At 38.2% G+C, this 251,341-nt stretch overlaps 9 protein-coding genes and 1 pseudogene across 15 annotated transcripts in view; 6 read left to right on the top strand and 4 right to left on the bottom strand.

Moving 5' to 3' along the window:
* LOC132096642 (collagen alpha-1(XI) chain-like) overlaps window positions 1-4,030 on the top strand; it is a 72,220-nt gene extending 68,190 nt beyond the window's left edge. The window contains exons 59-67 of the mRNA XM_059502119.1: window positions 800-907; window positions 1,048-1,101; window positions 1,446-1,481; window positions 1,572-1,625; window positions 1,791-2,040; window positions 2,193-2,305; window positions 2,417-2,485; window positions 2,961-3,194; window positions 3,579-4,030. Of these exons, the coding sequence (XP_059358102.1) occupies window positions 800-907; window positions 1,048-1,101; window positions 1,446-1,481; window positions 1,572-1,625; window positions 1,791-2,040; window positions 2,193-2,305; window positions 2,417-2,485; window positions 2,961-3,194; window positions 3,579-3,725 (1,065 nt within the window). The 3' untranslated portion in view covers window positions 3,726-4,030. The remainder of the gene's footprint in view (window positions 1-799; window positions 908-1,047; window positions 1,102-1,445; window positions 1,482-1,571; window positions 1,626-1,790; window positions 2,041-2,192; window positions 2,306-2,416; window positions 2,486-2,960; window positions 3,195-3,578) is intronic.
* Window positions 4,031-19,982: 15,952 nt separating this feature from the next.
* Window positions 19,983-26,335, top strand: LOC132095832 (noelin-3-like). The gene is made up of 6 exons (XM_059500918.1): window positions 19,983-20,413; window positions 23,123-23,266; window positions 23,816-23,971; window positions 24,309-24,528; window positions 24,636-24,742; window positions 25,505-26,335. The coding sequence occupies exons 1-6, from the start codon at window positions 20,345-20,347 to the stop codon at window positions 26,180-26,182; spliced, it is 1,374 nt and encodes a 457-aa protein (XP_059356901.1). The 5' UTR covers window positions 19,983-20,344; the 3' UTR covers window positions 26,183-26,335.
* Window positions 26,336-59,531: 33,196 nt separating this feature from the next.
* LOC132097016 (very-long-chain enoyl-CoA reductase-like) lies at window positions 59,532-65,838 on the top strand (annotated as a pseudogene).
* Window positions 65,839-66,411: 573 nt separating this feature from the next.
* LOC132096641 (retinal-specific phospholipid-transporting ATPase ABCA4-like) lies at window positions 66,412-109,747 on the bottom strand. 2 transcript variants are annotated; one of them, XM_059502118.1, is made up of 51 exons: window positions 109,642-109,747; window positions 106,647-106,757; window positions 105,021-105,114; window positions 104,723-104,864; window positions 104,268-104,407; window positions 102,187-102,314; window positions 100,761-100,958; window positions 97,326-97,415; window positions 96,050-96,290; window positions 95,784-95,923; window positions 94,814-94,930; window positions 94,147-94,344; window positions 91,776-91,981; window positions 90,365-90,541; window positions 89,836-90,058; window positions 89,311-89,532; window positions 88,536-88,740; window positions 88,332-88,424; window positions 87,982-88,197; window positions 87,467-87,644; window positions 87,232-87,363; window positions 87,006-87,145; window positions 86,503-86,640; window positions 86,198-86,379; window positions 81,372-81,471; window positions 81,070-81,275; window positions 80,576-80,630; window positions 80,366-80,419; window positions 79,771-79,925; window positions 79,429-79,553; window positions 79,249-79,347; window positions 78,872-79,064; window positions 78,683-78,777; window positions 78,561-78,593; window positions 74,972-75,077; window positions 74,777-74,851; window positions 74,267-74,436; window positions 73,783-73,960; window positions 73,549-73,664; window positions 73,312-73,459; window positions 72,953-73,076; window positions 71,701-71,830; window positions 71,357-71,477; window positions 71,155-71,217; window positions 70,950-71,056; window positions 70,733-70,874; window positions 69,031-69,165; window positions 68,845-68,948; window positions 67,898-67,990; window positions 67,441-67,690; window positions 66,412-67,165 (listed from the first exon to the last, which is right to left on the bottom strand). In XM_059502118.1, exons 2-51 carry the CDS (start codon window positions 106,710-106,712, stop codon window positions 67,046-67,048), a joined length of 6,963 nt encoding a protein of 2,320 aa, XP_059358101.1. In that variant the 5' UTR covers window positions 106,713-106,757; window positions 109,642-109,747; the 3' UTR covers window positions 66,412-67,045. The 2 variants fall into 2 exon arrangements, 1 of the variants encoding a protein (XP_059358101.1); XR_009422604.1 differs by lacking the exons at window positions 66,412-67,165; window positions 67,441-67,690; window positions 67,898-67,990; window positions 68,845-68,948; window positions 69,031-69,165 and having other exon boundaries at window positions 70,737-70,874; window positions 70,950-71,073.
* A 1,669-nt stretch (window positions 109,748-111,416) lies between these two features.
* On the bottom strand, window positions 111,417-162,493 carry LOC132096640 (rho GTPase-activating protein 29-like). Of its 3 annotated transcripts, none has more exons than XM_059502115.1 (23): window positions 162,358-162,493; window positions 159,175-159,525; window positions 134,312-134,455; window positions 131,605-131,701; window positions 129,859-129,931; window positions 125,353-125,407; window positions 124,353-124,508; window positions 124,203-124,267; window positions 123,615-123,725; window positions 123,444-123,524; window positions 123,191-123,358; window positions 122,675-122,812; window positions 122,008-122,198; window positions 121,485-121,657; window positions 119,793-119,924; window positions 119,124-119,222; window positions 118,548-118,711; window positions 118,271-118,459; window positions 118,041-118,178; window positions 117,325-117,551; window positions 116,896-117,166; window positions 116,678-116,792; window positions 111,417-113,173 (listed from the first exon to the last, which is right to left on the bottom strand). In XM_059502115.1, the coding sequence occupies exons 2-23, from the start codon at window positions 159,443-159,445 to the stop codon at window positions 112,248-112,250; spliced, it is 3,984 nt and encodes a 1,327-aa protein (XP_059358098.1). In that variant the 5' UTR covers window positions 159,446-159,525; window positions 162,358-162,493; the 3' UTR covers window positions 111,417-112,247. The 3 variants fall into 3 exon arrangements, with proteins under 3 accessions (XP_059358098.1, XP_059358099.1, XP_059358100.1); XM_059502116.1 differs by having other exon boundaries at window positions 111,417-113,170; XM_059502117.1 differs by lacking the exons at window positions 134,312-134,455; window positions 159,175-159,525; window positions 162,358-162,493 and adding an exon at window positions 132,359-132,913.
* Window positions 162,494-171,908: 9,415 nt separating this feature from the next.
* Window positions 171,909-174,461, bottom strand: LOC132095831 (tissue factor-like). The gene is made up of 6 exons (XM_059500917.1): window positions 174,246-174,461; window positions 173,849-173,972; window positions 173,504-173,691; window positions 173,198-173,376; window positions 172,932-173,100; window positions 171,909-172,122 (listed from the first exon to the last, which is right to left on the bottom strand). Exons 1-6 carry the CDS (start codon window positions 174,313-174,315, stop codon window positions 171,971-171,973), a joined length of 882 nt encoding a protein of 293 aa, XP_059356900.1. The 5' UTR covers window positions 174,316-174,461; the 3' UTR covers window positions 171,909-171,970.
* An 11,532-nt stretch (window positions 174,462-185,993) lies between these two features.
* Window positions 185,994-198,437, bottom strand: LOC132096638 (calponin-3-like). The gene is made up of 7 exons (XM_059502111.1): window positions 198,140-198,437; window positions 190,434-190,555; window positions 189,672-189,738; window positions 189,405-189,542; window positions 189,188-189,304; window positions 188,910-189,056; window positions 185,994-186,884 (listed from the first exon to the last, which is right to left on the bottom strand). The coding sequence occupies exons 1-7, from the start codon at window positions 198,194-198,196 to the stop codon at window positions 186,537-186,539; spliced, it is 996 nt and encodes a 331-aa protein (XP_059358094.1). The 5' UTR covers window positions 198,197-198,437; the 3' UTR covers window positions 185,994-186,536.
* On the top strand, window positions 197,492-203,811 carry LOC132096639 (TLC domain-containing protein 4-B-like). Of its 2 annotated transcripts, none has more exons than XM_059502113.1 (7): window positions 197,492-197,702; window positions 201,986-202,152; window positions 202,249-202,338; window positions 202,567-202,625; window positions 202,818-202,912; window positions 202,994-203,067; window positions 203,159-203,811. In XM_059502113.1, exons 2-7 carry the CDS (start codon window positions 201,998-202,000, stop codon window positions 203,475-203,477), a joined length of 792 nt encoding a protein of 263 aa, XP_059358096.1. In that variant the 5' UTR covers window positions 197,492-197,702; window positions 201,986-201,997; the 3' UTR covers window positions 203,478-203,811. The 2 variants fall into 2 exon arrangements, with proteins under 2 accessions (XP_059358096.1, XP_059358097.1); XM_059502114.1 differs by lacking the exon at window positions 197,492-197,702 and adding an exon at window positions 200,662-200,880.
* Window positions 203,812-205,134: 1,323 nt separating this feature from the next.
* On the top strand, window positions 205,135-209,395 carry LOC132095830 (holocytochrome c-type synthase). 2 transcript variants are annotated; one of them, XM_059500915.1, is made up of 7 exons: window positions 205,135-205,266; window positions 205,801-205,921; window positions 207,351-207,526; window positions 207,630-207,778; window positions 207,897-208,016; window positions 208,865-208,951; window positions 209,098-209,395. In XM_059500915.1, exons 2-7 carry the CDS (start codon window positions 205,813-205,815, stop codon window positions 209,288-209,290), a joined length of 834 nt encoding a protein of 277 aa, XP_059356898.1. In that variant the 5' UTR covers window positions 205,135-205,266; window positions 205,801-205,812; the 3' UTR covers window positions 209,291-209,395. The 2 variants fall into 2 exon arrangements, with proteins under 2 accessions (XP_059356898.1, XP_059356899.1); XM_059500916.1 differs by having other exon boundaries at window positions 205,160-205,259.
* A 453-nt stretch (window positions 209,396-209,848) lies between these two features.
* rwdd3 (RWD domain containing 3) lies at window positions 209,849-212,555 on the top strand. Of its 2 annotated transcripts, XM_059500913.1 has the most exons (5): window positions 209,849-210,050; window positions 210,728-210,896; window positions 211,412-211,875; window positions 212,127-212,239; window positions 212,337-212,555. In XM_059500913.1, the coding sequence occupies exons 2-5, from the start codon at window positions 210,812-210,814 to the stop codon at window positions 212,446-212,448; spliced, it is 774 nt and encodes a 257-aa protein (XP_059356896.1). In that variant the 5' UTR covers window positions 209,849-210,050; window positions 210,728-210,811; the 3' UTR covers window positions 212,449-212,555. The 2 variants fall into 2 exon arrangements, with proteins under 2 accessions (XP_059356896.1, XP_059356897.1); XM_059500914.1 differs by lacking the exon at window positions 209,849-210,050 and having other exon boundaries at window positions 210,723-210,896.
* The last annotated feature ends 38,786 nt before the right edge of the window (window positions 212,556-251,341 follow it).

Genomic DNA, 251,341 nt, shown 5'->3' with positions numbered 1-251,341 from the left:
GAAAATTCAGCTTTGCCATCACAAAAATAAAATACATTTTAAAATATATTCAAATAGAAAGCAGTTCTTTTAAATTTAATTTGCAGCAAAATTCTACCTTTGTGTGAGCTTAATACATTTTTTAAACATAAATTACGTATACTGTATATGTCATAAACGTCTCCATGGAGGTTCTACATTTTAAGTATTCCTTTCCTGAATCTGTCTATGTATATGTACAATTATGCTGAGCTCAGTTGAAAGTTTACGATGTGAGAGCAACAGGCCTCCCTGGCCGACAATAATTAAACTATTACTCTGCCTGTGATACATAATCAATGCAGTATACATCTGTAAATCTGTTTTATGAGATATAATATAAAGTATAATATATTTTGGAGAGACAAGTACAGTAGCTGTGGCTGTAAATATCAGGCATTGAATAGAAACTAAAGCACTTGAGCACCTCTCAGATTCTGTGCCTTAAATAAATATGCACACTGTGGACTGTGGTAGCAGAAGATCCAGAACAATAATTTGTATTTAGTGCAAGGTAAAATAAATTGTTTGCCATTTCAGCCTTAAATTTTAGATTTGAATTGGTTTTTACTGAATAATGCATTCCATTGTTCCACTGAACATTTTGGCAATACAATTTCATAGTCATATGTTTCAAATAACCCAAGATTCTGGGTTAAATACTTACGCTTTATCAAAAGCATCCGTGGAATGCAATTTATCAGAAAAGTGTGACTCTATACGCATATACACTGTTATTAAAACCTGTGACTTAGTAATAAAGTTCCCTTCACTCGTCTAGGGTCATCCGGGTCTGATTGGTCTGATCGGTCCTCCCGGTGAGCCAGGAGAGAAGGGTGACCGAGGACTGCAAGGACCTCAGGGATTTGGTGGAGGCAAGGGTGATGCTGTGAGTGATGTGTGCTCTTTACATACACCTGAGTTAGTTCAGAGTTTGGCTGTGCTTTCGTCTGGTCCTTATAAATGCTGTTATTTAAGAATAAGTTTTGGTTTTGCCCTGAAAATTATGAATTGTTTTATTGACTGCAGGGTGTTGTTGGTCCTCCTGGTCCCCTCGGTCCCCCAGGTCCTCCTGGTATTCCTGTAAGCAGTTTATTTCTTACTCTATTTTCTGGTCAAACTTTTTTTGTTCTGAAAAGACATTTATATTCTCCACAGCTATTAGGAATATTCTTCAATATGTTATCAATTTTCGGCAAACCTGAAGTTGCTTGTCCACTAATTTCATGATTTGTTTTAATGATCTCTTTTTTAATTATATGAATGTTTTTACATTCATTAAAAGAAAAGTGCATGATTTCATTAATGCAGATTCCAGGAATCTCATTCTGGTCGTGACAGTCGAGTTAATGCATTGTGCATGTAAACATGACATTGTACCACCATAACATTTGCTTAATTGACTTCCTCTTTGTCTCTATCTTCAGGGAACACAAGGACAGAAAGGATCCAAAGGATCAACTGTAAGTGCTGAACCTCTCCATTGCACATGATTATTGAGGTGGTTAATTATTTGTTCCAGTTTAAATGAAGCGTGTTTTCTGTTTCCCCAGGGTCCAGCTGGCCAGAAGGGAGACCCTGGCCTGATAGGACCACCAGGTCCTCCTGTAAGAAATCTATTATATTGCAAAAATAATGAAATGAAAATATGAAAATAAATTGGATTGTATTGAAAGCTGTGCTGAAAATCAAATTGGACTGAAAGTCACCAATGGAATTGAAGCCGACCCTATAGAATTGTCATTGATTTCTTTTTGATTTTCTATCACTAGGGCCCAGCTGGTGACATCATTCAGCCCCTCCCCATCCAGACAAGTAAAAAATCCCGGAGGTCACCTGACATGCAGGATGATGAAGCAGCTGGAATGATGGATTATGGTATGGAGGGAATGGAGGATGTGTTTGGATCCCTCAACACCCTCAAGCAGGACATTGAACGCATGAAGTTCCCACTGGGAACCCAGGATAACCCAGCCAGAACCTGTAAAGACCTGCAACTCAGCCAACCAGACTTCCCTGATGGTGAGAAAAAGTTACTTTAGCATAAATTAGGCAGTTAATGTCTGAGGTAAACGAGAGTTAATAGTCAAAGATAAAAACAGATCTGGAGAGTTACTTCTCTATGTATCTGGGGCAAAAAAAGAGAATTTTAACAACCATGTATTTGACTGCAGGACATTACTGGATCGATCCAAATATGGGATGCATGGGAGATTCCTTCAAAGTGTACTGTAACTTCACTGCAGGAGGAGAAACTTGCATTTACCCTGATAAAAAATCCTCAGGGGTGAGAGGAACTCATCTCTGCTAAATTTCATGATTGGTAGTAATATAAATCCAAAATAAAGAACTGTATTATCTTAGGGAATTATTTGATCCCAGTTTCCATTTGTTCCAGGTTAGAATATCGAACTGGCCAAAGGAGTCCCCGGGATCTTGGTTCAGTGAATTTAAGCGTGGAAAAATTGTAAGTGTCCATCATAGCTCAGCAATTTGGTCATGAATGCCTTTATTGCTTGAAGAGTGACAGTAGTTTAGGGTTGGTGGGGAAAATGGTTCTTATTCAGAAGCTTTTTGGCGGGGGAAAAAGGAAATGGATTATTTTCATAAAATTGGGTTCTTAAATGTCAGCATTTTTCTGCCAGTGCAACCTGAATGGAAACTTCACAAGTGCTTCAGTTAGCAAATAAATTGGTCTGAGTTTTTTAAAGAATAAAATCAGTTTTGTATTCATGTTGTCAGTTTTAATCGCTTACTAAACCAGTCTTAGTATTTTTATGTACGGACTAATTATTAAAAGGTTCTTTCTCAAAAGTACTAATAAAATCAAGAAACGAGAACCATTCACATCCTAATGATTTCCATCCATGCAATACTTTGAAACGTTTTTGAAAGATCTTCTTTAGGCCAGATGTTTGACCCATCTGTTCCCTGTGTCTCAGTTGTCTTATGTGGATGTTGAGGAGAGCTCAATAACCTCAGTCCAGATGACGTTCCTCAAGTTGCTCAGCTCTTCTGCCCGGCAGAACTTCACATACATATGCCATCAGTCTGTGGCCTGGTATGACGCCAAGGCTGACAACTATGACAAGGCGCTGCGCTTCCTTGGCTCTAATGATGAGGAAATGTCGTATGATAACAACCCCTTCATCAAGGCTCTTTCAGATGGCTGCTCGGTGAGAGTGCTGTTGATCAGTCTTCTAGTTATACTGTATATTAGGGATGCTCCCATATTACAATTGGTAGATATTAAAGTTCTGTACTATTTTATTTTTTTTTATTTTTAGTTTTTAGTTTTTTTTTTAGTTTGAATAATTTTAGTACTTATTTTGAGTAAGCTGCCAAGTTTTAGGTAATTCATCTAATATTTATATTTTATTTTATTTTGGTTTTATTTCTATTAATGTAACTTTTTGGTAATAGTTGTCGTTAACAGGAACAAGTCTTTGAAAAACTGTGAAACCTCAGTGATCTTGGACTCTTGCCACTTGCCACAGAACTCATAGTTGCATAATTCTGCTTAAACAGTTTCTAACACATTTCATCTCCTTCTCTTTCAGCTAAAGCAGGGATATTCTAAGTCTGTGATGGAAATTAATACTCCTCGCATCGACCAGGTGCCTATCATCGATGTCATGTTGAATGACTTTGGGGAATCCAGTCAAAGGTTTGGCTTTGAGGTAGGCCCTGTCTGCTTCCTCGGCTAAAGGACACCCCATCTTACCTTTATGGCAAAGGTCAAGGAGTGTGGCCTGCCAAGAGACCCCCTGCCTGCCCCCTCCTTGCGCCATAAACACACACACCAGCACCCGCACTGTGTAATCAGAAATGGAATATTCATCGAACGACTGAAACCTGCAATTGGAATAAACCAGAAAGAGGACACAAACTACCTGGTGGACAATGGCGCACTTTCAGGAGAAGGAGGACCCATTCCTTTACCATTTGACCACTCTAGAGCCTGTAGGAGCCTTTTCCAAACTGTTTTTTTTTTCCACTTGAACTCTTAAGCCTTTTTTTTTTGTCCTATTCCAACCTTTATCCCAGCACCATTAACTCCTGATCCCAGTCCTTCCCCAAGCCCCAATCCAATGAATTCCCAATCCCGTTCCCGCCTGTTTTCCCTGTATCCATTACAGATCCTTCTCCAGGTGCTGCTCAGAGCAAGACAACCACAGTGGTGTGCTCTTGTTGTAAACACCCAAACACTTAAGGTGCTATTGAAAGTGCATTTTTTTTTTGGTAAAACTGTAATTATTATTTTGTACAATACTGTTCTTTAATGATTGCCTTTAAACCTTGCATGTGCATCAAAATTGATTTGATGAAATATTGATAACTATCAAGAGTGTTCTCTATAATCTTGCTGTTGTTGTTTTCATGTTTGGAAACCAACAGTGCAACAGATTTCTTCACAAGATGTCAACCAATCAAGTGTCCCTTCCAACTATAAAATAAAACAAGCATTTCAAACCATCCAAATTTGTAATTATAAAGTATCCGTTTTGTAAATATTGACCAATTTAAGCACTTGAAGTTTCTTTTTTTTCAGTAATATATGGGCATGTCTAACGTAGTGAAGGGTTAATGGTCTTCCACTAGTCTTCTTTTGTTCTCCAGTGGTAGCAATGATGCTGTGGTAATCAGTGACTCTACAATGCTAAAGAAACTTGATGAAAAGTAACTTGATGTCAGATTGAATTTCTTGACACTATACCTCAATCTCTTAAAATACGTATCCAATTCAAAGATGTTTAACCCTGTACATACAGAGCCTTGGTTAGAAAATCAAGTTTATATATTTGAGGCAGGGAGTTTTAAAATAAAAAAAGACTATTTGTTAAACTTTTGTTTGGTTCTTTTGTGATTTCTATAATTAACCCCTCTAGATCTAGAGCAAAAACAACTATTTTGAGGTGCTTTTCATCGATATTACAGATTCTGGACAGTATTGTATTAAAATTGATAATTGTTTACTGTTTGTATGAATCACATCTGTGTGATTCCTCAGTCACACTTTTATTTTGTGCTGTATGTGCAAAAGCTTGTTGCATTCTTTATTTCTCTTCATATTTAAAGTTTCTGTGCTGAAATGTGTTCAGGTTTTGTGGTTCTGTAATGCTCAAGCTTTTTCTTTTCTTATGCTTCCATTGTTTTTACGGTTCTGTCTGTGTCCCTGAAAACCCTTCAAATATATGGCAATAGACTCAGAACTTACACATCTGTGTAACATACTTATAATTTATGTAAAACTTGGAATAAATGATCGATTACATCTCAAGTAGATAATCTACTCTGTTTCAGTTTTGCCCGAACTAACAAAGATTTATCATTTGAGTTCAAATCCACTGACTCAATCAATCATATCATTTATGTCACTGGATGTAAAGCATGTTTGGTTTTTGAAGCATGTCTTGTTGATCTTCTACTAAATCTTTTAGTTTAGAGCTCTCAGAATGATGCTGCAATCTAGAATAGTGATTTGCAGTTTGTTTGATAGCTGACATTTCCATGGTGCTATAGGTGAACAGCTCATGCAGAAGTGATTATTCGGCTGCTGGGGCAAAAACTCGCCTGATGACCAACACACAGCTATTAGCACCTGCATGTGTAGTGCCTTGAATGTTAACAGTCGTGCATTTAGCGACCCTGTACTAATGGTCTGAGGTAGGAAATTACTTTTTGGGAAAAAAATATTAGTGCACAAAGCATGAAGTAGAGCTCATAAAGGGGTAAGGAAACTATTTGATTCTAAAGAGGTTTTTTGTTGTTCTCTGTTTAGACAATTAGCAAAATTATTCTCAAATAAGTTTCAGGCCTACCTAGTCTCCCATTGGTCAGACAAACCGATAGTCCCTCCCCCAAATCGCGCAAATTGATTGATTCCAGGTTGTTTTGAGATTCTCAAAAAAACAGAACAAAGTTACAAAGATAGTGCCACGCTGATCAAAAGTGTTTACATTTGTTGTGAAAAAAACTGACCCACAAATGACATTTTAACATCAACAGAATCATATACTTTACCATTACATTAGCAAATTTAGAATATGAATGTGACAAACCTGGACATTTCAGGGAATTTTAAAATGGTGGTTTCCAGTCATTGAGATGTAAATGTTACATGACTTCTGTACCCAAATTACATATAACTAATACTTCCAATTGGTACATACAAATGGAGAGTCTTCCCAGTAATCTCCATTATTTATTTATTTATTTATTTATTTATTTATTAAACCTATCTATGCAGTGTATGAATGACTGAAAAAACATGACGGCTGACATATGAAAACAACTACCTATATTACTGAAGTGGGGTCAGTGCTTTCATAATAGTATTCATCAATCAGGGTCAGTACAGTAAAATGTGAACAGCTACTCTGAATTTAATCTGTACTTCTAGAATAACAGTAATTGAATTACAGAGGTACATTCAAGGACCCGTCGTTACATAGCCTTTACTGTAGTTCTTCTCTTTGGTGCCGTTTGATGGATGATTTATGGTGTAATTGAATTTGAATAGCTTGAGGTCATCCTTCTGTCAAAAAAATACACCTCAATAACAAAAAACTGATGTGCAAAGAGCAATGTGATTCTACAGTGCTAAATACCTGTGCAAATAATCATATCAATAATTACTAAATCTTGAAGCATACTAATTACAAATAAAGAGTAATAGGAGGAGGAATATTAGCAAGACTGAGCATTGTATGTCTGTTAAAATTGAATGTATGGCTAACAGATCAGATATAGCTCAATAGTGACTTGCATTAAAATGTATTCAGAAGAACATAAGCTTATTATTACAGGAGCTGCCAAAGATGATCAGCTTAGACTGAAATTGCTCATCAGATTAAAGAGAGAGTTCACCCAAAAATTAAAATGAGATTTTCTCTCAAATGGACCATTTACACTATCTACAATCTCAAATAGGAGTGTCAATGGTCCATTTGAGAGATAGGTGGCTGTAATGCACTTATAAGTCTGCAATCCACCGTAAAGCTAGAAGAAGAAGAAGATGATGCCTTATGCACAGGCTGAAGAAGACGCAAACACACTCAGGACAATTCAGACATTGCAGTGAAAATCAGAGGTAAAAAAACGATATAAATACTTTGCGGTTTATTGCACAGACTGATAGTTTTGTGTCTTTAGACATCAATGTATCGTCACGAGCCACAGGGTTTAATTTGGTTTTGTTTGTGTATGTTTTTTGACTCAAATATCATGATTCCCATTCACTTACATTATATGACTGACAGACTGCAACAGTTTGAGTTAAAAATCTCAGTTTGTGTTCTATTGAACAAAGTCATCTACATCTTGGGTGCCCTGGGGGTAAGCAGACAAACATCACATTTTCCTAGTACAAGTCTATGTACTGTAAGTTACTGTATTTATCACGCATGTAAATTTATCTGTCATGTTAAGACTTAGTTTTAAAGACATTTAAAGAAATTTGTCTGATAAACTTTGAAAGATCCAATATAATATCAAAAACATAATTTGGAAAAGGTAGACCACTCGTATAAACAACTTGTATAAAGAACTCGTATAAAGAACTTTTTTATATATATATATATTTTGTGTGCAAAACAACATTTTTCTTTTAATTACATTTTAGATTACATGGTGGGCATAACAAGCAGCACTAATGCCCAGAAATAATATTCTCTAGTAAAACTGACAAAAAAAGTTTGCTTGCATGGCTTTGCTTGTTTGTGATTCTTCTTGGGTTTCATAATTTTCATTAACACCTTTTGTTTTTGTGATTCGTATATACAAGGTTTTTTTTTTTTCTTCAGTAAGCCACCACAAAACAGTATAACTCTTGATAGATAACGAGGACTGATCAGTGGCCAACTTTTTTTTTGCTCATATAAAAATAAAAAGAAAAAAAGAAAAAGAAAAAGAAAAGAAAACATCCTCTTGAGTTGTATGAACAAAGCATCAGTGTAAGCTGAGCAGACCTAGTACTCAGAATGCTTATGTTTGATACAAAAAGATGTCACATCAAATAATCCTGACAGCTACTTGTGAATGATTGCCTTGAAATACCTTTATTGCATTATTCATTCCTTCAAAACTTCAAAGGTACTTGATCACTTTATAAAAGTGATTGTCATGTCCTCAGATATTCAACTTTCAGAAGTCTTTCTCCTTGAGCCAGTGAGATAAATCTATTTTAGGCATATGTGTCTAACATACCGAGTAGAACCATAATGCCTTCATCACAGCAATAATGAATTTGCTGAAAGTGTGCTTAATATTTTTTTATGAAAGAAATAAGCTAAATCTGTATTGTAGAATATATTCACAGCTAAAGGCTAAACCCTTTTAGCCTTGACTATATTCACAATCTGTTGTATCTCTTTAGGTTCATGGTTATGCCAGTAAATGGAGAAAAATATCTGTCTTTATGTGCAAGTGATTGGAATCAACACTGATTTATTGAGTAATGAAACACCACTACTGTCTGATGCTCAGAGACAACAGTAAATCATATTTTTAATAATTTTTCAGGATTTTTTATTAATAGAGAGTTCAAAAGAAAAGCAATTATTTTTTATATAAATCATGTCATATTATAAATGTTTTTACTTTTACTTTAAATCAATTTACTGCATTCCTGCTAAATAAAATTATGAATAAAAAAAAAGAAATTACTGACCCAAAATTTTGAACGGACAATTGTTTAATGTAATTTTTAAATTATGCACTTATTAGTGCATTATCATGCCACAGACAACCAAAAGGAATATATGAATACATAATTGAAAAACGATATAGTCAAACAGAATAAGAAAAAGAGCTAGGGAAGGACAGATTTGACGGAGGAGAAACGAGTAAATGATGAGCAACTACACATGACAAAAATGTTTATTTGTCCGCTGTGAGTCACAGCTCTTATCCAGATCCAGAACTTGTTTAGTCATCATAACATTTTCTATTTAGTCACGGCTGATATATTTTACAGTTAGCTCATTTCACAGGACACAAATTTCTGACAGAGGCTTAAATCTTGTTTATGTTCATCATGCTCATTAATTCTTAAAAAAATAAAAAAAAATAAATGATTTTGTATTCTTTCTTGCAATGCTTTCTTGGGTGTTGACAGGTTCAACAATACCACATGGATTAAGTTAAATACAGCGTACCACATACAAAGCTTTACTGGGAGAGCACAACGATAGTAATATGATAATGAAAATGGATTTATAGCCCAATGCTCCATGAGCAGAAAGTCCATTATCTTTGGCTTCCCTGCCGCCTCCATGTTTGATGTGCCTAAGTGTCCAAAATAAATCAGCAAAGCTTATTTGCCTTTATTGAGACAGCTCCTGAGTAATGACTGGTGAGCCGCTCCAGCTCATGAATAACATCTCTTCGTAAATGTTTTGTGTGTATGTGTGTGTTTGTGTGCCTGTGTGTGTATGTCTGGCGTCCCACTCCTGTTGGGAACACCTTTCATTCAGAGCTCTAGCTGGCAGCATCAGTGGCCAGATGCCAGACACAAACGTGCCCAGAGTTAATGTGTTAGCGTGATTCAGGCATCGCACATTGCAGCCTGCTGGGTCAGTGTCTCCGTGTATGGCAGCCTCTTTCGCCCTGTTTTTCTCACTCTTTTATTCACAATCTCTTTTGATTCAAAACTGTTTTGTGCTTTTCTGAAGCTACTACAACATGAAGCATAATCAAAGACACCCAGGCCATTAGTGATAACCTGCTGATGGAACCAAATGTCCTGCACTCGCACCTGTGCAACCTCAGCACCACTTCTGGAATCAAACAGGTGTCAGAGAAGAGATCTTTTATTCAGTGCACTGTGAAACACCATCAGACTTTTCTATTAGACAATATTGGGATGAAAGTCCCTTTCTTCTTAAAAAGAAAACATGCCCTGAAGACTCAGACCGAAGACTGAACAACTTAAAGACCTTAGACTGAAAACTCACTTAAGGCGTCATATAAATACAAAGTATATTTCAGTTTTTACATATACGCCAGGGTATGCGCACAGTGCGTGTGACATACTGTAAATTTCATCATTAGCATAAAATGTGCATAGGCAGATTTTTCAATGTACACTCAGCTTGCTTAAGTGCTGTATGGAAGCTTGTTTCCACCACAGGATAAAAAAATAATCAAATTTGCATAAAATAAGATAAAATCAGAAATTTTATAGATATAAACTCAATATTGTGAGAAAAAAAGGCATTTTTGTCGGAAACTAGCTTTCATCCACAAGTTTTTTTTTTTGTGTGTGTTTTTTTTTTTGTTTGTTTGTTGGTTTTTTTGCGCAAAATACTTCGACCACAGTGTTATAACACTAGACCAGGCCATAGTTTTAGAGACAGAAAAAAACTCAGAAGACGGCATAACAACAAATGACACCCACTTGACTTGTGGTTGTGTGAGAGGGTTAAGAGATTGTACAAATCTAGTTTAAATGAGTAGAAAGACAAATAACACATTGGCAAAGAATGAAACTTTTTACTGTGCACCAGTGATGCGCGGGTCAATATATAAACAACCCACACCCGACCGATGTTTTCAACTAACCCGCCCGCAACTCGGACCACAAAAAAAAGAAAAAGAAAATATTGTACCCGACCCGCTTCTTGCCCCGCATTTTTTACAAGTAGTAAATGCGTCATCCCTTTATATTAATTTAATTACTTAAATAGGCTATAGCCTACAGGATAATAAGAGTTATGACCGCACACAAGGCTTGCCACAAAGAACCGGTTAAAGTAATGATTATAACAGTTTCTAAATTAGCCAGGAGACATTTAATTGTTTAGTAATAAACTGGTGTTTTTTGTGTCGCTGCTAAAATGAAGTTGACCATGAGGAGAGAAATGCACATTTCATATGGATTACATATTCAGATTATAGCCTATTTATTTTGGTTTTAATATTTTCGCTTAAAAGTAGACATTTCAAGCTTTCTGTAATATATCGCCTATATTTCTTTTTAAACCCACCGACTAAAATATTAAGACACTACCTGACCCAAAATATCACCCAAAGTTTCTACAGCTTTTTTCTTAGCTTTTTCAGAATCTGGAAAAATTACTGGGGCTAACTTGTTACTGAAGTCGGTTGAGTGATATGAATGTGTGTGATGTATGGCATGATAAATGCTCGTCACTTCTGCTGCCGAAACTTTGTCAGCCTGTGGGTCATTTACTTTATTGAAAATCAACTGCACTGATTTGCATGTTTCTTGATGATGTGCTTTTTTTCTGTGGTACTCACATGCACCATGTCGCTTCATGTCGTATTCTCCACCATGTCCCACAGAAAAACTGCTTTTGCATAAAATGGCCACACTGGCTACTTAACCTAACCGAACAGCGTGCGCGCTCTCCAATTTGAGATTGTTGACAATGTTAAGGATGTGTTCGTGCACCAGTCAACAGTTTGATTGACTAACGCTTTTATTGCTCTCCTCTGAACTATTGGACATAAGTTAACAGTATGCCTATGGACATATCCGTGTATTTATTAGGCAGTGTCAAATGAAAAAGTGGGACAGAAGCTCAGTTTGCGTGAGGCGGGACAAAGGGTAAAATTGCTGTACAACGTAAAGCAGGACAGGTGGTCACTCTATTCGTGCCAGTTATTTAGCCAGTAAAGTGTAGGCCAATGTATTTCAAAATTGTGTCTAGTACTATATAAATTACTATGGTTTAATTGGCATCTTTATTTAAAACGACCCGACTGACCGCGGCCCGAATATCATTAAAAATATTTTTCCAGCTCATTTCGGATCAACCCGCGCATCACTGCTGTGCACGTGTCGAGCACCTGTGGATTTTCGCACATTGACTAGAAGAAAGCTGCTTTGAAAGTGATTTATGTGTGAGCTCCCAAGTGCTTTCTAGGACAAGTGACTTCAAGTCAAGTCAAGCCAAGTCTGCTTTTATTGTCAATTCTTCCACATATACAGTACATACATACAGAGAATTTAAATTGCGCTACTCTCAGACCCTTGGTGCATACAGATAACACTAACAGTAGAACATTAAATACAGATAAAATATAAAGTACAACTATATAAATATACAAATAGGTCATGTAAAAAGAAAGATATGTAAAGCAGCACTTCAGCTTCGTGACAGTCTGATGAATGTAGCTGTCCTTCAGTCTGCTGGTCCTGGCCTGGAGACTCAGCAGTCTCCTCCCTGATGGCAGCATACTGAAAAAGCTGTGTGATGGGTGGGTGGGATCATCTAAGATGAAGAGGGCTTTATGGGTGAGATGGGTTCCATAAATGTCCTGGAGGGAGGGGCTCTCTAACGACACTAACGATCTTCTCAGCTGCTCTCACTATGTGTTGAATGATCTTCCGGCAGGACACATTACAGGCGCCATACCACACAGTAATGCATTTTGTCAAAATGCTCTCGAATGATCCCTCTGTAGAAGGTGCACGTGATGGGGGCTGTGGCTCTGGCTCTTCTCAGTTTGCGGAGGAAGTAGAGACCTCTCACCAGGTGAGGTCCTCTGTGATGTGCACACCCAGGAACTTGGTGCTGCAAACCCTCTCCACACTCACACGGTTGATGGTCAGAGGAACATGTTGGATGTGCACTCTCCTGAAGTCAACAACAATCTCCTTCGTCTTCTCCACGTTCAGAGAGAGATTGTTGTCACTGCAACACCCAGCCAGATGGCTCACCTCGCTACTCGCTCCTCATCTCTGTTGATTATGAGATGCACCACAGATGCAAACTTAATGAAGAGGTTGGAGTTGTGTGACTTCACAGGTTAACAGCTTTTATTCTTTTGTAAATTCACAATTTCTAATGAGTATAGCTATTAGTACACAACTTAGTGGAATATTAATTATTAATTCAGTCAGTCACGCTATCCATTTCCTGATATCACCGTTGTCCATATGAACACTGAAACCGGCACTACTTACATGTCTCTCATCTCTCATCTCATCACTCATTCTCGCTCTCTCTTTTATTTTCGTACAAACACAACTAGGGCCATCTATTGTCTCAGTCAATGCCTTTCAGGGTTTTAAAGAAATAGTTCACCCAAAAATGAAAATTTACTGAAAATTTAGTCACCCTCAGGCCATCCAAGATGTCAGTTGGTTTTATCAAAACAGATTTAAAGCTTTATATCACTCACTCACTCACTCACTCACTCACTCACTCACTCACTCACTGATGAAACAGCTGATAAAAAACATCACAATAATCCACAAGCAATCCACATGACTCCAATCCATCAGTAAATGCAAATGTGAAGTGAAAAGCTGCATGTTTGTAAGAAATAAATCTATCACTAAGACTTTTTCACTGGAGAAAGCATTATTATTGACGTGAAATATTTGTTTATTACAAACACGCAGCTTTGCACTTCACTAGACGTTAATTGATGGACTGGAGGCGTGTGGATTATTCTGATGTTTTTATCAGGTGTGTACACTGTCATTCTGAAGGCACCCATAAGTATAGTAAGTTTTTGTACATAGTAGCTTATTAGTGAACGCTTTAAGACAGGCCTAATATATCATTTCAAGTTCAATATTTCATGTTTTTTATATATTTATTTGATGTATCTGTATAAGTGGGATAATGTATAGTCAACCGTAACTTTCTCTGACAAGGCTTATTTAACAATAATGACTGGCTGACTGTAAATTTATTTGTAGTTCACATTTCATCCTTTCTTCTATCCAAGTGTTGAAAATCTGCCTATATGTACAGTATATGCATAGAAAAATGATAAAGATAACTTCTTATTAGGGCATGGTTATTGATTTCTCTCTCTCTCTCTTTCTATACTCGTTGACATATGTTGGCTTGCGGTCTGAAGACAGTCTCTGAGATGTCTGTCTGCAGCTGCTTTGAGCTTTGATACATAGCTAGATTGATGTGTGCTCGGGGGTGGGCACCTCCTGGAAAGACCAAGGTGACTCCTGCAGCTTCTGCAATAAAGGAAAGCAGATTTTTAAAGTATACTTATATGTCCTTGTATATACAAGAATTACCATTTAAAGGGACTTTGTTATTATTGTACACTCACCTAAAGGATTATTAGGAACACCTTTTCAATTTCTCATTAATGCAATTATCTAATCAACCAATCACATGGCAGTTGCTTCAATGCATTTAGGGGCGTGGTCCTGGTCAAGACAATCTCCTGAACTCCGAACTGAATGTCAGAATGGGAAAGAAAGGTGATTTAATCAATTTTGAGCATGGCATGGTTGTTGGTGCCAGACGGGCTGGTCTGAGTATTTCACAATCTGCTCAGTTACTGGGATTTTCACGCACAACCATTTCTACAAAGAAAACATCCAGTATGTGGCAGTCCTGTGGGCGAAAATGCCTTGTTGATGCTAGAGGTCAGAGGAGAATGGGCCGACTGATTCAAGCTGATAGAAGAGCAACTTTGATGCAGCAAAGCATTTGTGAAGCAACAACACGCACAACCTTGAGGCGGATGGGCTACAACAGCAGAAGACCCCACCGGGTACCACTCATCTCCACTACAAATAGGAAAAAGAGGCTACAATTTGCACAATCTCACCAAAATTGGACAGTTGAAGACTGGAAAAATGTTTCCTGGTCTGATGAGTCTCGATTTCTGTTGAGACTTTCAGAAGGTAGAGTCAGAATTTGGCGTAAACAGAGTGAGAACATTGATCCATCATACCTTGTTACCATTGTGCAGGCTGGTGGTGGTGGAGGTGTAATGTTGTGGGGGATGTTTTCTTGGCACACTTTAGGCCCCTTAATGCCAATTGGTCATTGTTTAAGTGCCATGGCCTACCTGAGCATTGTTTCTGACCATGTCCATCCCTTTATGACCCATGTACCCATCCTCTGATGGTTACTTCCAGCAGGATAATGCACCAATGTCACAAAGCTCAAATCATTTCTAATTGGTTTCTTGAACATCACAATGAGTTCACTGTATTAAAATTGCCCCCACAGTCAACAGATCTCAACCCAATAGAGCATCTTTGCGATATGGTGGAACGGGAGCTCTGTGCCCTGGATGTGCATCCCACAAATCTCCATCAACTGCAAGATGCTATCCGATCAATATGGGAAGTCGTGGCCTGATGGTTAGAGAGTCGGACTCCCAATCGAAAGGTTGTGAGTTCGAGTCCCGGGCCGGCAGGAATTCTGGGTGGGTGGAGTGCATGTACAGTTCTCTCTCCACCTTCAATACCACGACTTAGGTGCCCTTGAGCAAGGCATTGAACCCCCAACTGCTCCCCGGGTGCTGCAGCATAAATGGCTGCCCACTGCTCCGGGTGTGTGCTCACAGTGTGTGTTCACTGCTCTGTGTGTGGTATTTCGGATGGGTTAAATGCAGAGCACAAATTCTGAGTATGGGTCACCATACTTGGCTGAATGTCACGTCACTTTCTTTTTTTCACTTTCAATATGGGCCAACATTTCTAAAGAATGCATTCAGCACCTTGTTGAATGCCACGTAGAATTAAGGCAGTTCTGAAGGCGAAAGGGGTCAAACACCGTATTAGTATGGTGTTCCTAATAATCCTTTAGGTGAGTGTATTGCTGCACTTGGGTAAAACTTGCCACTAAGTTAAGTAAACCAAAAATCAAATGGATACCTAGCATGTCTAACTATGAACACAGAGATGTGCTGCTTATCCCATCATTTGTTTCTGGCCCCAGCTGGTGCAGTCAGCTTTCAGTGAAGCATTACTGGATTAAAATGACTGCTTGCGTCATTTAAAGCCAACTGATTTTAATTGTTCAGTAATGTCTAAAAGAGTGTGATTTCACTGACATTGACTGTAAACTGGTATGACACTAAAGTAAAAAATGTTTTCTCTTTTGATAAAGGAGCATATAAAGACAGAAGCCTACCTCTAAAAAAAGGACAGACTAACCACATATGTTGCCAAGCAACTAATTGAGCATGTGAGCAGAGGCACAGTGAAGTTTATGCTCCAACTTCTGATGAGGTAGTTTCAGCATATAAGGTCTGTAGATTATATGCTTGTTTTCTTGGTTAATAATTTATACAGCAATTGTAAGGTGACATTTTATATTAGGCTACCTTCAGTTTACCTTTCCTACTATTATAATGTTGTACATTAATACACAATAAAATAAAAAAGTGTCATGCAACTGTATTTTTACCTTTTTTTATTTACATTCATGTTTCAAAATACATCATTCGGATTTTTAAGTATTCTAGACTTAATGTTTCTAAATATTCTCTTTATCATAAGCGTGTGCTGCTGCAGCTTTAAATGCTCAAGCTCCCCCCCCCAAAAAATGGATATTTTATTGCTTGTTAGTGTTTTCCCATCAGCTGGGAAAAATTTTGAAAGTAATTCCAATAATAGTTCATCTGAATCAGGAGCATTTCCAGTGCCAAACCCTGGCTGTCTAGTCAGGTAAATGCAAAGTAATATATTGCAGGATTAACTGAGATATATTACAATGTGTCACATATAATTTGCAATTGTTTAGAAAAACAAGTAAATTAAAGCATTATGGTTGTTCAACAGTGGAGTAAATGAGGCCATTTAGAAAATTTTGCAGCATGGAGAATTGTAGTCAATCACATTTCTGTTGAAAACAATGACCAATCCGACTGGTTGTGAGAATCCGTATCATAGCTCTTAAAACGCTGGATAGGATTTATCTCATTACAACAAAGCAGATACACGATGATAATACAGTTTTTTTGGATTGCTTACACACTAAAATTAAAAGTAGTACACTATTAGCAAAACCTTACACTCAAGAAGCAAAACATCAGCCCATATTTGCACAACTGTAAGCACATTGTCAACCTCACACTTGTTTCAAAACTCTACACACAGTGATTTGCAAAACACTAAACACACTTAACATACATTACACACAAAAATCTATCATGAAGTCACTTCCTTGCAATACCAAAGCACTGACTGTCAAATTACCGCACCGTCCAACCAATTGGTTCAACACAGTCATCAGGTGTGGAAACAATTGTTTGCTTAATTGTAGACACACCAATCAGGTGTATAAGCACTATAAAAAGCAGCAGGTGAGTTCATCTGTCTTCAAGCACAATGGAAAGAGTCAGAGAAAGAGTAAGACGAGGAGGAGAACGTGGAGGAGGACAAGGAGGAAGGGGAGGAAGATGAATCAATAGAGGAGGAATCAACAGAGGAAGAGATGGAGGCCATGCTGGAGGAGGAGGAGGAGGAGGAGGAGGAGGAGGAGGAAAAGGAAGACAAGAAGGTGCTCAAAGAGGAACGAATCTGACGAACGAGATCCGCGCAACACTGGTTGACCACGTTGTCAACAACGGCCTGTAGCTGAGGGAAGCTGGACTGCGAGTACAGCCAAATCTAAACCGATACACAGTGGCAAGTGTGATAAGAACATTTCGACTGGAAAATAGGTATTGTAAAAATATCATCATATCAAAAACATCTGCACGGTTTCAGTAACTGCTTACAGTACTGTATTCTATGCACTATCAGCATTTCTGTTACCTTTTCCTGTGAAATTACTGTACTATTGAATACTGTTTTTTTTCTACATAGGATTGAGGGTCAGGAACGTCAAGGGGGAAGGCCTCCTATGTTCACAGAACAGCAAGAGAGGGAGATAGTAAACATGGTTTTGGCCAACAATGCTATAACACTCAATCAGCTCCAAGCTAACATTGCCAATAACCACGTCAGTTTCAACAATATCCATCAGGTCTCAATGGCACGCATCCTAAAAAACATTCAAATGAAGCAAATTTATCAAGTGCCTTTCGAGCGCAATTCCGAAAGGGTGAAACGACTGCGGCATGATTATGCAGAGGTATGTACTCACTTTAGCAGTGTGATCTTGCATACGGTCTCATATCTTTTACTGTACTGTAATATGTATACTAGATCTACACTGAACTACACAATTTTGCCTGACACTGTTCTTCAGAGAGTTTTACGAATAGATGTAGAGGAGATCCAGCATGAGTTCATTTACGTAGATGAGGCTGGGTTCCACCTGGCAAGAACACGAAGGAGGGGAAGAAACTTCATTGGCCACAGGGCTATAGTCAACGTCCCAGGGCAACGTGGGGGTAATATAACACTCTGTGCAGCCATTACACAGAATGGGGTCCTCCACCGCCATGCCCATATGGGCCCTTACAACACAGCACTCATACTTCCATTCTTGGACCAATTGCACAACATAACCACAGCAAATCAAATCGATCATATGCAATACATTGTTGTCTGGGACAATGTGTCTTTCCACCGCTCTGCTCTGGTTCAGAACTGGTTTCAGCAACATCCACATTTCACCGTCCTATATCTTCCACCATACTCTCCATTCCTCAACCCTATAGAAGAGTTTTTTTCGGCATGGCGGTGGAAGGTATATGATCTCTGTCTCCAGGCTGAGGTACCCCTCATCCAAGCCATGGAGGAGGCCTGTGACCAGATGGAGGTAGCAGCAATACAAGGATGGATTCGCCATTCAAGACGTTTCTTTCCAAGGTGTCTTGCTAATGACAACATTGCCTGCCATGTTGATGAAATTCGCTGGCCAGATACAGCTAGGCAAAGAGACAATGTCTAGTGTTTGTTTGTTTTTTTGGTTTTTTTTGTTTTTTTACAGTAAATTTGCAGTACAATATGTAAAGTGACATTTTGTTATGAATCTCCATGTCAACATTTTAGGCGTGTTGAGAAATAAATGAGTTTCTTCAGTCTGCAACATTGGTCTTGTGTTTTGTTTGGTGAATTTACATTATATTTGTACTTTGTTGATGGTAGCCTACTCTAATCATAGGGAAGTAGAAGTGCTAAAAGTGTTTTAGGTTTATCACAGCAGAGTGTAACTTGTGCAAACAGAGTATAGTAATGTGAAACGTGTGTTTCATATGGTAACAAAGTGTGGTTTTTAAACAGAAGTGTATACTTTTTACAAGAGTGTTTAATTATGCAAAGGGTCTGTAGTGTTTTGCTAATTGGGTGTGTGGTTGTGCTAATTATGTGTAGTGTTTTGAAAACACGGGCCCTGTTTTGAAAATCGTGCTTAAGCAATCCAAAAAAACTGTAAAAGTTTCATTGTGAAGTTTAGTTACATTGATTAGCAGTTTTCGTACTCAATGAGTTTGCACTGAACTGACTGACAGCTTCAGTTATTATAAAGTAAGCGCTCTTTGCTCAATATCTCATTTCATTCACAATTTGAGAAAGAAAATGTAAATTCTTGAGACTTTGTGACCTTTCCTAATATGCTTCATACTTTAGTACAAAAATAGATTTTTTAATATTATGAAAAAACCATCTACTGGTTGTAGTGGTAATTTAAAGTTTTTATCTTTATAATTTTTAAATAAATGTGTTAGTTTTACATCCTGAAATGTGTAGTCGATGAAGGATGAACTAAATATATATATATATATTGGTCATCACATTGAAAATAAGATGATATTCAGTCTTTTGAGCTTAAAGTGTTGGGAAAGAAAACTGGCTACTGGAAATTAAATTAAAAAGTAGCTATAGTACTTTAAAGTGGTCTCATCCCATTTTTAGTGTTATGATCAAAGCTTGGCTTTTTGTGATTCATCTTCGGACGAACCACACAAAATTCACGTTGAAGGAATTTGATGACATCATTTGAGTTCACCAATACCTTGGCTTTTTGTGAATAGAGCCACTGAACCAAATCGTGTGGGCCTTGTAAGTTATTGAATGGTTGTTCAGATAACAATGTGGAACGAAAGATACACATTGTGTGTTTTGCTGTAATCACTGGTGGTTTAAAAAATGAATGAATGCTGTTACCACCTATTTGTTTCATAACTTAGTTATGACCGATTTTATTACATTTAAGTCATGTTAAAAAGGTACAATTAAATCGCAATTCTTAATTCCAAAAATATTTTCTTCTAAATTGCTAAAATAATCTTTAATTGTATTGTTTAGGAAACAGAATCGATCGATTCTTTACTATTTCTATGTCTATAGTAAGCAACATCGAATGGACATTTTGATTATGTTTAATCTTTATTGAAATTGTACAGATATAAAAGTCGTGTTTGTATTTCTTTAATTTACTCTTGGGTGTATTTTAGCTCGGGTAATGAATGAGTAACCCCGCACAGTAATGCTCTAATGATGTAATATCCGCTGAGAGTCTCCACACATCTCTCAAACTTTTCTGCGCCCGGAGCGACGATGACAGCGCACGCACTTTCTGCGGCTCTATCGAGGGTCTCCGATCCCAAGATACTTACAAGAAGCTCGATCTGAAACATCGGAGAGTGAAGCAGGTTGGAAGAGAGACGTAGGAGGGAGACTGGAGGCAGAATGCGGGCGCTGTTCGTGGTGCTGAAACCGCTGTGTTTTCTCGCTCTGCTCGGCTACTGCCCTTCCGCGGTGAGTGCTGTGCTTCCTGACTTTAAACAGACAAAAACTTGACATGTCTGGAGTCCCGCTCCTACTACACCTCTGAGTCATAGGAACGGAATATCTGCAAAGTGATAAACGAAAGTGATATGTTCAGTGAGATCTACTTATGCGATAATATCCTTTTAATGGCAAACTCAAAGAGAAAGAGAACATAAATGCAATAAAACCTAAGCTGCGTGAAAATCTTGATACATGTGGGATACTTTAAACATTTGATTTTATATAAGTTTCTCTACGATTGCAGTACAAATGGTCAAATATTTTTAGACCTTTTTATTATAGCGAATGTGCCATACATTAAATTGTTAATGGACAATTTCTGCAGTTGTTAGAAAGGTTGTAAACATCCGCCTGTATTGAGAATTGGCTTTGAATGTGTTTATTTAACCGTTTTGGTAACATTTTATATAATGTATCTAGTTAAACGCAACACATATTTCCAATACAATAATAAACATGTGATACAGTGTATTGTGTACGTGTACATGAAATTATCATGAGATTTGCATTTTCTCCACGTTGTTTCATTTCTCCAATCTACAACTATAATACTAGAAGATATTATGTTTACACTAAAACCAATTAAGATGGATGTTTACTACATTAGGAGAAACCTATAACTGAATGCAGTACTGTATAGTATGTACACAAAATGGATATTGCAATAATTTTTTTTACTTGATTTTAACCTAATTTAAAATATTGTTATACTAATATAGTAGTAGTGTATTTTGTTAAATTATGGTTTCATTAGCAATCTACAGTATATGGCAATGATAAAATGTTTAAATTAGCAAATGCTTTTTCTTCCTCAGTGTTCTGAGTATATTCTCAGGACTACTATTAATCTGTACACAATCGCTAATGGGTCTATTTTAGCACTGGGTCAAGATCAGAACTGCATCATTGAGATATGGCCAATTATTTGTCATGTGACACCCAAATAACTGCATGAATTTCATGCAATCCGTTACTGGAAATAAAATAAATTCGTAGTATCAGTGAAAGAGTCATGAGGATCTCTCATCCAGTCTTAATAAACCCAGCTGCAGGTCTTATTTGAGGAGCAGAATCCCTCTGCTCATATTCCATAATGGCAGTGAACTAGCAGGAAGTACCCGTCCAACTTGGATATGTTACAATTTGCTGAAATTGCAGTTAGTTGTTAGTTGCAGCAGCATCAGGAAGTGTGCCAGAGTGTGTAAAGAACTCTCTTTTTCAGCTCGCCTGTTAAAGGCTAGTCCCCAGAGCCGGCCTTTCAGAGCCCGCTGTGAGAGTAAAAAAAATGAATGTGGGTCTTTACAAATCCCCTTTATTGTTGCAGACAATCTAGGGAAATTTTGTGGGATGAATGCAGAGAGAGGCTTTATCATGAAGGTGCTGCGACAGGGTGCTATTTGTTGTCAAATCATGCTATTTATGGCCTGCCATGTTTTAGTGTCGTGTACTTGGATTGCTTTCAGAATTCTGATGAATCAGTGTGAATCAAAATAAATATTCAGTGGAATACACAGTAACTGCATGATATGTCTCCTGTGAATTTATTAAATTATTCCAAATGAAGCCATGGAGTCTTATAGAGTCAGAGACAAAGAGTTAAAGGAATTAATGTTGGCAATTAATGTGTGACGAGAAAAGCTGCATCCATTATCCATTGTTAAGGTGTTTTTACTTAATACATAATCTTCTGTTGTACACTCAAATCAAATCAATCAATCCACCAACATATTTGTTTTATTACTGGTTTGGGCTGTTTATGTTTTTGAACTGTGCTTGTCCTACAGTTTGCATATTTCTCTCCTGATTCAGCTGAGATTACTTTTTCTCTGGAGAAATCAATAACATGCATTTAACCAGAAGTGACAGTTTGAAGTTAAAAATGTTTTATTTTTTGTTTGTGTCTTACACACACACAGCTTCTCAGTTAACATGACTTTAAGACTGGGAGTCTTGTGGATTATTGTGATGTTTTCATCAGCTGTATGAACTCATATTCTGACGGCACCCATTCACTACAGAGGATCCATTGGTGAGCAAGTGATGTAAGGCTAAATTTCTCCAAATCTTTTCTGATGAATGGATGGCCTGATTAACTCACTGTACATTTGTAGCTATTTTTTTTGGGTTTACTATGTCTTTAAAATAATTTTACCCAGATAGCTGGACATAATAAATAAGAGCCATGCTTGTGGAATCAAATAATTTTGGGGGGTTGACTATGTCTTTAAAATAATTTTACCCAGATAACTGGACATAATAAATAAGAGACATGCTTGTGGAATCAAATAAATTTGAGGCAGGCTATTAATTTGAACAAAAACATAGACTCCCCAGATTTACGCACAAAATAAATGATAGGCATATTTAAAAATGATTAGCATATTTACTCAATCATCTTTCAATATAATAAATGAAATAAGTTATAGACTGAAAAGGCATAATAAAATGAAGCACTGGAAGTGAATAATGTGCCATGCAAGTTTATCGTAGTTCTCACTAAATATCTACATTTCGGTATCACTCTGCTGCTTAAAGCATGCTGGAGGCTTGGAAATCAGATTATGTCACATTATATGTCATTAAAATACATTGCATTATGAATGTAATTTAGAATTTTAAATTGTAAACAGAAGACACCAAGATATGCTATGTATGCCTGTGTGTATTTGTGTACAGACCATCAGACCAAAGGAAGGCTGGCAGGTGTACAGTTCAGCACAGGATGCCGACGGCCGCTGCATTTGTACGGTGGTGGCACCAGAACAGAACTTGTGCTCCAGAGACGCAAAGAGCAGACAGCTCCGCCAGCTACTGGAGAAGGTGTGTGTGCACAAAATGTGTGTCTAAGAACTCTAAAGTCGCTTTATATTGAGATCTGGTTTAGATAACAAAAGCTCTCATTTTAGCAATTTGAAAGCATTATGCTCGACTGCGCGCCATTGTCATCTATTAAGAATGCCACGGGCTTCTCTGCAGATCATTGTGGAGGAGCATAAAGATGATGGTAATGCAAAAAGGCCTGAAGGGTGTTTTAGCACCCCCCTTGCTTCTTCTTCCTACGTTTTTCTTCTCTGTTACTGTAAAAATTCAGCAATAGTTATTGGCCCATTTGTGTCTTTCTTTGTTTTGTGGATGATAGTGAAATAAGTTTTAAATGTGTCAGCTGTGGTATGTCTCTAAGATCTTTCCGTCTTTGCTTGGGTTGCTTTTAGTGGAATTATGGAAATGTAGAATTCCTTGGAGACATGGTGTCAGGGCTGATTTACACCAGTTGAAAATATCATTTAAATCTATCGCATCTTCCTTTTTGCAGTTCAGAGAATGATTAATGGATCCTAACTTCATTTCGGCCCATCTTCCTCTCTTCAGATTCAGAACATGTCGCAATCAATCGAGGTGCTGAACCTGAGGACCCAGAGGGACTTCCAGTATGTCATGAAAATGGAGAGCCAGATGAAAGGACTCCGATCTAAGTTCAGACAAATCGAGTCGAACCGAAGAACATTATTGACTAAAAACTTTCAGGTGGGCTACCATTAAAGTCATGCCTCAGAGAAAATCAATGGTCCTTTCTCATACGAACAGAGTGGTTTGAAAGAGCCACATTCTTGCCATTACTCTCCAAGAATAAAGAATCAAATCCCACTTATAAGCTTCTTGTCTTTATCCTTCACAAATGTTTGAAAAGGCCACATGCAGTTCAGCATTCTTGGAAATCCTGTTAACCTCTGAAGGTCATGTTTTTATTTAATATCATTTTGCTCTAACATGTCATTGTTTAGAGAGTCTTGCTGTCAACAGTCTTGCATAAGCAAATCTCCCCTCAAGTAATTTTTATTTAAATGTGTGTCTGGTCTTGCAGGAGCTGAAGGGGAAGATGAACGAACTGCAGCCACTGATTCCAGTGCTGGAGCAGTACAAGACTGACGCCACACTCATTTCCCAGTTCAAGGAGGAGATCAGGAACCTGTCTTTGGTGCTGACTGCTATCCAGGAGGAGATAGGAGCATATGATTATGAGGAGCTCCAGCAAAGGGTCCTCGGCTTAGAGGGAAGACTGAGGAACTGTATGAACAAACTAAGTAGGTAGAAACATGGTACTTTCTTGTGTGACATGTTACGTGCTCCTTTAAAGTTCAAGGTGTGTTGGCATTCTTATATAATTACTTGTCGTTCTTCATTGTGTCAGCCTGTGGTAAGCTGATGAAAATCACGGGGCCCATCACTGTAAAGACATCAGGAACGAGGTTTGGAGCTTGGATGACAGACCCTCAGGCTTCACCTAAGAACAACAAGGTAATAATCTATGACTGTGTCACAGTGTTTGCCAACGTTTCAGCAGCATTTCTTCCAGGAACTTTTTTTTTCTTCATTATTTTTCTTCATAAAAAAAAAACTTAAATAAAAAGTTCAAAGACATGAACAAAACAAACCAGCTCTGAGATCAATCACAACTTATAAACTTCGATTTAAAGCAAAAAATTAAAATAATTAATCAGATGGAAAAAGAGACAAAGATATGAGACTGTAATTTAATATTAAAATAAATAAAAATGTAATACATAAAATAAAATGTTATATGAATTATTTTATTATTTAATATTATATTATTAATTTTTTTATTTTATATAATAAAAAATGTATCATGGTTTACAAAAAAATCTGCATTGTTAATAAAAATGAGCACCAAGTCAGCAGAATGATTTCTGAAAGATCTTGTCACATTGAGGACTGGAGTAATGGATGCAGAAAATTCTGCTTTGATATTAATATAAGTTTAACTGTATAAATGTATATAATTTCTCACTTCAATATGATGGTTTGTGCACTCCATGCAGCTGTTAAACACATTTTTTGACATTTTAAGTTAGATTGTCATGTAACACTGACTTATGTCTTCAGCTGAAGAATAACTCATGGTGAGGTGTCTTAAAAAGGGTTTATCTATAAAAATCAATTTCTGTATGGAGTTTTACTTCCTATGTTGTGCTGTTTAAATGATGCATATAAATACAAGTTTGAATTGTTATTTATCACATTTGTAATGTTCTAATGCAGGTCTGGTACATGGATAGCTATACAAACAACAAGATTGTCCGTGAGTACAAATCAGTTAGTGACTTTGTGTCTGGGGTCGAGTCAAGAACCTACAACCTTCCGTTCCACTGGGCAGGAACTAATCACGTGGTCTACAATGACTCCCTGTACTACAACAAATATCAGAGCAACATAGTTGTCAGATACAGCTTTGAAAGTGGCCGGGTTATGACCCAACGAGCACTTGAGTCCGCTGGCTTCCACAACGTCTACCCGTACACCTGGGGTGGATTCTCCGACATTGACCTGATGGCCGATGAGCTTGGTTTATGGGCCATCTATGCCACCAATCAGAATGCAGGGAATATAGTGATCAGCCAGCTGGATCCTCTGACCATCCAGGTGCTAAACTCTTGGAACACAGAGTACTCCAAACGAAATGCAGGTGAGTCCTTCATGATCTGCGGCACGCTGTACATCACCAACTCCCACCTGACCGGTGCTAAGGTATACTACTCTTATTCCACCAAAACCTCTACCTATGAGTACATGGACATCCCAATCCATAACCAATACTTTCACATGTCCATGCTGGATTACAACGCCAGGGATCGTGCACTGTATGGCTGGAATAATGGCCACCAGGTACTGTTCAACGTCACGCTGTTCCACATTATTAAAACTGATGACGAATCCTGAGGGATCTACCCTGAGGTGAGAGGAAAACATTGATGCTGAAATCCCCGTAGTATTGCTATGAAATAATGGCTTTTATATATCTTAAGCAAAAGATGAGTGCCTCTGGAGATGTCAGTCAGCATTGCACTCCTCCATTTGTAAACAATCATGGGTTTACTCAAACTCGATCTCAGATAAGGATATTCATGGACTTTTAAAGCTTTATTTAAATGTTGTTTGTGCAACTTCTAGTGTGTAGCAGTGGTGTTCAGGTATAATACTCGATTCTTCAAAGAATGAATAAGAACACTTTTAACTAGTAACTTAGAAACTTTAAATAAAAATCATTATTAAGGACATTACATACTGATCTATCAAACTGTTTCTTAGTTTTAGCTTGTCCAATGTTTAGAAGAGTAAGACCATATTTTCAGCTCTTTTTATGACTTACATTTAAAGGAATTGTTCACCCAAAAATAAGCATTGGTCATTATTTACTCATCTTTGTGTTGTTCCAAAACTTTATGGATTTCTTTTTTTCTGTGGAATACCAACAAATATATCTTGAGAACAATATCTAAACAATGGAAATCACTGAGCTCTAATATTGTTTGGTTCCCAGTATTCTTTAAAATATCTTCTTTCATGTTACACACAGAGGAAAGAAAAACATGCAGAGTTTGGAATAAAGTGAGGGTGAATATTCACAGAATCCTCATTTTTGGGTAAACTGGCCCTTTAAAGCTGACAAATATATATATATATAAGCTGACATTGTACAGTGTTATTACAATTAAAAAATGCTACTTTAAGTGTTCATGGTTTGGCGTTGTTTCTGTGTACTTATATACCTACAGATTGAGAAAATAAATCATTTTAGTATCTCAACTTTCCCACAACAGCAGGCAGCAGTCAAATCTGTGGTGTTTTCTGTCAGAAATACTATTCAATAATGTTGCTTCTATACCTCATATTCCAGATGTAATTCAACAAAGGCTTTGTTTGCTTTCTTTTTTCTGCCCAAGGAAATTTGTGGATGAGAGAATTTCTTAAAGGTTCAGAGGTCTTTGTGATTTTGCTTTTGATACTGATGAAAGTGATTTTTTTTTTAATTTAGTGATAATGATCAGAGCAAAGAAAAAAACATGTCTTCTGTTATTACTCATTCAGAATTCATCTCCCTGATAAAAGACAGGGATGAAGATTCAGAATGTGCAGACAGTGACACAAAATGCACACGGTTATTAACGTAATCTCAGTTCCCTGAGATAGTGGGGAAGTCGTGGCCTAATGGTTAGAGAGTCGGACTCCCAATCAAAAGGTTGTGAGTTCGAGTCCCGGGCCGGCAGGAATTGTGGGTGGGGGGAGTGCATGTGCAGTTCTCTCTCCACCTTCAATACCACGACTTAGGTGCCCTTGAGCAAGGCATCGAACCCACAACTGCTCCCCGGGCGCTGCAGCATAAATGGCTGCCCACTGCTCCGGGTGTGTGTTCACAGTGTGTGTGTGTGTGTTCACTGCTCTGTGTGTGTGCACTTCGGATGGGTTAAATGCAGAGCAAAAATTCTGAGTGTGGGTCACCATACTTGGCTGAATGTCACTTCACTCACTTTTTTTACAGGAACAAATACTGCGTCTTGCTAGACGCATATGGGAAAAAGCCTTTTTTTCTCCTGAACTGAAGCCATTTTTCATTCATGCAGTAAAATTGCATGGCCATTGGTTAGTGCAATGTATTAAACACAAACCAAAGGCTATGCAGTGGAGAATGGGCGGGGCATCTGGCTATATAAGCGGGTGTTCGCCACAGAATTTTTAGGTTGCTTCGACTGAAGAGATGACTGAGTCGTGCAACTACATTGCATGGTTTGAAACACAGTATTTGTTTCCATATCTCAGGGAACTGAGGTAACATTAGTAATCGAGCACATTCCCTTTCACACGCATATGGGAACACAGTATATGTCACGTAAAAGAACACAAAATCCAATTGCAAGTAAAACAGTTTATTTGCCACAACGCAAACAGCAGGGAACAAGAAAATAGAGCAGGTGAGCTGATGAACAGGTGAGCTGGTGAATCGGTGAGCTGGAGAGCTGTCTCTGTAACACGGAGACTATGAGGCACTGACCCGAACCAACCCAGAGAATTCTCCTAGGAACAGGCGTGGAAGCACACTGAGCGATCTCCTTGGCAGAGCGCAAGAAGAGTGATCTGAGGACAGAGAGCAAGACCAGCATCGACTAACACAAACAACGATCTGACAACATGCAGTAACAGCCACAAGACAGATAAAGACAGGACAGAACCAGCATCAGGTGCAGCCATGCTGATTAGCTCATCAGCCCAATGATTGCCGGAGCAATGCTGAATGAACAATCAGACAGAAACGAGAAAACAGACATGCAGAATGAACACACAGATCTATGAACCATGACAGTACCCCTCCTCCTAGGAGCGCCTCCTGGCGCTTCCAGAGGAACCTACCTGGCGATTGTAATCATCGATAAGCGAGTGATCCAATATGTCCCTAGCGGGAACCCAACTCCTCTCCTCCGGACCGTAACCCTCCCAGTCCACCAGGTACTGAAATCCACGTCCCCTCCGCCTTGAGTCCAGAATACGTTTTACCGAATAAGTGAGTTCCCCATCTACGAGTCGCGGCGGTGGGGGAACTGGGACAGGTGGATTAATGGGGGCACGAAAAATGGGCTTTAATTTGGAGACATGGAAGACGGGATGAATTATCCTGTACGCAGGAGGAAGTTTGAGGCGGACTGCCACTGGACTAATAATCTTGGTGACAGTAAACGGGCCGATAAATTTGGGAGCAAGCTTCTTACAGACGGAACGGAGAGGAATATCTTTAGATGAAAGCCACACTTTTTGACCAACGACATAGACGGATGGCTCAGACCGGTGGCGATCGGCCTGGGCCTTGGTGCGCGTCCCCACCTGGAGGATGGCTTCTCTAGCCCTCCTCCAGGTGCGGTGGCACCTCTGGACAAAGGCGTGAGCAGAGGGGACCGCGACTTCGGATTCCATACTCTGAAAGATAGGTGGCTGGTAACCTATGCTACACTGAAACGGAGATAGGCCCGTGGATGACACTGGTAAAGAATTGTGTGCGTACTCCACCCATGAGAGTTGCTGACTCCAAGAGGATGGGTTTTGAGACACCAAACACCGCAATATCCGTTCCAAATCTTGGTTGGCCCTCTCCGTCTGACCATTACTCTGGGGATGAAACCCAGAAGAAAGACTAACAGTCGCCCCTAACAAACGACAAAATTCTTTCCAAAATTTGGAAACTAACTGAGGCCCCCTGTCAGAGACCACGTCTGCCGGGAGGCCATGAATACGAAAGACGTGATCAATGACAGCAACCGCTGTTTCTCTGGCTGAGGGTAATTTGGGCAGAGGAACAAAATGAGTTGCCTTCGAGAACCGGTCCACCACGGTCAAAACTACCGTGTTACCCTGCGATAGCGGGAGTCCCGAAACAAAATCTAGCGAAATGTGGGACCAGGGTCTCGAAGGAACCGACAGCGGCTGAAGGAGTCCAGCAGGGGGTCGATTGGAAACCTTAGAAGTGGCACAGACAGAGCAAGCCAAAACAAAATGACGTATATCCCGGGCCATAGAGTGCCACCAGAACCGCTGTTTGACAAGAAATACTGTACGATTTACCCCTGGATGACAAGCTACTTTGGAACAATGGCCCCAACGGATGACCTCGGACCGTAATTCTTCTGGCACAAATAAACTACTCGGTGGGCATCCAGGCGGAGGCGTTACCCCTTCTAAGGCCTTACGGACCTTCGACTCGATCTCCCAAGTCATACCAAATACCACGATGTCATGTGGCACTATAGACTCGGGAGACAACGGGCGTTCAGATTTATCAAAATTACGGGACAAGGCATCAGGTTTAACGTTCTTAGAACCTGGACGATAAGAAATTGAAAAACAAAAACGACTGAAAAATAAGGTCCACCGAGCTTGCCTAGAATTTAACCTTTTAGCAGAACTGATGTATTCAAGGTTCTTATGGTCAGTCCAGACTATAAAGGGTTCCTCCGAACCCTCCAACCAATGTCGCCATTCTTCCAAAGCGATCTTAACTGCCAGCAACTTTCTATTACCAATGTCGTAATTACATTCAGCAGGAGAAAAACGATGAGAATAATATGCGCAAGGGTGAACCTTACCATCCGTGGAAGAACGCTGGGAAAGAACCGCACCAGCCCCCAACTCTGACGCATCGACCTCCACCACGAACTGACGGAAGGGGTCAGGGGCCACCAGAATGGGAGCTGAAACAAAGCAATTCTTTAATTTGCAGAACGCAGCTTCCGCCATGCTAGACCACCTGAACGTCATCTTGGCGGAGGTCAAGGCAGTCAAAGGGACGGCTAGCTGGCTGTAATTGCGAATAAAACGCCTGTTCCGAGGTCACCGTGGCCACCAGATCCAGTCTGTGTCCAGATCAGAGGGTCACTGCAGTCACCCGGATCCAGTACGTATCCAGACCAGATGCTGGATCAGCACCTAGAAAGGACCTCTACATCCCTGAAAGACAGTGGAGACCAGGACAACTAGAGCCCCAGATACAGATCCCCTGTAAAGACCTTGTCTCAGAGGAGCACCAGGACAAGACCACAGGAAACAGATGATTCTTCTGCATAATCTGATTTTGCTGCAGCCTGGAATTGAACTACTGGTTTCGTCTGGTCAGAGGAGAACTGGCCCCCCAACTGAGCCTGGTTTCTCCCAAGGTTTTTTTCTCCATTCTGTCACCGATGGAGTTTTGTTTCCTTGTCGCTGTCGCCTCTGGCTTGCTTAGTTGGGGACACTTCATCTACAGCGATATCGTTGACTTGATTGCAAATAAATGCACAGACACTATTTAACTGAACAGAGATGACATAACTGAATCCAATGATGAACTGCCTTTAACTATCATTTTTGCATTATTGACACTGTTTTCCTAATGAATGTTGTTCAGTTGCTTTGACGCAATGTATTTTGTTTAAAGTGCTATATAAATAAATGTGACATTGACATTGACATTAAAAATTGGCAAAGCCCAGAAACCTCTGCAGGGCCTTGCGGGATTCTGGGGTTGGCCAATCTACCACAGCCTGAACTTTGTTGGGATCCATGCGTAATCCCTCGGATGATATGATGTACCCTAGAAAAGAAACAGATTGTGCGTGAAAAATGCATTTTTCCGCCTTGACAAAAAGCCCATTCTCTAGCAGCCTCTGAAGCACTACCCTGACGTGCTGAACATGTTCCTGGAGAAAATGAGAAAATATCAAAATGTCATCCACGTAGACATATATGAACTGATCAACCATGTCTCTCAGCACATCATTGACTAGTGCCTGGAAGACCGCGGGAGCATTAGAGAGCCCAAACGGCATAACAAGATACTCAAAATGCCCCCTGGAGGTATTAAAAGCGGTCTTCCATTCATCCCCATTTCTTATGCGAACCAAATGATAGGCATTGCGAAGATCCAATTTTGTGAAAAAGGAAGCACCCTGCAGACTCTCGAAGGCTGAGGACATCAACGGCAAAGGGTAGGTATTCTTTACCGTGATACTATTCAACCCTCGATAGTCGATACAAGGACGCAGGGAACCATCTTTCTTTTCCACAAAAAAAAATCCCGCACCTGCAGGAGAAGAAGAAGGACGGATGATCTTGGCTGCTAGAGAATCAGAAATATATTTCTCCATGGCCTCCCTCTCCGGTACGGAAAGTGAGTATAACCTGCCATTAGGCGGAGAAGTACCTGACAATAAATCTATTGCACAATCATAAGGACGATGCGGAGGAAGAGAAGCAGCCCGGGACTTACTGAACACTCCCTTCAGGTCAAGATACTCCGCGGGCACGTTTAACAGATCCACATGTTCATCCTGCAACACAGAACAAGACACAGAAGAGCAAGCAGACAACAAACATGATGCATGACAATATTCACTCCAGGATGAGACTGTGCTTAGCCGCCAGTTTATATTGGGGTTGTGTAACACTAGCCAGGGGTGACCCAACACCACAGGAGCCAAAGGGGAATCAGTCAAATAAAAAGAAATGGTCTCAGTGTGGTTGCCCGAAGTGATAAGACTCACCGACTCAGTGGCATGAGTGATGGGTGGAAGCGACTGACCACAGAGGGCACTGACTGAGATAGGTGGACTAAGTGGAACTGCACGAATCCCCAGCTTAGACGCTGTCCCACAATCCAAAAAATTACCCTCTGCGCCAGAATCCCCCAGTGCTTTACAAGAGAAAATGTCCCGGCCCCTCCGTATTTGAACCGAGAGCAGAGATACCGGGGAGGAGGACTTCTGAGAGGTGACTCCGCCCGTCAGTAGCCTCCTTACTGACAAGCTCTGGTTTTTACCGGGCACTGTGCAGCGATGTGACCTGCGGCACCACAGTATAGGCACAGCCCCAGGTTCCTACGCCTGTCCTTCTCCTCTCGAGAAAGGTGAGCCCTGCCCACCTGCATGGGTTTTGGATCAAAGCGGTGATCAGTTGTCTTCTCTGCCATGGCTGCAAACTGGTCACGCTGATGTAGTCTGGTGTCCACTCGGATGGCCAGATCGATCAATCCGTCGAGTGAAGTGGGTAATTCCAGGGTGTAAATCTCCTTAATGATCCGGTCGGCCAATCCATGCCTAAACATGTCCCACTGCGCTTCTTGGTTCCAGTTGCATTCCGCCGCCAATGTTCGAAACTCAATAGAATAATCCGTAACCAACCGATCTCCTTGGCGTAACTCCGCCAATTCCCTTGCCGCCTCCCTACCAGATGCAGCCCGATCAAAAACCTTCCTGAGCTCCTCAGAAAACAATTGGAATGAAGAACAACAAGTGTGTCCTTGTTCCCACAACATTGTTCCCCAGAGAGCCGCTCGTCCAGAGAGCAGAGTTATGATAAAAGCCACTTTGGACTCCTCTGTAGGAAAAGACGAAGGCTGGAGAGCAATGTGAAGAGAGCAAGTGGTCAAAAATGAACAACATAACAGGGGCTCACCGGAATAAACAGTTGGAGGCGGTAGACGAGGCTCAATGCGTCGGTTGGTGATATCCACAGGTGGAAATGTCAGAGGATAAAGCGCAGTGGGTTGTTGGGCAGATTCAGGTTTTAACTGTCTGACCTGAGTGGTGAGATCAGAGACCTGCGTGACGAGTGCCTGCACTGCACGACCAGTAGCCATGATTTGCTCCTCTTGCTGTGCAAAACGACTATTGCTGCTGCTGAGAATGTCTCTCAGCTCTGCCATACTTGCTGGATCCATCTTGGTCAGATCGTTCTGTCACGTAAAAGAACACAAAATCCAATTGCAAGTAAAACAGTTTATTTGCCACAACGCAAACAGCAGGGAACAAGAAAATAGAGCAGGTGAGCTGATGAACAGGTGAGCTGGTGAATAGGTGAGCTGGAGAGCTGTCTCTGTAACACGGAGACTATGAGGCACTGATCCGAACCAACCCAGAGAATTCTCCTAGGAACAGGCGTGGAAGCACACTCAGCGATCTCCTTGGCAGAGCGCAAGAAGAGTGATCTGAGGACAGAGAGCAAGACCAGCATCGACTAACACAAACAACGATCTGACAACATGCAGTAACACCCACAAGACAGATAAAGACAGGACAGAACCAGCATCAGGTGCAGCCATGCTGATTAGCTCATCAGCCCAATGATTGCCGGAGCAATGCTGAATGAACAATCAGACAGAAACGAGAAAACAGACATGCAGAATGAACACACAGATCTATGAACCGTGACAGTATAATCATGCCATGCTAATGTAGTGGTACGACTAAAAGTATCAAACTTCTATGAGCAACCAATGCACATACAAAAGTTAACAATAACCCAAAGCTAAGACAGGCTGAGCTTCCTGAGATCACACAAGGCCTGGTTAATCGTTACAGAGTACTCCTGTAACATCGACACCCAGGGGTCAAGAGCTAACAGGTGAACAAATACCAGAGAGCTTGAGCGTGATATGGCCAAGGGCTCTCTGCCAGATCTGTTTATGCAGTGCGTATCTCTTCAAGCAGAAAGGACCCTGGCCTGCAATTTCCAGGTTATAAAATCTTGTCAATGTGGATGGCGAAGCCCAGCCAGCCAGCCACCTCACAAATATCCACAATGGACACACCACTGGACCATGCCCAAGACAAGGCGATGCCTCTAGTTGAGTGGGCTCCAATGGGTCATTGAAGGCACAAAGAAGAGTACGCTAGCGAAATGGAGTCTACCATCCATCTAGAGAGTCTTTGCTTCATGACCGGAAGCCCTTTGGTGTGGAACGCACAATATACATTCTCAGGGCTCTGACGGGGCAGAGCAGAGATAACTTTCTGTCCTCTTCAGAGGGAGGAAGCGTGGAGAGCATAATGACCTGTGCTCTGAACGGAATGGAGAGCACCTTAGTACCTAAGGTGACCATGCCTTGGTTTCAGGATGACTTTAATGTTTTTAGACCTGAATTCCGGGCAGGCAGGGTTAAGTCAAGTCAAGTCACCTTTATTTATATAGCGCTTTAAACAAAAAAGATTGTGTCAAAGCAACTGAACAACATTAATTAGGAAAACAGTGTGTCAATAATGCAAAAAGGCAGTTCATCATTGAATTCAGTGATGTCATCATCTCAGTTCAGTTTAAATAGTATCTGTGCAATCATTTGCAATCAAGTCAACGATATCGCTGTAAATGAAGTGACCCCAACTAAGCAAGCCAGAGGCGACAGCGGCAAGGAACCAAAACTCCGCCGGTGACAGAATGGAGAAAAACCTTGGGAGAAACCAGGCTCAGTCGGGGGACCAGTTCTCCTCTGAACAGATGAAACCATCAGTTCAATGCCAGTTCAATGCCAGGTTGCAGCAAAGACAGATTGTGCATTAGAATCATCTGTTTCCTGTGGTCTTGTCCTGGTGAGACAAGGTCTTTACAGGGGCTCTATAACCTTTTCTAGTATCTTGGACAGAAAAGGGAGATTCGAGATCGGTCTATAATTAACTAGTTCTTTGGGGTCAAGTTGTGTTTTTTTGATAAAAGGCTTAATAACAACCAATTTGAAGGTTTTGGGGACATTTCCTAATGACAATGAGGAATTGATAATAGTCAGAAGAGGTTCTATGACTTCTGGAAGCACCTCTTTTAGGAGCTTAGATGGAATAGGGTCTAACATTCATGTTGTTGGTTTGAATGATTTAACAAGTTTACAAAATTTTTCCTCTCCTTTTGAGAGTGAGGACTGACGTGCCGATTTGGGTTGATTTGGGAGGGGTCTGAGCCGGTCGGCCATGATGGTGGGACACGCTATCGGTTGCCAGGGGCAACGCCTTCAGAACTTCACAAAGGCGCGACTAAACATTCCAGAGCTCTTTAATTTTTGCGAATTTATTATGTCGGCTGAACAGAGATGGATCTACGAATACGAAAAAGAAATGAAGAAAGTAAAGCAATGCAGAAAGATAAGGCGAAAGAAATGGGACCTTACAGGAACAAGCTCACACCAAGCGCAAAACAGCTGTATTTTGAGAAGCTCTCGGGCATCCAAAATATCGACCCATACGAGCTCCCTGCAGCGTCACAGAGATCTGGACCATTTACCTCCATGCACATTGTGAATTATCTTGTTTATGATGTGAGTCACCTTGCATTCACGCTGTTAATGGCTTTAATCTAACCAAGACATTTACATCTTGCAATCACACATTTAACTAACGTTACCCTAGCCAACCCAGAACTGGTTTGTCCACTTTGCAGCCCCAACACAAAAACCTGGTACAATATGTGTCATTGGACTAAAATCAAATTATAACTAAACATACACAGCTTTAGCCTACATCAAAACATGTTGAAAACGGTTGTGTACATCGAACATCTCTTTACAATCTAGTGTTTACGAAACAGTTGCAGTTATTTAAGTTACTTTTTCATTTTGGTAAGAAGTGTCTGCTAAATGCAATGTAATTATAACACGCTAAAACGCATGTGAAGAAACTTACTTTGGCCAGTACAATGCTGTTTTCACCACCTGGAGGCTTGTAGATGGACTCAGCCACAGCAGAAAGCCTCGTTACTTTCCAAAGACTTGTGGCTTTTAAACTCCTGCATTGTGTAGTAACTTACACCAAAAACAAGATAATACACAATGTCCATATATGTGCGTGGAGGTAAATGGTCCAGGTCTCTGTGCCATTCCGCTGCAGGGAGCTCGTATGGGTCAATATTTTGGATGCCTGAGAGCTTCTCCAAATACCGCTGTTTTGCGCTTGGTGTAACCTAAAAGAAAACTTTATTCCATTGTTCCTATGTTTTTCATATGTATCGTTTTTAATGCAGCAGTAACTTCCAGGCATGGTAAAACAGTGCGGATTTGCAAAAACCTCATATACTACCGAGTTAACAACACATGTAAACAATCCTGTTTCGCCGCCGGTGTCCTGCCAACATGGTGGAGACTGTAATATCGAGGGGAGGGGCTCTGTGCTATGACGACAACTCCTCACTCTCAATAGTAGAGAATGAGTCGAACTGACCATGTTCCTCAGGGGATCTATAGTGCACTATCTGATGCGATACTGTAGCTGACGGCTGAATGGTTACAATTTTATCTCTAATAGATTCGATGATGTTGGGAAATGTCAACACTTGTTGATGGTTTATTTTTTGTTAATTTAGTCACTCTATTGAATAAATACCTGGGCTTATGTTTGTTTTTTTTTTCTGAAAGAGAAGAAAAGTAATCAGATCTAGCAGTTTTTAATACTTTTCTGTAGGATAGGTTACTTTCCCGCCAAGCAATACAAAATATATACTAATAGCTCTAGTTTTATTTTCGTCCAACTGCGCTCCATTTTCCGGGCTGCTGTCTTTAGGGTGTGAGTGTGCTCATTATACCATGGTGTCAGACTGCTTTTCTTAACCTTCCTTAAGCGTAAAGGAGCATCTGTATTTAAAATGCTAGAAAAGAGAGAGTCCATTGTTTCTGTTACATAATCAAGTTGTTCTGAGGTTTTGGATATTCAAAGGAATCCATCAGGAAGATTACTTACAAAGCAGTCTTTTGTGGTAGAAGTGATGGTTCTACCATACTTGTAACAAGAAGTAGAATTTACAGTTTTAGCTATATGAATTTTGCACAAAACTAAATAATGATCTGAGATATCAACACTTGGCTGCATAATTTCAACACCATCAACATCAATTCCATGTGACAGTATTAAATATAGAGTATGATTTCGACAATGAGTAGGTCCTGAGACGTGTTGTCTAACCCCAATAGAGTCCAGAATGTCTATAAATGCTGGTCCTAATGCATCTTTTTCAAATATCAACATGGTACCCCTTTACCTTTTGGATGTGGCTCATGTTTATAACAGTAATATTGGGAGATAGACTCATTTAAAATAATGTAATTATCAGGTTTTAGCCAGGTTTCTGTCAAACAGAGCACATCTAGATTATGATCAGTGATCATATTATTTTACAAAAAGTGCTTTCGTAGAAAGGGAACTGATATTTAATAAGCCAAGTGTAACCCAGGTCAAAATTGAGCTGATCAGAAAAGTAAATATAATTTATAATAATTATATTCTCACTCAAAATGTTTAAACAAGTAACAAGATGTGTTGCCAAAAGTCGTTCTGCTGTATCTTGAACATTAAAATAATTAATTTAACTATAATAATTAAAGCGTGACGTTTGTCATAAGACGGGCGCTGTGTATGATGTCACTGTAATGAGACGCATAATTGCAGAGAGAGCACGAGTTTCATAGATCGCGAGTGAATTCAAACTGGATCAAAAGTGTGACTGATTGATTTCCAGCCCAGCTGAAAAGTCCTAAAAAGAGACAAGAAATCCTGTGATTCGTTGAGTGATCAGTGCCTTATCTGACGTCACAAGTGGAATTCATCCTAAGTGGTATTTCTCAGCAATTACCTCAACACTGAGTATCGTAAAGAGACAATTGTTGCACTACAGACAGTTTTGCACACAAACACACGATTGTTCCATCGACTGAGAACTGTTTATCTAATGAATTACAGTCAAGTATTGTATTATTTTCAGTTAACTTGTTTTTTGTTTTTTTGTTTTTTCTTGAAGTAATCTGTTGTTTGAATTGTATTTCCTTTGTTTTGGGTAAAGGTTATAATTCAACCCAGCTAATAAGAAACAAAGCTCTAAAAAAAACGATAATAAATTAAAACACGAAAAATTACATAAACAGTAAAGTTTTATCTAAGTCTATAACAAATTGATATATACAAAAACACGATTTAAATACCAAAGTTGCAGCAAAATTGAAAATTATTGTAAAATAAGATGAACTAACAATAAACAATACAATTATATAAACAATGAAATTAGATCAAGTAACTACCAAGGAGCTCAAACCATACATTTCTTAAAGGGAAAGAGAAAGACAATTTCATTGTTTATATAATTGTATTGTTTATTGTTAGTTCATCTTATTTTACAATAATTTTCAATTTTGCTGCAAAGTAAAAGGAAACAATTTAGTACAAGTCATTTTCCTGGTCTGTCTGTATTTTTTTTGTGTGTTAATGTGTTTTAACTCATTTTGCCCTCTGTAGCGAATCTAGAGTTCTGGTCCATAGTGTATTCTGACATACAGATTATACACACAGAGAAGGAGTAGCTACGGTGCAGTACATAGCACTATCTGTTACAGTAAGTGGCGAGCCAGCCAGGAGGGCATTGTAGTATTAAAAAGAAAAAAACCTTTAAAGACACAAGAGACCAGGAAAATAACTTTAAAATTTGAAGTAGTGCAAATAGTGTCAATATGGACGTAGTTGAGCTTGAAAACATCATAATTGAAAACTCTGGGTTGAAAAAGCTGGGTTGAATTATAACCTTTACCCAAAACAAAGGAAATACAATTCAAACAACAGATTACTTCAAGAAAAAAAAAATAACAACTTAACTGAAAATAATACAATACTTGACTGTAATTCAGTAGATAAACAGTTCTCAGTCAATGGAACAATCGTGTGTTTGTGTGCAAAACTGTCTGTAGTGCAACAATTGTCCCTTTACGATACTCAGTGTTGAGGTAATTGCTGATAAATACCACTTAGGATGAATTCCACTTGTGATGTCAGATAAGGCACTGATCACTCAACGAAGAATCACAGGATTTCTTGTCTCTTTTTAGGACTTTTCAGCTGGGTGGCTCGCCATCTCAGGATCACAGCTTATTTCGGAATCTCAAAAATAACCTGACCAAATCCGGGGGATTTCAATAAACAATTAATCAGTCACATCGGATTGTACAGGGCTCGCAATCGGCTATCATCCACTCCAAAATCAATCAATCATCACACTTTTGATTCAGTTTGAATTCACTCGCGATCTGTGAAACTCGTGCTCTCTCTGCAATTATGCGTCTCATTACAGTGACGTCATACATAGTGCCCGTCTTATGACAAACGTCACGCTTTAATTATTATAGTTAAATTAATTATTTTAATGTTCAAGATACAGCAGAACGACTTTTGGCAACACATCTTGTTACTTGTTTAAACATTTTGAGTGAGAATATAATTATTATAAATTATATTTATGTTTATCCGTATTGCATCTGTTTTTTATTTGTTGAACCTCAATTAAATTGTTACTCTTAAATTGGTTTGGACATTTTTTTGTATTTTCTAGTTCGGGGAACAGACAAAGTCTCTATAGTGTGATATCTAGGTGAAAGAGTCTCTATGTGCTGAGAATAAACTGTCTTCTTTGACGTGAGGCGGCAAGCAGACAGTTGGTTTAGCCAGTCTGTATGCTTCCTGTCCTGCGCCCCAGTTAGTCAAGTATAAACTCTAAGACTATAGTTGCATTCCATTCGACAGGGTCCCTACGCAGTGTTCACTGCTCCCTACTCCCTGAGCATGGTATATCAGTTGAAGTGGACTTCACTGACAATAACCGCTCATTTGGAACGCCCTGCAAACGTCATCAAAGAAAGTCAACGATGGGGTCGCGCAGATTATAATATAACATAAATATATAGGACTACATTCATATTTAAATTTTTATTTACAATCACATTTAAAATATGTACACTATACAATAAAAAAAGAAAAAACATTGAGTACTATATAATGAAAAATGTATGTTTATTATACACTTTAATTGACTATTGCTGCCATTACTTGACTATTAACAGAATTGAAGCCCTGCTGTAACTGTCATGCAAATATGAAAATAAACTTTTATTTGGTTAACTGTGTATATATGTGTTTTTAATAAATGGTCATATAATTGCATAGCAGTCTTTTGCGCCTTCTTCCCGCGCACAGCCGTATAGTAAACACTGAGGTAAATAAAGTAAACTAAAGAAAAAATGGCAGGGCCTCATCTGCTTCTAGTTGCTTTTTTCACAATCCGTAATGAATATATATTAATAATCCCTCTCCACTTCCTGTGAAGTGATGTATCGATGTTCCCTTATTCCCTGTGCCGTGCCCAGTGCCCTTCGAACTGAACATGTTCGCTCCCTTCGGATTGGAATCTCACTTAAGATGGCGGAATACCCTGTGAAGTCCACTTCGCAGTACACTTATGGTCGAATGGAACGCACCGTGTGTGCCATATTTTAATGGGGGGGTTAATGAAAAGTGCCTGCAGGACCCCTATTCACTTTATTGATGCCAGTGCTAGAAGCAGAGCAGTCTTCAGTGATAGCAACCAAATGTTGGCACACTGTAGAGTCTTGAAAGCGGGGCCCTTCTGGGCCCTCAGCATAGTGGGAAGATCCCATGAAGGGACGATAGGGGGACCAGGCAGATTCAGCCTCCTGGCACCACTTAGGAAGCGGATAACTGCGCTGTTTCTGCCCACCGATTGGCCCGCAATAGGGTGGGGGGCTTGAAAGTATGTATTCAATGAAAAGAACCACTCTCGTAAGCAAGGTTCTGTTTCAAGGTAGTCATCCTGAATGACCTTTTCATGAGGGCATCGAAGATGGGGCAGAGGCCACCATTCTTTTTAGGGACAAGGAATTGCAAGCAAAGCAGAGCGAGACATAAAATCTCATAGTAAGAGCAGTCTATCTCAGCAGCGCAGCCTCAGAGTGGGTGTGGACCAGGCAAAAGGGCGTTTTCAAATACAAGAGTAATGCATGTGGGGGCTTTTGCCAATATTTAATCACTCAAATCTGATCGTCTATACCTGCAAATTTGTCATTTCTACCTCCAAATAACTGGGAGGAGAGAAACACAAGTGTCTGTAAGCGCACCTATAGTGACACACTGACACATATTCGAAGCTGCCAGCAGCAGCATCTGCTCCAATCTACTTAGGAGGAAAGATCCCCTCGATGTAAAGAGGGGTACATGTGAGACACGAATCTAAGCCCAGCTGGGAGAGCGAGTACGCAGGCTTTGTGTAGGCGTGAGATCACTCAGAGCCAGTTGCTTAGTTCCCAGGCTTCGCTGTTTCTCTCTCAGAGGCTTGCTGAGAGAGGAGAAACGCAAGAGGGGGCTGCTTTCAGTGAAAGGCAGTGGAGAAGAGTAAGACTCATGCTCGAGTGAGCATTCTGTCTTAGTAAGCGCACAGCTTACTGCCCATTTGTGGCTGATCCGAATGCAACAGGGAGAGAGAGCACACAGGCACAGTGCCAGCATGAGATTAGTCTCTCTCCATGGCTCGCTGAGAGAGGAGAAATGGGAGATCAGGGCTGCCTTCAGTGAAGGCAGTCCACGAGTGGAGGAGAGCAAGACTCATGCTTTTAACAAAAGCATTCCATCTCAGTGAGCAACTCCTTGTGGGCCTGCCCTCACTCATTGCTCTTTTGCATTGTGCAAGTTTTCCTGCATGAGCCACATTCGCATTGTGACATCTGCATTAAAGTCGCTAGAATTGGCTCTTTTAGGTCTTACCTGTTAGAATTAAGCTCTTTCACAATAGCCGGATGGTGGCAGGGGAACAGGACTGGAACTACTGCAATGCTGAGGTATGGAGAGCCGGTCATCTGAGCAGGGAGGTCTCAGTCCAGCTGCGAGGCATATCAATGGAGAGCAGGCTTTCAGGATCAGTGATAATCGTGAATGTAAGTGTAAATTTGCGAATCCTGTAGCGAATGCCTGCTTATATAACCAGATGCCCCGCCCATTCTGGCGGCCTTTGGTGGGCTTCATCGACATAGGCTCGTGCAGCTCCACTGCCTAACCACTGGTTAATTTTTAATAGACTGCACGAACCACTGGCCATGCAGTTTCACTACGTGAATGAAAAAAAACATTTTCCCATATGCGTCTAGCAAGACACAGTACGAGTGTAGTATTGAAAGGGAACAGCTGATTATGCTGTTATTTTCCCAGAACATGTGTTTCAACCAGTTCTTTGCCAGAGGATGCTCTGTCAATATTCATAAACCTGAATCACAAATAGGCACACCTAAAACAAAGTCATCCATTTCCCCTTAAAGGAACATTTGCACATCTTGTTTCACTTCTCATCTGCTGATGCAGAAACAATTGACAGTGCTAGTCTGACAAACAAAATTTCACTTAAGTCAACACATCTCTGCAGGCCTCTGATTCACAGAAATATTATTCAGCAGAGTGAGAATAAGTACGTTTATGTAGGGGATGATGTACAGTCAGCCGGACATTATTGCAAAATAAACCCTGACAGGAAGATCTCAGGATCAGGTCTTGTATCTTTCAAGATCCTGTCTGGGTCGGTAGCCACTCACTGCATGGTTGGATCCACATCTAGGGGGTGGAGATAGGTTTAGGAATCAGGGGGTGGAGACAGGTAGGTTTAGGTATATGTAAGGTGGGAGGAATTGGATCTGGATTCAACCGCGCACCTGGATCTTGGATTCTGCATTGAGGACCATATTGTCTGGGTTTCATTTGCTATAATAACCAACTGACTATATTGTGTATTTCACAATTGTGCTTATTAATGTAACAAATAAACAAACAACTGAACAAAAATGATTGGTTTAAATGTTTATTATACAGTGCTAAGATTGACCAATTAGAATTAAGTATTTTGGAGTGCTGTGTAATAATTATGGGGAAATTATGTGATAAAGTGTCATAAATGAATAAGTACAGTTATGCGTAGGAATATTATCTTCTTCTCTTTTAGTTTCCTAAGTTCACAATCAGTCAAAAAGCTTTTAGTTCCTGAGAGGAGTCAAGATGTGCTGACACCAATATTCAGCAACTTTCAGCAAAATTAAAAGTGACTGTAGGTATGTATATTAGAAATTATTTCCTTCCTAGTGCAATGTGTAATAAAATGTAGAGTTTTAATACCCTCTGAATCACCTGAAAAAAATAAAAATAAAATAAAACTTAAATCTTAAAATTATTATTATTTTTATTTTTTACCTGTGTGCAGCTCTCAGGAAATCACTGTCACCCTCCATTTCTCAATAAACACACAGCAACCCTGATTCAGTGTGCTTTTTTTAGCTTACCAAGGAATAAAAAACTATATCAGATAAAAGAATAAATAGCATTCATTTGTAGGGCAAATCATAGCTTTTTCATCTTTTTACCAGTGACATTTGGCTCGGTTCACCACTTGCCCATTTAGTCCTATTCACACATCACATGTCTCTATAACAGACAATATAATCACTAACTTATTATGAGAAAAATGAATGAGGGTCTCCTCATAATATGTCATGTGTGACCTGGCTCTGGTTAGCCTGGTGCTCTGGGGTGTCTCTGTGTTGACTACAATGCCCATGATTGGCCGTTTGACTGACAGCTCCTGGGCAGATGAATCCGGCAGACTGTCACCCCGTATCAAAGCTGGGGCAGGTGCTGACTGAGACAGGCCAAGCATAGCATTTAAGGCCAACATTAAAATTAACTTTCTCAACACCCCTCTCAGCAGGCAGTCAGAGATGCAGACTTTGAAGAAGAAAATGAAGGGGGAAAGAGAGAGAGCCAAAAAAAAGATGGGCGAGAAGAATAGAGGAGGCACAAGTGAGAAAAAAAAACTGAGTAAATGGACTTAAGTTTCTGTGTGCGAGCAGCAGGCTTGTGGGTGTTGCAGGCGTATGAAGTTGAGTCAGCTTTCAGGTGGACTGTCATGGTGATTGGGTCTGAATACATTAGACATGGGGAAATGAGAAAGATACCATGTCACGTGGCTCAGAATGTGCTTTTATTAGCTTTCAGCTGCATATAAACTGTGTCAATAACTGTGCACAGCCATTTGTCATGCTATCCTTTGGTTCAACACACACACGCGTATGTATATATGTATACATTATATATTTGTTGCTGTTAGCGAGATCACATATATATATAAATGTGAAAATATATATATATATATATTTTTTTTTTTTTATTATTATTAATTTTTCCTCCCTTTTTCGTTTTTTTTTTTTTTACTTTCTATTCATCAAAGAATCCTGGGGATAAATTACTTTTTTTTTTTTTTTTTTTTTAATATATTAAAATAGAAAACAGTCATTTTAAATTATTTCCCTATATATCATTTTAAATAAATGCTTACTTGGTCCTAGTTTTGACTGGCAGTGTATTAACCAATTTTGATTGTACTTTAATTTTATTTAATTTATTAGCAAGATAGCATAGTTTTCTTGTATACATGGCTGCCGATCTTCTTAAATCCATATCTGTTTTAAAAATCAAGATATAGTGTGATTTATGTGTCATATAGGGTGAGTTTAGGTAAATTGGGACATTTTTGTCCCAGTCATCTCAATGGCAAAAAGTCTTCCAGTGACCCTTAATTCACCTACACTATGTCAAGAACAATGTTCAGTATGATAGTAGTCTGTGTGTGTTATGAACAAAATAAAATGAGGATCATAAAATGAAACATTTAATGGCAAAAAAAAGTGTGCAAGTGAGCCTTTGCTGTCTTATATAAACTCTTTCAAGATTCAGGATTCCCAGTAGCTACTAGTTGTCTCAAGTGAGTGTGTCCCTTCCAGCTAAACCAGCATAGAGATGCCCTTAATCATTAGCATATCTCAATGTTCTCATCCCCTTTGGTCATGGTAATGAAGGTCAATAGAAAGATTCATCTCATGTATCAAGGTTTCACAAGCATCTGCATTTTATCTCTAAATGCAAATAGCTGTACAAAGACCTCCATTGGGGAAAATACTATCAGAAATCAGCTTAAGCATGATGTCCTGCTTCAAATCCATCTGAAAATAAAGAAATTCCCTTTGCTTCCTTTCTTTTTATGGTGTTAGTTCTATTTCTACAATAATGCTCTCAACTCCTGCCTTCGGGGTCCACTTTCCTGCAAAGTTTAGCTCTAACCTTGATCAAAATTGCCTGCTAGTAGCTTTCTAGTAATATTGAAGTCCTTGATTTGCTTGTTCGGGTGTGTTTGATTAGGGTTGGAGTTAAACTCCCAAGGACCAGAGCTGAGAACGTTGAGAAAGCTTTCCAGGCTAACCAGCAGTGAACATTCTTGGGAACGTTCAGGGAACCATAAACTAACTATAGTTCTTAAAGGGTCATATGATGTGATTAAAATTTTTCCTTTCTCTTTGGAGTGTTACAAGCTCTTGGTGCATAAAGAAGATCTCTAAAGTTGCAAAGACCAAGGTCTTAAATCCAAAGATATATTCTTTATAAAACTAAAAAAGACTCATCCACACCCCCCTAACATGGCTCATTCTAACACGCCCCCACCTATCTACGTCAGTAGATAAATGTGGAGTCCAGCTTGGGGTCATTACATGTGGTTAACACAAGCCCGCCGGATGCTCCTTCGTAGAATTGTAGGAGCGTCCGTTGGGCTTGTGGCAACCACATGTTACGACCCAGGGCTGGACTCCACTTCGTACATGGTGAAAGCCGATCCGGCAATCCACACTCTAAGCGTCTGGCCTCCGCTCACTCAAGGCCGAGGTGTGTGACGCTGTTTCATTGAGAAAGCGAAACTACTTTGTTTGGCTTCCAAAAGAGGACACAACTAGAAATCATGTTTATCTCACTTTTCTAATGGGTTTTATGTTTATGTCTCGTCGCTCCGGCCAGACAGGGCATCACCGTATGTTAAGGGGCATAACGTTTCTGTCACATGCTTGAGGTTTTCTGCCAATCACCACGCACTGGATAGCTGGCCAATCACAACACACCTTGATTTTCAGACCGCTGAGCCTTGTAAAAATCAACGTGTTTCAGAAGGTGTGGCATAGAGGAGAAACAATAATGTACAGTATGTGGAAAATAATGTGTTTTTTAACCTTAAACCGCAAAAACACATTTCATTACACCATATACACCAAATTATGTTCTTTTTAGCAGCATCAAACTCGCCTGCTAGTAACTTTCTAGTAATACCGAAGACGTTAATTAGTTTGTTCAGAAGGGTTTGATGGAGTTTAACTGGAAGTGGACCTCGAGTTGAGAACCATAAAAACTAACAAATTGCTGCTAAAGGACTACAACTAGGCCAACCACAAAATGATCAATGAATCCGAGAACCTGCTTCCTTATACAGCAACTGTTTCTCACAGTGGATTAAAAAAGAAAGAAACGTTAGCCATAAAAGGAAAACCACCATTCTAGAAACCCAATAGAAGTTCCCAAAGGATCTGATGGGCCAAAAATGCTAATTATTTTCAGGGTTTTAGGACTGAATAGCATTATTCTGCTACAGAGATGTACAGTCGTGGCCAAAAGTTTTGAGAATTACATAAATATTAGTTTTCAAAAAGTTTGCTGCTAAACTGCTTTTAGATCTTTGTTTCAGTTGTTTCTGTGATGTACTGAAATATAATTACAAGCACTTCATACGTTTCAAAGGCTTTTATCGACAATTACATGACATTTATGCAAAGAGTAAGTATTTGCAGTGTTGGCCCTTCTTTTTCAGGACCTCTGCAATTCGACTGGGCATGCTCTCCATCAACTTCTGGGCCAAATCCTGACTGATAGCAACCCATTCTTTCATAATCACTTCTTGGAGTTTGTCAGAATTAGTGGGTTTTTGTTTGTCCACCCGCCTCTTGAGGATTGACCACAAGTTCTCAATGGGATTAAGATCTGGGGAGTTTCCAGGCCATGGACCCAAAATTTCAAAATTCTGGTCCCCTAGCCACTTAGTTATGACTTTTGCCTTATGGCACGGTGCTCCATCGTGCTGGAAAATGCATTGTTCTTCACCAAACTGTTGTTGGATTAGTGGAAGAAGTTGCTGTTGGAGGGTGTTTTGGTACCATTCTTTATTCATGGCTGTGTTTTTGGGCAGAATTGTGAGTGAGCCCACTCCCTTGGATGAGAAGCAACCCCACACATGAATGGTGTCAGGATGCTTTACTGTTGGCATGACACAGGACTGATGGTAGCACTCACCTTTTCTTCTCCGGACAAGCCTTTTTCCAGATGCCCCAAACAATCGGAAAGGGGCTTCATCTGAGAATATGACTTTGCCCCAGTCCTCAGCAGTCCATTCACTATACTTTCTGCAGAAGATCAATCTGCCCCTGATGTTTTTTTGGAGAGAAGTGGCTTCTTTGCTGCCCTTCTTGACACCAGGCCATCTTCCAAAAGTCTTGGCCTCACTGTGCGTGCAGATGCGCTCACACCTGCCTGCTGCCATTCCTGAGCAAGCTCTGTGTAACGGGTGCGTTAGTGCCCGCTTAGTAGGGGAAATTAATGTTACCTCAGAAGACTTAAGAAGGAAAGGATCTTGGTCCCCCACCTCAGTGCTTTGAGTCTCAATGTATAGGTTATGTATACGTGTTACCTTACTCTGTTGTATACTATACTAAAAGGAACCAGAGAGTGTGGCTTCAGTTTAGTCTACAAATACTTGTACTAATTTGGTGGCCGCCTGAAGTGTAAATATGTGAGGCAATATAACAATACCAATTCACATTCCCACCAACCCGGTACCTAACAGAGCAAGTGAGACGCCCCTACTCCAAGGTAAGTTCAACAATGATAATACTCTTGAAACTTACTTTAACATTTAATCAGATTTAATTGTTTCTTAGAATGTCCTTTTTCCTTTTCAGAGCAAGATAAAGCACATCAGAACAAGACAAAGCAAAACAAAAAAAATATATATATAACAATGTTTTTCAAATAAAGTAGTCACAATAATCTTTACCCGTGGTGCACCACCAACTGTTTAACCATTAAACTTGTGTTCACCCCTGGAATAACAATCAGTTCACTAATGAATCACTTCAAATAAACTCAGAAATAACTTGACTTAGATCAAATGAACTCTGAAATGACTCTTGAGATTCGACAGATGATTCAATTTTCACATCAAACCCAGTTCAGTTATCTATTTCAAGTTCTCAGTCAAGTTCAGTCTATATCAGTAAAGAGTTCATATGTGTATATGTGCAATGAATGTTTGTACCAGTCTGTAGCGACGATGAAACTTAAGAAATTACTTGCGATGACTTGAGATGACCTGTACTCAAGAAATGAACAGCTGAGGCAGGAAAAGTAAGGAGATGTCGTCAGGATGGCAGGGTAATAATAAGAAACTAGCAAATGGCCACTACAAACAAACAAAAAATAATAATTTCTGGAACAAAATGGTGCAGCTCTGCCACAGCACGTACTGACTCAAGTCTCAAAAGAGAGAGGAAAAAAAAAATAAAAAAAAATAAAGTTTCCAAAAAGCAAATCCGATCTTAGGCAATGGACAGTCTCCACAAAAATGCAAAAATGCTCAGGAGCGGAAAAGATTAAACGCTGTGGAAAAACTCACTTCCAGTTAATTTACATATTCTCGCGCACTAACAAGTGCACTAGATTGACAAGCAGGAAGAAATTAACGTCTCCCAATCCAAAGCACAGCTCATTAATGACTCCGGCACGCCAAAAAACTCTCAAGGATACATACAGTTCGAAAGATGCAAAACAGCAGTGTTCAGAACGAAACTCACGGCTCCAGCAACTAACTCTCGTGCTCTCAGCCAGTCTCTCACTCTGTTCGATGACGCAATCAGCCGAACTTCTGCACCAGCTCCGTTTCCAGTCTCAGACGAAGATGGCATTAATGTTCATTTCACCCACAAAACTCAGATGAACTGTGTTTCTATCTTCTTTCACGTTTTCCGGTGAAAAACTGAAGATCTCTCAGACAGCAATCATGGCGTTTTTTTTTCTCGTAAAAACGATCTCCCTCTTCCTTATTCACAGACATCTTTTCCTTTTCCGCGAACTTGCTGAAAACGGGACAACCCGTCAAAATAAAAGTACAAAAAGTAAAAAAATACCGGTTACATTTCCCCCCTGCAAAACCCTGCCATACCATCGACATCTCCTGCAAGTCTCTCTGGAACATAAACACAATTTTTAATTGAAACGAAATACACATTCTTTGAAACTTTTCAACTTTCAACAACTTCATAAATATTTACCATCACAACCTCAGTTAATGTTTTTTCTTATTTAATCTGATAATCATCTCTATACCTCACAGGTAATTTACCACGGTTTTGCCTTTGAGAGCGTCTGAGTTCTGGGACACTTTCACATTCAACATCTGAAATATCAGTATCATCTGAAGCTTCCTGTAACTCCAACTCAGTTTCTGGGGCTACATCTTGTGCCATATTTTCCTGCTCTTGCACTACATCCCCTCTAAAATCTACATCATGTGTCTCACCCTGGACCACTCCATCTCGGTCATGACTAAGTGGAGCGGCTGGAACACAAATAAGATCTGGGAATTCGGTTTCGGAGTCTGACTGGGTTACGGGTCTACATGTGGTTGTACGTGACATACTAGGTGACAAAGGAAATGTGCAGTGACGGAGCTGATCTCTGTGTACTACTCTGAACGGGGCCCCCTTTTCAGGTTTGATAGTAAATACAGGTATGTCTGAATGATTCTGCTTCACTACAATGTTATGTTCCCACTTGTCTTGAATTTTATTTCTGCCCCTATGTTTGTGATTACGTAACAACACACGGTCACCAGGCCTTACAAGCGCTCCAGAGGATTTTCGGTCATACACTCTTTTCCATCTCTTAGAAGCTTCCTGTGCAACCATATTTGCAACTTCTATGGCAGTCTTTAGTCGACCATGATGACTCTTCACCCAATCGTCCAAGTTTTCTGCATCCATGTCCTCCAAATCCTTTCCACCCAACACATCTAATGGAAGGCGCGCATCCCTCCCAAACATCAAATAAAAAGGTGAATAGCCAGTGGATGAGTGAACATGATTGTTGTATGCCATCACTAGCTCTGGCAAGTGGGTCTTCCAGGCTTTCTTCTTCTCAGGTGTCAATGTTCTCAGCATATCATGCATTGTACGGTTGAACCTCTCACATTGAGAGTTCCCTTGAGGATGGTAGGGACTTGTACGGCTCTTCCCAACACTGTACACTCTATAGAGTTCCTTGATCACTTGTGATTCAAAACATCTTCCCTGATCTGTGTGCAGATGAGCTGGACACCCATAATAGAGGAACCAATGCTTGATAAGGGCTTTTGCAGTGGTATTCGCTGTTTGGTTCTTAGTTGGGACAGCAACTGTAAATCGTGTGAACATGTCGGTCAAAACCAGCACATTTTCATATCCACCTGAACACATCTCCAGTTGAGTGTAATCCATTGCCAGAACCTCTAAAGGAGCGGTGATGTTACTACATGTCATTGGGGCTCTAATTCTTGGAAAGACATCCTTTGCCAGTGTACACTGTTTACATTGTCGTATCCATTCTTGAACATCGTTAGACATGCTAGGCCAATAGTAGTTTCGCTTCATCAAGTCAGAGTACTCCTCTCTCCAAAATGACCTCCATGTTCATGTTGGCTGTCATAAACTGAACGACGTAAGGAGGCTGGAACAACTAGCTGCCTTATTTTCTCTTCATCCCTTGGGTCAAGGATACATCTAAACATCACACCCTGATGCAGCTGAAGACGTTCATACTCTCTGCAAAGCTTTTTCAACTCTGGCAGCATACTTTGCAGTCTTGTTCGGCTTGGTCTTTCATTCTTGGATACAGCATGGTTTATGGGACCTATCAATGGATCACTTCTCTGCAACGCTCTAATTTCATCCCAGTTGTAACCATTCAGCACTTTTTTGATGGATGCTTGTACAGCTACTTGAACGCCAGTTTCTCTTTGTTTGAGCTCTTGTGCTGCCCACAGACATTCACGCACTTCCTCAGAGTTCAGTCAGATGAAATCCTTCTCTGTGTTTTCCTTTTCAGGGACCTCTCTTGTGGGAATCCTTGACAGAGCATCAGCGTTAGTGTTCAGCCTTCCAAGTTTATACAGAACCTCGAAATTAAGCTCTGCCAACTGAGCCACCCAGCGTTGCTCAACTGCTCCAAGATTAGCGGTCTCCAGATAAAGCAGTGGATTATGGTCAGTGATTACAGTGAATTTGGAGAACATCAGATAGTCCTTGAATTTTTCTGTTGCAGCCCACTTAAGGGCCAACAGCTCCAATTTGAACGCACTGTAGTATTTGTCATTTCTCTCTGACCCCCTCAGGCCACGGCTAGCAAACGCTATGACACGCTCTGCTCCCCCTTGTTTTTGGCTCAATACAGCTCCAAGCCCATGGTGACTCCCATCAGTTGTGAGGATAAACGGAAGGCCAAAGTCAGGGTAAGCGAGGACAGGTGGTGACATCAGGCATTGTTTCAATCTGTCAAATGCGGTCTGACATTCGCTACTCCACATGAACAATTCAGAGGCTTTTCTTTTGTCTTTGTTGCCCATTAACGCATGCAATGGTTTTGCTATTTGAGCAAACTTTGGTACGAACCCTTCGGTAATAACTCATGAATCCAATCAATTGTCTCACTTCCTTCACACTTTTAGGTACAGGCCAAAAGTTGGTTTCAACTTTAGGCCATGCCGCTTCAGTCGATCAAAGACCAGCTCTAGTCTCTCACAGTGACTCTTGAAGTCTTTGGAAAACACGATAACATCGTCAAGATATATCAAGAGAACATCAAAGGTCAAATCCCCGAGCACTACTCCCATGAGGCACTGGAAGGTGGCTGGCGCGTTGCACAGCCCGAATGGCATCCGCATCCACTCAAACAGTCCAAACGGGGTAGTGACTGCTGTCTTTTCATGATCACGCTCATTTACAGCTACTTGGAAATAGCCGGCTGTAAGATCCAGGGTGGAGAACAGCTGAGCATTCCCCAGTGCATCCAGAGATTCTTCCACTCTGGGAAGTGGATATGCGTCTTTGCATGTGACCTGATTAAGCCTCCTGTAATCACAACAGAAGTGCACACTTCCGTCTTTCTTCACCACTATCACTGCTGGGGATGCCCAGGGACTTGCACTCCCCTTAAGGATGCCTTGCGACACTAGATCCTGCACGTGTTTTTTGAATTCTTGGAAAACATGTGGCGGTACTCTATGGTGTCTTTGTTTCACTGGTGGAGCATCACCGGTGTGAATGTCATGCGTTACTGACTGTGTGTACCCGTAGTCACTGTCACTTTTGGAAAATATGTCTCTGTATTTTGCCAACAACTGGTTAAGTTCCTCTCTTTGTGCAGGAGTGAGCTTTTCGTAATTCACCTGGACTGCTACTGGGGGGTGGTCAGAGATTTCGACTGCTTTGACATGCGCCACTCGTCGGACATGAAGCATCCCTTCCTCCTCCTCAAACTCTAGTGTATTCTCAGTTAACACCTCCTGTGGTTTAGACACTACTGCCACTCTGCATCTTGGGTTAAGTCTGATTGTCCGCCCACTCGAATTCATGACACGTACAGAAACTTTACCACCCACAGTTTTTGTTAGCACGTTGGCCACTAGGAGCCCCTTGGGTAGGCTCACACCAGTGGTGGGCTCAATTAATACCTGGCACTTTACTTTAGGTGGCACTCTGCAACGACCTTCGAACGCCTTTACACTTAGTGGAGGGATGGTGATGGCCTGTTTTCCACCAACTTTGACAAACCCAATCTTGCCATCAGGACTCAGGGTTTCTGTTTTCTCCATGCTGGCCAACACTCTACATATCTTTGCTTCTACAGGTTGTCCATATTTGTTGGCTGACTTCACATTCTCTCCTGTGATGAACACTGACTTGAACTCACGGATTATATTCATTCCAATGATTCCTGAAAGTCCCTTTATCTCCTCAGCTAGTGGGCTCGTGTCTGTCAGCACAAAGATGCATTTTCCCGGGAGAACCTTGCCCATACACTCAACATCAGCTTGCAGACATCCTAGAACAGGTATGTCCAGCCCATTAGCTGCAGTGAGTCTCACCCAGTGAGCGGATGACAGTCTCAGCTCTTGCTCTCCAAAGTGCGTCCTAAAGTGTGACTCTGTAATAGTGGACACTTCTGAGCCTGTATCCAGTAAGCAGTTTGTCTTAACACCAGCTATTTTAACTTCAACAGTCAGACAATCTCCAAATGCACCGCTTTTCAACGTCTCTGTCTTGATGGAATGTTTCCTATGCTAGTTCCCGGCACCCCTGTAGAACGTCGCGACTGATCAGTCACTGTAGTTGCTTCAGTACCTCGTGAACAGCATCTGCTAGTGTGTCCAGGTTCACCACATGAATAACAGATGTATCTTCCATCACTGTCCTTCAGGGGTTGTCTTTTTGGACGACTCTGTTGAAGTTGCACCCTGCTATCACCGTGTACTGCTTGGTAAAGTTCATCTTGACGGGCGGCAATCTTCTGTATAGCTTCATGCAGCTTTTCCAGTGTTAACGTAGAGGAGGCTTGCTCTGCTTCAGCACTTACCACTCTGACACGGGGACTGTGTCTAGGAACATCCGGCATTTGAGTCTCTTCTTCTTCAGCCCAAGTGATTGCGGCTTGCATTACCTGAACAAAAGTCAAACTTGCATCCTCTTTAACTCGTCTTCTCATTTCGCGCCTCAGAAAATCATCTCGAAGGCCCAGGACAAGTTGTTCTTTTAACACACTTTCGGCCTCTGGAACTCTGTTTGGCTCTCTGCGCAGAACTCGGCTGAGTCTCTCTTGTAGGTCATATGCGTATGAGTGTATCGTCTCACTTTGCATTTGCTTTCGTTCGTAAAAATCTTTGAGCCTGGTTCCAATTGGTACTTTGTCTCCATAGGTGTCTAAAGTACTTTAAAGATGCTTTCTGCAGAATCTTCTTTGCCACCCAGCATGAACCTTACAGTCGCTTTAGCTTCATCTTTGAGATGCTGTTTCACAAACTCCACTTGATCTTCAGCTGGTACCCTCATTACCTGGAAGGCGGATTTCATTGATGCAACCCATTCTTCAATGCTTATTTCACCTGGTTTTGCCGGGCAGCCACTGAATTCTGGAAGTTTTCGGTCTCGTGGTATATAGAGGACAGCTGGGGTTGTTTGCGAAGTAGCTTGGTGCTCTATGACTGTTCTTGCAAGTGACAAGGCTTCCCTTTGTTCAGACCTGGCTTGCTCGAGCGCTCCTGCCTGATCTACAAACCTTCTTTGCATTTCTGCCATCTGCTTTCTCAGATCTTCAAGCTCTGCCATTCTTCAGCTTGAAGGCCTGGGAATCGTGACACACAAAAAAAATTAAACACACTAATTCTATCCTGTTCGTGACGCCAAAATGTAACGGGTGCGTTAGTGCCCGCTTAGTAGGGGAAATTAATGTTACCTCAGAAGACTTAAGAAGGAAAGGATCTTGGTCCCCCACCTCAGTGCTTTGAGTCTAAATGTATAGGTTATGTATACGTGTTACCTTACTCTGTTGTATACTGGGGAAGTCGTGGTCTAATGGTTAGAGAGTCGGACTCTCAATCGAAAGGTTGTGAGTTCGAGTCCTGGGCTGGCAGGAATTGTGGGTGGGGGGAGTGCATGTACAGTTCTCTCTCCACCCTCAATATCACGACTTAGGTGCCCTTGAGCAAGGCATCGAACCCCAAACTGCTCCCCGGGCGCCGCAGCATAAATGGCTGCCCACTGCTCTGGGTGTGTGCTCACAGTGTGTGTGTGTGTGTGTTCACTGCTCTGTGTGTGTGCATTTCGGATGGGTTAAATGCAGAGCACAAATTCTGAGTATGGGTCACCATACTTGGCTGAATGTCACTTCACACTATACTAAAAGGAACCAGAGTGTGTGGCTTCAGTTTAGTCTACAAATACTTGTACTAATTTGGTGGCCGCCTGAAGTGTAAATATGTGAGGCAATATAACAATACCAATTCACATTCCCACCAACCCGGTACCTAACAGAGCAAGTGAGACGCCCCTACTCCAAGGTAAGTTCAACAATGATAATACTCTTGAGACTTACTTTAGCATTTAATCAGATTTAATTGTTTCTTAGAATGTCCTTTTTCCTTTTCAGAGCAAGATAAAGCACATCAGAACAAGACAAAGCAAAACAAAAAATATATATATAACAATGTTATTCAAATAAAGTAGTCACAATAATCTTTACCCGTGGTGCCCCACCAACTGTTTAACCATTAAACTTGTGTTCACCCCTGGAATAACAATCAGTTCACTAATGAATCACTTCAAATAAACTCAGAAATAACTTGACTTAGATCAAATGAACTCTGAAATGACTCTTGAGATTCGACAGATGATTCAATTTTCACATCAAACCCAGTTCAGTTATCTAGTTCAAGTTCTCAGTCCAGTTCAGTTTATATCAGTAAAGAGTTCATATGTGTATATGTGCAATGAATGTTTGTACCAGTCTGTAGCGACGATGAAACTTAAGAAATTACTTGCGATGACTTGAGATGACCTGTACTCAAGAAATGAACAGCTGGGGCAGGTTAAAGTAAGGAGATGTCGTCAGGATGGCAGGGTAATAATAAGAAACTAGCAAATGGCCACTACAAACAAACAAAAAATAATAATTTCTGGAACAAAATGGCGCAGCTCTGCCACAGCACATACTGACTCAAGTCTCAAAAGAGACAGGAAAAAAAAAATTAAAAAAAATAAAGTTTCCAAAAAGCAAATTCCGATCTTAGGCAATGGACAGTCTCTACAAAAATGCAAAAATGCTCAGGAGCGGAAAAGATTAAACGCTGTGGAAAAACTCACTTCCAGGTAATTTACATTTTCTCATGCACTAACAAGTGCACTAGATTGACAAGCAGGAAGAAATTAACGTCTCCCAATCCAAAGCACAGCTCATTAATGACTCCGGCACGCCGAAAAACTCTCAAGGATACATACAGTTCGAAAGACGCAAAACAGCAGTGTTCAGAACGAAACTCACGGCTCCAGCAACTAACTCTCGTGCTCTCAGCCAGTCTCTCACTCTGTTCGATGACGCAATCAGCCGAACTTCTGCACCAGCTCCGTTTCCAGTCTCAGACGAAGATGGCATTAATGTTCATTTCACCCACAAAACTCAGATGAACTGTGTTTCTATCTTCTTTCACGTTTTCCGGTGAAAAACTGAAGATCTCTCAGACAGCAATCATGGCGTTTTTTTTCTCGTAAAAACGATCTCCCTCTTCCTTCTTCACAGACATCTTTTCCTCTTCTGCGAACTTGCTGAAAACGGGACAACCCGTCAAAATAAAAGTACAAAAAGTAAAAAAATACCGGTTACATCTGCAGTGGTGGCACTCCGATCCCGCAGCTGAATCCTCTTTAGGAGACGATCCTGGCGCTTGCTGGACTTTCTTGGATGCCCTGAAGCCTTCTTTACAAGAATTGAACCTCTTTCCTTGAAGTTCTTGATGATCCTATAAATTGTTGATTTAGGTGCAATCTTAGTAGTCACAATATCCTTGCCTGTGAAGCCATTTTTATGCAACGCAATGATGGCTGCATGCGTTTTTTTGCAGGTAACCATGGTTAACAATGGAAGAACAATAATTTCAAGCATCACCCTCCTTTTACATTTCAAGTCTGCCATTCTAACCCAATCAACCTGACATAATGATCTCCAGCCTTGTGCTCGTCAACATTCTCACCTGACTTAACAAGACGATTACTGAAATGATCTCAGCAGGTCCTTTAATGACAGCAATTAAATGCAGTGGAAAGGTTTTTTTGGGATTAAGCTAATTTTCATGGCAAAGAAGGACTATGCAATTCATCTGATCACTCTTCATAACATTCTGGAGTATATGCAAATTGCTATTATAAAAACATAAGCAGCAACTTTTCCAATTTCCAATATTTATGTAATTCTCAAAACCTTTGGCCACGACTGTATAGTAACGAAGTAGAACTACTTCACTACTGTACTTAAGTACTAAAAGGCGGTATCTGTACTTTACTAGAGTATTATTTTTTTCTCCTACTTCCACTTTTACTTCAGTAGGCTACATATTTTCGATGAGTTTAATACTATTACTCCAATATTTTTTTTATGTGCTGCATTGTTACTCGTTACAATTATAAAAATGTTACGAATCATTCCATTACAAACAGAACTGTAGATGGCAGGTTTGATGAAGCTGGCACATCATTGAGCGAATCAAGTGATTAAGAAGACTGCGCGTGCTGACTGAACGGCTGTGAAGAGAGAGATGAACACCGAGCCGAGCCAGATAATGACTCGTTCACGAGTCAAGAACCGGTTGCATCGGTTTTCGAATCACCAGTAGTTGTTTCTGACAGTTCGATTCAATAAACCAGTTGAAGAAAACAGATCACCGGTTCTTTTTCGCTCGACGTAATGGCGTCATTGGCGTTGACTGCAAGCCTTCGGTTTACCCGCGCTCATAACATTAGCACAGAATCAGTTCCGAATCAATAACTAAAAGAATCAGTTCGGTTCACGCTCTGTGTGTCGGTTTGCTTTCACGCTGAATCACACATGCGCAGTATCATCAGCTCCTCGGTTCTCGAATCGGACACGTCTGACAGAAACGGTTCTTGACCACTGATCTATAATATAAGTTATATATATATAGATCAGTGTTCTTGACTCGTGAACGAGTCAGTCTGTTGTTCGTTATCTGGCTCGGCTCGGTGTTCATCTTCAGTTCTCTCTTCACATCAGTTCAGTCAGTGTACTGTTTGAGTAAATGAATTACTCCGGGATATTGGTTTGTTTTAACTCAGAGGGAGTGTCAGCGACATTAAACAAGTTAACAGCTTAAGTCATTTGTGGATTAATGCGTATTGGAGACGCAAACCGTTTAAAACGATTCAGTTCGATTTGGTGAACTGTTTCAAAAAGATCCGGTTACATCGAATGATTCGTTCGCGAACCGGATATCACAAACTGCTTTGTTTTGAACTGCAAAAATTTTTTTAACTGACCCTCTGATGTCACATGGACTACTTTGATGATGTTTTTCTTACCTTTCTGGACATGGAAAGTATACCGTACACACAGCTTCAATGGAGGGACTGAGAGCTCTCGGACTAAATCTAAAATATCTTAAACTGTGTTCCAAAGATAAACAGAGGTTTTACGGGTTTGAAACAACATGAGGGTAAGTTATTAATGACATAATTTTGCAAATTGGGCGAACTAACCCTTTAATCTGTTTTTTTTGTCTACAAAAAGTTACAGTCAAAGGAATTGTGATTGACCTTTAGGTTAATCGTTTGAAATAGTAAAAACAATATGTTCAAACTTTTGACTACTTTCTTTAATAACTACATAACACAATACTTGTACTTTTACTTTCAGTACTTGAGTAGTAAATTTTCAAATAGACTACTTGCAATACTTAAGTACAAAAAGTGTTGAATACTTTAGTACTTCTACTTAAGTGTGGTGCTTAAAGAGCACTTCAACTTCTACTCAAGTCATTTTTTTGATAGAGCACTTGTACTTTTACTCAAGTCTGGGTCTCTAGTACTTTATACATCTCTGTTCTGCTATCAGAGCAAACATAAACAGCGTAAAGAAACACGAGCGCTTGTGTAGTGTTAAACGAGAGCGAATGCTACCTCCTAGCGGCTAAAAACGGAATAAAATGATGAGCCAAAAAATAAGTCATGAACAAGGGCCATCATCAGACCTATCTTTTCTCTCTCTCTCTCTCTCTCTCTCTCTCTCTCTCTCTCTCTCTCTCTCTCTCTCTCTCTCTCTCTCTCTCTCTCTTTTTTTTTTTTTTGAAAGGTAGAAAAATGTTGTAACAAAAACACTATGTTGCTGTAAACTAAACTCGTTTCATTATGAAAGAATCTTAGCCACTTCCAATTACAACAGCATTTACTCTCTGCTTCACTGTTAAGTCAGTCAGTTTAGCGCAGTTGTCTCCTCCTCAGCACCTCTTGATGTATGCCGATTCTATGGCTAATTATCTACTGTATTGATCGCTGGAGACAACTGTCTATTTATTTCCAGCAGTTTAGAGCAGTTACTCTCCATTTGACATTCTCATTAGGATTCAGCAGGAGATATTAAGTGGGCTGATAACAGCTCATTCAACAAAGGCAAGACAGGGTTACATATGAGGAATTATGGCCTCTTCTGCTCATATGGACATGCTGGATGAAAACATTGATTATTTAAGAGGCTGGGAGACGATTGTTGTGCCATGGATTTCTTCTGGAGGACTGGAATAGACATGGAGTCATTAAGAGAGTTGCCTATTTCGAGGTAATTTCTTGAATTTTGGCTTTATTTTTTTATTCCACAGATGTTCTGTTCTAAATAGAAGAGGTAAAATATCTGAGTGTCATGGATAGGTTATATTGCTGCAGTTAATGAACTGTTTTTGTGCCATTTGTGTCACTGTGAGACAATTAACAGAATACCTATTTCAATATTTAATAGGTTTAAATAAAGATTAACTGGTAGCTATATTTACTGTAATTTACAATTTCTATTATGTATTTATTTTTGGGGGGGGGGGGGGTACGGCAAAGTCCTTAAGGGTATTTCATTGTCTTTGGTTATGGTTATATACAATTATGGCTATTGGTTTTAACCATAAACCTGTTAGGTACTACTGATTCATGACTAAAGAATAGTTCATAATAATACCATTAAATAAGGTGTTAAATTAAATAATAATTAATTAATCCTGTACTTAAAACTATGCATTATTAATAATAATAATAATTATTATTATTATTATTATTATTATTAGATTTTGTGTGGTTCATCATTTAGCTATTGTGGCAGAAATTATTAGTGCATTAGTCAATGTTCAGACAAAATGATACAAAACAAAAATAATTCATACTGGCATTGGTCGTAAACATGTTAGGTGATACATTTACAGTAAACTTTAATTCATAAAAAAATTATAATAATTTAACATGAATTATTATTTTTAATGCAATTTATTATTGTTGTTGTTGTTATTATTCAAAAACATCATTTTAGTTTGATAAGAATTAGAGGTTTTGTAAGAATGCCTCTGTTTCCATGATCTCTGTGTGTGTCTTCACAGTAGAGCTGATATCTGAGCAGTGCACTGCTCTACTTTTCTTCATACTTAAAGCGGGTAATCCAGGCGAGAATATCAATAAAAATCGAAGGATTAAACTCAAAACACTTGATGAAATGATAGTTGACAGTGTTATTGGTGTTCACAGGTCTGTGAGGCAGGGTGCAGCAGGGCTGATAAATTGCCCCATGCCATCATAGATAAATATAGACTACCCTGCAGCTCCAAATCCACATGCCCCTCACGTCTCTTAAAGGGTGGACATCTGTGTGCATGGGCATGACAGACATATTTCTGCAGACACAGATCACAGATACACCAAATAAAGTACAACTGCTTTCTGCTTTCTCAAAATTAAAAGTCATGCAAGCTTGACAGTGTTTGAAATCTCAGATTCTGGTAACCTGAGCAAAATCATGTAACTATGTCAAGATATTCTGGCTGTGAACCTCTATTCGATATGCCTGTGAGGTCATCATAAGCATTCCATCTCTTAGCATGTGGCTCTAAGTGTCTGATCTCATCCGTACACCAACCACCAAAACCAGGGCTCACCTACAGCCCTCAGCAGGCATCATGGAATGTGTGGATTTAAGGAGTCTCTTCACTGTAGCCCATTTCATGAAGGCCAGATGTGACCACGGCCTGAAAGTGGGTTCCAGCAAGATTAAGAATTATGTCTTTTTTGAGGGGGAGATCAGAGCAAGGCACAACTCTGCTACCTGGATAAGGTGCATTTTGCAGTGCTATTTTAGCATAGCATTTAACATGTTATTATGGTATTAAATTGTATTTTTGAATTAATTATTATCGTATCCTTTATTTTATTATCTTAATATCATTTTTTTTTTTAAATGTATATTTAATGATTTAGTTGATTTTGTATTTGTATTATTATTTTTTTATATGATATTTCTATTTATTTCTTTTTATTTGGATATTAGTTTGTCATTTTAGTACTTTGAACATTTGAAATGTTGCTTTGACCGCTAACTGATATAAAATACGTTTTTTTTTTCATGTTTATATATTTACATTTATATACATTTTCATTATTTCATTTTATTTCAGTTTTATTTAAATCAACATTTTTTTTTCATATAGTTTTAGTTTTAGCTTTTATTAATGATAACAACACTGGAATTGGGTCAGAAATCATATGAGTAAACAAAAGCTTCTTTTGTGGGAGCTGAGAAAAAATCTTTAACTTTCTCAGGTGGAGCCCAACGCCACCATCGCAGAGACCAAGACATTTTCGCACAAAAAGTGTTTTTGTTTTTGCACAATCAAAGACTAAATGATATGCTTATTCAGGCTGTGAAGCTTGCATGTGTAAAATAATATGAAAAGTTTTGTAAAGATTCTTAAAATCCCTGCAGACCCCAAGTTTTATCCATCAAGACAGGTGCTGAAGCTACATCATTATCATTTATATCATATTATCTATAAAGAATATAATTGTATAATATATTAACTGAGGTGAATTTATTTTGATATGTCTTGATATTATGACTTCAGCGGGAAAGACCCTCAGTGATGATGATGTGCTGGAGGATCTACCAGTCGGCATGACCACAACGATGTTCTTCCAGGACCTCGGCCCACAGATAGGCTGGAATATGAAAGCATCGGATACACACTAATTTAGATAACAGCAGCTCATTCAGTGTCTATGACAGTGATGGTATTGGGGGCTGATTGCAGGTGTTTCTGGCAGAGTGTCTCGGGCCGCTTTTCATTTACCTGCTGTTCTACTATTGGCTTCCATACATCTACGGGCACGAGTATGACTTCACCCAAAGCCCATTCAAAGTTTTCAAGTGAGTTCAGAGTAAAAAATCTTATTTATATGATTTATGGACGGAATATGTAATTTCTATTTCTTAAATACCTAATCTACTGCATTCAGTTTTGTTGGTGTAGCCTAATGTATTTCTATTGGTTCAGTGGTGTTTAATAGTATTTAGACTTTAGATGTCACAGCATGAATCACATTTTAAGTAAAAAAAAAAATGCAGCATTTTTTTTCAGTGTGAAATAATTATCGAATAATGTACCAAAAGTGTGGTGAACCGTTTGTGGTTTATTTTTGACCCTGCTCATACAGGCTGACTAGCTGGTGCCACTCTCTTCATTACATTAAGAGGCTTGTGGAAACTATTTTTATCCATCGCTTTTCTGACGGAACATTACCTTTACGCACCATCATGCTGGTATGTTTATGTCTGTATTTTGTCATACAAAAATGTCAAGTCAAGTCAAGTCACCTTTATTTATATAGCGCTTTAAACAAAATACATTGCGTCAAAGCAACTGAACAACATTCATTAGGAAAACAGTGTGTCAATAATGCAAAATGACAGTTAAAGGCAGTTCATCATTGAATTCAGTGATGTCATCTCTGTTCAGTTTAAATAGTGTCTGTGCATTTATTTGCAATCAAGTCAACAATATCGCTGTATATGAAGTGACCCCAACTAAGCAAGCCAGAGGCGACAGCGGCAAGGAACCGAAACTCCATCGGTGACAGAATGGAGAAAAAAACCTTGGGAGAAACCAGGCTCAGTTGGGGGACCAGTTCTCCTTTGACCAGACGAAACCAGTAGTTCAATTCCAGGCTGCAGCAAATTCAGATTGTGCAGAAGAATCATCTGTTTCCTGTGGTCTTGTCCTGGTGGTCCTCTGAGACAAGGTCTTTACAGAGGATCTGTACCTGGGGCTCTAGTCAAATGTCACAGTATTTCCTGTTTTGGCACATTAGCTAATGTGTCTGAAGTGCTTATGACATTGACATTAGTTCAGTGGTGTCAGTGAAGCGTTGAGGAGCTTTGGGGGGAATATTTGGCTGCTTTCCATTAATCGTCCTCTTGCTGGTTTAAATTATGCCCCTGCAGTATCTTTCAACACACTCAGAATACACATGCTTTGACCATAAGGAAGAGTTGTTCGAAATATGTAGCCTCATAATAACATCTGATATTAACTTCTGTTTCTTTAGACTATGGGAGACTTCAAATCTAATCTAGACTGGCAATGTTTTAGGTATGTCAAAATCTGTAATATTAATTATTTTGTATTATTTAAAATATTAATAAATATTTAAAGCTTCATTAAGTACTGTAACTATTTAGATTTTTTTTTTTTGTAAAAGTCCATCTTCCAAACCATACCTTTACCCAAATTGGTTTAACTTGTAATGCTAATAAAAATGTTAATGAGGTTGAGACGGATTTGCAAAAAAACTGCTTATACATACATTTGCTCATGTCATATCGGTATAGTGAGAAATTAACGGTGGATCTGAAATCATATACTGTCTGAATAGTTAACAGATGTGAAATCTATAAATCGCAAATTATCTTGAACTTGCACAACTGAATGGAACCATGTACTCCTAATTAATGTCATTAACATATAAAGGTTCACTAGACATCGTCCAAATCCTTTCATTTATAACAGCGAGCTGCAAGAACAGCTTTTCATTTTCAACAGCTACATTTTCAAAAACCAGATGTTACATAGTGTAGCTTTCATTTTACATAGCTGTTTTTCGTCATCATTTCTTTGTTCATTTTATTCAGGTCTGTGATTTTGAATCAAATCAGCTGTAATGGTGAATCCTAATAAAGATTCATCTCTGTAGTTGTGAGGGGTGTAAGCATGACCGATCAAGACAGACAATGAAACCTAGTGATTGTGATAAATTACCGTTTCTTTGTTCCTTTCTTAAAGGACTGTGTAGGAGCCTGAAGTAAAATTATCTGTCACATTAATACCTTCTTCAGAGACTATGCATATTCTCCTTACAGAATCTTTAGCTCTTAACTATATTAGATATTTCCATTATAACCTCTTCTCAACACAACGACAGGGTCCAGGCCTACAGAGATTCCTTATCCCAAAAATAATCCATTCACTTGGCTCTTTTTCTTCGTGTCCTGCACATATGAGGTTTGTCTAGTTTACTAAATAATCTGTTTCATGTCAAAAGAAGCAGTAAATGAGACATTTGGAATGTCTGAGGTTGTGTACACACCTGTGGAGAGCACATCTACTGTATCTCAGCATGTAAAACTTTTCTGGATGAAGTATACCTTTCGACTTTGAGGAATATTGTCTGAGTTTTGTGTATTGATTGGAAATCTGTGTTTTGATTCCAGGTGGGATCATGCATCAGCTTCACAGTCATGACACAGTGTGTTCCAAGTAGACAGTTTCCATCACACACTGTCCGCAGTACACTACAATAAAGAGTCCAAGGCTGCATCTGAAATCACATACTTTCCTAGGACCTACTATATAGTGAGTGAAAATATTTGTTTTACGGAGAGCTTGCCTTAACAGGCCAATAAGAGAGTAATTGAGTGCTATTCTTCCTTTTAATTATACAACTGTCTTATAAAAACTATCTACAAATGGAAAAAACTAATCTGAGATCAGGTCAAAAAACATCTCAGTGAACTTGCATGATTCATGGGTTCACAGAGAATGATTCACGAGTTTAAAAAATTAAATTTTTAGAGAGTAGGCCTATGCAATTTCAGACACAGCCTTTATGTCTAAGACCACAGTAAACATCTGGGATTCAAAATCTAAACCTGGAAGTAAACAAGTTCTTTAAAGTTTAAAAACATAATAATATACGTTGATGTAAAATGTATAAGTTACATTTGATATTCTGCATCATGTTAGAAGAAACGCGAAATATTTCCACCAGTGTCTCTGACTTTCATATTTTATTGAGTATATATTTCGCTGCATCCGCCTGATAAAACCATGAATCTTTCATATTTCTGCAGTGGGAGTTTTTGCATTTTTGGGTTTTATTCAGATTACTATATGGGCTCGGGCAAAGCATAAAACCTACATTGAGCAATTCAAAGACTATCCTGACTTGAGAACGGCCATCATTCAACTCTTCTTCTAGATCAGTTGGATGAAGGATGAACCTACATGCACTTTTGTCATTGGACGCCTCACCTAACAGCATATCATCAGCAGCAAAATAAGTCTATTGTTTTTCTGTCAGACTTTGTGATTTATTTGGGCGCAATTAAGATTGTGATGAACTCTCTGAAGTGTGAAATGGTAATTATAGTAAATACGTTAATTATGAAGAGAGGCTTACTGAGAACAGACTGAGGTTGTACTGCAAGTTTGAGGAAGATATACTTAAGAGAAACTTTTTGCAAAAAGGGGTGTTTTAGCAGAAGGTGTATTATTTTACAAAGGTAAACCTTTGCTTGACATCAATGAGTCTTAATTGTAAAGATCTTCAGACCACCCAGCAGAAAACATGGTGTACAGTGTGATACTGTTTTATTGATGTTGACTGTTCATTTTTGTATTCCATTAAAACATTTTGCAGTTGAGTGTTTGTGTCATAAATAAAATGTTACTAAAGATTTTATTTCCCAGAAATAAGTGATCATCAGTTTCCAAATGTCAGTATTTTCAAGACATGGTAAAATAACAATCTTAAAGAAAAGTGTTTTTAATCATAAGCTGCATTATTGCATATTAAATCTATCTACTGATAAATACAATTGAATCTTTTTATTCCCCAAAACAGAAACATATATTTACTGATTTTCAATGTCTACACCATGAGGACAAGGTTTACCTGGTTCACATGGTCAAGTTAGTCTGTTGATAGATGCCATAATTATTTCATCAGTTGCATGCAAGCCGAGCATAATGCTACAAAGTAACCGCCAGCCAGCTGACCCTGAGAAAGAGTAATAATAAAAAGTATCTTTGATGGAACAATACAATGATGATGCAAATTTGCGTAAGTTTCAGGTTGGGATTACAGATTTCAAATTCATTTGAGTTCATACTGTTAATTGTCAAGCAGTACAAAAGTTATGTATTATCAAAGTTATATTAGAATAAAGCATTTGATTGCATGTGCATTCAGAGGCACTGCTGTAACAGATGTGCTTTGATTTAGCATTTAATATTTACAAATGTAAAAATATAATAAATACAATTCAAACTGCTAAGAAACCAAAAATAAATTTTTGCACAACTACTTTAAAAGGATAGTAAACACAAAAATAATTTACTCACACTCATGTCTATCAAAACATGCATAACTTTATTTAATTCTGCCCAAAATAATATATTGTGAATAATGTTATTAACCAAACAGCTTTGGTTCCATTTGACTTCCATTTTATTTTTGTTCATGGAAGTCATTTGGAACCAAAACTGTTTGTTTGCAAACATTATTCACAATATCTTATGTTCCAAAGCAAGATGCTCAAAGGTTTGCATTAAGATGAGACTGAGAGTGACTGAATTTTCATTTTTGAGTAGACTAGTACTTTAATCTGATGAGGCTTTCTTTCAGTGGCAGGAGATTGACCTTCGGCTCAGAGTGCTGAGGTCAAAAAATATTTATAATAAAAAATGTTATATATTATGAAAAAAAAAAACTATGACATTTCTACAACTTCAAATAGATGCAGTAGGTTTTGTGTATAAATACATATATAAAAAAGGCTTTAGGGACTTTATAAACAACGGTGTAATGTGCTGTCAGCCATGAGTCCTTTTGAAGCATATGAGTTCATTTTAACTGTTTTTCGTCATAACTCTTCGTAGCGGCAAGACCTTTGTGTCTCGTCTGAGCACTGATGCTCTGAGCTGAGCATCATCTTCTCCTGACTGCTGCTTGGCAAAACTCACAAACACCTGTAAGGCAGTGAAACAGATGAGCTGTTAGTCCTGTCAGTCACATCTGCTGAGCAAATCGAATTCAATCTCAGCATGGGAATTTCAACCGATAATTCATTTCTAACGGAGGGTCCCTAGAGCACAGCATGTCAGTTTTTCAACATCAAGCTATTTTTCTTGTCTGCAGTAGAAGTGGAATGCTAAAATAACAGCTGGTATGGATTGATGTGTAAGAGATTTGTTGCTTGAAGCTTTATACATCGTAGCTGGTTATGACTCGACGATGAAGTTACCTGGTCTAATGTGGTCTGCGACACAGAGTAGTCCTCAATGTTCAGTCTCTCTTTGTTGGTCAACACCAGCTGGAAGACTCGCGCCAGTGAGGCAGCGGCGATTTCGTACTGTAAAGTGTTGTAGTGTTTCTCTCGTTGTATACATCCTGGGAAGCTGCTTTCCATAAAGGACTCGGCCGGGATCAGGTCAGGAGGCATGCCTGCTTTTTCAGCTTTGATCTTCATCGTGACTACATAGCCACCTCCAAACCTGTCCACAAGCACAATCAATATGAACAATACATGTAAAACTAAGCATGCGCTTGTATTGTTGACCATTTTGTGGATTAACGTTGTTTTGTTTCACCTTTCAAAGTTAAGAATTTAAGGCTGGAAAAACAATTTAGCTGATTTGTGATAATATGGAAATTGCATCCTTTACTTAAAATACTAAGACATTCCGAAAGCATATACTCACTTGTATTTCAGGTGCTGGATTGTGCCCAGACACTTAAACGTCCCATTGACCATGATGGCCAAGCGAGTACACAGAGCTTCACACTCTTCCATACTGCAAATGCAAAAGAAAAAATAATAATAATAATTTTATATAATATAAATATTTTTATTTTATTTAAAATAATAAGAAATAATTTATTTAAAATTCTAATGATAAATATTTTGAGACTTTTTAAAAAAATGTTTAACATTTACTTAAATAATAATGATTAATTATTTAAAATAAAGAATTTTTTTTTTTTTTTTAAATTGAGGCAATATCGTCAGCTCGAGATATTTAAGTCACTAAAAAATTATGAATGTTATAGCATTCATACAGGGGTTCCCAAACTTTTTTGTCAGCCAATCCACTTAGACATAAAATATATTATGTTACGTACCCCCTGAGATTTTGTCAATATTTCAATAATTTAACAACACATTTACATGATGTTTGCAGTTCTCTTGGGTTGATTAATGGTCACATGACATGCAAGTAAACAAAATAATCTTTTTAGTAAGTGTTTTATTTAGAAATTTGAAAATAATTTTTACTTTAAATTATTTAGGGCTGCAGGAATAGGCCAAAAAATGATTATTGGGTGATCGCGAATTTGAACTGTGATATGACATTTGATATGTAAATGTCTCATATTGCAATTGATTTACTTTTATTTACGATGAACCAAGCCACTCTAAAAACAATACATTATAATCTGTGTGCATGTAAATAAACATTCTGATGCTATACTGATTTGTATATAACAACCTTTTATTTAGAAAATTGTTATTTAAAAAGAGATTTGATTAATCATGCCGTCCCATTTGTGGATTTTAATGTTAAAATGTTAATGTTTCATCAACAAAAACATCAAGTGTTTATATAAACCCTGTTTAGGAAACCCAGCGTTGATTTTAAATTCTTGCCTGTGAGACGTCAAAACGACTGCCCTCCCATCACGGATGATACTCAGAATGGCGGTCCACAGGAAGCGACGGGAGTGAGGGTCCATTCCTGTGGTGGGTTCATCCTATACATCCATTTACAGAGTAAAATTACACCAATCTTTTTGTATTGCACAATGACACTGAGAATGATTAGGGAAAGCATACCAGGAGCACTAGAGGAGGACAGCCAATCATAGCAATAGCAGTAGACAGTTTCCTCTTGTTGCCCCCGCTGTAGGTACCAGCACAGTTTCCTGCATATTCAGACAGACCCAGCTTCTGAATCCCCCACTCGGCCACCTACAGAAAACATGCAATCATACAGTACACAATAATAAAGACTTTAACAGAATGCTTATCAGTTAACAGAATATCAGTAACAGCCTAACATGTTGCAGTTGTTTGTGTAAAATTAAGTGTAGAATTAACCTAAGGTTGTGAACTGTTGTGGTGTGGTGGAATTTTTTGTTGAAGAGTGAATTTTATTTTATTTTTTGATGGAATTGTTATAAGGATTAATAGGATTTTATGCTCTCAAAATAATATCCTTATGTTGTAACCTGAGATGACAATATGTCCTGAGCGTGTTTATGCTTCGGGTCAAGGATACTTTTAAACAACGTGCCTCAGAAACAACTGGAATGAGTGCGTTTTATAATTCCAGTGGCCACGGTAAGGCCATGCACCAACTGTATGCTTATCACAAGATTAAACAGACACTAAACGGACTCTAAAGTGATTAAACTGGGAAAACTGTCAGCTCCAAGTAAGGCCAGTATGAGTGCAACCTGGAGAGCACTGTGAAGCATGTGCAAGCCTTATGCAACTCGGCTATTTTGAACATGATCATCATGGTATAAAAGTGTGTATTTTTCTTGTCAGGGAGTTGCTCTGATGTGTCTGAAGCAACATCCTGCCTTCAGCTAATTAAATCTTATTACTGAAGAAAATAAATAACTTGGCGCTTGATGCTGCGCAGCTAAGGAAGGCAGGAAGGCACTGAGGAATCTAGCACACGCTTTGAAAGTAGTAAGGCAATGATAGTGTCTTCTTGGATGGGATGCCATCCAAGGGTAGTTAGAATATGCCATAGGCAACCTATAAAGGAAAAATTCTCCCAAAATTGAAAATGTAATGACCCTTGGGCCATTCAAGATGTTGATGAGTTTGTTTCTTTTAAGAACCAATTTGGAGAAATGTAGCATTACATCCCTTGCTCACCACTGGCATAGTTAGGGCCCTGGTGCAGATTGTGGCTTATGGTCCCCCTCGATGGAAATCGTGGTCCGAGATGATGGGGTGTGTTAATGGGTGCCGTCATAATGAGAGTCCAAATAGTTGATAAAAACATCACAATAATTGACAAGTAATCCACACAACAACTCCAGTCCATCAGTAAATGTCTTGTGAAGTGACAGTGAAGTAATAGTGCAGCTGTGTGCTTGTAAACAAGATTTTGATGTGATCTACAACATGAGATGGATTTATCAATGAAAGAAGCATTATTATAGTTTATAGGCTATGGTTTAAAGTTAAAATAATAGATGTTTCTTACAAACACATCTTTTCAGTTCACAACACATAACTTGATGGACTGGAGTCACAAGTGTGGATTACTTGTGGATTATTGTGATTGTTCATAAACTGTATAGACTCTCAGTTTGACGGCACCCATTCACTGCAGAAGATGAGCGAGTGATATAATGCAAATTTCTCCAGAAATTCAGAAACTCATCTACATCTTGGATGGCCTAACTTGGGTGAGAACATTTTCAGCAAACTTTCATTTTAGAGTGAACTATTCCCTTAAGTCAGACTGAAAATTTCTTTGATCAAGGTGAATGAGGGGTTCGGCTGTGAAATTTACTCTGCTAATCTCAGATTCAGGGATCCCACGGAGGCGAGCGTACAGGAACAGGTGTTCCCTCCCCGTCAGCAGTTCGTCTATGGCGTCAAACTGAGGGCAGTAGCCCATATTCTGGTGCACATCCAGGATATTGGTGAGAATACTGAAGAAAAGCAGAGTTCATGTTTGGCATGTGCATCCAATGGTGACACACAACTCTTTATAGTTTGCATATTACCTGTATCCAGCTACGGACGCCTCCCCCGATGTCACATCTGTATCTCCAGTCAGCATTTTTAAGGTTGTGGTTTTACCTGCACCATTTACACCAAGAAGCCCAAAGCACTGCACAAAACATTTAACTTACTGTTCGGTCATTCATTTCAGTTGGAGCAACAGTATGGCTTAGAAATGATACACATAAAAAATATTTTTGGTAATACCTCTCCTGCTGGAACTCCTACACAGATTTTGTCCACTGCTGGTCGTTTTCTGCGCCTGTATGTCTAAGATGTGACCATACTCTTTAGCATGGCAATAATGGTAATTTAAAACAAACAAAATATAAAAAGAATACTTTTTATCTTAAACACGTGAGAAGCTATGAAAAGCTTCCTCCGGTGCAAAGTGCCTTTAGTCACTTACTTTTGACAAGTTTCGGATTAGAAGGATGTCATTCTTGTTTCCTCCTTTATAAATGCGCTCTCTCTCCTGAGCTACATCATCATCTTCATCTTTAACAGGACTCTTCCTATAGCCTGACACCCTACACAAATAATACACAAAAAATAGTTACTATCATATGCTGTTTTAAGATACAGTAGGGTAAAAACAAAGTTAAAGCAATTAAATATTAAACAGATTAAAGGTAATTTTTTAAAATGTTATTTATGAATTTATTTTACAGCTGTAGAGTAAAAATCAGGACATCCATGACATGAAACTGAGCAGAATCTCAGAGAATATGAATAATGTATTTTTGTCCTCACCAGTAATCAAGAAAAAAATGATACTGGATGAGCAGATTAAAGATGAAATAGACAAAACCCTCCACAGCCATACAGAAGAGATTCTTCCCCACAAAGTCCCATCTGAATGGATCCATGGAAAACTCCTCCCCTGTGCCAAAACAGAATTTATTGTAAGGACAGTGGCATACTGAAATTCTACTTTTGTGGAGTCACCAGTGGCTGTACTGTTTTACTTGTTACCATAGTTCGCCATATTAGCAGCGTTATTTAGCTATTTTTTTTTAATATTAATAACACTACCATGGCAGTGAGATTTCTGGAAACATTTTAGGTATAAAGCCTTTTTATATACTGTATTATAAAAGTAGTTTTAATCAATTAGTTTGGTCTTGTAATGCACCTTATAATGCATTGTCTATTCATTGTTACACATTAAATGCATTAAAACACATGGTGAACACATTATATTATAAATATATAATGCATTTTAACTTTGGTTACAGTTATTAATAAAAAGTTATCATGCATTACAACACACATTATGAATACCTTTGTAATACATTATATTTTAAGGCTAAAAGTAAAGTTTTATTAAAAAAAAATTAGACATTAATACTTTTATTCAGCAAGGACACATGAAATTAATAAAAAGTGGAAATTAAAAAAAAGAAAAAGTGTTACTGTTTCAAATAAATGCTACTCTTTTCAACTTCAAATAATCAAATATTCGTGAAATTTGAAATCTAGGAATATTTTCAACATTGATATTAATAAGAACTGTTAATTGATCACCAAATCACCAAAGGATCATGTGACAGTGAAAAATAAAGTAATGGCTGCTGAAAATTCAGCTTTGCATCGCAATATATTCAAATAGCAAACAATCGTAATGATACTTTACTATATTACTGGTTTTACTGTATTATTGATCAAATAAATGCAGCCTTAGTGAGAATAATATAATACAGGATAAGACTGTGACATTTGGTAAATCTTTGTGTTTCATAGGAGAATAATTTACTAATTTTGAGGCGAGAAGGTACAGTTCGTTTGGATTTAGATAACTGAATAAATGTTTTCTCCCGCAGACTTCTAGACATGCACTTTTTATATACAACCACAACTTTTATAGACTTAGAGATTGACTAGATTATTTTTAGAAATTGCATTCAAATCCACTTTCAAAAATCTGAGGAGAACATTGTCAATTTGAACGGGCATGACAACAACTGTTGTTTCATTATTAGGTATTGTTAATAGATAAACTTACCAAATCGGGCATAGACATCAGTCACGGCCTGGTTCATGGCCATATCAATGAGACCTCGGCCGAGACAGAAGTGAGGGAAGACCAGTAACACCTTCTTCAACACCTCATTAAACATTAGCAGAGACTGAAGCATTTGTGAAGAAAAAACACAAGCAATTACTACAAAATAAGGAACCCTGAAATTTTTACTTTATCGATAAACATGGACTTTTACGCAAAAAATAAATAAACAAATAATTCTATGTAACTTTAAAGCATTACTGAGACTAAAAGGTACTAAATTATAATTTATCATTTAAATTATAACAAAAACTGACACAAAAAAAATAATAAAAAAAAATATATATATATATATATACCCTGTTGTTTTCAAATAGCTCTAAGATGAAGGTGATAGCACTGCTGTTGATACCAATGAAAAGGTTGATGCAGGAGAGGGACACATATGCTGTGCTGGGGACATTGAACATGTAGGACATGGGGTACATCATGGGCGTCACCGACCACCTGTATAGAGAAGAGTGAAAGAAAAATCACTGCTGTGCTTAGCTGATATTCTTCAAATGAGTCTGAACCTACATAAGCCACTGACTGACCCATAGAGACAAAGCAAAGCAACCAGTGCTGGCAGATTAGTCGGTGATGTGTAGCATTTCTTATCAAAACCCACGAAAATTGCCACAACCATTGCTGTGCTGACAGAGTAGTTCATCTGGCACAAACAAACAAAAGGGATGTGAGCAATCGAGCAGTAATCCAAACACATTTTTCAATGACTAATGACTGGCATTTCTCAGAACTTGTTAACACACAACGCTGATGAATCTCACCATGTCCCAGAAAAAGTTGGCGACCCAGTAGACCAGAGGGCTGACTCCACTAACAAACTGCAGATGCTTGGCCTTGGTGACACGTTCCTGAATGAGGTAGAGGATGAAGCTGGCTGGGATGAAGGACATGGCAAAGATGACGCAAATGGCCACCACTGCATCCACTGATGTGGTGAGACTGTCCAAAAGGAAGAGCAACATTTTACTCACTCAGAGAAGACTATGTTTTTCTTAAAAACATTACCCATTCACTTGTTAAGTATGTATATTTATGTATGAAAACAAATGTGTATCAGATTTCGGGATTTCTGATTTCCTGACTACATACTTTCCTGTTCAAAAGTTTGGGGTGAGTAAGATGTGAATGTACTTGTTGATTGATTGACAAGTGATTAGAATTACAAAACATGTTGGACATTCGAGGAAGATGATGTAAACTGGGCCTATTCATCAAAAGCATTTCTCTGTGTAAGCTGACACTCACACAGTGACCTCTGAGAGCTGCTCTTTGGTGAGATTGAGTGGGTGGTTGATGGCAGTAATGCCGTACTCTGATGGATTGGCGTGAGGTGGCAGGTAAGCACGGAGAATGGCATTGTTTGCTACGTTCATGAAGGAGACCATGGCATGCCAGCCTTTGTTATTATACCACACCTGAGACAAGGGAGCAAAAAGTTAATTTCGTAATAAAGTCGTGACATTTGCCAAACTCTGAATCGGTGCTGGGAGCAGCTGGGGGTTCAGTGCCTTGCTCAAGGGAACTTCAGTCATGTATTGAGGGTGGAAGAGAGCGCTGTTCAAACACTCCCTCCCGCTTACAACTTCTGCCAGCATCGAGACTCAAACCTGCGACCTTCGGGTTACAAGTCCAACTCGCTAACCATTAGGCCGCAGCTGCCCCCTTTTATATAATGCAATGTCATTTACACATCATGCTTAAGTTTTAAAACTACAGTTTGGGACGTTGTATTGTTAAATAGATGGTTTAACATACCTTAACATTGTACTCACTCTCCATGTAATGCAAGAATGTTCCTAATTCATTGATTACTGACTTTGAATAGGGGCCCTGAGGATAAGAGGATAAGCAATCATTCAACAATGCATATGTTATGCAAGCAGAATAGAAGTTTTTTTTATATTTAAATGCCTCTTATCAAAATCGTATGTAGTATACACAATATCATACCCCTGTGATATTCATCATCCGCCCAAGCTGGGAAAAAACAGCCCGAATCTCTTCTGGATCAACTTCAAGAATCGGCAGTTGTCCACCAACAGAGAAACCACCATACCTGTGGAGGGGAAAAAACAAACAGATTTAATCAAGTTACATTTTACGTTTTACTGGTTATCGATCTCTTTTAATTTGTTTGTACTGTGCCTTTCCTAATTCATTCTAAATTATCAGGCAATACCGCAATAAAAAGAACACATTTAAATTTTCAAAAAATGCATAATAAATGCATAATTACAGAAAATTAGCCAAAAAAATTGCATGCCACACACACACACACACACAAAAGACAACTTCCTTGTGATTTTGTTTCTTCAGTAGAACACAAACCAAGATTTTTAACTCAGACCGTTGCAGGTCTATCAGTCCTATAATGTAAGTGGATGGGAATCACGGCTAAAATATACACTAAGGAAAAAAAAAAAAAAACACATACACAAACAAAGCCAAATTAAACCCTGCGATTCGTGACAATACACTGATGTGTAAAGACACAAAACGATCAGTCTGTGTAAGAAACTGTAAGGTATTTATATTGTTTTTTTACCTCTGATTCACTCAATGTACGAACTGTCAGAACTCTCCTGGTGTCCTCTTGTGCTCTGAGCAGCAGGTAGTGATGTCCGATTCGCGAACGAATCGTTCAATTTAACCGGTTCTTCTTAATGAACCGGTTGAACCAGTTCACCAAATCGAACTGAATCGTTTGAAACGGTTCGCGTCTCCAATAAGCATTAATCCACAAATTACTTAAGCTGTTAACTTTTTTAACATGACTTACAGTCATGACAGAATAAACCAATATCCCGGAGTAATTCATGTACTCAAACAGTACACTGACTGAACTGCTGTGAAGACCGAACTGAAGATGAACATCGAGCCAAGCCAGATGACGAACGAACATGCCCACTGCTGGAGCAGTTCTCGTTCTCGAGTCAAGAACCGGTTGCATCGGTTTTCGGATCACCAGTACACTGAACTGAGAACCGTTTCTGTCGGACGCGTCCGATTTGAGAACCGATGAGCTGATTCTCGTTCTCGAGTCAAGAACCGGTTGCATCGGTTTTCGAATCGCCAGTACACTGAACCGAAGACGGTTTCTTTCGGAAGCGTCCGATTTGAGAACCGATGAACTGATGATACAGCGCATGCCTGTAATTTTTCAAGTATTTTGTTAAACATCGGAAAGTGTGAAAAAATAACTATATTTTATTTAGCTTTTTTTTTTAAGATGAATGTTTCTAATCTGTATATTGTAGATTATATATAGGCCAAAGGGGTTTTCAGGGAAGTTGGACAATAATTAAGACTCTATGTTTAATAGGAATAAGGGATGATTTATGAAATATCTGTACTGTATTTATAGTTAATGATGACACATTCACAAATTGAGTTTGTAGTAAACAGAACATGAACACGAGTAGAGCAGCTGATGATACTGAACTGCAGCACGTGCCGGTTAGAGCGGTTCTCGTTCTCGAGTCAAGAACCGGTTGCATCGGTTATCGGATCATCAGTGCACTGAACCGAAAACCGTTTCTTTCGGACGCGTCCGATTCGAGAACCGAGGAGCTGATGATACTGCGCATGCGTGATTCAGCGTGAAGCAAACTGTATAGTAAGTGGATCATGGTTTCTGCGCTGATGACACCTAATTTATTTACTTTATATCTTCAAAACTTAAATCCTCGTATGCACATTATTGCTGTTACTATATTTGGGTTGTTGTTGCAAAACTTAATTGTAAACTTTTCATGATTATGAGGTTTTTAACTGACTAAAGTTATGATTACTGACTTTATATATTTGAATGTTTGATAGACTTCACGCCATTACCTCATTGCTAATGACGTCATTACCTCGAGCGTAAAAGAACCGGTGAACCGTTTTTTTTCAACCGGTTTATTGAATCGAACCGTCCGAAAGAACTGGTTTCGTTGAAAAGAATCCAACTTCCCATCACTAGCAGCAGGCGGTAAGGCATCTTCTTCTTCTTCTTCTTCTTGCTTTATGGTGGATCGCAGACTTATAAGTGCATTACTGCCACCTATTGCTCAAGTGGAGCATTGACACTCCTAATTTGGATTGTAGATAGAGTGTCAACGGTCCATTTGAGAGATAGGTGGCGCACAAGAGGACACCAGAATAGTTCTAACAGTTTGAACATTGCATAAATCAGAGGTAAACAAATATATAAATATGGTTCAGTTTCTTGCACAGACAGATCGTTTTGTGTCTTTACACATCAGTGTATCGTTACGAGTCGCAGGGTTTCATTGGGCTTTGTTTGTGTATGTTTTTTTTTTTTTTGTTCTTCACGAGTTCACACTTACATATAATTAGCTGAAGAATTATAATGCATATTTGGCGTGCTGTCCAGGGAAGGGCTCCGAGCTCGGGAATGGCCCGAACCTAGCAACCTGTCCTCCAACCAATACGCCTGTATAGGTCGTTTGTCCAAATCCCTGAAATACGACCCATCAGAGTGTATACTACAATTGCGCCCCTATTGGCAAAAGGTCGTTTTCATATTAATGTTTTGTACTCTTTTATTTGCACTCTGATTTGCGTCTCGTGTAGCTCAGTTGGTAGATTATTGTGCTATACATTGATAGGTAATCATGCTATCATGGGTTCGATCCCAGGGAACGGATGTGCATGAAAATGTATATGCTCAATAAATCATAATTTAGCATGATTTCTGTGAGGGTTAGGTTTAGGGGTGGGGTTAGGTGTGGTCATTCGAACAAATAAGCCACCTAGTAAAATATGTAGGAAATACTGTGAGATCGGTGTAAAAAGCCCACACATTGCATTTAAATAAACGTGCGTTTTGATTGGAAATGACGTTATACGTCATTTCATGACGACAGACGCAACGCGATACTGTCATTATTTTTACGCCCGCTAGAGGGCGCTTAACTTTAAAACGTAAATATAGGTCGTAATAAGGTGCTTGCACAAACGACCTTTATGGTCGTTTTTTGTTGGAGGACAGGCTCGAACCTAGAGTACCCCCCGTATATAAAAGTGTAAAATGGACTCTAAGTGGAGGAGATGGGGTGGAGGGGGGATGCTGATAAACCGTCAATGGAGACAGGTAAGTCAGCTGTATTTATACCCTAGTGTTGAATATCTTAAGTGTCATCCACCTGTGCTAATTAGGCTAAGTATCTGACGTGCTCCTCCCGAATCTTGTTAATGAAACTTCATTTAGTGTATGTTTCAGCCGTGATTCCCATCCACTTATATTATAAGACTGATAGACTGCAACGGCTAGAGTTAAAAATCTTGGTTTGTTTTCTACTGAAGAAACAAAGTCAACTACATCTTGGATGCCCTTGGGGTAAGCATATACACATCAAATTTACATTTTTGGGTGAACTATCCATTTAAATTAATTAAAATCTTGAGACATTATGCAGAAAGAAATTTATGTGTTTAAATTTATACATTAAAAATGACAACAGCTCAAATATTTCATATCAGCAATCACATCAAACATCAAACTAAAAAAAAAAAAAAAAAACAGAAATCTCACCTTTGTTCATTCACCCAATATTTGCTCTTCAGGCTACATATGAGGAAAAACAGCAGTCATTATATAAAAATAAAACAAATAGTGATACTACTAACACACTGTAGCTTTTTATAACAGCTCACCTGGTCTTGATGAGTTTGGGATAAGTCTTCACTAAGTAGTCAGAGATGTTTTTGTTTGTCATGTCAAGCAAAATGTCCCCTGTTGGCTCTTTTCTCTACATCAGAACAAAAACATTTAAAAAAAATTCACTAAATTAACTTCCCCCATAAGCACTATTAAAACATTTCAGTTCCTTCATAGCTCCTGACCTGACGTGGCGGCAGTCCTCCAGCTCCAGCCGGACAGACGGGCAGCATGGTGAGCTTTGTATCAGTGCTGCACTCACAGGAAGGGGAGGGGTTTCTTGTATCCCACTCGGGACTCAATAAGATGTTTTCGACCTCAGGAGAAACTGGAGGGACTTCCCAATCAGAAGTTGTGTTTAGGCAGGTAAAGAGGCTCCTGTGCAAACATATTCACATTTACAAGAGTCTTACAGCGTATGTCTACTTTTTAAAATCTGTCAATAAAAAATTCTTATAGTAGCTAAGAATTAAACCAGCCTGCTCCAACACAATATCACATTACAAACATCGATACCAAGAAGTAAAAAGTAACAAGTAAACAAACAAAAAAAAAGACTCACTCCAAAGGCTGATTTCCCATGCAGCGTGTTCCCATGCCAGGCTCCTTCAGCAATGTCTGTATAAAGTGCCTCATCTTTGGATGTGATGGCTGCTCATTACTGAGACACAGAAGAACAGTAAGTATTTCAATCACATCTCCCATGAAAACATATGAGTCAGATTCTGAGAACAACTCTCACCTGATGAAGGTAAACTGCGGTCCATACATCCATGGAGTGAGGGTAAGACTGGGAAACTCTCCAAATGGTGGGACAATCATAGTGAAGACCAAAGCAATAAGGACAAAACTGGCCGGCAAAACAATCTACAAAAAAGCAAAATGTAAAGAAAACATCTGCTTACTGGATACTTGTTTTAAGATAATAAGTAGTCAGGACAAGTACATTTTTTTTAAATGTGTACTTTTATGTCCCACAGGAGAGACAAAGTCATAAAGGTTTGAACAAAATGAGGATGGGTGGATGAAAGATCATTTTTGCTTGAACTATCCCTTGAACATGAATGAACAGTGTTCACCTTACCTGTGCAAGAAAATCTTTGTGGCTGCGTGCAGCATGATGAAATCTCTTGACCAGAAGAGCATGGAACTGCTTGAGCACCAGACTAAAGCCTTTAACCTGCCTGGAAGCTCTGCCAGCACTGTTGTCAGACTCCAGTGGGCTTACACCATTAGCATCTGTAAACCAGACCAGAAATGAATGTAACATTATTAGAAAACATCTGGTTAAAAACATGCATAACTGGTCCAAAGCATTATATTTAGGCTGCTGGTTTGTCCTCACCTGGCTAATAACCATTGACAATTGACCAGCACAAATTTTTAAACCAGCAAAACCAGCATTTGTTTCTTTAACAAGCAAGACCTTATTTCTTTACTAGCTTAACCAGGAGCATTTTCAGCCATTCGAACAGCAGGATTGACTGGTTCACCAGCACTAATTAGCACGAAACCAGCCTGGGCCAACATGGAAATTTATACTAGTCTAGGCTGGTCTGGTATCTGCCAAAGCTTTACCTCTACATAAAGCATAGCACCTCAGTCAAATCCTTCATAGTGCCCTGTTAGCTTCTTAGCACGATTGCTAAGCAAAGCTGAGATCTGGGATCTCAATTCACCTTCAACATTACTCGCAGATTCCCTGTCTTTTCTCTGTCGTAGCATCCATTGCTCTGAGGGAGTAGGCGACCACACAGTCAAACAGTTTTATAAACTATTGGTTTATTAAAAGTACAGGATAAAAAAATAAAAAAAAACAAATTTACTTATGAGATACATTACATGTCTGTAATTACGACTGTAAATATAGGTAATATGAGGACATTCACCTGGTGTGACAGAGCTGTTGGCTGCTTCTCCATCTGCTGTAACTTTCAGAAAGATCTAGACATAAACACAGTTTCTTAAAACATCAGTACATGTATCGATACAACTCTGCACAGTAACAACCAGTGTTATTTTATTTATATACTGTTATAGTATTTATTCACATTTGGAATTAGCTTCTATTTTTCATTTTAATTTGAGTTTAAATGTTATTAATTTTATGTTTTCTTCATTTTAATTAAATATTTTAATTTTTCTTATTTTTATTTTAGTAATATTAGTGTTTTGACTTTTTTTATTCCACCTAGTTGCCAAAGAAACATTGTTTTTAAAAGTTTTATCTCTCAATATGAATCTAATATTTAATCAAATATTCTAACAAATTAATACAGATAACATATATATATATGTGTGTGTGTGTGTGTGTGTGTGTGTGTGTGTGTGTGTGTGTGTGTGTGTGTGTGTGTGTGTGTGTGTGTATGAAATGTTGGCTAACCTCCTCTATTGAGGTGTCAGATATGCCAAAGCTACTGAGGCCCATGTCACCCAATGTTTCCTCCAGTTCACGGAAAAGGCTTGCGTATGCACGATATTTAAATCCTTTGTTTGGCAGCAGATAGGTCATCTCCTGACCAATCATTTCAATCAGCTTCGCCTCAGGGACATGATGATGAATCAGAGTAGTGATGCTCTCAACGTTCCCTGTGTAATGAGATAGCAAAAAAGATTTGTTTTTGAAGAAATGCGATTAAAGTGGCTGTTATATCACTGTATATGTTGAGCTGTAAGTACACTGACCGTCCAGTATTCTCTCAGGCTGTAAGGCTTGACTTTCCTCTTTAAATCTGGTGCAAGTGGAGCAGGTGCAGGAGCACTCAGATGCACAGTCGCACTCATTCTGAAGAGCACAGTCAAAGAACTCTTATAGGTAACAATCAAATCGCACATCCAAGCTTTAAAAATAATTTTTTTAAGGGGATTTTCTCTTGTTGTATTGGATAAATCTATTGTAGTTTTACATTTTGGGAAGAATATGTAAATAGTGTTTGCCAATACAAAAGTATGCAGCTTTTTGCTAGCTTTATAGACACCATAAAATCAAAGTGAACAACTCTAACCTTGTTTTTATGGAACGTTGCAGTATTTATTATAAATTTATCATATATTTATTATAGATCTATCTATGCATGTTTCACTTGAATATACATTGCAGCTGGACAATAGAGAAGAAAGGATGATTGTTGGCCATTTCATACCAATTGTATTATTATCATTTTTTTATGTTTTATAATTTACCAAGTGAAAATATGAAATGTGGTGTAAAATGGTACCTGATAATCAAGTTTTGAGATACGATTCATGTATGCAGCAACTGTGCAACCAGTTTTGTGGCAAACTTTATTCAAATTCTGTGTTGCAAGCTGGACTAAAACCTGTGTTGTCCATATAAACACTATAATTCAGTGTGTCTGTGCTAGTAACAATGGTATCAAGATCCTTACATTCAAAGCAGAGATGTGGATTGTTAATGCCATAAAAGAAAATACTAAAAACTAGATCATATCATGTAAGCACTTTATTCTTAAGGCAAGACACTACAGACAAAACCATTGTTCCCTTTTGAGGGAACTTTGAACTGCGTCCTCTAGGGGGCGCTTTGGGAAACACCTCGTCGTGACCCGTGTCTGAAGCATACATTGAAAAAACATCAACTTGTTGTCCGGCGACAGCCTCCGACGTCACTACCGACGCGACTATAAATCAGCACCGGGACAGCACGTCATCTTCTTCATCTTCACTGACTGTTTTGTTTGAAGCGTGCATCTGAAAGAACCGGTAAGGGCGATCTTTCTCTGTTTATCATGGCGACAACTAGCAAGCGTTTAGATGATGTGTGCATCTGTGTCTGCGTTATTTGACACCCGTTGACACACGCGATCTTTGCGTCATTTGTTTGGGTGAAGAGCACGCAAGCGATGTCTGTGAGGAGGCAATCTGTGTGCACTGTGAGCGTTTTTTCAATGAAAAAAGCTCCGCTCTCGTTCGTCTCTCTTCTGAAAGAAAAGGGGAAAAAAAGGCAGCCATCTGCTTCCTGCGGTTCAGGATCTGTCCGCGCTGAGGCGTGGAAGAAAATGAGCTTGTGAGAATACAAGTGGATCTGTCTGAATGGTTTAAAGAGGGACTTTCCCTTTCGGGCTCGTAAAAAAAAAAAAAAAAAAAGGGCAGCGGACGAGAGAGAGCCTCGGGAGGATGATGTTATATCTTTACCACTTTCTGATACTGAGGTTAGTGCTCTGCTGGGTTTTTACCCAGGAAAAGCAGGAGATATTTGAGGATGGTGAAGAAGCTGAGGCTGAGCCTTCTCAATTCTCCTGCCCTGCGTATGTAGAGCTGTTGGAGGTTATTGAGCGAAAATTACCTTTTGACCATAGCCCTCCAGCTCAGGTGAGACTTTCATTTGTGCATGATCTCCATACAGAGATTAAAAAGAAATGAAAGATGCCGTTTTCTTCTCGCATCCATCGGTTTCGGCATGAAAGTAATCTGCCGACATTGAGGTGATGAGCGAAAGTGGCTAGGAGGGAATGCCCCCTGTAGAAAGAGCTAAACATTTTATAAATAATTTGTAAATATTTTTTTCTTTCTGCAGGGGAAACATCCTCTCTTAATCTCCCTCCTTGCCATCTAAGCCCCTTCAGAAAATCATCCCGCTTAAATGGCAAGGCATATGCAGTAGCAGGTCAGGCTGTGGCTTTATTACAGCACAATGCTGGTGCTTCAAGCATATCAGACTGATCTGCTAAGAGACCTGGATAGAGGCAGGGGCCTTTTTCTGATCAGGTAGCTGAGCTGCGCCGCACCACGCATCTCTCTCCGTGCTACCAAGCAGGCCGCCTCCGCCATGGGCAGGACTATGGCAGCCATGGTGGCAGCGGAGAGACATCTGTGGATGAACATGGCAGACATCGGGAGGAAAGAAAATGCTTTCTGCTCGATGCTCAGGTTTCGCCTTCTTAACTTTTCGGTATTTCCGTTGAGATGGCAATTTGATAAGTTCGGGGAGACGAAGGCGTGCTCTGCTGCTTTCAGATCCTTCGTTCCATGAAGGTCCAGGTCTGAGCCCGAACAACATAGGGGTCCAGTCCTGTCTCTATCTGAGGATCAAAGATGGGCACAGAAGGCTAGTGTCGCAACTCGCACTCCTCCCCCACCTGCGGGTAGGGGTTAGAGGAATCGTGGGTCACGAGGAGGTAAGCAGAACCTAAGGGGTAGTATCTAGACGAGGCAGCATTCTTGTCCAAATCGGAGTGATACTGAGGTATCTACTCGTTCCCTTTGGGGATTTTTAACCCTCTGGAGTCTAAGAGGTTATCAGGAGAAAATAGCCTCATAACGCGTATATGCGTTCATCGACTTCAGAGGGTTAACTTCTGCTTTTATCCTCCCCTTCCTAATTCCCCTGTAACCACCAACTCTCCACCTGATCGCATAACAGTCTCCTATGCTGGACCTATAATGTTTTTATGGTTCTATGTTCATAGCAACCATCTGACTGATGGTCCAGACTAAAAGGAGGCGCCCCTTGAACAGGGCTCCGGCGCAGGAGGGTGGGTAAATGTAAACCCTCTCTGTATATACTTATGTGTATTTAATTGCTGGTGGTCACGTGTTTACTAATAAACTCTGTGAGTTTCCTTTGCAGTGCTCAGTTACAGTGTTTACTAAACATTCGCCAGCAGCAGCCATCCGGCTTCATGTTCCGGTATTAGGCAGCTGAGATCACAGGTTTCTGAGGGAGCCTCCTTGATCATCAGGCCTGGCACAGCACTGCAGGGAATTTCATGGATGTCCGGCCAGGTCACTCCGAGGGGTCTCCTGGCCGCTTAGGGGTGCTGTCGCATCTACCGGTAAGTGGAGGTGGCAGTTACAGAAGTCTTCTTGTATATGCTGCCTCAGGTGATGCTTCCCTCACCCGAGGTTTGTAAAATTGAGCTTGCCTCTTCCGTGAGATTCAGCACCTCTGCGATGCTTAGGAACCTTTAAGTACACACGCTCAGCTTTTCTCGTGGTAATTTAGCAGCGATCCCCTTTTTCCAAAAAAGGGTCACCTATGAGCGCGCTACTTTGAGCCCGGAGTTCTCCTCTCGTATGAGACTGAGTTCTCAGTTTTTTCCCCAGAGCGCTCCAGTATTGTTTCCATAGATCGAGTTGATGACTCTCAATCATACTGTTTTGAGATGCAACATTCCATCTATGAGCTGCTCTATCAGAGTGTCACGAGAGCCCCTCCTTAGAACAGTATTTGAAAATCCATGCTATGGTAAGTGTGCACGTGAAGTCTTTGCAAACTTTCTGAAATCCACACTGTGGTAAGTTTGCAGGCTAGTATTCTGCGTTCTTTCTAAAATCCTATATGGTGAGGGCTTCGCGCGGTTGCTTCGTGCCCTTTCTTGAGTTGGTAAAAGCCCCGTTCATCTTGGACACCACTCCACCTATGTATCCTCTGATACCCATCTAAACAGGGTGTTGCTAATAGAGAACTGTCGAGACAGCTTTCAGCAAGCTTATGCGTAAGCTAGCGGTAGCCCCTGTGTGACAGGCAAGACTTGGTACAAATGCTAGGTTCTTAGCCATATCCCTTTAAAGGAATCTTTCCTGATTCCAAGCCTTCAGCTCTACCCTGGGCCGAGGCCCTAACAATTAATTTTTGGTATGTAGTTTAGGCCTTTTGGCCGTAAGGGGTACTGTCACAGACAGCGTCTAAACGTCCCAGGGGCAAGTTGGTACTTAGTGCTCACCATGATTCTGGCCTGCACTCCCCTCAGCATGGCGGTGTGGGTATACTGTTCCCCAAAGCACCCCCTAGAGGACGCAGTTCGAAGTTCCCTCGAAAGGGAACTGTCTCAGGTTACATATGTAACCATAGTTCCCTGAGTAGGGAACGAGACACTGCGTCCTCTATCTCCCTGCCATGCTTCAAACGCAAGCTTCAGATGAAGAAGATAATGACGTGCTCTCCCGGTGTTGATTTATAGTCACGCCAGTAGTGACGTCGGAGGCTGTCGCCGGCCAACAAGTTGGTGTTTTTTCAATGTATGCTTCAGACACGGGTCACGACGAGGTGTTCCCCAAAGCGCCCCCTAGAGGACGCGTGTGTCTCGTTCCCTACTCAGGGAACTATGGTTACATAAGTAACCTGAGACAGTTTTCAATGCATGAAGTTTTGCATGTTTATTTTGCTTCCTTAACATGTGTTCTTTCAGACTAGTGGGAAACATCCAAAATACACATTAAAGTTATTTTACTGCACTTTATCTATTTTATGTCAGTAGATTTCAATTGCAATTCATATTTTTAAATATGTAGAAATACCTATTCAGAAATCTTTACTTCATGAGCACCATACAATGCCAAACACAATTACAGTTTTATTTCTATCTATATTTTGATGGATTTCTGTACTGGAAATGAATGCAAATGAGTGGATATTTAATTATATAACACCTAATGTGCTTAATCATCAGGGGAAGTATGGTGATTTCAATTAGTTAAAATATACCATATTCACTTGTGGTGTCTCGCCTTAATCACCAACATTGTGACCTTTGGCAGAAGTCTCCCACCTCTTTTTTGCGCTGGTCTTTCATGCGACGCACCAGCGTGAGGTAGAAACCCACTCCGAAGCAGTTCTTCAGAAACAGAGGAGAGCCACTGCAGAGTAGTTTCCCTTTAGAAATGATGGCCACTCTGTCACTCAACAGGTCTGCCTCGTCCATGTGATGAGTGGACAGTATTACTGTGCGTCCTGGATGAAGTGCATGTGTATGAATGATACAGACATTTAACAACATGAAGATCAGTGTTGTATCTTATTGCATGAGCAGCTGCACAGTGTAAATAATTTTCCTTGGCCAGAAGGTGGCAGTACCTGTGCGGTACTTGAGTAGCAGATCCCAAATGGAGCGCCTGGAGTATGGATCCACTCCTGATGTCGGTTCATCCAGTATCACCACTTTAGAACCACCCACAAAAGCCATCGCCACAGACAGCTTCCTCTGCATACCCCCTACAGAGAGAGTTGAAACGCAATTACAACACTGACTTGCTAGACATTAGTGCCGGATATTTACTCTCTCAAAAACCAGCAATTACATACAGCAGGATAAAGCAGCATGACAATTACACCACTGTTGAATTGTGCTGTTGAATTGTGAATTGCACTGTTGTCTCAGAGCCATTTAAAACATTTTTCACGTTTACTTTAGGACAGCTTCGTTGCTTCCTTTGAAACCCACATCAGCCCTAAAAAAAGGAGCTTAACTTTAACGTCCCCGGTCCCCCTTTCTTTAAGTATCTGTTTAAAACACAGAACATATGACCCCATAACAACAGATTGCCACTTTATTGTGTCAGGTTTGCATTCAGACCCACCAGAGAGGTTCTGGGCTTCCTCGTCTCGTTTATGAGGCAGTCCCAGGTCCTCCAGCATGTTCTCAACCTCCTGCATGGCCTCCTTGCTATCACGTCCCTTCAGCAGAGAGTAGAAAAGAATATGCTCCTCTACTGTCAGGCTGAGTGAAATAAAATAAAATATACATTCTTGAAGCAAACAGACTATAACGTATTAACAATATTACTTCCAAGCAAGATCACTCACTGATTGAAGAGGATGTTGTACTGTGGACACATGCCCAGTGATTGTTGTATGGCATCCATTTCTGTACGAATGTCCTTACCATATATGTAAGCCGTTCCAGAGGTGGGCGGAAACAACCCAGTTAATATGGACCTATGACAGTGCAAGTACACAAGTGTCCAAATCACTCAAAATAGATAGGATTTATGTTTCCATATCAATGATATTAAAGGATAAAGAGAAGGTAGGGACGCACAAGGTGGTGGTCTTTCCTGCCCCGTTGTGACCTAGGAAAGAAGTGATCTGGCCCTCATAGAAGTTCATGTTGAGACAGTCCACTGCAGGTCTTGAGCTCTTCGAATAAACCTTCACCAAGTCCTGCACGGACACTCCTATTATCAAACCTTCCGGCTCTGGCTCAAAGAACAGATTCCCTGCAGGAAAATACCAGTACGGACACTAAATAAGACAGACAACTGACAAACAGGCTCAGGTTTATATACAGGTGCTATAGCAACAGACCAAGTTAATAAATTGAAAGTTGAATTAAAATCACAAGTAGATGAAGTTACTGATGCACAGTTCAAAGTAATTCAACATAATCACATGCAAACTATAAAGGTTTTCCATTAGTGCAAGACTATTTTTGCAGCATAGTGATGGATGGATGGATGGATGAATGAATGGATGGATGGATGGATGAATAGAATTTGAATTTGACACATGAAATTTAAAACGTATTCTCAATTCAAAATTAGCTGATATACTCACCATCGTCCACAGGCTGTATCTCCTCCTGTTGAATCTCTTCCTGTGTTTTTAGCTGTTCCTCCCGCTCTCTCTCTCTCTCCATCCTCTCTCGTTTCTCCCTGTGCTTGCATTGTTTGCTGCTGCGGGAACCATTGCATTCCCTGTGGTCCGGTGAAAGGTCACCATACTCCACATCCTCCTGCTTCTCCACGTTGTTTACCACAGGCTTGTCAGGGCCTTCAGGGACATGTGGGTGAGTTCACAAAATGAATGTAATGTAGGCCCTGTTTACACCGGTATTTAATTCTGTAAACTTCTGATCAAATCATATAAGATGGGTGTTAATATCAGCTGTAAACAGTCAACCATACCTGGATCTGGAATCTGTGAGGGTTGAGGTGTCGGCTTTAGCCAATAAGAGGGCTGCAGTGGGAAATAAAAGGGTCGACCGATGCCATACTGGCCTGAAAAGCCAATGGTAAAAAGAATTAAGCACACACACTCATTCACACACATTCAAAATTATATTTTCTCTTGTTAGTAACATTCAGCTCAGTGATTTGAAAGAAACTGACCTGGAAAGACATTATCGAGATACCAAGCCAAAAAAGCATAGACAACTGCATCCAGTAGCATCATTTGAATGGAAGTGAAGAAGGAGTACTCATCACCCTCTAGAGGACTTGTACGAATATTGTCCCACTGAAGCCCCAGGCCTTGCTCCTCATAGCGGGACAGATACTCTGTCCCAAAACCAAAGGCCACTGGAGACAGAAAGCTCTGGAAAAGGAGGACCATTTCACAAAACATTAACAAAAGGTAAGAACCATTTTGACCACTGAGATATTTTTTTTTCCAAATCTAAATAGTAATGAAATTTAGAAATAAGACTTCATGCTAATTACATTTATAGCAGTAGTTCTGAACCTCTGCGTTGTCAACACAATATTCGAAGGCTCCACTGATATGGACTATTTCCCATATTTCTGCAGGAATTTTGACAAGGCTGCTCGTTTTCAAACTGGGAGTATTGATATATTAAATTAATTAACCACAATAATTTTGTGACTTTTCTTTAGTCAAAACAACAGTTATTGAAAATGAAAATAAGTAGTTGTATTATTTTCTTTTTATAATTTATTATTATTATTACACCTTTCCATTAAATAATAATAACAGATTCATTTTTAAATGTAAAACTTTTAGTCATCTTAAAGTCCCTCTTAGAAGTTTGCCAAAGCCCCTAATAATGGTGAAGAATCACTCATTTATAACGTTTCAGTTACTTTGAATGCAGGCGTTTGAGAGTGGATCAATCAGATGAGAAGTGGAACAGCATAGTGGACTCACCACAGCTAACTTCATTTCCTTGGTAATGCGATCCTGCCATGCGAAACAGAAGATGTGAGGGAGGTAGAGGGTGAAGTAAATGATGCCACTGCAAGCCGCAGCCAAGTTGGCTTTATTGAAGAACACACTCAGCAAGAAACACTGCATAATAGTGGCCACAGTGAACGTGAGTAGAAACAGAAACAGGATGATGGGATCACTGTAATTCAGCACTTTGCCTACCTGAGGACAAACAAGGAAAAAAATTGGAATACTCTTTTATTTCAGTGTATATAATTTTAACATCACACATCTCTCTTTCTTTGCACTGCTACCAATGAGGTAGCTAAACCAAAAATAAATGATAGGGTCCATGCAAATTCTAAGAAATATTTTACAGAGAAAAAGGAGTAAGGGAGAGTGACAGATGAGATATGTACTAGCAACATACATCCAGCAGAGGTCACAATGCAACAAATCTGAGAACGTCTCAAAGGGACAAAGTTCAATTGACATGGTTCATCAGTCATCACATTTCTTCCTCACCATGATAATGGCAGTCAGCAGAGCAGTGCTGGTGGCCATTATGAGGAAGCTGTCGATGAACCATGTGCACCAGATGACTCCATTAGAGACGCCCATGGCCTTCAGCGTCTCCTTCAGCCTCATCTCCTTCTCAAGCACAATGCTCTTCACAATCATGGACACTGAGTAGATCCAGGCCAGCACCATGAAGATGGGGAAACAGCGGTTTAGAGTCAGCATGAACCTTGATATGGGACAAAATAAAAAAGTTACATTGGACACTGGCATAATCATTGAGAAATTGAATAATGTTTCATTGAGAACCATATTCCTTGAAATAATTTGAATGGAGTCAAATGCGGTCCTTTCTTGACTACATTAAAATGGACTTGAATTATTATTTTTTTTAATAATTTACACATCTTTTTAGCATTCTTTCTTCTCTGGAACACAAGAGAGGATATTTTAAAGAATGTTGGTAATCAAACAGTGTCAGGTACAGGGTCATTTAGCAGCACTTTCTGGCCTCATAATTCCAGCCATCACTCACATGTCATCCACATAGCAGGGGTAGGGCATCTGCTGTAGGTAAACACCTAAAGGCCAGTCATGACCTGTGTGTAGCTTGAGGATTCCGTGTTCAATCATGTCCTGCAGGTAAGCAAAACCTCCCCAAATGTAGCGATGGTCCTGCACAGGGTCTGCCCTTGGGCCAGGGTCCCAGTACCTAAGAGAAATTGAGGGAAACTTTTGTTTGGTGCTAATTCAAAATGAACAAGAACAAGTTGTTTCTTGAACAAATGTTTCTTGAGCTGACTAATACAACTTTATAGAGTGTCACAGGGCTGCTCTGAGATGAACATACTTAAAATTCAGTATTTTAGCTCACTGGGAAGACATCTATAAACGTCAGTGGAACTGTAAGCCTCTAAATGTGTACTTTCAGGGGGTTGGTGAGATACCTAAATACTCCAGCACCATGAAACTTTAGAGAGTGTTGGAGGGCTTGTTTGACATGAAATTCAACCTCCTACTTTACTGGGAAGGCATCACAAAAAAAGTCAAAGCCAAGAAGATTCTTGCATACTTATAATAGTGCTGAAATTTGCAATACTAAAAGCCTGAAAATGCTTTTCCACAATTCATAACTTGCTAGGAATTACATGCTCAAAATTACTCCTAACTATTTAAATAAGAGTGGCAAAAATCACAATTTGTAATTCAATTCACATTGCTTGTTTATAGTGGCTGCACAACGCCCACTAATAAATATAAATGCCCACATAATGAAAACACAGTGAACCCACAAGCCCACAGTCCTTGGATATTTTTCTTCTTGTGTCAAAGAAGGACAGCTACAGTGAGATCTAACCAGACTAACACCTGCATGCATGTTTTGTGCTCCAGAGAGACTCTGAGTCTGGTGGTGTCATTTTGCATGGCACAGCACACTGGCGCTCCACGTAGGATGTATAATTGTGGCCTGCTCTTTCTCTTGCTCTAACAATAGTGTATTGAGCAGGAACACCTTACATAAACAGTCAAGAGAAGATCTTCTATTCTCTCCTTACACAATCCATTTTTATATAAAAGCTGAATCAGAACATGTACTCTGAATGATGAGACATGAATTTATAATCTAATGTTCCATCAGTGTTCCCTCAACCCTGATCACATTAAAGTTAAAATAGGATTAGTTTAAGCATTTGCTTGCCGTCCCTCAAGCCATAAAACCTCATTATTCATTTTTACTATGATTTTGATGAAGAAGCGCTCAATGCCAAAATGGTTTCTTTAAAATTGGCGATTGAGATGAATATTAAATAGATTGAGTTTGACTCTGCTTCATTGGTTTAATGGTCTCCCTCCACTCAGTCCTAAGGTGCATAAGGAACAACCCTTATTAGATCAGATGAACAATGAAGCATATTCATCCTTCACAATTATGGATGACCTCTCACCTGTCTTTGATTTTGTTGGTGCGTTCCACTGCATCAATGTCCATTCGGATTTTGAACTTGACATGACGGGGCAGTTCTGTGGTCCAGGGGTACATGTCCATGAAGACCAGACCTGCCCAGAACTTATTCTCCCCCAGCAGGTGCAGAGCCTGATGTGTCATCAGATTCTCATCCATGTGACCCACAAACTTATCCAGACTTATACACTGTGAGGAAATAAAAAAAAAACCTGTTTGGATGCTGAAACTTCTGAAATCAGACCAATCATTGAACATTAAAATGTATTATTGTTGTTGAAAATTTATTTAGACACAATATTGCCATTAATTTGTTTATTTTTGCTCCACCAACATAAATAAATCTAAAAAATAAATCTAGCAACAACAGACAGTAGTGGTGTTTCATTCTTGAATGAATCAGTGTTTTCAAAAGAATCTGTTAAGTGAATAATTGTTTAGCTCCTAAATGAATCCGAGTTTTTAAACAAACTGAATGAATCAATATTTTTGAACAAACTGGGATGCATTTACCCAAAACAATAGTTGCTAACCTGTTAGCAACTTACTTGGTTGGCATTGGGAAATTGCATTGCAACCAACAAAGTTATGGTTTTGGGAAACGCACCCCTGGTTGACTAGCTTAACAATGCAACTGCAGAAAGAGTCACGGTTAAATCTATACTATCCAATACACAGATTGACAGTCAGCCTACAGCGTGCACACACAGCAGCCAATCAGATTCAAATGTTGTAACTTATAATCTTGTATAATACTTTGTATGTGCAGATTGATTTGTAAGAATGTCAAGCTTTCAAGAGCTGAAGCAATTCTCCATGTAGCAGGCCTCTTGTTCTCAAAGTGCACTGATGACATGGGAAAATCACAGAGTCTGTGTTGGCTGTCCACTGGAGGACTGCTGTACAATAGCTGAGTGAACGGCTCGCTCTCACATCACATGCCACCGCACTAGAAACGAGAGGCCTCCTACTTTACGCACACCATATCTAATGGAGTCATTCACAGTAATGTACAATGCCACCAGAGCTCCTGAACAAACAGCCGAATGGAAAGATTCAATGGAACCCCCGCAGGTCTCACATGTTCTCAACACATTTCAATTGAAAAACACAACATACACATTCAGAGGCACTCAGTTTGAGCTCATGGACTGAAAAACCACAAATAAACCCTAATTCTGATAATACAATTATATTTTTTCAGTGACCAATGGTCACATAGCTTTTCAAGGTAACTCTTGAGCAGGGCTGAAGAGTGACAGCTATAGCTAATAGGCTAAAAGGGTAAGGTTTGTTTATAAAGCATGAAGGCTCACCATTCGGATGTAGACAAATGGAGCCTGGGTCACCCTATGATAGCCCTCTCCCACCATTGCCGTCCCACTCTAATCAGTTTGAGGGAAGAGGCCTCCAGCTTATGGGACAGGGGCCGGTCATGGCTTGGGAGGTGAGGTAACAGAGTGAAGCTGAGTGATTTGCCCCTCTTGTTTCTCAATGAAGCCCCCCGTCCACAAAAACAACACGGTGCTGGCAAAGGGTGTCTCTCCCACCCAGTCCCCACTTAATCAAAGCCACACAATAGAGAGGCCTGCATGCTGTTGACAGCTTGCTTGTTCTTTTCCCTTTCACCCATCTGGCCACAGTGGGCTCTATATAGCCATGCTAAGTGGTCTTTCTTGTGGTGATGTGCTGAGAGCAATAAGCGCTCTGCAAAATGAGAGCTGTGGTGCTCAGAGCTGAAGAACCTCATTCTGTCAAGTGAGGAACAGATAGGCTGGTTTGTAGGGAGATGCTAAACATGGGGCCATCACTAGACATTGTGGAAAGGGCTGGAGCCCTGAATCTGGACAGAGCTGAATGTTTGAGGGGCATAGTTAAAGGATGTATATACATTTTTATTCTATTTATGGATCACTAATAATTTTTGCCAATATTAATATATTACAGTGCTAAATAATATTCCTTTCACTCTTTTAGCTTTCAGTATCTAACTCCATTTGCTTTAGAATTAAACAGTTTTCTCGATGAATTTGTGGAGTGAAAGACTGTTTCGCTCTTGAATAAATCAGTGTTGATTTAAATGAATTAGTGTTTTTGAATAAATCTGTTCAGTAAATTATTGTTTTGATCTAGACTGAATCACTGTTCAATAAAAAATGCTGACACTGGTTTCAAACAAGATATGTTTGCATAAAATCTTTGCATGTCATTCAGACTACTAAAATTTAATCTGGTTTGGTTCTAAAGGAAACGTGATGCGCTTTAAAAGAATACAGTACATTTACTAAATGCCATTTTTGTCAGTTCTAACTAACTCCTCGCTAAACCTAAATTGAATTGACGACTGCTCTTACCTCACTGTACCGGTTAAACATCCGAATAGCCTGATCTGCCAGACTAAAGACATTTCTCCAGTCAAAGTTTGTCATGTTCATATATCTGTCCTGCTCTGGGCCATTGTGCAGGAAGTTAAGGATGTCTTTGGTGGAGAACTGTGTTTCATTAAGGCGCCTGTCCAAAAAGTCCATCACTGTGGGGTTTCTAAGTGTTGCCTGCAGGAAAGAGAGAGAGAGAGTGAGTTGTGAAAACAGTTGTGCTGCTTAGTTTTTGAGGAAACCACAATACATTTTTGTTTTTCTTTGATTAATAGAAAGTTCATTTGTAACATGTGATTACAAGTTCATTGTAATCATGTTTTGTAACATTATAAATGTTTTTACTGTAACCTTTGATCAATGTAATCCATGCTAAATTTAATTTCTTACAAAAAAATCTTACATACCCCAAATATTTGACCTGTAGTGTATACAAAGACAGTATGTAAGAATGAAGTCACTTATAGATACGTATCATGACAGATAATTAAATATAACAACGTAACCCCATGAGAGATTACACAGAGACTAAAGGAGGACATTGGATTGCATACTCAGGAGATTAATGAAATAATGTGGCATGTGAAGGGATAAAGGGAGGTGTGTGTGCATGTGTGTATGAGATGAAAAGAAACAGATACGTTACCCGTATCATGTTCATTTGGACGCTGTTCTGAAAGAATTCCCAGAGCTGCGGTCCCACCTCTTCCCAGACCTTCCCCATTTTCTGCAACCTCTCTAGCTCCTCAAAAGTAGTGTTGGCCTGGACAAAACATACACACACAAATTAATATGGATTGTCAGCAGCATACTGTATGTGTACAGGGCACATTAACCTGTCTACAGGGATGAACAATAACAAAACATCTGACTCAGCAATGTTTAAGATCACTGAACAAAAACAACAGTCGAGATGGAAAAAAATATCAGTGACACATAAATGAATTGAATTTGCTCTTTGGAACACCTCAAATAATGCTGGAGCTGAAAACTAAACATTTCACAATATTACAACTTTTACTGAATGTTTGATCAAATAAATCCATGGTGAGCAGAAAAGACTTCTTCTAAAAACACTTTAACTCTTTCCCCACCAGATTTTCGAAAAAAGTTGCCAGCCACCGCAAGTGATTCTGATGATTTTCACTAAAATTTGATGGCCTAAAGTATATTTTGCTGAATGAATATTTTAATATGCAATACACCAAAATAAAGATAAAAACCTCTACTTTAAAAAAAAACTGCAAAAATCAATTAAATCACTTTCATCAACACCTTAAAGCTTGCAAAGCCATATAGGCTACCACTTCCTGTATCATCATTTAACTCCATAACATTATGCAATTTTCTTTTATATGCTGTCCTCTTCACGTGTGTTTTTGTTCAGGAGGCTTTGTGCTCGTTCAGATGTGTAATAGCACCCCTGAGTGTATAAGAGTGAAAACACGAAAAGCTGTAAAAACTGGTGGGGAAGCATTGTCTTCTAAATGACTAAATAACTCGTCAATGGCAGGGAAAGAGTTAAAAAATATTACGGACCCCAAACTTTAGTGTATGTTTTGATTGTCAGTGGTTACAATACAGTGCATGAAAGTCGGTGGAGATTTGTATCTTACACTTTTCATTATCTTTCTGACAGCTTGGGAGTCTGGGGTGAAGAGGATCTTGCCCATCACTAGAGGCTTCACTGAATTCCACATGATTTTTGTAACAGGGTTTGACTCTAGGTTCTGCATCATTGCATTACAAAAGGGAGCTGTGGGCCAAAGAGCAAGTGAAAGAGCAACAGAGCAAGAAAAAGAAAGTGAAAAAGAGAAATTAGATCAAAGCGAAAGTGAAAGAGTGAAAAATTTTACAGAACACACAGATCAATAGCTCTCACTTGCTGTCTTGTCATAGGTGTAGCTGTCGTGTCCTCTGGAGCTGTTGATGCCTAGGAAAGCCTTGTAGTTGTTGTCCTCATACCAATTAAAGGAGAAGACCCGGGTGATCTCACCCTCTGGGTATCCGCAGAAGAGATCCGACACAGTGGACATCAGCTGACTGAAGGACGAGGGACCCCTGGACTGGAAGATGGAGTACATAACCCGCATCAAATCCTGGGAGCTGGGCCTCTCCGCAAGCTGTGAGAGGAAGGCCATTTTAGTCAATGTAAACCAAATTATTTGGCCAGCCTCATCTTAACCTCTCTATCCAGGTTTACATGTTTTATCTGCCATAAACTATTCTCAAAACACGAAACATGGCAACCTAAAGATGCACATCCTTGAAGAGGATATCCCTAAATCAACCCTAAGGCACAGTTGTGGCTGAATTTGCCATTTTAGGGGTAAAAATAAGGTAAGAACCAGGTTTGCAATTAATCCCATTTTAATTCAGCCATGTGCACGAACAACTAGCAACCTCTGTATAGAAATAAAGAGGTTTTTTGTTCATTCAATGTCCAGTGTTGTTTTGAGCCCCACTGACTTTCACTGTACAGAGAAAAACTTATCTTCTTTTGTGTCACAGAAAAAAACGAATCATATAGACTGAACCACAATCACAGCTCTCTCAAAATACGAGACCAGCTGATTATCGGGGTGGACGTGAGATCCAGCACTCTTCAGTGGGTCACGAACTCTAATTCACACCGTGATAGCCAAAATAAGTCAAACCTGGTCAAGATAAGTGACGAGGATTTCCATAGAGGCTTTCAGTATGAGGAATGAGTCATTGCTCAACCTCCACTAAACTAACACTTTACCTCCCTACTTCCCATTCATACACATTCATACTGAGCGCAGATGGATTTAGAGATGTGTGATAGCATTAGTTGGCCAGGCTTTCTGTCACCCGAGCAAAAGGAAAAGAAATGTACTCCACCTTCAGGATGTGACCTCAGTGGAATGCGCTTTCGACATATTTGTGAAACAGGAGTGATGATACACATGCATGAACTATTCATATAAACACTTTGTGTCCCCATAAAGCACACAAAATGAGGTTATGGTGATGTAATAAAGAAACTGAGATTGATGTGATAGACAACAATGATCTATAGCACGCACACTTTCTTAACGTCTCTCATGGAGCTTTCTGAAGAGCTGAAGGGAAGTGAGGAGCTTCCTGGATGCTAAAATAAGGGTCTTAAAAGGGGGAGAGGAACTGAGCCGTACCTCCTGAAGCTTGTCGGACAATGCTGAAAGCGCTCGACCCCAGAACTGCTGGTCTATCCCGGCCGAGTGGCTATCCAGCACCATGGGCAACTGAACACAGATAGAAAGAGAGACAACCTTACAGTTTGCCAAGCATATTAATGACCACAAATGTGCCCAAACCATGTAGAAATAGAATGTAGCCAAAAACTGATTTAATTCCTTTGAGTACATAAATCTAAACATGTTTTTAATATCTTAACATTATGATTTAAAATTAAAATACAGTACATATACACTACTGTTAAAAAGTCAGTAAGATTTTTTTTAAATGTTTTTGAAAGTAGTCTCTTATGCTCACCAAGGCTGCATTTATTAATCAACATTACAGAAAAAATATAAATAATAAAGTGAAAAGTGAGTGAAGTGTGTGAAAGTGAAGTGACATTCAGCCAAGTATGGTGACCCATACTCAGAATTTGTGCTCTGCATTTAACCCATCCAAAATGCACACACACAGAGCAGTGAACACACACACACACACTGTGAGCACACACCCGGAGCAGTGGGCAGCCATTTATGCTGCGGCGCCCGGGGAGCAGTTGGGAGTTCGATGCCTTGCTCAAGGGCACCTAAGTCGTGGTATTGAAGGTGGAGAGAGAACTGTACATGCACTCCCCCCACCCACAATTCCTGCCGGCCCGGGACTTGAACTCACAACCTTTCGATTGGGAGTCTGACTCACTAACCATTAGGCCACGACTTCCCTGTGAGATATATATGGCAAAAATAACTAAAATTCTGTGAATTATTGTTATTATTTAATATTGTTTTAAATATGTAATTTAATGCATTCCTATACAATTTTCATTTAATATATTTTTATTTAGATTTTAAATTTTTAATGTATTTTTTCCTGTGATGGCAACGCTGACTTTTCGGTGTCACATTCTAATATGTTGATTTGGTGCTCAAGAAACATTTCTTATTATTATCAATGTTGAAAAAAAGTTGTGCTGTTTAATATTTTTGTGTTTTAGGATCCTCGTTGAATAAAAAGTTTGTGAGAAATCTTTTGTGACATAAATGTATTTACTGTTGATCAATTTCTTGCATCTTTGCTGGACAAAAATATTAATTTCTTTTGCAAATGGATGCTAAACACAATTTCTAAACTACACAGTGCCCTGAACATTTGCATACAGGTATCTGTGCTTTGGGGGGAGAAATGTAAAGTAAATTTTACAAAAGAGGGGAAATAAATGTTCCTTTTTACTGCAAATGATTAATTGGTACATGTAACTCCAAAGGGGGAAAATGTTTTCAGAATCATTCATCAAAATATAATAACTTGCTCTTCCTCTGAAATGACTTTCTATTGGCACCACTACAGGCGATACAGACAAATTGATAACATTAAGCAAAACCCAAAAAGCTTTCTGAGCAATGTTCTTGATTTATTGTGGCATATAAGGTCCACTTTTCACCACCCAAAGAATAAACTCCCACCCTAAATGTTTTCTTATTGATTATCTCGTTTCAGTCTGAACTATAACAGAAGTAAAATAGATTGCGATTAGAGTCCCATGTTGACTTTAAAGCATTGGGCTTATGAAATTCTGAAGCAGATGAAAGCTAACGTTTAATGACTGTGTTTAATCACCGTACAGTGGTTCGGTGTCTAAGACACAAGCAGAGAGATGCGAGATGAGCAGCAACTTTTTCCTATAACTTAAACATTGTCACGAGAGACAGAACAAAACTACAGAAACTGCTTCTTCAGCTGTCCTCATCAGCAGAGGGAGTCTTCTTTAATCTCATTAGTAAATGAGGCCAAGCAGTGTGCTACCATCTGCTTCAATCTAATCCTGAGTAAACCACACAGACAGAGAGAGAGAGAGAAAGCTGATAAGTAGTGTTGTTTCACCAGTGGTATTCATAGGCCTTCTAAAGTCTAACAACAGGTAAGTAGGTCTGGCTCATGATCCACATTCTTAGTTTAGTGCACCAACACTTATGATGTGTTTAGAACAGCTTTTCCATAATTCCAAGCATGTGACATGCGTATAGCTACTGTATACTGCGTACTACAGTGGAGAACATAATGATTTACTGTTGAATCTAAGCTAAATATTTCCAATCGGTATGAAATATGAAATAACTTTCTCTGCAACAAAATGTACTGGTTTTAAAATAGAAAGTGGCGACATCTGCTGTGTCCATTTAGAGACATTTCAAAATCGAAGAAAAATGTATGAGCTCACAACTAGGTTACAGTTATATAATAGCCTAACTATTCAATTTTATAACTACTCTATTATATTTAGAAATGTTATAGAAATGTTATATTTGGATAAGTTATTATAATAATCTTAAAAATAAAAGTGCTTAAAAGATTCTTTACAGCGATGCTATAGAAGAGCCATTTTTGGTTATACAAAGAGCCATTCAGTCAAAGGTTCTTTAAAGAACAATACCTTTCTTACCTTTTTCAAATCTGAAGAACCTTCTTTCGCCACAATGAACCTTTTGTGAAACAGAAAGATTCTTCAGATGTTAAAGGTTCCTTATGGAGCCATTTAGACAAAAGGTTCTTCTGTGGCATCGTGAAGCACCTTTATTTTTTGTATTATTATTATTTTTTTTTTTTTTGAATGTAGTATAATTTAGTGTCAAACTATTTTTTTTTTTAAATCCTGTCAAAATATATACTGTCATTCAAAAGTTTGATCAAAAATACAATAAAAGCATTAATGCTGTCAAAAACATTTTAATATCCTGAGTCTGTATTTAAATGTTTATGTAGTAATTTTGGTAATATATAAGTATAGGGACCAATTCTCAATATTAACTAGTTGCTAATTAGCATGCTTATTATTAATAAATTGGCTTTTTATTAGTATGTATAAAGCATATAGTCCTACCCAATACCTAAACTTAACAACTACCTTACAAACTATAAATAAGCAACAAATATGAGTTTATTAAGGTGTTTATATTTTAGTTTATTATTTAGTTAATATAATTAAGCAGGGATTTGCTAAATATAAGTTAAATAGAATAGGATTTCTTAAAAAATAAAAAAATCGTACTGACCCCAAACTTTTGAACGTATATTATTCATGATTTATTCAGTCGGCCTTGCAATGTTGCATTCATTGCATTTACTGTATACAAAATTTGCAATCCATATAATTTTGAAATGAGCTATTTCAAGCATTGTACTGAATAACATCTCAGTCCTCTGAACATTAGTGTAACTGTGCAAAGCAGCATGTATAAGTGAAAGTGAAAAAGTGAAGTGACATTCAGCCAAGTACGGTGACCCATACTCAGAATTTGTGCTCTGCATTTAACCCATTCGAAGTGCACACACACAGAGCAGTGAACACACACACACACTGTGAGCACACACCAGGAGCAGTAAAGCTATAAAGTAAAAGCTTCATGACTGACCAGTCGTAAGAGCTTGAAGAAGTCTATGTTGGCATACAGCACGTCCTCGATCATCTGCAGCCTTTGCTGGGAAAGGGCACACATGGCACTGTGGACCCCGTACAGCCCTCCGCGACTGGGGAAGATGAGGAATCGCTCCAGAAGAGCCTGACTGCAGGCGATCTCTTTCAGAGTCAGATCTGGGACTCCATGTGCAAACTGGAAACACAGGAGATGGTTGTTAATGAAGAAGTAGTTCAGCATGTCCATATTTTGGAAGAATTTGATGAAAAATCTTTTGACATTTCTGACTTTTGACTGCAGAGTTTGGCATCTTGGCGAATCTGAGCACATTGTGAAACAATGCTAAGATGTTTTTGAAATACTAAAGGACATTTGTGACCCTGGATCACAAAACCAGGCTTAAGTCGCTGGGATATATTTGTAGCGATAGCCAAAAATACATTGTATGGGTCAAAATTATCAATTTTTCTTCAATGCCAAAAATCATTAGGATATTAAGTAAAGATCATGTTCCATGATGATATTTGGTAAATATCCTACCGTAAATATATTAAAACTTATTTTTTGATTAGTAATATGCATTGCTAAAGACTTCATTTGGATAATTATAAAGGCGATTTTCTCAGTATTTTTATTTTCTTTCACCCTTAGATTCCAGATTTTCAAATAGTTGTATCTTGGCCAAATATTGTCCTATCCTTACAAACCATGCATCAATGGAAAGCATATTTAGTCACTTATTTACTCCTATGACTGGTTTTGTGGTCCAGGGTCAAATATGAGATTACTAGGGTTACATATTACTTGGTTATATTTGCTTTATATTTAATCTCAATAGTATTTTTTAGAGTAGTAAAGTTACAAGGGCCAAAATCAACTGTCTCAGCCTGTTATTACAGAAAAAAATATATATATATTCTGATGGCTTAAGATTTGGTCTGACTCATCAAAAAGTGTTTTCAATTTGTCTTGAAGAAATCATTTAAATACAGGTATTTGGAAATGTATCTATACATTATTTATGGTGTGTTTCCCAATACATTGGTATGCACTTAGGAAAGTGTAGGATCAAAGCAGCCTACTTCAGAGTGCTTGAATCACTGAGACAATGGGATATACCATAAATCAATCTGTGTGTGAGAAGCCAGCGTGAAACAAAAGAAGACACACGTCATGAAGACACTGACCTACAAACTCAGGAAGGACTCTTAGTGACTGTAAACACCACATGAATTCACTAGATTTAGCTGGAAACACCTAGTAAATGCCTAAAGGAGAGTTTGAGGATGTGACTGTGTGAAAGGAATCTGCTTGCAGTGGAAGCTGTTAAATCATTTATGAAAACAAATGGTTCACAAGAGAAGGAAGCTCATCTGCTTTTTTAAAAGCAGTAGCCTAAAAAGCTAAATCTGCAGTAACGTACTTGCTCCATCCGCACTTGTGCATTTGTAAGATCATACACCACAGCCTCTGAAAGCCCAGCGTCCCGCAGCAGGAATGACGTCAGACCCTCGTCGTCCTTCAGAATGTGCTCTACCTTGAGTCCTTTACCTGATGGCACAAAGAAAAGGAAAGGACGTGGAAGAAAAAATAAAAGCATGTAATAAAACGTTAAAAAAGGCCACATGTAAGTAAATGTATGTCCGTGCGCAACTTACTGCTGTTTTGTTTGCTATGTGTCTAAGTCACATGGTTGTCAAGTTTGTTGGACTTATTTTAAATCATCATCATCATCATCATCAAAAAAAAAAAAACTAAATCCTTCAAAGCTTTACTTGAGATGCAAGTAAACAAATACAAATATTCCCTATTTCTGGCCTATGGGCACAACGGAAGAATGCTTTCCACTCGCCTGAAACACTCTTAACACTGCAGCAGTGTGCTGACCAGCGTGTAATGACTGACATATATTCATTTAGAGGACAAACTGTGCTGACAAAGTGATTGAATGGATCACTTGATCACTGAATTCTTCACTGAAAGCTTTGTCGCTCAACAGGACTCTGTACTGAAAGGTCACGACATGAGAGTCATGTGTGGAGAAAGAGCTGCTAGATTCAACTAACCAACTCCAGTTAAAGGCATTCAGAGGTAAACTACAGGACTGTCATTTTGGTTGACAATAAGAAATATTATACAAATATTAAACTATGACATTAAAAAGGTGTAAATGATGATTTGATGACAACTGAAAAAGTTTTGGTCCTAATTTTGGTCCTAATTGGTACTTGAACATTTCTATCAATACTCCCATAAAAAAAGGTTTGTGTTGCATGACTTACTTTTTGTTTTGTTTTGATTTGTTTTTTCTTTTGGTGGTAACACTTCAGTGTAGGGACCAATTCTCACTATTAATTGGTTGCTTATTAGCATCCCTATTATTATATTGGTTATATATTAGTACTTATAAAGTGCATATTCTGCATGAGCATATTCTACATCCCTAATCCTACCCAATATCTAAACTTAACAACTACATTACTAATTATTAATAAGTATAAAATTAGGAGTTTCCGAGGCAAAATTTGTAGTTAATAATTTGTTAATGGTGAGAATTTGAACTTAAAATAAAGTGTGAGTATTTTGGTTTGGTTTGTTATGGTTTGGTCTGAAAAAAAATAAAAAAAAGTAATTATTTTACATTGTTGAACAAGAATTTCTTTTTTAAACATTATAAAAAAAAATGTGTTACAGATAACAATAATATATAAATGTGTTTTGATAATAATAATAATAATAATAATAATAATTATTATTATTATTATTATTATTTATGTTATGCAGAGAACCAGCATATTAGAATGATTTCTGACAGATCATGTGACACAAAAAATGTGGTAGTAAAAAAAAGGAAAAAAAGAAACATGAGTACATTACATTTTAAAGTATATTATAGATATTTAAAAAAGTTATAATATTTTACAAAAATACTCTTTTTACTGTGTTTTTGATCAAATAAATGCAGCCTTGGTGAATATAAGAGACTTAAAAAAAATTATATATATATATAATAATAATAAAAATAATAAATAAACCTTAATTAGCCCAAACTTCTGAATGGTAGTGTAATTATATTAAAAACAACAGCCAGGATATTTAACTAAATTTCACCTCATGTTCCGCAGTAGAAGGAAAGTCAAACAGGTTCTGTGCGACATGAGAAATCATTTCCATCAGATTTTTTTATGGCTAACTCACTGCCAGAAGTATATTTGACAGGACAAACAGAATATGCTGATATGAGAATGTGTACTATTTAAATAATAATAATAATAATCACGATCACTATATTTTTTCACTTAAAATGCTCTCCATATATTAAGACTTATGTTCGGCCTGGACTTGTCAGGGAGGGAGCAGGAAAAGGAAACAGGTACGAGGGGAGTGGAAGTACAAGAGAGGAAATGCCCACTCTCTCCATCCATCAGTCAGATCCATTAAAGAGGTCCCATCAGTTCCTGGGTTAATGGGTCATACAGCACACGCGCCCCCTGCTCTACATACCTGCCACCAGCGCAGGATCGGTGCGCAGCGTCTCCATGAAGTTGCTCAAGATGGTGACTTCATGCCACAGACGGCCGAGCTGACGGAACTCAGTGTCGTTGAACAGCAGCTCCTGTGAATCTTGGTAAAACCGTGCCAGTCTAAACAGGATAGAAAGACATGAGCTACAACAATAAACTGAAACTTGGATTCAGACTAACTTAGTTCATTAAAAACAAACATCTCGCAATATTTTACGATTTGAAAAGTATCTATAATGGGATAAGACTAAATTTACAATCCCAACTGTTGTTTATCGAGCTGTTGGATGTCCTGCAAAACTCCTCTGCACTGGAAGAGTCATTTTTCCTCCAAACAGAATTGTGTCAGAGGAATATTTCTGGACGCCTACAACACAAAATGTGCAAGATAGGAAAATCTTTCAGATTTGAGAAGTGAAGGAGTGTCTGACTCACATGGAGTTGTGGTAGTTGGAAACGACCCCAGGCGACTCTCCTCGAGTTTGATGGTGAAAACATGGGTTATTAGCATTGCAGAAAATCCCTTGAATCCAAGGCAGGATTCCCGTTGAGGGCATAGCCTTGCTGGGAAAATGACCTGCATTTACAGATATGATGAGTAAGTCCTCAGGCACCTCACACAGATGCTAATGAACTTTCAAACTGTGTTGTTTTTCTGAATACCATTATCAATAACTGGCTGAGTGTGAAATTGTACAGCCTAAAGTATTGATACTATAATGTGTATTCTTACATTCATGTTGGCGATACAGAGGATTGGCTCTTCGTAGCCACACAAGTCCAATGAATAAAAACACAGGCCACAGAATCTCAACCAGGAAGCGAATCTGTGTGACAAGTGACAAGAGAGCGGTTTGTTTAGAAACATGTCAGATCTGGACGTAGGATTTTAATAATGATGAAAACACCACTTTACAATAAAGCTCAAGTTGCATACATTAGGTATCACGAACCAACTGTAATAAATAGTACTTTTCTACATTTATTCACCCAAAAATGAACATGTTGTCATCATTTACTCGCCCTCATGTCGTTCCAAACCTGTAAGAGCTTCTTTATTTTGTTAAACACAGAAGAAGATATTTTGAAGAATGCTGGTATGAAAGAGTTTATGGTCCCCATTGACTTCCATAGTATTTCTTTCCTTAAGTCTTTCCCTTGGTTCTGCAAAATTCATCAAAATATCTTCTTTTGTGTTCAACATAAGAAAGAAACTTTATACAGGTTTGGAACAACATGAGGGTGAGTAAATGATGACATAATTTGTATCTTTGTGAACTATTCCTTTAATGTAGTTCACTGTGAATTTCTACATGTTAATGCATTTATAACATTTCAAGTTGTATAAACATTCTATAATTTATTGTTTTATCAACACACTCAACTTCTATTAATAAAAAAGAATGTTTTAAATCAGGCAGCTTTTGTAATAATTAACAGAATTAAAGGAAATGTTTTTCGTCTTTATAGACCTATATAAATGCTGTAATAAATTGCTGTTCCATATTATGTAATAATTAAATAATGCATTAACCATAAAGAACTATACAAGGATGTACAGTAGCAATAATACAATTTCAGACAATGATAATTAATTTCATAATATGTACTAAAACCTGTACTATTTTGTTGAAATAATTTAAAAAACATTGAATACTAGAGTCTTTTTTTCAATTTAAGCATCAACATTATAAAGTTCAGTATGTCAACTGGATATTTACCCTTTTTTATTAAATTATGTTTTAAAAGATTAGAAAGACAAAACATCTAATATCCGCCAGTAACGGATTTGGTGCCGACCTATCAATCATCCCTAGAATTATCGTCAAGTGTTGCCTTAAAGTCCCCCATTATGGATTTTTTAAAAATGACCTTCCATGCAGTGTGTAACTCAGCTCTAAGTTAATGAAATAATTCTGCAATTTTTTTAATCTGCACCATATAAAAAGTTATTGTCTCTCAAAAGAAAGAATCGACTCTGAATCATTGAAAGGAGTCGTTTTTTAAAACGAATCCCAAGCCTTTCATGTTGACATCAACAAGAAACATTAACATATTGGTAATGAATTAATTACCCATAATAGGTACACTTTAATGTTAAACAGACAATAGCACATAAAAACAAAAATAAAATAAAAATTCCTCAAAAGGTTTAAAACACTATCTTTTCAGTTTTGTATTTGGTTTTGTATGGTACAGTATGTCCAAATTGCCTAAATCCTGAACTTGCAACCAAATTTCTGAGGTTTGTATCTCATGATATAAATAGAGCACTCTAAATACAAGCTGTCTGGAGGCTTTATAAACTACAGCCCGTGATGATGATTGTTTCGTGTCCCAGTAAATGGGTTAATTGTACCTTTTGTCTCTTGCGGAGCGTCCAGTTCTTCCAGAGCAGCCGTCGGATCTGGCTGCCTGTGTTCATTGCCCCAGCTTAACCCCGTGTAGGGGTCAACAAGCTGCAACAAGCCTGACAACACATCACATCCTTCATACTTACAATCGGACTGAAGAAAAACACGCAGAGCTGGGTTACAGAAATTCAATCCACAGATGAATGTAATTAGCGTTGTAGAGCTGTACACAGATTTCAGACAGCTAGTCTTCATTAATGAAAACAGCTGTTTTAGTGAAATGTTGCTTGGAGACGTCATGTGAAATTGGGTCACAAATCTTTAAAGGAAAATATGGGCCTTGCATTGAACCACTGAACTATTTTGAGCAACGGCAATGACTATACAGCAAGACCAAAACAGCACAGCAGTCACAAACAGAGCTGTTATTATGTCTGTTAGACGTCTAATTTTCCACAGAAAGTCTTTTAACACAAACACTGATTAAAGCCCTTTCAGTTCAGGTTCAGATACAAATGTCTCATCTTACAGACTCTCTTTTGACTGTCTTGATCTTTAAATGAATATCAAAGAATTAAAAGCATAACATTTAAATGGCAGATTTAACATACATCTTCTCCATGAAGGCCAACAACTTTAACCCTTCATTAATATACAGTACTGTTCAGTTTGTGGTCAGAAGAATGTGTTAATGCTTTTGAAAGTCTCTTATTCTCACCAAAGCTGCATTTATCTGACCAAACATACAGTAAGAACACTTTAAAAATATTACGATGTAAAATATCTGTTTTCTATTTTAATATGTTTTAAAATGTAATTTTAATGTACAACCCGAATTCGGAAAAGTTGGGACGTTTTTTAAATTTTAATAAAATGAAAACTAATGGAATTTCAAATCACATGAGCCAATATTTTATTCACAATAGAACATAGATAACGTAGCAAATGTTTAAACTGAGAAATTTTACACTTTTATCCACTTAATTAGCTCATTTAAAATGTAATGCCTGCTACAGGTCTCAAAAAAGTTGGCACGGGGGCAACAAATGGCTAAAAAAGCAAGCAGTTTTGAAAAGATTCAGCTGGGAGAACATCTAGTGATTAATTAAGTTAATTGATATCAGGTCTGTAACATGATTAGCTATAAAAGCTTTGTCTTAGAGAAGCAGAGTCTCTCAGAAGTAAAGATGCGTGGGCAGAGGCTCTCCAATCTGTGAAAGACTGCGTAAAAAAAATGTGGAAAACTTTAAAAACAATGTTCCTCAACGTCAAATTGCAAAGGCTTTGCAAATCTCATCATCTACAGTGCATAACATCATCAAAAGATTCAGAGAAACTGGAGAAATCTCTGTGCGTAAGGGACAAGGCCGGAGACCTTTATTGGATGCCCGTGGTCTTCGTGCTCTCAGACGACACTGCATCACTCATCGGCATGATTGTGTCAATGACATTACTAAATGGGCCCAGGAATACTTTCAGAAACCACTGTCGGTAAACACAATCCGCCGTGCCATCAGCAGATGGCAACTAAAGCTCTATCATGCAAAAAGGAAGCCATATGTGAACATGGTCCAGAAGCGCCGTCGTGTCCTGTGGGCCAAGGCTAATTTAAAATGGACTATTTCAAAGTGGAATAGTGTTTTATGGTCAGACGAGTCCAAATTTGACATTCTTGTTGGAAATCACGGACGCCGTGTCCTCCGGGCTAAAGAGGAGGGAGACCTTCCAGCATGTTATCAGCGTTCAGTTCAAAAGCCAGCATCTCTGATGGTATGGGGGTGCATAAGTGCATACGGTATGGGCAGCTTGCATGTTTTGGAAGGCTCTGTGAATGCTGAAAGGTATATAAAGGTTTTAGAGCAACATATGCTTCCCTCCAAACAACGTCTATTTCAGGGAAGGCCTTGTTTATTTCAGCAGGACAATGCAAAACCACATACTGCAGCTATAACAACAGCATGGCTTCGTCGTAGAAGAGTCCGGGTGCTAACCTGGCCTGCCTGCAGTCCAGATCTTTCACCTATAGAGAACATTTGGCGCATCATTAAACGAAAAATACGTCAAAGACGACCACGAATTCTTCAGCAGCTGGAAATCTATATAAGGCAAGAATGGGACCAAATTCCAACAGCAAACCTCCAGCAACTCATAGCCTCAATGCCCAGACGTCTTCAAACTGTTTTGAAAAGAAAAGGAGATGCTACACCATGGTAAACATGCCCCGTCCCAACTATTTTGAGACCTGTAGCAGAAATCAAAATTGAAATGAGCTCATTTTGTGCATAAAATTGTAAACTTTCTCAGTTTAAACATTTGCTATGTTATCTATGTTCTATTGTGAATAAAATATTGGCTCATGTGATTTGAAAGTCTTTTTGTTTTCATTTTATTAAAATTTAAAAAACGTCCCAACTTTTCCGGAATTCGGGTTGTAAAAAAAATGTGGTTGCAAAGCAGTCATTACTTCAGTCTTCAGTGTCACGTGCTCTTTTATAAATCTTTCTAATAGATTTGGTGCTCAAAAACAAAACAAAACAAAAAAACATCTATTACGATGTTGAAAACTATTGTACTGCTTGTGTGTGCATTTTTCATTACTTAGCCATTATTAATTTTTTTAATAAATAGGAAGTTCAAAACAACCAGAATGTATTTGAAACCTTTAGTAACATGTCTTTACTGTCAATTTTAATTAAATTACTGAATAGAAGTATTATTTAAAAAGACACAATTCAATATTTTTTATTAGACCAAACAAATCATGATTTAAACTTGACTAAACATTTTAGATTTCGAAACACATAGGCTGTTCACTTTAAATTTGTCCAACTTGTATAACTGAGAGTTTGCTTTCAGTAAACTCCTAATTTGCTGCTAATTAAAGGTAGTTGTTGTGTTTAGGTAATGGGAAAGTATTAATGAACAGTTAATATCCCAGAATGCTAATAAGCAACCAGTTAATAGTGAATAGTGTTCCCTTAAATCAAATGGTACACTTACCTCAGCGGTGAAGAAATATGAGTTCCTTATCATTCACGAATAAAAATAGATAATTCCAGTCCATGATAGTCGCTGAAACACAACAGCCAAACTTGCTGCTTCTGACTCGACTAATCCGATTGCCTTAATCTGCAGGGTTAACATGGCCACCAGCAAAGCCCTCCATTTGAACATGACTGCTGTTTATTTACATGTACATTGACATTTACATTTAGTCATTTAGCAGATGCTTTTATCCAAAGTGACTTACAAATGAGGACGATAGAAGCAATCAAAATCAACAAAAGAGCAATGATACGCAAATGCTATAACAGGTCTCAGTTTTAGCTTTGAGTTAGAGTTGTACATGTAGCAAGTTATTTATATATATACAGTACAGACCAAAAGTTTGGACACACCTTCTCATTCAAAGAGTTTTCTTTATTTTCATGACTATGAAAATTGTTGATTCACACTGAAGGCATCAAAACTATGAATTAACACATGTGGAATTATATACATAACAAAAGGTCATCTGGCGCAGCACCCCATCACTCTCCTTCTTGGTCAAATAGCCCTTGATGCCTTCAGTGTGACTCTACAATTTTCATAGTCATGAAAATAAAGAAAACTCTTTGAATGAGAAGGTGTGTCCAAACTATTGGTCTGTACTGTATATATAAAGAAAACGTAAAATAAAAAAGAAGCAGTTAGTAAATTAATAGAGTGCAAATGTAAAAGGAGTTTTTTTTAAAGAATAGAATTAGAATAGAGAGTGCTAGAGTTAGAAGGTCAAATAAAGATGGAAGAGATGTTTTAGCTGATTCTTGAAGATGGATAAGGAGGACTCTACATGTGGGAGACTGGTGAGACATTTAGGAATATTGATATGGGTGTTGTTATATTGTGCATTCTGGACATTTGGAGACTGTTTTATTTGAAGTCTTCTGTTTGAGTGTTGTGTGTTTGTTGCACGAGTCCGAGCTGAGCAGCTCAGTGCTGGAGCTCAGGTGACATGGCTAATTAGGGACAGGGACGAGGACATGGACAGTTTCAGCCAAACAGACAGATACCCACGGAGGGAGGACAACAGGCAAGAACGCCCACTGGACAGAAAGTGTGGCTTTCCCCAAAAAAACTCTGACATGAAGTACTAAACATGTTCACCTGATCACATCATAATAAACGGTAATTAAAAGACTAATTGAATTAGAATGTTTGCTAAGGCAGGAATTCTGTTACTGTTGTTTTTGTGAGTATTAAATCAAATTCTTCCAATCTGTTTTCAAATTGTGCTTTTTTTTTGAAAGAGGTACTTTTACTTTTCCAAGTGAAACATTACAACTTTTATCTAGCATATGGAAAATTAGGAAGAAAATCATGGTGCAGAAGTCATAATTTCTACACTATAGTATTTGATATTCTTATATTTGTATATTTTCAGAAATTTGTAATTTTTGTGTCTTCGTAATGTTTTTATATTTCATTATATTTTAATGTTAATAATACTATTTATATTACTTTATTAATATTACTATTAAGCTTTAATTAAAATTTTCTTTATTTCAGTAAGTTGCAACACTTCTAAGTTTCTTTGAAGTTTTCTTACTTTTTTATCTAATATATAAGTTCTACAGTATCTAAAATTTTAATTTTAAATTGTCATGTAATATGTATATTTTATTTCAGCGGCATTTCAACTATTTTTCATGTTTAAGTTAAAAACAAAACTCGAACTGCATTGTGTCTTTTACACTTGAATACACAAAACATGAAAGAAAAAATAGAGCAAAAAATAGTTTTAACTGAATATTTAATCTGCAAACATGTTGCATGTCTTCAAGAATTGTTGGTATAGATGTGTTTATGGCAGCAGGTTATGTGTAAAAATGTAAACAAATGCATATATAACTGAAATAAAACCGATGCACTTAACGCAGCCTAAAACACACACAAGCAGGAGTGTTTCCAAGAGACAAACTATAAAACAAATAAAACAGCCAGCAGTGGTTGTATTACATCATGAAAGGGCAGTGATGAATGCATGTTAAAAAGTTAGGCTGTGCAAGTGCATCAAAATGAGCAAGTTGGCATGAATTTACAGATAATACTATACACATTCCTTCTGAGTTTATACAATTATTACACAACTTTTGACTTTATTAACACATTAATATAGCTGATTATTTACTGTTATAGAAGTGTCTCATCTCATCACTATAAAGGAGATAATAAGAATAAGACACATTTGGCATAAATGTTCAGAAACAACATCTGAAAATAACATAAGAGTGCTCACTTATGGATAAGCGAATGTCACAAATGTTTTGGACCTCTGCTGATATTTCTGGCTCAAATAGTAGCTTAAAGAGACAAAATTTCATAGAGACGTTTCACCTCTCTCCTAATATTTTTGCCCTTTCTCAAAGGGATATTAAAACAATTTTCATATATACAGTATGGCACAAAAACGACAGTTTACATACAAATACACACACATAAAGCCGTAGACAGATCTACTAGACTAGATAGATTAAAATTGACCTTGTGAGGCTTGTGGAGGAATCAGTCACTTTCTGAGTGTCACATATAGGATGCTGTACCAAGCGATACAAGAGGGCATTTTTTTAAACAAAATGGGCCTCTCGATGCTCTAGCTCCTGCTTTTGCCAACTCCGTCTCTGATAGAGAGGTTTGGCGTCTGTAGGGCCGGGCTCCTCTGCGCTGGAGCTTGGAGATTGAGGCGGCGAGAGTGTGACGGGGCTGATGGAGTCATTCTCTGACAGTCCTTCCTCTGCTCTTGATACAGCGCTCATCACTGTCGTAAAGGTTGGCTTGGCTGTTAGAGTGCTAGTCACTGATGTTGTTGGTGTGGTTGGGGGAGTCGTGACGGCTGTGGAGACTGTCGAAACATTCGATGTGGACGCTGTTGTAAATATGGTAATGGATGTTGTGTATATAGCTCCTGTGGTAGTGGTTGTTGTTGGTGAAACGGTTTTTGCCAGTGAGTCAAATGGCTTTATTTGACTTACTGATGGAGGTCTATAGAACGTTCCGGGAGGGGGTTTTAGTGTCCGTGGCGCTCGGAAGGATATCGGAGCCCCGGTGGACTGGCTTTTACCATTTGTTCTACTGGTGCTGCTTTGGGGTACAACGCTAATTTCCGACGGTTTTGGCACACCAGAGGATGGCAGGTTGGCCACTATCATTGCAGTTCTGGGAGTCACATCATAATGCCTGTACTGTCTGTCCCAGGTCCTCCTCAGTGTCTGTGTGTCAATGAAGGGGTTTCTGTAAGAGCTGGTGACGCGTGGTGTCGAAGGCTTGTCCGGTTCGGGGGTCTCCTGAATGGTGGGCTGCGAGTGTCCACAGTCTTCTGTGTTGCGACTGTTGCGCTCGTTGAGCAGTCGCTCCACGGGCATGCTGATGGGTCGAGACACTGGCTTGGTGCGCTGAGGACGTAGTTGCACCACTCGGCTGCTGGCACCCGATGTGGACTTCTGCACGTCTACAGGAGCTGAGCCAACATCGTTGACATCTGAGGCCTCACCTGCTGGAATGGAAAATAAGGTTAGTAACATATATGCCTTTACTGTCACTTATAATTAAATTACTGAATAGAAGTATTATTTAAAAAGACACAATTAAATACTTTTGATTTGACCAAACTGTAGTAACATTTTAGATTTCGAAACACATAAGCTATTCACTTTAAGTTTGTCCAACTTGTATAACTGAGAGTTTACTTTCAGTAAACTCCTAATTTGCTGTTAATGAATAGTAAGGTAGTTGTTATGTTTAGGTATTGTGAAAGGTTAAGGGATCTAGAATATGATCGTGCAGAATAAGGCATTAAAATGTGTTTTAATAAACAGTTAATATCCCATTATGCTAATAAGCAACTAGTTCCCTTAAATCAAATGGTACACTTACCTCAGCGGTTTAGAAATATGAGTTTAATGTTAGAAGTTTAATGTTAACTATTGTTTAATCAAAACATAAAACATTATTTACCCCGTTTTTATCTGCAAGGTGTCCATTACACATTTTCCCTGCATGTTAACGTCAGTAAATTATGACTGTCAAATGTCAAACTTGACTCTTGGTAATGTATTTTGCACCGCTCCCAAACTTATGATTCGACTACCAGTCGATTATCAGCAAAATTCTGATTCAACTATGTAAATCCTTAGTTGGGGACACCCCTAGTTTTGACTGACTGAAACATAGACCTAGAAAACTATATACTTCATATTTTTCAACTAAAACCATATTATATGTGATCTTCAACTTTCCATTAATGAGTTCACACACAAAACTTTCAAAGTATTGGAAGTATTTGTGTTATTACCATGTTATTAATATATTTACCCACTTTCATAAATTAAAATTCTAAAATTTTACAAACTACAGAAGAACTACTGTAGTTAGAAAATTGCGCAAACTGAAAACGGAAACATGTAAATTTTGGAAAACCCTGATAAATCGCAAAAAAGTTTTAATATTCCTTGAGGTGGTTTTTAAAGCAACTTGAAAAATAAATATTTCGCAAAACTGCAACAGAATGCAGTTTTTTTTCTTGCATTTAAAGGTCATAAAGGGCTTAATGGAAACAAGTCAGTTTTGCAAAAACTGATATATCACAAAAGTTTTTACGTTCGCATGAGGTAGTTTTTTTAGGCAATTTGAAAAAGGAATATTTTGCAAAACTGCAACAGAATGCAGTTTTTTTTTTTTTTTTTACATTTACAGGTCACCTGACATAAACGTCACATGATCATTCTATAACCTCCATAAAAACGCCTCATATGTGGCAGTTCTCAATTATAAAGGGCTTTCCTTGCCATTAGTGCTTGCATAAACCCTTATTTACACTGCACATGTCTGCAGCACATTACACCTCTTACACTTCCACTGGCCACTCTAGTCAGTGCTTGTGTTTATACCAGCTGTGCCACAGTACGCTTCAGAAGCGGCTATTCGCACTGCTTCACTAAAAATACAATCCTATATGCAAAAAAAAATGGCTAGTCCAGTGGTGCAATATACATAAGCCTAGTAACAACTGTTGTCAAGATTTATTGCGAGGGGAAAAAAAATCTGGTCACATAACATCAGTTAATGGAAATGCTGTCAATTCGCAGTAAGATTTTTTATCGACATTTATAAAATATTACGAACGTTTTGTGCAAATCTATAATGAAAACTAGCCTATCTATAATGTCTAGAGATGCAAAAAGCGTTCTTTTAAAATATATAATTATATGAAATATATAAGATCAAATCATCTGAGAATTATCAGTTGTAATTATTGAAATTAGTAGATTTAATTAAATTCCTTTGAACTTATAACTTGAATTTATAAGCCGAAAAGTTGTGTTAGAGGAAGGGACTTTTATTTTGACGGCACGCCTAAGCGCACACAGTGTTCAAAAACTCTCTCTTGTTCGTCGTCGTCATTAACAGTTTTGTCTAATATGGATAGAAGTCTGTCTAATAATCAGATAGAACGGTTAAACAAAGGAATTAATGTATACAGAAAGTACGTATTATAATGATTTATTTTACATTAGGCCTAATAGTGATAGAAAGACAAACATTACAACACTTTCTCATTTGCCATCAGCATTAAGCAAATACACATTTATATAATTTAAATCTTTGAATAACTAATGAACACTTAATTTCACAAACCTTGCAAACTTGTGAAGTGTGCATTTTTATCCAGCATGATCACATGTTCTCTGCATGATGGTCAGTCCGTGTGAATTGAATGCTTTAAACTTTAAGGGCCCTATAATACAACCGGCGCAATGCAACGCAAGGCGCAGCTCAAGTGTGTTTGCTAGTTTCAGTCCGGCGCTGTTCGCATTTTCCCGTTCAGCGCCACGTTGATTAATTAGCAAATGCATTTGCGCTCATTTGTGCGCCCATGGGCGTGCTGGTCTAAAAAAGAGGTGTGTTCAGGCGCACAAGGAGCTGAAAATAGACTGCGCCATAGACCAACTCAAACCTGGTCTAAAGTCTGGCATAATGTTTTTTCTTTGTTATTTAAAGAGCGTGTTAGTATAGGCTGGTCCGCAACGCGCATACACACTGCTTATTAAACACAGGGATGCACAGCAGCACACAAACATGCCAAATATTAAAAATTAAAGGATTGCAATGCATAAGAATTTTTTTGTAGGCTAATTAAATATATATAAATAAATATAAAAAATGTATAAAAATATATATATATATATATATATATATATATATGTATATATATATATATATATATATATATGCCTACATGTCATAATGGATAGTCATCGCATGTATCAGAATTAGGCTATCTATTTGCTCGCACACGAGCAGCTCCGTTTCATCTCGGAGGCACGTTCTGTCTTTGAACTTGCCAAATTCCTCCGTGTAAATACCAAAACCGTAGCTGGCTCTTAAAGGGAATGGAAGATAAGACTCTGATTGGTTTATTGCACGTTACGCCCAAAAAAACACCCATTGTTCATTAAGAGAATAGGGACAACCCGTTTAGACCATGTGCCGGGTGTGCCAAATTTCTTTTCTGTCGTTAAAATAGCAAAAGTGGATTTGGACACGCCCTGAGTGCACCTGTGCCGTGCGCTTTACACTTTGCGTTTAGATCGTTAAAATAGGGCACTAAATTCATGATTTCAAATTATGCTGCACTTTATGCCTTTGCCCAAAACCACATCAATATTACTCAAGAATATTTTCAAAACAAATATAATAATTTTTCTTGCATAAACTTTCACTTTCTAATGAAAAAAAAAATGATCTATTTTTCCTGCTTTAGTTGGGGACAGCCCAAGAAATCTTCATTATTTCTTTTAACAAAACCACATCAATATTACTGAAGAATATTTTCAAAACAAATAAACTTTCACTTTCAAAATATGATCTATTTTTCCTGCTACGCTTTTAGACAAAAGATATGATCTATTTTTCATTCTGCCATGGCTCATTAAAGGGGGTCAGTATTGATTTTATGCTAACCTTAATACCAAAGATGAGCAGAAACAATCATACTAACCAGGAGTTTGCCCTTTATCGTCCCCTGCCTTCATCTCCTTCACTTTCTCCTTCACTCTCTCCATTAGCTGTGTAGAGGTAATCACAGACGAGTGTCTCTTGTAGACTTTTGCACTCTGTATGAAGGATAAACACAGATCAGAAATCACATTTCTAATACACCCCCCCCCCCCCCCCCCCCCCCCCAAAGTCCAGCTTTCATTCTCTGGCCCAGCTCACTTCTTTGATATCCATAAGAGATTGGAAGTGGCGGCTGAGCGCTGGCTGTGGTGCTGACGGACTGGTGGGAGACACAGGGCTGAGGGGGACATCAAAGATCATCTGGTGGTGCCTGATCAACAGGTCCACCATGCGGGCCTGGTGGGGGTAGTCAACCACAGAGGACAGCGACACTTCTGCCTCCAACTGCCTGGGCTTGATGAGGGTGGGACCGAAGATGATACCCAGATTACTAGCGGTCATCTTGTTCTCCTCAGCTTGCTCTGACACTCTGTAGAACAATGAGTCATACATTATATTTCACTTTCACTAAACACATTCAAGGACGTCAAGCAACAAGCAAAGAAAAGCAGATCCCAACAAGGGATTCCTGCTGCTTTGATATGAGCTCTTTAAACACGCTTTGGTTTATGGTTTGTGTTGGTGTACCTGTGCAGATGGGTGATGAGGAACTGCAGGGTTTTGTAGTGGGCCACTGGAAGCTGGCGAAGGAGGTCTCCGATTTTAATGAGGACACTTTTAAGCTCAACACTGAGGCACTGCTGCTCTCCTGGTGATTTCTCTTCAGTTGAGTCAGTCTCCTTCATGTTCTGAGCCTCTTTTGCCAGCCCGATGATATTGTTGTAATACCGATACAGAATCAATGGCTCTGGCAGCTGAAAGTCAATTAAATTATTTTTCAGACAGTTTCAAATCAGCAAAATGTGAAAAGCAATGGAAGTCACTATAGAGTGCAACAGCTGGGTTTTGGCAGAAAAATCTAATTCATTTTCTCCTTAAGGAACTGATTTTTAACTTATAAACCCTTAAAGATAGACCTACAATGAGCTGAATGGTTTTTAGTGCATGTCCACTCCTGTGAAGAACTAGTCACGTACTAGACGTAATAGTCATTTTTCACGCGCTGTCAGACTACTTACTTTAACCTTATTAGAGCTGTTAAGTACACACCATATATATGAGATTTTCACAAACATTTTTCAAGAACAAAGTTTGCAATGTTGTGATTCACCTCATAGCTAGTTGCTTTGTCTCATGGCTTATAGCTCTATAACAAATAAAAAACTCCTAGGTGAAGAATTGCACTCTATTATTTCAAGTTTCATATAGACATGATGCAACTTGGATTATTTGTCCCACCACACCTGTCTCAGGTAAAGCTTGAGCACGTTGCTTATGTCATGTGGGTGGAGGTCAGAAAGCTCCACTAAATCCTTTCCATTCTCAAAGGCCTGGCACAGCTTCTCCACACGAGACTTCGCCCCATTCACCCGATAAATGCCCTTGAAATGAACCGAAAGTAGGCGACACTTACAAAATGACTCACAAACATTGAATTAAACAAATTCCTTTCAGTTGCATCTTGATTCTTCACCTTAATGTTCAGGGCACGACTCTCGATTTCTGAGGTGCATTTTTTGATGATGAAAGGGATGCCATCAGGACTGTTCTTAGCTACTTGGGTGAAGTCAATCCCGAATAGGTGCAGTCTGCCCTGGAGCTTCTTATGACCACACTGAATGGCAAGAGTCTCCAGGCATTTCTTATGACAGGCCAAAGAGCACTATAGAATAAGAGATCAGAGAATGACAACCGGCTCTAATGAACAATGTGAACAGAACAGATGTGAGTGTTGAAGTTGATGACCGTACTTCCTCACATTCAGCCCCGTGAAACACGACCAGCCCATCACACTCTCTGCATTTGGAAGGCGCTCGCAGTTTCCGCAACTTGTGAGTTTGTGCCGCTTTTGACATCTGAGTATTCCGAAAAGGGCCGGGAGAACTGGCCGTTTCCATCACCATTTCAGCCAGGCCTGGGACAAGAAAAGGCAAGTGTTTTAATAGCTAAAAAAATATGTTCTGGTGTGGCTACAGGATCATCAAGAGTCTTAAATGTGAGTTGGGATGGGAATTGAAAAAACTTAATTAATGGTTCTTTAGTACTTTTGAGGAAGCATGAGCTTCTCTCCAGTTCCTCAAATGTATTTCCCTACTTTTAACATTTGTTTGCATTCAGCAATTATAACTGAAATGTAACACTTTTGTTGGAGAGACAGGAACTGCCAACTGTGGCATTCTGCCAGTGTCAACACCCAGCCCATCTGCACAGCTGCACTGAAAGCAAAAACATGGGTGCGAGCAATTCAGCACTTGCATAATAAAAACAAACCTGTGGTGTCACCACACAGACACTCACAATCACACTGTTCAGATTGTACTACCAACCATTATCTAATGGGGAGGGTGGTTCCCTCTCATCCAGGTCATCTGCAGAAGACATGGTACCAGTTGAGGGAGTTCTGGGAAGCCTGCGTTTGAAATCCCCTGTAACACACACATATAAACACACATTTGATATGTGCGTCCTGCAAAGCACTTCTCCATCCTGTCCACTGATAACTAGGTCAACCATTTTACAAGCAAAACTTACAAACGTGCCTAAACTAGCAACACATTACACTCGACAATAAGAATGGCTGATGCAACTGGAAAAGAGTAAAACATTTAAGGAAATCTGACAAACCTTGCCTGATTAGGCCAGTGTTAACATTCTAAAGTCCTAACAATCTGTTGATCACATACATGTTTTTATTCTTGCTTTTTCTTTGATGTTGTGAACATTATAGTTTTGCAGATTCTGTTAAGTTCTGCTGATGTATATATGTCACTATCTAGCTGGCAGATGTAGACGAGTTTTTGTGTTATGTATGATTTATAGCTGTCACAACATCTATCAAAAAAAAATCAAAAACTTGACAGCACTTTGATTTGATGTGAATTGATCGTCAAACATACATATTGGCCTACGTATACATTAAATCGGTATGGGATTAACCTCCTACTGTGAAATGTGCTGTACTGTAGGATGCTGTGTGTTGACACCAAAAAAAGTACCTGGACTAGCTGTGGGGGAGTCCATTGAGCGAGACTCACTGCTTCCTCCAGCACTCTCCGAGTCACTGCACATCCCTCCTCCACCGGCACTACCTGAGCTCCAGGCTCGCTGGGAGCCCTGCGTCCTTAACACTACAACACACACAATTAACCTCAGAATTACCCTTGCCCTTCATCTAGGAAATCTCTATTCCTAAAACTGAGGGAGAAAACCCTTCGTGCATTTAGGAGAATCAGTCTGTCTACTGTTTCATACTACAAACATGAGAATTTTGCTAATGTGCTTGATTTTAGTCATCTAGTCTGGATGCTGCATTAAATGTGAGCTCAGGTTGTAATCCAGCAGGCTGATAATGTCAAAGCACAGGGGCTTTTTGGAAACCGAGGTCCGATCTGGGTTTTGGGCCTTAATCCTGACTGCTTTTTTCCAAGCTGTGGATGGCCAATGCTGGGTAAAAACCCACAGTGGCTGCATCAAACCACAAAACTAATAAGCTGTTCAAGATTCTGAGGTTTCCAAACATGTGTGTGTAATAGTGCCAAACATCTCAGGATCTTGTTTAAGTGAAAAGAAAATAAATGTCTGGGAGATTCAGAGTCTAACAAATGCATAAGGCCCTATGATTTCTGTAATGCAGAAAACGTGGACGGAATTGCAAAATCCAGTCATTAAATTGGAACTGTATAATGCAGAATGTCACAGAATTAACCAAATTTTGGATGGATGCATTCAAAGAAGATAAACTATGCTTAAATCACTCATGGCGTTTTCAAAATATGGGTACATGAATGCAACATAATTTCAGAGTAAATTCATGAGCATTTCACCATGTTTATTTAGTAAAACTATCCTGATATGGAAACAGAAACTGAAAAGTCTTCACAGCAACCCATTAAAATAAACGTTTAGTTTAACCTGAAGAAACCATGACAGAAACATTACTTAATGCAATAATAGTACTACTAATAATAAAATTATTATTAGAACATTCTAGATTCATATTAGAACTGTGTTTATCCTATTAGAACATATTTACCAGAATTTATATTGCAGAAAAATGTAAATACACACACTATTTCTGAAAAAAGAAAGAAATAGCTAAAATAATAATAAATTAATAAATAATTATTTTAATACATAATTTTTCAGTCATTTAATTAGAGATGCTTTTGATTATTAATATTCAATGAACCCATTAAAATGGAATAAAAAAAATTCAATAAAAAAACAGTACAAACAAAAAAAAAAACATATCACATGGCCTTAATTTTTTTTTACTTTTAATTAATTATGGTTTAATATTGTAGATTTCATGATTTTGATTAATTATACATGATTTTTAATGAATAACATTTAATTTAAGCATTAAAACAAAGTCAAAAAAAAAAAAAAAAAAAAGGAATTCCAGAAATTTTAAAAACGGAATTTGCTGAAAAAAATAAATAAAATGGATTTCACAGGGCCCTAAGGCTGAGTAGACTGATGTCACCCAAAGACTTGCATGAGATCTGCATGAACAGCCTGACGTAGCAACTTAGGCTCAACATAAGTTACAGTCAGGTTGGATCTGTTTATCCAAACAACTGAAGTAGGTGAAATCTGTCATTATTCTTTATTCTAAGTGCAACAGAAATGTACCATTTTAAACCTACACATTTTAGTCGCCAGTCTAGATTCTTATCAACTCTTACCTTGCATGTCTAAACTGCTATTGGACCGCCTCTCTGCGATCTTGGCCTTGCAAGGTTGTACGGTACCCTCAACCCCATCTATGCTGTGGTTATCTGCAGAAGTTACAGAGCCTTGTGACAGGTTCCCATGGGATGAGCGGGTGCTGCTCTGAGACCTCTTGTGAAGGGACATTCTGGAAAGGAAAGTCACTTGTTTAAACATGCTTTATTAAAATACAGCAAGCAAAACAGGCTGTGCAAAATCTCTGCTGGTGGTGAAATGGGTTACTCAAAAGGAAAAGTGTGAGATTTGAATGCACTGTAAAGAGTGGTGATAGCACTGGCCAGTATGTTTGTACATGGGTGTGATTCAGAGGTCAAGCTGAAAAGCAGAGTTTACACGGGGCAGCGATTATGGTGCGCAGAATTTCTGGATAAACAACGCGCTTTCACCGACCGTTGTTTCGTTCATCATTCTTCCTGAGGAAGATGCAAACAATGCAGCCTCTCTCTGGCCCGCACGGAAACTTGAGTGTGGACTTACCCCGTTTTTGAGGAAGCTGTAATGTCCTGAGACAGAGACTCCAGCCACACACGCTCTTTAGGCAGGCTGCACACGAACTCAGAGTAGCGCTGGCCTGGTTCATACTTTTTGGCCTGTTCATTTAGAGCTTGGTAGTTGACTGAGAGAGGCTGGCTCTGAGCCTGCTGCATCTGGAACCAGTTCACTGTCACCTGCGAGAGTTTTTGAGAATAGTCAGTATACAAAAATGGTATTTACTTTCATGGAGAAGGTTGAAGGTTTGAGGTCAGTAAGATTTTTTTTTACATGTATAGCAAGAATACAATAAATGAATCAAAAGTGACAGTAAATATATTTAAAACGTTATAAAAAAAGAGTTCTAATTTAAATAATAGCTGTTCTTTTTAATTTACTATTCATATCAATGATTTCCAAAATTACTAAGCAGCATTAATAATAATAATAACAATCAATGTTTCTTTAGCAGCAAATAGGCATATTAGAATGATTTCCAAAGATCATGTGACACTTAATACTTTCTATCACAGGAATAAATTACATTTTAAAATATACTAAATTGAAAACAATTGTTTTTAATATTTTTAAACTTTACTGTATTTTTGATTTAAAAACACTGAAAAATCGTACAGACCCAAAAACTTTTAAACTGGATAAAATGAATACAGACCGCTTTGAGGGTCAGGTCACACTGGAAGACCAGCTTCCGAATTTGAGCGAGGATCTCACTCTTAGTGTTTGACAGGCTGACCTTCTTCGCCTCTAGATCGGCCACACAAGCTTTATACTGCTCGTGCGCTTCCTCAGCCTAGAAGCACCACAAAAACAGACAATCAGCCAAACAAAACAAAAGCATAGTGATTTTCCAAGCCTGTTTTAAGCCAAAGTGTGTAATTTCCATGCCACTAGCTGCACCAAACAAGACTGCAACAGTGCTCACTCAAGGTGTGATGTTATGCAGTTGATGGGTGTCTGGGTTGTAATAGCCATGTTTGTAATGTTTAGATTATATGGCCTGATTTTCAGACAGTACATCAGAAGTTAAAGAATATCAAAGGAATTCCCACAAACTCTGTGTTTCTCATCACCACTTTGATGCCCAATAAAAAAGGTCAATAAACTCAAGGGTGTGTGTGTTTGTGCAGTCTATGACCCTTTTGGAGTTACAGTGCAGTTTCTGCAGTACCTTCTGTAGGGCCTCTTCCTCCACCCTCCGTTTCTTCTCCAGAGTCCTGCCTCCTGCTGTGGGCTGCTCCTCCTCGGTGCGGCTAGTGGAGCTGCGTGCCTTCTCGTACTCCTCCCTCTTCTGCACCTTCAGCAGCCGAGCCTTCTTCAAAGCGCTCTCAGCCTCGCTCTGAAAACACATGGGTTATCAAGCACTATCGGTCGTGAAGAAACCTTACTGATGAAATTCAAAGAATTCAAATAATCGGATATACCATTTTCTTAAGCTCTCTTTGCCATTGTTCCTTTATCTCTTTCCTCTGCTTGTCCAGATCGTTCTTGCGGACCAGCAGTGGCTGTTGGTTTTATAGGAATTTTGTGGAATTAAAGAAAATTGTATGTTACATAATTAGCTACAAGTTAACAGCAGATATAGCTGATCATACCTGTATGAATTTGTTGGTTTGTAGAGCTGCAGCTGTTTGGAGCAGAACCTGATTGTACTCAATCTCATTTTTAAAGGCAGAGACATAAATATCCCGGAACGGCATAAAGTCCTTTAGATAAAAGAACACAGCCGCACAACAATGTCACTTTAAGGTCTAAAATCAAATACACTACCATTCAAAAACTTGCGATTGGTAAGATTATTTAATTTTTTTTGAAACAAGTCTCTTATGCACACAAGGCAGATTTTTTTTTTATATCAAAAATACATTACAAAGAGCAATACTGTGAAATATTACTGCAATTTAAAATAACTATTTTCGATTTTTGTTGTTGTTGAAAAGAGTTGTGCTGCTTTTTTATGGAAACCATTAATCATTTTTTTCAAGATTTTTTTATAATCAGAAAGATTAAAAGAACAGTAATTATTTGAGATATAAATACATTATACATGTCTTTACTGTCACTTTTAATTCTTTTTATGTCATTGTCAAATAAAAGTATTAATTTCTTTCAAAATTCTTCCCAAAATTTTTAATGGTAGTACATCATATATATCACATTTTATTAAAACAAAAAACCATCACCTGCTGACTTGCCACTGCCTTTGCGGACTCTGCAATCTTGGCAAAGCTTTTGGCACATTCCATGTCTATCAAATACAGAGACACCAAATAAAACACTAAAGTTCAACAATTAAGACAAAACAAAAGGTCAGGCTTTAAGAATGGACTAACCAAGGCTGAGGCGTTTCTCCACCCAGGTCAACACATCTTTGGTGTATTTGGACCAGGCCTTGGCATAGAGCAAAGCCGACTCTACTCCACTGTCATTCTTCAGCAGAAGAAGGTCCACCTGCTCCACAGTGGACAGCTCTGGAGACAGAGCAGGATCTAGAAACACACATATACAAGGAACACCACATATGAACACACACACATCCAAAAAAATACTCAAATGCTCCACATTGTTTAAAAAGTCTGCTGAAAAAGCACAGAGGTACCCTTTGAAGACATTTATATTTCCTCAACCATCTCTCTCCGCTCTTTAAAAACTGTCATTTAAAATCTACTTTTAAATGTTACCACCCTACAGGGTTTATAGGCTAACAGTTACAAGGCAAATTTTACAAGTCAGCTTTATTAAAGGCAGCGAAAGCCCTGAAATGGGTGGCAAACTTGCTTTTAAGAGAAATAAATACTCTCCACCATCCCCTTGACTTAAAAGAAAAAGAGATCTTTCAAAACAGACACTAATCTGTGGTAGCATTAGATGTACAGTATATACGATTTATTGCACAGCATGAGCATGTGAGATCTTCTCGTAAAAGCTGTGCTTAAACGTTGTCAAATGCATTGACACGCAACTCAGCTGCACCGAATCCAAGCACCCCGCCCAATAAGCCACATGTGGTTCCTATTTCTCACAAAAATTTCCAAAAAACCCCAAAGAATGTCAACCATTTGGCAAACAAGAAGAATTTTTAACCATATGAAAAGCTACAGGGTGTGTAGAGCTCTCTTGTTCATTATGACCATTGTCAGTATATCTCATCTGTCTCTCTGCAAGAAAACTCTTCATGTGCGGTTTGTTTAACTAGAAAACGTTGTTGAAGTTTGTATTACCGTAGCTCTGAGGCACATAAAATATGTGATGAGATTTTCTTCAACACATCAGCGGCAAGAGCCTGCTTTGTGATGAAAACCTTGATAGAAGAAGGAAAGGAAATCCATTTACCTGCCAGATCCTTTTGACTGCAGCCTCCTGAATCTTCAGAGAGGTTTTCAAAAGACTAGAGGAGAAAAAGAGAAAGACGTTTCACACGGGATGAGAAGTTTGATTACAGAGGTGAGGGATGAAAAGGTGCTTCTTTTGAGTGCTTCTCTTTTATCTTATCTCTCAATGTCTCAGTTCATCAAACCTTTCTCTTTAAATCACAGGGGCCAGCCAGGTTTCATTATTTTCAAAGCAGACATCTCAACTTAAAGGGATAGTTCACCAAACTATGCTATTATCAATTTTTTTCTGTGGAACACAAAAGAAGAATTCTGCATCTTATTTCCACACAACATTCCATAGTAACCACATCTGTCAAGTGCCAACAAGGACATAAAAATCATACACATGCCATAAAACTAGGGGTGGGAATCACCAGAGGCCTCACGATATGATATTATCACGATACTGTGTCACGATATAATATTATTACGGTTTTAAATATATTGCAATATTCTATGATATATTGCGATATAACAGTGCAACTTGAACTTGTACAAAAAAGTTGTGCAGGCCCTTTAGCAAATGTAAAGTAAAATTACTGTTAAATTTAAATTTAATTACCGTATTTTCCGGACTATAAGTCGCACTTTTTTTCATAGTTTGGCTGGTCCTGCGACTTATAGTCAGGTGCGACTTATTTATCAAAATTAACTTGACATGAACTGAGAGAAATGAACCAAGAGAAAACATTACCGTCTACAGCCACGAGAGGGCGCTCTATGCTGCTCAGTGCTCCTGTAGTCTACCACTGGAAACATTGAGCGCCCTCTCGCGGCTGCAGACGGTAATGTTTTCTCTTGGTTCTTGGTTCTAAATAAATGCGACTTATAGTCCAGTACGACTTATATATGGTTTTTTTTCCTCATCATGATGTATTTTTGGACTGATGCGACTTATAGTCCGATGCGACTTATACTCAGGTGCGACTTGTAGTGCGAAAAATATGGTATGTATTAGGGATGTCCAGATCCGATCACGTGATCGGAAATCGGGCCCGATCGCGTGGTTTCAGACTCGATCGGAATCGGACGTTACCTCCCGATCAGGACTCGGATATATATATATTCTCATTAATTTTTAACACATCTTTTGTTATGCGATGGCACAGAGTTAGACCCTTTTGACTCCACACAGAAACAGCGACGAGTGCGGCATGACATCACTTTGTTTTCAAGAGCTGGTGTGAATAAATATAGATTCAAACTCAAAGAGACATGATAGTTTGCGCATGACCTGATATTTCATTCGGACTAAGGATACAGCGAGATGAACATCACAGAGCGCTAAACTCTCATGCAGTGTGTGTTTCATTTATACTCGAAGCCGGAGCGCGCTCTCGCGCTGATATCAGGATATTCCTAATATGGACAAAAGCGTCCAGCTATGCTGTGGTGCGCACAGGAAAACAGAAACTTATGCAAACACGAAGACATTAACATACGATCACGACAATAAATTGTTCTTCAAGTCATCTCCAGCAGGTGATAAATAAAGTATGAACAATGCAGTGCTGATTGACATAGTATTTATTACAGTATAGAAACTATTCTGCATTATTATGTGATAAACAGTGTTTGTAGTATATAAACAAATCATTATTATTTGTTATTGTCCAGCATTTATAGATTTCTAAGCCAATTAAAAGCTAGAAATTAAAGAAAAAATAAAGTTGCCTATACTACCAGTCAGAAGTTTTTGAACAGAAAGCTTGTTAAGGTTTTTTTTTTTTTTTTTTTTTTTAAGAAGTCCCTTCTATTCACCAAGCCTGCATTTATTTGATCCAAAGTACAGCAAAACAGTAAGATTTTGAAATATTTTTACTAGCCTATTTAAAATAGCTGTTTTATATTTTAATATATTTCAAAATGTAATTTATTGAAGATCCTGGATCTGTTTTTTCGCTCTTCTTTATTCTTTTTTTATGTATTATAGAAGTATCGGATCGGGACTCGGTATCGGCAGATACTCAAAATCAAATGATTCGGACTCGGACTCGAGGACAAAAAAACCTGATCGGGACATCCCTAGTATGTATTCTTACATCTAGGGATGATGAAAATACTGAAATATACTGAAATATATTTATAAATATGGAGATACTGAAAATGCATTGTAATGATTATTTATTATATTAAATAATATAATTAATATAATAAAACATAATTTATATTAATATTGGTCACACTTTACAATAAGGTTCATTAGCTAACATTAGTTAACTACCGTTAACAAACTAAGAATGAACGTTCTTCAGCATTTATTAATCTGAATTAATTTCAACATTTACTAATTCATTATTAAAATCAACAGTAGTGCTAGTTAAATGCACTCTGAATTAACATGAACTAACAATGAACAACTGTATTCTTATTAACTAACATTAAAAAGATGAATAATACTGTAATAAATATATTGTTCATTGTTTGTTCATTTTAGTTAATACATTAACTAACAGTAACTAATGGATCGACATCGCCCTACTTGAAGGAAACGCAGAGCAACAACAAAAACAAGTCACAGCACTCAAAATACAAGCACGCCAAGTAGGCCTAGAGATAAATATCAACAAAACCAAGCAAATGCGCCTGAACATACAGAAAGATGCAACTCCTGCTCCCGCACTCAAAATAGATTACCAAGAGGTAGCCATCGTAAATGATTTCAAATACCTAGGTGCCTACGTAGGATCAACAAACAAAGACGTCAATGTTCGAATCGGTTTAGCTTGGGTAGCGTTTCACAAACTCAAATCCATCCTAAAAGCACCCAAGACCAAGATCAACTTCAAGATTCGACTCTTCAAAGCTGCATGCATCTCCATCTTGCTATATGGCTGCGAAACATGGATCCTCACTAAACATCTAGCGAAACGACTCGACGCATATGCAACAAACTGTTACCGCATCATGCTTGGTATAGACCAGAAGAACGATCATATCACAAATGAACATTTATACGAGATGGTTCAACAGGTGCCAATAAGCACAACTATATGCGATCGCCAGCTTAAGTTCACAGGCCACTGCCTTCGCATGGCAGAAGACGAACCGGTCAAACGTTTCATCTTATATGAGTCACAGATCAAACCATCAAACAGACGCGGGGCACCACGAACATCATACCGCGAACAAATATCACGCCACATCATTGACAAAAGCAAGATCACTCTCAGCGAAAAGGAAATCAGCAAGTTGGCAAAGAACCGGAAACAATGGTACTGTCTTTTTGCCACGCCTAGGCAAAAGAAACCGAAAGGAGAGAAACCTCTCGTCGACCTCTAGCCCAGCTCGACTGATGATGAACTAATGGAACCTTACAGTAAAGTGTTACCTTAATATTAAATATCAATATATTATTTTTATTCAATTCTATGTAACAGAATCAGATATAAGCTGTTGTTGTTTTGGACTAATTATCCAAGTAATATATAATGAGTGAAACATGCGTGTTGAACACTGCCGGGCGGGGCACGTGCGGTGCGCCATATATATTATTATTATTATTATTATTATTATTATTATTATTATTATTATATGTAGCTCGCATTTTCTTCTCTTTCGGCTAAAAAATCGAAAAAGACATTTCCGGCCGATAATTTTCAGATATTGAAAATTCGGTGCATCACTACTTAACATCCCCTAATTGTTTTTTAAAATCTAAAGTATGTCCATACATCCGTTTTAAACACAGATGGGGTTTTCCTGATAACTTTCCGCAATGCCGCCATCTTTATTTTACTAACTTACTGCATGCTTAAGGTGACTCAGCTGACCTTACCAGAAAAAAAACTCAACACCACCATCTTGTGAATTGTAAAGAAATGTATTTTATTATTCTACCAAATAGTATACTAAAAGATCGATACTTGGCTTCCTTGTATTGATACAGTATTGCCGCGGAAAATATCGCTATACTATACTGTATTGATTTTTCCCCCCACCCCTACATAAAACTAGTCCATACAACTACACACTTTTTTTATTCGGCAAAGACACATTACATTGATCAAAGGTGACCATAAAGACACGTGTTATGTTACAAAAGATTTCTATTTCAAATAGATGCTGTTTGATCTTTCTATTCATCACATAATCCTGAAACAAATGTATCACTGTTTCCTCAAAAATAATAAGCAGCACAACCGTTTTATATGAAAGTTTCTTGAACTCCAAACCACAGGAATAAATGAAATTTTAAATGCAGCCTTGGTAAGCATAAGATACTCCTGTCAAAAACATGACAAACATTTCAAATCTTACTGATCCCAAACTTTTTAATGGTAATATGTTTCAATTCTTCTGAACCCATATGATACTGTTGTTCATAAAAAGCAAAACTATCATTTTCTGTTCCACTGAACAAATAGCACATGGGTTAGGAACAACATGAGGATGAGTAAATAATGATTTTTTTTTTTATAAACTTTTTTTTTTCAAGAAACTTTTAAGGCAATTGATTACTTACTCGACTTCTTCTGGTTTGGGGGTACCCCAACCTGGAGCCACTGTCCACATCTCCCATAAGGAAGTCAGACACTCTGAAATGGCAAAGTAAGACAAGTCACTGCTGGTACATTGCACATAACATAACTTACAATATTATAGTGCTAATTTTAATCCCAAATAGATCAAGAATGTGAGTAGTTTTAAAGGTCATCATTTACTCACCCTCACTGACATTATTCCTAAACTTCGAACCACAAATTTAAGCCACGTTTCGAACTTTACCCAGGAACTAGGGACTTTGGGCTGATACTCGGCATGTTTCCACTGCAGGAACCAGGATCTAAATAAATTTTCGGGTAAAAAATGGCCCCTCAGAAAGTCCCTGTTCGTAAGACTTTTTCAAAGGTCCGGAACTTTCGGGGTCGGGACTTGGGCACTTAGCATGCTGTTTAGTTGAGTTCACGCTGCATTGTGATTTCAACCACCATTTATTCAGATAATTTTCAAAATATTACTATTATTGTGTCATGAAATGTAGTATTTCAGGCGAGAATGTAGTTGTTTAAAACTCAAATCTGTGGTTTATTTATAAAGACCTCATAAACAGGGGTGCACATAAGTGGTCCGCAAATCCGCACTGCGTGACCAAAATAAAAAATGCGTTATATAAATATGTTCTGACAGTGCATTTGCGTACCGACATGGCTGACAGCTGTAACCATTGTAGATCACAAACTGCACTATATAAGTTTTACTTTTAACCTGAAAGCATAAATCTAGTTTATCTCATTGCGTTTTCAAAGTACAATGGAAAACGTTTTTATTTACTTATTTTTAGATGCTTTTATCCAAAGCTACTTAAAATTAGGGAATACATAAAGCGATTCTTTTAAAGAGGCAAACAAAGAAAATAGTAGTAAATATTAGCATTTATTTGTAGGTTTACTATAAAATAAATGTATTTGCATTTAATACTAGTACTGCCTTTTATTTTTAATAATATTATCACACACTATTATTTAGATTATTTACTATAATTTTATAAAAATAAATAAATAAATAAAGTGCTATAATATTATAACTATTATTAATTCATTTTTATAGTTATATTTAATGGGTCACGCTATATGCAGTGTGAGGACCAAACCAAATCTCCAGGTTCTCATATGAGAAACAGGCTGAAAAAATTATGTGCACCCCTGTTCATAAAGCACCTATTTAAAAATGTGTTTCGCCGATTTCGGAGCCAATCATCTCCACGAGATCAGCGGAAGCTCAGTGCTCATGTTTTCCGAACGAGAGCAGTCTCGACTCGGCTAGTCCTTCTGACATTTACTGTTACCTCTGATGTCTCTTTAGTGCTTAAACATAAAATATTATTCGTTTGGGTTAAATCTAACAGGTAATCTTTGGTCTTTATTCAATTTATCCATATGTTAAAATCTAAATAAAAAGTGTCAATGTTGTAGTTGCATGGACTATCAATGGAGGGACAGAAATCTCTCTGATTTGTGTTTTCAGAATGAAAGAGACTTACAGGTTTGGAATGGCATGAGGGTGAGCAATTGAATTTTTCATTTTGGATGAACAATCCCTTTAAGTAACGTTGCAACACAAATGTATTTACATTGTCAAAGAGTGACAACAGGATGGACAGCTGACGTATTCTATTAAAATTGACAATGAAAACTGAAAGTAAGTCTTTACAGATGAAGAGCATTCACAATATACATATGACTACAGAAGAGAGGGCTATGGTACTCACACATTGCCAAAGGTGAATGCCAAAGTATCAATCGATTTGTGTATCTTGCCAAATATTGCGTCTTTGTTTTCTTTATTGACTTCTTCGACGTTCACGCCTGTGGGAAGTGATAAACCACATGAGAAGTGTAGCCAAATGGCACAAAAGTCTGCAGCACAATTTCGATTCTTAATATGATGGTGATCAGCAGTAGTGGTGGTGTAGATCTCAATACTGTGTTTGTGGAAATATGAATCCCTCAACAGTGGACTATCGAGGACTGATTAGTAACTACAACACTCTCTGATAATACAGAATTCATTCATTCCACATAATTTAAGATAAGTCAGACTCGTTCTGAACAATGACCAAGAAAGGGAACCTCTACAGGTCTTTCCTTAATAAGTGTCTGATGCTGCTTTGTTATCAAGTCGTGCTTCCCTGAAGTACAAAAAAATAAATGCTGAATAGATTGCATGTAAATAAATCAACAGACGCCTTTCTTCAAAAACTAGCTTCATTGTTTCAAAAAGAAGCCAGATGACCCAGCATGTTGAATCAAAGATTATGTTTTGAGCTGACAGAAGAGAAATTAATTAAATGTTAAATCTTAATTTGAAAAAAAAAACGATATGTACCAGACAACAAGTAAAGTCTCTGAGAGGCTACGAAACTTGCATTTACCAAGAGCTTCCTGTCTGCAAGCTGAGCCTCCCCTTTACAGGAAACTCTCAAAACATTCAGAGGACGTTCAAACAACTTTCGCCCAACTTACCTTACCAAGTTAACTCCTTTAACTTGCAGTAATATCCAGGTTCGTTATGGTAAAGCATAGATTAACGACAAGCAAAACTCATCCAGAACTTCAGGAACTAATGCCACAGACTAGTGGCACAATGATTCAATGGCGCTTGACTTCCACTTTTTCTCCTCACATACAAGAAAAAGTGACGAGGCCATAAAAAAAGCAACATCATCTGTAGTTTCCAGTTCCGCATGGGCGATTTTATTTTAGTTGGATGTCACGCAAAACACAGCGACTGTCCGTGGAATGGGAATCCCCACCCTCAACTGCCACTCATACTCACAGCTACGTAGTGAGCAGAGGAGACGGCACTGGAGACGAGAGCGTGAGAGGTGCGTAGCTCCTGGTGCATGCCTCTCTGTTTCTGAGTGCAGGTGGGTGGCTCAGTGGCCCCTGCAATGGAACGCTGACTTCTTCCTCAGGACATCCTGCAGTTCTACAACAATGCTTCCACTTCTGCCCCCTTCACAGCTCAAATACGGGAATGGCTACATTCAGAAAGCAGCTCTCTCATAGAAAACCCTCGAAAGCATTTTCTGCATCTTTGAATTTAAAAAAAAAAGTTTTACATGTGTCAATATGAACTTTTTCATGTTTTTATGAAAATACAAAGTAACACATGCATGTATCACTTGATCAGGTGCAATGCGTCATAAGACGGGATAAAATACCTGCGATAACAGAGTCTCCTCTTTAGATCAGAAGCAAAGATCAAAATACAGCAAGTCAGATGCCACTGACTCACTCTAGACAAGGGCGGGGGAAGAAAGAATTTAACTTGAGACACTTGACACTTTATTCTTCAGCAAAACTATGCAGCATTTTTTTTAAACTGCATGGACTGAGCGTGAATGGGGGGGTGGAATGTGTGCATCTGATTTCCTGAAGTCCATAACATTCTATCAGTAGAAAGACTGATGGCTGACATGGACATGGAGTGTTAAAATTCAAGCATGAGTGGGAAGCACATGCTGGAATGTCGGTCTTACAGGTAGCTTGAGGCAGGTATCTAAGTTCTTTCTTCTTAACTTCCCCATTCAAAAAAAAAAAAAAAAGGACGAACGCGAAGGCCTGAAGCAAATATCAGAAAAAGACAATGAGATTTCTATTCCTCTGTTAAAGACTTCCCTTTGACATGAAGAGTCTGGCCCTTTAAAGGACACATGGGAGCTCAGAAGGGTCAATGGCCCTCTCGTGGCAAAGGATGATACTCTAGTGTCCACTTAAATCAATGCTGCCAAAATTAAAACACAATGTTGTAAACAGCTGAAAATGATGTCGATAACCAATAAAAAAAAACATTCGCTCTGTCCGTACAGCACAGAAATCATCTTCTCCCTCTTTCGCAGCTGCAATCTGGATCACAGACTTCACTAATATACCACACGGACATTCCTGTGCGCTACCCTGTTATTTTAGACTATGCACTTTGTTTTATAAATTGCATAACCATGCAGTAATGTCTTTCTATTGATAATCCGGAAACTGTTTTTTACATGAATGCACTGTCAGTTTCCTTCACTCTTGAAGTTGATAAATGAAAAAAAAATAAGATTAGATTATTCATAAACACATGAATAAGAAGTCTGCCATCAATATAAAAACACAACTTCACATTACTGTATATAGCATTTGAGTTAAAAATGAGTTAAACCACTGATGCCATTTGTCCACCAAAACCACTGTGTTGATGCATTATGCCTCATTAAGTATTATCTCCTTTTTTAAAGATTAATGCAACAATCTTTAAACAGATGAAACATGTCTGTTTTACAGTTCTATGAATGTTTTGCCTTTTATCACTCCACACCATGTAACTGAAAATTATCAATACATACACAAACAATGGACTTTTTTTAAAAGACAAGATCAATTCTAATTTGTTGATTCTAAAGTGGGGGGAAGCTGAAGGAGGATGCTCACCTTTGACTTTGGCGATGACGGTACCTGCAGCACCAAGAATTTCTGAAGAGTTCAGAGCCTGGTGTTTGCCAATGACAGTCTTTAGCACGTGTACCAGCTCTCCAAGTCGCTCGCTGACCACGTCCTGCGAGCACTCTTGGTTTTCTGTAAGTGACAAACATACAGACAGAGACCACAATGTCATCAGCTCAACTTCCTCCACGCGTTTTTGAAGATGCACAAATTTAAAACAATATGGGTGCAACAGCAACATAAAAATGTTAAGTCTATTTAAAGACCTCCTCAAAGTGCACATGAAGTAGCATGTGTGACATTGGTGCATCCTAACAGCACACTTATTCTGTGACGGTGCAAGCCCCTGTGGTTAGAGACGACGAGCTGAGTATGAGGCTGCGCTTTGGCTGAGATGCATACGCAGCCGTGCAACCAAGAGATGGCTGACAGCAAGATAAGAAAAGAGATAAACATGACAACAGCTATGTACGTCTATCCAGACGTGTGATAACAGATTTATTTATTTATTTATTGTATGAGAGTGACTGAGAGTGAGTTACTTCTTTACTGCTGACTGCACTGCATTACTGCTCAGCTGTCATGGGAATTAGAGAGTTTTCACTTGCTTCTTTCCTGTTTTTGCATTAAATTGATCAAAAGTGTCATTTATAATGTTACACAAGATTTACATTTCAAACAAATAAGGTTATTTGGAACTTTGGAACTTTATTTGGAAAAAATATTAGTAAGCACTATATATATATATATATATATATATATATATATATATATATATACGTTTTTTTTTTTTTTTTTGAGCACCAAATCAGCATATTAGAATGATTTCTGAAGGATCATGTGACACTGAAGACTGGAGTAAAGGCTGCTGAAAATTCAGCTTTGCCATCACAGGAATAAATGACATTTTAAAATATATTAAAATATGAGTGAAGTAGTGAAGTGAAATACAGCCAAGTATGGTGACCCATACTCGGAATTCGTGATCTGCATTTAACCCACCCAATGTGCACACACAGCAGTGAACACACACACACACACACACACACACTGTGAACACACATCCAGAGCAGTGGGCAGCCATTTATGCTGCAGCGCCCGGGGAGCAGTTGGGGGTTCGGTGCCTCGCTCAAGGGGCACCTCAGTTGTGTTATTGATGGTGTAGAGAGCGCCATACATTAACTCCCCCCACCTACAATTCCTGCCGGCCCAAGACTCGAACTCACAACCTTCGGATTATGAGTCTGACTCTCTAACCATTAGGCCACGACTTTCCACAGAGAATAGAGAAAAGTTATTTAATTGTTATATTAAATTGTAATAATATTTCATAACATAACTTTTTTTTTACTGTAGTTGGTTTTGGGAAATACCCGTGTCACTACTTCCATATTTCAAAAATAATCAGAAAAATGCAAACAGCCTTAAAATCAACATGAAACCTTGATCCACTTCTGTAATGCAAATTCAATTGAAACAGGATATTAAACAAGAAAAAATGCAGGGTGGGACTCCATTGGGAACAGAAAAGTGGGTTTTCCATATTAGAATGGAGCCAGACCGGATGCTGGCTACTGCAATGCCTAAAGAGCTAGATTTATCTTTTAACCTCATAACATTCTAATCATCAAATATCAAAAGTCCATGCAGCCTAAATAAAGGTCAGCAATAGAGTAAATAAAGCAATTAGGGCTGTCGCGGTTAATACATTTCCCCTGCAGTTATTATGGGTGACTCAATAGCACGATATGCGGTATTACCGCCTAATTTATCCTGATTTTGTTGCATACAAAGCTCTATCGTTGAGTTATGTAGCATATATTGTTGCTATTTTAACTGACAGAGAGACACGATTTAAAACATTTTTGTTTATTGTTAAATGCCAAACAGCAACAAGAACATGCGTTTTCCAATAATTTTTTTTTTAAAGAAATCAAAGAGTTCTAACATGTATTACACATGTATTTGCGCACGACTTTGGACAGCAGCGGAAATCTAGACTGATTATCGCGCCACCACTGACCCACCAGGACAGTGGATTCGCGTTGGAATCGATGCACTCCACATGCAGATAGCGTGTGTGAGCTCGTTATCTGCTCACGCTCTCTTGGGTATGGGCACTGACAGCGGAGGTTGTTCCTAGACTTCAGCAGGTATGCCTGTTACTTTCACGCCTGTATTTTAAAGATTTCGCAAAGGCTTCAGCTACTCCTAACTGTCGGCCTGTACCGGCCTCAGCTGGTGGACAATGATTTTTAAAAACCAAACTCACTAAACATTATACTAATAAAGTATACTATGTACAAAAAAAAACAGATGAGCCCTGAATATGAATGCAAGTCGTCTAATAACACGTTAAGCCTTACGATGGTTTTCTTTGGGAGGAAAAGGCTTAACGTGTTATTAAAATCATCAGATTTTTTGTAGATAGTATACTTTATTAATATGATGTTTAGTGAGTTTGGTCTGTTAATATCACTGTATTAGTACATTAAATTAAATCACGTTAAGCGTTTTTCATGTTAAGCGTTTTAGAATGTCCCGATGACCTCAAATTAGATGTATTGCTGAGTCACAGGAACCTTTTTGCAGCAAATTTTGTATATCGGCTTATCTACATTCGCTCGCTCGCCTTTTCATTGTGCTTTAAAACCCGAAATGTTCCCAAACTGGCAATGTGACATTAGGTTTTGGGACGAGATCGAACGCCTCCCATCGTTTCAGCCGGCCTATTTAAAACAAACGAAGCACCATAAAGCTACAATGGCTCGCGAGAAAATTACAGTCGTAACCATATTGTATCATTCATTTATTTAACATTGAATGCACAGTGACAAATTGAAAAGATAAGAAGGCCACAGCCTCATAAAAAAAACAAAAAAAAAACTGAATGCTGTGGTTGCCGCGGTTTCTGTGGTTGCTATCTTTCCTCTGCGGTTTGCTTGTCAATAGCATGGTATTACAATATTACGGTTATCACGACAGCCCTAAAAGCAATCAACTTTGATTTCATGGCGACTTTAAAGGCTACCAAGTTTGATATAACTAAATGACAAAATATTCATAAACAAATGCTTTCAAACGATTAATTGCATCCAAAATAAAAGTTTAGATTCATTAGGAATATATAAATATATAAATACACAAACATTCTGTATATATTTAGAAAATATTTACATGTATATATTTATATTCATATAATTTATAAACAACATATTTTTCTGAAATATACACATGCATGTGTGTGTACTTATATACATAATTAAATAAATAAATATACACAGTACACACATATATTATGTGAACAAAAACTTTCATTTTGTATGCGATAAATCACGATTAATTGTTTGACAGCACTACTATACACACAAAATTTGCTTAGTCTGAAAAATGTGAATCATTTAGCATTTAAACAAAAACCTAGCCGTCAAATAACCAAAAACGTTTCAAATATTAATTAACAAATTTTAACAAGTTTCAAAATATTATTAGGCATGTTTTTCAAACTATAAATATTTAGACTCCATATAAACAAATATTAGGATTAAAAATGTTTGTTTACATCATGCGAACCCATAAACAAACCCCACAATCTCTGTTGTTTGCATTAGGATGAAGTGGACGGTCGTTTGGCTGTGTATAGCGGATGACTTCGTATCTAAGTGAATGTTGTGAAGGGTTCAAAGAGTTTTGATAGCAGGAGCATCTGTTTTTTATCCTCTCTGTGCAGATGTACATCATGCCACAAGGATGAGACACAATTTATGAGTGCACAGTTACAACATGGAAGGTATGTGTGTGTTTGGCGGCAGAGAAAGAGGATCACTTCTCCCACTATGAAAAAGAAAGAAACAAATAGGAAGTACAAACTGTTGACAGTATAGCACCTAGTTTATAATTCTATTTCTACCACCCTTAATTACCCTCAGCATGAAAACACTTTGAAAAACACACATGAGTAAGAATATCAGGGAAACAAAGTCATGACCCTCAGTGTGGTGCCAAAATGATTAGTGATGGGCTGTTTATTGCCTCATCACCTCTGCCGTGAATCTCCGTTATCTCTCCTCAATTCCATGAATCCTTGTGCATGTTCCATGAAACCGCCCAGCCTGTGGCATTAAGACTTCTGTTTTTACATCAAGTCATATAATGATTAACTATTATGATTAAGTACTTCTGTCCATTGAGTCTTCACGGTGGCTGGGGCTACCCTGGATCATGCTGCAAAAATCAACTTGTCAAAATCAATTGACAAAACGCATCATCTCTTGGACAAAAAATCTAATTAACATGAAGAAAGCTTTTATACCCCAGGAGGAAAATGCTTTGTTTTTGTTGAATAAAAAAAATTGAATTCTGCAGAAATAAAATGAGCTTAAGGCATAACAAAAGTGGCCAGAAAAAAATATTTAATAAACAAACATGTTATGGCCCAGATATTTGCAACATTTATAAAATGAATCACCATTAGAAATTACAGATACAAATTACCATTCTTTGAAATATGCTAACGTGTTTTCGGAGTTCTACCGGCACAAATAATATCATATCCCACAGAAACTGCTAAACGTAGAGAGATAGTTCACCCAAAAATGAAAATCTGTCATTAATTGCCCTCATGTTGTTCCAACCCGTAAGACCTTTGTTCATATTCATAACACAAATTAAGATATTTTTTATCTATTTCATCCAGGACTTTATCTTGTGATTTAGGACAAGAGACCAGTATTCACAAAAGCCAAATCTTAAACTCATGTATTAAGCTCACTAAAAGATCCTCCATTATCACAACAACACAATGACCTCCCTCCTCCACCTGGGCGACCAGGTGCACGTCTTCGACCCGTCAGGATTAGAGGATTCCAGGGCGGTAAGAGGAGAGGAGAGGAGAGGAGGCTCTAGCCCCAGGGATACTCAAGAGTGTCCTCTCTCCTCTCTGACTTTGAAGTGTCACTCAGACAAAAGGCCTCCATCAGAAGCCCCCACAGGTCTTCCCCTCACTGACCTCCTAATTACTGGTGAGGGGTCAAGCAGCAAGTCTCAGACCAAAATACATCCGCTTAATGAGGATATTTTGCAGCCCAGTCTGAGAAGCACCACCAAAGCTCTCACTCTGTTATGAGCAGTGTTGTGCTAGTTACTAAGAAAAAGTAACTAGTTACAGTTACTAGTTACTTCTAGGGGTGTGCACGGATAGTCGAACATTCGAATATTCGTTCTGCTCAAATTATTCGATAAATAAAAATGATATTCGAATTTAAAAAAAAAAAAAAAAAGTTCACAATAAAACCTAATTTGGTCAGTTTCTGTGATTCTCCAAGGCATATTTGAAGATGTATGCAAGCAAAAAATAATTAATGAATGAATAAGGGGCCGTTCACATATCGCGCCTAAAAACGCTTGGAAAACTCTATAGGCGTGCCGCTTTCTCCTTCTTTCCAAAGCACTCGGGCAGAAGCGCTCCTGAGTCTGCCGTTGCTAAGCAACAATGACGCGCTCTCTCCATGAAGACGCGGAAATTTCAGCAAAGGATAAATGGATTTGCAGTACAAAAAAATCGCTTTCAGTGGCTCTGCTACTAAACTTATTTCAAAATGGCAATCCATATACAGCTATGATCAGCTGTTCCTTCATCTTGGCTGAGCTTTCAACGTTGTTACGGGAAAGGATGAAGCTGAATGTTTAGTTCTTGTCACATGACCTGCGGTGCGCTTGCGGCATTCTGAAAAGTTGAGATGTTTTTAACTCGATGCAGTGCGGACGCGCCTGGAAAAAACGGGCACGTCGCACCGCGTGCGCATTGCTTCCATTATGAGCGTGCATACCGCGCCTACATTGGAAATAACGAACTTGAGCGCACAAAAGACGCGATATGTGAACGGCCCATAAGAACTGCGGTCTTCAACAGTACTTCAAATATGCCGTGGAGAATCACGGAAAGAGACCGTATTGAAGGACATTTTTGCGACATCTCTCAAGCAATGAATAAACACCGCTAACTTGGAGAATGCAGTGAAAACTCTTCTTCTCGTGTCTGCCCTAGACCCTCGGCACAAACATCTCAGGTTTCTTGATGAAAACATGAGAGAAGTAAGAAAAAAAAACTTTTTTGAACATTATCAGAACATTGATGCGAGTGGTGCGGATGCAGCCGCCGAAGAGGATGCAATGAACAGGATTCAATGCCCACTCATCGGAAAAGGCTGAGCCAGTTCTTCTGCTTCTTCTGAGTCCAGCCGAGAGGAGTGGGAACAGTTCTTGATGGAGCCATGTATTCCACCAGATGAGGATCCCATTCAGTGGTGAAACGAAAACACGAAGCGCTTCACAAAACTTATTCGCTTAGCAAACCGTTATTTGTGACTCCCGCCAACGTCTGTGCCATCAGAACGCGTTTTCTCCGCGGCCGGCCTTATTGTTAACAGACTAAGGAGCCGACTTTCCTCCGATCATGTTTACATGCCCGTATTTCTTAACAAGAACATGTAAAACAATAGGAAAAAAAGCAAAAAAAGATTTGCTGACAGTTCAAAAGTTTCAAAGTTAAGTGTAGGCTACGTTCTAGAATTACCTAATTGTTGCAGGCTGCTTTACGTTTTTCACTTTTTTTTGCTTTTAATCTGTACTTTTGTTTGTTTGCACGCATTGTTAAAGGTTTTCAGCTACAAAACACGATGTGTAATGTTCAAGCTTATTGTGTGTAAGCTTGTTCAAAATGACGGAAAAAATAAATGTTGCTGAAAAATAACGTCCGTCTCATGAAACTTAATTTAAATAAATAAATATTTGAATATTCGTTTTTTGTGAGCTCAAATATTCGAATGTGATATTTGCAGAAAACGCCCATCCCTAGTTACTTCATTCAAAAAGTAACTCAATTACTTTGTTGATTACTTACACCAAAAAGTAATGCATTACTGTTAAAAGTAACTTTTTAGTTACTTTTTTTTAAAGAAAGTTCTTTTATGTTCCCATTAATGCCCTTTTATGCATTATGGTCTAAACGGAAAGTAATTTTTAAACACTATTTTGATTAAGTCAGACCAGCACAAACTGAATATTGTATATCACAAGGATTTCTGAAATAAATAACAAAACACCTAAATAATATGAGCCCTTAAAAATGTTCCTTTCACAGCTTAAGTATGAAAACTATCATTAGAAAACTATTCAGAAGCAATTTCGAAAAACTAAGCACCAAAAAAATTATATTATTGACAACCATAAATTATATGCAATAAAAAGAAAACATAACAAATATAAATGTTTAAAAATGAAATCTATGTTATCATGCTAACGAGCTGTCTGAAAAGCCAGTGACTCCACAGTAGAGACAGGCTGCATGTTTTCAACGTTTCACCTGTAGGAGAAAAACATACAATCCATGGCAACGGTATTGCAATCAGTCCCCTCAGTTTATAAACCATGCTCACGAAATTCTTAAACCGTTCCATCGGTTAAACAAATTTTCAATCCGTGTGCTCAGAGAATTTAAACCGTACCCCCGAATTCATTATCTGTGCGCAGCTTTCGCAATCCCATCCCTCGGTTTTGTAAACTCACGGTTTTGTGGCTCCGCCCCCACCGGCAGATTAATTTCTGTTTATTAAACATTATTTTTTTCACAGTATCATATGAGACCATGATCAGCTTTTTAGCATTTATTTTACATTAATCACCAATAGGATAAGACACCGCCGCCTGTGTTTTATAGCCTAAAATAAAAGCTAAAAAGAAGAAGAAAAATAGGTAAAAAGCAATACAAAACAAATAATGTGCCGGTTATGTTGTCATTTCTTTTCTAACTGAATGTAATGTTATAATAGGCCTAATTATTTAATAATAACATTAACAGTGAAACATGCATCTAACTCTGTTTGGAGCTTAGTATAATAAAATCAACAAAATAAGTATTAATGTTAAGAAAGAATAGTACACAAACATTTCCAAAACTGTAAAAGGTTATTTAAAAATAAGGCGTTCATGAATTATTTTGTGACAAACATTTTTACTGTCTTAAGTGCACTCATTGATTAAGCCTATAAATGAAAATAATAATAATAAAAGTAACTATTATTTTTATCATTATTATATATTATTATACAGTTTATGCATAATAAACTTTTATCCAAAACGACTTACAAAAGAGGAACAAATTACTCCAGAGTCAGTCACAATGCCAGGTTTATTTTATAATAATAATCAAGTGCTAAGATTATCACAAATTAAACAAGATTTTGATGCACATCTTTCTTATTAAATCGTTGTATTCCACCTCTTACAACACTTGAAAGAGAATCACTTAAGACACTTTGCTGTAAACCTATTCCACATAATAATATTCATTAAAACTCTATGTTAACACGTAGGAGATTGCTGCATGAATCCGTGAGTACAGTTCACAAATCAGAGGGAACGGATTGCGAAAGCGTGCGCACGGATAATGAATTTGCGGGTACAGCTTCTAAAACCGAGGGTACAGTTTACAAAATCTGAGCGAACGGATTGGAAATTCGTGGGCACGGTTTGTTAATCCGTGGGCACGATTTGTTAAACCGAGGGAACAGTTTATGAATTCGTAAGTATGGTTTATGAACTGACAGGACGGATTGCAAAACCGTCGCCACGAAATGAGTTTTTTTCTCCTACAGGTGACGTGCGGGGCTCCGAACATTCGAACCAGAAAGACACAGCTCACATTTGACTAAAAGTTTTTTGTCTTTATGTTCAACTAAAGTGAAATAATGAGCATATGTCCAATTTGAGAAACTCGTGTTGCTCTCGCCTTGACTCGCCATGACTGCCGCACATAGCCTACTTGAATAACGGAAACACGCCCACAGTGCGTCTTGTGTTTACAGAGGTTGGCTGTAGGTCTATTTCACTCCGGGAGCTCCAGCAGCGAGTCGCCGTCCCTCCCACGCTTCACGCTCAGTCTCTTCATGTTTTTCACTCGTGCTTTTCGCCTGTCCTGGTGTCTCTGATCAGAGCCGTTTAACAATCTCACCCAACTGCCAACAAGCCTCACACTGCAGTGTGAGAACGAAGACTGCTAACGCCCCTATCCCACATCTCAGTCCCATCGGCAAAAATGTAGTTTCTCATGAACACACACACACATGCTGACTGGTCTGACAGATTTTTAAGACCTCAGCAAGTTAAACTGAAAGATGGATGTCTTCAAATTAAAGCTGTGAACAATATGTCCTTACATAACAGGGAAAAAATGCAACAGGATGTTATTGAATTACAGACTTGAAGATCCATCAAATTAATGACACACTGATCACATGACTCTGCTTAAGGACTCTCTGAACTGCAATGAAATCCAAGAAATGTTTATGTCTTCACATCATTATGATCAATCAGTCTCTATTGAACTGACACAACTGCACACTTTTCTGATTCTAAACATACTTACGGTACATACTAAATTACCAAAATAATATAAATTCAAAATAAAAGAAGTATAATATTGTATTAGTTCATATAAAAATAAAAATAAAAATTGTATTACCTGAATAAATATAAACAATATTACAAAATCATTTAAATATTAATTGTCAGGAATTTAATAAGATTTCATATATAAATAAATATATATATATATATATACAGTATATATATATATATATATATATATATATATATATATATATATATATATATATATATATATATATATATAGACAGTATATATATAAATATATATATATTTTTTTTTAATTAATATTTCATTAAATTTTTTTACTCTAGCAACAGAAGCTGCATTGAAATCAAATATCAGAGCAAATTTTGTCATGTCAAATCATTATAATCATTGAACTGAAAGAAGCAACTAAATCACACATTTTCTGATAATAGTCGCACCTAACATTAAAACCTGTAATTCTATAAATATATTTGCACAATCATTCCCCAAATTGATATGGAATTAACATAACAAATAGAATAACATTGTAGCTAATATAAAAAAAATATTTAAATAGTTAAAATTATTCAAATAATAATTAAAATTATTCAAATAATAATATAAATATAATTTGTTTAATGCCATTTTCTATGCTAGCAACTAGGGTTTTAAAGTCACGGTTCGGTTCATTTTCGGTACAGTAAGGGAAAGAAATGCAAACATTAAACTGCAGGTTGTTTATTACTATAAACTTTTTTTAACAATTTGTTTACACTTTTTTTTAAATACTTTTTAATAAAATATACATAAAATAAAAAAAGAATAAGAAATAAATACTGCTGCAAAGTTCTCCACTAAATAAAATACTCTCAGTCTCAAACCAATATCATATAATAAAATATAATGAAAAATATAAATAAATAACTATGATAACAGTGCAGCATTACCAATCCCAGCTTGTAGGCCTGCTCATATTTAAAATATATATATAACTTTTCCAAAGTGTAAAGTGCAGCATGAACAGTTTCAGTTTTTAGACCTGCTCAGATTTCGTTATTGCGTTGGACCGATCGGAATTAAGAGCAAAGGTCCGTTTAAATGCTGACGGGAGCTGCGTTTGAATTACAGTAATTTTTTTCCTAGCTGTAGTGATGTTCACACTCGTGTGATGCCTTTTGAAAACCTTAGGCCGGTGACACACTGGCACATTGCACCTGTCAAACATAGTCTATTTTGCCGTCAATACTGTTGACGGTGTCCTTTATCAGTAGGCTTTATATTTATGCTCAACGTGAAGTATAGATATTGATATAGATATAAAGACACAGAAAACGCGAACTGACACGTCACGCAACTGACACGCAGCAGAAACGCCACGCTCACGCCACGCAGCCAGTGTGTCACCGGCCTTAGAATCAGCTGCAGGGCGGGATTTGTGCTGAACGCGGAGACTTCCGCCACTTAATATGTTCGTTTGGAAACACGAAAATGTACCTATGTTCCGCACACAAAATATTGCATTTGGTCATTCGGTACACACGTGCACCGTACTGAAAGCCCTGTACCGAAACGGTCCGGTACGAATACACGTACCATTACACCCCTACTAGCAACAGAAAATGCAGATAAGGCCTTAACTGTCCACATTAAATAAAGAAATGAATTTCCCAATCCTTTCACGCAAATTATATTTTGTGCTAGTCAATTAAACATCAGCTACATGTTATGTCGGCTACAGGTTACAAGGCTGCTACTGCCAGGAATGAAAACATCACATTTTCCTGAGAAATGGTTGTACGTTTTTTGTTTTTGTTCCAGCATATTTTCCAAATGTTTCCAAGAAAATTTGCCATTTGACACAATATCATCACACACATCAAAGATTTTACGCACAGCTGCTGGCATTTCCTCTGTTGCTAACAACAGGTAATCAGTAGGCACGTCTCGACCTGCCTTAGCTGTGCTTTGCACAAAGCGGCAGACGAGTTTAGCGACACTCTGTTGTGATTCACCGGTGAGAAAGCGACTCAGGGTTTGTCATTGTGCCTGTCAGCCTTCCTCACACCATACTTCTCTTTTACGGGAACAGAAAGAGCATTCTTTGAAGTGCAGGAAATTAGCAAAGACTGGATTGTCCCATTAGCATGTTAAGGTAAACAAACACAGCACTCAGTCTTAACCAATAAGTAACATTTTGTTATTTTCCAATTCAGTTGCATATTTGATCTAGCCAAACCAACATAATCTCTATCCAGAGGCCTCATCTGATGTGTATCCCCCCAAAACACACTCTTCATCCAGTACTAATGATGGTCATATCCTTTGCTAGGTATTCATGGGCCAACTGGCACATCCCCATGACCAATCTGCTGAACTGCAGCTGTAAATCCACACCTCAGGAAATGTTACCCAACCACAAACCCACACAAAAACATCCCTCACCTTCAGTGGGAAAGTTACTGCCCAACAAATCTCTCTTCTGCACTTCACAAGTGCAGAGAGCCATTATATCGGCTTCACCAATGGTGCCACCCGCAAAACTCGTGGTGGGTGTCTTTTTTTTCCCACTTTTTCCATTTAGAGCATTTTGTCCATAGCACTACAATATGCCAAAGGGGCCTCTGTACCAAGACCTCCAACGGCCTGGTGCATTCATGAAACAATTCATCCACCAGGCCCAGCTATGAGAAAACACTCTTATATGCCTGAAACCTTGATTTGTTTTACATCTAATGTAATAGAAATAAATGAAATCCACCACCTGACTGCCTGTTTAAATTTTATAAATCACATTTTTAAGATCTGTACAAATAAAATTAATATTGTATTAGTGTTGTCACGATACCAAAATTCTTGTTTCGATACGATACCTAGTCAAGAATTGCGATTTCGATACTTTTTCGATACTTTTCCTGAAAAGGGAAAATACACTCTCAAATATCATTGCTGTGCTTTATTTTAAAACCGAGACAACATTCTAATCATATAACACACTCATAAATGAACATATGAACAGCAGATATATTAAACATTTGAACAAAATATGAAATATCAAAGTATAAAAAATTAATTAGAGCAATGACATTCAAGGTAAAGAAAGAATAAATTTAGCAGCATTATCTCAGTTATCATAAGAAACATAAGAGTAATTAATTTATCTTGATTCTGAACTTTGAATAAAAATATGAACAGCGATTATATTAAACAATGTTTCTGAACTCAGAAGATTTAATGTCAAAAGATAAACTATATCAATTTAAGCAATGGCATTCAAGTAAAAAAAAAAAAGCAAATAAAATTTAGCAGCAATATCTCATATATTGTAACTTATTCTATCAGTTGTGCAATCTTTTCTTTTAGAGGAGAAAACTCAGCTAGTGAGCTTTATTGAGCGTCATCTTTTTCTACCAGTCATGGACCGGTGGCCACAGTATCACTTGTGCTCGCACATGCAGCCTAGTGATGCGCAGGTCGGGTTTTTTTCCAACCCGCGGGTCCCGCTTTTATGAAATTATTTGGCCCGCCCCAGCCCGCAAAGAAAGTAACATTTCTTTACCCACCGCGAACCGCGCATCTGGGACATCACGGAAGATACGTTTCTACTTAGACCTTCGTATTGTAACCTTATCAAAAAACCTAATAAAATATGAAAATATATATATTCCAAATATTTAATATAGGCTATATGAAATTGCAATAGTGATTGTTCGTCCAGGGACGAATCGCTCTCGTTCAGGTAATCCACTGATTCATATTTCTCATTCACTGAAGTTCCTCTCTCCACAGCAGCGCGCAAGCACGGCGCTATAAGAAGCGCATGCGCAGCTAGTGAACTGCTCTGTGAACTGTTTCATCCTGTCAAAGAGTTACTCAAGATGTGACGGAGCATGTGATTTGTTGAATGGAGTGAACCCAGATCGAGATCGAGAGATCTTCTCATTCATGGACGAGTTGAATGAACTGATACATCTCGTTTATGAACGAAATGAACGCAGTCATTCTTTGAAGTATCGATACTAATAAATTTAGGAATCGTGACGTTTTTAATTTCCGAGAATCGCGATACTTTTGAAGTATCGGTGCACCGTGCAACACTATGTTGTATGATATTTATTAAAGAACAAACCAATACAGTATTTAAAAAAAAAAATACGTAAGCCAAAAATAACGATTTTGTCATTACTCAGGTGTGTCACAACTGATCTGACCGATTAGTTTTTAATGCAGTGAAATCACTCTCTTATGCTGAGTTCACACCTGATTTTCAATTGACGACAAGTTTCGCGAAATCGAAGGCAAACCGGTGCTCATTCACGTGAGTGACAATCACGCAAGTGTGAATTATCAAAGACGTGATCTGAGAGAATCACCGATGCGTCGCCCATGCCCGTAAAATATTTGCCATGCTAAATATCTGGACATGTCGGCGATTCAAAATCCTGCTGTGTGAAATGAGTTCTGACTGAAACATCAACAGCGATGACCTACAGTTAATGAGAGCGCAAGATGCAGGGCAGCGGGAAGTTTGGGGAGGACTTTTTTGTGTTTTATTTAATTATTCCTTTTATTATTAACCAATTAGACATGTACAAACAATGTGGCAATATCAGTACTTTTTTATTGTTGTAATCAAATTGAATCGCAAGCTTGTTAATGAGAATCGAATGGAATCATGAAATTTGTGTTAAAACTCAGCCCTTATATATATATATATATATATATATATATATATATATATATATATATATATATATAGAGAGAGAGAGAGAGAGAGAGAGAGAGAGAGAGAGAGAGAGAGAGTGCCGTCCATTGGGGCTGTGTAGAGCTTTCAATCTTTGGGTAGGCAGCGATTCGATTCACAGGTTTTCAATTCGATTTGAATTTATAGGTATACGATTTATAGGAATTTGATTCGATTATAACTAGTGTTGGGTGATATGGTCCTTTTTAATGAGGTGCTGAAGTAAAATAGCTAGGCAGTTTGATAGCCGAATTATAAAAATAAAAATAATAATAGTTATTATTATTATAATCTAATACATTAATAGGAAAATGAGCCTAATATCATCTTGATTATCGACAGAGAAATCTGCTTATGTCGATATCTCTGACTATGGTCGATACACGATACTATCGTCTATCGGCACAACCCTAATTATAACGATTCGATTCTGCACTCTTTAAGTGCATTCAAGGGATTATTTAAATGCATCCCCTAAATCAGGGATAGGCAACTCCGGAATCTAAGCATGTCATGTCAACAAATGGAAAAGTCAGCCATCTATTAATTGTCATGTTAATTACAGCGCCTTTAGCCCCAACAGTAGAGATGCTTTTTACATATTCTTTCGTTATTTATAAAAACTGTTGCTTTAATTATCTCAAACAAAACTGAAAATCATAAAGAAGACCTTTGTCTCTAAATATATGCATTCATTTTAGCGATTCTCATTTGCTACTTAAATCTAAAACATTTTCAAAATCATAAAATATTAGATCAAATAAGAACAGAATCAACTTTGCGCTGCTGCGCGCGGTCACGTCAAGGATCAAACAAAAATACACTTGCAACTTGAAAAGTGCTACGTCACATTTCTGTGCCATCTAGTGGTTTAGATGAAAATAATATCAAAGGCAAAGAAATAGAAAGTCTTAGATTGCCCAAGTCAATCTCCAGATTTAAATCCAACTGAACATGAATTTGACCAGCTGAGGAGAAGACTAAAGGCAGAAACTCCCCAAAACACCTAACAGTTGGAACTGGCTGCATTACAGGCTTGGAAACGCATTTGAAAAGATAAGACCAAGAGTCTGGTGATGTCTATGGGTCGCAGACCCACTGCTCTGATTGCATGCAAGGGATCTGCAACTAAATAATAGCTTTTAATCTTTTGCATCCGCCTTAACGGTCTCAATACTCACATAGTGGGATGAACTCTAAAAATGCTGTCCTTTGTATTTTGTAAACCATGCATGTGTTGAAACAGCTAATAATAAAACGTCACATTCTGTATAGGGCTGGGATAAATGATTATTTTTTAAACGATTAATCTAGCGATTATTTTTTTGATGCATCGATTAATCTAATGATTAATTTTTTTATGCCGATTCGATTTCGATTATCTCCCCATTAATTGACTACTAACAATTTATACATGTTGATTTACATATCTGAATGAAAAAAACATGAATTCCTTAACATTGCAATATATGTTTATTGCTCTTAAAATTACAAAATAAAAGACTGACTAAGAATGCATTACTTTGCACTTGTATAGAGATAGCATTCAATAAAACCTTGAAGCCTTGAAAACGCATAGCTTACTGAAACAAGCCTACTGAACACATAGGGCCTAGCTTACTGAAAAAAGTTCTTCTTTCAGATGAAAATAACAACAACTTGATGTTTAGCATTCAATAAAAAAGGTCACCCAAAATACTTGTTTAGAGCAATTGAAAGAATACAGTAACCAATGTAAACTTGAGGGCTTTAAGCTAATACAGAGAGTGCTTTTCCAAAAAAAAAAAAAAAAAAAAAATTAACAGTGGGAGTCAGCAGCCTGTCATGGAGAAAAAAAAATCTCCGAATGCTCCACGTGAAACTTTGGCGTTCCGCCCTTTTTCTATCGTGTCTAATGATTTTGGTTAATATGCACTAGGGAGGGAGGGAGGGAGGGAGAGAGAGAGAGAGAGAGCAAGACAGCGCTCGTGTAGTTTGAAGACTGTGAGTGCGCGAGCGCATGTGAAACTTTGGTGTTTCGCCCTTTTTCTATCGTGTTTAATGATTTTGATTAATATGGACAAGGGAGAGAGTTGTTTGAAGACTGTGAGTTTGCGCGCGCAGCCGGGGCTCTCTCTCGTACGCGCCCTGTCAGGCGCAGCAGACATCCTATTCTACATCACTCACCGATCAAATAAGGCTTTGACAGCCGCCAAAAAAAAGATCAATGCAGAAAAAACCCTGGATTGGTTATATAACGTTGGACAGAATGTTGATCCGGCCATCGCGTATATTCAGCGCACATAAGGTAAACGTTTTGCAAACGTTTTTTAGAGAAATAAAAATAGGTAGACGAATCAATGCACATATTTTGCGTCGACGTATTTTTTGCATCGACGTCATCGATGACCTCGACGCGTTGTCCCAGCCCTAATTCTGTAGTTTTGTCTAATATTCATCTTTTAATCATATTTGTGGAAGTCTTGACTCCACAGTAAGCAGAGCAATTTTGTCTTTACTGTTCCAATACTTTTGGAGGGCACTGTATATAAAGTACAATAAAAAAATAAATTGAACATAAAAGGGGGCTAGGGTTTTTCCTGTAAATCCTATTCTTCTATGAAGGATTCTACAAAAGATTTATTGCATTCTTCTTTTCCATCACTTTGAGGGCTTTTGTAGAGAAGCTTATCATGAAATGCACAAAACGTTGGTTTCACTTTCAAGTACTTAGATTCAAAAATTTTCCAGCAGTAGTAGGCTGTTACAAAATCATCGAAGGACTTACAGGTTACAATATCTGCGTGATCTTGAGTTATTTTCTTATCACTTCTCGCGTGCGTTTGGTTGTGAAACATAGTTTGCGGACCAGAAAGGGTTGTCAGCGATTCTTCCTATTGTAAAGTCATGTGACGTGTAACCTCCTGTCGCTGATCTATTGTGCATTGTGAACACAACGGAAACTGAATGCCACCCCAGATAGTCGTGAAGTGTGAAAACAACTATGATCCGACGATTTGGAAAATCCTGCAGTGTGAACTCCGCATAAGTGAAACTCAGAATGTACAAAAACACATCTAGACTCAATTACAAATGTTGATACTGTCTCTCTGCACCATAGTGTCACACACAAGTCTTGTGGTCTTGGGGAAACCCATATATTACTGTCAAGAGAGTCATACTTTGAGTACCAGTGATAGTACTCCTGCATCTAAATGTGGTCGTCACTCCCAAAACTTTGCAGCGTGTACGTGGCCTGTGTGTACAATCTTTGAGAGCCATAATAAGAGCTTTACGACTGGAAGAAAATAGCTCTACTGGAAGACTATTTTTTAACCATGTCTAAGAAAAGAGAAAGACTTGAGCTAATTTTAAACTAGAGATCGTTTTGCTTGGTTCTGTGTGAATGCCTAAGGGTTGAGAAAGTCTGTAAAAATAAAATCAATCCTTTGGACTGAATTGACAGGTTCACAAGTAAATGAAATAAAAAATAAAACAGGGAAAAATCTTAGATTGCTTGATATTTTGTATGCCTAGTTCAGTTATTTGTGAAAATGACCCAACTGCGATCTAGCCTAGACAATGTGCAGTGAGTTTTTGGTTCAACCTTGTTTGGTCACTAGACAATTCTTCATACTTCAATTTGTGTTATGTAATAATTTTGATGACTTTACTAATATTCTAAACTGTAGACATAGCGATGTCTGAATTTGTCACTGGTAGTGAAGTACACTTTAAACAAGTAGGGTCAAAACAAACTTAAAGTCAATTTCTCCTTGAATCAATTCTGTACATTTATAAAAAAGACAAACACTCAGTGCTGCTATCTGAAGTACACTAAATCATTCTTCAGACCCAGTGCAAGGAAGAATGAAAGATTCTCACAGCACTTTTCAACCTCAGAGCACTTAAGAGAAACTCGTCTTCACAACAGAACAGCACATTCTTGAGCGTCATTTGCTCTGGATGTGCTTCTCTAAAATCACAGAGGGAATTATTTGATATTTAGCCCTTCCAGTAAAAACATCCCACCCTTCTGAATGTCCAACTGTCACGGAAGTTCAACATTACACTAAAAACATCTTAGTGATTCAAAGGATTCAAAGAAAAATCACACTAGGCTTGGCTTTCTGATGCGTTTTGACAAAAGAAACAACAAAAAGGGACGTTTAACTAGATGTCTATCTGAAAGAAGGAAGGTACAAAACCATTTAACCATTTAAAAACAATTTGACTATGACAACTTTGAATTTCTTAAAAATTCCCTAGCTGCCAGAAAGTCAAACAACCACAACAGAGGTGAAAGGTGCCTTTGAAAACATTCTGAAATTTCGACGAGTAAGAGTCATTTTTCGTGTGTTGCACACCTAACAACAGTCAATCGAAGGCACCATAGCAACAAGTGAACATTTGTTCTGAAGGAATGCAGGTTGTGCAGGAGGAGGGGGCTTCATGACGGAGGAGGAATCACAGACGTGAAGAGTTTGGTATTTGGTAGCAAGTGATGATGAGCCAAGCTCATAGTCGTCAACATAAACACTAACAAAAAAAAGTACTGTGACTGCAGTTTTCTAGTCACTTTACAACACACTAGTTTTCTAGTTTAAATGAACCACATTGTGGCTTCAGAATTCTCGCATGTGACGTGCATTCAGACTGCAGAGCAAATAAGCACGAAGATGAGTTCCTGTAGCATTCTTCCTGGATGGCTTGTAGATCCTAGATAGTGTAAAATAACAGCCAGGGAGGCGAGGAGAGCAGTGATGATCAATCTCGGTGCAGACAGGGTGAATCCAGACTAGGGCTGTAGCTATCGAATATTTCAGTAATCGAGTATTCTAACAAAAGTTCCATCGATTAATCGAGTAATCGGATAAAATGTGTTTTTGCTTAATTGAAGTGCAATATTAATTATGCAAGAGAAAATAAGACTCCTGGGTCTCTTGATGAATGAACAACTAAGTTTTCTTTTTTAGAATTTTTTTTTTTTTTTAAATGCATAGAATGCAATACATACATCAAAAATAAACATTTAATTATTACCCATTGTTTCTCTGTCTGTACTTGTACTGTGAACAATGACAATAAAGTTGACAGATGAATTAAGTGCATTTAATTGCCATTCAGTTGGGGTTTTAAATAAAGCATTTTCTGAGATGCACATTAAACACACAAAACATTAATTTAATTTATCTTGTAATTATTGAAAATTAAGCAAACTTAACTTTTTGGTAAACAAAGGGGATTTACTATTAAAAATAAAACATGGAAGAAATGTTGTGTGATTAAACCTTAAAATAATGTTTGTTTTTTTTTAGTAGTAGGCTATGTACATTCTGCTGAACAATAGTAATACAGGACTTTTATTTTGACGTACCTTTACAGTTCTGTGTATGTGATGTGACGCTTGTTTTACTCAAATCAAACGGTCAAATGCTGATGAAGTGACTGTCAGAGCAGTTCTGGAGATGTTGTTCATGTGTTCACATCATTATTTAGTGAGACGACAGATGCTGAAATCACCGGAGCGTCATGCGCACTTCAGTGTGTGTTAATAAAGGAAGACGCGCTTCTGCTCCATTCATTAACAAAGAAACCCAAAACATGCAGGATTCATATTTAAATAGACTGTTCCGGCTTAGTATTTACAGATATTAGTCCATATCGTGATTTGATGTAAGTGCAATGACCTATTTTTGATTAATTCATTCAAAATTTGGCAAATTCAGTGCCATTCGGCGTTAAACTGTAAAATCCGTTTTTATGACTGGATTCCGCAATTCCCTCCGCATTTTCTGCATCGCGGAAATCATAGGGCCCTAGTAGAGGTATGCCAGCTCTATCTTGCAATGGACACATGCCACGACGTTCTCTTTACGTTTGCCCGTGCCCTCAAATCAAAACACTGCAGTATGCGAACCTTGCAGTATGCGATTTCGGACGCAGCGCTTGTGTCTCCTTCCGCTTTGTGGGAGACGTAAACGTGTTGTGTCACATCAAAAAAATCATCGCGAAAGAACCTGACGTGAGATTTAAAATAAATTAAAAGAGGCATCGAGGCAGAGGAATTTGCCTCGATAATTTTTTTTAATCGAGTTACTCGAGGAATCGTTTCAGCCCTAATCCAGACATTTAGAGGGTCAGTGAGCATCTCCACCACTGAGAAGGAAGAGAGGGGAGGTCAAAAGCATTTGCTTGTGGGAAGTGTCACCGGGCCGCCTGACAGAGAGTGGTGTGGAAATATGCACCAAAACTTTATCTAGGTTTTTCATTTTATTTGTTTTGCTGGTATTTGTGTTTTTTGTTGTGGCCACCTGCCCCATTTCCACAGTATTGGTGTTACAATAGCAAAAGTTTTTACATTTTTTTTATTCTCCATTACCAACTTCAGGTAATGCTTATGCAAAACATATTAGGGCTGCAACTAATGATTATTTTGATAATCGATTAATCTGTCGATTATTTTTACGATTAATCGATTAATCGGTTTATGTACTTATATTTTAGTTTTTTCCATTTTTTCCCCAAGTAAATTATTAATAAATGGTCTTTATCATTCAGCATAGATTTAAGAGATTGTAACCATTTTGCACTGTCATATCCTCATCAAAAATATACCTGGAGTTGTTTTATTGTGTTAGTAATCCTTTGTCGAACTCTTCTGCAATCAGAACACTGACCCATACTCTAGCAAATTTCACAAGGAGATTTCAAATAATGTTTTCACCATGGCAGTCCTTAGAGCTCCTAAAGTAGTTTAACATCCTGAACAAAGCTTATTAAGGAATCTTTCAGAACATATTTTCACGAAGAATAAGGATAAAACAGAATAAAATTGCAGTGCATTGTATTTTATTATTTACTGGGAAACAGCTTTATAGCTTTTGCTGTGAAATTGTAAACAATCCTTCAAAAAAAGTGCCAATGGCATGAAACCTGAATGGAACTCACAATTTAAAGTAAAATCCATCAGAAGGTTGTCCAGAAAAAAAATAGGACACACACAAAAAACCTGCTGTGTGAAAAAGAGCAGTGAATACTTAGAAAATAAGTGAATTTCAAATATCTACATTTACCTCTCTCATTCAGTCATAATTAGGCTGCACGACTGAATTTTGAACTGGTAAACGACAAACTGATCACAGAACATGTTTGTAAAGCTTTAAATGTTAACTGTTAAAAAGCAATGTTATCAGCTTTTACGACTAAACATTTGCAAACAACATTGTACTGGAGAATCTGCACAAATGAAAGTCTTAGGGGCCGTTCACAAATCGCGCCTAAAAAAAAATGGAAAACGCTAGGCGCACCGCTTTCTCCTTCTTTCCAAAGCGCTCGCGCAGAAGCGCCCCTGAGGCGTCTGCCTTTGCTAAGCAACCATGACGTGCTCTCTCCTTGAAGACGCGGAAATTTCGGCAAAGGATAAATGGATTTGCAGCTCAAATAAATCGCTTGCAGTAGCTCTGCTACTAAATTTATTTCAAAATGGAAATCCATATACAACTATGATCAGCTGTTCCTTTCATCTTGACTGCGCTTTTAACGTTGTTACGGGAAAGGATGAAGCTGATTGGTTAGTTCTTGTCACATGACCCGCGGTGCGGTTGCGGCATTCTGAAAAGTTTAAATGTTTTTAACTCGATGCGGTGCGGTGTTGGAAATAACGAACTTGAGCGCGCAAAAGACGCGATATGTGAACGTCCCCTTAAACAGTGCAGTAGTGCAGAGTTTACAGGTTACTCTTCTTTTTTAAAGGCTCAATGTAAAGTACTCCCACATCACGCTGAATGCTGCAGACATAGACATCATATGATGTCTATGGCTGCAGAGACGCTGCTCGGGAAGCACGTGACAAAACAAGGCCAGCTATTGGCTATTCGCTACTTCTCCTGTTGTACTGGCTGAGTAAAACCTCCGGTGGCTCATTACTGCCACACTTTGGTCACCGCAGATTTGAAATATGCACGAAATGAGCCGCTTACGGCAAATAAAAGTTATTTAGCAACGAATCGATGACTAAATTAGTTGACAACTATTTTAATAATCGATTTTAATCGATTAAATCGATTCGTTGTTTCAGCTCTAAAACATATAAAAGAATGTCATGCTAATTAAGCAATTTGAATTTGTGCAATTTCTTGTGAGAAATAGAGGAAGTGTCTTTACAGTGTAGTGAGCTAGTGAGCTATTATCTGTCTGTCCAAGTCATCATGACACAAAACAACTAAATATTTGAGACTGCAGTCTGATTAAAGTGTACATGCTGGATGAAGTCAAGTTACAGTTATTTTATCTACACTTCAGTTCAAAAGTTGGAGTCGGTAAGATTTTGTTTCATGTTTTTGAAAGAAGACTTTTATGCTCACACTGCTGCATTTATATGATGGCTATTAAGTAAAACAATAATATTGTCAACTATTGTAATTTAAAATAAATTTTAACGTGCATAGCTTCAAAGCTGAATTTTCAGCAGCCATTGCTCCAGTCTTCAGTGTCACATGGATATTCAGAAATCATCGTATTATTATGTATGTTTCAAAAAGTTGTTTTCAGAATTCTTTAATGAAGCCGGGCTCACATTACAGGAATTTTAGCCCAATTTAGCCCTGTTTTCCCCCTCCTGAGAATCATAGCAAAAATCTTGTTGAGTACCTCAATCGGTGACGATGTTTGCCGGGGATTATCTGGTAATGCGAGGCGTTCACCGATCAAAATTTGCACTTACCACTCTGCTCGCACACAAATCGGGGCTACCCCCATTAATATCAAACATGTTTGATTAGGGCTGGGCGATATACAAAAAAAAATTATATCTCGATATTGTCAAAATTTTTACGATATTCGATATATATCTCGATATGTTTGCATTTGCATTTAAATAATAAAAAATAAAACATGATTTTCTTTTGCCCATTAAAAAAAAAAAAAAAAAAAAAAACTATTTACATTAAACAGCTAATTTAAGCAGTTAAAAAATCTAGACCAAGAGATCACTTACTGCTTTTTATTAAATGAATACATGTAGGCCTATATGTAACTGAAGCAGTGCAAATTAAGTAACAGTTACAGAAAGTGCATTCTGTCAACTTTTTAGTGCATGCAATTCACAATTTAAACTATGCAACTAGGATAAGTATTTTATTTTAATTTTTTAAATAAGTTTTTAAGCTAAGAACACAAGTCTGTCAACTGTCTGCGGTTTTAAGAGAAGCTCTGTGGCATGAAACTATGTTTCTACTGACACTGAAAACCCTCTTAGATGGGGAGCTAGTTGCTGAAGCACATAGCTATTTCTTATATATAAATATATATAAATGAAAACCAAAGACTTTTGCAATCTCTCTGTCTATATTATGGAAACTGGTAAACATATCAGTGAAATTCCCCAATAGTAATTCCAAATGGCCATAGCCTATGTTTCTCTATTCAAACATCAGCGGTCGAGTAAGTGCATTTATTTTGCGATCACAAATGCAAACAATACAGTTGAGATCTCACGACAGAACACAGACCGGCTGAACGACGCTTTCATTAGATCGCTCAATTCCAGCTTGTTAGTGTTTTCAGATTATCGTCAGCGACTCTTCCGCAATGAGGAGTGAGCACGTGCGCATGGTTGCCAGATTGCTTAAAATAAGCAAACACCGGTCAGAAAATGTATCCTTCTAACAGTGGAGCTCTGATTCGGAGATTTAAACTCTTGTTATCTGGCAACCGCTATCATTAAAGCTCTCGTAGCAGAGGGGCGTAGAGCAGTCAGCAGTTACAGGTTCCTTTTTTAGACATTCGGCGCGTTCTTTTGGGAAAGTATGCTTGAATTTGAAATATTCGATATTCCCGATATATTCAAATTGTACATCGTCGTCAAAATTATTCCGATATTATCGCTAATATTCGATATATCGCCCAGCCCTATGTTTGATCTTTAAGATTTAAATCGGGATGCTGATGGCTATATGATTAGGTCAGTACATTCACAATAGCCAATGCGCAACCGCAAATCAGCCGCTGTACGGCTCCGTTGCACATAAACATATTTAAGACAAAAATAGCAAATATATTGCTACCACACTTGTTTTGCAGCTGACCCCCATTTTAAGTGGTGAAATGCTTTTTGCAAAGAAAAAAAAACAATAATTCCCTACTGGGGCTAGGACAGTTTGGCTATTCTTAGATGGGAAAGTATTTAAATATGTATATACCACAAACCATAATTGGCCACTATCTATACTCTAGAGCTCGGTCATAAATGCTGTATATACTGTGAAAGAATCTTTCATCATAGCAACTGTTTCTCTAAAAGAATTTAACAGGAACATAATAATCTAGCTGTTTCCAATAATGCAGAACAGGAACGCATAGTTCTCCAAAAAGTACCTTGAAAAAGCAAACAGAAATAACCAACAAAAGGCTCAGTGTATCTTGTGCAGTCATATCTATTGGGGGGGGGGGGGGGGCTACCGTAAGGAAGCAAATTTCAGAGATGCCTTGTTCAGCAGAAAAGAAACACCCACAGCCGGACAGCCAGGAGTTTACCAGTGGCATCCTGACAGACGTGGCACTCCTCCAGTGATGGGAATCAGAAACACTAACACAACCTACAAACCTGCGACATCAGCATGGACTGACCCATATGCACATTTAAAAAACGATACCACAAGATCAACCTCAGCTGCAACAAAGCACTTTTAAAAGCAACGTTAAGTAGAACCTCACCTTTGGAGTGAAAAGCCTCCTTTAGGCTCAGAAGCACATCAGAAAACGTGCGCACATCATTGACCAGCTGCATTATGGAGTCAGGGTCCCCTCCAGAGGTGCTGGTGGTGTGATCCAGGCCCATAGCGTTGAAAGGGTTGGTCTTAGAGCTGCGGCCCATTTCTAGCGTTTTGTTGGACCCGGGGGACAGGGGGACAGGAATGTTAAACTGGGAGAGACGAGCACCGCTTGTCAAGCGCTTATTCCCACTGTTGCTGCCCTGACGGAACATTCCAGCAGCGGCTTCTGCCGACAGAGAGCCACCTCAGCCGCTGATCCAAGCGCCCTCCTGTAGGTGGAAAGCTGAAGGCACTGCAAGACAAAACGATGATAAATTAATGATCAATTCAAACAGCATAAGAGATAGCAGAGCAAAAGACCAGAGGTCTCATTTGTAAACAAACTGTGATATATTAGCAATTACAGTAGAAGCCTGGGGTAGGTAAAAAAAATATAATAATAATGGAATTAATCCTTTCATTCAGCAAGGTTACATTAGATATTATATATATATATATACATATACATTTATATATATATATATACATATATATATATATATATATATACATATACATATACATATATATACATATATATATATATATATATATATATATATATATATATATTAGGGGTGTAACGGTACGTGTATTCGTACCGGACCGTTTCGGTACAGGGCTTTCGGTACGGTGCACGTGTGTACCGAATAACGGAATGCAATATTTTGTGCGTGGAACATAAGTACATTTTCGTGTTTCCAAACGAACATATTAAGTGGCGGAAGTCTCCGCGTTCAGCGCAAATCCCGCCCTGCAGCTGATTCTAAGGCCGGCGTCTCAGCTGCGTGGCGTGTCCGTTTTTAATTCGGCTCCCATGTTAACCGTAGACAGTCCAGGTTAGAGCTTGCAGACTGCCTGCGTGAGACGCGCGAAAAACACGTGCATGCTAGAAATAGAACCGACGCCTATTTTTCACGCGACACGCAAGCGTGTTGGAAGCGTTTCCAGGCAAAATAGAATAGGAAATATGTTTATATGTCATTTTGTACACAAATACATATTAATTCATGACACTTTGATGTTTGAAAGTCTATAGGTTGACATAAATTCAGATATAAATATAATTTTAAAAATTAATTAATAATTACCGATTTTCAAATATTGCACCTGTCAAACATAGTCTATTTTGCCATTAATACTGTTGCTGGTGTCCTTTATCAGTAGGCTTTATATTTATGATCAACATGAAGTATAGATATTGTTGTCATGATGACAAGAGCCTGGTCTGTCGGCGGCCTCCCTCTATGTCACCAACAGCAGCAGGCACGGCACGGTTCTGGGGAAGCAGGCCTACAAGCTGGGATTGGTAATGCTGCACTGTAATCATAGTTATTTATTTATATTTTTCATTATATTTTATTATATGATATTGGTTTAAGACTGAGAGTATTTTATTTAGTGGAGAACTTTGCAGCAGTATTTTATTTCTTATTCTTTTATTTTATATATATTTTATTAAAAAGTATTTTTAAAAAAAGTGTATAGTAATAAACAACCTGCAGTTTAATGTTTGCATTTCTTTCCCTTACTGTACCAAAAATGAACCGAACCGTGACTTTAAAACCGAGGTACGTACCGAACCGTGATTTTTGCATACCGTTACACCCCTAATATATATATATATATATATATATATATTTCAATTTCAAATTAAAACTATTCTTTTAAACTTTCCATTGAACAAAAAATCCTTAAAAAAACTATTTTCAACATTAATAATAAGAAGAAATATACTTGAGCGAATCTGAATAGTATCTGAAGGATCATGTGACATTGACGACTGAAGTGATGGCTGCTGCTGAAAATTCAGCAATAATATGCATGTAACAATGTTTAACAATATTAAAGTTTTTACTGTATTTCGGATTAAATAAATGCAGCCTTGCTGAACATAAGAGGTTTTTTTTCAGAATCCTTAAATCATGTTAATAATTGATGTTGGATGAACTAATTTTATGAGTGTAACAAAAAGTTTGCACGCTTGCTTTTTAGTTGGAATCTGCATATACTTTCACACAAGTTTCTGCCATTATAAATCTCAATTTGTTCCTCACTTTTGATGTAGAATGAAATCCATGCATTTAGAATCTAATCTGACTGTATGTGCCTTTTCAAAAATAAGCAATCTGAAGTGCTAACAGAAGGTTGTAGGTTCAGTTCCAACAAGGGTGATCTATAACTCACTGTTGTAAGCCTTAACCTTGGTTGCACCAGATGGATTAGGTCTGTGTTTAAGTGAATTTTGATTTGGTTTGGATATAAAACATCACCTAAATGACACATTTCTCCTCATTTACATACTGGAAGGATCATATTGAAATGTTATATATACTCATCAAAATATCAGAGTTACCTTTCTAAGCAAACAGGAACTTTATTTTAAAACCAGTTTCCACAGCCACCAAAAGGGCAAAGCTTTGCGTTATCATTATGATGATCTAGGAACAACTACAACTCAAGTCCTCAGTCTAGCTGATCAGTTATCTACGGATGCATCATCCATTCACATGTATTTCTTGCAGTCGGGACTGTTTTCTTGTGCACTATGATTACGTGACTGTCTTTGTCTACAGGTGACGCATGTCTCGAGAATGCGAGTAATGAATGCACCGATCTTATCATTTAACAGGGGCTTGACAACTGTCACTCAAACCTAACCCTCTCGCCTGTGTTCAGTGCTACCTGCTTCGTGATGAAATGGTCAGGAAAAACACGGACACGAGGTGGAACATGACCAATAATAGATTTACGTCAAAATTAAATACACAGATTTGGCTTGACAAGCTTGGCTCTTTAACGGAGCATAAAATAAGCATTCAAACACACTCATGAATTGGTAAAAACCTGTATTTTGATTAATGTTAAGTGTATACTTTTCTGACTGTTAGGGAGCACATATGATGTTACATACCGAGTTTAATAACTAATAAGTTAACGTTACCTCTCAATACTGTAACTGTTCTCCACTTCATAAGTTAGCTGCTTTAAGTTACACTTTAGCGCTGCTAGCTAACTAATTCACACTTAAAAATCTTTTAACATCTATTTTATGTTTAGAGCGTCTCAAACGAGTGTTACTTACGTGAGTAGTTCTTGAAGAGCATCATACTGCAGAATTATTTAGTTTAATCCTTTGTACATCCATAAAACAAGCTAAAAGAGACGCTTGCAGACGGACCGCTCTTCGCATCACAACTGACGACGAGAGAAAAACTTACTGACTGACTGACTCGAAACTTGAACACGTGACCTCAAAGAATACTTCCTATTGGCTGGTGGAGTGTGGCAAAACATGCCGCTTGTTTTCCTCGTCAAAATGACATGTGCTGCTCTGAGACTGGAGAAATGTACAGTAAAAATAAAGGTGGTTTATTTCCTTTAGAGATAACAGTGAGTGAGATGTTGATCACATAGAAACTCTGTGCATTTTTAGTTTCTCGAAAAAACACATTCTGTATGGTTTATAAGCATTTTGAAAAATGGGTACATGGGTTATGTCTTCTTAAGTCACCCTCTCCTTGTAATACCTGTGTCATACCCATGTCATTATACAAAGTTGTGTCCTGATATGTCACAAAAACATGCCCACAACACACACACACACACACACACACACACACACACACACACACACACACACACACACACACAGGTATTACAAGGAGAGTAATACCTGATATATATATACACACATTTTTTCAACTGCTTATACACAAAATATTTAGTTGTCACACAATTTCTGAAACCAGACACTCAAAACACCAGAACCACCAACTCTGCAAAACCATACACTAAATCTCTGCCTTTGACTCAGTTTTCAATTTCATAAAACACTTTTTGCAAAACACATCATGCAATTCTTCAGGAACCACGTTGGCAAGTTACTTGAGTTTATTGAACACAATTTATCTTTGGCGGTATGGTTCCTTATTGGGCTTCTTGCTCCCGAAATATTTGAACATACAAGAGCTTTAACATTAATCCCCCGGAACCATCAGTTTAGAAATACATGACAGTTAAGACTCTTAGTAATGTCTTTAAAGCAAACAGTGATAATCATGTAGATGTGGCAGTGGGATGTCTATCCTGTAGCCTGGTTATGAGGATGAGTGTCTCTCAGCAGTGAGGTCCATGCCCGCTAAGATTTGAAAGTGATCTGAAACAAAGAAGACGACAACCAGAAGGTGCACAGTAATATGCTCATGCTTATAATGGGGAGGGTTGTGAGCCGTTGAGCTTACATACCGAGCAGTAGTGCCATGTATATATATATCTCCCGTGTCTATTAGGAGAGTGGTAGTGATTGAAGCGATTTGACAGCTGACCACATCAGCTGGTCGCAGCCTATGCCTCTGTGTCCTGAATGAACTAACGCTGCGCCCAATTTATTTTTATGGCAAAGGTGTTTGCAAATGTTTGCTTTTGAGATGTGTTTGTGATTTTTTTGAATGCAGTGCTTCATTTTGCAAGAGATGTGAGGCATTTTGCATTTTGTGTGTGTAATTCTTTGAGCTGTGTGTAAAGTTCTGTAGAAAAAAAAGAGGCAAAGTTTTGAAAATGTATGTAAAAAACTGTAAATGTTCCATGGAATGACCTGCCCAACTCAATCCGAGCAGCCATCTTCAAGAATCAGCTAAAAGCACATCTCGTCCATCTTCATTTGACCCTGTTATGTCTTGAGACATATAGTGAGTGTGTGTCTTCCTTTGCTTGTTCCTCTCGTTCTCTCTCTCTCGCTCTCACAGGGTTGGATCCTATCAAAGTGATCTCCAGATCTGATTGGTGCAAATGGGAACAAGGAGCAGCAATAAAAGGATCTGCTGGGCCTGAGGAGGGAGCTCTGCTCATCTTGTGATTTCCTGTTGTTCCATTGTACATGTGCTGTTGTGTGTTTGCTACAGAGTGTTGATGCTCTTAGCTTGCCCGTTGATCTGCCTATTGTGTGCAGTGAGGATGTTTGAGTTGATAAAGTGTTGTCAATCTCATTTTCCATTTTGTATATTTTGTAAAGTTTTGTAAATTCTCTTTTCCACACTTGGAAGCGGTAGGGGGTGATTGCCATTTTCTTTTGTAATTATTGTTTTCTCCTGTTTTTCATTAGATAGGGAGTTAGCATATTGTATTTTTATTTAGTTTTTCTTTTGTTAGGGAATTTAGTATTTTCTCTTAGGAGCTGATTTGGTGTTTGTTTGTTGTTTTGGCCTTTGCTCACCCCTGAAGTTGTGCTTTTGTGGTTCTTTAAATAAATGTACAAAGGATCTTTGATTGCTGATTTCAGTTTATGTTGCGACTTGCACTCTATTCATTTATTAACTGCTTGTTTTCTTTACAAAAAAAAACTACTAACACTAGCTTCTCTATTCTTTTTGTATTCTATTTGTTTTATTTTTATTTATTATACAATTAACAAAAAGCTATATATATTAGTGTCTCTAACACAAGTTTGCTCTATTCTTTTTCTAATCTATCGGTTTTATTTTTATTTATTATATAATAAAAAAACCTTGCTATGTGTGCTGCGTTAGGCTAACTGAGACTTGTCATAGCACTTGCATATTATTGCTCTTTTGCTGATTTTGATTGCTTCCATCGTACTCATTTGTAAGTCGCTTTGGATAAAAGCATCTGCTAAATGACTAAATGTAAATATATAAGTGTATGTGTATGTGTGTGTGTGTGTGTGTATAGGCTACAAATTACCAAATACAGGCAGAAAAAATAAAACTGATGAAAAAATTTTATTTAACAATAAAAAAACACTGATAAGTGTAGAATATAAGACAATTACAAAAAATATTTTATATAACTTGACTTTCTAATAAAAACAAATGAATATAATAAAATCAATATACTTTAATAAAAAAATAGGTTGGAACCTATTATAACGATGAAAATATGGGGGAAATGTAAAATATAAAGTTATCCTGATGAATTATTAATCACAACTCTAAAACACGTTTATCACTACAAAATAAAAAACATTTCTAAAACACAAGCAGCACGTATCAACAACCTTGCAAAAGAAAAGTTGAGCGCGCCTTTGAAGAATGACGTGACTCTGTCGACAACTGGCGGCTGAAAGTTTCATTACCTGTGTATTTACGTCCGCGTGCATTAGATCCGTTAGATCCTTGATCACATTTACCACGTGATGTAAGATTTCAGTCTCTTGTGCTGTGCGCACTTCTCTAATAATTCCTTGATATTTTGGGATGTATTTATATGCAAATACATATGCATCTGATCTGATCTTCAGTCATGATTATGAATCTTTACGTTAAGTTATTCCCCTTTTCCTATACCTGTTGTATTTGTAGTGGAGTGCATTTCTCAGTGGTATGATTTCCTCTGGGTGTCGTTGCCAGTAGGATATGCCAGATCGCTTAAATGCTGTCTGTCCTGCTTTTCTTATACTGTGTGTAGTCTGCAAGCACAAAATGACCATTCTTCAATGTCCGTGTGTGGTTTGCAGTCCAATTACTGGACACTCGACAACGGCTTTTAAAAGATACTTGGTCAACTTTATCACAGTTATGCCTTTTTTAAGTGGTCTAAACTTAGCACAGGGTAAAAGTGTCCTATTTTACAAGTCAGTTTTCAAGAAACCATGCATATATTTATATGATAATATAATGTTTAATTCTCAGTATTAAATAAAAAAGGAATCATATCATCTCATAATATTGAGAAAGAGATCATAACAGATCTGTTAGGGATCATAAGTTCTAAAATGTGGTTAGTATACCATAAGCAATTTATTTTTTAACAGTTTTATGTAAAGTGAATGTAAAGACATATTTTAGTAACCATTCTTTTTCTGCAGCTGTAGAAATGTAGCATCTTTAACAGTGCACAAAAATCATTTTCACACAGGTTTATTTAAAAGCCTATTTGTTTCGTGTTTTATGTGATGCTTCAGATATCTCTAGTGAATAACTTGTTAATGCTGGGTCTCATGAACTGAAGCTGTGTTTCTGAGTGAGACTGACCAATCACCTTTACAATGACTACTTGATGTAAGTTATATTCATCATCAACCATAATAATGCTTAAATTGAATCCAGTGTATCATGTTTCTAGCAGATGTAACCAATTTTCTGTGACTGTGCAAGATTCAATTCACTTTTTTAATATATTTAATTTATCACTGTAAGTTAATAACTTTAACTGTTTTTTACTTAGAATAAAAATAATTCTACGTTTTTGTGTATTGCTTTATTTTATTTAAATGTTTGAAGTAGACACATTTCGAACAGATTGATATGCAAAATAATTATAAAGAACAAATAGGTAACACTGTAAAATAAGGTCTCATTAGTAATGCATTAACTAACATTAACATTAAGAAATAGCTTCATTTTTACATTATTTAAGTTTTGTTAAAGTTAGTTAAAAAAAAAAATAATACACCTGAACTTTAATAGTGTTTGCTCAGGTCCAATAAATATGGTAAAACAGTTACAACTGTTGATTTTAATAATGTGTTACTAAGAAATTAACATTAAGATCAATAAATGCTTTAGAAGTATTTTTTAATTGTCAGTTTAAGTGACTAAAGTCTGTAGACTATCATTACATTAGACATTTCCTAGAATGCAATTATATTTCTGATTAAATTTCCAATTCATCATCCTGTGGGTTGTGGCCAATCCATTTCAAATTCACACCAAAATAGTAGGCAAAGTCGATTCTTAAATTATGGTTGAAGATTTGATCTTTTAATGAAAATTTAATGATATCTACTGTCTGCACTGCTGTTTTACAATACCATCTCATCCAACAGGGGGTTCACATACTATCAAATTGGCTACCTGGACAACCGTATCACAACCCAGACCAGACTTCAGTTTGAGACCCTTGATTATTTTCCCTTTTCCTGCAGCCTCTAGACATATTGATCTGTATTTGCAAACTGGACACAGCCATTGGATCTCTTTTAAGTGTCTGTTTCATAGAAATTACCAGCTAATTTTGTCCATCAGTCTCAACATTGTTAAGTTTGAAACCTCTGCCTGCTCTTATGTATGGGGTCCAGCTAGCTTGCTGATCTATAGTATAGTCTGTATAGCTGTACTATAGCATGTCTGGTGTTCTCCGGTCTGCTCCTTACAAGGCTACGCAGGCCGATTGGCAAGATGACTGTAACTGAGCAGAGGTATGAGGGTCAACACAATGTTGGTCAAACTTTTTAAATCAGACTTCTCAGTTTTTCAGGTGGACCACTTGAGTTGCTACACTTTCGTTTCTTAGTGGGTGTTATGGACATCATCATAGTCAAATTTAAACATTATTACCTGGTTATTTGGTTAGTAAGTTGTAATTTTCTACTGTAGATGGCAGTAGAATCCACATGGATCACATTTAACCTTAAAAGGATAGTCCAACAATGAAAATTCTGTCATTAATTACTCACCCTCATATTATTCCAAACCTGTAAGACCTTTATTCATCTTTGGAACACAAATGAAGATTTTTTTGATGAAATCCGAGAGCTTTTTGACCTTCTATAGACAGCAAGGGTATACTACCATGGTTAAGGCACAAAAAATGAAGCAAGGACTTTGTTAAAATAGTCAATGTGACATCAGTGGTTCAACCGTAATTTTATGAAGTTACGTGAGTACTTTTTGGGTGTAGAGAAAATAAAAATAACTTTATTCAACAATTTGTCTCCTACGTGTAACCCTAACAGTATCGCGGTGTGTGCTTGTGGTGATGCTGAAGTAAATCACGCATGCGCTGCACCTTGTTTACGTGCAGAGGAAAGCATGCCCATGTGTTCTGGTGCTCTCCTTAACCCTCTGGAGTCTAAGAGTATTTTTGGGGCCTGGAGAAGTTTTGTCATGCCCTGACATTTGTGCTTTTTTTAGTTTCTTATACACATCTAAATGGCTAAAGTCTAGTCTCACTGTAATCAGCACAAACTGACAGAAGACAGTAACTCGAAGAAAAATTGTTGAATAAAGTGTTTTTTATTTGGGTTTTTTTTAGCACAAAAAGTATTCTCATAGCTTTGAAAAATTACGGTCGAACCACTTGCTGTCTATGCAGTTCTGAAGATGAATGAAGGTCTTACGGGTTTGGAATGACATAAGGGTCAGATTTGTATTTTTTTTTTTTCTTTTTTGTTTATTACCGCAAAAAAACTTATTATTGTCTTCATGATCTTCAATCAAAATGTAATGTCCTCTGAAATATTTCTACTGTTTATGTCACCAAGGATGATGTGATATAGGCCTATATAAATATATACTGGCCTAGTGTGAAAGTATTATTGTAAAGATTTTTTTTTTTTCTGGAAAAAACATTTTTCTGATTCTCCTGACATAGCCATAGTGGTTGGCTACTGGTTATTAGAAGGCCATTCCTGGACCTCACAAACCAGCGGCAAGTGAGCAGCACATACTCTGAAGGACTGGAAATGAGTATGGATGAACACATTCAGAAATTCTGTTTAATAAGGCTGATTATTTTATATATTTTTTTTATGGTAGCAGTTAAAATTGTTTCAATCACTTTCACTAAACACTGGCAATATGCTACTGTTTGCAAATCAAGATAATATTTCACTTTTAATTACTGGCCTTTGATCTCTTCATATTTAATTGTCATCACTTGCTTTGTAAAATTGCTTTATTGGGTCAATAATGATTTCCTTAGATAAATGTTTGCACAGAAGATAGAAGTTCTTCTGTTTTTTTTTACGCTGCAGGACTATTACCAGAGTGGGCGGATGTCGATGAGTTTGGCGCAGGCCCTGGGAAGACAGAGATATGACAGGACTGTCAGGATGAGTACTACATTCATTCCTTGCTTGTTTCTCTTGCCATCCATTATCTCTATCCTTATCAGCGCTCACCTGCTGTCTGTCTTTCATCTGCTTGAGACCGTGTGTTTATCTGGAGTCTGAATCCATTTATTAGGTTCATTGCACACATCACAGAAATTCAGGAAGTCCTTAAGAGCTGAATTCAGTCAGATATGAACAGACCATGGTTACAAAGAGAATCAAAGGTCTGGACTATTGTGTGAAATGTTTGTTTTGTTTTAAACATAGAAATTTGTGACAGATGTATCTATGAGTTAATACTAATACAGTTTAAAGGTTTTGTGTTTTTAAAAAAAGCCTGCACAGGCACAGACCTCTGGAAGCTGCATTTATTTAATGAAAAATACAGTAGAAACTGTAATAATGTGAAAAAAAAATTAAAATCAATTTAAAATCACTGTTTTTTTAGAACATGTTTTAGAATTTAATTGAATCCTGTGATGCAAAGATGCATTTTAAGCAGTTATTTCTTCAGTCTTCAGTGTCCTTGAGAAATCCTTCTAATATCTATATTTTTCTCTTTCTTTTTCACAGATGATTCAGTAGAGAAAATCCCTCTTACCCTGGGAGAGGTCCAATCATTATCATCATGACATGATCGCTTTATATGATGAACAGATTTAATTTAGACTTTCATTTACCTATAAACATTGAACAACAATCCACATACTGTACATATACTGTAGAAAAAGTTCAACCATGCTTGCTTGACACAAAAGAATGATGTTTGTTTACCAGTGTCACACAGCTTCGGTTGACCATATTTGATAAGCTTTATGAATGTGGAAATACATTTTTATTTGTGAATAACAGCCTAAATTAAATCTGTTCTTAATATAAAGCGATCATGTTTGTTCAGAGGACTTAATTCTTAATTTGCTTAATACATATAGATTACTTTTATAATCTATTATATACACAATATTCACATATGCACGATAAATTCAAAAATGTTAGCGTGAAAGAAAAAAAAATTTGAGGCAAATGCTTATAATTTAGGACTAGAGGAAGTGTTCACTGCTCACCACACCATTCTCGTCTTCTGTCATATGTGATGAGTCAGGAATTGATTTGTTGCTCCTGTGGGAGTTTGCTTTAGAAACATCTGTCTCCCTGAGCTCCGCTGGAATCATCTGTTTCCTATTTTCAGGTTGGCATCACACTGTTCACAGTCTCCCACAGGAAATCACTATGGAAGCACCACGAGGTACAACTTAGCCCTCGTCTTTCTTCATACAGTTTGCAGAATTTATTCCCAAACCTCAAGTTATGCCCTATGATTTTTTTACTCTTTGTATCTCTATACTGCAGTACTTGCCAATGGATGGAAGAGGAAACTATGAGTTTAAACCCATCACGAAGGAAACAGTGGCATGTGGATCATAATAATGTCACTTATTCATGAGTCAGTCTTTGAGTAAATCATTCGTAATGAAATCATTCGGATATTTGCGCAAGAATGATTTTACACAGAAATTCACAGTCCTGAATGAGGCCTATCTGTATTAGATATGGATCTGAAGCAATAGTATTGTGTACCTATTGAATTAAAAACTCTGTATATTATAAAACCTTGTTGAAATATAATGGCTTTTCTTCATCTGAGGGAAAGGATTGTAACTCTGTGGATAAATATGTCTCAGGGAGAGGTTACTGCGCATTATCTAAAAAAGGTTTTTGTAAGGAATAAAATTGGGTTTGTTATCCCTTTTAAGAATCAAACATTTATAATATAAAAAGTCGTTTTTTGTTGTGATACTTGATTTGTATTTTGAAACTGGAACAATCACATGCATATGTTGTTGTCAATAACATATTGTTGCATGCCACTGGTACAATAATTATAATACTATGGAAAGTGTATTATTTAAGTGTAATGAGCTGTCTTTATGTATTTTATTTTAAGAGATAATAATGCCTAAAAATATGTTTGAGAACCTTCTTGATATTGTGCCTTACAGACCGCTTTTATTTGTTTTACAGAATCACAGAACGTGCATTAAATATCTTGTGATATTTTAAGAGCAAAGAAACTCTAAATTGGTTTTATGGTCAATTTTTCTTCCATTAATTGTTTTAATTTGACATTTGGTTTGGGAGTTTTTTTTTAGGCTTTTTTACTTTTATTTAGGATAGGTTACTGCTTTAGAAGGCATAGATCACATATACACATTTGTTTCAAGTATAATTTATGTCTTGAACAGAATTAAAAAAAAACAAGACTTTTACATCTTTACCAGAAGAGTGAGTTACTGGGACCAGAATGCAACACTTATTCTTCACCAGTGAGTGTCTCCTGGTTCATTTTAATACAGACTGTGTTGTGTTGCACAATCTGAACATGCTTTCTGTGCCATTAGGGTTTTTGTTTAAAAATGTAAAACAAGGAATTGTTGCCTCAAAAGATTACACTCTTCCTCTTTTTTTTGATTGTGCAAGTCCTTTTAAATAAATAATTACAAAGCATAGGTCAATTAAGTTTTGGTACCCCTTTAAAAATAAAAACAATTCATGACAAGTATAATAATTTATTTGCCGTTTCTATCTTTTGAAGTTCCTAGATATTAAAAAACAAATATAAATATTTTTTCTACTAGATATAATACTGTATACACAAACAGCTAATACATGTATTTCTGAAGAAAATAAATAATGGCATTTAATAAACCAATACATTTCAATTATACAAATACAATTCATCCATGATAAAAAAATAAAAATCAAAAGGTCCGATATGTACAACATATCATGTAGTGTTAGAGTTTCATAGAAACCAGTCCAGTGCTGTACTGCAAGTGCACACACACACACAGGTTTTGCTCAGCGCGAAAATGGTTACAGTCCAGCTGTACCTCCCGTTCGGAGCTCAAACATCAGAAATGTTGTATTCCTTTATCTCCTTGGCCATCGATGTTTGTCTTCGTGCTCGTTTACAGCAAACCACGATCAGAACGATTACAGCAATTACAAAAGCCAGTATAAGGAGCGCTCCTCCTCCAATCACAGCCAATCCATACACTATGGAAAAGAAACAGGAATATTAAATCATTTTTACAAAATAAAACAGAATCTAAAATTAATTTTAATGCATTCTATTTAATTGAAAGGCTTAGTTAGTTGGTATGTAGGTGTGTGATGTCAAAATGGCATTAGATAAACCAATGTAGAAAAAGCACATGCACACACACCATGGAAAATGTAATGGAAAATGATTTGGCAATTTTAAACTCACATAAGACACAGAATTTAAGTTATTGTATGGCTGTTGCTCAACAGCACAAATAACAGTTCTCTGTTTGTTTGTATGTAAGGTCAATGATAAAAGTGTTCATGTTAAAGAGTTAGGAAACGTTTTAGAGTGAATAAATTGAAACTTGTTGAATGTTCTTTCAGATTTTTCCAAACAACATAACTTTAAATATGACTCTTAAAAGCTTTTAAACATTTAAAATTGAGTGTTTTAGTTTAAACAAGCCTTATTTTAATACATTTATGAATTCATATATTTTTAGTATTATTAAATTACTAGATTATACAATGAAAATGCTGAAATCTTTTGAGTTTGAAAACTCCCTAGTCAGTGCAAGTAATGGCAGCGTGTGTCATCCTCCCTCTTCTACTCAGTTAACTGAAACCGGCCTCTTCATGCTTAACAACCTTCCTGTTTTCCATAACACTGCAATTATAGACAGCTAAATCTTTGAGTAAAAGCTGAATCATTTGGAATACTTGAATACTCCTTTGCTGCTTTCCTCTGTTTCTAAAATGGGTGTAACACCCTAGTAAATGTCAAAAGTAAGCGGTCAAGTTTTAGATGAAAGGCTTACCCTCAATCAGGGTCTTGTGCTCCTGTGGTGAGCACTTAGGGAGGCTCCACTCTCCGACCCTCTTGTCTCCTTTACGAGAGGGGAAGTATGCCGCCACGGTGAAGCAGTAACTCTGATCCTCATCTAAAGTATTAAACTCGGCTTTGCTCTCATCCGCAGTTCGCATTTTCTGAAAAAGAACCAGCCAACAAGCAATTACCGACTGCAATTCAGAAGGCACATAATCTTCAATAGCATCTATAGCTCGTAAACATGCTTCTACTCACTTTTCCTGTGCTTCCAGCCTTGTTGTACGCAATCTTATACTTGAGATTTTTCTTAAAAACGTCACGGATGTTCAGAGATCTGCCATCTTTGTGCAAAGCTGTGATGGGGTCTTGTATGATCAGCATAATCTTATTGTTCTCATTCACTTTCAACTTAAACTCAGGTCTTCCAATTATAGCTACATGAAAAAGAAAAAAAAAAAAAAAAATATATATATATATATATATATATATATATATATATTAAAGCAACTGCTTTAAACAAAAATTGGTTGAATTTCGAAGGAGGAAGTGTTGGAGACTTACTGTCATTATAAGGACAGAACGTCTTTGATCTGGTGTAAGGGGGCTCCACATAGTCAGAAGACCCCAGTGGAGACTCGGAGAGGACATCAGCAGAATAAACCCCCTTTAGTTCAAGTTCATTAGTCAGGTCACACTCGGTCTCGGAGCTTCTGATGCAGTGAGGGTTTCTCACTTTGTCCCTACCAACTCTGCAGAGAAAGATTATGTTGGTTAGAACCCAATCAATACATATTAACTTTACATCGTGTTGAATTTTAAATCACAAAATAACGTTAATGTGAACAATACAGAGCAAGACCCAACTGCAATGCAGGTTAAATGAGATATTCGTGTAACGTTACTTGCCTTGAAAATTCAACTGTATATGTGTAGTTGACAGGCTTAGGTCCCCATGTTAGGATTGTTTTGAAATTGTAAGATGACCATGAAACATTTGTTGCTTTGGTAAGTTTGCCCATTTCCAAAGATGCTAAATAGGAAAGAGTACATCAGTTAAATCAATACAGTATGAAAGGCATCACGTAGCTTTCGTGGTTTCCATTACGAACCAACCTTGAGATACAACAAAACTAACGTTACATCTAAAGTTCACACTGCTATACTACAATGTGCCAAGCCAAAATGTAATGTATAGTGCAATAGAATAGTACAGGCCTAACGTTACACTACAATTCTGCAAGTAAACAGTTAATATTTTGATTAGTTGACGGTTTAAAAAAAAAAAACCTTACTAAAATCTTACCCGGGGATCCGTTTACGAGCGTAAGCCAGACAAGAAAAAGTGCCGAAAACATTACAGTTTTGCGTTCCATCGTTTGAGATAGCAAACAGTCCAGTTTAGGCGTAAAATATTTAATCCAATTTATTCGTCTGAGGATCGTTTGTCATTTAAATCTCCCAGCAGCAGCCTCGCCTGTATTTATAGTGTGTGCGAGAGCTCTCGCGCTGCCAGCCACAGAGTGGACTCGTCATGAGTCATGAATGGAGCTCCGCCCCGCCCCTTTCTTAACTTTGGGGTTTTGTCACTGGCTGGGCATCCATCGTAGCGCGCACCTTATTACCATATATGGTTATCCGGGTACCGGTTTAATACAGATTAATTTACAAATTCAAGCACGTACTTTAAAACACTTGACAAAGCGCTTGCCTGTGGTTTTTGCAATGTCATCATGTTATTTTGTCATTAAATTGGTCATTTCTTCGGTGTTTTTCTTTCTTTCTTTTTTTTTAGCTGCCAGTAGACTGGAGAAGGGTCTGTCAGATAATATTGGTAGACTGTGCTGTGCAGGAGAATTAAAATTAGACATTCATCAATTCAATTTAGTTGGGTTACCTATAAATCATCCAAAATCTGACATGGGAGATTTATTTGCATTTTAAATTTTGTCAGTTGTAATATAAAAGCTACTTTTACAAGTGAAGTTTATTTTCCTGTATTTATATTATATGCACAAAGAATCATCATTTCCCATTGTAAATTTCCATAGGTTTTCTTAAAAAAGCTTTTTCTTCAGTCAGATGTTCCACTCTTCTTGTGGGGACGATTCACTCTTAAGTAACTCTGTGGGAAAGAACACACCGGCCGAGCATGATTTGTGTAACCACAGTTCTGTGCTTGATTTGTTTTTTTTGGCTACAACAAAGAGCTTTATGAACCTCTGCCTCTTAATAACACAGGCTTTATTGGCTAAAATAAGAAAAGGCTACTATTGTCTAAAGGTCTCTGCTGTCATATATTCTCACATGGCAAATTAAGATATCCATTCAAAGCATTAAAAAACCCCGTAAAATGTTAACCCGTAAGATTATTTATTTTGTTGATTAGTAGGAGGCTATACAAAGATAAACTCAAGTCTAAATGACAGAAGATTAATTTGTTTATGTTAAGAGTTTACATCTGTTGACCTAAATTGAAATGTTTAGAATAGGTGCAAATGTCAATTTGTTTATTTATAAGGGATAAACATCTGAAATACTTTAAACTGTGAGTAATATTGCAGTTTGCTTCCTTTGACTGTTTAATTAAAGTTTAAGTGGAGGTCCAGTCATTCCTAATGTGTGACATAAGAGATTGAGACATCTTGACGGTCACGCACTAGAAAGACACTGACCAGACAAGGCATATCATAAGAGCATGACATAATGCCTTACTTTGACATGATAACATTTTATGAACATGACATGACATCATGGAGTTCATATTTGTGGAACTGAAAAGTCATGAAATGTAACAGTTTTGTAAATTATTTAAAGATTAGTAAAGCCTTATTAAAACATTAGTGTGTGTGTGTGTGTATTATATATATATATATATATATATATATATATATATATATATATATATATATATATATATATATATATATATATATATATATATATATATATATATATATATGTGTGTGTGTGTGTGTGTGTGTGTGTGTGTGTGTGTGTGTGTGTGTGTTTGTGTATATAGTTTATATAGTGTATATAATTTTTAAATAAAACTTTCCAAGAAAACACAACATAAGAATGAAGATTAAAGCCTCATGATCATGTTTTTCACAAACATTTTGCATCAGCTGCCAGTTGACATCATCAAGTTTAACAAGCTTTCGGTTTCATAACCATAATTGTTCTCCCAGCAGTGACACTGTAGAAATTATCTTGTCACATGTGGGGTCAGTTTCTTTCAATGATTCTGTTTTTTTCCTCAGTTACTTAATTGCTGAATCAAGCGATCTAATAAAAGTCTCTTTTTAATGGTAAACAGTAGGTAAAAGATGAAATAGGAACCTTGCATGTGTGAGTGTTAATGAATCAGTTTAATCTGGGATATTAAATAACAGGAACGATGTTGCCAGAATGAAGCAACTGTGGCGGATGTACTGTTTTTCACATAATGGAAATAACAGTTCCTTATAAAAGGGTGCTTTACAATTTGTCTGATACCACATTAAGAAGAAGGAAATGGGACCTATTATCAAATTCATCTGAGCAGCAACAACAACAAAAAAAGAAATAAAATGTTAGGGAATTCAACAATGATGACAGTGTGAAAGTGAAGCCCTGCTTCTGACTGGTTGAATGACACTAACACAACAAATATTCTCATATTCTAGTGTATCAAATTACATACAATTATAAATTGTTATAAATTCCAAACTCATGAATACACAGTTTATCAGCTGTTTAAATATAAACTAAATTAATTCCCTTTATTATTGGATTCTTTGTTTGTTTGATTTTTAATTACTACTAATAGCGGCCAGTTTGGACTATCCCTAAGCAATGTTTATATCCAAAACCTTTCTTTTTGTGAGAAATTTCGGCAGTCTGTGTGGATTTTTAATATCCCTATAATCTGTATCAATCTCTAAATTCTTATGATATTAATTTTTTTATAACTAATATACATATTGCTAATTTGGATCACTTGTGTGACCAAAGGATGATTTTAGAGCTTTGATTCTATTTGTGATACAGAAAGTATTTCGGGTTTACTAAGCAAGTCCTCTTTAAAATCTGTATTTGAAACTTTTTTCCTGTTTCTGGAGATGCAATAATGTATATAAGTGTTGCAGACGTGTGGTGTACAATTTCCATGACTATACCGTTCTCAATGTCTGGTCTCAATTATTTGGAAGGAGTAAGAATTCCAGCCTTTATGGGCCGTCTGACTACCATTTTTGGTCGTGGGCCTTATATGGAACTAATGCTTTTGTACAACAGTGTCACAGACGGAAATTTCATCAGCATATCTATAGTACAATACAAACACGATTTCCATTATACTGTACTAACTAAAATCATGGGAGAATAAAGCATGTAAGCAGTGAGAGAAATCATAGTAATTAGCCAAAACTTCCAAAACAGGGTCTTTTAAAATAGGCTTGTTGAGGGAAGATATGGAATTACTTTTCAGTTGGAAATATAACGTTTGCCTGGCAGATAGTAACATGGGTAAAAATATAATTTTATAATAAAGGAAGGCCTTGAGCCACATCAGACCTACAATGTTTTTTTTTTTTTGACAACCTCCCATAACACTCTTGCAATAGTTTACAAAAAAATAGTTCAACTTTATATGAAACAGACTTGAAAGGAGCTACTTCTCAGAGAGGCCAATGCTACGTCATGGACAGAATTTACACGAAGCTGCTTCACAAAACTGACTACGACCCAATTCAGGTTTAACAAATAAGTCTTTCAATTCTGCAGAAAAAGAATGTTCTTGGATAAAAATAGTTTTTGATTGCTTCTGTTACTGAGTAAAAAAAGAAAAGAAAAGAAATATCTCTGTGTGTTAGACTTTGGACTTTTACCAGTGACTGAATGTGAAAAATGCATGTGGGTAAGTTCATTCAGCGAGCACTAAATATTTCTAAAAATTGTTAGTGTTCTATCTACTTTCACTGTATCAGTGTTAGTAATAAGGTACAATATCCCAGAAATAACACAGACAGAGTAACACCCAGGTCAATATTTAGGCTGTTTGCCAAGTTAACAATATATTTTAAGGCTTATTAATGAAATAAATGTGTCATCACCACTCTTTTTGTCCTTTAATGAGTCTCATGACTAATACCCTCCTTTGTAATTTGTCACCATCAGAGAAGTCAACATGTTTTAGATCAAGTCTCTGGTGATGATAGGTCAAATGAAGGCCTGAATAAATGCTGTTTAGAAAGCTGTAAGTAACTCAACCCTCCACTGCTTGTCCTTCTGCTATGCCCTTTTGTCAACTGCCTAAGGATTTTGAGCCACAAAGTCTAACTGACTAAAAAAAATAAAAAAAGAGATTAATTTCTATTGTGCAATTTCATGCCGCGAGTCTGTCTCAACAGAGTGTTCTTATGACAGCTCCATAGAACATTCTCAGACACCCCCTGACACTCCCCCTCCCCCTCTCAATCCCACCCCAGGAGACAGGCCTGCTAAAACACCCCTCTATGCAGAGGAATTTAGCTGTGGAGGGAGGAAATTATTACACCCCAGATTTTTCCCAGACTCCAACAAGTCGGCTTCTTATCCAGTATAAACACACTACACAGGTCACACAAGTATCTGATCTGATCAGACTAATACAAAGGATCCCCATCCCTGGGTCAGGCCATTGTTATACAGCCTGAGCCATCATCGTAATGACTGTATAAGTCTGTGCTTATGATAACAGGAAATGGTGAACACGTGGCCAGAGCATAAGTTCAAATTCAGAGACGCTGAGCGGTTGTCTGTCCTCTACTGGCTCCAGGATATTACTGATTATACCTGTCAGCAGTGCCAGTCTGTTCTCCGCACAGTGTTCTTTCCTCTGGCTAGGGTTACAGACAGCTGATAACTGTCTACAATCTTTACATCATTTAGCTGTCCAGTGTATGATAAAACATGGTTAGTAAGAGTCTTTACCAGGGTTGTGTGCCATTCAGAATTTAACTGAGAATGGCTTTAACTTCCAGCTCAGTTCCTGAATTTAAACTAAGAAAACAGAACGTAGCACTGTAATTCAGATGGAAGGATGGATGGAGAGACTGACAGATGGATATATGGATGATGTACTGAAAGACGGGTGGACTAAAAGATAATTGGATGGCTGGATGTATGATGGACTGAAAGATGAAAGGATTGTTGGATGGATGAAAAGATTGATGGATGAATGATGTAAAGATTGACAAATGGATGGATGGGTGGATGGATGATAAAAAAAGATTGACAGATTTATGGATGGATGGATGGATGGACTGAAAGAAAAATGGATGGGTGGATGGATGATAGATTGTAAGATGAAAGGATTGTTGGATGGATAGAAAGATTGAGAGATAGATGATGGAAAGATTGCAAATGGATGGATGATGTAAAGATTGACAGATGGATAAGTGGAAGAAAGGATGGACTGAAAGATGAATGGATGGACTAAAAGATGAATGAATGGGTGGATGGATGATGGATTGAAAGATGAAAGGATTGTTGGCTGGATAAAAAGATGGAGAGATGGATGATGGAAAGATTGACAAATGGATGGATTATGGGAAGATTGACAGATGGGTAGATGGAAGAAAGTTTGGACTGAAAGATGGATGAATGGGTGGATGGATGATGATTGAAAGATGAAAGGATTGTTGGATGGATGAAAAGATTGAGAAATGGATGGACGGCTGGAAAGATTGACAGATGGAAAGATGGATGAAAGGATGAACTGAAAGACGGACAGATGGATGGATGGACTGAAAGATGAATGGATGGATGGAAAGACTGACAGATGGATGATGGATGGATGGATGGATGATGAAAAGATCGACAGTTGGATGGATGATGGAAAGACTGACAAATTGACAGATGGCTGGATGGATGGATGAAAAGATTGAAGATGAATGATGAAAAAAATTAAATGATGGATGGGTGGAAAGATTGACAGATGGATGGGTAGATGGATGACTGATTGGATGACAGATTGAACTATGGATAAATGGATGGACGAAAAGCCTGAAAGATGGGTGGATGAATTACTTTTGTTGAATAAACAAAACACAGCATGAACTTTCCAGTTTCTGCAAAGCGGTGCTGAATCTTAATCAATCACTGCTGTATCACAGTTTTTATCGCTCTCTAAAAACATTTACTAGCGTTATCATTCAGCTCCACACCCAACTCAACACCACACCCTTCATCTCATATTCTTTAGCAGAATTTATTCATTCCTGTAAAGTGTGGTACCAGGAAGTCTCCAACTATTTGGAAATGAAAATTAAAATACACTGATTTATAATGGAAACATGGTAAACATAATTCGTTTATATTTATCATATACATATTAAGTCAACTATTTAGTACAGGCCGGTAGGAACATCTGTCCTGGCCAGATTGATAAAAACAAGTATACAAAAATATAGACATATAAGAAAGTCCCTTTCTGAGTTTCCCATGCTCTCATTGCATTGACCACACCACTGCAGACTGGGAACCATTCCCATTTTACAAACGCTATGATCCGACTCAAGGGACTGTTCTTTTAATAGAAAAAAAACATGCAGAACATTAAAGGATAGAAAACTTTGCCTTTTAAATGTAGTTTTCTGTTTCTTCTCTGAACCTGTTAAACTCTTTCAGCATGGTTATGAAACAGCTCATATGACGCGAGGTGAGAAAAACACTGTCTGGTTCAACCTCCACATTCTACAACATTCATGATGACTCTCAGAGATAATGTTGAACTCTGGTCCCATTATCAACATTCAGATGAGCCCAATCCACTCTGTGATTAAGTCAAAGTCAAAGTCAAAGTCTGCTTTATTGTCAATTCTTCCACATGTACAGCACACACCAGTGAAGTAAAAAAAAAAACAGTGCAGATAAAATGATTGCAGTGCAAAAGACCTTATTCAGTCTGATGCACAATGCACTTTGTTAGCATAAAAAGTATGTTGTGCGGTTTGCATTTTGCAATGCATGCAAATGAATGTGTATTAACACTTGACTTCTCAGTCACTTCCCACTTTACACATATGTCATGCAGATCTACAGCCCTGATTAATAAAGTTATAATGCTAATGCTTCTGTACAATACAAAACTTATTCTAGATTGTAAAGAGTGTTAAAACAAAAAGTTGATATACAGAATATAGTGTGTCTAACATGTTTCAGTAGAAAGTAAACGTTCTTCTGTGGGTGACATTTATTGCAGAAATTCTAGCTGCTTCCATGCAACAAAGGTGGATCATGATCAGACCAAACTTTTATTTCAAGTAGCATCTCTCATTTTAATTTATTTTATCTGGATGTACTAAAATAATTAAAATAAATAATAATAATAATGTAAACTGTATAGACATGTTAAAACTAATAAAAAATTACAAAAACATACAACAAAATTATTACAACTTTAAAACTTCAACATAAAAAAAAAAAAAAATTCATAAAAACTAAAACAACCCTGATAGAGACAAAAGGCTGTCAAGCTCTAAAAAAAGACAAAATATCACCATAAATAACTTATATTCAAAAATTTGTGAAGTTATCCTAATTTTGTGTGAAGAACAGAATGGTTCAAAATGTCCAGATGTGGATTCCGTTCACTTTCATTGAATGTAGAAAAGCAGATGGGGCATTCTGCTGTAAATAACTGATTTTGTTTTGGGTGAAATTAAAAGGCTGTGATATAACTTTCAAAGTTTTAGTAATCATCATCTGTTGCACTTGAATTAGATTTCAAGTCATTAAACGTGATCCACATGCTCTGGTTCACTATAGGACTCACTGAACAGAGCTGGTATGGTGCAGAGCAGATGTATTTGCTGTGTTTTCTCATTCTGAAGTGTTGAAATCCCGTTTTGGCTGGAATGTTCATGACTGATTATTCTCACAGTTATCAGCAGTTTTGTGTTGCTTTACTGATAAGTCCAATGTTATTAGTGGCTTCTACCTCCCCTGTCTAGCTGGAAATCCTCCTGTTAGTTGTCTCTTTGTGTTAAGATAAATTCTTTCATAGACCCTGTTTGTACCTGCTATGTGAGCGCCATCTTTTGGTTGTTATATATGCTCATGCAAATTCCTAATTCAAAGGTTATTTTAATAACTGATATGTCGTTTAAGAGATTACTATAAAAAAACTTAAATAATTTTAAAATATTCAGGGATTAAGGTTGTTTGCTCTCATGATTTATCTGTAAAGTGTCTGAGGGCAGGACACTCAAAGAGGGTGTAATTCTGCCACTAGTCAGCAGGGATCTCTCCAGATTCCCATCGCCACAATGAAAGCAAGCAAATGCAAAACTGCAGAGTTAGTCGCATCTGCATTGCAAAGAAAATATTTCTCAAAGCAAAGATTTTAAATACATATAAAAACAGACATCTAAAATATATGAGTGGTAAGTAAAATAAAATCCTGCAAAAATGTGGTTCTGTTTGTGTCCAAAAAAGTGCAAAATAGAATTTAAAAAAAAACTACACTAGCATATACACTACATTCAAGAGTTTGGGTCAGTCAGATTTGTAAAGAAATTAACTTTTATGGAGAAAGTATGTATTAAGTTGATAAAAAGTGGCAGTAAGGTCATTGATAATGCAACAAAATTGCTTTTGCGACTGATAATAATCCAAATGTTTCATAAGAAGCATGGGGGGGGGGGTACAATGCTGTTTCATGCATTCAGAGTTGTTTACACTGTTAAAGAGTTGGATTCTCATGCTAAGCATGGACAAAGTAAAAAAAAATGGATGTATGACGGAGTATTTCGGTGCTAAAAATCTTACTTCCGGGCTAGTACACGTTTTGGAGAGTTTTTTTTATTTTTGATTATGGCTCTTCATGACGTAGACGAGGGTGGAACTCCTTATATGGGCATTTCTCCCCAAAGAGCGCGCCCGCACACACTTCGAACAGAGCAGAGCAAGATTGCGCCCATCAACAGCTTCATCCTGCAGCAGCGCTGCACGAGACTTGCTCGGGAAGAATGTCTCCAATCCAAAGAAGTGTGTTTTGGGTTGTAAGGGAAAGATAACTTTGTTCAGCTTCCTAAATAACCCAGTGTTATGTAAACAGTGGACACAGTTTGTTTTTCTGGGGATGCTGGATGTGCACATCGTTTGATACTGAAGATAGAGCGGTCCTAGCTATAAAAGATCCTGGTCATGATTCAGAATTGCAGACGGTAAGTGAAATGGCATCAAATGTCTGTTTTGTTGGCATTAGGTGCTCAAGTGTTCGTCACTATTAGCTCCAACCCCGGCGCACCTCCGGGAGCTCGCTTTTTTTCGGAGAGAAACGTAAAGTGGTGTCTTTCTTTTATAAATATAAAACTAAAGACTTTTTGAGATATGAAGGAGGCAGCACTACTCTATAGGTACTCAAGATTAACATTAGATTAGGTGAAACTGTGTGTAGTATGCCCCCTTTAAATATTAAAGTTTAAGCAAACATACTTTAAAGAAACAGTGGAAGCTGTTGTGCACTGGCAGAAATCCTAACTGATCGCATCTGTCCAGAGTACAGACCATCACAGTAATCTGTGTTGGGACATGGAGAAAGAAGAGTGACAAACAATTTCCAGCCTCGGTCCCTCGGCAGCTGTGGTGTCCAGCTGAACGCTGAGAGGAACTCTCTTTGGGCCACGAGTGGAAAGTACTAATCAAAAACCCAATCCAGCCTCATGTACTTAAACCTGTTAACTGTCACCCGTCCCCTCTGTGGGCGCTTACATTTACTTCACTATGTTACAATTAAATCTTATCTAATCTTGACAAACTATATATCGTTGGAAAGGTCTAAGACGATGTTTTTTGTTAAAAATTATGTAGGAAAAGTAATAGATTAATTTATGACAAGAGTGCACCCTCAAAAATCTACATTGTAACAGGAGTTTTGACCTTTTGTTTAAAAAAAAAGACTTCTTTGTTGCCTTTTTCTCTTCCACATTTTGGAAATCATCAGAAATTATATATCGACTGAAAAATTAAAAAAAAAAAAATTCATCCTTTAAAACCCATTTTAAAATCAGACATTGCATTACCATTTAAATGGTACATCAATATCATGTTACAAAATATTTTCATTCATGAATTATAAAAATTTAAGTTCGGATCGTGCACTACAAAGTCAATGTTCAAAAATGTGAGTGACAGTTAAGGGGTTTTAAAGCCTGGCCTACTGAGATGTAAAGTATTCACATACTGTGTGTAAAGCCTGAATGAGACGACTCCTCAGAAGGGTTGGAGATTGCAGAATGCTTGGCAGATGTACACTCCAGCCTTTGTAACTGAAGAGGAGCAGCTCATGCCACAGGCATTAAAATATTTCAAGCTTCAAGTTACTTCAATGTTTTCACAGACTGATCTCGTGGTTTGAGGAGCAAAATGTTTTCTGAGGTTGACATTTTCAGGCAAACATGAGCTCATACCTCTTAGTTTGTCCTTTATCTGCTTCTTGTTTCACAGCAGATAAACAGCATTAATGCAAAAATCTCTGATGAAAGGTACAGAAATGACTGTCTAATTCTGCTAAATGCTTTTCCATACAATACAAAAAAAAAAAATCTATCAGGTTCTGTTGAAGTCGTCAGCCTGCAGGGTCATTTTACATATTTCTGAACTTCATTTTTAATGTTCATTTGAAATTTCAGCACAGTTTGTTTATTGCAAGTTCAGTTCAAGTCAATTTATTTAAATAAAACTGGATGACATATAATGCACTCTCATGACAACTCATTACGATTCAAACAAGATGAAGAATGTAACAGGATGTTTCTATTACCATCAGGTTTAGGTTTGAGTCATCTAATTTCACCATCTTGTACGAGTCAAAAAACTCTGGTCAGTCTATTATGAAGACCCTAAAGGGACATGGTGATGGTAAAAGCAAATATAAATAAAAGTTTTTTTGTGAATAAATCAATTAAAATATGAGTTGGTAGGGAAACAAACCTTGGGTAAGCAAAGAATTTGAGAGAACGTAAATATTTTGTGAGAGAACATCAAGTTTTTGGGGGGTAACAAAGGTTTTGCAAGAGTACACAAAGTATCTCAGGAGGGATGCAATGCATTGGCAAGAGAATGGAAAAATCAATAGGGGCTATATATTCACTGCATTTAAAGAGCATCTACTTTTTAGCCAGTTCATTAAGTAAGAATAACAAAAAATGGCCTTTACTTAGTCCACCTTCTTTACCCAGATAAAACTGGCCGGATACGATCATGTGATTGGTCATCAACAATGACACCCTCATGCTGTATGACCAACTACTTTCTGTGGAACACTTAAGAGGCTATTTTGAGTAACCAGTTTTGGTTACCATTGGAAAAACATTTTCCACAGATATATGCCAAAGAGTTATTAAAAAAATATCCCTTTAAGGACAGTGAGCACAACAACAGTATATTTTGGTAGAAATTCTCAACAGCACACACTAGGAAAACCACTAACTTGTTCTGTAATACTCAAGCTCTTCTCAAAGCAGGTAGCAGCTTTGGAACTGCTTATGTGGAGTCACTTTTGATACAAAGGGAACGTTGCTAGGGGAAACCTGCGCTGTTCTGTCAGACTGTCTAATTGAGTGCTGCATTATCAGAGCCAAATTCCACAGGCGCACAAAGCAGGGATTATTCCCCGTCAGGGTGTTTGCGGGAAGAGGTGGGGGTTTGCTGCTTTTCTCACGAACCCTTTACACCGGCCAGTCCTTGTCCTCCAAGCGTCATGACTGTTCTCACTCTACAGCTCTCGGTTTCCCTCTCCATGCCGACACAAGGCAGCATTCAGACTTGCTCATGCCCCTTTGTCCAAATGCCAGGGCTCATCTTTTCCAGGATGGATTAAGATTAAATCTGGAGGAGTTACTGAATGTCAAATTCATCTGATAAAAAAAATTAAAAATGAAGCGGAAGCACAGAACAAAAATAAATAATGTAAATATACTGCATAAATGTATAGGAATGTGTGAGAAAACCTACTGATAAACCTGAAAGATTTAATGATATGAATGAATCTTACTGATTTTATCAGAATGACAACAGACTTGAGTGGAAATTTTAAAACTTTATTCATTGAGAAAAAAAAAGCCATTCAACAGGACTGATGTCTCTATTGAGTATTACTGGCAATAAATACAAGACAGCTGAGACGAGGAGGATTGATCAAAAAGATAGGAGTTGGTCTAAACATATACAAGGGCCTGTGGCACAGTGTAGCAAGGCATTGTTTGGTCAAATGATTTAAAAAGCAGGAAGTAAAAAATATACTTCGTAAAAAATAAAGACTAAATTAGAGATTGTAGTTAATATTCCAGGAATGACATTTGACAAACACTTGCACTGCTTCTCTAACCCATTTTGACTTTTAAAAAGGGTCAAACGTTTTTTAAAAAGGGCAAAACAATACTATAGACTATAGTCTATTGTCTATCTAGCTAATAAAATACTGTATTAATCTAGGAACGATGATATAGGAAACGCTCCTCTAAACATCTGTTTCTTGTCATGTATAAAAAGGCTAGCGAGAGAAAAAACAACTCGCTCCGTTTATGTGAGGATCCAAAAATAATCATCTGTGTTGTAAGCTTGCAGTTTAATAGTCAATGCCGTGGTCATACTGGGCTCTGTATTCCTCATGGTAGTCTGCCTGGTACTCATCTTGATATTCTCCTTGGTATTCAGCCTGGTAGTCGCTGTCGCTGATCTCAGAGCCGTTGGTGCCGGTGCCCTGGCTGCCATTGGTGTGGACGGTGGGTTCGGTGGGGGAGGCGCAGTATTTGGGATCGTATACCTGTCTGCCCAGCCCGTACACACTCATGCCCTTCTGAGAGGCCACCTTGTTGGTGCCCATCTGCAGTGAGATGGTGGAGTTGTCCAGTGGCTGTACAGCCACTTTCTGGTCAAAAATATCCCTCCTGGTGCCAGGGGCTAACATGCCAGCCTGAGGAGGAAGAAAGGATAAATAAAGTGAAAACTAAAGAATATTGGACACCTCTTACCTAAAGACATTATAGACATTCACTCATAGTAGGTGCATTGCCAATAGTGTAGCAAAGGAGATCACTTTTAAACTGGCAAATTTGCATGTTAAAAGTTCAACAAACTTGAATCCAATGTGAAATACGAATGAGGGAAATGTTTCACCTCACACATTGCACATGTGAAATTAAAGACTGCACAGATTTCTATTAACATGACTGTATTATGTCCCCATACAACGGTATATGTGACCACACTGTTATTTTAAAAGGTTACTCTTTACACACTGTAACACACTGTTAAAGGGGTCATATGATGCGATTTCAAGTTTTCCTTTCTCTTTGGAGTATTACATGCTGTTTGTGCATAGATAAGATCCCTAAAGTTGCAAAGACTAAAGTCTCAAACCCAAAGAGATACTTTTTATAAAAGTTAAGACTCGTCCACGCCTTCCCGAAATGACTCATTTAAACACGCCACCACGTTTACGTCACTGTGTGGGAAGATTTGCATAACACCACACAAATGTTCACGCAAATTAAGGCAGCGTAACTGTAACTTGTTTTAGTAACTTGTTGTAGTATTATTGCTGCTACCACTGTCATGTCATGGAGACGCTGTGTGTTTCATTGTGAAAGTGAAAATACTTTGTTTGGCTTTCCAAAAGAGGACACAACTAGAAATCAGTGCTTAAGTTGTATTTACAACACTGTTCCAGAACAGTTTAAACTAAATATTTGTGTGCGTGCAGCACATTTTACAGAGGACTGTTTCCTGGTTCTTGGAGAGTAGCCTACAATGCCAGCTGTTCTGACTAATGGCCTGTACGTAGATTTTCATATTTAAAGAATTTGCCACTGATGATTCACCTGAGAGTTTTGAGCAGTGTAGAGTTGCGCTTGTTGTTTATCGTTTCTTCAATCACAAATGCAGACATGGTTTTATGTTTACGTGGTATGATCATTAATTATGTCCCCACTGGATGCAAAAAATGCCTAGTTTATAATGGGTTTTATTGTTTTTGTCTCGCCGCACCGGGACATAGCATCACTGTATGGTAAGGGGCCGAACATTTCCGTTACACACTTGAAGTATTCGGCCAATCAGAATGCACTGGATAACTGGCCAGTCAGCATACACCTCGCTTTTCAGAATGATGAGCTTTGTAAAAATCTACATTTCAGAAAGGCAGGGCATAGAGGAGAAACAATAATGTACAGTATATGGAAAATAATGTTTTGTTTTTTTAACCTTAAACCACATTTCAGTATACCAAATACACAAAATAGCCTACATGTTCTTTTTTAGCAACTTCATATGAACCCTTTAAAAAGAGACAGATCACCCCAAAATTTTTATTTTGTCATTAATTATTCACTCTTCATGCCGTTCCAAACCTGTAAGACCTTTGTTCTTCTTCAGAAAATAAATTAAGATATTTTTCAGAGAGTGTGAGAGTTTCTGGCCCTGCATAGAGAGCAAAGTAACTGAAATGTTCCCAGGCACAGAAAGGTAGTTGGACATTGTTAAAAGAGTCCATGTCACATCAGTGGTTCAGCCCTAATTTTATGAAGCTACAAGAATACTGATGTCACATGGAACATTTTAACAATGTCCTTACTACGTTTCTAGGCCTAAGAACATTTCAGTTGCACTGCTCCCTATGGAGGGTCAGAAAGCACTTGGATTTCATCAAAAATATCTTAAATCATGTTCTAAAGATGAATGCAGGTCTTACGGGTTTGGACAAGACTGAGTAAACCACTTGATTCGTATTACAATGCTTTTATGACCTTTTTAGATCTAAGTTTTGGTTACCTGGACTTTCAGGAGAGGAACAGAAACCTCTCTGATTTACAGTAATTACAAAAATCTTAGTTTGCTTTTCGAAGATGAAACAAAGTCTTATGGGTTTACAATGACATGAGGGTGGGTAAATGAAAGAATTGAGATATTTGGTTGATTTATTCCTTTAAATTCAACTCACCTGGCTTGCTCCTTTATTAGTGCCCATCTGCAGGCTGATCGTGGTTTGGTCAAAAGGCTTGTCTGCTTGAGTCTTTGGGTCATACAGATGTCTCCTGGTGCCATAAGCAGTCATCCCAGCCTGACTAGCGCATTTATTTGTCCCCATCTAGCCATTATGAAAATAAAGGATGTGTATGAATTTACAAAGCATGGCTGAGGGAATATTAATGAAGAAAAAAAAACAATGGTTAAGGTTTACATTTAAGAGACAACATAAGAAGCATCCGAGTTCCTCACCTGCAGTCCAATCACACATTGACCAGCCTTTAATTTCTCATCATCAAAGTTGCGGGTTTGTTTGTCTGCATACTTTATACCAATGTCAACTTTTGTGTCCATACCTTTGGTTTTTGCCTTTGAATGAAAGAATGAAAGTGGCATTATACCAGCAACTCCTGGATAGAAACATCCTTCTTTCATAATCTCTATTCAATGTGAGTTGCAGAAAACTTACCATGCTAGCCAGTGCAAGAAGTGTGGTTTGGACTTGAGTTAAGTTCCCATTCTCGAACAGATCATTGGCCTCAAAGATATCGTTAGGCTTCAGGCCATAGGCAAGAATGGCTTTGATGAAGTTGCCCAGGTTCTCAAGCTTCAGTGAAAAGAATGAGACAAGTGGCTTGGCTATTATATTTTTACATTAGGAAAAAAACTGACTTGAATTGAAGAAAAAAAAAGAAAAACACTGAAACAAAACAATACATAAACAGGTCTTCCTTACCTTGTGCCAGTTAAGTTTGGATTGGTTGATTTTCTTAATTGATCCAGGCTGAAGTTTATTAATGAGCCTATGAAAAAGACCAAAAATTACATCTTCTAGGAGAGACTCAACTTAAAGAGTTTGCAGTGCACATTACCATTCAAATGTTTAGGGTCAGCATATTGGAATCATTTCTGAATAATCTTGTGCCTGAAGACTGGAGTAATGACTGCTAAAAATTCAGCTTTGCCATCACAAAAATAAATTTTATAAATACAAATGTATAAATGTATTCAAACAGAAAACAGGTTATTTGAAACAACATTTCTCACAACATAACTGTTTTTACTGTATTTTTGTTCATGTATTAAGCATAAAAGATTTCTTTTAAAAGATTATTCTGAATGGTAGGTGTATACCAAGATTACATCATGTCACAACATTTCTTCCCATTAAAAGGCTCAAAAAGAACATTGTGGAAAGTTTTCTTAAGGGCAACGGCAAACAAAAGAAGGTGTGGATGCCAGACTAGGTGGTTATAATATGAGCAACACATGGTTTAAGCTTGGTAGAACTTCTTTGTTGTTGTTTTTTTGGGTCTCACACTTGAATATTAAAATCAACCCAGATTTTGGCGTGTTGTCAGGTTACAATAAACAAGACAAAAGGTTACAGGTGGGCTGAAAGTCCTTATTTAGAGCCAAACAAACACTCAGCCATCTGAGCTCCAAATGTCCTGAGCTCCTAATCAAGCTGAAACACAAATCATGCTCATAGACTCACTCGCACAGTATGACGCCATCCTTCAATCCCATCTGGAAATTTTCTCCGATTGGCATGCCCGTTACATCCTCAATCCAGTACCTCAGCTCCTCCTCCTTCTGCAGGTCATACTTCTGAGCAATCTACAGGGACCAGAAAGAGAGACTGAAAACTCTCTCTTCCTTAAACAGTTTCTCCATATGTAATCCAAGACCTGGCATACAAAGACACATTTATTCCAATAGCTCTCCATTCTTTCCTTAAAGTGAATTTGGGGGTTGGAGAATCAATATGAGACAATGTCATATTTCAGTTTCAATCGCACACATTTTTCCACTTGCATGATATAATGAAAAGTAAAGTACCACTAGATGCGTTCACTGGTGAACCTAAATTACTGTCTGGAATTGAGAACATGTGCATGCAACTTGCATGGAAACTTTTACAGAGTATCAATTCATGAATTCAGAAACTTCCAAAACAAAGGGTTTTTGAGCATGCAGGTATGGTCTTGTTTTAAGGTCAGCTTTGGAAACCATCTCCTCTTCATCTCTAGGTATTTTGTGCAAGACTAGAGCCAAGTACAGTAAGATGGACAGGAAATTACAAAGCATTGCCCCATCTGTGAACTCTATCTCGGTGTCTCCAGACACCTATCAGACCCCATTACTGCCATTCAGCAAACCGAAAAATATTGAACGAGCTTATCTTGCCTGCAATAAAACCTCTAACGATGTGTTAATATGTATATATATATAAAAAAAAATGATGTCACTTCATGTTTGAATAAAAAGGTAGTCCTTCCTTTCATTGTCACACTTTAAGGTTAATTTCCTTCAACAGGTCTGGTCTTGAATCAACTGTAAATGAGTTGCAAAACATATTCCATCAACAGAACAAATGAGGATTGGCTCCTAAATTCAACTGAATCACATGCCGAATGTCTGAGGATCCAAAGAGGTGACCAGTTGGAGCATGTCTGTTTTACTGACAATTCTGTTGTCCCCATTAAGAAATGTATGACAATTGGGAAGTTTCCTTTGTATCATTTTTTTACAGACCTTGACATTCATAAAAACACACTTTCTAAAGGCACAAAGCATTGGTTGACCCTTTTAGCAATTCTTCATTATAAGTGGACAAATAGAGCATAACCATGGCCACCCGTTGATTCAAGAGGCATGTTTTTTATTCATTTTCTCCACAGACATTTCATTCAATTCTTTAAAAAACTATTCAAAGCCATGAACCAAACCGATCAACTATAACACTACAAACATTGATTTAAGGTAAAAGGAACACTTGAAAGTGCAAAAATATGTTACTGCAGAAAAAAATAACAACTTTATTGATTTTAATAAATCAGTTCATTATTTGGTTGTAGCCAAGCTCTTTTGCCTTCATTTCCACGGCAACAGCGATTTCTCTAATTGGTGGATTACTACTAGCATTTCTTTAATGGGCTTTCGGCAATTAAACTTTTTACACTTTAAAATTTAAAGCTTCAAATCAAGATTTATACATTCTTCTACTAAATTATTTTCCCTGAAAAGAAAAAGAAAGGGATTTTCACTTTGAGTTGTGCTCTACACCCTGTTGGGATCTTACTTCAGCTGTCCGTCAACATTAAGACGACAGGAAATAGGTTTCACGTGTCACTGTGAGTACAGCCATCTTTCTTTAAAGGTCTCCTGGTATATATAATTAAACAAGAGATGGATGACAAGCAGAACTTGATTTAAGAGCATATACCCCATTATTAAAGTCCTATTGTAAAGTCCCCTTAAACACAGAAAATAAAAAAGAGAGAGAGAGATAGTTATCACTTATGACACCATGCCTCAGGTGTCACAGTTAACAATGCTGACATCCTTCAACACTACAGCACAACAAAACCCACAACATGAACAAACACTGAAAACAAACCTCACCAGAGCAGGACAAAGCTGAAAACAGTGAACCTGTATGCTTCCTCCCATCTCACTTTACACCAAAACTACCCTTGAGAGCTGACGGACATCCTGTGCCTTTATATGTTGCTTTACACAGCGACCCCAAACACTTTCCAATCAATCTAAAATAACTTGTTATCCTTGCATCAAAAGGTATTCATGATAGCGTAAAGATGGCAAATCAAATTACTTTTGCATTTAAAAATGAGAGTTGTCCAATATACAGGTACCATATTGGTTATCAGACGTTATTAATATTCAAGTTCACTATTAGTCAATATTGCATAAGAATTTATGCTCAATTTCCCCAATTTCACATTTAGATTACTCTTGTCATCTAACTCTAACTTACTTGAATGTAATCTTCAGAAAACCTCAAAATTAACATTCATCTTTCATACTGTATTTTATAATGTTGTTATACCTAAATTTACTTGGTGCATTTAAAACTAGATAAATTATAGTATTTTTATTTTTCATGTTTCATTGTTGTGGAACTGTTATAAAGGGCATAAAAATATTTATTGGCACTGGCCATGTTTAAGTCTCACTACAGGATTGAGAGATTAGCCAAATCACTGTTGCTTACACTACGCAACAAGTTTTGTTCTCATCTGTCATCGCATTGTCATAGCTACGCGCATACACCATAACACAACGCTAACAAGGTGCACACACTACAAAACATGCAGTGAATTCTCACGAGAAATTACAGCGATTATAGGCCATTTCTTCAAGCATGGACAATCAACTGGCCCTTCAATTGGTCTGTAGAGTTATTTTATCCGAAAGAAAGAAGAAACCATGACATAAGAGAACATGGCAGAAACAAGGCTGGGAAGACGTGGACTGTCAGTAGGCTACTGCAAAAAGAGTTAGAGGTAATTAAACCATTACAGTACAATAAAACATGGTATTATATACACAAAAGATTATATATAACAAAGAAGCATTTGTTAAACTTATTTCTAGTTAGTTGATTTGATTCATTTTAGGCTTTTCGCTTCAGTTCATAAAGATCAGTGATTCCCAATCCTGGTCCTGGAGAACCCAGGTTTAGTTCCACCTTGTCATTGTGTCACTCACATTATGAGATCACGTGGCGATAATCTCAAATAGCTTTGAAAATATCGTAGCGTCTGTGATAGCTTGAGACAGGTTTGGATCATGTTGCTGACCTGCTCATACTTAACGAGCTTCAGAGACCACAATGAGCACTGATTTGGTCACGATCCGGGGTTTTGTCACAGACTATGGAAATCTGTCCACGACAGCAAAATCGAGCCCAAAATCCTGTAGTGTAAACCTGGCTTTAGGGCTGCACAACTAATCAGAATTAAATCGCAAAGGCAACAAATCGCGATTAGGCAAAAGCTGCGATTGTCATGCATATCTTTCAGTGAAGCACAGTTTGTGATCATTAGTAAATCTCCATCCAAGGGCCAGAGGGGGCGCTCTCGCACTGAAAATCCAAATATGCCCCATCGCTGCAGCGGAATAAACAGAAGATTTAACTTAGCGGTGGAAATTATGATTCAAGAGATTAGTTCATTTTTAGTTCGTTCACCAAAATGATTCGTTCAGATTCATTCACTGATTCGTTCAGTGACCATTTCTTCGTATTACACAAAATATGCCAGCAGGTGGCGAAAAAGAGTGTCTTAAGTCAACGAACGTATTGACTTGTTACAAAAACTGATTTGACTATTAAAATGTGTGCATAATCGCATTCAATATATAAAGTATATTTAAGTTGTTCAGATGAACAAACCACAAGGTTTTCTTGTATAATTATCATTTAAATTGTTTGGTCATAAATATTAGCCTATATATTCACATTCCTAAATCGGGGATTAAACGTGGAATTATGTTCTGTATGCTAAATATTAAAACAAGCGTATGTGCACAGTACCTATAACTGCGCTTTGCATTTTCCGAGATTGACATGCTAAATGGCCAACTGACCCGGTTTACTCTCATTCATTTGTTCACGAACGAGATAAGCCATGTACCAGTTAATTTCATTCACGAGCAACATGTATCCGTTCATTCAACTCGTTCACAAACGACATGGGTATCAGTTCAGTCATTTCATTCACGAACGAGATGTACTAAATCATTCAACTTGTTCACAAACGACATGGGTATCAGATCAGTCATTTACATGTTACACCATTACATGTCATACTCGAAGGCTATTGGCTCGAGGTTGAGTAACCCATTGACAGGATGAAACAGAGCTCCCCCGTTCACAGAGCTACCCGGTTCACCGAGCTGCGTATGCACTGCTAATAGCGCCGCGCTGTTGTGGAGGGAGGAACTTCAGTGAACGAGAAATATCAGTCAGTGTATTACGTGAACGAGAACGATTCGCTCACCTAAAAGATTCGTTCAAAAAGAACGATTCGTTCACAAACGGCACGTCACTAATTTAAATGCTTTCATAGATTCAATGTGACTAATAAACACACGACTACGGTAATATATAGTTTATCTGAGTTCTTCTTATTATAATTGTCATCATAATAAAGTATATCTATAATGAAATGTTAATCGACATTGAAATATTGTGTGCCTTAATTATTCTGTTTAAGAAGCCACATCATCTCACAGAACGATTTATTTCAAACACTCAACTGATGTTATGAAGTGATTTTGGAGTAAAGACGTTATTAAATGTGGTATTTTCACATGCTCTCAGATGGAGCAGCATTTACTACACGGAGCCGTAGTTCACTGAGAAGATACACAATCACGAACGATTTAGTCGATTTCATAATCCTACGATTAAATCGTCTGCGATTATGAACGCGATTTTGCATAGCTTGTCAGAGAACTACTGCTCTGTGTAGTAAATGCTGCTCCACCTGAAAGCAGGTGATGGAGATTTACTACTTAATCACCACAGAATTGGCTTTACTGACAAAATGTGCATTCGATTAATAATGCAGCCATAGTGCACCTTGAGTTTAAGTATCTTCTCAACTTCTCATAATACTCAAAGAGTTTTCAGAAGATTCTAGCACCAGAGCCATTACAATGAAAGACAGAAATGACTTTAAAGTAATAAAATACAGTATTAGCCAGAGAGTATTGGCTGGAATAAAACAAGATATTTTTTGTGACTTGAAAAAGTCCCAATAATATATATAGGGCCAAAAAAAGTGTGGAGGCCCAAAAGAAGGTTCAAAAACCACATGCAGCAGCTTAAGAGTGCAACATGATCTCCCATGAATCCCTCTCAGAGTCCTTTATCTTCTCTGGGTGCTCTGCAAGTAGGATTTCAGTGGTGTCCACATCCAACTGTCCACTTGCAATTTTCTGCACAATAGAGCTTGTGTTCTTGAATGTGCACTAGAGCATTTAAGGAAAAGGAAGGAATAAAACATGTAGGAGTGCACTGGTACATTCTCTGACATTCAGATAGAGCACATCAGCCCAGAGCAGAGAGTGAACTTCTTAAAAACAGAGAAAACAGGGAGAACATCTGTATTTGGCCATGTGAGAACAACATGGTGGGAGTTCTGCTGGCCTCATCAACAAAATGATGTGGAGGACAAAAACAGTGCATAATAATAATAATAAAAAGAAACACTTTCAGGAAGTACAAAAGGAATTCAGCCAGAGCTATACAGAGGTAATCCAGTTACACATTTGCTGGAGGAAAGAGCTCTAAAAAAGAGCTAATGCTGTGAGAGGTCTTGGTGAACAGCTGTTTCTGCTAATCAGTTAATCACCCTGTTGCTCTGGAAATGTCCAGTAGACCAAATAATGCGGCAGTGAGGTCTCAGATGTATATACAGACTACAGGATATGTTTGCATAACAACTGGTTTATATGCCCACTATTCCACTACACATTGAAACACTGGAAAGAAAGGAGAACCGTCTACTCTGCATTTATATATATATATATATATATTTACACTACAGTTCAAACCATTTTGATAAAGGATTGGCTTTAATCAGCAAGGATGCATTAAATTGATCAAAAGTTACAGTTAAGATAATGTTAGATGTAAGATTTCTATTTCAAAAAAATGATTATTCAAAGAATCCTGAAAAAGATTCATCTTGGTTTCCACAAAAATATTAAGCAGCACATACGATATGACATAAATGATTCATAAAATTCAATTAAAATATGACTGCAAATTAGTAAATTGATGAATTAAACATTTAATCAAAAGTTACACAAAATCAGAGACATTCCTGGCAAGGCTTCCATGGGATGCTAATGAAAGTCAGCTGGGGTCAAGTGTCTTCACACCTCTGCAGATGGCACGGGATTCATGGAAGCATCACCCCACTGCACTGTTTATCCACCCTCCCACTCATTCTGACTAAACACACACTCACTCACTTTCTCTCTCACACACACACACACACACACACATCATAATGAGATACATGGTGTAATGGAAATACTGCTGAATAGACTTAAAATGACCAACCGCAGACACTAGAGGGATGTGTTCTCTGTCTGCTTTTCGATGTGATAAGCAATTAAGACAATGAGGAAGCTTGTAGCCTAATGGTTAAAAATCTTGGCTAATAAAAAAAGGCTGCATGAAAGCTGTGTGAACGTAGAATTGATGTCCTTGAGCAAGACCGTTCATCTCAGGTGCACCAGATGGACTGTCATTAGTAAAACGTGTGGCATTAAATAAAACACTACAATTTCTAGAACTATGGGCTGAGTTTGGGGCCTACACAGTTTTACAGACTTTTGAGAGAGTGATGCACAGAATGGAATCTAAACATCTAATAAAAAATATAATACAGAAAACATCAGTCACTGCAGATGGGGCACATTGCACTGCACTGCATTCAGAAGAAAATTCTCAGTGTGTGATTCAGTGTTAAGTTTTACCCTTTTTTCCTGAGAAAACCCCCGTTTGTGTGTGTGTACAAGTCCATTTGACAACGAACCTTTTTTTGTTTTCAAATAGGTAATACAGAGGTTTTAACTTCAGGGTAAAATTCAGCTATACTAGTTTAAATATCGTCCTTTACAAACGAAACTACGTTTTAAAATCACAGATGCTGCACGCGCATCACATCGACTAAAGTTTCCGTAACACATCTCCACACAAAGCAGAGCAAATTACATCGCTAACCTTACTAAACCTTTATTATACACACACTGTCGCTTATTTAGGCTGATAATTTCATTGTTTAATTGGTTTAACTTGTGTTTTTTGTGTTTCCCTGTACAGAGAGCAGCAGCCTCGCTGCTTTCTCTCAAACAGGAGCTCCACCCAGAACTCAACAAAAGACCCCATGACCCACCAACACACCAGGCTGCAGGCAAGCTTTATCAGCCACAATAACACACGGTAAACTTAATTTGCAGTAATAAATGTCAGGTTTTGTGCAAACAGCAGCTCAACATGGCGTGTAAAGCGAAACACGTTGCTCGCATAAAAAAGAGAAAGTTCCATTCATTATTTTATCACTTTCAACGTGCAAAAGTATGAGCCTTCGTCTTTTATAAGCAATAAATGAGATTAGTAAAACAAAAGGATGCAAAAAGGAAACAATGGCTTTCTCTGAAAACCTACAGAGTGCATTTGGCTATCAGAAGTACGTTTAGTGCTAAATTATATGCGGCGTTTTTGTTTCTGAACATGTCTGTGATGTCTGAAATGCTAGCAGTTCATTCTTAAGTGAAACAGTTACACTTTCATGCATGCATTTGAATTCAAGCGCTTCAGTGCAATGCAAAACACATTAAACGCCACTTAAAGAACACAAACTGTCATTCAAATCTTACCTTACTTCTCACTTCAGCAGATAAACCATATGCAGGGCCCTTGTTGAACTGAGTCATCGTCTTTTATTTCACCTCGATTCGCAAAAAAGAAATATTCAGAAATCCCCCGGTTTCTAATCTGGCTCCTCTTGCACAACTGAAAAAAAAAGACCACAGATAACGTTACGTGAGTTAAGGCTAGTCACATATGACTGCCGAGCGGATGCACTGAACTCTTTCTATTCAGCAAAGTAATGAAAGAGCAGCAGAAGGTCTGAGGTTGAGCGAATTTACGAATTCTAATCGATTCTACTACGGCGAAGACTTTTTACTTGTGAATATTAATTAGCTTGCGTGACGCGACATAATGTACCTTCCTGGTTGGATAAAATGCAGACGTTCGCAAGCTGACTCTATTAATATTTATAGCATAATCCCTCACCGTAGTACGAATTCTTGTTATTATTAATTCCTTCGAAATATATTAAAACAGAATTATAACATACAAATTAATGATAGGTAACGGAAATATTGATTAGAATGATAAAAAAAAAAATAGAAACCCTTAAAATGAATACGGTATGTTAGTTTAAAGCCCTGTTCATGAAGGTACTTTTACCAGTGGTCAAAACGAATATCATTCATTGTTAATTTATCACTATTTGCATATGTGGGATGTTTAACACATGCTAAAAATATCTGGAGGTCGGGGCCATGATTTCATACCTTTTATTTATTTATTTATTTTTGTGGAGTTCATCTCCTCACCATGTGTTCCCCGAGCCTCTGTGTCCCAAGACACTGCTCTCCATTAACAGGAAACAACAATAAAGACTCAATGCCATAAATAATTCATCCAAGATATTAAGCAAATTTCTCTCACCTTTTGAATTCCTCCTCGGTCATTTTTGGGTTCAGCATACAATGCCATATGTTGTACCATAATTACTGTTATCATCTGAAATGTCTTACACTTCTGAAGACGAAAGAAATTGTTGTGACGGTGAAGACACACAAAACTGTTCAGCCCCCCTGATTTAGAATGAAAATGGAAAGTACCACTACGCTTGAAGACTTGCAATTAATTAAAGACAAGTCAAAACATGCGTTCTAATGATATGGTGGGCTCGTGTTTAGCCCATCACTATAGTGATCAAATAAAGAAACTGTCGGAAAACAAGGTGTGTTTGCCATTGTAAGAGATTGTTCCCAGACTTTTGGTTTAAGACAGGAAAAGCATAAGATTCCACTTCATAACAGTACTGTGGTTAACCCTGAGTAATACTATTAATATTTGCATATGGGTTAGTATCACATTTGTATCCGTCATGTAAGCCTATTTCCACCAAATAAGAAAAAATAAAACATGCTTTGGAAATTCATAATTATGAGATAGACAGTCTAAAGTAGCTTTTTAAGCTATAATGACTTAATTCAGTCTTCATAATTATGATTGTTTTAGAAATTCAAGCTTATAATTTTTTTAATAGCATTAAAGTATGACTCATCTCATAATTTCAACTTTGTCAAAGTTATGACCCTTAAGTTTGACTTTGTCACATTTTCTGTCATAATTTAGATTTAAAAAAAAATCTATTTTATTTATTTTTTAAAGACTTTTTATCTCATAATTTCAGCCTTTTATATCATAGTTATGATTTTCTTATGTGGCTTAAAAAAGGGATTTCATAACAGATGTGCATTTGGCATACATACTCAATGGTTATAAATGGATTAATATGTTTGAACTCATTATAGTATCTTATCAGGATATATTTGCAGTCCTCCATTAACAGTTACACGAAAGCCATTAATATTTCACTCAACAAGATGTGGAAAGGGATGTTTTGTCAGCAAAATAAAATTCCCCATGTTCCTGTGTCTCCAGTTAAAGTGTCTGGAGTGTTAATTTCACTTAGCCTCTGCAAGCACTGGGTTTGCTATTAGTTTCCATTGTCCTATTAGGTAACCAAGAGCTGATAAAGTGGGAAGAATATATTCTATTGCAACATCCATTTTATTTTCCGTGAGCAGAACTCTTCTGGGCGAACGGTTAATCAAACAGGAATGCCTCCTTGCTCCATCCCTGAGGCACAACATGCAGACAGACTCAACAACAACAACAACAGCAATAAACTGTGCAATTGGAGGGGGATGGGATGTTATTACCTGAAGCTGCTGCAAGACTAACAGCTCTGCCCTAAACTTGCTCCATTATGCCTCTAAATAGGCTACAAGAAACCCCTGCAGTATTACTGTTGGAGTTATTTCAAATAAGGTTAGGGTTTATTTTGTTTGGTAATAGATTTAAGCTGAAGGTCAGGCTGAGGATTCAGGATATTGAGGACAACAGGGCTGTCCTTGCTAAATACGCAACATTAATTTACCAAGAGTGTCCTTGTTCGGACATAATCAACCACCCTCTCCTGGTCTAACACAAGCTCTGTTAAAGAGAAAAAGTTAGCCAGCTGGATGTTGCACTCCATCTAGTGGTTCCTCTATGCCATGAAGTTCATTTAGGATTCAGAGATAGAAAATTACACTTGGCAACTGCATAAAAGATAAGGCACTTACTGAGTTAATATGGAGAGTGGAGAGGGAGATGGCTGTTGGATTTGCATTCACAATCTCTACGCCATCCTCCCCTAGATGAACACCTGAGATTCACAGATCTCTTAAACCCTGCATTTATTCTCGTGTCCAGCTGTGTTCATGCACACTCTCCATGGCCAGTTCAACATGGGTCTTTCATAGCAGAAAGGGTAAGTCTGATCATGCAATATATGCTGACATAAATATTTTTTTAAGAATGCATGCAAGTCATTTCACAGTCACCAACAAGCAGGACAGATTGAGGTGTTGCAAGAGAAAATGAATTTGCTTGAATCTATTCATCTGACAAAGAAAATGATAAACATAGCATGTCCTACTGCTTGGTTACCTGATTATTTGGCTATTTTACTCCTACTGTGCAATATAAAGTGTACATGCACACTTACGTTGTACATTTCATTTCTCTTCTTTTCTAGTTTGCTTCCAAATCTAGTTGTCAAATACACCTGGCAATGTATATTACAAGCATTGTTGGCTCCTTGACAAATTGGTTTTGTTCCTCTTGTGACTCACTTCAGATAAAAGCATGTTCGAATATAACTGCACATTTCAGAGAAACAGTAGAATTCAAATCTGACAAGGTCACGCCGGCTTGACTTCATCCTACTATCAGTTACTAATAGCACTGAAGCTTGATGCCTTTTTCAAGGGTACGAGGACAAAGCAGGGGAGTGGTCGTGTCCCAGTGGACCATAACAATGCCACATTGATCACACGCATTGATTTCCTGCTGTTTCATTTCGATCGGTGTCCATACTACAGAAATGTATAGCCAGGATAACATGTACACGCTCACCTCAGCCAGAAGTTAGTGTATGCAGCACAAACCCACACAATCAGCTGTTTCCTAGGGGACGCCGAGGTCTCTGGGACTTGGATGCAACTCAGACTGCACGAAAGCGACACGTGGCTCCTATAAATCACGGATGGAGCAATCTGAGATGTGTTTGAGTCGGCTGACCTCTGGATGGCTGTGCGGCTGTGTCAGCACATATGCAAATGCTTCTGTATACTGGGTGACTTGGCAGTAGAAAGGTACTGCGGCAGCTCAGGTGATGACTGGGGCTTTTATGCTCGCAAATGGTTTGGAGTAAGAAACATCTGATTTTGTTAAAGAGTGCTGAGTAGTGTGTGTGTGTGTGGGGGTGGGTGTGGGAGGAGGGGTCATTATGTGTCGGGCTAGGGGGTTTGACAATGGGAGAGTTATTGCTAAACGTCCACCGCCGTCTCACTCTCGTCTCTTTCTTTCTCTAGGGCTCAGCAGGCATGGAGCCTCTCAGCCTGCAGGTGCTGATGATTGTAGCAGGGAGCTTCTTGGGCTTCCAGTGGCTGTTCCACAGAGGTAGCCCTTGGGTGTCTGAGAAGCTCTGCAAAGGCTTCCTGAGGCTCAGCCCTACACAAAGGACAGAGTGGAACTCCAGGTGTCAGATCAATCTTCTAAAAGCATGTTTTTTATTATGCACTCACTTTATTATAAACTCTCACTGTTGCGTTTTTTTTTAATTTTTTTCTCAAAGGGCCGTCTCAACAGTACATGCCTTGGTTGTGGGACTTTTCTGTCTCTACATATATATCTTAGATGAACCTATCCAGAAAGACCCAGTCTGGTGAGGATTTGAAGATCTATTACTATTCTATTACTATTACTATTACTATTACTATTACTATTACTATTACTATTACTATTACTATTACTATATCTATTCTATTACAAATGTGGCGGCACAGATTGTTATGCAACGCTTCTGTCTAGAAAGTACAGTCTGGACTTGACGTTTTTGGTGCGCTCACAAACACTATTTGTTTCTTGTCTAACCTCTAATTTGTGTTTACAGGGGAGATGCCACACTGGTGAAGCTAAATGTGGCCGTTACCTCAGGCTACCTAATCTCAGGTGGGTGGAGGGCTAATGATGTGATGCTATATCTAATAATTGATGCAAAAGTTCAAATACATGATTTGAAGACATTTTTTTAATACATTTCTTGTATGATTATATCATATCTGAATTAAAATGTATTGTAATATTGAAATTTATGTTTCAGAGTAATCGAGAAAACGTAAAGTGAAAACGTTTATTTTTCAGATCTCTTTCTCATGTTTACTTCATGGGAGTCTATAGGAGAGAAATATTTTGTCATACATCATTTTGCTGCTCTCTATGCATACTACTATGTGCTGGTAAGTTGTTTTCAGCTGGTCTTATCTACAATTACTTCTTCAAGATCTCTAAGGTCATTTTGTGCTCTTTTTTTTCTGCAGAGTCTAGGGATATTGCCTTACTTTGCTAATTTCCGCCTGTTTTCAGAATTCTCCACCCCCTTTGTGAACCAGCGGTAAGTATTAACAAAAAATCCATCTAAAAGCATTCAATTTGACTGTTACATGAGCTCAATTTCTAACTGCATTATTTTTGATGTCTTTCAGTTGGTTTTTTCACATGTTGGGCTACCACAAACTTTCCAAACCGAGTCTGGTTAATGGTGTCGCCATGGCATTTACATTCTTTTTGGTGAGGATCGCAGTCATTCCAGGCTACTACAGCCATATGTACATGGTCTTTGGTACGGATGACTTCTACCGATTACCGCTGGGGGGCCGCAGTGCCTGGGTTATTTCCAGCATGTCTTTGGATGTTATGAACATCATGTGGATGCGCAGAATCATCCGTGGCTGTCTCAAAGTCCTTCGCTCGGCCTGGTTGAGAAAAACAGGAGCTGAGATGGAAACTAGAAAGACAGACTGACATGGAGATACAGACAGGAAATTAACACATCAGCACACAAACCTTCCATCTCTTTCATGTCCAACCTGATGCTGGAGTGCTAATGCTATGTATATGTCTTGTTATTCCCGCTGCTGTAATGCTGTGGCATCATAGTTGTGAGAAACCATTTATTATATTAATAATGACTGACATGATGTCATCTTCAAATATGGGCTCAGCTGGAGGAACCCAATCACAGCTCCTTAACGTTTTAAGTTATCAGGTGATTAAGAGACATGAGACTGATCACATGTACAATCAGGACAACAGTTTGTGGTTGCACTATTTATTATAAAGCTGCTATTATGATCAACCAACTTGCCTTTATGTAATTAATAAAGCAACAGCACATCTGAATTTCCACAAAGATAATCAGTGTGTGCCTGTAGACCAATTTTTTTTACAATACGGATAGGGTTATGCAAACAGAGGAAATGGCCATTATAAATGTAATCTAAATGTTAAATGGGTGAAAGATCCTTTGCAGCTCAGCAGTGCAGGATGTCATCCTCAAGAAACCATGCATGTCTACATGTAATTATTGCATATATGGAGAACACTATGTATGGAGAGTATAATATATGTCTGGAATGGAAAATGTATCAGGTGAAACAATAATGTTATATAATAGCCTACGTGTTTCTGAAAACCTATAACTTGATGCAGCTGTGTAGAAGCTTTTTGCTTGAAATATGTGGTTGGCTGGATTTGGAATAATTAGCCTATGTAAGCTTCAATAAGGTAAGGCTTTTCAGGTTATTTATTATTATTTACTTAATAGTTATTTATGTGGTTAAAATCAACAATTTGATTCTTGAAAAATGTGTATGAGCTTTTCCAACTGGAATGAATTTCTACAAATTGTGATGTCTGTGATGTCAAAAATGCTCATGTAAGTGACCAGGGATGTGTGTTTCTGTGGTGTAACAATAATGTTTAATCTGAATAAACAACTTCGTTTTAATACGTTATAGTGCATGAGGTTATAAGAGAACAAGTTGCAGTTGGGGGTTCAGTGCCTTGCTCAAGGGCACCTAAGTCGTGGTATTGAGGGTGGAGAGAGAACTGTACATGCACTCCCCCAAAATTGCCAATGTAGCAATATTTTTGCTAAATTTGTCAACTCTTTAGACTACATAGCAGCTTTTTCTTCCAAAAGCACCTATAGCAAAGCCATTTTTAAAATTGATTTAACTTTTAGCAACTTTTGATAAGTGACTCAGACAATAAAAAGGCCAACATTTTCCATCCAATTTTCCATGCACACAAAAAAAAGGAAACCACAGATGCCTAGCAGTACACACACATCGAGTTAGCATAGCAAGGCTGTTCTCTGAATTGACTCTCATATTTGCGTTCACTCTATCTTTCAAAACGTGCGTTGCATTTTCTGCATAATAATTCAATCACACTTGAAAAGTCAGCCACTTTTGAGTTTGAATAAATTATGGATAATAATAATACATTACTAAAGTACACTGACTACATTTTGTTTCACTATATACTTATCATTGGACAATTCAGAATATTTAGTATATAATAATAATTTAATTAAATGATCGATTCATGTTGCACCTTCAACTAAATGACACTAGAAAACGTCATATTTAAATAAATAAAAATAAAAATCTAAACTCTCCAATACTCTAGAGGGCAGTATCCACGTTGCTGTCCGAGCGTGCCACACACACGCGTGATGCAGTCACCCAGAGCATCTTGGGATATGAGGCATGTTTCTAGTGAACGACATTGACAGTAAAGGTGGGTGGTAAGTGTGCTCTACTCTTATACAGCGGTTAATCTTTTATCGGCAATATCTTTAGCCTGTCATTTTAACAATTTTGTAATATGAACAAAATAAGCAGTTAAAAACGCTATTTGGACAGACAGGAACTATCTTATCTTATGTGTTCTATAAGTGTCTTGTGTAACATTTGTTGCAAAACTTAAAAAAAAAAGCTTAATTTTATAGTAAATGCTGCAGATATTATATAAGATATTTTGATCTTGAAGTCCATGGACTCGGGTAGAAAGAAACGTGGCTGTCAGATCTTCAGTGTATATTCACAATGACATAGAAGTCGATCAGCTGTACAGTTTACAGCTTCAAGACAAAATGTGATGCCACTTAAAGTGAAGCAGACTCACGTAAACCTGCATTTACTAATGCTAGAACATGTTCATTTGATAGACTTAAAGCATTTTATGTCCATTATAAGATTTTATACGTGCATGCATATATATGACAGCAACAATGTAAAATGTAAGTTCACTCAGAACTGGCTGCTGTTTAATCTTTTAGTCTGGGAAGCTGATGGGAGACACTATGTCCAGTCCTACAGTGAAGGCAGAGGGCATCATAGTGCCAGACTTTGGCAGCACACCACCACAGGGCTGTCCCATGCATCGAGATGTTAATAAAAGTAAGACACCAGTTGAATCTGTTATTTACAAAATGTTATTATGTATGCTGACCAATATTGTCCACCAAACAGCAGTTTGAAGGCAATAAAAAGACAAATATAGTGAATGTATCTATGTAGGTTTGCTATAAATGATGTGCATAAACGATTAAAGGCAGGGTAGGTAATACATGTATAAACAACTTTCTTCCAAATTTGTTTAAACTTTCTATATATATCAATGCATAATTAAAATGTAAGTACTCTGATAAAAAGAGTATAAAAATTGAGTGACTCTAGACCGTTAAATCTGTATTAAACACAGCTCATTATTTCCATTTCGGGACGAAACATAGGATTGGCTTAGGCGACTGTCACTCTCTCGCAACCATGGCAACCACCCTTTTGCCACACATGACCTGCCCACTTGAGCGCGCACGTTTGATTTGAGGAATTCAAGAGGCACGGATCCTAGGAATACCAAAACAATGGCAGAGAAACAGCAAGCAAAATTCACAGTACCGGCCTATGCAGTTAGTGAAGGCAAACCAGGCAAAAAAAGGAAGACAGTAAAAGAAAAGGCAATGAACAAAAAGTCTTTGGATAAACAAAGAAATAAAACGCGGGTTAATATCAGCGTGGCTTTCCAGCGATGGCGAGAACTCAAGGGGCTGTAAAGTGACTCCTTAATGGCTTTATTTCTGCTGGACAGGTAAATCTTTCTTTTTGTATTTTGATCATACATATTTTTTTCATGAATCATGTGTCATAGCACACGTAGCTGTGTAATATAGCTAACATAACTTAGCGAGGCGTAGTAGAGACGATAAATAATCTATAGGAGCCCAGAAGGGAGGGGGTGGAGTGAATGGAAATAATGAGCTGTCTTTAAAACAGTCGTGAGAGGTCTACAGACACTCGATTTTTATACTTTCTTTTTCGGAGTACTTACATTTTAATTATGTATTGATGTATAAATAAAGTTTAAACAAATTTGGAAAAAAGTTTTTTATAAAATTTTTTACCTACCCTGCCTTTAAATATAAACACTACCTTCTAAAAAAAAGTAGAAGTTAAATCTATTTTAATAATCTTAATGTATGAGTGTGCATTATTCATAGAAATATGTTATTTGCTGCTGTAAAGTGACATGATTGGCAGAAGTTTTCTGTTCAATCAATTTTATGCAGAGATCTTCTGCCCTATTTGTAGAGACCCACTGTCCCGTAAAGTTTTTCAAACCTTCTTTAATACACCAGGCTATGAGTTTATAGTAAGCCTGAAGACCTTGGTGAGCTGGTTCAGGTGTGTTTGATTAGGGTTGGAGCTCAATTCTGCAGGAAGTGGCCCTTCAGGAGCAGGTTCGAAGGTTCTTTTTAGAGATCACTTGTTGGAACATCAAAAATACGTGGAGGTTCTCCTTAGTTTTTGTCCTTAATATTTCCAACAGGTGCCCCTCCACCAGAATGTCCAATGCATCAGGCATCTGCACCTGCAAGTGATAAGATAAAGAATGTGCCAGATGTACCGGCACATCAGGACAGGGCTTATGAATTTGTAGAGTGTCCTATGAGAGCTGCCAATGGGGCTAAACCCACACTGTCTGACATCGATCCAGCAAACATGGTAATTTGCCCTCTAGAAATTGGTTAACTTATACCTAGAAGCCTAGATGTGGTGAGTTTCCCATTTCTACCATTTAGCCTCATTTGTTTACTGTTCTCTATAGATGCCACCACCTAACCAGCAACCTTCACCTGGTCAACCATTTCCCCTTTCTGTTGTAAGAGAGGAGTCTACCATCCCTCGTGGTGGATCTGAGCAGAAGTGGGTTTATCCCTCAGAGCAGATGTTCTGGAATGCCATGCTGAGGAAGGGGTGAGTTGTGATGGTGAATATAGCAGACCGAGCAACGGAGCTCTGTATATATCCAATAATGATTTAGAAACACATGGTATCATCAGCTTTATTGGTTCATGTCTCAAACTTTCAACAGATGGCGCTGGAACAATGGTGACATCCACCAGAAAGATATGACAAACATCATTAGGATTCATAACCAGAATAATGAGCAAGCCTGGCAGGAAATCCTGAGATGGGAGAAGCTCCATTCAAAGCAAGTCATATGTTAATGGAATAGTGCACCCCAAAATGCTAATTTACTCAAAATGCATTCACACTCAGGCCATCCAAGATGTAGATTAATTTGTTTCTACATCGGCATAGATCTGGATATATGTTGTGTTACATCATTTCCTCACCGTTGGATCCTCTGCAGTGAATGGGTGCCGTCAGAATGAGAGTCCAAATAGCTGATAAAAAACTTCAGTCCATCAGTTAACATCTAGTGAAGAGAAAAGCTGTGTGTCCAGCTAAAATATGGGTCCTCTGTCCATAATATTCCTTTCTCTAGTGAAAAGTTATCTCGTCTGAATCGGGAGGAAAAAAAGCACAGATTCGATACTGTTTGTGAAAACAACCTAAACCGGTTCTAATTTAATATGTCCATTAATGGACTTTTTGACTGGAGGACGTGTTATTATGGATTATGGAGTGGTATGTTGGCCTAAAGCGAAGATTTAAAGTTAAAACTCCTAAAAGAATGGTTTTGTTTCTTACAAACACTCAGCTTTTCATTTCATAGTATCTTTATTGATGGACTGGAGTCATGTGGATTAGTTGTGGATTATTTTTTTATTTTTATTTGTTATCAGCTGTTAGAAATCTCATTCTGACGGCACCCATTCACTGCAGAGGATCCAGTGGTGAACAAGTGATGCAATTTCTCCAAATCTGTTCTGCTTAAGAAATAAACTCGTTCACATCTTGAATGGACTGAGAGTGAGTACATTTTCAGCAAATTTTGCATTTAAAAGTAACTATTGCTTTAAAAAAGCAAATGTGTATCCTCACATGTCATAAAGTAGATGAGTCTTGATGTTCTGCTGTTGTCCTCCGTCACAGAGAATGCCCATGTGGACCTTCTCTTTTAAGGTTTGGTGGAAAAGCAAAAGACTTTTCACCCAGAGCCAGATTTCGCCACTGGATGGGGTAAGTCATCGTATCTCTTAATACAATTAATTTGATGTTTTTGCTTAATATTTTTTCTCTGCATAAAACTTCTGTGATCATCTTCAGGAAAATATAAGTGTAATGGCAATTCACTTAGAAGTTGCTTTTGGTGTTCTGTGTTGTAGGCATGAGCTACCATTTGACAGGCACGACTGGATTATTGACCGGTGTGGAAAAGAGGTCAGATATGTGATAGACTACTATGACGAAGGCCTGGTGGCCAAGCACACTGTCCTTGACGTGCGTCCAGCCTTTGACTCCTTAGAAGCTGTTTGGGACCGTATGAAAGTGGCCTGGTGGCGCTGGACCTCCACATAATTTTTTGTTGTTGTGATCTTTAGGAACTGATATTTATATAGCTTAGTCTGTGGAAGCTTTTTGACATGATATTCTTTGTTTTAATGAATCTAGGATTACCTTATATCATTGTATTCCTGTCGTGAATTTGATATGTGCATATTTTCAAGACAATGATAGTTGCAAAAGCTGCTATAGTGGCACTCTGTGCTGTTGTAAGCATACAGTGTCATACAGTAAAACAAAGTAGTAGCAAAACATCTTTTAGTAGCATTATGAAGGCACACTGAAATGTGAAGATAAAATGTAAGGTATTACTTTAGAAACTAATGTTGACATACATTTAGCTTTTTTTTGTTTTATTTTAAAATATTTACAATGTTCCAATGGGTGTGAATAGGCGGCTACATATTTTTTTCGTTTTTCCATTTACAGTTGCTTTCTTGCTGATCATTTATACTTATTTTACCATGATGCCAATTGTTAAAAGAATTGTCCATTATTATTATTATTTTTTTTTTTAATGAAATTATTAAAATGATTAAATTAAAATGTTGTTAAAAACAAAATACCAGAAATAACGTACAGAACTGAATTCAAATAGTCAAACTGTTGTTTTTGTGTAAATTCATTCAATTCATTTTATTTCAACGCTGTAATTTGTATTTGAGCTTCCCAGAAAAAAATAAAACTAAATTGAAAAGTGCTTTATGCACAAAGCGTTGACGGACGGAACTGGGTTTCTATAGTAGTGTTTCTACACGGAATATGAAAAAAGTATGTCTGTGTGGAGGGTAATGAGCAGGTGGATATGCTGGCCAAAGGATCACTCAAAACTAAACATGTAGACTTAAAAACCCCATTAAATAATGAAGATGCCAAGTCAATTATCAGGAAGTATGCACAGTCCGTTTGGCAAGGGTATTGGGATAACAGTGAAACTGGAAGGCATTTATATAATGTACAGAGACAGGTTGGGTGCTGGGAGGATGGTGGGCTGGAAACGGAGGGAAGAAAGTTTAATAACTCGTCTGAGAATAGGTCATACAGGTCTAAACCTTTCATTGTATAAAATAGGTAAGCACCCAACTGGGAAATGTACTTATTGTAATCAACCAGAAACAGTGGAACATGTTCTTCTTCAGTGTAGGAAATATAATATTAATAGGGAGCACCTCTTTCAGTCACTACGGAAGGCAAAACATCATGACGTCTCATTGTCAGGTCTCTTGGGGAAAACAGCAGGTCAGATATACTGTTATATAATTAGGTTTCTTAAAGAAACTGAATTAATTAAAAGAATCTGAGTCTAATAAGTATTATTATTTATTTACTTTTTTTTTTCTCCTGCTTAATCTCTCGTTCCACACTCCAGTCCAGTTGGTGGCGGTAATGCACCGTTAAATGGTTTGCCAACCCCTATTAAACAAGAAGAAGAAGACTATATGAAAAAAGTAGTTCAATAACAAACAGATCAGATGAAAACCTTACAGTGTGAACACTTTAAATCATAATGTGGATTTTCGTACGTGGACTGCAAAAATGTCGAAGGAAGCGTATGATGAAATGTCCGTTTTATCTGCCATATACTGTGAACAGAACGAGTTCGAGCTGTTAAAAGAGTCACGTGAGTGTTTGCAATTTATAACTCTTTCACTATTCTTACTATAGTTACATTTAATGTGTGTTTATATTGTCTTTACAACAAAGTTGTGGTAGTTTGGTATTATATTTAACTGTTACGTAAAACACTGAAAGATTCAGAAATTATCTTACACCGTTTGAAGTAACGTTAGATCCATTTGATATTAAGTTAAAATTGGTCTACAGTAGTAAAAATAACTGTACTTTAGTGACTACGGTCTTTTGATGAACATTTACTGAGATACATTTTTGTAACATTGCAATGTAAACTTGTAATGACCAAGTTATGCATAACGAAAGCATCGTTATAGGCCTATGATTTGGAGACAGAACTATGTCATATTCCCAGATAAACAGATTGTAATCCAGAAAATAAACATTATGAGGTCCACAGATATATGCAGATCATAATTTATATGGACAAATAAAAAAATTCTAACCCCATAATTGTAATCCCTATTCTGTGTAAATCTCATGTTATGTTATGTTTAAATGCAGCTGAGAGGGGAATCGTCTACCGCATACACGCACTGATTGAAAGAAACAATGAGAAGACACCACTAGCCCTTACATTCCACATCTGTCCTGACTACCCTCACACCCCTCCAGATGTCAGCATCACTTCCAGCCACTTGTCGAGAAAACAGTGTCAAGACCTGAGGCTGCATTTACTGGAAACAGCACGATCACTTCCACCAGAGCCCATGGTCCACGACTTAATGCTGAGGCTTCAGGAAAACTTCTCAGACTTGATCAAAACATCAAGCTGCGATTCAGCGGAGATCAGACCAGAATCTACAGAAGAAACCTGGACTGCTTTACTACATTTAGATCACATGAGGTCCAAAGCAAAATACACCAAACTGATCGAAAAATGGGCTTCAGAACTGTGTCTCACTGGGAGACTCTTTACAGGGAAGCCCATATTGATTCTTTTGCAAGGAAGAAAGGAAAATATTAAAGTACGAGTACAAAAATAATATAGAACATATTCCTAAACAATAAGATTTTAATTTTCCCATACAGTTGATTCAGTAACTAAAATAAATACCAAAGCCATCGCTGGATTTTCTGGGCATCTTTATAGCACATAATAGCTAAACCTTTTTCTCATGTGATTCCTGGATGTTTAAAGAGTATTTGATTTGGTTTTTTCATTTGTGTTTTCATTCTAATGATTGATAACATAATATACATGCTAATTTGTCTGTAGGAATACATCCACCTTCAGAAGACGGTTAAAGTAGATGTTGACTCTTCAGGGAAACGCTGTAAGGAAAAGATGATGAGTGTCCTGTGTGAGATTCCACAGCCAGAGAAGAAACTGTAAGCATATATTCTGCATACTTTTTACATTTGTATGATATTTTTTGTGTTTTGTATTTACTCAGCTGACTCCCCATCCCCCACCTTTGTTTTTAAGGATGTCTTCATTTGAAGTAAAAGACATTTTATCACTTGAGGACCTCAGAAGGGAGTTTGATCTTATTGGACTGCCTGAGCTTTATAAGCAGTTTGTGTGCCCACTCATCTGACAGGAAGCTGCTGTGTAACACACACTCTCTCCACTGGGAGGAGCCAGACTCAATTACTGTCTACAGTTCTTTGATGGAATCCCATCATAAAATGCACCAGGCCGTTTTTTAAGCTTTCTTATATTCTCAGCTGAACTGTTACACATGATGACATGTCTCCTCATAGAGTTGGACTGGTGGAAACGTTCACAATAAAATGTATGGTAAACTTACTTTTGGTTATCGTCGCTGAGGTGTACGACAAAATCTCAACAACCCATTTTAATCCTCTTAATTGTAAATCCATGGTGTAAAGAGTTTTATTTATTTATTTTTATAACTATTATTAAATTGCCTGTTTTCTATAAATGTATTTAAGGAATAGTTAAACCAAAAATGAAAATTGGCTGAAAATGTACTCATTGTCAGGCCGTCCAAGATGTAGATGAGTTTGTTTCTTCATCAGAACAGATGTAGAAATGGCTGGATAGGAGAATCAGAATGAGGCGAATCAGGCATTAGAATATCAGTTAAATTAAAAACATCACAATAATCCACAGCAATAATTAATTAACATCTTGTAAAGTGGAAAGCTGTGTATTTATAAGAAACAAATACATTTTTAAACTCTTGCTTCTGGCTAAAATATAAGTCAATTTTTACTGGAGGAAGCATTATTATATTTTGCACAGAAGAAGTTGTTTAAAGTTTAAACATCTTAATAATAGATTTATGCTCTGTTTAAACTCATTCTGATGGCACCCATTCACTGCAGAGGATCCATTGGTGAGCAAGTGATATATGCTACATTTCTCCAAATCTGTTCAGATGAAGAAACAAACTCTTCTACATCTTGGATGACAACTTGGATTTCGAACAATTTTTATTTTTGGGTGAACTGTTCCTTTAGGGTGGCATATCAGTATTCAAGTGTAATACAATTTTTTTAAATATTACTATTAGCCAAAATTGAGTGAAAAGATGAAATATGCATGAATTTAATGACATCAGCATTCAAGCTGCATGAACTATACACGTTTGTGTTAAACCTGTTGAACATATTCTCCAGCATGAAAGAGTCTCAAATTTATATATTCGATTTGTGACTTACAAATCTTAAATCTTTCGAATTCATTAGGTGCACCTTTTTTAATCTCATGTTTCAAATCTTTGGACCCCAAAGTAAGAGTGGTACCAGAATGATGTCCCCAGTTATGTAGGGACTTTGTTGAGATTTGACTTGCAATGGCAGAGTTAAAGCTCTAGGGGGCAAAAACAAGCCGTAGTTACTGCTTCAGTTTATTTAATGCAAAATCAATGATCTTACTTTCTCCTTACTATAAGAACAAACACTTAGTACAAAGTTTTCTTCTTAATGTTAAGAATAGAACTCAGCGTGTTTCTTTAATACAATTAAGACAAAGTAAATCTTTGGTGTGAAGATGCTCTTTAAATTAAACTTGTAAATTGAATTGGGCACACTTACTGACCTTAAATACAGCTTTTGTACTTTAAACAAATTAAGACTCATCTTCTAATTTATGGTTACTTTTCTGCAAGTTAATAAGCGATCTATTTTATAAGAGATTGGTTTTTCAACATCAACTTTAATTAGGCAAAAGGTATGAAGCAATTCTGTTTTTAGCTCTGTTTTTTTTTATACACCCACATGCACACGTTGAATAGCTGGCTGTCATCTTATGTTTATCTTATACACATTGTGCAGACAGCTGTTGCCGAGGAGGTTCCAGGAGCAACTGACATGAAATTACTTTTTTTAAACATAATTAACAAGGCTTAATGAAAATCACCTCCTCGCCCTTTACAATGATCCACTCTGAACTATAAATTCACCTTGCCTGACCTTTTCCCTGACATGTTCTTACAAAACAACACTGCTTGTTAAATGTCATCCACTCAGTGGCATTTACTTGTATAAAACAGGGCTTTGATCCGGAGGAGAAGCACACTTTCCTACCTTTCCTAAGCCACGAGGCCACGCTCGGCGACCCTGTTACCTGTTGAATATTTTAATTACGGCCCATTAAAATGTACAAAGGTTAGGTTGAACTTAAAATTTACTGGCCAAATGACATTTTAATTTGGCGAATGAATGCTACATCTATGACTTTTGTTCTTTGCTTTTTCTGATCCTGCTAAAAGCGGCGATTTGGAATTCTGTCCGACTGCTGAAGACTGGTTAAATCAATGCAGAGGCACGGCTGAGTCGAACCGATGCGTCCCTCCATGTCCAACTTTACCACAGTCGATGCAGTATGAACTCTTGTCACAAGCAGGCCGTGGGCCCTCAGCACTCATCCCACCCAAACCTTACGATTAGCCTCAGTCTGAATGATCACGCAACTTTCATTTCAAAAGAAACTTAATCAGAGCAACACATTTCTGCTGTGCACTGCATTTTCATACAGCATACGCCTTAATATTGGATAATATATTAGAATTTAAAAAAAGGATGGAAATCATATTACTTTTCATTAAAATTGTATGTAATTAATTAAATCATAAATCATTTGGAGTCGTTTTAATTATTTTATTTTAATGATTTAATTTCACTAATTTTAACTGATTTGAATTGTTTATTTATCTCCATTGTTGTCAGCTGCTATACAACTTTTAACAGAAAATAAAATAAATTATATATCTTTCAAAGTTGTTGTTGTATAGTTTTTTTTTTTGGGGGGGGGGGCATTGTTTTGATTTTATTATTATTATTATTAATAATATATCTTTACATAACAAAGGTCTGGCCTTAATGATATTATCTTAAGTGACATCAGTATTGATAGGGAAGAAAACAACAGCATTTTTTGATGTCAGTTATTTTTTCTCACAACAGAAATGTCCTCCTGTTTAATAAATGTACAGAAAGTGGTATTAGCAAAGGAAGTTTGTTTCCACTCTGCTATAAGTTCCCTTTTGTTATTTTTATTGCAATTCGTTCTATAATGAAGTGCCGGAGCATATTTCTGATACCCTTTTATTTCCTTAACATACATTTTTCAAGAAACAGACTTTGAAGCGGGAATGCCCCGTAAGTTGTAAAGTACTACACACCATGAAAGACAAATAAATGGAGGAAGCTTAATAAAATTCTCTCGTGGATAATCATTTTTGACTCATGTTAATGCTCTGATCCCATCTGGTTGTAGAGGTGCACATCTGTCTTTACATGGCATTAGCTTTGGATTCTCCAGTATTGAGCTCATATTCCCAATTATCATAACGCCTGAGATGCACAAGCTTGTTTGCATGCAGAGACACACTCCTGAATAATGTGGCGCGTGAATGCAAGCCCCATTTTTAATTAAACTGGAGTACTGAGGATGTTTTTTAGGTGAGAGATAAACCTGCTGTTAATTAAGTAAAAAAGGAAGACAGAAATGAGAGTCTCGGATGTGAAGAGAACACACAGGGAGGCTAAACGCAGGGTAATTTGAGGAATAGCTGCTGTCTGGGCAATTGTAATTAGTTTGGGCTGGGTTAAGAGATTTGGGTAAATATTTAAATGTTGAATGTATCGAGAGAAATCAGTATTTCATAACATATTTTCTTTTTGTGTTTAAGCTTTAGACAGTTTGCTTGAAATTTTCTAACTAGCATTTACGTTAATACAGGTGGTCAAACTTGTGTGAGTTGTGAGCAAGCAGCAGAGGGCCCTGTTGTGCTGTTGAGCGCACGCAGATCTCAAGCGTGATTTGTCTCACGACTTCTTCAGCATAACAAGCATCTGACATGGTGACAGACAGCTGGATTATATTTAACTCTCCTGAAGTTCAAGCTTAATAAAATAACTGCTAAGCCTTTAAACGTGTGCAACCACATACAGGTCTGTATAAACATCACTGTGTAAAACCCCGAAGAGTACACGTGTCAGGTTATCAGATTTTTGTGCGTCTGTCTTCTATCTCCATGTCTCCCTGCTCTTGTGATTCACCTTCTCAAATGCAGTGATGTGTGTGGAAATCACAGAGTCTTGACAAGCCATGCAGTGGAGAGCGCTCCAGATGGGCCCCGAGCAAACGTCCCCTTTGGGCTCCGGTGGCGCACCTATATCTGTGTGCAGCGAATTCAATTAATTCTTTAAATCTCCCTCTCTTCCTGGAAAGTAGACTTGAAGACAAGAGACCTGACAGGACTAATATCAGTGGAGAACCTCTCTGTCACTGGCTGGTGAAATCACGTTCGCTTGGTAGATTTTTGTTACACGAGTTAATGTCAGAATCTGACATGACTTGCTGAAGCACTGTAATGTGTTTGACTGAAAGGTCTGTCCTCCTTACCTGTCATTTAGCAGGTTTTTGTCTGTTCAAACCAACTTCCCGCGCTCGAATTGCATGGCAGCTGTTTAGACGAACCTGGGGTTAAGTGCCTCGCTCAAGGTCACGGTGGAAATCAGAATAGAGGCTTCTGTCAATAACTCTTCAGTTCACAGGTCACCTGGACCTCTTGTTAAATCTGCAAAATTAAACTCTTCTTATCACAGAGCTTTAATAAGACATCACCAGTAGTCACACATAGCCAGACTTTTAATATTTGTCCCCTTTAGACATGTACAGAGATCAGTGACAGTGTAAGATAAAATCATATATATATGAATCATATATATACCCCCCCAAAAAAAACAAAAAACAAACAAACACATATTCAGTTTTGAAATCTGTTTTTTCTATGTATAGTTTAAACATCATTAAAATTCAAATTTCATTCATTATTTATTTATATATTTATACATTTTCTTTACGAATAATAGCATTTGTAATGTTATGTTTTTATGTTTGGGGTCAGATTTTATAAAGACACTATTACTTTTATTCTGCATGGACACATTGAATCAATCAAAAGTGACAGTAAGGATATTTAAAATGTTACAAATTATTTCAAATAAATGCTGTTTTTTTTGGATTTTCAACATTAATAAGAAATGATTTTGAGCACCAAATCAACATATTAAAATAATTTCTCAAGGATCATGTGTCTGTACAATTAAATTAATAGACTATATAAAACATATTAAATAATTAAAAATACAGTTTTTTTGTGTGTGTGTGTGTGTGGGTGTAATGTGCATCAGATGGTCAGTAAACAGATTGTGGGCGGTTCATAGGCGTACAGTCTCAGACTATACTATACCTGAAACAGTCACATTTTCCCTCCGTCTGTCCAACTGTGCTGTACTCAAAGATCTGGCCATTCTGAGGACTGTCCTACCTACAACACTGATGAGGATCTGGGTGCTCTGCTGGACGGTGCAGATGGTCACATCTGATGCCTGTGGCTCGCTACACATCATGTCCGCTGGGTGATTATTGGCATTACGGCGGAGGTCAAAGCCAGGATCAGTTACTGAAGAGACCCGTGCTATAAAGTCAATTACAGTGCAATCAGGACTAACATCATTTTTCCTCTGGCATGCTCTGTGGGGCTTCCACTCGTATTTAGTGGCATTACTTCTGTATGCGTATTTCTCAAGAGAGCTTTTTGAGTATTTAGAATCCAAATGTGCTGTGACAACAGTTTGCTGTGCCTAAAGGCTAATTCACACTACTGCACCAGGAGATGGAGAATAAAGTATAAAGTATATTTAAGTTTTAATGCAAAAAATTAGTGTATATGTACAGCCGAACACACAATCTTTCAAAGTGTGTGCTCCATTTGATTTGTACGTAAATACAGGCCCTCAACATGTAAGTTAGAAAGTTTCCTCTACTTTTCCAGTGTGCTATTTCTCTCCAGAATTGTAACCAACAATCATCATACATTTTTTGCTGCCACCTTATGGAGAAACTGTTTAGTGCAACACCTTGAAATTGAAAACTGTCATCATCACACCAAAATATTCTAAGATATTTTTTCTATACTGTGGAAGTCAATAGCCCCTTTCACACATACAGTCTTTTCTGGTAAATTACCATGAAGAAATCGTGTTTGAACAGGACTTTTTCAAAAAATATTGGTAAATTTGTTCTGTTGTGCTCTGTGTGAACGCAGAACGAGATTACCGATATGAACACGTACGCCTTCAGAACATGCTGACATAAGATGTCTAATCTAGGCCAATCATAACATTCTTGTGCAGATGATGCATTTACTCCGGACAGTTTATGGAAGTCAAAGAAATGTCTCTGGGCCAATGTTTGACATAAAAATTAAAACATCAACCAGAACACTGACCACTGGAAGGCACTGCCCTCACAAATATTGCTTTATCAGGCATTACAGGCATGATGAAATGAAAACGAGACCAGTCGGTCCAATCACCTCAGATTAGTGACACGCAAAGAAGGGGTTTGGAAAAATTGAATCGTTAAATGAATCGTTGGGAGTCCTTGAGCAAATAAGGTAAAAATAAATGCATAAGACAATGGAAGTGTTTTTTGACCTTGCATGCACTCCCAAAACCAAAATATTAACCTTTCATTACCCATAATAGTGGCACTTAAAAAAAAAATTGTTTGAAAAAACTGAAAACATTAAGGGAATGTACCATTTTATCATTCTGTTCCATTGTAACATTAAAAAAAAAAAAAATCAGCTGAATGGGAAAAAACTATTTCTGTGAATAAAAAGCAAACATTTTGAGGACATTATTAAATAGCAGATAACTTTGAGTGACCTTGGAAGAACGTTTGTTCCAATAACTTTGACAGAATCTTGACAGAATGTTAGCCAAAGTTCTGTAAGCATTCCCTGGTAGCTTGGTTGGCTCTGGTCAGCTCGCTTCCGCCAAGTGAACATGTTCGGTCAGCGTTTGGTGGCGTGTGGAATGTCTGGTAAGTGACATTCAGTCAGCGTGTGTCGCTGCAGTGTGAATTCGCCTTAAGAAGGTTGTGGTCACACAGCTCTCAACAGCGTGGTTATAGCGTTGTGCATTTCCTACTCGTGAGGGCCGATGATTGAACATGACCTTCTCTCCATGTTCTAATGAGACAGTTCATCATCGTGGATCCCAGACACATTTCCAACCAGAGCTTTTCCCTCTGTGTGTCCACACATGGCCCCTCTCGGGTCGGTGTATGCGTCTCACAATAACACATCATTAAATCAGACGGGTTTAGTTTACTAGTGCGCCATTCTTCTAAAATGCAGTTTGTTAGAATTGCATGGTGTGCGGGGGATGGTGTGAACGTTTTCCTTCTGCCAAGTGCAAATAGGCAGTTTTGTCCGATATTTGCTGTTGGCAGGGTGTAAACAAAAAGCCGGTCCACGCTCCACAAGTTGTTAGGGGTGAACGCCGGAAGTTTGTAGTTTTGTAAAATGTCATCCTCCGGCTTGGAAACAATTGGGGGGAAATTATGCTGGCTGCGGCTGACTCATCCTGCTGGAAAACAAGTGAGAAAACATATTTACTGATGCCCTTGAAGATGACGATGTGTGCTGCCTAATTGCTGGGAAGAGGATAATTGAGCCACCTGCCAGCTTAATGGCACATTTTCACATGTGTCACCTCGTCTCTTTGAGATGCTCAAATACACACAAATTTGTCAGCATGTTGAAATTGCATAGCAGGCAAAACTTAAATAACTGCGTACTGCGATCAGAAACAATTACTTTTCGTTCCTGTGCCAGGGTCATTGTGGGAATGCGACGACTTTGATTCGTTTCTGTCTGGCAGAAGTTTGTGGGTTTGGTTTAACGCGCCATCAAACTGGAATCCGCCTTGCCCCGCAAATCATTAACACTAACACACTCCTCAAATTAGGATTCTTTCATTATTATCACGTAAACAGTTTTCACTCCACTTGAGGCCTGGATGAGATTGAGCCACATCCCACACAGATTAAACTGACACATGGAATTTACTCAAGTCTATTTAAACAGTTGCATAAGTTGTTGCTTTTTGTATTTAGACTTTTAAAACATTTATTATTATTATTACTTTTGAATATTTTAAATGTTCAGAACATAAGGTGCATCCCAAATTGTGCACTTATACAATATTCTATGATGTTTTGTAGTATAAATAGTGTGTTCACACTGAAAATTCCTAGAAGAAAAAGTGCATTTTAAATGCATTTAAATAAATGAAAAAACTAAGTGTGGAATATTGAACACTTCATGCACTCAGCTGTCATAGCTTTAATTATGTAGCAAAGGGGGAGGGGCTATCAGACTCACTTTATGAGTGACAAAATAACCTAAATAACCTAATAATCTAATTCATACACTACATGGTTGAGTACATAGTGCATAAAGTACATAGTGTATAAGTGCATAGTGTATGGTGCGTCATTTGGGACGCAGCATAATACTTTTTTTTTTTAAATATTGAAAGAAAATGATTTGTTATGCAAATGAAACAGAAAAAATTAAGAGAATGAATCATTTTGCAAACATCATGGGAATGTTAATTTTGCAAGTACCTAGTAACATTTAAAAAATTTTTTCAATTAAAACATTTTAGAAAAAAATTAATAAAAACATTCCATGAATAATGTTTCAATATCATTATTGTTACTTAAACAGCTTTTTCTTCCACATCCCACAGATTTGAAACTTGCATGTGGAATTTACACTTCTTCTGTGAAGTCTATTTGAAAAGCTGTAAAAGCTGTTGCTTTTTATATATAGTCTTTGTAAACCTATTTATTATTATTATTATTACTTTTACATTTTTGAAAACCTGTTAACATTATAAAGAAAGCTAAATCTTTTTGACATGATTTTTAAGAGTTCATCTACTTTAGTTCATTACATCTGAGATTTGAACCTTGGGAGAAAAGAAACTGATGACTTTTTGAATAAGATCACTATCTCTGTAGAGGCGTGTAATATATTAAATGTAAATACCACATGAAGGTGACTCGCTAAAAGTAAATTTCACAAGTAGCAAAAAAAAAAAAATAATAATAATTTTCATATTTTTACTCAATGCTTCATATGAAATAATCCTCTCAACTTTTTCTTACACAAGTTTCCATGTTGCTCGGATGCTGGAACTCACATCCGTGATTGAATTATTACATGATATCACCGCAATTACGGCAACAATGCCATTACAGAAATACCTGGCAGCTGTTCATTATGACCAGCCCTTTACGGACAGGCCGCTTTGATAACGCCACATTGAATACCAGCAATGCAAATGTGCTTTTCTCATTACTCATAATGAGTTGAACCTCATGACCTCAGCATCATATGAATATTGAATATCCCACAACAGACTGCAGTGTCCATTAATGCTGGATCTGGCTCATGCTGTAGGTGACAGAGCGCACATGTAGATTTGAATAACAGATGATCTAAGTGAGGAACAGATGATGCTCTTTCACTTTCTGGTGTGCTCAGGAGTTTTTTTTTGGCCGACTGGGAGAGATGAGTTTGAATCTGAAAACAGGTAGCACAGACGTCTGGAGGCGTTAACCACATGTTTGACTAAAGCGCTGATGCATACCTAAATTTTAATCATCAGCTACAAACAGCCCCCTAGATTTCATTCCGTATTTAAAAGTAAAAAAAAAGTGATTAACTGGTTAATTCAAGGACCATATAAAGTAGGTAAATTATGCCAGCGTTTGTTTTAGATAAGACTTCTTATACACATGATATGGTGCTAAATCCTTTTTGTTTGATTGTTTTACAAATTTGCCTTGCCAAACTTTAATTCTGAAGTATAGCTACTAACACAGCGATAGAAGGATTATCGAAAAATTAGGTGTATTAATTATGAGATTTGTTACTATTGGGAGATAAAAAAACACATTAAAATTTTAAGACCGGTGTGTTTTCTTGTCAAATAAAAGATAACATTACTCTTCATGTCTTTTGGGTGGATACTAAATTAAAATGTTCAAAAACCTTAATTTTAATAACTACACTGATTTGAGGGTGTAATGCAACTGATGCGGGGTGATCTCATCTGTCCTGGGTTACAGGTTACTGGTTACAGGTTTAATATGAAATAAGGGTGACTTAGGAATCAAACCATTACTGAGATTACAATCCTGCTGTATCGCCGTTGTGCCTCTGAATGACGCACTTAACCCCAGGTTCCTCCGAAGGGACTGTCCCTGCATTTAGTGTACTGCAAGTTACTTCAGATGAAAGCATCAACTAAATAGCAACTGTTTTGCTCTGACCAGGCCACAACTCTAACACAGCCATCCCCCCTTCACTTTCTTTGAAAAGCACCTATTTCAACAATACAAGCTTTCCTTCAACAACACCAATTTGTGCTCCCTCCCCTGAGTCGACTTTGTCTGTTTGAAAAGATGTTTTTTCTCTCTCTCTCTCTCTCTCTCTCTCTCTCTCTTTTTTTTTTTTACTGCCAAGCACTTGTAATCCCTTAGACTATATCTCACTTATTACTTACATGTTGCAAACAGACAGTCCATGTTGCAATCTGAGGTGAGCCACACTTAACATGAACAGGCTCATCTCACTCTGTTGCCTGCCAGATATACTAGTATCATCTTTTCATTAGCCACTGACCAGCACACCTCCACAACGCAACCCAGTCTATAGGTGTGAGAGCGTGAGAGACACTGATCAGACCGGCAGCACTGTGGGTAATCAAATCTGTGGCTTGAGAGTTAATTAGCTGAGTTGACCCTTAAATCATGTCACTACTGGAACAGTCACTTCTCAGCGAGAGCGCCATGTTTTGTAACTAAAATTACCGCAGTGTGTGGTGAGCGTTTGTTCAGGAGATTCTACCTCCTCATATTCAGTGCGATAAATCTAAATAAACCACGCCCATAAAATTAATTAGTCTTAATTAGACTGAAATGACTACATAGAACTCAGATTAAAAGGTCCAACAGATTCATCTAGAGTATTCGGATGTATTTTACGAAATAATGGTTTGTGTGATATGATAGCCAATGTTTATGGTTGCATGACGAGATGCTTCTGTCTCATGATGGGGGGCTGGAGCACTGAATCATGCATGCTGTCTCCTTGGGGTACACATAGGATTTTATTTGATCATTCTTCCTTTCTACCTCTTTGTCTTGCGTGAGCTTTACAGTCAAAGTGAGACCTGCTGTAATTATTCCAGGCCATCACGGGCGCCTGTGATAGCTGATCTTTTTTATAGGCTTAATATAATTTACAGGCTTTAAAACACACCCACAGGTGGCATATGTTAGATCTTGACTGTTGCAATCAAGCAACGTGACATGTTGTGATTTAACAAGCTGTGGGAGGCTTGCGGGGCAAGGAGACAGAGAGGGGGGAAGAAATAAAAATGGTGAAAAACGGTTGCTGTCAGTCGCTTTTGAGGAGCCGTTTGTTGGGAACTGTAATGGACCCTGTTGCATTTGTCTTCATATACAGACACACAATTTTTTTATTTAAACAATATTTTTCAGCTTTATTTTGTGTGCTTTTGTTATAATCATCACTTCAATGTTTTATTGGTGATTTTGATGAGACTGGTTTGTCACAGTTTACTTTACTCAATATATCTCAGGCTGTGGAAGAAAAACTGTAACATGCAAGTCTTAGTTTGGAGGGCAGAAATAAAAATAAATCTTTATTTTGACTATTTTTTTATACAGACATTTGTATAAGACTCAAACAGATTTTAATTGCTTTTGTTTCACTCATGGATACCATTATTTTAAACACGAATAGTCAAACTGTCCTCTAGTTATAATGTTACTTTCAAAGAAGAGGAACTCTGAAACCAAGAAAATGAGAAAAGAACAAAAGTACATACAGCTGAACAGAATGTGGCAACATGCAAGAAAAGACAAAAGCTCACCAAGCAAATTGCTAAGGCTGAATTCGGAACTGCATACTAGCATACAACTCTTACATTGTCTGCCATTGAAAGATATTGTGAAGTAAGAGTAGTATGGTGGTATAGTATGTGGTTCTGAATTCTGTATAAGACTATGTAAAAAGACTAACAAGACACAGGTGAAAACAATCAAGGATATAACATAACTACAAACTTACAAGTCCACATTACAAAACAAAAGCACAAAAACACAGAATACAAAATGGTTACACCAACAAAGCATGGATAACGTTGTAGTGAAAACAACTTTGAGAGACCATTTACAGAATGTTTATCAATCTTAACAATGTTTTGTGTGAAAAATTATGAAGAATGTTTTATTTGTAACTTTGAGAGAACATTTTCAAAATATTAATCAAGCATAATAAGGTTAGTAGAAAATGTTCTATTAACATTAAAGGGATAGTTCACCCAAAAATGAAAATTTGATATTTATCTGCTTTCCCCCAAGTTATCCAAGATTTTGTTTCTTCAGTAGAACACAAACCAAGATTTTGAGTTGCAGTCTATCACTCTTATAATTTAAGTGGATGGGAACCATGGCTAAAACATACAATAATAATAATAATAATAATAATAATAATAATAATAATAATAATAATAATAATAATAATAATAATAATAATAATAAAACAAACAAAATCAAATTAAATTCTGTGGTTCATGATGATACATTGATGTGTTAAAGACACAAAACAATACATAATAGCATTTTATGTAGAAATTGTTCTATTAACATTAACGCAAGGATGATTTATTTGTAACTTTAAAATAACATTTACAAAATATTTTCCAAAAGCTGCTGTGAAAACGCACTTTAATATATGTTTTTTTAAATAAATAGTATAATACATACTACTTAGTAACTACTTTCATGTATCTAGTACAGGGAGTATACAGATGAAGTCAAGACAACATCTTGCCACTACTGTCATTGCCAAATACAAAGGACAGAGCAGTGTTGCACTTGATACTGTGTGCCCAAGTAATTTAGTCCACATATTTCAGAAATTGAAGGTCAGTGTCACTACCTCTCATTTAGCACATGCAGCGAGTTCTTTGAGATTGTGTACTGCTGGGCAGAACTGCCTTGGTCTGATGATGACACATCCAGCAATAGAGCCCATAGACTACAGAGAATGAAAGCCTGTGTGTTGCTAGGTGTCATCCATGGTATAGAGACCTTGAGCTCTTTGAGCCATTTGACTCTAAACTGTCGCACTTGTGTGTGGCTTCTCTTGTCAGTCCAGACAAACATATTGATTGAGAGTGGTGTGTTTGTGAGAGAACGATCATTAGATAAGGCTTTCAGGAAAGTGGAGAGTTGGAGGGCTCTTTTCTCCCTTCCGCAGTTTAGCCTCTCGGTAAACTTGCTGCTAGAAATACTGTCAATAAGAGTCAAAACAGTTGATTGTGACAAGACTGTGTAAATGTAGTACCATTGAGAGTAATGTGGTCAATAAAACCAGATCGATATGTTGTTGAAAAGGGTCTGCTTTCATCCCAAATTTACAGCCTGAATCCTAATGAAATCTTGTTTATGAAAACAACAGCGGACCTGACCTCAATTTTTCATTTCATTCACAGAGAGCGTCCGCTTGATTGGCATCCAGATTTAGCTGAGAGAGCTTGTCTCCGGCTTGAGTGAAGGAGACAAGTAAAAATATCTGGACTTAAAAAAAACAACAACAACACGGAAGGAGTAAAAATGTTGTCTGTGCCCTGTGAGACTCCTAACTAGGGCTGGCATTGTCTGGAATGAGAGTAAGAGTGAGAGCCAGCGCTGGCATGTGATGGGCCATGGCACGAAACAAACGTGCCACATCAACGGCCAGGAGGTCTTGAACTCTTTGTGTTCCACTTGTTTATTGTCCCGCTCGCACATTTATCACAAACCCTGCCATTAAAGATTGTGCTTCAGGTCTCCGGTTTTCCACACTTATATTTAACACCAACAATGTTGGGATTTTTTTTTTCTCAAGCTTAAAAATGCAAAAAAAGGGAGAAGAAAAAATCAATTATTCATCTTATGATTTTCACTCCCTTCATCATTCCAGACTGGACGAGCTAATAATTCAGTATTTGACTTAGCCTGCAAATCACATTTTCATGGATTGTCAAAGTGGATTTAGGGGAGCGCCACACTCGCAGTCTGCATGAATTCTAAGTAGGTTCTCCCAGTCCAAAATGAAAATCCTACACGCGAGGAGGGATATGTTTATCTTCTTACGTAATTCTGTAGACAAGAGAAGCATGATCCCACGCTTAATGCTTTTTAAATGCACTAAGCTACACACAAGGTCGGAAGATGGTCCCTAAATGAAAACAATTCACATTTAAAGCTTGTTGAAGTAAAGTCAGCTTTTATTGTCATTCAGATATATGTGTATATGGTGAGTAATCTGAGTTAAACTGAGCAAATGAATTTTACATAAACTATTTCTTATTTTTTATTTAATCAAAATGCAGTTATAATCTCATCATTTCCTAATTGTTTTCTTTAATTTCTTTACATTTAGGCCAACCAAGATGTGTTTGTTTCTTTATCACAATAGATTTGAAGAAATTTAGCGTTACGTCACTTGCTTACCAAAGGGTTCTTTGCAGTGAATGGGTGCAATCAGAATGAGAGTCCAAATGATATTAATATAATATTACATCTAATACAAATTTTTTCCAGAACTGTTAAAAAAAATTCAAACCTGTTTCCCCACTTCCCTGTCTTTCTGTCTGTCTGTCAGTCATCATATTCTCAGTTGCAGCCAGTGTCCCAATTATATGTTGCTTTAAAAAGCTGTTATTATATGAAAAAGAAATCCAGAAATAAATTTGCCACTCATTCTGAAAGTGTGTAAACATCTCTATTTGATCAAGACGAGTTGACCGTCTTTGTCCTGGCTGGAGGAGATCTACTACACATCTTCTCTTTTGATGCCACCCGCCAGCTCCCCTTTGCGAAAAGCTCTTTTTCCCTTGATGGAGAAAGTGTATCGCACCAATGCACTCCATGGACTTCCTCTCCTGCCAGTTTTACATTCACAGCTCCTGAGGAGCCCATCAACCTCTCGCTGAGACTTAAGGCCCCTTAGCTAGTGTGACTTCACTTTGATCTGAAGAAAAGCCAGACTTACAGGAATTGCTCTGTTGTCCTCTATCCTTGTGTTTTGTTTGGGGTCAGCCTCTGGTCTATATATGTATGATGTTTATTATAGATAATATAATAAGAAATGCATAGCAAATCACATTAGTGTACATTAAACTTAAAAAAAAAAAACCAGTCCAGTCAGTATAAACAGAATGTGAGTATTAATCCTGATGACCACTTGATCTTTGTGAGACTTTGAATTCACAGTGTTCTGTACTTTCCTCTGTCAATTTTTCAGCAGTCTGCAATCTACAGAATATACTTGCCACATCTGGAGTGAGGCAGTTAAGAGAAGTAAAGGTTGGGTCCATTAAGGTAAGAGAGAAAGCAAGCAAAGGCCAGAATCTAATACAGGCAGAAGCAGCCTCACAGAGCCATCTGCCTCCTTGGACTTGCCTGTCAAAGCCATCACGCTGCCGCATGCATGTACTACCTGCTCTGTAACGCGCTGTGGCGTTTCTAAGCCATCTGATGCATTTTGCACAGTGCATTTGAGAGGTAATAATGACATTAAAGCCATCGGGGAGCCGATCTATTTCAGCAGGCAGGGCAGTCTCCACTGTCATCTCCTATTTTCTGCCCAATTGACGGCAGAATCTCCAGGACCGGTTTCTATTTCGGGCCGCTGTCAGTCCTGTCGGCAGGAGACAGTTATGACCTAAACCAAAGCAATAGTGAGACTCTGACTGACTTCAAACCAGCACGGGGGAGCTGATCTGAGGATCAACAGGACAATGAGCTCTCTCAGAGACAGAATGAAGATGAGTCCTATTCACGCACAGACGCTGAATACTGATGTGATCCATTTATCTGCCTGGGGTGCATTTCCCTCAGTTTTTTGGTTGGATGCTGGAATAGAAATAAGAATAAGTCACCGATGCGTGACATCAGTGAAGGAATTCTTATGATTACTGTTCATGAATACCCTTCATCTTTTGTGTTAGCATTTAATCAAACCGGTTTTTGTTTTTTTCTAAAAGGGTAGCACACATTCACATCAACAGTCTGAGAAATTACATTTTTTAACATTATTTATACGAATCTTCATGTTATTTATGCATGTTAAAATATTTATTTATTATATTTAATTAAAGCAAAGATTTAGCTTTTTTCTTAAAGGTGAAGTGTGTGTTTCTGTGTGATAGCCTCACCAAATTTGATTGCAAAAAAAAAACCTTTCAAACTTTCAAATCTTACCCAAACACTATAATGAAGTACACTTCCAAGGTTCATAGTCAAATAAAAGCTATACACATATAGGGATGCCATGAATGTTAAGATCACATGATTAGCCAAATACTATTGTCTTTATCTCATAATAATCCGTTTTGTGTGATTTTGCATGTAAACCTGTTTCCACCTCAGGAGTAAAATAAATGTGATGTAAATATTAGGGGTGTAACGATACGCGTATTCGTATTGAACCGTTCGGTACGAGGCTTTCGGTTCGGTACGCGGTACGCATTATGGACCGAACGGTTCGTTGGACTAATTAATTATATTTGGAAAATAAAAAACATTTTGAAATATAATGATATGCGTTCAACAAGGTAGCCCAATAACCCAAACGACGTAACAGGCAACGCCCCTGACACCCCCGAAGAAGAAAAAAACACCAACTTATATGTTTATGTTAGGCTACTCAGTCAGGCGCTCGCTCACTCAGTAATACATACTGAAGGCTCATTGCAAAATGGCCAATGCGTTTAACAGACCAGAAATAGAAGATCCTCCAATAACCAACAGGTCTGGTGTTTGGGTGCACTTTGGATTCCCTGTAAGCTATAATGGTGATGGCAAGAGAGTGGTGGATAAAAAAAACAACGATATGTCGCATCTAGGGTACAGCAGCGGGAATAAAAAAAAAAAAAAAACACCAGCGGGAATACTTGAAACGTCAACTCATTTACGCCGACATATATAGTGTGAAGTGACATTCAGCCAAGTATGGTGACCCATACTCAGAATTTGTGCTCTGCATTTAACCCATCCGAAATGCACACACACAGAAGTGAACACACACACACACACTGTGAGCACACACCCGGAGCAGTGGGCAGCCATTATGCTGCGGCGCCCGGGGAGCAGTTGGGGGTTCGATGCCTTGCTCAAGGGCACCTAAGTCATGGTATTGAAGGTGGAGAGAGAACTGTACATGCACTCCCCCCACCCACAATTCCTGCTGGCCCGGGACTCGAACTCACAACCTTTCGATTGGGAGTCCGACTCTCTAACCATTAGGCCACGACTTCCCCGTAAACCTTAGTGTGTCAGTATCTGGGAAAAGCCGGAAAAAAGGCGAAACATACACGCAACAAACTATCCCCGCAGCATTTAGACAGACATTTCCAACGGATTCAAACAGGGCAAAAGACATCACCACGACGATTGGTAGGCTACATTTACGTTATAGCCGCGGATATGAGACCTTACTATTTACCATTGATTCTATCATCACCATTATAGCTTACAGGGAATCCAAAGTGCACCCAAACACCAGACCAAAAAACACACTCAATATAAAGAGTTATAGAGTTCCATATAAAAAGTTACATCTTTGTATTTGTTCATAACTAATATAACATTTTCATTTTTTTTTATAAGGAGCTGTTTTTGTTTTATACAGTATGCTGCTAAGAAAACACCATAGAAGATGGGCAAAGAATAGCTCCATCATTGTTCAATGTAAAAAAAAAAAAACATACTTTGTTAGTTTTAAAAAATAAAACATTTTTAAAAAAATTAGGAAATTTATCTGCCAATTTTTTCTTTTTGCTGTATCTAAAACGTACCGAACCGAACCGTGACACCAGTGTATTGTATCGAACCGAACCGTGAATTTTGTGAACCGTTACACCCCTAGTAAATATATTATGCTGAGACATAAAGTCACATTGTGAGATACAGACACAACTATGAGAAATAAAGTTGCAACTGACCCCTCCCACAGAGTTTTACTGGCAGGTGATCTGACCTATCATAATGCCGAATCTGCCATTTTTGTCTGACAAACAAACCAGACAGGAGAGTAGATTAACATTGGTGGACTTGAAGTTGAACAATAGTGTGTGTGATACACCTTTATGTGGTAACACAATTAATATTTTATATGATATATGTTATAATAATATCTGAAAGCATTCATTAGAATCGCAACTTTTATTGTATGGGACAATATGAATTAGGGGGGAACCAAAGAAACCGGAACCAAAGTGCGAGTATTGTTGCACCGCGCCGCCTAAAGTGACAGACGCTTCCTTTTTCTCTCATATTGAGATTTGGATCTGAAGATGGCGGTTCGCTCTTTCTCTCACTAATCAACTGATTCTGTTTTCCAGGCTGACATCAGGAGGTGAAAGTAGTAAATCCCTGTAAAAAAAAAAAAAAAAAAAAAAACAATCTCTTTGTTACTGCCGTTAATATATATTTGAAACCGGTAACAAACTGTGGGGGCTCGTCCGGGATCTCTCCTCATCACAACCATTGGGGGAGCAGATCCAGAGATACAAGAACCACGCGACCAAGGTGACGAGACGCTGCTGCAGGCCAGGAGCCAACCCGTGGGTGTCCGAGGAGGGAGATCAAAGAGAGAAGGGATCTCCGTTTCGCTTGGGAGCCGCACTGCTGATCCTGAGGCCAGCGCACGCTACTTGCCATGGGGCCAGCGCACGCCACTGTCCGGAGGGCTACACGCTGATCCAGTGGTCATCGCACACCAGCATCAGAGATCTCATTTGTGATCTGGAGGTCGACACGCGCGCACACACACACACACGCCACTTATTAAGACACTACATCGTTGATTTACTGAACTCACAAGCCACAAGGGGACATCAGAACTATACACCATGTCGTCAGCTCGTAAAGAATTAGTGTGGGCCATCAAGAAACAACTATTCAGACTCTCAAGTAACGACATCTATCAGGTTGCAAAAGACATTGCAATCAGCAACAGTAAAAATGAGGAAGAGCTGAATGCGAATGATGAAGAAAGCTGCATGGAGTATGTAGTCTCTTACATGCAATCTGATACCTTGCTAGGACTGGAGGATGAAGGTATGGGTCAGTTGTTGGTTTTAAATGATTTGATAGGTAGAGTAATTAATGCTGATGCTCCGGTTAATTTCCCAGTGGGTACATTGAGTGATGGTAGCACACACGTTACACCTAGTCAAAGTCCATCCACTACAGTCCCAAACCCTACATCACAACTTCATTCTCACCCTAACAGTACCGCTATGCAAACACAACCTTACTCTAGCACTCATACCAATACAACAACACAGTCATTAGAAGAACTGAGAAAAGTCTATGAAGAGCTGGGTGAGAAACTGAGACGACAAGAATGTACAGTGACCACATCACCCACAACTTACTTCCACCAGGGTGAATCAGAGTTACACTACATGCCATCGATGAACTCAGAGAGACCAGTACTACTGAAAGACCTTTCCTACCTGCAGCGCAGAGACTTTAAAGTACATGGTGGTCAGGTTGGGGATCAGAACTCTGATTTAAATTACAATAACATCAGTAAACAAATCGACGAGGGAGTGAAAGAGGGCTTTGCTGAAGCCGAAGTGGTGAGAGGGGTGTTGAGGATCATCAAACCAGGAGCTTTTAAAGATATGCTTGTAAACAAAGACTCAATTACAGTATCTGAACTCAAAGGCTTCCTCAGGTCCCACCTCGGAGAGAAAGCAACGACTGAGATGTTCCAGGAATTAATGTGTGCCAGGCAATCAGACCAAGAATCACCACAGCAGTTTCTCTACCGCATGATTGGGCTCAAGCAGAAAATCCTTTTCCAGTCCCGACAGGCCAGTGCAGACATTTCATATGATCCCAAGACCATCCAGGAAGTGTTCCTCCATACCATCTACCAGGGCTTTGGGACAAAACACGCTGACCTCCGACAGAGACTAAGACCTCTAATTTCAAACAGTCAAGTCACGGACGAGGAAATCCTTCGCCAGGTCATGAAAATACTAAGTGATGAGAATGAGCACCAACGCCGACTGGGCCAACCCGCCCGACAAAAGGTGACCCAAGCACACAGCGCCAAGGTTGAGACGGGAGACCTTAACAACAACAACAAGTCACGAGATACACCATCAGACGATGAAAATCGCCAGACAATACAACAGCTCACTTCTCAGGTAGAGACCCTGACACGCATGGTGGCTTCTTTGATGGAGCAGCAGACTGAAAATACTCGATTGCCTTACCCTCCTTCTCAGCCAACCTCTAACAGACCTCTCCAACCACAGCTGGGACAATCTATAGTCCAGGTGAGAGGAAGAACATCTCGATGTCCGAAATGTACAGAACAGAATGTGCAGGAGTGTAACCATTGCTTTGTGTGTGGAGAGGCAGGACACCGAGCAGTGGGATGCCTTCAACGAGTCAGGGTGCAGGGAAACGGAGCTCGGTCTTTGTCGAGGGACGCCCAGGGACCGGTGAGCAGCTTCAGTCCCAAGCATTAACAAATAACAAACAAATAACAAGACACCCCAAGCAAAACAAACAGCAAAATTCACATGTATTGACCAGCCAGAGTAACATCGCCTGCAAAGCGCCCCTAATTGGAAAAAAAAAGTCTGCTGAAATGTTTGATTGGCGGGTACCCAGCTACAGTCTTGTTTGATTCAGGCTCACAAGTGAGCATAATTGACCAACAATGGACTGACACTCACATTCCTACTCATATCTTGAGACCTCTTTCTGAGCTTTTAGAGGAAGAACTTGGCGTCTATGCAGTCACTGGCCATGCTGTCCCCTATACTGGATGGGTTGAGCTCACTGTTAATCTTGCCGGGAATGAAGACCCAAACATAACTATACAGGCCCCTTTCCTGGTCAGCCCGCTGCCATTGCCCCAGCCCCTTCTAGGAGCCAATGTACTCCAGGAGATCATCAGAAGGAAAGAGTCCTCAGGCGATGCAGTTGCAACAGTGGTCAGCCTTCTCCGCAGTGCCTTCGGAATGGAGGAGGAACAGGTGGAGGCCATTGTAAATTCCATCCAGGTGCCTCCTAAAACATACTGTGATCCAGTCACTATAAGAGTGGGCCAAGACCATTCCATCATTCCCCCTGGCAGAACAGTCCATGTATGGTGTAGAATACCAGCAAACTTTGATGTCTCGAACCCCGTTGTTCTATATGAACCAACAGAAGGAAGCGCTATCTTAGAGCAGATGAGTGTAGGAGAAGGCCTCTTAGAAATTAATAACACCCGACGACCTTATGTTAAGGTGCCCATCTCCAATCACTCAAAGCATGAGATCACCCTGCCGAGGAGAACCACTCTAGGAACTATCCAAAACATTATCAAGGTCATTGAGGCTGATGCACCAGAGTCACATCAGGCTGATCCCACACCAAGAAAGATGACATCGATCGAGGTCAAGGCTGTCGTTTCTCCCAGCACCTCTCCACCTGAGTCCTGGCTTCCTCCTGTTGATATCAGTCACCTCAGCCCTGAGCATCAACAGGCAGTCAAGAAAGTGCTCTACGAGGAATGTGGAGCCTTTGCTCGTGACAGCGACGACATAGGGTGCATCCCCTCCCTACAGATGGAGATCAGGACTAAGGATGACATCCCAGTTCAGAGGGCCTATGCATCCATTCCAAAACCGCTCTACAGGGAAGTGAAGGAGTACATCCAGGAGCTGTTGGTTAAAGGGTGGATCGTGAAGTCCCAGTCACCTTATTCAGCTCCTGTCATCTGTGTGAGAAAGAAGGATGGGTCCTTACGCCTGTGTGTCGACTATCGTCTCCTCAACAACAAAACTGTGCCAGACCGTCACCCTCTTCCCAGAATTCAGGACCTCACCGACTCCCTGGGGGGATATGCCTGGTTTTCGGTCCTCGATCAGGGCAAAGCCTACCACCAAGGCTTTATTGCTGAAGGATCAAGGTACCTGACCGCATTCATAACTCCGTGGGGGCTCTATGAGTGGGTTCGAATACCCTTTGGGCTATCGAATGCCCCAGCGGCTTTCCAAAGGAGCATGGAAAGTATGCTTGACACACTGAGAGATGAATGCTGCATCCCTTACCTTGACGACGTGTTGTACTTCTCCAGGTCATTTGAGGAGCATGTGGAGGTGTTACGCAGAGTCCTCCAAGCCTTGCAACAACATGGGGTAAAGCTGAAGCCGGAGAAATGCGAGCTCTTCTGCAAGGAGGTCCGGTTTGTCGGCCGGCTGGTGTCAGCGGAAGGAGTCAAAATGGACCCCAAAGACCTTGAAGCAGTGCGGGCCCTGAAAGACAAGACTCCACAGACAGTTGGGGACGTCAGGCAGTTGCTTGGATTTCTGAGCTACTATCGAACATACGTGCAGGATTTCTCACGTATAGCCAAGCCCCTGTATGACCTGCTCCAGTCAAAGCCCAGCACCCCTCCGACCAAACCGTCAAGAGGAAAAACAAAACGCAATCAGCAGTCCTCCCGTACTCCAGTAGAGTGGAATAGGCAACACCAACAGATCCTTGAACACCTTGTGGACCGGCTGACCAAACCCCCAGTGCTGGCCTATCCAGATTTCAACTGCCCCTTTACACTCCACACAGATGCCTCCCAAAAAGGTCTCGGTGCAGTTCTTTATCAGAACCAGGATGGGAAGATGAGGGTGATTGGGTACGGGTCACGCACGCTAACATCAGCGGAACAAAATTATCACCTACACAGCGGAAAGCTAGAATTTCTCGCATTGAAGTGGGCAATATGTGAGAAGTTCCGTGACTACTTATTCTATGCTCCACATTTCACCGTCTTCACGGACAATAATCCCCTCACATACATCCTGAGTTCTGCCAAACTGAACGCAGTTGGTCACCGGTGGGTGGGGCAACTGGCCGATTTCAACTTTGATATCAAATACCGGCCAGGCAAAACCAACATTGATGCCGACACCTTATCACGTTGCCCACTGGACATTGACACCTTCATGGCTGGATGTTCGGAAGAGATATCGGAGGAGGCAGTATGTGCTGTATGGGAAGGAAGCCGGAGAGCACAACAAGGAGACGTGGCCTGGGTGGCAGCCCTCAACCTAACATCCCAAAGCCAACCTCAAGTTGAGACTCTGCCGGAAGTCAGTCATGATGAGCTTGTAAGGGAACAAAGAAAAGACCCCGCTATTGGGAAAGTGATGGCGCTGAAGGAAAACGACACACCACCAACAGAGGATGACAAAGAGAGAATGGACACACACGCAAGGAGGCTGTTAAGAGAGTGGAGCAGATTACACATAGAGAATGACCTTCTCTACAGGAAGAGTGCAGGTCGACAACAACTGGTCCTGCCCGTCACCTACAAATGAACAGTACTCACCCAGCTGCATAACAACATGTGCCATGTTGGCGTTGAAAAAGTTCTGACCCTAGCGAGGGAGCGGTTCTACTGGCCTTTCATGAAAAGAGATATAGAGGAGTATGTAACCAGAAAGTGCTCTTGCATTAAGCAGAAGAAGCCAGCCACACATGAAAGAGCACCAATGGGAAGTATTACATCAAATTCGCCCCTTGAGTTGGTGTGTATCGATTTCCTTCACCTGGAAGCCTGCCGAGGTGGATACGAGTATATCCTGGTTGTGGTTGATCATTTTACCCGATTTGCACAAGCTTACCCCACCAGGAACAAGGCTGGCAAGACGGCTGCTGACAGACTTTTCAATGACTTCATTCCTAGATTCGGGTACCCGGCCAAACTGCACCATGACCCGGGTCGGGAGTTTGAGAATGAACTCTTCAGAACTCTCAGGCACTTAGCGGGTGTCGCCCACTCAAGAACTTCCCCGTATCACCCCCAGGGCAATCCTGCAGAAAGGTTCAATCGCACGTTGTTGCAGATGCTCCGCACCTTGGGAGAGAAAGAGAAAGAGAATTGGAAAGACCACCTTCCCCATGTACTCCAGGCATTCAATTGTACAAGGCACGAGGCCACAGGTTTCTCCCCACACTATTTGCTGTATGGCCGACATCCTCGTCTACCAGTGGACATCCTCTTCGGTCTCATAACAGATAAAGGAACTGAAACAAATGGACCAAAAGGATATGCTGAGAAATGGGCAGGAAAAATGGTGGAGGCATACAGAATAGCAGACTCAAACAGTCGAAAGTCCAGCTCTAAAGGCAAGACATACTATGATAAACGAAGCAGAGGTGTTGTTCTTCAGCCTGGGGACAGAGTCCTGGTACGCAATCTGAGTGAACGAGGGGGGCCTGGAAAGCTTAGACCGTACTGGGAGCAGATTATCTACATTGTGAGAGAACAGGTTGGAGATAATCCTGTCTACAAAGTAAGCCCAGAGGCGGGAGGCCGACCAGTTCGCACTCTACACAGGAACCTCCTGTTGCAAGTCAACGATCTACCTGTAGAGCCACCTCAGAATCAGACGACCAACACAGCTGAGTCACAAAAGCGAAAGAAGAGAGCTTCACACATCTCAAAACCCATACACGAGACACAGGACCCAGAATTAAGTGACTCTGAGGAAGAGGAAAGCGTGCCTCGTTACTGGTTGCGAATGCCGATGGAAAAGCTAAGAGCTGAAAGTTACTTACCTGTGCTGCATGTGAATCCTGACTGCCAAAACAGATCCGACCAGAGTGAGACACACCTGGGAGAAATTAGTTATGCAGAACCTGAACAGGACAGGGAGAGTGTTAGAGACGAGGGACAGGAGACATCCAGTGAGGATGAACAGGGGGTGGAGCAGCAGCAACCTGGAACTGTTCAAGAGGAACTGTATGCTGTCCATCAAGAGAACGTCTCCACACCACAACCTGAACATCAGGTCCCACTGAGACAGTCTATGAGAGAGAGACGGCCAAAATGTGTGTTTACTTACCCATCCCTGGGTCAACCCGCTTATCACCCACAGCCCACTGTCAGCGCAGTTGAAATCCAGCAAGTACCGTGTACTTACCAGTGTCTCAGTAGACCATACCTCCACCCCTTCCATGCCACCATACCCGTACCTACCTGTAGTGTACCCAGCTCACTGTGGATGAGAAGCCATGAAAGACAGTTACATACATACATACATTCTATACTCCAATGATATCTAGCACACACTTTATTAGACAGATAGGATACATTTAGAGTTGAAATATTTGAAATATGTTGTGTTAAAAAAAAAAAAAATGTGTGAATGTTCAGAGTGAAATTGTTCAGATTATCTTGTGTCAGGAGCCACTTTTATTTGTTGGGGAGTGTGTGATACACCTTTATGTGGTAACACAATTAATATTTTATATGATATATGTTATAATAATATCTGAAAGCATTCATTAGAATCGCAACTTTTATTGTATGGGACAATATGAATTAGGGGGGAACCAAAGAAACCGGAACCAAAGTGCGAGTATTGTTGCACCGCGCCGCCTAAAGTGACAGATGCTTCCTTTTTCTCTCATATTGAGATTTGGATCTGAAGATGGCGGTTCGCTCTTTCTCTCACTAATCAACTGATTCTGTTTTCCAGGCTGACATCAGGAGGTGAAAGTAGTGAATCCCTGTAAAAAAAAAAAAAAAAAAAAAAAACTATCTCTTTGTTACTGCCGTTAATATATATTTGAAACCGGTAACATGTGCATTGACATCTTTCTGTGGTTGAAGCAATATGTCTTCTGATGTTCATTCATGTTTGTTTTGTGCTATAACTAGTAAATATGAAGATGAGGATTGTAGGCACTACAGCGATCTATAACGACAAATTAAAGAGCCACAAATAGTATTTATTGTTTGAATTGAATTAATTGTTTATAGGTTCTTTTAATTGTGATGATTTTGGCTCACATTTAACAAAAATCCACCAATTAACTATCTCAAATAAGAATATGGTGACATGCCAATCAGCTAATCAACTCAAAACACCTGCAGAGGTTTCCTGAGCCTTCAAAATGGTCTCTCAGTTTGGTTCACTAGGCTACACAATCATGGGGAAGACTGCTGATCTGACTGTTGTCAACAAGACAATCATTGACACCCTTCACAAGGAGGGTAAGCCACAAACATTCATTGCCAAAGAAGCTGTGGCTGTTCACAGAGTGCTGTATCCAAGCATGTTAACAGAAAGTTGAGTGGAAGGAAAAAGTGCTGAAGAAAAAGATGCACAACCAACTGAGAGAACCGCAGCGTTATGAGAATTGTCAAGCAAAATCGATTCAAGAATTTGAGTGAACTTCACAAGGAATGGACTGAGGCTGGTGTCAAGGCATCAAGAGCCACCACAAAACTGACTACAGTTGTCGTATTCCTCTTGTTAAGCCACTCCTGAACCACAGGCAATGTCAGAGACGTCTTATCTGGACTAAGGAGAAGAAGAACTTGACTGTTGCCCAGTGGTCCAAAGCCCTCTTTTCAGATGAGAGTAAGTTTTGTATTTCATTTGGAAACCAATGTCCTAGAGTCTGGAGGAAGGGTGGAGAAGCTCATAGCCCAAGTGTTTTTGAAGTCCAGTGTTAAGTTTCTAGAGTCTGTGATGATTTGGGGTGCAATGTCATCTGCTGGTGTTGGTCCATTGTGTTTTTTGAAAACCAAAGTCACTGCACCCATTTACCAAGAAATTTTGGAGCACTTCATGCTTCTTTCTGCTGACCATCTTTTTGAAGATTCTGATTTCATTTTCCAGCAGGATTTGGCACCTGCCCGCACCGGCCAGCAAACTCACCGGACCTGAACCCCATAGAGAATCTATGGGGTATTGTCAAGAGAAAAATGAGAAACAAGAGACCAAACAATGCAGATGAGCTGAAGGCCTCTGTCAAAGAAACCTGGGCTTCCATACCACCTCAGCAGTGCCACAAACTGATCACCTCCATGCCACACCGAATTGAGGCAGTAATTAAAGCAAAAGGAGCACCTAGCAACTTTTGAGTACATGTACTCAAAAGTTTTTTTAGAATACTTATGAATTACTTCAGTTTGTGTGCACTGAATTTATTTAATACACGAGTTTCTCAATTTGAGTTCAATTGCTGAAATAAATGAACTTTTCCACAACATTCTAATTTATTGAGATGGACCTGTATATATATGTATTTATGTTTGTGACGAGTGGGGCGGGGCCGAGGGACATGGGAGCGAGGCCGGGGGAGTGATTGGAGATGAACTACACCTGTTCGTCCCACCGGTCTCGAGGCCCATGGAGGAGATGGAAGGATATAAAACTGGAGCGACGACAGTGAAGGACGAGAGAGGACCAGGCCTGGGCTTTTAGTTGTGTTTTGGGTTTTATTTGCGCGCACCAGTCGTCCGTGAGGGGCTGGTGCGCTGTTTTTGTGTTTATTTTGTTATTAAAATGTTTTTGATTGTCCGCCGGTTCCCGCCTCCTTCTTCCGGATGAATAGGAAGGTTTATTCATTACAGTGGTGCCGAAGCCCGGGAGAAGGAGGGACGCGCTGCTGAAGATCCCTCGCCGCTGTGGTGAATCCGCGGTGCCAACGAGCTGGCGAGGAGTGTGCCGCCATGGACGCTCGAGGCGGTGGGCTGGAGCGAGTTGCCGGGGACGGGCGAGCTCGCTACCGGCCGCCCACGATGTGGAGAGACGGCTGCCGTCCGTGAGGGAGCGGAGGAGTCGGCGCCGTTCGCCAGGTGGCCGGAGCCTGCTGCCATCCGCCGGAACGGGGAGGAGCAGGGAACGGGGGACTCCTGCCGGCTGCCCAAAACCGGAGGAGCCGTCGCCGTCCACCGGGCGGCGGAGGAGTGTCGTGCCGTCCGCCGAGGGCCGTCCAGTGCCACCGCCAGGCACCGCGGAGGAGATCACCCAGCTGGTGGAGGGCCGAGCAGCGGTGCGTCTGGGAACCGGAATTTTTTTTTTTTTTTTTTTTTCCTCTCTCCCCTCTCTCGTCTCTGTCGCTCCTCCTTCCATCTCCTTTTCTCTCGCCTCGCCTGTCCTACCCCCAGGTTCCCGCAGGTCCCCGGGAGCGGCCCCCCCGGAGGGAGGGGGGGGGGGGAGTAGAGCGCAGTCTCGGGAGTACCCCCCGGCCTGCGAGGGGCGATGGGGGTATGTGACGAGTGGGGCGGGGCCGAGGGACATGGGAGCGAGGCCGGGGGAGTGATTGGAGATGAACTACACCTGTTCGTCCCACCGGTCTCGAGGCCCATGGAGGAGATGGAAGGATATAAAACTGGAGCGACGACAGTGAAAGACGAGAGAGGACCAGGCCTGGGCTTTTAGTTGTGTTTTGGGTTTTATTTGCGCGCACCAGTCGTCCGTGAGGGGCTGGTGCGCTGTTTTTGTGTTTATTTTGTTATTAAAATGTTTTTGATTGTCCGCCGGTTCCCGCCTCCTTCTTCCGGATGAATAGGAAGGTTTATTCATTACAATGTTTATATATGTTTTCTTCTGATAAATCTAGAAAGCAGTATACCTTCTCTGAGGTATATATATATATATATATATATATATATATATATATATATATATATATATATATATATATAGATGAAATTACACAAAGTATTAAGATTCAAGGGTATGTAAACTTTTGAACGGGGTTATGTGAAATAAATAAATAAAACATAACATGCAATTTTCATGAAGTCTCATATTTTGTACATATCTGCATATTCTGCAAGGGGTATGTAAACTTATGAGCACAACTATATATATATAACTAACTATATATATATATATATATATATATATATATATATATATTAAAAATACAGTATCTGGTTGTAAATAAATGGCTAGTGAGGAACAGTGACTTTTTCTGCGTCTTCACAAAACATCCACTACATTCATTGTCTTCATGGTAACACCTTGTGTTATTAATTAATTTTATAAAAATTGCCTCAAATGAATTGATTCAGCTGAGAGGTACAGGAGAAGCTTTTACTGAAATTTCACAGGGAGACATTCAATACATTTTGACAAGAAATCAGAGAAAATTAAACCTCAACACTGACAGATGCTCCCTAGAAATGTCAAAATAATTGTCTCAGGAATGGTTTTTACATTGAAACAATGCTTTGCTCAATTGCCAATGACAAGTTGCTCTCAAATTATCGATCATTTAGAAAACTCTTCCCAGTACCTTGGGACTTCTTTCAAAAGTTCTAGTTAAAGAGAGACTGAGCGAGACACAGAGGAAAGCACTATTGTGTGGGTCAGCCTACATAAAGGTAGTGTTGAGTGGAAAATCGGAAACGACGTGCACCTGCGGTATACCTTGTGGGGCTTCAGCTTAGATCAGTGTCTCTGTGGCATGAGCTCTTTGACCTTTCCTGTGGTTATGGGGAATGCACTGGGGCTCTGTCAGTGTCACTCACCAGCACTGCCATCCATAACACTCTGTAAGTCCTGATGGTATAAATGTGCTTGTCGCTTTATAACCTTGCAGCAAAATTTAACATGTCTTTTTACATATACTGTTAGTCTGCTAAGGTATTTCTGTTTCATGTGCATAAAATTTGATGAGAGAATCAAAAATGTTCAGCATTTATTTTTTTCTTATCCCAAAAACATACATTTGGTGATAAAATGTTAAAAGGCTGCTGATATTAAATTACATTACTTTAGCTTGTTCCTCACTGGAATACAAGAAGGTTGTGTCCAAAATCACAATTACATTGTGACCATTAAAAATATACAGCAGGTCATCCGGGGACTTTTTGCCTACTGTTTTATGAATACTGTGAATTTAGAGATGTTACTCTTTTCTTATACTGTTTTTCATCTAATATAGCAGGGGGGTATGCATATTCAGATGCAGCCAGCATGTTGCTACTGACCCCACCCTCCTCTTGTTATATTATTCAAGTGCAAAGGCTTATGGGTATTTCCATAGCCTTGATTTTTTACATGACCATTTTGAGTTTAATGGTGCGTTCAGGTCCTCCTGGGAAGTTTGTATTTAAGAGTTGGCAAGTTGTAATTTTGACGACAGGTGCATTCAAGTCAATTTGCCTGGAGCAAGAAGCCGATGCACCTTTTCTACCAAAAAATTAACCAGACTTTAAACTCTGCTTCTACAAAAAGATGAAGGACGTGCATCTGTGTTTTTGCTTTTTTTGTGTATTTATTTAGTTTATGAAGGTGCTGTAAATGTAATTGTTATTCTATCAGAGTTGTACTATTGTATCACACTTTGTACTATCATATCTTTTAGATACAAAAATGTACCATCGATACAAACTATGCACCTACTGCCCACAAGCACCCAAATAGGAAACTCTGGGCTTAAAGGAGTTTCTCAGTTGTAATTACGACTTTGTGATGGTGTTCATGTGCTTTAAGAACTTGTAAATACAATCCTGTACAATCTTTTTGACATGACTTGAATGCACCATAATATTTAATATGTATTGGATAAGCATTTGACCATTTAGGTCATGTTTAATTTACTCTGTAAAGCCTGCATGTTTTTTAAAATTTAAAAATTTTAAAAAATTTTTACACTTTAATACATCAGGCTTTATGGCTCATATAAAGTTTGATGTATTATATTTGATATTAACATTTTTCAACAAGATTTTCCTCAAAATCACACATAGAAAATCCAGTAAATCTAAGTTGTTTCAGTCCAGTAAGCGTTCATCTTGAATATTACTAACTATATAAAAGGACTAAGAATATCAAATATGATAAAGTAGGTACCCCCAGTAGGTGTTAAAACTCACTTGTTTTTATTAATGACTTTACGGATTAATGTACACTGTAAAAATGACTGTGATTTTAACGGTAAAAAACTGTGAAAATGCAAACCTGTTTACTGGTTAACGGTAATTTCCTGTAAACTTTACAGGGAAAACCCGTAAACTTACGTTCCCAGAATTCTCTGCGTAGCATTTAAAATTTTGTTTGAATTTGATGTTTTTTCTTTGAAATAACTATGTTTCTTCTTAATTTTTTCTCATCTGTTATGTTTATTAGGTTTGTATGTTACATAAAATGTTGTTAAATTAATGTTTATTGCATATTTCAGTTTAATGAGTCTCACCATGATGGTGTTTAGTGCTTGTGTGAATGACACCGTGCACCTTCTATTTATCTTATTATTTAAAAGCTGCTTGTGATGGGCTTTGTTTCACCACATTACTCTCTCAACACCACCTGCTTTTGGTGGTTACCAGTGTAATACAAAGGTACAAAACAGATTTCAGTGCTTTAATAAGTTAATATATTAATATTATATCAGTTAAATTATGGTATTAACCTGTAAATATAAAGTAAAACCGTTAAACCTACAACAGTGTAACTGTATTTTTTACGGTATAAAACCGTTAAACCAAAAACAAAACCAAAACGTATTTTTTACGGTATAATTCTGGCAACCACAGCTGCCGGTTTTTTACCGTATATTTTACGGAATATTTTTAACAGTGTACATGTAAATAATTTAATTGATTTGAGATTTGTAGCCTTTTACAATTTTAACATTTTCTTTGTTTTTTAGCAATGTAACTTTTTAGCACTATAACTTTAGCACTATAGGCATCTGCACCCCATTATTAACCCACCATAAAGCTGACTGGCTTCCAAACTCCAGTCAGGAGAGCAGATGTGGTTGGTCCGTATGCCTTTCCATCTCTGTCCGTAAATTTGCAATTAATACTTCCTCAACTGGGAGTGCTATGAAATACTAAGCTAAAGAGCACACTTATGGCTCTCTGTGCTATTCGCTGGCTCAACACAACACCAGCAAGAGGACGAGTAAATAACATACGATTTGCTTAAAATTCATTCTGTGGACCCAAATGGACTTGATGTGGTAATAACCTGTGCATTTCACATTGACTTTCCAAAACAGAAGCCTATATACAAACAATCATCTCACAGCGGTAAACAGCAGTGCACGATAAGGCCAGAGAGTGATTTTAGTGCCAATTTCTGTATTTGAGACAGAACAAAGAAAGCAAGCAAAAAAAGAAGAAAGCCATACGCTTTAGAATCAGTTCCGTTATTGAACTCCTAATTGTTTTAATCTTATTAAAACTCATTTTGCAAATCACTTAACCTCCTCCCTCTCATTCTCTCACCTTCTTTTCTCAAACCTCTTGACTTCAATTAAATGTGATTGAAGAAGAGAAAAGGAAACTCGAGAAGGAAGATAACATTCTTTAATTGCTATCTCTCTTGTGTAATTACTCATATCAGACAAAGCATTATGATTTTGAAATGCTCCCCCGTGACTGTGTATCCACTTCAGCCCATCCTGATTGACACAAGCAAATTTGCACAATGATTTTTGGTGCCTTTTTTCATCCAAACATGAGGTATTAATGGAATAGTAGCTCACAGCACCGTTGCTTTAATCATCACAACATTCCAAGTTGCTAATTAACGTTTTTTTCTTCCTTGTCAGTGTTGGTAGATTTTAATCAGGTAGTCATTTGTGGAGTTAAAAAATAATTTGTCTTTATCAGACATGAAAAAGAATCTAAACAAATTCCTTATTCAGACTGGTCAACTGGCCATGTAACTTATTACCGCTGGTGTAATTATATTACGTTATGTAAAGTTGCAATCAATTTCGACATCTGTTTATTTAAATTCGAGAGACTAATGGGTTAAAATGTTCCTATACTTTTGTGAATTTAGCCGTTTTCAATCTTGAATTGTACAGCAAATTATTTAACTTCAATGCTAATTTAATCAATGCTAATCTTTTTCATAATTGTAAAAGACTGTGTAATATACTTGTAGGTATAGAAATGGTGGAGGGTTTATTATAGAATTCATAATAGTTCTTGTTCATGACCCCCTTTTTAACCTTATACTGTATCTCTCCTACTAGTAATCACAAAAGATTAAACCTGAGCCACCTGCTTTCTTCGTTTAAATATATTAAGTCTTTTCAATGTAAAATATGCTAACCTTGATCTTTGTTTTTTTGTTATACTAAGTGAGAGTTTAGCACAAAGCTAAAAAGAAAATTAATTGCCAAATAATATTATTGGATGCAATTATAACATATTTTAAGCTGTCTACGTATTTATTTATTTGCCAAGAAGAATCTAGTCAGTCGGTTACAATTGCAAAACAAATTCATTCAGGTTGATAACACAGCTGTATACATTATATAACAAAGAGTGCATTTAAATATTGAACATTTTCCACAGGTATATGTGTAGGGTGTCACAGTGAATCAGACAATTTGAGATTCGATCAGATTGGTGTTGAACAACCCAAAGTGAAAGTCATGACATTTGCCAAGTATAGCTCTGCGTTTAACCCATCTAAGTGCACACACACAGCAGTGAGAAAACACACCCGGAGCAGTGGGCAGCTATATATACAGCGCCCGGGGAACAACTGGGGGTTCAGTGCCCGGTTATTGAGGGTGGAAGAGAGCGCTGTTCATTCACACCCCCCCACCTGCAACTCTTGCCAGCACCGAGATTCGAACCGGCGACCTTCTGGTAACTAGTCCAGCTCTCTAACCATTTGGCCACAGCTACTCTACAGCTGCCCCACAAAAGAGCCAAATTCCACAAAGATTTCATTTTAGTTTTTATTAGTTTTAGTCACATTCATACTCTTTTTAGTCTAGTCAACTAAAAGTCTGAGCATTTTAGTCTTATTTTAGGCAGAATTATCCATGACTATTTTCGTCTAGTTTTAGTTGACGAAAACTGATGACATTTAGACATTTTAGTCAGTAAAAATTATATTTAGTCTCTTTTTAGTAATGCAATTCTATTTAACTCGGTCAGTATAGTATAAGTACCTAGTACTGTAGACAAAACCAAAATTTTCTTTTAGCCAAACCCATTTCAAACAAGGTTATCTTATTATATTATTGTTACCTTATAGACTCAAGAATACATACATTCCAGACACGGACTGATTTGAATTTACACCATATATTTTACCAACCAAACATGTTAGAAGTACACACACAATGATATTTAATCATAATTTTAATTGACCAAAGCAGCACTAGGGTTAATGGTCAAACAGAAGAATAGCTGATCATCACATGTCAATCCATGATTGAAATCATGAACTACATACTTCCTCGGACTGGTTTCCTCCACCCAGGACAAAGACCAGTTTCCTTCCTGTGTTTGAATCTTCTTGCTTGAAACGTTTCTTCCAATCATTTCTTTGTCAAATGTATCATATTCTTGTTATAGAAATCATGTTCAAATTATACTCCGCAAGAGTGGGAAAATTTGGATAATTTGACTGATAAGGTAACATGTTGATTGAGGTATTGGGAGGATAAACATAGCAACACCCTGAGCTAAGACAATGTCTAATTGGTCAAGATACCATTTGGGATGTGTCCAACAGCCCTGTTTAAATACTCAGGACACCACCAAACGCCTGCTGCTGGCCAAATGGGTGCTCTTAGCAGAATTGTAATTTGTAATTTTGTTATTTTAAATAGTGGCAATTATAGTGTAGTGTAGTGTAATCTCAATATTGTAGTAAATTATAAAACAGAATGCAGTAATAATGTATTGAGTGCAAATTATAATTAAAAAATTAAAAAAATGGATGCCACCTTATTGGGATAATAAAGCCCTCCCTACACATACCTTAACCCTACCTGATACTTTCCTTTCAACTTTTCTATTATTTCCTTCATTTTTTTTTTTTTTTGAAAATAAATGTCTTTCCGATTCGATATGAGATTTGAAAAGGGAGAAAAAAAAGTTCAGCAAAAGGCAGATTCAAACTCAGGTTTATTGTATCAGAATGTCCATGACAACTGCTTTACCATCTACACCACTGGAGCTGTAACTTGCTGGTAGTCTTTTGTTGTGTTGACTATCCCAATCACACGGAGCTAGTGTAAATAGCTTCTGCCAACAAAGCGGGCTATTGCACAAAAATCAACACTGATCTGCTGGAGCATTCCAAATTTACAAATTTACAAAGGCACACCCCTGCTTTTTCTGGAGGCAAAGTCATCAATGAACTCATCATATCATAATTAAAACATGCATTAACCTTAATAAACGTTATTAACGTCAACAGCCAAAGAAGTTTTACAGGATTAAGAATGTACCTATCTGAAAGGGATGCACAGGCTTCATCTTGGACTTTTTTTACTTTTTCTTTTCTCAGCGTAGGACTACTGATGTTGTATTGAAAGGATCGATCCTCACATAAACATATAGATTCTAAAGTGCATTTTTTTAACGATTCATTTGATCTATTTATCAAGAAATTCTGTGCATAAAATAAGCTTCTAAGTGGAAAACAGACTAGCGAATAATTGTGTTGGATAAAACCATTTCTCTTGCTCATCGGAACAAACACAAATGCTGAAAGACAACCAATCAATCACAGACAGTGTTTGGTGCTGACGCATGGTTCACAGTGCTTGTCCAAATAGCTGCGTTTCCCAAAAGCATCAGAAGCATAAGTAGATCTTAGAGCCATATGATGCTATTTTAAAGATCATTATTTGATGTATTTGGTGTAACAGAAAAGTTGACATGCTTTAATGTTCAAAAAACACATTATTTTTCAAATACTGTACATTATTGTAGGTCCTCTATGTCCCGCCTCTCTCAAACGCGTCATTTTCGCAGTGCATTGTAATTGGCCGAACACCACAAGCACGTGTTGGAAATGTAATGCCCCTTACCATAATCGTTAGCTTCAGCTTTCAAATTAAATAACATGACAGTTATTAAAGTGAACATCTGAGTTGTGCTGTTCTGTTGTACTCAGATCTTAACAATGATTCCTAATTGCATCTACATCCGGAAGGCCAAATAAAGTGCTTTTGCTTTCGTACAGAAACATTCAGCATCTCCCTGACATGGCTGCATCAACACTACTGTGGTTCCTGAAACCATGCCTTCTTTCGTTGTATGCACATTTGGTGATGAAAATGTTTCCCTTACATTTATGAAATGTGCAGTATTTTTTGTTGTAATATGTTTTGGTGTTTTGATTGACAGCCCTGTTCCTACAAGTCTCACCAAAACAATCCCATTTAATATGCAGTATTGCTTGATTTCTGGAGTCAAGTTGTGAAATTCTGCACTAACAGGTATGAAGGTTTGTTCACACTCCACAAGATACTGCTTGATTCTGTCTGGTTGAGTGCTCAATTTTTCCTCCCAAATATTCGATAACACTTTCATGAACCTTCTTGTTTTTATGAGTTTTTAAAATTCCAAATAAAGATGTTTTTGTTTTGGATAGTGATATGGGTTTTTGGTGCCAGCCTTGAGTACTCTTCAGAGTGGTATGATAATAGGTTTTTAGACAGCCAAGAAAGATTTATTGAAAATCCTGGTATGTGGGACACTTAGAATGGTGCTTCAGTTCCAGTGTGTGATGAAATGTTTTAGACCTTTTTATTGCTCCACCCAGCAATGTACAGCCCTGAGGGTACTTCTGGAATCATGTGTTTTTGTTGATCTCAGGACCTGAAGCTGCTCCTAGATAGATATTTCCTGCAGTGCATTCCAATCATCCAGTAGCGCTCTGCAAAGTGGACTTAACACAGATTCCAAATCACACAGGGCATATATATGTTTGTTCTGAAGGCCACTGCAAATTGCAAAGTGAACAAGTACTCAATTCATCAGTATATTATTTCAAAGGTATTTTTATGTCATAGGATAGATAGTTAGATAGATATATAGATAGATAGATAGATAGATAGATAGATACATTATGTATTTTTTTATTCAATCATTTATTTATTTATTTATTTTAATATATGTTGTTGTTGTTTTGATTATTCATTCCAAAAAGTACTTGGTATATATTTGTATTATATTATGTACTAAGAACCACAATTCTGCACACAATCTGTTATGATTATTTTGTAGTTTATGCCAAATACATTCATTTCATTGAAATAAACTTCTGCATGTTCTTGAGTATGTTGGCAACAGTGAAACAGTGATAGGATTCTTTTAGGTCTTATTGAAAAGTCTATAACATAGTTTGGTTAAATTTTATTTAATGGTAGTGTGAAAAATGTCCTTTAAATGTTAATGAGCTGTGCTGACCCTGCCCCTCATTTCCGAGCTGCTCTCTGAGGGACTGTTTACTTTAGCCGCATTTATGTGAAATAGGGATGGCCGATACCTCATATTTTGTTTTTGATGTTATACCGATACTTTTAATGGCCAGTATCGTTGATATCAATACTGATATGATACTTCTAAACTGAACGTTTAGATTACCAAATGTATTTAATTATTATGAGTACAATGGGTAATAATACCTACTTAACTTTATATTTGAAATGCATTTTAACATTCAATACGCCTTTATTGTAACTCATTAGGTTATATTTTTGTTTACACATGCTTAAAATATGTTTACTGTAGTGGTGACCAAGGAAATCTATAAATACTATAGTTAAACTATGTTCACTTTACCATGGCTAATTTTCATAAGGGACTGCCAGCAGATTGTCACCATTCAATGGCTGGATGTCTAAGTGGTGCCCACAGAATAACATAGGTTTCATAGACAATTGGACGAGCTTTTGGGGCAGACCCGACCTGTTGAAAAGAGATGGTCTTCATCCCTCCTGGGGTGGCGCCACTCTTCTCTCTAGAAATATGGCAAATAGTCCTAGTGTTTATACTTGACTAACTGGGGCCCAGGTCAGGAAGCAGACAGACTGGCTAAACCGACCGTCTGCTAGATGTCTCACGTCACAGAGGTCAGCTAATTCTCAGCACATAGAGACTTTTTCACCTAGATATCACACTATAGAGACTGTGTCTGTTCCCCGAACTAGAAAATACAAAAAACGTCCAAACCAAGTTAAGATTAACAATTTAATTGAGGTTCAACGAATAAAAAACAGATGCAATACAGAAAAACAAATGATAAAGCTTGGCTTATTGAATATCAGATCCCTTTCTACGAAAACACTTTTTGTAAATAATATGATCACTGATCATAATCTAGATGTGCTCTGTTTGACAGAAACCTGGCTAAAACCTGATGATTACATTATTTTAAATGATTCCACCCCCAAGATTACGGTTATAAACATGAGCCATGTCTAAAAGGCAAAGGGGGAGGTGTTGCTTCAATTTATAACAACGTTTTCAGGATTTCTCAGAGGGCAGGCTTCAAGTATAACTCGTTTGAAGTAATGGTGCTTCATACAACATTATCCAGAGAAACAAATGTTAATGATAAATCCCCTGTGATGTTTGTACTGGCTACTGTATGCAGGCCACCAGGGCACCATACAGACTTTAAAGTTAGATAAAGAAGATAAAGTTTTAATAGTTGGTGATTTTAATATCCATGTTGATAATGAAAAAGATGCATTGGGATCAGCATTTATAGACATTCTGAAATCTATTGGGGTTGGACAAAACGTTTCAGGACCTACTCATTGTCGAAATCATACTCTAGATTTAATACTGTCAAATGGAATTGATGTTGATAGTTTTGAAATTATGCAGCCAAGTAATGATATCTCAGATCATTATTTAGTTTTGTGCAAACTTCATATAGCCAAAATTGTAAATTCTACTTCTTGTTACAAGTATGGAAGAACCATCACTTCTACCACAAAAGACTGCTTTTTAAGTTATCTTCCTGATGTTTCCAAATTCCTTAGCATATCCAAAACCTCAGAACAACTTGACGGTGTAACAGAAACTATGGACTCTCTCTCTTTTCTAGCATTTTAAATACAGTTGCTCCTTTACGCTTAAGGAAGGTTAAGGAAACCAGTATGACACCATGGTATAATCTTTTAGAAGAAAACAAACATAACCCCAGATATTTATTCAATACAGTGGCTAAATTAATGAAAAATAAAGCCTCAACAAGTGTTGACATTTCCCAACATCACAGTAGTAATGACTTTATGAACTACTTCTAAAATCGATACTATTAGAGATAAAATTATAACCATTCAGCCGTCAGCTACAGTATCGCATTAGATAGTGCACTATAGAACCCCTGAGGAACAGTTCCACTCATTCTCTACCATTGGAGGGGAAGAATTTTATAAACTTGTTAAATCATCCAACAACATGTATGTTAGACCCTATACCATCTAAGCTCTTAAAAGAGATGCTTCCAGAAGTC

The sequence above is a fragment of the Carassius carassius genome, chromosome 20, assembly GCF_963082965.1.
Source record: "Carassius carassius chromosome 20, fCarCar2.1, whole genome shotgun sequence".
NCBI classification, from domain to species: Eukaryota; Metazoa; Chordata; class Actinopteri; order Cypriniformes; family Cyprinidae; genus Carassius; species Carassius carassius.
Note: the sequence above shows the minus strand (reverse complement) of the source record. Positions and strands in the feature narration are given on the sequence as shown.

What these genes read in the sequence shown, in the direction of transcription:
- LOC132096640 (XM_059502115.1), bottom strand. Translation starts at nt 159,445, where the DNA reads ATGTTCCGTCAGGGCAGCAACAGTGGGAATAAGCGCTTGACAAGCGGT. An exon ending in AAACCAACAAATTCATACAG is followed by an intron (nt 123,525 to 123,614) that starts GTATGATCAGCT and finishes TAAAACCAACAG; the next exon opens with CCACTGCTGGTCCGCAAGAA. An exon ending in CTCTTATGGATATCAAAGAA is followed by an intron (nt 116,793 to 116,895) that starts GTGAGCTGGGCC and finishes TCCTTCATACAG; the next exon opens with AGTGCAAAAGTCTACAAGAG.
- rwdd3 (XM_059500913.1), top strand. Translation starts at nt 210,812, where the DNA reads ATGTCGAAGGAAGCGTATGATGAAATGTCCGTTTTATCTGCCATATAC. An exon ending in GAAGAAAGGAAAATATTAAA is followed by an intron (nt 211,876 to 212,126) that starts GTACGAGTACAA and finishes ATTTGTCTGTAG; the next exon opens with GAATACATCCACCTTCAGAA. An exon ending in CCACAGCCAGAGAAGAAACT is followed by an intron (nt 212,240 to 212,336) that starts GTAAGCATATAT and finishes TTTGTTTTTAAG; the next exon opens with GATGTCTTCATTTGAAGTAA.
- LOC132095831 (XM_059500917.1), bottom strand. Translation starts at nt 174,315, where the DNA reads ATGGAACGCAAAACTGTAATGTTTTCGGCACTTTTTCTTGTCTGGCTT. An exon ending in GTTCTGTCCTTATAATGACA is followed by an intron (nt 173,377 to 173,503) that starts GTAAGTCTCCAA and finishes TTTTTCATGTAG; the next exon opens with CTATAATTGGAAGACCTGAG. An exon ending in GCACAAGACCCTGATTGAGG is followed by an intron (nt 172,123 to 172,931) that starts GTAAGCCTTTCA and finishes TCTTTTCCATAG; the next exon opens with TGTATGGATTGGCTGTGATT.
- LOC132095830 (XM_059500915.1), top strand. Translation starts at nt 205,813, where the DNA reads ATGGGAGACACTATGTCCAGTCCTACAGTGAAGGCAGAGGGCATCATA. An exon ending in ACATCGATCCAGCAAACATG is followed by an intron (nt 207,527 to 207,629) that starts GTAATTTGCCCT and finishes TGTTCTCTATAG; the next exon opens with ATGCCACCACCTAACCAGCA. An exon ending in TGGGAGAAGCTCCATTCAAA is followed by an intron (nt 208,017 to 208,864) that starts GCAAGTCATATG and finishes CCTCCGTCACAG; the next exon opens with AGAATGCCCATGTGGACCTT.
- LOC132095832 (XM_059500918.1), top strand. Translation starts at nt 20,345, where the DNA reads ATGCGGGCGCTGTTCGTGGTGCTGAAACCGCTGTGTTTTCTCGCTCTG. An exon ending in GAACTGTATGAACAAACTAA is followed by an intron (nt 24,529 to 24,635) that starts GTAGGTAGAAAC and finishes TCATTGTGTCAG; the next exon opens with CCTGTGGTAAGCTGATGAAA. An exon ending in CTTCACCTAAGAACAACAAG is followed by an intron (nt 24,743 to 25,504) that starts GTAATAATCTAT and finishes GTTCTAATGCAG; the next exon opens with GTCTGGTACATGGATAGCTA.
- LOC132096638 (XM_059502111.1), bottom strand. Translation starts at nt 198,196, where the DNA reads ATGACTCAGTTCAACAAGGGCCCTGCATATGGTTTATCTGCTGAAGTG. An exon ending in GATGGCGTCATACTGTGCGA is followed by an intron (nt 189,739 to 190,433) that starts GTGAGTCTATGA and finishes TCTTTTTCATAG; the next exon opens with GCTCATTAATAAACTTCAGC. An exon ending in CCAAACTTAACTGGCACAAG is followed by an intron (nt 189,543 to 189,671) that starts GTAAGGAAGACC and finishes TTTTCACTGAAG; the next exon opens with CTTGAGAACCTGGGCAACTT.
- LOC132096641 (XM_059502118.1), bottom strand. Translation starts at nt 106,712, where the DNA reads ATGAACACAGGCAGCCAGATCCGACGGCTGCTCTGGAAGAACTGGACG. An exon ending in TATTGGGTGAATGAACAAAG is followed by an intron (nt 75,078 to 78,560) that starts GTGAGATTTCTG and finishes TCCCCTCCACAG; the next exon opens with GTATGGTGGTTTCTCTGTTG. An exon ending in TAGGAGTTCCAGCAGGAGAG is followed by an intron (nt 71,057 to 71,154) that starts GTATTACCAAAA and finishes TGTTTTGTGCAG; the next exon opens with TGCTTTGGGCTTCTTGGTGT.
- LOC132096639 (XM_059502113.1), top strand. Translation starts at nt 201,998, where the DNA reads ATGGAGCCTCTCAGCCTGCAGGTGCTGATGATTGTAGCAGGGAGCTTC. An exon ending in ATCCAGAAAGACCCAGTCTG is followed by an intron (nt 202,339 to 202,566) that starts GTGAGGATTTGA and finishes TTGTGTTTACAG; the next exon opens with GGGAGATGCCACACTGGTGA. An exon ending in ATGCATACTACTATGTGCTG is followed by an intron (nt 202,913 to 202,993) that starts GTAAGTTGTTTT and finishes TTTTTTCTGCAG; the next exon opens with AGTCTAGGGATATTGCCTTA.